The sequence below is a fragment of the Phyllostomus discolor genome, chromosome 13 (assembly GCF_004126475.2).
Source record: "Phyllostomus discolor isolate MPI-MPIP mPhyDis1 chromosome 13, mPhyDis1.pri.v3, whole genome shotgun sequence".
NCBI lineage: Eukaryota > Metazoa > Chordata > Mammalia > Chiroptera > Phyllostomidae > Phyllostomus > Phyllostomus discolor.
In genome coordinates, this window is record NC_040915.2 from 18,891,449 (window position 1) to 19,179,806 (window position 288,358).

At 41.3% G+C, this 288,358-nt stretch overlaps 4 protein-coding genes and 1 pseudogene across 4 annotated transcripts; 1 reads left to right on the forward strand and 4 right to left on the reverse strand.

The window, feature by feature from the left end:
* Window positions 1–323: 323 nt before the first annotated feature.
* On the reverse strand, window positions 324–139,711 carry JAKMIP2 (janus kinase and microtubule interacting protein 2). The gene is given in 22 exon segments (XM_028528235.2): window positions 324–3,505; window positions 16,188–16,253; window positions 20,353–20,556; window positions 22,456–22,533; window positions 24,879–24,947; window positions 27,398–27,463; window positions 28,338–28,391; window positions 30,060–30,158; window positions 31,337–31,435; window positions 33,764–33,826; window positions 34,502–34,585; window positions 37,202–37,330; window positions 38,559–38,678; window positions 39,592–39,648; window positions 41,770–41,910; window positions 42,574–42,720; window positions 49,162–49,260; window positions 51,135–51,344; window positions 54,985–55,276; window positions 55,278–55,480; window positions 65,768–66,044; window positions 139,417–139,711. Coding segments are annotated over 21 exon segments (2,430 nt in total). The 5' UTR covers window positions 65,897–66,044; window positions 139,417–139,711; the 3' UTR covers window positions 324–3,484.
* Window positions 139,712–162,966: 23,255 nt separating this feature from the next.
* Window positions 162,967–168,046, reverse strand: SPINK1 (serine peptidase inhibitor Kazal type 1). The gene is made up of 4 exons (XM_036014194.1): window positions 167,924–168,046; window positions 167,171–167,202; window positions 166,890–166,996; window positions 162,967–163,090 (listed from the first exon to the last, which is right to left on the reverse strand). The coding sequence occupies exons 1-4, from the start codon at window positions 167,976–167,978 to the stop codon at window positions 163,045–163,047; spliced, it is 240 nt and encodes a 79-aa protein (XP_035870087.1). The 5' UTR covers window positions 167,979–168,046; the 3' UTR covers window positions 162,967–163,044.
* Window positions 168,047–188,627: 20,581 nt separating this feature from the next.
* SCGB3A2 (secretoglobin family 3A member 2) lies at window positions 188,628–191,881 on the forward strand. Its single transcript, XM_028529038.2, has 3 exons — window positions 188,628–188,772; window positions 191,154–191,353; window positions 191,743–191,881. The coding sequence occupies exons 1-3, from the start codon at window positions 188,718–188,720 to the stop codon at window positions 191,764–191,766; spliced, it is 279 nt and encodes a 92-aa protein (XP_028384839.1). The 5' UTR covers window positions 188,628–188,717; the 3' UTR covers window positions 191,767–191,881.
* A 7,276-nt stretch (window positions 191,882–199,157) lies between these two features.
* Window positions 199,158–211,214, reverse strand: C13H5orf46 (chromosome 13 C5orf46 homolog). The gene is made up of 4 exons (XM_028528950.2): window positions 211,123–211,214; window positions 207,077–207,230; window positions 202,610–202,663; window positions 199,158–199,664 (listed from the first exon to the last, which is right to left on the reverse strand). Exons 1-3 carry the CDS (start codon window positions 211,190–211,192, stop codon window positions 202,618–202,620), a joined length of 270 nt encoding a protein of 89 aa, XP_028384751.2. The 5' UTR covers window positions 211,193–211,214; the 3' UTR covers window positions 199,158–199,664; window positions 202,610–202,617.
* A 61,654-nt stretch (window positions 211,215–272,868) lies between these two features.
* Window positions 272,869–274,748, reverse strand: LOC114509763 (annotated as a pseudogene).
* Between the last annotated feature and the right edge of the window lie 13,610 nt (window positions 274,749–288,358).

Sequence of the window (288,358 nt, forward strand, 5' to 3'; positions counted from 1 at the left end):
TGTGGAGAACAAGTGTCCCCTTTCTCCTCCAGTGGCGCCCTGCGAGTCTTTTTGCATCTTCCCTGCCCTCCTGCAGGACCACGGCACCTGCGTGAAGTCACTTATGACTGGAAGAAAATCCAAGCAGTATTCTCCCAATCCTCAGATCTCATCATCGGCCATCATTTTACTTCCATGACATAGGTGAAAGGGACCATACTTATTTTCAGCAAATTCTAGTGTTTCCAAAAATAAAGCTTGGGTGGCATTAAAACACATCAACTTAGCAATAGATGTTTTCTAGTATTATAGCCAAATATAGTCTTCCATTTTTCCCTTTTTTAATCATAAAAATTTTCCTGTCTGAAAATACTGAGCTACATTGGGACTTTTATTTGATCAAAAACTATCTTTTAATAGTTTATCTTTATCCAGCTATTTTCATTTTCCAAGAGATAAATATTTTAAGAATTAAGTTAGTCAACTCTGAAAAATGCTGTTCTGATTGCTAACCCACTGGGTTAGTTGAGATGCAGAAATTAAAGCTCAGAGTGGGGATTATCTGCCTATGTAAGCACATTGAACTCTCCACGATCAATGAGATGCTCTTTCATTACTGCTGGACATTATGCACAAGGGCAGCATTCCTTTTGATAGGGTCCCTTTCCATAGATCCATGTGCAAGACTGAAACATACAGTTACAATTTTGCAAATGATTTTTATAGTTGTGAAAATGGGTATCAGAGAGATGTACCTAACTAATATGTAGCCCTACCCAATAACCATTTTGAGCATCATGAGTAAGACCAGGTAAAAATATCACCTTTTAGCTTAAAATCTTGAAAAATCTGCTGATCTCCCGGATGTCAAGCAGCAAGAGAGACCCCTCATGTGTTTGCCCGAAACACGTCTAAAGCTGCTTAGACTCATCCTGTCACAGCTCTCGCGTGATTTGTGTGTGATGCAATGGCATATAAGCAGACAATGTGTATGGTTCAACCACACTATTTTTACACACGTTTCTAGTCATTCAAACCATGGTCAGTGCTTGGACATAAAATTCCAACTGCACATTCCTTGGAGGGGAAAGCAAGACGAAGAGAAGGCAAGCAGGGTTGGTGGAGAAGATGGAGTATGAGTTTGCTCAGATGGACCCTGGATGGGCAAAGAAGAGCAATGAAGGAGAAACACCGAAGATACAGAAGAGTGGCTCACCCTGTCCTGTTTCTTCTGAGATTTGAAAGGGTGGGGCCCCAGACTACAGGGGCACCCATGCTCACATCGCCTACACAACGAACCTACCCAACTAAACAGAGACTCCAGCGGAAGGACAATTATTTTGTGTATTCCCAGTGGGGCATGTCACTGGACCTTGCCCCCAAATGAAAAGGGTGATCAGATTGATGGTGATGCTATTTACTGCCAGCCTTAATCTTACATCTGGCTGTCCTCTGGTCAAGTGGAGTTTTGTATCACAGCATGCGTCAGCAAGTGGGAGAGCTAGGGGATCCTCATTCATCACTGAAATCACGCATTCTTCCATCTTGCTCAATAGCATGAGCTGATCTACTGACTATAGGTTATCGGAGATCCTGGCTCTGGATCTCTCAGGCTTTATTGCTAGTGATGTCCCAGGTAGTTTGACCGGGATGCTTCAGAGCTGCGCTGCTTAGATCCCACCAAACTGAAGCCTATTTTATTACACAAGGGACTCTTTTTCTCAACGATACAAGAATGTCAAATAATATAGCGGTCGTGGTAATTACAAAGCACTTTATGCTACATTAAGCACCTCTTGTTCCAGAAATCGCAAAAAGGAAACCTTTATGAAAAAGCATTTTAACCTCATTTTGCAGATGAGGAAACTGAGGCACAGAGAGGTTAAGTGACTGGGCCAAAGTCGCCTGTGTCAGCAGTAAATATAAACACAAAAAGTAGACCCCAGCATCCTAGCTTTGCTTGTACATTCCTCAGTCACTGGGCCGGCTCTGAAAACGCCAGCGCTGAAACTGAAGAGAAAGATACTGAGCCCACAGAGGGGAGGGCTGGGGTAGCATTTCATAGGAGGCATTTCTGGCTCCCTACACACATTCTCTATGGATGGGAATTCTAGCCCTGTACATAAAACCTTGACACTTTGAAAAATTGAGGCTGTTTTGTTATCTACAGTCAATGAGGTGTAAAATCAGCTTTTCAGGAACATTTATTTGCTCTCAAACCGGAATCCAAGACTCAGTATTACATCACTTAGGAAACGTACCAGTCTTTCCATTGTCTCTGGTAGAAAACCACCTATCAGTGACACACTGGTAGTTCTATATAAAAAAGCAGAGCTACCTTGTGGCTGTTAGCTCCCTGGGGGGAAACTGTTACCAGTTTAAGTGACAAGGGACCCGAGTGCTCTAGGCGTATCAGGACATTTAAAAAAAAATAATCGTAATTTAATATTCACATCTCTGTGGCAAACAACAGTTGGTAGAAGTGTACTTATCGCCTCTACGGTGTTTTTACTTAGATCTGAGAACATTGGTTTGCAGGCAATCTTAAGCAGCCATGTGAAAACCAGTATTTTGGACACGGAAAGATTCGGAGATGCTCTCTGGCCCATGTTCCCTACAGATGCTGGAAGTATGAACAGAACTAAGTCAGGGAGCTTGTGATTGAGAGCGTCATCTTCTTAATTTTCAGTAGGAGTAAGATCAGTCTCTTCTTCCTGGAGCAACACAGAGGTGACAGGTCAAGGAAGCATCAAATCTGCTTTTATTTTTTATGTGACATTTGCCTGGGTCCTCCGCCTTGGTTGCCGGCGCAGACGGGGTCACCGCAGTCCGCTTCTCATCCGTCATCTGTGGAATGCCCTGCACCCGCTGCCCCGTTTGCAGAGAAACAAACGGGAAGGTGCTTTTCTTCTCACTCACATTGCCGATGTCTCTGTTCCTGAGTTTTAAACAATGATAAAGACAGAAAAAGCAAATCCCTGTAGTAAAAAACCAGACTTTTCAAATGAAACATTTTATTGTAAATAGCTCCTCATGGGTATTCCTCGTGCTTCATTCCCACCCGCCCTTGTTTTGTTTTGATTTTTTAAAATGATGTTTATTTCAGGACCAATGTTTTCCATGGGGTGTGGTGTTACATTAAAATGACCCCCCCTGCACAGCAGGGGTAGAATGTTTCTTTGTAACTTTGGTTCCATGCCCAAGACACATCTTTGCGCAATCTGCTGAAACTGTTCCCACTGCTGATTTTTTTTCTTTACACAATATATGTTTATAGTTCTTTTCTTCTGGTTCGACATATACATGTTTCAGTAAATGCAGCATATATTGTAGATTTTCAACAGGGTCATATAGGAACTGTCAAGTAAGAAACCTTGAATAATGGCTTTAAAATACACAGTTGTAGTCCTGGCTACAGGGTAGTCCTTAGCTTTTGATCTCCCTCTCACTGCTGTAAACATTTCTGCCATCTTGGAAGGTTTAGAAGCATTTGTCTTTCTGGGTCTTATCCGTGTTTTCGGTTACTCTGTAAAACAGAGGGAATATTCTTTAATCACCATTTTTGTCAGTAGCTGAAACAGAAGAAAAAACCCAAAATGCTATTTTTTAAAGAAAAAAATTATTCTTTACCACCTCTTAAGGTTGTACGATCTTGTGCAAGTCACATAAAGAACATCTCCAAGCTTAATTACAATTGTTTTAAATGAGAAAATGGGAGGGTTTCTTTCAAGGGCTGTACAACTTCATGCACCTAAAGCAACACACAACTCTTGCCTCACAGTAAGTGGCCTAAAATACCAGGTGTTATCATTGTTACCTTTTCCTCCGGGGCCTTCCCAGGTGAGGCCTTAAGAAGCTCAGTTAAATCATCATGGCTGCAAGTATTAATTTAAGATACTATGTTACAATCAGGTCTGTCTGTGCCTTTCAGTGACTTGCTTTTATGTCACACTTCTCCCCAACAATTGTGTCCAACGGCAGGTGGCCTCCACCCTAAGGTCCTAACCTGAGGATTCCCTATGACGTTTGTCACACCGGTTTCCTGGTTGACCAGAGAGATGTCCCTGAAGAGGTCCCTCCCTGAGCTATGCCCATCAGGACTCTTGGCCCTGTTCCTCTTCCAGACCATGTGTCTGTGTTTCACTCGGGTGGGAGTTGAGGGCATAATGTTCTCTTCCGAGCAACGCTGGACATGGCGCAGAGGATGTGCTGTTACGTGCTGCTCAAGGTCACGGTCTTTAGAGTCTGAATGACATGGATGGAGAAAATGGGATTCCTATTTTCTTACTGTATGTCCATGGACATGTTATTGAACATCTCTAAGCCTTAATTTCCCCATTTGTATAATTCTGCAGCAGGATTGCTGATACCCCAGGAGTGGTGACCTCGACCCAAAGGGATGGAAAAGGAGGCCTGAAGTACCCCAAGGGCATTTCCAGCCCACCGTCCAGAGGCAAATTCAAGATTCAGAGAAACTCCCACCGTAAGTGCAAGTCAGAAACACTTGGACTTTGTGTTTGCAGAGCCACTTTGCTCCAGAAGTCTAGATTCCACTGGGACAAAGAGTGACAGGGTCCCGGGCGAACTCGTCACTAGGCAGTGCCCTGGCTGGGAGGAGGGTGCACTGTGGGAGGGCGGGGACATACCCGAAGGCATAATTAGAGGCTACACGTGTACAAAGGGCACTCACATCCTGCTGTTCAAACACAGAGCGATGCCCTCATCTTCCTTTCTCTCTGTGCAGGGACGGAAGGTGGGGGGGCAGGCAGAGACGGGCCAGCGGCTTCCTTCCCGGCAAGAAGCTGAGGCTGGTACCACCGGTGGTGGAATGTGGGGTGGCCGTGGGAGAGCCTGGGCCTGGCCAGTCAGGGGCGGGTGCAGTGGGCGCCCTGCACGGCTCCTGAGGAACTCATGCACAGGTGCCCCGTGGTCCGCCTTTCACCACCTCTCTTTGAGGAGGTGCTGAGGCCCGGTCAGTGATACCCAGAGGACCAGCATCAACCGACCACTAGGGAGCAGGCCTCAGCCCCTGCCGCTGGAGCTGGGAGGCACATCTCCCTTCCCCTCTTCCTGTTCCCGGCCCTCCACAGGGGCTAAGCCCTGAGGAGTGAAGGGAAAGGGCCCCCTCAGAGCCCGACTGTGAACCCCTCCTCCACTGGGGATGAGAAGAAATGAGACTAAACGGTCTGAGATAGGATTTTTCAATCGAGCTAGACTTCTAAAAACTGTAAGTAACTAAAAATTTTTGAAATCTACCTAAGAATTTAACTCAAGGGTGAGAGAGGAAAATAAGACCAAACCCTAGTTTAAGCTATGGTTTGAGAAATATATTATGTTCAAAATTACATCTCACTAGAATGAGAGAGCCCTAAACAACTGGTTACAACTATAACATTCTCATATTCCCTGGGAAATAAGGAAACTGACCTGCTTATATGTAAAAGACATTTTAAGGTGTACGTATGTATATAGTGTATGTGTATGTTTCTATATTTAAAATAAATGTGTAAATACAAAAGTCTTTTACTTGCAAATTTTCAGCTTACGCACTCTCAGATCTTAGATTCTGTTTCAAAGCCCATATGTCTAATTTCTGTCTTTCATGCCTGTCCTAAAAGCCCATTTGAGTAAAACCACGTTGGTTTCAAAAAACAAATGGGCATACAGACAGTCTCCCAAAATGTTGAATCTCTCTAAGTTGCATGCCTCAAACATCGAGTATGATTTCTACGGCAAAGCCAGATGAATTCAGATTGGCATTCTGGATAGCTGAAGTGTTACCTAACAGGTCACCACCGAAGACCAGTCACGTTCAATGAGCTAAAGATCAATACACCATAACTAAAACAGTGGCGAATACAAGTTCATTTTTTATTTCGAAGGCCCTTCCGGATATTACAGAGCCTCAGGCATCCTGTTGGATGGCTGCTCACCAGCTCTGAGCTTTGGTTTCCTCCTCTGTGAAACAGGGACTGCAGCTCTCCCTTCTGAGAGTTCGCTACACGCCCCCGGCATCCAGGTCACTGAGCACAGTGATGTCACTGCTGACTGGTGACTCCAGTATCCAAGTCCCTGCCACACTGCCTCGTTCACAGAAGACACTCAGCAGGTATTTGTTGAGATCGGTTGAAAAGCTACTAATGTTCACTATTCTTCAGGGTCTTCTAACTGCTAGAAGTTTCTTTAGGTCCTTTGCAGACACATGTTTAGAGACATACTGATTAACGACAGTAGCTAACTCCTATTCTCTAGTTGCCACAGACACCTAGAAACCACGAGAGGCGGCCCCTCCCTCTCCCGGCTTTCTGTATCTCCGTGAAGGGCACTGCCGTCCAGCCAGCTGCCGGGCCCCGAGCCCTCAGGCCTGCTCCGGGCACCTCTCGCCCAGCCCTCCTTGGCAGCTTATCGTGCAGCCAAGTGCTCAGTACATGGCAGCTGTTGCCATCACTATGTTCTGGGTGAGGAAACTGACCCTGGGGGTTGTTAGGGAACTGGTCTATGAGAATCCTAGGGAGGAAGACAGAGCATAGTGAATAAAACTTAATGGAAGCTGAAGGATCAGGGAAAGCTTCCCTGAGGCCCTGATGTCACACTGAGATGGGAAGGACAAACGGATGTGAACCAGCAGGTGGCGGTCTGGGGAGCGTGGAAGGGAGATGGAAGCACACCTCACAAGGTGTGGTCCAAGACAGAATGCTTGGTGCGTGCCGGGAACCTGGCTTTCGGTGAGCCTTTCCCTGGGCCAGGTACCACATTGGTTGCTTTGCATATGCATAAAATCACCTAATCCTCAGAAGAATAACAGATTCCACTATTTGCTAATTTCTTATATTAGGAAATTTACACTTAAAGATATATAATGGTATCTATTTTGTAGGGTTGTTGTAAGTTTTAATATAATAATGGGTATGAAATGTACTTTTCAGCTGCAAAGCAGGGGGTCCTCTTCCTTATTGCATCATCACTGTCATTAAAAAAGCATGTATGGTTGATGGCTATGTGCTAGGTACTGTCTAGGTAGCTGGGATACAAACCTGAACATGTATGGTCCCTGCCTTCACGAACATTCCTTACAATGAAGGTGAGAGAAATTAATCTTAAGAAACCGCCCAGAACCCAAATGTATATAGAATTTGGCCAGGAGTGAAATCGAGGAGGGCTCCCCCGTGGGAGTCAGTCAGCAGTGATCTGCAGGATGAGCGAGTAGGTGTTCACTAAATAAAGCCGGAGGGAAGGTGCCTTGTGCCTAGGGCAGCGTGGGCAGAGCATGAGCTGCAGGAGGCAGCTCAGCTCCTGGGGGGGTGGGGGTGTAGGGATCCTGGGGCCACAGGAAGCCTGAGTCACTGTCTGCAGTTGCACCACGCAGGGCAGGGCTGCCACATTAGGAACCCGGGATATGACATCTATGGTGATGCTTCCCTAGGAGGAAGGCATGATGTGATTTGTTTCCTAAAACCCACTTGGGCTGCTGTGCAGAGAATGAGTGACAAGAGGAGGGAAGTACTGAGCCCTGTTAATAAATAGGGCGCTGCCCCTGTGGAACTGGGGGAGAATGCATTTGCGTATTCTTTCCTTTGTTCCCTCAGGCGCTAAGTTATTCTCCAAACAACATTTAAAGACCAAATCGGATAGTCATCTCAGTGCTGTGCTCCCCAGGGCTTTGGTCTAACACGTCACAAATCTACTTTCATGTTCACTGACTGAGCCATCCACCTATCTGTCCGTCCTTCAGCCCATCCGTCCATGTAAAATGCACTCAGCATCTGGTGCGTACAGGCTGCTGCTGTAGACACTGAAGATACGAGGGTGATAAAGCATAAGCCCTACTCTACGCTTCAGTAACAGGCTGATGTAAGAGACAGAGAGGGGAACAATTTTAATATGACTAGACAAAGGCTAATGGGTATATTCACACAAAGAAATGACTAACTGGTAAGCCAAATTATTCATCTTACAGGCTTTTTTTTTACCAATGTAAAAGACAGAGCAAAATTTTTCTATTCTAAACACAAATGTAGTCGAGATTGGTTATATCACCATTTGTTTCCCACGTCACCGATAGGCCTTGGTGGGACCAGGGATTGATAAAATATAAATGCAATAAGAAATAAACATTGGCACGTTTTTAATGGAGAATTTGTAACTCATCAAGTGTGGCTGTTTTTATAGTAAAGTATTTTTTGTTAAGCTTTTTGTTTTAGCAGAGTAATAATATGTATTATGTGCCTTTTAATATGTTTTATGTTACTAGACAAGAAATGAAAATACTGAGCTCTCAAGATCAAGAATCCAAGGTTGAGGCCTGGCTGGTATGGCTCAGTGGAATGAGCATTGGCCCTCAAACTGAAAGGCCACTGGTTCGATCCCTGGTCAGAGCACATGCCTGGACTGTGGGCCTGGTCCCCAGCTGGAGGCATGCAAAAGGCAACCAGTCTATGTTTCTCTCACACATCCATGTTTTTCTCCCTCTCTTTCACCCTCCCTTCCTTCTCGCTAAAAAAATCAAATCAAATCTTAAAAAAAAACCCTCAAGAGAGAGAAATTTCTTTTAAAAAAAAAGAACCCATGGTTGACACCAGAGGGGTATCATTAAAAATGAGCTAGATTACAGCAAGGGAACACAGTCAATAATATTGGAATCACTATGTGTGGTACCGGGGGGGCACTGGAAAGGTCAGGAGAACACTATAAAGTATATGACTGTCTGACCTCTATGCTGCACACCGAAAACCAATACAAAATAATACTGAATGTAAACTGTAATGGAAAACATTTTTTCAAACTTGAAAAATGAACTAGATTAGAGCATGTGGATCAAGAACCACTGCCACCTTCTCTGCCTGGCCTTCGGGACGTCGTAATGAACAAGCTGGTGCTGTTCCGGTCTTCATCAATCCACCTCTCTTTGGAAGAGGGGCATTTTCAGTGGGTCATTGTATCAGAATGTAACAAGCAGCTTGGTGATAGCTCTTCACGTAGGCCTCTCATTTTCTTTCTCCTTTGTCTCCGGGTGTAACTAACGTGAAAGAATCAGTGTTTCTCTGGAACATATACACAGATGCACGGGAAGATAATCTCTCCTGACACCACTGGGGACACCTGCTTCTGGTCCAAGTCCCAACATGACCCCTGGAACTGAATTACCCAGTCAGCACCCCTAAGGGTGGTGAGGGGCCCTTCCCGGAAGCTTTTAGTAGCCTTCAGATCACTGACAAAACACCTTGGGGAATTGCTGAAACAAAAGCACGAGTCCCTCCATTTTAAGGAGGGTATCATTACATTTAAATTAGCCTGGGGTTGAAGAGCAGAGTATACATTATTAATTTAGTAGGACAATACTTTTATGATTACTTGCATTGTACTTTTACTACTGGCCAACAAGCCAAGCACAGTTTTTCCTTACTTCTTCCTATCTCTCTCTCTCTCTCTCGCCTGCTTTGGAGATGAGTGGCACACATCAGTTTTCGGGAATGTTCTATTTCCTTGTATTATTTAAATCCAGATTATTCCCTGAAAAGAAGAGATGAAAAGGGAACTACTTGATTTGGTTTAGGTGGTAGTTACTTGGCAATACTGGAGGTTATAGTTTCAAACTTGGGCATTTAGAAATCAGTATAATATGATAGCTTTCTTTAAAAAATAATAGGCCCTGGCTGGTACGGCTTAGTGGGCTGAGTGCTGACCCATGAACCCCAAGGTCGCCTGTTTGATTCCCACTCAGGGCACATGCCTGGGTTGCGGGCCAGGTCCCCAGTTGGGGGCGTGGGAGAGGCAACTAATCAATGTATCTCTTGCAAATGGATCTTTCCTTTCCTCTCTTTCTGCCTTCCCTCCCCTCCCTCTAAAAATAAATAAATAAAATCTTTAAAAAATAATAGCTAAGAGTTGCTGACTACTGAATTATGCTGTGTTCTAGGCAGTGTGATACTCTTTTTAATTATTTTAACATAACACTGCACACTATTTCTATGGAACATAATATAATTATAGGTAATATGATGATAACTATTCTATGGAACAGAAAACTTAATCTCAGGTAGATTAAACCTCTACCATGACCTAGCTGGGAAATGGCAGGATTCAAACTTAACAGTCTATTTATCTTCAAGACTCTAAATTACTCAGCCATTGTGCTTTACATTAATAATCTTTTTCATTCAGCACACAATTACTAAGTGGCAATTGTGTGCTACTCTGGAGGAGAAGCAAATCAAATTTTGTACATCCCTCAAGGAGTCACAAGTAAGAAAATGGGACAAGATACAGAGACGAGGACAATGTAATTTCAAAACCCAATGAGGAAGGGGCACTGCACTAATTGGGAGGACGCCTCTGGCAGTTGATACATAGATGAACGTAAATGACGCTCAGAACGTGAGAGAATGTCCTCAGTCACGGGGGAGGCGGTCTGGTGGCGAGAAGTGGACTCCGGAGGGAGGCCATCTGGGTGCAAGCCCTCGTCCTGAGAACTGCAGCTGTGTGGTCTTGGGAAAGTCACATGCTACAGTTCCTCCAACCGTTAAAAAAAAAGCAATAAAAGCAACAGCTACTTTACGGGGGGGTTGTGAGGATCTGTGTGTCTATTGCTTAAAATAGCACCTGGTGCATAATTTAGCCATTACTGATGTTCCTCTGCAGACCCACACATCGTCTAGCTGGTATGTTTTAGGAAGTTGGGCTTTTCTCTCCTCAACGACCACATGGGAACCGGGTCTGATGAACTTCATTTGCCCTGTTTACGTCCTGACTGTTCTTTGCGGGAAGGGCTGCTTGTTTTCTGATCTCTAACCATTTTGATCCTTTCTTAGAGAACGTCACCAATTTCACTTCAGAAATTCTCCTTCAATTTGAGAGACTTAGTCGTCTTCATTACGTGCTGAAAGGCCACCACCCTTAGTGTCACATAAAGGATATTTGCGAGTCTGAAAAGAAAATGTTTTGGAAGGAATAAAACCAGAGACTTGCTTATACAAAGACACAGCCCTCTGCCTAACTCCTTGTGCGTGCTGAGGCCCGCCTGCTCCTAAGTTCCCCCGCAGGTCACAGAGTTATCCCCAGGGAGAGAGAAAGCGTCTCTCTCCCATTTTCCAATTTGCTATAGCAAACATTCAACAACATGAGGTCCAGAGAAGATCCTTGAATACTATGACTTAGGATAACCACAGTTGACACAGGCCATGACAAATGGATTTAGAAGCGCAGCGAGCCCTTTCTCATTTTTTAAATAATGTTATGGAGACTTGTGCTTTCCATCCCTGGGTGGACATCAGAATCACTGGATACGCCTGTTAGAAGTACAGATCAGTCTTTGCTCTCTGCCTCCCCCGCCATCCATCCCCCCTTCACGTCCAGTGGTCTGCTTCGTTGAGTCGGAGGGAGGCCATGGGGCTTTTATTCTTAACAGCACTGGGAATCATTGGCCAAGATTATTTATATGTGCATTCATGAGTCATGAGACATGGGCTTAACTTAGTAATAATAAGACTCTTTTTTTTCTAAATTGACATCGACAATAATTTTATTTGAAAACCCAAAATCCAGTTTCACTTTCCTGCTTTCCTGAGTTCTGATGAAGAAAGATGAGGAGAAAGAGTAAGAGAAAAAAAAATCAGTCATTGTTAGCTAGCTTCTTAAGAGTCACAGAAATCAGAATTTTCAAGCTGGAAAAGATACTAAAAATATATTTCTTCATTTTGCAAATACAGCAGCAACCTTCTCTGTGTAACGGTCACAGTGAGATTACTGAGACCCAGAGACAGCGTGACTTCCCAAAGCAAAACTGTTAACTAGAAAAAAATTCTTGATCCTCATTACACTTCATAGTTGCTTTATTTCTCCAATAAACACCCAAACAGTGGATCTGCTTCTCATTTTATGGCATGTACATCAATCAAACCAACTGTATTTTTTTAAATGTGAGCAGAGTAACTACAGTAACTACACATATCATCCTTCTTATCAAATACCTATTGGAACCACATTTGGAGAATTAAATGGAATCTTACCTTCAAGAGGCACCTTGACATCAAGGCCATAGAATAAAGGCAAGAGAGAAGAACAAGAATAGAAACAGAAACTGCAGAAGAAAAAGAAGAAGATTATGTAAATCTGAATTTCGATAGTGCCATTCAGGTAGTACAAAACCTCAGCTTTTTCACATTGCTTGTGTGATCACTTCTCATATAATACCAAGTGCCTTTTGTTTCAAAAAACATACCTTTTATTCGTCTACTGGCAAAGCAATGCCATGAGTAACTGGTGTTCCACTAACATCGACTCATACATTTTAGAATTCTGAGGGCGTCTTACAGATAACTGGCCTAAGCCCCTAGTTTTAGAAGTGAGAAAAATAAGCACCGGGCAGTTAATCAATAGACTGATTTCACATAATTTCAAGGCATAGTGATGTTTAGAGCTTAGACCTCCCAAGTCCTACTCTGTTTTATGTCATTACGTCCATTTTAAATGTGTGGGAGGTGATTTCAGGTACAACTTAATCACTCAGTGCTATCTATCATTGTGTGGTTAATGTGCCAGGTTTTAGGACTAAGGCACAGCGGGAAGAATATTAATATGCAAGTCAACATATGACAAATACACACAGTGGGATGCCCCAGAGGGAAACGGGACACTATCAGGAATCACACCAGGGCAACAGGTGTAAACTGGGTCTGTTCTGCACAAGTGAGCCAGTGTGGCCCCCCTGCTGGTGTGAAATACGCCTGATTGGTTTCTCCTCGCCAAGACTCTTCACTGGAGAACCAGGTACTATGATGGACCAACAGGTGCTTGGGTGGCACAAGTATATAACCAACTCTATACCAATTATAAAAGGTCGCAGGGCAGGGCAGTTTTCAAGCACTGATTTCTTTGGTGACTTACTCTTACAGAGCGAGGAAGCCTTTTGCTTTGTTATCACTCCCCAGGAGCATTCTGTTGCACTTGACGTCTTATATGGTGTGGAGGACATGTTATTTGCCTATTTCCTTTAATGCCATTGATTGTAAGTCTTTGGCTTCACTATGGCAGCATTGTATGAACAAGTTATAAATAAGGTGCTAAGATCAAGGTATTGGTCACTACCCTATTCATCTAAAATGCGGAAAATGTCCTTTTTCTTTCATCCCTTGCAGATGGAGAGGGAGAGGATGGCGCTGCAGCAGGAGAGGACGGAGGAGGAGAGACATGGGAGGCGTCCCCTGTTCCCAGGGGAAGGTCCACCAGCGGCACTGCCTCTCGGGGCACGAACGGGCGGATGCCCAGCACTGGGTCTGCAATGAGATTCTTAGCCCACGCAGTGCAGTCGGTGGGCAGACATCTGGCCCTGATTTGCCATGGACTGGTTACACGATCTTGGAAAAGTTGTTCAATCGCTGAGTGATTGTTTCATTAACTGTGTAAAAGGGGACCATAATGTTCGCTGCATCTGAATCACAGGATAATGATGAGAACCAAACAAGATGATGGAAGTGGAAGCGCTTTGGATAGGGTGGAATGTTGCGCATTTTGGGCAATTTTGCTGTTTGTTGTTATCACCTGATTTATATTAACTGTGTGCAGGGGAATTAGGAACAAAGTAGGAACCTATTATGTACCCTAAGAAGGTGCTCAAGTATCCCAGGGGAAAGGAAAAAAGACTGCCTCCGTCGTAAGTGAGCTTTAGCTTTATTACCAGACTTGCAGACGAGTAGAATGGAGGTCAGCTGGGCAGAAGAACAGAAGGTGCCCATCCTGCTCAAATCTCCAATCAGAAACAAACTGGATTTGATTGTCTTTGAAGTGGCTTAACATATACATGTGTTGCTTTGATAGCTAAAGAATCCTTATTTTCTGTTAGTACCTTATCTCATTATCCTAAGTGTTTAAGAAGGTCAAACCTGGGAAATGCAATGCTCACATGGAATTCTGAACAAAACATAATCTTAATCTCCTTCCTCCCAACATTTCCATGGGGTTTATGAAGGGAAGGGCCAAGGCGGTGACATTAGCAGATACAAAAAAGATAAACCCTTTGTTTATTTGCTTTCCCAGTTGAATGGGGACCAAACTGAACTAATGTTTCTGGGGCAGAACTGCCTTAACCTGGACTGTCTCCTTGAGCCAGGCCCACGGCTACTTTAGGGTTAACAGAGAGAATGACTAGCGCTGAGAACTCACCATTCAAAAACGTGGGAAACGCAGACCTGGCGTGTCCTTGACAACCAGGGAAGCTGCAGAGCAGTCCCTGCCTTCTGGGTCTTCCTGCCAAACACCTGGGAAATTAGACTAAGTCCCTGGTTGAACTTTGCCTCATTCAATCTTGTAAAACTAAAGCGCATACTTCTGAAATGAGGACACTTCAAATTTAAAATTTTGCAGAAGTATACTTTCTGTTTGAAAGCTTAAAAAATTATGCTTTTAAGTTTGACTTACACTTTCTTAGTGATTTCTAATATTCACATAAGAGATCTAATTTGTTTCTCATGGAGAGGAGGTGAGGGCAAGTGTCACCATCCCTATTCTGTGGGTGTGGCTTAGACCAGGTGGGTGGAATCACTTACCCAAGGTCAAACGGTACCTGAGACCTGACCCACATAAGTATCCAGGTGGCCGTAGTCTGGTGAGTGGCCCCTACTAGCTCCACCTCACCACACATACATGAACAATTACTGAAGCGATTTGGGATGAAACAAATTCTAACCACTGTCTTAGAAATGGCAAAGACTCAATAGTTTCCTATTTCCTTCCTGGGTGGCTATGAAAGATAATGCAAAACAACCATATGATTTTGCAACATGAGGATCAGACATCTACTTCCAGGCAACCAGACTGGAGCTCCCGGACAACCTCTTGCCATCTTTGCTGTGTGCCTCAGCACAGAGCTCCGGCATCACGGGCAGGGTAACTTTTTGCTGTGCAAGGCTTGACTTCCTGCAGCTGTTCCGCGTCCCTGCACGAGCACTGCCCCTTCCCCGCCACCCCCCACACATCTGTAAATGTCCTCTTGAAGAATTACTACGCTTTATACAGCACCAGGAAGTGCCGGCTCACTTGGAAGAAGCAGTGACTCTGTCAGACCGCTGGGGGCAATGACATGAGGGCACAGTGATCATATATTGATCTAAATTTCTGTATGGATGGTTGAGATGAAACTGCAGTATCAGAAATAAAGGGTGTTTATGAATAATAATGGAATTTTTTAAGGTGCTAAAAGATTTTAAAAAGAACATAGAGTAACAACTCAAAAGAAACTTCTGAAAAGGAAATAAGGATGAAGAAGAGGAAACTGAGAAAAGAAAACACAGAAAAGAATGGGACTCAATACAAAAGGCATGAATGTCAAGGCTAGCTTACTGAAGGTGGAGCCTGTGCTAGAACCCTGGTCCCTGACCCAAGGAGAAGTCCACATCCATTGGGTTGGCCAAAGAGTGTGTTTAGGTCTTTTCTGTACAGTAGCTCAAGACGTGCCTTAAGACATGTCTTAACTTCATTTGAAACAATTTTGTTAGATTGTATTGTGACAGCTGTTACATCAACCTGTATTTTTTGAAAACTTATCAAAATTGATGAATTTTGGCCCTGGCTGGCATAGCTCAGTGGATTGAGTGCGGGCTGCGAACCAAAGTGTCGGAGGTTCGATTCCCAGCCAGGGTACATGCCTGGGTTGCAGGCCACAACCTCCCCCCCAAAAAAAAATTGATGAAATTTTGTAGAGCCATTTGAATACTGAAGATAGAAGAATATAAGCAACATTTTCAGAGTATTATACTTTATTATCTCATGAAAGGTAAAACGCAACTGAAATGCAAAAAAAAGGGTTTATGCACTGTTGGGAAAAAGTGCTGTGACTGATTGAACGTGTCAAAAGTAGTCTGTGAAGTTTCTTGGTACCACTAACATTTTGGCCAAATAATTCTTTGCTGTGGGACAGTCTTATGCACTGAAAGGTGCTTTAGCAGCATCCCTGGCCTGTATACACTAGAAGCCAATAGTGGGAGATAGCCAACATACTCCAAATATCCAAATCAATAAAGTTCCTGGTGTAAATGAAAAATTTGTCCTTTATTTTACAGAAAAAACCATATGGACTTTTTGGCCAACCCAATACTACACCTGCCTATGCAAAATACACAGTAACTGAGAGGAAAGAAAGAACATACATAGTGAGTGACATGGACACTAATTTATGATTCAAAAATAAAAATATAGATATTGAACTTAACACATACCTTTTCTTCTAAGTCCTTTATCTGTCTTTTCTGGATATCTGTTTTATCTTCTAAGTCACGAATTCTCTGAAGAAAGAAGAAAAAGGGAAAGCATTAATGGACAATAAGGTGAATAAAAAGATTATTCACCCACCTAAAAGGGTCAACTTCTTATAAACACATTAACATTAGTACTAGCAGCTGGAAATATCACATATATGTTTTTCCATACCCATCATTGCATTTTAAAAGTTGTCTGTTCTTACAGTAGAAATTTATTGCCATTGATTATATTAAAAAATATTTGCTAGCCCTCTGGGTCTACGCCTGCTCTGAGAGTCAGGGTCCCCACCCTGCTGTCCTTGGGCTTGGCTGTGGGACCAGTATTGGCCAGGGGGGTGTGACTTGTGGGAATGCCACATTCTAGCAGAGACAATCGTGTGAATCAGAACCAGTGAGCAAGAAACAGACGCCATTGTAAACCATCTGGATTAAGATTTCTGGCTGTTACTACAGTGAAACATGGCTGAGGCTGACTAACACAAATGGAAACAACCCTACTCTTTGTCACTAACCTTACTTTTCAACCTTATTTCATTGTTTCAGGGTGGAATTTCCTCACAAAGCACAATTGGCCAGTTCTCATAAAGCAAAGCAGAGTTCACACTTCCATAAACATTTCAAGGGGGGAACTGATAAATTAGGGGGAAAAATACATAAAAATTACCCAAGTAATCCTGAAGACAAAAGAGTTCCAGGACTATTTCTGAATTTATCTGTGAACTATACAATAAAATTCCAGTAATTTCAATAGCACGGATCTGAAATCAACATTACATAGACAATTATTTGCAAGAGAGAAGTCCTCACATTTCTACCTGGCAAGCTAGGCTGTTCATGTTCAGGGCACACGGCTCTACAGTGTAGGCCTGTTATTTCATGCCTCTCTGGGGAATAATTAGAAAATGGAGAACTGGGGTCTGGGAAGAAAACACCAGAAGTGGAATGGGGTGATAAAATAAAAAGAGAGTTTTTCATGATGCAATGCGGAAAGAAAAAAGGGAAGCTAGGTGAGAGAATACTTGAACTTGAACATCATATTTCCCTTCCTCTAAAATAGTGGTTCCAATGGGGGATGCTTTGGCCCCCCAATAGCCATCTGGCAATGTCTGTACCCCTTGAAAGTTAATTAGGTAGCTAATTTATTTTAAAGTCTAGAATCCTGTGGTTTTAGCATATCCAGTTACATGGACATTTTAAAATCGCATGTGATTACTGGTCACAATGGGGAATGGTGGTGTCAGTGTCACAAGCATCCAATGGTCAGAGGCCAAGGACACTGCTAACTGCCCCAAAATAGAAGGATAGCCCCCCACCACAAAGAATCATTGGTCCAGAATGTTAGTAGTGCAGAGACTGAGAAATCCTGTTTTAAAAGAAAGGGACTAAGGTGTGTGTAGGAGAGGATGGGGTGTTTTGGTCAGAGAGATCATCAAGGCTGACCTTGAAATGATACAATGAATGCAGAGGGGGTGTGTGTGTGTGTGTGATATGTGTGCTTGTGTATACTTCATGTTCCAACACTACACAGTAAGAGAACAAAATGGCTAGACATTTCCACCTTGAGTGCACAAGTACTTCCTTGGTATGTCTACTGGACGTGGAGACAAGTGTGCATCAACATCATCAGATCCATGTGAGATTACTATAATATCTATTCAACTACCAAGTCTGTGCCTGTTGGGCAACTTCTTACACGTTCATGACCATGCCGGAAGTAACAGAGAAGGCAGGTGAAACAGCGATTAGTTCCTGACCTCAAAAAACTATTAGATCTGGGTGGGGGGCAACATTTAAAACACAGGGAAAAACCAATCAAGTAGAAGAGGTAATCAATGGCAAAACCATCTATAACTTGATCACCAATCTCCAATACCTTGTACAATGTTCAGCACAAAGAAGCTGCCTATGCACATTTATTAAATGAGTTCGTTAAGGTACATTGTGTGATGTTCGCTTTATTTCTTTTTTCTTCCCATCCACGTGGCATCCAATCTAACAGGAAATGCTCTCAGGTTGAAAACGAATCCCTGTTCTACTTCCTTGTTATCTCTGCTACTACCAAGTGCACCAAGTCCCTGCTGTCCCTCGCCACGACTGGGATGACAGCTTGCTGCCAGCTCTTCCTGCTTCTAGTCCTGTCCAGTCTGCATCCATCTACGGCAGCCGGTGTGAACTGTTAGGATGGCAAATCATCATGGTACTCCGTAAGTGAAGGGGGTAAGGCAGGGGACGAAGGGAGAGTTAGCTGAATTGTACTCAGAATAAAACCCAAGCGCCTTCCAGGCCCTATATCATCTGGCCCCGTCTTACCTCTCCAACCTCACCCCACATCAGCGCCCCCTTGGCTCCGAGTGCTCCTGCCACACTGGTCTTCTCTGTGTGCCCTGAATACTGCAAACACCCCCAACACAGCCCCTACTGTCCCAGTCTTCTGGGACACTGGGTCCGATCCCCTGGGCTTTAAATGTCCTCAGAGAGGCCTTTCTGACCAGCTCGTCTAAAGCGGCCGATTCTACTCCTGAACTCATGCACACACACATTGTACCATTTTCAACACAGAACTTATTGCCACTCTCTGAAATTGCCTTGGTCACTGGTGATTGGTGTAACTGCTTTTTCCTTCTTTATTGGGAGGAAAGATGAACAAAACAAAATAAGCCATCTCTTTTGTGAGTGAAGTATCTTAGCTGATTAAAAAAGACTTAAAAGAGATGACAAGGTTTTAACCATAAATTTAGATAATTGCTATCTTAGGAATAAATACTTCTGTGGTTCCATGCCACAGCTCCTGATTTGTTGAAATTAATTAAATGCTTTGTAGCCTAAGAAATTTATGCAGAAGACATGTTCATTCCCTGGTAACAGGAAAGGAGGTCTGTGGTAATGTAATGATGCCACAGAATCTACTATATCAAGGCTTTAAAAACTCTTTTCAGGGTCAAAACCTAAACCTTTATGGACTCTGAAGGGGCACTGTAATAAACATGCATGCATTTATCATCTCCAGAACAAACGGCTTCAGAGTTCCCTGTTAACCTGGGGAGTCTGTTAGCCTACAAAGGTCCACAAAGCTCCTGGCTACATCTGAAGTATGCTAAGTAATCAGGTTGCCCAAGCACTATTCATATTGGGGTCATAAAATAACTCCTGTTCCTTTCCCACTCACCTTGATCTCTGATGACCACACGCTTCTTACTTTGTGTGTAGCCCATCTGGATTTTGTACCAGCCACTTGGTATAACTTCTGAGTACCAAATATTATAGCCTGGCACTTCTAATCCTGGAATTCTTATGGAATCTGCTTTTGTCCTATCTCTTACCTGCCAAGGTATGACATGATGAAGAATTCTGGCTATACATTGATATTAGGTGTCTATATTGAGCCTCACTGGTCTAGATGAATTATATAAATCACACTTGACTCAAGCTGCATTGGACAGTATGTGTGTGGTTATGTACACTGGCCTTGGAGCCAGGCGGACCTGGGCTGGGATCCTGGTTCTGCTGCTTACTATCTCTGTCATCTCAGGCAAACCATTGAAACACTCTTACCTCCAATATGCATCTTGGGATAATAAGGAAACGTACTTTAGTGGGCTCCTGGGAAGATGAAATGAAATGATGTCAGTGGAGCCCTTAGTTTATTCGCTGACATGGAGCAAATGCCAGGAAGTGGCAGCTTCCAAGCTTTGTTGTTGCTGCTGTTTGTTCTGGGAATAAAGAGAAAGGCCCTCGAGTTCTTTCACCCATTCAGGTTACTAGGTTACAGACTGGGGTAAGCCGCAGGACAAAAACATTATTCCTGTCCTGGAGAAAGTCCTGCTCTCCTGCCTAACGGAGATGATCAGGCTCCATGAGATTCAAAGGTTACTTCATGACCCAATAGTGGCAAAATCCTTACCAACAGGCAATGTTTCTAAAATGTCAATTTTCATAAGCTGAATCACTGCAAAACAGTCATCCCTTATCTGAATGCCCATAGAAAACAACAGTTATTTATTTTACTCTCTGAAGATAGCTTCTGGCTCCTGGGCTTCTCCGTACCCATATTCAATACCACGGGCTTAGGACGAAGTGTCACTTGCTTGGTACCAACCTTCCATGGAAGTCACTCGGTCCTCACCTGGTGGGCTTGCTGTAAGAGCTCCATCCTCTCCTGAAGGATCTGACAGTCATACTCTCTGCTCTTCCTCAGCATCTGCCGCCGCAGCTTCTCTACTGCAGTCCTCAGCTCCTCCTGCTGTTTCTCACTCAACAGCTCACCGAATTTGATGACAGTTTCTTGCTGCAGAGCATTGTACAAAGTAGCTTCTAGTTCCTGGATTCTCTGGCAAATAAAAGCAGAGAAGTCTAACTTTGGAACTTTGAATGTAAGTGTGGTGTGAACGTGTGCATACGTGTGTATGAGAAGGGATATATTATTTTAGTCTTCCAGGATCATCGCGGTAAAATAAATTTCATAGCTTATCCAGACTAACTACCCTTCTGGTAATCCCCTTTATAGGATTCCATAAGAGTTCCTCAGCCAATATGATAACTTCTTGGATGATGAGAAATTTGTTCTTTTTCTTGGACAACTTTCATTTTTAGAAAGTTCCCACTTTGTTATAATAATTGTACATCCTTCTATTCTCAAATGTGGTGGAAAATAAGTTTGTTTTCCATTTGATATCCCTTCAGATATTCAAAGACATCTGTTATAGGAGCCACACTTTTACAGAGAAATAGTGGAAAATGGTCAAAGCTGGAAAAAAAATACTTGAAATTAGAGTTAAATTTCATTCACAAAATGCCACCTCTCTTCTACACGACACACCTCTGTACCTAAGATGTCTTTACAATCTTCATATTTTTATTAAAATAAAAATTAGGAAATTTGATCTAAAAATAGCCTAGAGTCTCCAGAATTGGTCTTTTTTTAATTACAAATTCCCTTTTTTTAAATGAAGAATCTATTTTTCCTTATATCCAAGTGTTTTGTTTTAAAACATGCGTTAAACATCTTTAGTCAAAATCTACAGTCCTGCTCCCTGTGACTCTGACAGAGGTAAGCGGACATGCCCTGGTGAGGTGTGTTTTCCTGGGTCCTGTCCTGGACTGTGCAGATCTTTCTAAAGTGAAAGCTTCTTGTCTGAAAGAGCAGACAAGATGAGACACACAAACACAGAGCTTTATCTTTTGAAGTACCGTTAGGGGAGGCGACGACAGAGGGTAGGGAGGAACGGGAAGAAGCATTTCCCTCTTTATTCTCTAGCGACTAACTCATCCTCCCTTTACCCCATCAAGTAATGCTCAGAGCCTCTCATTCATTTTCAAGGGGAAATACCAATTCATCTTTGTTATAAGTAGAAACTAAGAGCTTCACTGTTTTCCCAGAAATGATGCAAGCTGCTTCCAGGAAAGAAAGCATTATAAAAACCTCTCCAAGCAAGTCCTTGAAATGCTCGTCTTTTAAGTTTGCTCTTTTTCTCTTGAGTCATTATTGTGAATTAATGGGGGGGGTGGTAAGAGTGGGGGGAGTTCATATAGAGAGAAGAAATGCAAGCAGTCCTCCGATAGCAGGAGTTACTTGTGATGACTTTTGTACAGGGCAATGGACCGAGTGAGCTCCTCCGTCGGCACAATCCTCCGTGGGACAGAAAAGGGCGCAGCCCAGTTACTGACACGGCCTGGCCTGTGGTGGCTGGGTGAGGACAGTTAAAGCCACAGTGTCTGCAGTCCCTTCTAAACGCCACCCACTTACCAATGTGGGCAGAGTTCTTTCACTCTCTAAGCCTCCATGCCCTCATGTGTAACACAGGAATAATGGTATCACCTATACCTCACAGGGCTGTCGTGAGAAATAAGTGAATTAAAAATGTATACAACGAACATTAAAGACTATTTCCCTATCACTCAATTAGGCTCCCAATTGGATTTAATCCATTTGCTCTTTAATCTCCATTGCCACACAGTCTGGCTTTCATTAAAATGTTACATAATGACATGCATTTAATTAAAAAATTTAAAGGTACAATTAAATATTTACTAAGTGTTATGAGAATATGGTAACAGCAAAAAGCTAGATATATTTTCTAAAATAAGAAATAGAAACCACTGAATAAATAAATAAGCCATTGCATAGTGTGGTCTACTGGAGTACGGGCATGAAGAATTAAACAGGATGCTTTCCTCCATGGCACATAATGGAAAAGTTCTGTGTGTCTTGATTGCTTGCCGCACCTACCATATATGCTTGGTCGAGAGCTTGTTTTCTGTAGTCCAGCTCTTCTTCCAGATAGCCTTTGATTTTGCAGAACTGTTCCTATAAAAAAGGGCCATGTTGATAAATAGAGTCAGCTTAGTTAACCAGAAAGTGATATATAATCGTATTGATCAATGTTTTCTCTAATTCCGGTACAAGATAAATCACTAGTATTTGTTGGGTCATCGATTTTGTCTGTTAGGGAAATAGTTCCACTTCCATCGTCTTACCTAGAGAATGTGCAAATCAATGGAAAGGAGCATAAAAGACATAATGAACCATTCGCACAGGAGTTCTAAAGGGTTTGTATGCCAATTCAAGAGCGGGTGATCAAAGATAGATTTTGACAAGATAAATGTTAGCTAAAAAGTATACCTGTGCAAATATATTATGATATTGTATTTTTGTAAGAATATTATGAAATGTAGTACAGCAGAGTTGCATAATAAAAATCTCATCCAAAGTCATCTGTGTAAGATTAGCAAACACAAAGACAGATAAGAAATTAGAGCGAGGCGGCAACACCACCCACAACCACAGTGCAACTTAATGAGTCTCTGCTCCTGCTGCAAAGCCCGTGTGAGCTGGAGACTGAAGTCTGGTGTTCCCGTGCTGTCTTCAGCTTCTGTGCACATTTTGCCATTAGCATCTAGGAATGTATCTTTGTATGTAACACAGCCCAAGACCAGTCAATTATTTCTTTGTGTGTGTAACTGTCTTCAGTCCATAACCACCTGCATGAGGAACTTCACTGGTGACTTTCCTGGTGACCTCGAGCTCCAGTGCCTAGAACAGCACTGGGACAGGCTGACTGTGTAACTCATGTTTGTGCATTTAACGAGTTTTTAAGGTATTTTCAATACAAACCATCCTTGTTGCATCTTTGAGTTTAGAAACTAACCTCTTCATAAAATTTAAACCCTACGTCAAATATAAGCAAATGATTGATAATCTGTCACATGCTATATAAATGCAAGCTGTTCTTATTATAAGATTCCCTAATCTGATAAGAATCACTACTTGTTTTTTAATAGTAATAACATTAACAACAGTATAATTATAAAATTCTATTATGCATTGCTGTAAGTTAATAATGCCCAATTCCTAGGCTTGTAGATTTTTAAAAAATAATTAGTTATGGTAAAATACACACAATGTCAAGTTTACAATCCTTTTTAATTTTTTTGTTTTATTTATTTTATTTTTAGAGAGGGGAAGGGAAGGGGAAAGAGAGGGAGAGAAACATCTCACACTCTCCCATGTGGGTACCAAACCCACAATCCAGGCATGTGTCTTGACCAGGAATTGAACCATCAACCTTTTGGTTCATAGGCCGGCACTCAATCCACTGAACCGCACCAGCCGGGGCAAAATTTATCTTAACCATTTGTAAGGGTACAGTTCAGTAGTGTTGAGTACATTGACACTGCTGTACAACCGATCTCCTGGACTCTCTTCATCTTGCAGGACTACAACTCTGTTTCCATTAACCAACCCCCCTTTCCTTCTCCTCTGAGCCACTGATAACTCCATTGCACTTTCTGGCTCTATGAGTTTGACTGCCCTAGACACCTCATGTAAGTGGAATCATGAAGTATTTCTCTTTTGTGACTGGCTTATTTCACTTAGCGTATGTCCTCAAAGTGCATCCATGTCACAGCACGTGTCAGAATTTCCTTCTTCTTTAAAGGGCCATTAGTATTCAATTGTATGTATAACCACGGTTGCTTATCCATGCATCCATTGATAGGTAAATGTGCATTGCTTCCACATTTAAGCTACTGTAAATAATGTTGCTTTGAACATGGGTATGCAAATATCTCTTCGAAACTCTGCTTTCAATTGCTTTGTATATATACCCAAAGGTAATATTGCTGGATCATACGGTAATTCTACTTGGCACTTTTCTGAGCAATCACCATACTATTTTTCATAGTGGCGTACCATTTTACACTCCCATCAATAATGCACAAGGGTTCCATTTTTTTCATATTCCCATCAACACTTGTTCTTTTCTGGTGGTTTTTTTTTGGATAGTATCCATCCTAATGGGTATGAAGTGGCTTGGAGATCTTTAAAACTAGAGTTACACCCAAAATTTCTGCGATTTTTGCTATAATTACACATGACAAAAACATTATTTAGCCTAAGAGAGAAAACATCTAACCAAAATTTCTGCAGAACTAGTTTTGGCAATATTACAAAAACACAACGTGATTGATTTGAACAATGCTACTTGACACTGCCGGATGCTTCCGGGAACCCCGTTCCGCAGGCTGCACACCACAATGGGAAGGCTCCAGACCTTCACCGCAGCTGCCAAATAAAACTGGCAGAAGACAGTCATTTTCCCTTCATCCTGTCAATTTTCCCTCAATTTCATAATACCTCATCTTTCTACGCACCATGTCACTTTCCAGTTCCATCATTTTCTGGTGCAGGGCAGCCTCTGCTCCTTCGATTTGCTGGATCCACTAAACAAGACAAAAGTGTGGACATGATTCCTTGATGTGGTGTATACGGTGTTCTCTACTGACCGGCTCATCGCTTTCCCTTGCATCTTGGAAACAGACTTAAGAACTGAAGGGAAAACTTGGTGCATTCCATCTCTTAGTTCAGGAACAAGACTATATTTTTCATTCATTCACTCATTCATTCATTCATTCATTCATTCAACAAAAGCACTCATTAATGTCTTCCATGTGTCAGGCAATGTGCTAGTTGTGAGGGCAACCATCACATTTTTGCTCGACAAAACATTTTTGCCCTCATGGGAGGACACCACGAAAGGCTTCCTTAGGAAGTGACAACTACACTGGAATCTGAAGAATGAGTCAGAGGTGATAAGGCAAAAATGAGGGGCAAGTTCATTGCTCCAGAATGGATGCCCAATGCTCCATGGCTGGGGGAGCATGACGAAAGAAAGACTAGAGAATTAGTAATTTTTCAGTATATAAAACAAGACAGCTAAGTGTTGGAGAAGAATAATTGTTGTTGAGTACAGACATTTTAATCACATAAAAAGAACTTAGAAATTTTCCCCAACACTTAAAATATACCATTCTGTTATGGGGTATCAATGTTAGCATTGATCAATACCCTGAATAAATTTAGACTCTGAATATTACAGTGTGAGCCCAGCGCATATACAAGTTAAAGGAACATTATTATAGTGCATCTCTACTTCAGGAGGTAACTGGGCATAATAATCAAGTGTGTGAGTTCTAGGGACAGACTGCTTTGGGTCCAAATCCCAATTCTAGCTTTTCATGGTTTGTGGCCTTGGAAGGTTACCTGATTTCTCTAAGGCTCAACTTTCTCATCTGTAAAAAGGGAGTTAATAATAATGGAAGATGAAAAGACGCATTTCATGTCATCAGGGAGAGCACATCCCAGATACCATTCCACATGTAAATTCTTCAACAGGCATCCCTAACACAGAAGGCATTTTTTCCCTTTAAAGCGTAACCACAGGCCATTCCCACATCTTGGAAAATTAGCACTAATACCTTGTGCTTTCTGACCCCCGGTCCACATTAAAGTGTCCCTAGCCGTCAGCAAACAACTTGGTTCGCTTGACTCGGGATGCCAAAAAAAGATAATTTCACCATTTCTTAAGTACTTTTTTACTTTATAGCCACCCTTCCCTCTCCTTCTGCCACTTTTTTTCTTAATGTCATTGTTTTGTTTAAGTTGACTGGCTCATCTGACCTGTAGCACTCCCTCATCTCAGACTGGAGCAAGCTGATTGCTTGCACATGGTTTCACTTAATCTATAGCAAGTTTTATACGCATTTAGGAATTAAGGAAGCATCCAAAGGGACTTACAGAGTCTTCATTTTATCCAACCATGTATACATGACTCTCCACTACGTGCCAACTCTCAAGGCACCCTGAGCACACGCAGCCAGTCACCAGGCTTCTCCCCTTGCCCTTTCCTCTTCCCTCCCTCTTCCTGCCGCTGACCAGGATTGAACACAAGGGGGCAGCACACACTGCCGCTCTTCTGCCCGTCCCCAGGTCAGCCTTTCTGCAGGAGACTGACTGGGCAAGCCACCACCACCGTCACAGAACCAATTGGGAACAGTTTGTAAGCACACACCCAAGGAAGAGCCTACACAAAGAACCAGGCTCCAGTTTATCACCTCTCAATTGTTAAAAAGAAAACCATGGGCCCAAATGGCATCATTTGTGCTCAAGCCCATGGCACCAAACCTAAACTTAACATCTGACCTAACTGCAGTTTCGACCGTCACCAGAAATGGAATGTTCATCGGCCAGAACGGAATTCTCTGGTCGACACCACCGAGGAAACCGGTCCACGGGCCCTTCTCCCCTCCCCACTGGAAGAAGAGGCCGCCTGTATGATGAAAACTCTGCTGTCCCCTGTCTGCCCCTGAAAAGGTGTCCTGGTCTAAACAAGAATCACTTATTGTCTTTAGTTAACAGCTCCCTTGCCTCACCCTTCCTCCTGCAGAAACATCCCATTCTGTACAGCCCCTTCGAGGGCCCTTCTAGTTGCGAGTCGGGACGCTGTCCAATCCCTGAATCACTTACGAAAGCCAATCAGATCTTCAGATTTACTCGGCTGAATTTTGTTCTAACGACAAGATCCTTCTTTACTGGTTTCCAAGCTTGGTAGGGGTTGTTTGAATAATTTAATTGAGAAGGTTTTCCATTTTTTAAGAATTACATGTTCAAGAGACTTCAGAGCAAGAATTATCCACCCACCCCAAATCAGTGTGTAGACGTTTTGGTGTGTGTTCTCACTCTATCTGGGTTGTATCACCCTGAAAGATAAAATGTGCATTAGGTATTCACGAAGGCAAACCCACGTGCACAGAGAACAGCCTTTAACCCTGCCCTGCGCCTCAGGTGCTAAGCCAGACACAGAGACGATCTGAGTGTCTGCACAACTCATTACCTTCTCCGCCAGGGACAGCACGGTGCTGGCCTGGATAATGGCCACTTGTTCTTCGTTCCTCAAATTCTGTGAAAAAGAAAACCAGAAAATGAGCCCAAGACACTTAAGATATTTACATTATCAGAAAATATTGCCTAAGCGCCTGCCTCAGATACAACTGCCCGGAACCTTAACAAATGTCCTATTTAGTAATAATTCTTAACAAAGAGTTCATTCAAAACCTTTACAAAGCATATTGTAACTTTTTTATATCCCTCTAATACTGACTTGGTTTTATGTTTCTCGGTAAGTATACTGCACTAATAATCATGTTATAAGAAAAGTGTAAGCCAAAATAAAATAAAGAGTAATCTCTGCATAACTGTTTGATGTGATTTCATTGATACTGTTCTCTCCTTTGACAATTTTTTTTAAGGGAAAAAGTGGTGTGACTCCTCAACCTACATAAATCATTCATCTAATATCTCAGTGAATGATCCTCCCACTCAATTACTATGCCTTGACCCTGTCTGGAAGGTGTTTTTAGAAAGAAAAGGAATCATAGTTTCCTAGTCCATTTTTATGGGGCTGCCACCAACCCTGCTATTTAGCACCATTTGCAACTGCATGACTGATTAATTTCATGCTGGATGCCTCCAAGCAACAGTTAGAAGGCAATTAGCTTTAATCACTGCAGATTATGTGGTTGGCATTCAAATTGGAAACCTTCTCAGGAAAACCTTTTACCAGTTCCCATTTCTGCCACTACCTCCCTGAGATCCTTCCAATCCCTCAGCCATGCTGCTTGATAAACTGTTGATTCTCTTCGGGGACATACATCCTTCAGTGAACATGGCCTTCCACCTGCTATTATTCTACATGTGATACATTGGTGAGCATTTCTTGCCTCTCTCTTTTGGCAAATTCCTATCCTTCCTGCACTTATTTAATTCATACTCACCCCATTATCACCCAAGATATCAAGCTGCTTTATGAGATCAGGGATGTTCACATCCTGCAAAAGCAAGGAGATAAACTCAAGTCAAAGGCGAATGCAGCTTACCACTCTTCCCGTGCCTCAACCCTAATGTGGGGAAGACGTTTTAGTGCCTGTAATTCCTTGGGCTGTTCTCAGTGTTTCCACTCTGCTTCTGATAAGGTGTGTGAACTTCAGGAAACTACTTAACAGTTTGTTCTCAACTCTGCCAACTGCAAAATGGAGATAAGAAGGACCTCTTCCATAGGCTAATCTCGAGGAAAACAAGATTATGTACAAGAGACTCTATAGTGTATGTAGTAAAGGCTCGAATTAGCTAATTAACTTTCTTCTTCCAGTTGTCAAATTTTTTTTCAATCTTGGCAGATTCCAGGTATAAAGAAAAGCAATAGGTAATAAATAGAAATAATGAACCGACTTCATTCTAATTGACCAAGTTCTGACCTGGTAGAGAATGTGACTGACACATAAGAAAAACTGGAACGCAGTTCCATTTTTTGGAAAGAGCTGATTTTTACTATAGTCCTTGCATCAGTTTAAAGCACGTTAACTTCCTTTGAAAGAGTTCCCCTGGATACAAATTACCTCCATGGGATTAGGTTGTTTACGATTTATCTAAAGAAAAAAAAAACATCTAAGGAAAAAAATGAAGTAAAGTGCTTTTCATTTCATTAGAGTTAAATAAACAAATGGCTTTGCTTTACAAATTTTCCCGCAGCCCAGGAAGGCCAGAGGTTTAAACACCCTGAAGTGGTTTAAGACGGAAGTCAAGAAAGCACAATTTTACTACCTAATCCACCCCCCACCCTAACTTTCTATCCCATGAGTATCACTTTCTCCTTTTACTCGTGCTCAAATGCAGCACAGCAGACCCCACCACAGGGAAAGTCGAGCTCACCCTCAGAGGCAGAGAGAAGACAACTGACCAGAGCAGGTGTATCTGGCAGCTCAGAGTGGGAGTGGGAAGGGCCACGAGGAAGGTAAAGGAGAGGCCAGGAATAGTGGGAGGCTTCCCCACTTCACCTCTGGAATAATGTGCACCACGTGGTTTCTTTACGCTGAAGGGCAATATTGGTACCAGGAGATGGAGCTGCCTCCATTCAATGTTAACACATATTTACAATGTATTCCAATATCACGAAGGATAGAATTATACATAGTCTAACTGAGCACTATGTTATAAACTTTCAAAAGAGCAATCTTCCCTAAATTAAGCAAACCTAAAGAGAGGGTGGACTAGGTGACTTCAAGGTCTCTTTTAATGCTGAAATTCTAAGATTATGAATTCCACAGCACTTATAACAAACACCACCACAGACGGACTAACAAATACATTTTAATCTGACATACTTGAAATATGTTTACTGAAGTACTGAATTCATTTACTATTTCCTCTAGGTAACTAAGGGTAATTATCTTAATATTTTGATTTCATACCATTCTTTATATCACTTTGTTCTGCATAATTATAGCTTCCTGTGTTTTGTGCTGTTATCACTCACACATCTGTCACACATTTATTTGATATTCTATGGATTTTCCAATAGGCATGACTAAAATTCCCGTGCAGTTTGTATCAAAATGACATCCAATGACCGAAAAACAAAACAGTTGTGAGTAACCTCCCCTTTCCCAATCTCTAGTTTTTCTACTTTCCACGAACAGAAAAATTAAGCATCGGCCTACCTTGACACCTTCTTTCATGCAGTAGATCTGCAGCGCGCTCACACCGTCCGAGAATGGGTGAATTTGCAGATTGAACGGAGGGGACCGTCTTTCTCTTTCCTTGAAATACAAGGAAGGATGTAAGGGAATTTTTAAAAAAGGAACAAATGATTAAACACTCAACCAGTGGTCTGTTGTTTCAGCAGTTTATCAAGACGACATTTGGTAAAACAAATCAACCAACCAAAAGTCCCTCGGGATGTTCATGCTTAAATTTGATGGAAAGACCTCATTAGTTAACAAAGGTATGGAAGGCAATTTACAGACAGTGTCACCCACTCTCACAGACGTTTTGACCAGGGAATGTGGGAAGTGGAGTTCCACTTTAAACTATACGGATGTTTAGTTCTGGTTTCACCAACAGTGATCTTTCGACCATGAAGGTTTACGGCAGCTCGCAGACTTCTGCATATCAGTCCGCTCGAGCTTCCTGAGTGGGGGGTGTGCGCTACCACAGACAACTCTTCCTCACTGAGGCACGCACCTGCTGCCTCTAGCCAGACCCAACTTGAAACAAACGCAAGAAGAAATTGCTGGCAAAATAAGAGACATCAAATGGGAATTTTTATTACCCTTTACAGTTCAACATATAGTACGTTCGTTCAGATACTAAGCCAGATTCTGCATGATACAATCAAAATCTGATTTGATTGATACGTTTTGCTTAAAAAACAAAAACCAAACCAAAACAAAAAACTTCTGAAATAGGGTCTGCTTAACCAAATATTTCCCCAAATAAGTCACTTGCTTCTTAGCCTTTGGCATAAGTGCATTATAGACTAAAAAATGTTGACTGATCAATTCAAGTGTCTAATGATAAAAGAGCTTTGTCTATTGCAATTTTGAAATACAATTCTTAAGGTGACACTTTTTTGAGTCAGAATTCAATAAAGGATAGAAATGATTATTTACAAGCAGTGAATCACTGACGAAGTTTGAAATCTCTTATTTAAATGATTTAAAAACTACTCATTAGTCTTGTTTATAAAGGCAATGACAGTGTTTAAACACATGGGGGTCTCGGCAGACAATTCTGAGTTGCACCAATGCTTTGCCAGTCACTAATCACAGGACTCTGGCGAGGGAGTCACTTCAGTGGCCCCCTGCATGACATCTCAGCTGTGGTTGTGAGGACCAGCTAGAGTATGCAGCTGAAATGCGTGATTCAGCACCTCGCACAACGGACATGCTCAGTGTACGTTAACTGTTATGATTATTTAGTATCATCACGTCCTTACTTCTAGCTCTAGGTTTCGGAACTCCAGCAGCTCATTCTGGTCTCTGGCATCCTGCAGTTCCTGTTGTAGCCGGTGATTTTCTGCCTCCTGTTTTTCTATCTAATAAAGTAAATCCTCAGTCAGGTGAACATTGCCAATACAACTATGCGAAGCAAGCATGGGTAACATTCACTTACTCAGTGAATAAATCATCTAGAGCACGAAAAAAAACCACCTCAAGTAGATGTGAATAAGGTAAGTGTTCAGCTTTCCTTCTCGTTATCCTTCAGCTGGGTTTTTCGGGTCATAGAGGGAAATTCTGGAGGACACACACCTCTGTTCATCGAGATGAAGTCTAGAGACCCTGTGACGAGTGAATCTGAGGGTACCCAGTGTGACCTTGCTGTGGGTCAGGGACAGTGTCCTAGAACTAGATTTCATGCTTATGCCTCTTCTTTCTGGAGTTACAAGTTGTTGGAAAAATACTTTTTAAAAACATCTCTAAAAAATACATATAAATTAAAAAACAAAAACATTTCTGATCGCATACAAACTTTGCTGAATTCCCTCCTGAACTCTCTCTTCAAACTGCTTTTCAACTTTCCCTTCCGGTACTTGTTGACCAGCGGTCTCGTGCTGGTGCTGCGCCTTGGATGGAGCTGGCCACCCGGCACAAACGTGCCTCGCCCTGTAGAAAGTGTCCGTGTCTGTCCACAGAGATCAACAATGTTCTGTGATCGGCAAAGGGTTTGGGACTGTCTTTGCTGTTAGCTATGTGAGTGGGCCTTATGCCCAGTAACTATTTAAAATCTTAAACTTACAAATAAAAAGGAAAAAATCGGCTTTTTAGCATAGGATGAATCTGACTTTCCCAATTATACACACTCGAAGTAGCATGTTTCCCTTTATTGTTGTTTTGGTTGTTTTTTTTCTTTGCTCTTAAAATCTGAGCTCAAAATTCTGCTTTTAGCCTAAAGAAATCAAGACTAAGTGAAATCAGACGGAAGACATAATGGAAATGGTTTTTTCGATGATAAAGAGATACAATAACACATTTTACTTGGGCATCTCCGAGACTACTAGAATCCTCTTTGTCTCACAGCCTCCTGATATACAAAGAGCACGGGGAAATAAAGATGGGAAGATAGTAAGGTATCACATGACATTAACTAGTCAACTTGAGTTTTTACACTAGAGTTTTGTGGTCTAGTAATTTTGAAAGTTTTTAGAAGTTGAATTAGATAACAAAAAGAGATTCTACTTCCTTAGCATCTTGGATTGGGGTCAGAGCTGGGATATTTGGGAAATTCCTGGTTCCGGTAGTTAGCGCTAGCAATTAGATCATTGGTTTGTAATTCACGGACCAGAGCTGATGTCTAATGCAGTTTCTTTATGGGGCCCTGAACCTCTCTGGGAATAGAGTTCTCAGGCCTGGAACAGCCACCTGCTTTGTACACATCAGCTCTGCCTCTCGTCATGCAGAAAGTGAGATAGGGTGTCCTCACTCTGCCAGACCAGCGGGGGGGCAGAACGAGTGTTTGCTTTCTCTTCTCATACTTATAAGGATGTTATCATTTTCATTACTTGTCAAAGCTAGTAAATATTGCGTAGACCTACAGAATTATTTCCTACTTTGGGTAGACCTACAGAATTATTTCCCTTATTCCAATGGGCTTTCAAATTGTTCTGTCAAGAATAATATAAGATTATTTTGTAATTTTTAATTAGATTCCTTGGAAGGTAAATACCAAAGGAAAAGCCATCTTTGAACTTAAAATGATCTCCATTATATTTCATTGCCCCAAATCAAAAACCTATGTTCAGACACCCAAGATGACACATCCACTGGGACTAAACCATGCTTTCGCATCTTGATTTGTTGAATAAAATCCTAGATGTACAGTTTTGTGCTCTGGAGGCATCTTTTACAAAGTTCTCTTATTTAAAAAAATATATATATATACACACATACACAAAGCCAAGTTTAGCAAAAAGATTAAAGTGAGAACACAGTCTGTGATGGGTTGCAGCATGGCCTTGGAGTCATAATCTGTCAACTCCTTGCACAAAATAACAAGTCCCATATTGTGTGTTTTTTTGTAGATGGACAACCACATAGGATGCGTGCACGCGTGGGTGTGTATATATATATGTATGTATGTACAGTATATATACAGCATATATATATGGTTAACACATCAATAGGTTTCGGGGATCACATCCTTCCGCGTCGGCGCAATGCCCAGCACAGAGCCATGCACACGTGCCACTCCACGGATGGCGATGGCGGTGACGGGGATGCGGTTGAGCACGCAGCAGGGGAGAGCGCAGCGCCAAAAAGCCTCCCCTTCCCCTAGCCCCTGTGCCACTCCTGAGAGGACCCCCTGCTGCTCCTGGATCTCTTATCATTTTCTCCTCTGCCCCACTAGGGTGTTGTGCCCGACATACCTTTTCTAAAAGCTCCTGGTTTCTCTTAATGAAAAGTTGTTTATCTTCTACCCAGTGTGAGTCCTGTTTGACAAAGAATATCGCGCAGTCAGCATTTCAGAGTGGCACGGGAGAGCCTGTGCTGTCAGACCACTTCGCCAGAGCTATCGTCTCTTCACCCGGTTTTGTTTGCCTGCCGGCGACTGGTACACGACACCCACCCCTGCCAGCTCCTCATTCAGAGACACTGGGGCCAAAAGTTGCCAGGAAAATTGAACCCCCTTTTCCTTGTCACTTACTACCTCTACCTTTTTTCAGTCTGAATAATCCAGGACCAGCCTTTAGGGGACTCAGAAGTGACCACACAGGCAAAAAGTGACAAGGGTCAGAATGCACACAGGCTAGATACATATGGATGGAAAACATTAAAATGCAGAACCATAAATTAAAATGCAGCGTAGAGGCAGAGAATGTAGCTGGGGGCGGGGGGGTCTTTGTCTCAGCAGTTTGTGAGCTCTAGGCTATTTGTACAGGGCTCTTCTTCCTCTGGCACTCTCTCTCTTGCCCAACCTCATTCGCTGTTGTAGCTGGGTTCACGCTCTGGCCAGAAAAACACCAGGGACAGAAACATAGAGCTGAACACTCTGACACCACTCAAGAAAAGTCACTGTGAAGAGCCAAGCTGTGTCCTGGGTGCGGCCCATGCACAGGGTGATCTAGAGGAAAGTCACACGGAACAGCCAACGACCAAATGCCTACCTGCCCTTTCTGAGCCAGAGTTGCTTCCAGATCTTCAATTTTGGCTTTATACCTTAGCACCTCCGCTTGGAGCTGTTCTTGGGCCTAGTGAAATCAAAATTCCAGAACTCAGTAAGTAAAGTGGTAATTCAATATTTTTCTTCCCCTTAGCTTCCTTGATTAGACAAGGCAAAAAAAAAAAAAAAAAAAAAAACAAAGAGAAGAAATATTTATAACCAAAGAATCTCTTAAAACTATTTTTATGATCTAAATTCTTGCTTAAAACTTTCAGTGGCTCCCTTTGGATTCAGTGCCATTGGATTAAAATTCAAATTCTTTAGCCTGGGGTATGAGGTTTCCCATTTTATGTCTAATCTTTTCTCATTATTCATAAAGCTACCCCCACCTGCTGGTGACTGCCTCCTATCTTTATGCTCTGTCACTCCCTACTTCTCTCTCGTTTGAACACGTCCCCCTGCTGAAAAGCCTTCTCCTGTTTTGCTTCTCCAAAACCTTCCCATTCTTTCAGAGCCAACTTTGTGCCCTGTATCTAAATCCAAATCTATGCATGCATGTACACGTGTGTATATGTATCTGGCAAGTGTTGTGTGTGGGTGTATCTATAGTTCTGAATGTTGACCTTGCATGGAGCAACCCTACTTCACTTATCCTGGTAATTTGTTCTTAGATTCTCTTGTATTCTCTCTGTATATGATCGTATTTTCTGCAAAAAACTAGGTTGCTTCTTTTGCTTGTTTTCTGCCCATACACATATCTTTCTCTACTCTTATCTGGATAGGTTCTATAAAGATGAATAAAGTCAGCACTGGTAGGTATCCTTGCTTTATTTCATATTGCTTTGGATTGTTAAATATCCTATTTACCTTTAACAGGTTAAAAAAAATATTCCAAGCTTAATTTGCCAAGAATTATTTTAACTTTGAATGGGTGCTGAACACTCTATTTTTTTCTTGTATCAAAATTTTATCTTTAGTTTTCATTGATAGTATTCCTTCTATATTATCCTTTTTCATTTTTCTAAAAGATTTTATTTATTTATCTTTAGAGAGAGGGGAAGGTAGGAAGAAAGAGAGGGGGAGAAACATCAACGTGTGGTTGCCTCTCGTGTGCCCCCTGCTGGGGACCTGGTCAGCAACCCAGGCATGTGCCCTGACTGGGAATCATCTGCCAATCCTTCAGCTCACAGGCCGGCACTCAATCCATGAGCCACATCAACCAGGGCTCTTTTTTCACTTCTACTTCTTTAAATTTACTCTGTTGCTCTTTTTCTCACATTTTAGATTATTTTGCTTTGAACAGTGAAGCTTTGTTTTGTTTTTTAATTTGTTTTTGTTTTACTTTAATGGCCAGAGATCACGCTCAACCTTTATTTACACGAGAAAGTGAGATGAGAGGAAGAACTGGTTTCTGCAGCATCACCCCTCCAAACCACAATGCACATGTTATTATTTTAACCGACAATCCTGTGTTGGGAAGAATGCTTCACAAATGCTGACCCAGAAAACTGCAGCCATTAGAGTTTGGGGGCCTACAGATGAAGGCACACATTAGAGAGCAGATCCCTCTCTAATGACTGCCTGCCTATGTGTTCCAAATCACAGTGGCTTTTTAAAGCATGTTTACTCGTGTGTGTGTGCATGTATATGTGCTGCCATTAAAAAATATAACTATAATATCTATTCTTTCCCAATACACAACTAACAGCAGGCCCTACAACACTCCTCAGAGGGTACTGCAGACCCTCTGGATAAGACGTGGGATGAAACTACTGGTGGTCACACTCCTCCTTGCCCCTCGTTAATTAATCTATGGGGCATTAAGGCATGGTGGTTATGACTCTGAACTCAGAAAGACTAATTTCGTATCCTAGCTATAATCTAAGCTACATATTCTGATTTTAAGCAAGTTAAGCTTCATTTAACTCTTACTATTTCCACTTCTGTAAAAAGAAGAGAATAGCATCTAGTACACAGGGCTGTTTAAAGATTGCATGAGATAGGAGTAAGTGCTCAGCACAATGCCTGGAACACAGCAAGCGCTAAATAAATGTTACATATTAGTATTGTGTGTGTTCACTTTTTTTGAAATAGGCTTATGAGAGGCAGCTGTGAAAAATGGAACATTTGACCTAGTGAGATCTGACATGGAATATCAGTTTCCCATTTTGCTTTGAATGGTACCCTGCTATCCTGTGTGATCTTAGGCAATTTAGTTAACCTCTACAAGCTTCAAATTCCTATTTTATAAAATACCTGCCTTAGAGAGCTGTCACAAGGATTAAATGAGATTCTGACAGTAAAAATTCTTGGTAAGCTGTCAGTGTAATGCAGCGCACTTACTAACTAAGAACAGAAACTGGCTAATCATTGCTTTTGAAAGATAAAAGGTTTTTTTCCAAGCAAGAAACTAAAAAAATGGATTGGCAACATTCAATATTGTCTGGCTTTGAAAATGTTAAGTTTTCAAATAACAAGGTAGTCAACTATCTAAAAGGGACAGAAGCATCGATCCACACTGGTTCTAATGTCTCCAGATCCAAGGTTCGTTGACATGAAAGACACAGCAGTGTAAGAGCTGCAGAGGAGAGAGGGGTCCGTGAAAAGCTACCCTATTGATATTTTTATGTCCGAGATTCTTTTATGCTGTGACCACTGCATTAGAAAAGCCAATTCCAAGCACTGTCCGAAGATGCACACTGACCTTGGCCTCTCTCTCAGCGTCGATGATGCCCCCAGTCTGCTCCTGCAGGAGGGCGTATGCTCTCTGGAGGGCCTGGTATTCTTTTGTTAATTGTCGAAATCGGAGCTCAGATTCTTCAGCTGCTAAACTCTTGACGTGGAAAAGCAAACAGTCAAGAAATAATCATGTTAGTTCCAGGTCCTGTGTTCAATGTGAAATATTCCACTTTTTAAAGAGAAGTTAAAGGTTTGTTTGGTTTTGAATCCCGTGGGATGTGTTCTTAAATCTAAAGTATGTGGATGGACAAAAATTTCATCATACTTTAGGAGAGGGGAATTGGGAGGCTGGGTAAAAAAGGGGAAAGGATTGAGAAGTACAGACTGGTAGTTACAGAACAGTCATGGGGATGTCAAGTACAGCACAGGGACTCTAGTCCATTATATTGGAATGACTAGGTACACTGCCAGGTGGCTGCTGGAAATATCAGGGGACGCTTTGTAAAGTACATGATGTCTAACACAGCACACCTGAAACCTGCACAAAATAATACTGATACTCTGGTTTCTCTTCCGATCATATAAATCTCTTGCCTTTTACAAAATAATATTGAAAGTAAAGTGTACTTGAAAAATAAAATTTAAAAATACTGTAACACTGTCAAGATGGACACCTCAGAAATACTTAAGTATTTATTTTAACAAAAGAAGCACTTATTACCTATCTGGGCTTGGGTTACAGTGAGTTTTGGATCCAAATGAGAAGAATCTATACCCTGATTACAGATCCAAATTTGAGGAAATGATACTCAGAGTTGTAGCCTCACCTTCCGTCAATACATTCATATCCAACAACTTCCCCAGATAAATTGTGAAAAACACAGTTTTACAATCACCAGGAAGTTCTGTGAAAAACATGCAGACGTGGGGGTTCCACCCCAAAGGTCCTGAGTCAGGAGCTGTGTGGTAGAGTTTGGGAGTTTTCACTGTAAGTGACCTCCCCAGAGGGTTCTGATGAAGGTGGTCTACAGCACACACTGTCTTAATCATATTTACAAGCTTTTTCTTCTGAGCTTGTTTCTTGGTGCACAGGTTCCCTAGCTGAAGAATTTGGAGTAGTATCTTTTATTTTGAAAGAAGTCTTCAGCTTACAGAGCTGGACTTTAGAGAAGTTTCTAAAAGGGCTACATGACACAGGTGAACTATTTCTAAGAGGTATCAAAGTCTCGAAGTCAAGTGTGGTCTCAAAGTAGGTCACTATTATGAGATCATTTTGTGCTGTTCATAGAAGAGATAAGAAGTGAAATGCTCCCCCACCCCACCCCTTAAAGGAAAGAGTCGGTGACGACATCCCAAAAGCCGAGAGAGGCAGAAAGGCTTACTTCATCCAAGTCATCGTCAGGAGTGGCTGGTGTCCGGTCGGTTCTGAACGATGCCATGGATGACGTCTCCGAGTCCATGGAGTCCTCGTCATAGCCGATAAATGGGTCCAACACAGGCCGCTGATGGAGGACAAGTACACATTTACCAACACAAGTAAACTGGGAAAAGCTGGCCAGTTATCAGAGCGCTGTGGGTTGGCACACGTGCCAGTGATTGTAGATGACCTGGACCCTTTAACGCTTCTTTGATGAAATACAAACACAGATATGACCATAACAATTCCAAAAAAGTTTGACCCATATTATGCAATTTCTGATGTTTTTTGGAAGGTTAATTAATATTGGCTCTCTTCATGGAAACATCATAGCCTCTTTGATAGTATTTTTATATCATGATGAGCTTGTGTAACCTACTCCTTCCGGTATTTAAAAATCATCAGGGGACTCTGAAAGTCCTGGCCTCTCTGTAAAAAGGATTATCGAATCTTAAGTGTTAACATCTAATTCCATATCCAAATCAAATGATGTACCGGATAGAAATAAAAAATCAAACAGATAATTTACATACTAAGACTTTCTGTTTTATTATTTCATAAGAGGCTTCAGAGATATTGATGAATTGGGACTATCATTATCAATAATGCCATCCAAGTGAATAAAAAAAATATATTAACCGATTATAGGGTGGGTATAGATGCTAATATTATTCAGTGGGAGATGTAAAATCAAGTGTCATTTACATGTCCCAGGAGCATGACTCTCCAACTGTCAGACAACGCTTTCTATGTCAAACCTTGTGGCTTCTGAACTCAGAGGGTCCTATGAAAGCAAAACCTTTCAGGTCAAAGCTCACAGCATTTCTGGACCTCTGAGAACTGTCCAGAGAAGAGATTTTCTTTTATCAAATAAAGCCCATGGTTTGCTGAAGGTCAGGACCATCTGATTTATCACATCTCTGCAGGAAGATTTCTTGGCATGCCTCACTTCTCTCGCTGTCTGTGACAAAAGCCTGCTAACCCAGTTTCCTCATTACCTTAATTGGCTTGGAACTTCTTCTGTGCCTTCTCCTGCGGATGAGCTTTTCCCGGTCCTGCAAAACAAGCAAAGAAGACTTTCCAGATCGTGAGTTCCTACACTGTTCCCTCTAGGTTTTGTTGTTGTTGTTTTGTTTTGCACAGACAGAGTTGTTTTTCCCCAGAGGCATTACTTATTTTGATTTAAAATAAGATTATGTTTTGTAAATTTCAGCAACTCTTGGGTGTGATGCTTGCCTATTTTCCAAGTGAGAATATTCTCCGACCTTCCCTGATAGTCTCTGTGGATCTGAGAGCCTCCCCATCAGGATATGGACTGTGTTTCTAAATCAGAATCCTTTGTTTTATGCTTGAAGATCAAGTAGCTCTGAAAATATTTACTCCTATTCTCCCAAAGCACAATTCTTTAGTTTTCTCAGACCCAAAATTACTTTAAATTTCAGTGTTGAAAAAAAACGTCACTTCACAGTAAAGTCACACCTTATTCTCTTCATGTAATCACCTGAAAGGCACGGAGAGTTACCTGTGGCCATTCTTGGGCCTTTGTTCTCACCTGCAGCCTCTGAGGACGGGAACCGAGTGTCCTGGCCAAAACCATGCAGGGCAGCGATTTTCACCCTTTCTCACCTCACGGCACACAGAAACTACTAAAATTCTGTGGCACACCAAAAATACATTTTTTTCTGATCTGACAAAAAAGTAGGTATAATTTTGATTCCTTTACACCAAACAGCTATTTGAGTCTAAGGGAAAAGAGGCAGTGCCCCTGACTCAATAGTCATTGCATGTTTTAAAAATTCCTGGGGCACACTGGTGGAAAATCGCTGAGCTAGTAACTTTTCAGGGGTGGAAGGAGGTGGGAGAGTACTCCCTGAAGTTTCTGGGAAACTCAAGGAGTATCTAGAAATCATGTTTTTGTGGTTCACTGTGGTGAATAGAGATACCCTGGAAATTTGGTGTTCACATACTAAGTGCTTCAGGTATTTACAAATTCAAAGGCAGATAAAATAAGAGACATTTATGTGTCTTTGAGAGTCTGGTTGACATGCCGTAATGTGTCAAAACTCTGTAAGAAACATTTAGCTTAAACTCAGAATACCTACCTAAACCCCAGCAAATTCCTAGACTTATGAATCTGTGAGGTGTATTGGTCCTGAAGGGTGTGGAGGTACAGGGAGAGACACAGCACTTTGGAAGGCCACTCATGAAAAATAACCTGGTTTAAGCCAGTGATGTTAACCTTTCTGATTTCTCACCTTTATATGTAAAAATATTTTAATCATGTAACTTCAATATATCTGAAACTTTAAAAAAAGTATGCTCAGAGTACCGTCCTAATAGAGTATATGTATTATAACATGTACTCAACACAGAAACTTTTAAAAGGGTGAACCACACATAATTATAAACAAACGTTATCATCTTTTCTTCCCTTACTGGCGATAAATCACCTTGCTCCCTCTACTCCGGAGACTATTACCTAAATCTCCCATCTCCAGCTCCTCAACTTTCTGGGTCTGGGCGTGGTCCAGAAGTGAGAGTGAAGAGATGCCGTTCGCAGTATAAAGACAAAGGGGCAAAGGGGAAACCCAAAGGCATGAAAGGTCTTAATCCAGATGCAGACGGGAGCAATAACGCTCTACCTGCTTCTCCCGGTACTGAAGCTATGGTCAGAGGAGCTGGACTACTTGGGATGTCACTGCTCATTCAACAAATATATATTAAACTGCAACTAAGAGCTAGACGGGCACTGAATTAGGTGCTTGGAAACAAGACGCATATAGTCCTGTTACTGTGGGTAAAATATTTAATCTCTGAGTCTCAGGATTTCGATACGGGAAGGCAATCATAGGATATACCCATGCAACATACCTACACGTATTGCAATGCAGTTGAAAGTTTCATGTGCTTTGCAGCTATTATCTGTGTTACCAGATAAATTAACAAATTACTTTATTATAATAACTGATGATCAGATTATGATTAAAAGGAATAAAATAATTTAATGATACAACGTATTTCTGGAATACAGTCTCTTGAACCTGTTTCCATATTGAACACACGAACTTGGGCCTTTGGGGCTTGTCTGAAATTATGAAGTGCTTCCTGTGTGTGCTGATGCCTTGGCTACTTGTTCTTGGGAACAGCTGAGCATTCACAGGTTGATCAAGACCTACCCTGGTGAGCTCATCGATAATGTTCTGTTGTTCAATGACCTGAAGTTTTAGAAACTCTGTCTCTTGTTCTTCGTTAGCTTGATCGAGGTCATTCAGAGATTTTAACTTCTTCAAGGGTGGATGGGTTGTTATTTTTTCTCTCTGGATTGCAAAAGAAGAATGTACAGGTGGAGACTTAAAAAACATCAAGCTTTAGTAGTTAACATAAAATATCTGTAGAAACTCTATGAAGCTCTAGCTGAACCTGAAAACTGCTCAGCTTCAATACACACACATCCCAAGAAAAACTCTCAAGGACAATACATTTTATCTGCTGTGATAAACTGAAATCTTTGGGAAAATCTGACAATCTCTATAGCTGTACTGAAAGTCTGTTAAGGAGGGCATTAGCATATGACTTACCCACCCATAATACAAAAGATAGCATCTATTCCCCAGCTACCATGAGAGCTCTTAGAAGATGAGGGATACCCACTGCTCAGCTCTGCAAAGAGCACCTTAGAGGAATTCTTGGAAGGAGGTGCTGCGGCTGAGAGCTATGTTGAAACCATCCTTCCCTATCTCAGTCCTTTCGAAGAGTGTGCAGATTCCTGGAAGCACTCCTACTGTTCTGCAAATTTAGAAACCCCATAAAACCCAGAGCCAGCAACCTTTAAAGGTTCCTTGCTTACATAAGGGAAAAATCCAAGCTTTCATATGTAGCATTGTATTAAAAAAAAAAAGCCCAGAGAAAGAGCATGAAGTCAGGTGACTGGTGTAATGTAAGAAAGGCAGCTGCAGCTTCGCCAAGTCTGGGACCCCCACCATTTCTGAGTTTTCCTTGGTAATGGCTTTCAGCTTCTCTTCCATGCGTTGCAAAGACAGCATCAGCTCGTCATTTCTCTTGGCGAGGCACTTGTTCCTTTCCAGAAGAGGTTTGCATTGTTTTTCAGTTTCCCGCACGCGTTTCAACTGAGAAGACACAAGTTACAATTTCCTCAAATGGCTTTTCATCAAATTCTTCATAATCCTCCAATAGTCAATTACCTTAAAGGAGGCGCTGCCGAGAATCTGCTTTTGGAAATGTTCTAGAAGAGCAATCATACTCCTTGTTCCCCTCAACTCTTCCAGCCCAGGTACCTGGCACTGCTCAGCCCCACCCCCACCCGCCCTGGGCCTCACCGGCTCAAAGACATAAAGCAGCTCATCGGAATCACCCTCACTAAAGACCACAACCAGGACCCAAATCCAAGCCTGGTTGTCCCTGGAGCTCATTCTTTCCATTAGAAATATTGTCAAGCCTCCTGACTCACACTAAAGCTTATTTTAAAGAGAGTTTCACTGAGGAAAAAACAAAACAAAACAAAACAAAACAAAACAAAGCAAACTTCTGAAACTCTATGGATATTTGTGTTTAAGAACGACTAATGCTCACCAAGCCTTGGAAAAGTATGGTGCATTGTTACTACCCACAGTTAACTGTGACCACACTGTGGTTTGCCTAGCTAGTCTAAGGCAGGGTGGGTTTTCAACCTCTGCACTGCGGACATCTGGGGCCAGATTTTTCTTCTGTTCTGTGTATGGTACGATGTTTAGCAGCATCTCTGACTCGTGCTCACTAGATGCCAGGTATTGCCAAACCCATCTCTACTTGAAAAACACTGGTCTAAGTTTATGAATGTTGACATAGGATAACCATTAACAGTCCTTCCTTTTACTCTCAAAACTCTCCCATTTGGATGGCATCTTTTAGGGTCCCCTATACATAATGAATTCCCATGTCCAAGTTCTCATGGTTGCTTCATTCATTTCATGCTAATGGTCCCAAACAGCAGTGTGCATTGCGGGAGGGGTTACCAAAAGAAGGAAAGTGGAGGGATGTGTCAGAAATATCCCAAAAGACTGTTTCAAGTACTCACTCCTGTTTATGAGAACTTACCATTTTGGGAATTGCTGGGATAAAAGACTTAGTTACTTACAAATACTGTGAAAAGCTCTTGTGATTTTAAAGCAGTATTCTCCAACTCTATCCTAATTGCTATTTGAAAACTCCCACTTTATATCAAAGGTCAAAACTGAATGTATATTTTACAAATAATCTCATTTAACCCTCAGTTTTGAGCTTTAATGTCTAAGCATTAATATTAAATATTGAGTACATGTAAGACAAATAAATTATTCCCCTAGGTTCACTATGTTAACCTGTGTCTCTTTTCTGGAGGTCAATGCCAAGTGTTTTAAATATTTAAATTTACCTGTATATGCTACTTATAGAAAGTGCACATAAACAGAAAGAAAAGGAAATTATCTGCAATTCTAATGTACCATACATCAATAACCACAGTTCCATAGTACTCAACAAAATGGTTCTTTAAAAGATATTCTTTACATACAGTAGAGAAAGGTTGAACATTATACATTTTCACGAAAGCACTAAAGACTAATATAGTTCAATTAATATCAGACAAAAATTTTATGTAAAGTATAACTATAGATAAAAAGTTCATAATGATAAGAGGGCCAATACACCAAAAACATATAACAAATCTTAATTTATATGCATCTCGTACCATCATTCATATATGTGTGTGTATATATTAAAATTGACAGAACTAAGAAAGAAAATGCATGAATCTGTTAGAAGAGCAAGCAAACCAAAATATCAGTCAGAAAACAGAAGATTTGAAATAAGACTATTAATGAACTTGACTCAAGCCAATTCTAATAACTGCAGATATACCTTCTTTTCATGTGAACATGGGATATTTCTAACATTGAACACATGCTGAAGCCATAAAGCAAATATCAACACAATTTTAAGGAATGAAATAATACAAAGTACGTTCTCTGACTGTAGTGGAATTAAGGTAGAAATCAATAACAAAGATACCGGTAACTCAAAAATCTGAAAACTTTGGAAATTAAGCCAAACCCTTCTAAGGCATCTAAAATTTCAAAAAAAGAACCTCATGATACTAAAAAATATGTGCATTAAATAGCAATACATTATGACATAAAAAATGGGATAAAGCTACAGTCATACTTCGAGAAACATTTATGACCTAAAATGCATATATTTGAAACAAGGAAAGGCTGATAGTAACTTTTTTATACCAACAGCCACCATTAAGAGGGTAAAATATGAAAAACACAAATAAAAAAGTAATTTGGAGGAAACAGATACTATTCAGTGGAGAAAACTCCAAAAATATTAATAGCTTCAGAGAGATAAAAAAGGATATAACATTCATGAAACAAGAATGGGAGTCTATAAAAAACAGACCATCCCAAGAAAAAAAAGGAGCTAAAACATAAAAATTTAAAAGGCAACTAACCTAGGAGACACAATATCCAAAACAAACAAATAAACAGGAATTACAGAAAGAGAGACCAGAGAAAATGGTGGAATGGAAATCAATAAAAGAATTAAAGAGTCCGGACAATTGGAGGTGTAGGTACATACCCTGTGCCTCCTCGCACAACCAAAATAAGGACAAGAACAATTTAAAAACAAAAAAACAACCAGTACTGACAGAGAACTGAACTGTATGGAAGTCCGACAACCAAGGAGTTAAAGAAGACACATTCATCCCGACGGGTAAGAGGGTCAGAGTCCGGGAGCCGGGCAGAGAGGGCTCGTGGAAGGGGGCCTGGTGGACCCCAGGTGTGCAAGGCAGCAGCGGGTGGACCCAGCGAGGCAGCAGGTTGTAGAGGGGTGCGGCACAGCTGGTCCCACATTCGCACGCAGATAAACCAGGCCACAATGGGGAGCGAGACAGACCACACAACCCAGGGCCCCAGCGCTGGGAAATAAAGCCTCAAAACACTGATTGAAAACACCTGTGGGGTTGCGATGCTGGGAGAGATTCCCAGCCTCACAAGAGAGTTCGTTGGAGAGACCCACATGGTCACAGAATATACACAAGCCCACCCACATGGGAATCAGCACCAGAAGGGCTCAGTTTGCTTGGGGGAAGAGGGGGAAGTGACTGAAATCTGGCAGAGAGCAGAGTAAGCGCCATTGTTTCCTCTCGGACCCCACCCCACATTCAGCATCACAGCCCAGTGAATGGGTTACCCCGCCCTGGTGGACACCTAAGGTTCTGCCCCTCACTACATAACAGGTGCATCAAGACAAAAAAAAATGGCTGAAATAAAAGAACAGATCAAAGCTCCAGAAAAAATACAACTATGCAATGGAGAGATAGCCAACCTATCAGATGCACAGTTCAAAACACTGGTAATCAGGATGCTCACAAAATTGGTTGAATTTGGTAGCAAATTAGATGAACAAATGAAGGCTATGCTAAGTGAAATAAAGGAAAATGTACAGGGAACCAATAGTGATGAGAAGGAAAATGGGACTTGAATCAATGGAGTGGGCCAGCAGTAAGAAAGAAACATCCAATCTGAAAAGAATTAAGAAATAAGAATTCAAAAAAATGAGGAGAGGCTTAGGAACCTCTAGGACATCTTTAAACATTCCAACACCCGAATTATAGAGGTACCAGAAGAAGAGGAAAAGCAACAAGTGGAAAACTTATACGAACAAATAATAAAGGAGAACTTCCCCATTCTGGATAAGCAAATAGACTTCCAGGAAGTCCAGGAAGCTCAGAGAGTCCCAAAGAAGTTGGACCCAAGAAGGAACACACCAAGGCACATCATAATTAATTACCTGCCAAGATTAAAGATAAGGAGAGAATCTTAAAAGCAGCAAGACAAAATGAGAGAGTTACCTACAAAGGAGTTCCCAGAAGACTCTCAGCTGATTTTCAAAAGAGACCTTACAGGCAAGAAGGGGCTGGAAAGAAGTATTCAAAGTCATGAAAGGCAAACACCTACATCCAGGATTGCTCTATCCAGCAAAGCTTTCATTTAGAACGGAAGGGCAGATAAAGTGCTTCCCAGATAAGGTCAAGTTAAAGAAGTTCATCATCACCAAGCCCTTATTATATGAAATGTTAAAGGGACTTATCTAGGAAAAAGAAGATAAAAGACATGTACAGTAAAATGACAGCAAACTCACAATTATTAACAACCACACCTAAAACAAAAACAAAGTGAACAACTCGAACAGGAACAGAACCACAGAAATGGAGATCACATGGAGGGATAGCAACAGGGGACTGTGAGGGGGAGATGGGGGGAAAGGTACAGAGAATAAGCAGCATAGATGGTAAGTAGAAAATAGACAGGGCAAGGGTAAGAATAGTATGGGAAATATAGAAGTCAAGAATTTATAAGTATGACACATGGACATGAACTAAAGGGGGGGAATGTGGGTGGGAGAAGGAGTATAGGGTGGAGGGGAGTGAAGGGGGGAAATGGGACAACTGTAATAGCATAATCAATGAAATATATTTTAAAAAAAGAATTAAAGAAAATTTCCCAGGATGAAAAACTATGAATTTCCAAATTAGAAGGGCCACCAAATGCATAGCACAATCCTATATCAAAAAAAAAAAAAATAACCCCACACAGCAAATCACATTCTTGTGAAATTTCAGAACTTGGGGACGAACAGAAGATTCTGCATGCTTCAGAGAGAAAAAAAACAGGTCACTTAGATAAAATAAGAATCAAGTGTCTTTGGATTTCTCAACAGCAACACCAGAAGAAAAAAAAAAACAAGGAGCAGCAATGTAGCAATATCTTCAACATTTCTCTAAATTTAGCCAAACAATCAAGTATGAAAGAAGAATGTAGATATTTTTAGACACTCCAGAACTCCAAAAATTTATATCCCAGCCATCTTTCAGAAGAATCTAATGAAGCCCTGGCTGGTGTAGCTCAGTGGATTGAGCACGGGCTGCAAATCAAAGCGTTGCAGGCTTGATTCCCAGTCAGGGCACATACCTGGGTTGCAGGCCACGGCCCCCAGCAACCGCACATTGATGTTTCTCTCTCTCTCTCTCTTTCTCCCTCCCTTCCCTCTCTAAAAATAAATATATAAAATCTTAAAAAAAAAGAATCTAATGAATGTTGAGCTTCACCAAAAGAAGAGAGGAAGATAGAGAGTTGAAGATAAACTCAAGGCAGGACGATGAAGGTGGATCCCGGGTTCATAACTGTGCACCAGGTTCAGAGGACAATGTCCAGACTGAAGCAGTGTTACGGAGACAGCCCTGACGAGGGCTGCCATCCTGGAATACCTGCTGCCTTTTTACAGGAGGACAGAACACCTAGTGAGCCTGGTTGCTACCTAGTGTTATCTATACCTGGCCTATCTTGACCATATGCTAATTACCTGAGCTCCTGCTTTCTTCTCCCAGCCTACAACCTACATCGATGGAAGGCAGATAGAGCATATGCTCCTAGTCAGTGTGTCTCAGTCTTTAGCATGTATCAAAACCACTGCAGGACTTGTTACACACACAGGTTGTCGGTCCCTAACCCCAGAGATCCTATGCAGTATGTCTGGGCTGAGGCCTCAGAATTTCTTTCAAGAAAAAAAAAGTGGTAACATACAAGCTACAGAGCAGGATAGTTTAAATACAAATATCCAAAAGATGGTATAAAGAAGTCTCTAAAGTTAGTAAGTCAATGAAAACAGCACAACACAGGCAGCCTAAAAAGGACAAAACACACAGGCCACCAGAAAAGCCAACAGATATTTGAAAAACTACTCAACCTCACTTTTAAGAAGAAAAATAAAAGTGGAAATCACAATAAAACTACCACACACCCAAGAAAATGATTAAAACGAACAATTATTTTTGCATTTCGGCACGGATGCAGAGAAACAACAACTCGCATACACGGCTGGTGGGAAGGAAATCCTTGTAACAACTGTGGAAAACTGCTTGGTTTTCTACACTAACTGACGCTGACTATGTGCATACTCTGACCCTGCAGTTTCGCTCTTTTCGTTCCTGCCAGAAATGAACACCCTTTCTCACCAAAAATGTGTTGCAGGCACAATTAACAGCTTAAAACGGTTAAGAAATAACATACATGTTTATCAATGATACAAGAATAAGAAAACAGCGGTGTGTTTATTGAACACTAAAGTATAAAAATGAACAAATATTACATGCCACACAATGGATGACGCTCACAAATGTAATGCTGACCAAACAAACAAGCACCAAAGAGCAAATATTGTTTGATTCCATGACCAAGTAACTTTAAAAACGGGAGAGACACCTGTCATGATAGAAGTCGGTGTGGTGGTTAGCTTTCGAAGGGTGACTGCAGGAAGGGGTCACAAGAAGAGAAGGTCTGAGATGCTGGTCATCTTCGACTTCCTCACCTGGGTGGGGTTACATGGGCGCATCGCTTCGGGCATATTTATGGAGTTGCGCCTTCATTACTTGTGCACTTTTTCGTTATACATCTAAAACATCACAGGTACTTCTCTAACATAATGCTTCACAAGAAAAAAAAAAGAAAGAAAACATTAGAACTCACCAATTCATTCCGTTCATCTCCAAGCAAGGTATTCCTGTCTTCTAGTTTTCTTATAGTGGCATTCAACTCAGCTATTCTCTTTTGATTTCTTCGCAAATCCTATACATGAAAGTTAAAATGGATATTTGGTCAACAACACTTTTCACAAAGTCTTGGAATACAGCTCTTAACCGTAATAGGCTTAAGTCCTTTCATCTGGCTTACAAGGTGAGAGCAAAATGTTCTCTTATTCAGAGAGGAGCAAATACTTACCTTTTTAAAGCCCTCAACATTTACCACTTGGATTTAAGAATAAGTCTAGTTGAAACTGCAAGTGAATTTCATATGGCAGCTACTCCCTGGGGCCCTGACTCCTGGTAGGGGGAGGTCTTTGGACCAGTTTATTGAATCTGTGAGCTGTGAGACACAGTGATGTTGTGATTATATGAAGTTCAAGGAGCACCCCTGTGTCGTGACTACACATTGCTTCCCACAGCTGAGACAGATGCCTTGCTACAAAACGTAGCCAAAGAAGGGACAAAGCACTAGGCAGAAATGGGATTTGTAAAATCCTGCACATTTCTGGAGAAGACGGTGAGAGTGAGAAGGCTGGTGCATGGCCTTCATGTATAAAAGGAATATTTTGCCCAGAGCAACTGGCTTGCCAACTGGCATAACTGTCATGGATCGCCTTCCACACAGCAGTCACAGTTGAACTCTATTCTGTAGAGTCCATAGGACCATTATTACCATACACTTGCAATTCCATTATCATCTTGCATTTTGATCATTCTGTATTGTTGACAAGGCAGTTTCTCACCCATTACATACCTAGTTCACAGTACCCTAGAGGATGCAACAGAACAGGTAAGACTCGTGGAGGTCATAACTTGTTCAAGGTCTCGTGGCTAGTATCAACAGATCAAGCGCTAATACGTATTAAATGCTAACTGTGTGGCAGACACTGTTCAACATTTCACATTTCAATCTTCTAAACCTGAGACCAGCCTATGGAGCACCACTACTGTCTGTTTTACAGATGAAGGAACTCTGAGCAGTGAAATCATTTGCCTAAGGTCCAACAGTAAATGGCAGATCCAGGATTTGAACTAAGGGGTCCGACTCTAGAGCCTGTTCTATTGACAATGATGCTACACTGCATGCAGGTAAGTGTCAGTGATAACACTAAGATTCACACCGGCTAAATCCTAGAACTACAATTGACACCTGCCAAACCCTAGAACTAAGATTTGCGTCTGCTAAATCCTAGTTCCGCAGTCTCTCTATCACCTACTGGGATAGAGATATCCCGAATACCGACTCATAAATTATTCATTACTTGGGTCTAAGTACTACTTTGGAACCTGTCTCTGTTCCTCAATAATTCATTTTCATCTTTTTAGCAGCTAAATAATTTGAAAGGTATAAAGTATGAAAGTCAACTATATATAAGCTGATTGCTACTGCTGTACTTCTGAGAATAATTTCTCATATAAAATGATGAAACCCCACACAAATAAGTGGCAAGTTTAATCAGACTAGAAGCATTCAGAGGATAATATAAATGCTTTAGTCTTTCACAGTTGCACATTTTGACCCCTGGATATGATAATCATCTTTACCAATTTCCAACCCAATTGATCACGTGAGGGAAAATTACCAGTCTTGGCAAGAGGCAAAGCCTTTTCATCCAATTTATGATCCTTTATAATAAATAGGCTGAAGTTTGGATAGGTATCGATGGCTCAAAAAATTCTATGAAAGATTTTTAAAAGATCTGTAGTTCTCTTGTGATCTGCTAATGCAGTGTATACCACTTTGCTGTTTATGAAATCGGAAAACCTCGCTCCCAAGATACTAGCGGGTTTTACAGGAGGAGATGGAATTGATTTCCTTGTAGCAAACAGGAAAAGCTTCAGTGAAAAGGAAAACTTGGGAGCTAAATAAAAGGTGATCCCCAAGTTCTCAGCTCCGACTCGGACGGACGGACTCACAGGACTGCCGCAGTGCTCGGAGCCGTCCCCCGCTCTCCCCGGGACCTCGCGCTTCGGGCTGCTCATGCTGCACTCCGCCTCCTTGACCAGAAACAGCTGCTCGTCCAGAGCTTCCTTCTGCAGCTGGAGCTTCTGCACGTAGCCTGTCTGCGTCTCCAGTTCCTTCTCCAGGGAAAAGATGATCCTGTCCTTGGCTTTGATTTCATCCATCTGAATTAAATGACACCCAGGACATTTTCTTTAACAATGCTGTGAAGAAATGTATTTTTACAGTGGCATGAGGTTAACTTCTCTCTGCTGACTGTTATGGAAGAAAGTCAACGCTATTGAAAGAAGGGCTATCCTAGGCTAATTAGGTACCACAGAGAGTAATTTCTTTTCTCTCAAGTAGGTTCTGTGTAGATGCTTTGACTCAATATATTGTTAGAAGTGGTCTGGGTTGGGTGTATGTGGAAAGAAAAGATGCACTTTAAAACAGGTCATTAGTGTCGATAAAGGCAGATACTAAATACACCACGTTTCCCTGAACAATATTTGACATCACCTCCTTTTGGAGGAATAGCCTTTGAGTTCAGTTCAAACAGCAGTAGCTACTAGGAGCAGGCTGTTTGTAACAGAAGAAGCTGCAGATTCCCGAGGAGCCTAGTCATTTCCAGAGGCCACTATGTGTGCACTCAGGCTATGAATCTGAAATGAGGTCCTTCCGTGGTTCCTGTCATCTAGCTCTTCCCATTCCTATCCACATTTCAGGGCAGCCAATTCTCAGCAACCATTTTACCCTTACTGTCAGGAAACCCCGGCTGGAACAAGAACAAGGATGGGAAACACCGGGTCACGGCAACACTGTTTTCCCTCGTACACCCGTGGGATGTATTCATTGAACCCAACACTTATCTCTGCGGAGCCTGGGTGTGGCCTCAGAAATCTTTCTCAACGAAAGGCCTGTAAGCACTCAATACCAATAGTTCAGTGTTCCACTGGACTGAAATGCTTTGGCCATCCCTGGATGAGGCCAAGTGGGGTGTCTGTAAATACTTTTTGAAGACAGCATGGCCATCCGGTAAAACCTTTCTTCTCATTTCATTATATTTGATGTGAATATTCAAATTGGAGGTAGAGAAAAGACATTTACTATGAGCAACATTATACTCTTCTCTTTATAAAGATGCCTCCTTATAATAACAAGTCACTTTGTATAAATCTTTCTTTGCTGTGTTCCTTACAACAACAACAAAAGGACAAACACTGTGTTACACAGTCACGTATGTCCCACATGTAAACGTCTTGTAAACATCTGTGAGCTGCTGCCTCCAGTCACACGGTGAAATTTAAGTCAATTTTGGGTGGCCAATGGGCTAAATTCTGTGATAGCATCTGTAACTTGGTGAGGAATTAAACACTGTCTTGTTAATTTGGGAATAAAAGCACTGTCTTTAGTCTCTACCTCCTCCTAGAAGATCAACTCCGATGTTACTCTTTACTGAGTGGCACATTCATTTGTCACAACTGTCATCCATGCTGTTACTTACAGTTTACCAGAGTTCCAGACACGCATGCTCCTAGGTGGTCTCGATGCACCCTGCCCAGCTAAATTTGCTGGGGAATCATTCCATTCCTGCTTCTGTAATCATCCTCATCATCCCCATCTTCATAACTGAAATGTATTCATCTTCTACCACAGTCACAGCATTAAACTCAGAGCTTTACATACCTTATCTCATTTTATTAACAATCCTTTTCTGTAGGTTCTGTTATCACCATTTCAGAGATGATGACTGAGGACTGAAAGGGTTAACTCCGTCATAGCCACTTGGCTAATTGGTGAAACCTGACTTTAAATTCAATCTTCTGACTTCAGAGTCCATTCTATTGGATTCTATGCTATAGTGACTCCAAGATTACCTCTAGCATTTCTCCAAATGGTTTTCTACAAGATATACCAGTAATTAGTGTTGAGAAATTTCTATATACACAGTAGGTATAAGGATGAGCTATGGACTCTGAATACCAAACTCTTCCACAGTTCTGTTCTTAGATGGAAATGGAATACATATAATATATATATTCTGATATATATATATCAGAATTTCCAGGGGAAATTTTCTTGACAGAACTGCTCCCATTTCTTCCCCTTCCAGTTCCAAAACTAGAGCTGGTGGTGAGGTTAGAAACAGGATAAGAAGAAGGTGAAAATTAAAGGTGCATCTGTATGACTGAAAACATTTACCACATTATTCTGTGTGCACCCAATTTTTGAAGCACTCTTCAGGTACCTTAGATTTTATATTGTTATTAAGGGGGATTTCATGTCTATTTCAGCAATATGCTAATGAAAGAAAAGTCATAGAAAAAAAACTACATATCAACAAGTGGATGTACTTGTAGATTTTACATCGAAAACCATCGACAGACACAACTATTTAATGCAAAGCTTCCTTTTCATTTATCTACCTCCCGACTCCAGAGTTCACAGGGCTGATTTGTTCTAATCAACCACTGTTGTTTCAAAAACCAAAGGCAGGGCAGAGACCAGTATTTCTACACTGTGTTTGGTCTCTTCTGTCAACCAGTACAATGGAATGAATTGCATAAAAAGAATTTGAAAGTGTGGCAAAGGCAACATTTTACAGTCACAATATATTGCAGTACAAAGAAAATTACACGTTTAGTTTTCTAAAATGTTCTATGGTAATCACTTTTTACTTAAAATAGAAATCCTAGAGATTGAATCCAAGGAACATAATTAGAATTCTTAGAAAATAATTGCTTAGAACTAGTAGACACAAGATGGGAAGTAGAGTTTTTTTCAAGAAATAATTGTTCTTAGAGAACTATAAAGTACATTCTAACAGGTGATGGTTAATTTGATAAGATATAACTAATGTTAAACATTCTGAGTATATACATGTAAGCGTTTCTTTTAAAATAATTAGACAAGGTCATTCTAGGCTTTTATGCAATAATGTATTTGTTTTATTTTAGACATAGGGAGAGACAGATGGCTTTGGTCATGCATATTTTTATATGGATGAACCAAACTCTACAGGGGTTGGAGTAAGTCTTTGAACTTGATAATAGCATATTTAGGAATAAGCTATATAGGAATGACATCCAACTGAGAAATTATAATGACCCCTGTTTATTTGGGGAAAATCTATTTTTTAAAATGGGAATTTTATAGTTCCCATTGCTTTCTACATGGTTCCTAGAAAGAGAACTAGTGAGTCACATAGGATGTTCTCCATAGCTACCCCTCTCAGATGTCTTAAAAGTCACAGAAACATCCCTTACCCCTGTAAAAACCCATTTACAGCCCTGGCTGGTGTAGCTCAGTGGATTGAGCGTGGGCTGCGAACCAGGCATCGCAGGTTCAATTCCCAGTCAGGGCACATGCCTGGGTTGCAGGCCACGGCCCCCAGCAACCACACATTGGTTGTCTCTCTCTCTTTCTCCCTTTCTTCCGTCTCTAAAAATAAATAAATAAAATCTTAAAAAAAACCCATTTACATTTTTATAAATAGAAAGCACACGAAAGCATGCCGATTTTGGACAAGCTCATAATTTCGAATACTTTACAGACATCCAAGAAAACAAGAGTTATTGAGTAGGTACTCTCCATGTATACTGGGCTGGAAGAATCCAGTTTTTATAAGAAAGGTGATCCAAAATCTTTTACATTTTATGACTCTGTCTGTCTGCCTACCTACCTGCTTATTGACCTATCTTATATTTTGGATAGAACACAAAACAAAGATGAGTGTATAATCCACCTGTGAGAAACATCTGAAAGAACAAACCCGGGGCACTCTGAAACCCTGGAAAGAGAACGGTTCTGCACTGGGTTACTAACCAGCCTCCGAATATCCCGCTCGGACTCCCACTTGATCTTGGAGATGGCTTCCTGGTGGGACTGATGCTCACTCCTCAGGTCCCCAGCCTTGATTTTATCCGCTTGGATCATATTGCTTAAAGCCTCGTCCACCTGCTTCTTGGCAGTTTTCAGGTCCGCAATTTCCTGTAGGAGCTTAAGGCGCTCCGCGTCAAACAGTTTCCGGGCCTCCTCCCGGGCCTCAATGGTGAGCGCTGTCCTTACTTTGTCGCTGCTGCCATCCCGCAGGGCGCACAGGGCGGACTTGAGCCTGGATCTCCCCATCCCGCACCTTCACTGTCCTTGACATTTCTTGCTCGTGCTGCTTGATGAGATTCTCCCTCACGGCCTGCAGCTCCTTCATCTTCTCCTCGTGGAGCTTGGCTTTGAGTTCTGTCACCAGGACCGTGTGCTTGCGCTGTTCCAGCTCACGAATCCTCTTTGCTTCTTGAGTCTTCTCTCTTTCAAGCTTAGATACCTAAAGGCGGAAAGGTGAAAGGATAAACGAGATGAGCCTCAAAGGAGAGGGGTCCAAGGCAGGATCTGCAGACTAGGCCCCTGTGATCTCCTAAGTCCTTACCTCTTTTCAAATGCCAGCACACTGTGTGCTCAGAGGGATAGGGAACCTCGGGTTTTTAAAGCTGGGAATACAGTTGTGCAAAAGGATGAAGAAACCTAAGGACGCTTATATTACTTTTTTCAGACAAGTATTCATGTGGCTGGGGCCTTCTCTAATCAAGGTGTAGTGGACAGACAAGCAGCAACTGTATCACACCAGAAGCTCGTCAGAAGTGCCAGAATCTAGGGGCTCCTTCCAGATCTATGAATTAGAATGTGCATTTTACCAAATCCCCAGGTGGCTGGTATACACAGTGAAATTATGAAGTGGTGCTATACATTGGTTTTCGCCTTGGTCAGCGAGGAGTTCAAAGCAGACCCACCCAGCGAGCTTTTGGACCACGCATCTTAGCTAGGTCCAGCTGACACATGTGGGTGTCTTGAGACAGTTCATAGTTCACTATGACCACACTAAGAAATTGTGGCAGTTACAGCTTAAAAAAGCCTTGGGATTCCTGTTCTACCGTATTCTTCCCCCAACTCATGCCTGCTGCCTTTGTTCCTCTTCATTGTGTCCAGGCACGTACACATGCACCCCAATCAGGCAGCCACCGGGGTCACATCTAGTTGACTGAGACTGAGTCTCTGCATTTGTAAAATTGGAAGGCTTCATAAAATAATTGTTAAGAGGCTTTCAGCTGAAAAATATTAAGAGTCAAACTCCTTACTGAAATCACTGTAATGATAATATAAAGTGTCTGAGATTTTACTTACCTTCTCAGTTTATCTACCTTCAGCTAGAACAGATTTTTTTTAAGTCCAGATGACATTTGATGAATATTTTACTTTAAAGACATAGCAATTGTTCCCATGTCGGCTACTCTAAAAGAACTCAGGGCCCAAGAAGACTGGGCAAAGGAAGCAGCCAGGCACTTCAAACGTACTGTCCTTCCATCTTGCCTCCAGCTGAGACCAGTGTCCCTTCCTGGATGCCTCTTATCACACACACACCGGAGAGCTGGAGTGTCCAACACGGTGGCCACCGGCCACACTGAGCACTTGGAATATCGCAAGTCTGAAGACTTAGTCTAAGTGTAAAATACATGCAGATTTCAAAGACTTAGTGTAAGGTAAGAATGTAAAATATTTCTGAAAAAGTTTATATTAATTACACATTTAAAATTACAATATTTGGAAAATTAAGTTAAATAAAGGATGTATTAAAACTAATCCTTTTACTTTCAAAATTCTTGTTGCAAGGAATTTCAACATCACATCTATATGGCTTGCATTACAGTCATATCATATATTTTTCTCAGCAGCACTCCCCCAGGGTTCTTGGAGGTTCACTTAATGAACCCAGCTGTCCCACACGCTGGTGACATTCTCTGAGGAAAGCCTCGTTCTGATTGACTGATGTGCCTGCCCAAATGTACCCAGGACTCCTTTACACTGTGGCATCAACTTCCCAACACTTTGCTTCACCTTTCGGGCTCTCAGCAGATTTGGTTGGACTTCCAGCTCCGGAATCTTCCTCTTCAGGGACAGGGGAGAATGCCATTGTGTACACACGCCTTGCTTTTCTAGACCCGTGTGCCTGCAGACTCCCCTTCCTGATCCGCCCTTCCCTCCTTCGGGAATCCTCTCATTCCACTGGCTCAGCTAGAGCCACCCTCTGTGGTCAGGCTGCCCTTGATCCAAGGGCAAAGCTCATTTCTCCTGCCTTTGTCTTGTAAGTGTACTTTGTTAACACCTCCTTACTTGTCCTGTCCACATTTTGCTTTATGCTATGGTTTTTTGTACACTTGTCTGTTCTCACCCCCTCCTCTCCTATCTCTACCCAGACTGGAAACTCCTAGAAGGTGCCAATAAGCCTTGTGCATCTGTGTCTACCCAATGGTTGCCAGCACAACACATCAGAAGAGGCCACAAAAGTGTGCTGGGAAGAAGATGGATTCCAAGATGTGTCCCTGGCTAGCCACCTAATGAGAGGTAAGCATCGTATGTCCTATCATACAGGTTAGAAATATAGGCTTCGAGGGTTACCCAAAGCAACCCCTCACCCACTCCTTCTCTGTATAAAGCACGAAGAAAACCCCAACACCCCTAACATATGAGATGCCCTACTTGCCCTCCTGCTTGATATGTTTCTCTCAACTGCTTCCATTAGAACAACCTAAATCCGTAATCCCCAGTTGTCCGACAATGCACCAAGTGGCCTATCTTCTGGCTCAATGGTAGACAAACTGAGGCCCATGGGCCAAAACTTTCCTGCCCCCTATTTTTTAAATAAAGTTTTATTGGACACAGCCATGTCGATGCTACTACCATTGTCTATGGTTGCTTTCAGGCTACAGTAGAGTTTGAGTCCATCTCTAGAGAGATTGGTCCTTATAAAACCTGAGATACTTACTATCTTGCCCTGTACAGAAAAAAGTTGCTAATTCCTCAACTAGATGGAAAAAAAAACTCTTTGAAAAGGGTTCTTATTTTTCACTGATTTAGAAACTGATAATTTACTTCCATCTAGGACCTTGGGAATGTTAAGTTTAGCTCAAATAATAGGAAATCAGTCATCTTCCATTTCAGCAGGATGTTTTTAAGGTGGGTACTTGGAATAGCAGCAGGACCACAAAGGCTGGCATCAAGTTACTACAGAACATTTTAGCTATTCTTCCTAAAGTAATGAGAAATGCTAGTGAAATGGACAAAGGAGAAGAAATTCTGGGTTTGCATTTCAATTTCACCATCTGCTATACCTAGGAAAGTTGCTTTATCCTTCTGAGGATCTTCGATTATTCTTTTTAAAAAAACCATAAAAGGGGTACTTTTAGGGTTCAACTAGATAAGGCATGGAAAAATAGATGAAATGTAATGTACTAAGAAATATAGGTATTACTATTGGATATAAAAGATGGTTAAAATCTAAAATTATTTAGTCAAATTCTCTGTAGGTACATTAGATTCTATCACTTTGTAATTGTTTCTCTCAAATTATAAACACCAATCTTTCATGTGTAGACTGTAGAGATAAATTTTTTAAATCCATGAAAATATAGGTACATGGACAATAAAGGCGTTAGAAAAGTAGGTTTACAGTTGTGAGTAGGAGAAACATAGAATTTATTCTTGTATTACTATTTATTAATTATCATATTGCTTACTCATATTACTTGTCATCTTCTTCTTGTTATTATTTTGTATCCTTACTCAGGATTCTCTTCTAGGTAATGAGGGCTGATAATTTATCCTACTTTAACCCGCCCATGTGTACTTCAGACTGAAACAAAAACAAATGCAAGCAACACTGGCTTTACTGCCCATCACATGAATGAATCCACGGAACCCAAACAAAATTCAAAGGCACTGAATTACATCTGGCACTGATTTTGGTTGTCATGGAAACTGGTGGAGGGTTTGGTAGAATTTCTAGGTATGACTGCTTTTCAAAGCTCGAGAGGAGTGTTTTACTATAAAGGAGATACAAAGGCTGTGACTGCCATTTGGATTCAAAGAACCAATAAAACTTTGTGGTAAAATCATTTCTGAGAATTATTTGCACATGGTAACAATAAGAAAATAGATCTTAATATTTACTGGGAATTGTAAGAATGAGTATACAAAAAGATCCATGTACAACTATAAGAAAGTATGATGGTAATAATGCGCTGATGCAGAAGAACTGTTTAGTGGAAGAAAGAACCAATTGTGATTAGTGGAAATGTTTTATGGAGAAAAGTTCCAGCTGGATCACATAATAGCATTCATCAGGGTCTTGCTTTGAGTCTGGTACCCTTCTCTCCTAAAGACTGTACACAGGTCAGGAAGTAACCTCCTCACAGCATTGTGATATAGGTAGTGCTTGTTTCGTGTGAATTTCAGGTGAGAAGAGTGAAGAACATCTCCATACAAGTGTGATGGAAAGAGGGTTGACTGGAGCCCAAGGTGGGTCAGGAGCCGGGTCTGCGTCAGAACCCAGACCTCTTTGTTTGCTCTGAAACCTTGGGCAGGCTGCTTCACCTCTCAGCCTCCGTGTTCCTGTTTACAAACCGGGATGGGTGCTACCCTTCTCCCAGAGCTGTGAGGAGCAACTACATAATCTGCCAAAGTATCAGGAAAGGCAGGGCCACCTGGGAGATGAACAATTATTGATCTATGGTAGATTTACAATATTAATTTTGATAACTATTACTATGCATCCTATATAAATGCCAAATATATAAGTATCCATATTATCATAATAAGCCTAATATCCGCATATTGCGTTAAAACTGTAACAAGTATTTCCCTAACATAAATAGATGTTCAAAGGTAAAATTGGGTTTCCTCAGGATGGACTGAGTCCCCGACATTGATGGCATCTAATCTTAACTTGGGAGCCACTTGGATGATGTGTACACAGAGGGAATGGGGTACGGGCTGGGACAGGGCAAGGGGGTGAGCCCTGAACAGGCTTTGAACGACACAGCTCCCAATCCCTTCTCCTGAGAGGTTTTATGTGGAAAAAAAAAGTCATTAGGAAAAGTTAATCCTAGTGAGGAAAGCTTATGTTATGACAGAAGGAAGGAAATTCCTGACTCCCTCACAAAGACCTGTCCCCTCCTGTCCAATTCCAGACTGGCCTTTGCAAAATGCCAGTGTAAATTCTGCCAAGGTCAAGTCGGCTGTGATGTGAGCACTCACGTGACCTGAGAAATCTAGGATTAAAATTGGACAGTCCGCAAAGGTAAGGAGGGCTGAGAGGTTATCAAGGCAAGACAAGCTAACAAAAGCATTGGCTCGGATTACAGGCAGCGGATCTTGCTGGAGGTCTAAACTCACTAGTGAGTTTGTCATGGGTATACTACATAAATCTCAAACAGAAAGGCGAAGGAGGAAAAGGGCAGGTCACTTCTACGGAAACTTTATAACTAGAAAGGATTCTAGTTTTTCATTTCTTGACTTTAGCCATTAGGCTTCTAAAACAAAACTAAAGACACAAAAAGCCAGTAGCACTGCACCCCAAATGGGCCCTGAGCCCAGAGGCTCTGAAGCACTCAGTGAGGACAGAGAAAGGGCTGGTGTTCTGAGAGTGCCCTCGCAGGAACAGAGCATGGCGGAATCGGGTTTTCAGCATCACCTATGTCACGCCTTAGTGAAGGCTGGATTCCCACATTGGCTCCTCCACTCGTGTGGCACTCATGTGTCCAATGAGTTAAAGCGTTTGAACTCCATTTCTCCGTCAGTGAAGTCGGGCTAGTCATTGCAGCCCTTTGTCCCAGGCTCACCGCGGGGACTGTGAAAATGCTGTGCAGTCTCTAAGGGCTATTCCCATGGTGGAAACTCCTGTTTGGAGCTACCTCCTCCTGGACCCTGCACCCCAGCCTGCTGCTCTCTGCCACTGAGCCTTCATTCCCTGTAGCCGTGGGTTGCCCTTAGGTGGGAAGCCCTGGGGATCGTGGGGCTGGATTTCCCATCCCACAGCAATTCCTGGTGTGCTCACAAACCTTAGCAGTGCATGGCAGCCTCCCAGTGTCCAATCAGAGTGATCAGAGGAAACACTACAGCTTAACGACTCAGGGTGCTGGTCCGAGAACAAAACAGACCTGCATGGAAATCCTCTCTCCCCCAGAGCCCGGGGTTTCCCACTAAGTAAACACTATGCCAGGATTTGATGCCATGGTGCTATGCGAAAGTTTTTAAAGGGATCATGAAAATTCATTCAGCAAGCAGTACTGTGCACCTCCTCCATGCCAGGCAGCTGTATAAGCACCATGACACCTGACTTAGGAGACCTGATTTAGGGGAACCTCAGCAGACATGGTCTCTTACCCACAGAGGGTCACATGTTATTGGGTGTGGGCAGCAGGAAATCAACAAGCAAACAAACAAACAAACAAACAAACAAGGTACCTGCAGACAGCACGCAGTTCTATGTCAAAAATCTAGCAGGATGATGTGGTAGAGCAAATGGAAATAGGGGAACAGTGTTACCTAGACTCAGTGGCCAGGAGGCCTGACAGCTGAAGAGTCCTGAAAACTATCTGGGTGGAGGAAGAGCTAGAGCAGGCATGCGCCTTTCCTGATGCACACCCACAGTTACGCGAGGGCCTTAGCTCTTCTATCTCATTGCAGTCCACTCATTTTGTAAATGCGAAAGTGCGGGCGGGGAAAGACACAGTCATCCAGCACAAAGGTCCCACACTGTGCCTTCCTCCCCACCACAGAGCCTCCTGAGGTCCACCCCCAGCCCTTATGCCTGAAGTGCAGTGAAAATGACCTACTTCTCTGAATATTTATTCCTAGGAGTGCTTGCAAATTTTTAGATAATTTCTACTCAGCGCAAGTTGACTGTGTCTAATATTTTTGCTGTTTCCCTGTGGTGGAAATGCACACATCTATGGGGGAAGGATATGGGGATGCTCCAGGTGGTTTCTCCATTTCAAATTTGCCTAATAGTGGAAAACACAGTTCTATATTCTCTTGTTCTCTGCCTGAGGTTTTTGGGTTTTTCCAGACCTCCATATTGTCAAGGGCGTGGACTTTGCAAGACATGGTAACAACCTAAGTGTCCATCGAAGGATAATGAAGGAAAGGTGGATATACATACAATGGAATATTATCTAGTCAGAAAAAGGAAGGGAATTCTGCAATCTGTGACAACATGGATGAACCTTAAAGGCATTATGCTAAGTGAAATAAGTCAGACAGAGGAAGACAAATATTGTAGAATCTCTTTATATGGGGAATCTGGAAAGCCAAAGTCATAGAAACAGGGGTCAGATTTGTGGTTGCCGGGGGCAGGAGGTAGGAGGTGAGGGACATGGGTAAAGTGTCAAAAGGCACAAACTTCCAGTTATGACAAATACTTTCTGGAGATGTAGTGAACAACATATGACTGTAGTTAGCAACTGTACTGTGCATTTGAAAGTTGCAAAGATAGATCTTAAAAGCTCTCATCACAAGGAAAAAATTAACTATGTGAGGTGATGAATGTTAACTCATTGTGGTGATCATTTTGCAATATATGCACAGACCAAATCATTCTGTTATACAACTTAAATTTGTATGATGTTACGTGTCAATTACATTTCAATGAAACGGGGGAAAATATGTCAAATAAAAAAGAGCATAGGCTTCGGTGAAGAAGGGAGGAGAGTTGAGAAACCAGCTCTGCCCCTTACTAGCATGTGACTCTGGGTGAATTGCTTTACCTCCCTGAGCCTCAGTTTCCTCATCTATTAAATGGGGATAACAACAGTGTCCACCTCAGAGGGTAGTAGTGAAGAGGAAATGCAATAATGAATTAAAACACCTGACATGCTGGCCACAAACTAACTGCTCAAAAACGAACACACACACACCCCTTATGAAGTAGACACCACTATTCTCCCATTCGGTGGATGAGAAAAGGGAAAGATTTCGTGACCTGCTCAGGGTCACTCAGGTGCTAAGTGAAAGCGCTGGCATTATGCCAGGAGAAAATGCGTTTACTACAGCATGACAGGCAGTAAACACTCAGTGAAGTGTAGCTACTTCTCTCATCAGCCCAAAGCATTTATGACTCCGCTCTCCACACAACGTGCTCGGGAAATGTCACTGGGATGATCTGTCTTCCTGGAAAAATAAGTAATGCCCCATCGCCCCGAAGGTTTCCACTCTCTAACTAGTCTATTCCCCAGGAGCCAAACTGCCATTTTATCACCGTCTTGGAACCAAACCGAGAGTGTGCATCCACATCTGGGCATTGTTCATATTCTCTCTCGTAACGCCTGAGCCTTGGAGACACAAGTCTATTTATTTTAATAAAACTGCCTTATGACTTGTTTGCCCTCCAAATTCCCTTTGTTCTTCGGGGAAGGCTGCTGACAGGCCGTGAGCCTCTGCTTGAGCCCCTGCGCTGGGACTATAATTAACTGCCAAGGAGAGGGCGACAGGGAGGCAGCCTGGAGGGGGAGGGTAGGGCAGTGCTTTCATTCAGAACGCTGCCTTCCAGTCTCCTGTCAGAGGAAGGGGACAGCACCGGACCTTCCCGACTTAGACTCCGCTGCCAGGTCCTGGATAAACAGGCAGCCGAGTCCAGGCTCAGCTTAGCCCTTTCAAAAGACTTGAATGTGTAGAACATTGGCAGTGGATGGGACCCTCAGGGCCCCTGCCTCTCTGAAATCTCCTGAGTGGTTCTCTGTAAATCAGAGGCAGTTTACGGTTACCTGTCTCCGGGCCAACAGGCTTCCGCCTACAAATGTAGTGAATGCAGTTTGTCATCCAGTCATTACTACAATTAAAGGCGGCTGCTCCCTTGAAGTTACATCGCCCCAGGAAACTTAAAGCCAATGAAAGTACACGGACTGTCGAGCTGGGGAGGAATCCTAGAGTGGAGTGTTTGTCAAGACAAAGGCGCAGAGCCACCTGCTCGGGGGACTGTCTGGACGGTTGGTTGGAACTGTAAATCTTGGTCTTCACCCCACTTACTGTCAGAACCTTCGAACGTCCAGGGGTCTCAATTTTAATAAATCCCTAGGTCATTCCAAGGCACGGTGATGTTTGAGGGACATGGGCATGGAGAAACAGATTCAGTCATTGAATTACAGATCGAGACGCAGCGATACTTAAATCTGTCCCCAAGAAGAGGCAAAAAATCCTTGGTCTTCTGACTCACAGACACATTTTTTTTAAAAAAAACATCATGTTCCTTTTAACTTCATAGAAACTAAAAAATTTCCTTCACAAATTTTATATGGAGTCTGTTCATCCAAGGTTAAGGTTTTGCTGAGAGGGAGGCAAAAGGCTTTGGGTGGCCTAATATTTATTATGTTTGGGGGAAGATAACTAATTAAAATTTAATAGTAATGTCAAAGAAGAAGAGGTAGGTAAAATAAGAGAAGGGTATTTGTTGGTTTGTGATCTATAGTTTGATCCAAAACATTTTCTACTACACAAAGAATTTTCTAGATACAACTTAGTGTTGACATGGCTGCGCCCAGCGTGCAGGGAACAGACTTGTCTTACTGCATGTTGGATATTTCCAAATGTTTTCCTATCCATGACCCTGCTTGAGAGCCACACGGCTCTGGTGGGATAAGGGTTACCAAATCCATTCATGAAATTCAGAAAAGTAAAGAGTATCTGTTAAGCCTAGTTAGTAACAACTCAGCGAAGAGCATATTAGAAAGAATATTACTATGACTACCATTTTTTTGAGTTTACTATGTGCCAGGCAGCTCTCGGAGCACTTGACATGAATTTCTCCTTTAATCCACACAACTACTTTATGTACTTGTCTAACTTAAACCTCATCACAGCTCTATGAGACAGTACAGTGTTACTGATGAAGAAACTAAGGTACAAGGGATAAATCATCTTTCGTTCATGCTTTGACTCAATCAAAACATATGTTGAGCTATTCAGTTCTGGATATTTCTCTGGGCTTTAGGAATACAGAGGTAAAGTCAGTCTCTGTTTCACAGAGGTTGTACTTGACTGGGGAGAGAGAAGCATAAGCACGTAAATAAATAAATATGTAATCCTCTACGAAGCGAATCAAGAACACCAGCCTGTGAGGAGTAACTGGGCATGTTCCGTGTTAGGGACTGTGGTCGGATGAGTGACTGCAGCTGCCTCCTGAAGAAGGGAAGGGCAGAGCAAGGCGCTGACTGGGAGAGGAACAAGAAGAGCAAAGGCCCTCGCTGTGGCTGGCATCTCTCTTGGTTCTTCCAAGAGGCTGGAGCAGAGTGATGGGTGCAGTGGGCAGAGGTGGGAGCTGAGTTAAAGGGAGAGCTGTGGGGAACGTCCTGTGCTGGCAGGAAAACCCCTCTGCTTCTGAGAGGCAGAGGAAGCCACGAAGGGTTTTGAGTGACAGGATGTGATAATACACTTTAGAAACATTGCTTGAAATGCCATTCGGGAATAACCTCTAGAAGGTGAGGGAGGGGACTTACCCAAGTCCACAACTATTACAAGTGTCCAGGGGAGGTGGTGCTGGTGTGGCCATTGTCTCAATGATGAGTAGCTGGTTTCCTGAACCAGGCTTTCAACAGAGGCAGAGATTGGCCTTGTGACCCTGTCATTGTCACTTTCTGCGTATACCTGAGCTCACATCCCTCCTGCTGCACAGGAGAACATCTCCATGATACAGAAAGGCAGAGGCAGAAAGGAGCCATGGAGGGGCTGGCAGGCAGAGCAGGGCCAGAGCTACCCTCCAGGCCGTGGCCACAGGGGCCCCACTCACCTTGGACTTCTCCTGATGCAGCTCTATCTGGATGTCGGTGAGCTTGGTCCTGAGGTCTTCGTTGGCAGCTTGAAGGGCGACAATGAGCGCCTCGGGCTTCTCGCCCTTATTTCGCCCTTTCTTGGACATTGTTCCTTTCTAAATGGAGTCTGTTGCTCTTTGATTCCTCTCACATGGGTGCTGCCATGTTACTGTTTCTTATCCTGGAGCGCGATGTTTCAGCATCTACTGTGTGGTGTTCCTTGGCAAGGTCTCCTCAGCCGCTGCCCTGGACACCCTGAGAAGAGACAGTGGTTACTGCAGTGGCCGAGACCTGGGCTAGTGCTGGACAGTCACCCGCAGCCTGGGCGGCCTGCAAGAGCCCCCACCGAGGGCTCCTGTCTCCACGATCTCCCATCCACCTGCCATGAATTTTCAGCAACCGTTCCAAAGGGCCTGTCGGATCACGTCGGTGCCCTGCTTCCCACCCTCCAAAGACCTGGGAGTTTGTTGTTGATAACTCAGAGTGCTCTTCCAGCTGCGGCTGCCCATGGCCTTGCCTCATGGCCTCCACTTCACTCACATGTACTCCAACCATAAGGAATGCCTTTTACCTTGCTGGTTCTTCCTCTCTTCCATAAGGGCTTCTCCTACTCTATTCGTTTTCCCTGTCCTCTGCCCGGATTCCTCACACAGTTGTCCCTTACATCCCCACCTCACACTCGCCACACACAGTGTCGTCTGACTCACTTCTAGGACTCCTTCAGGTCTCAGCTGCCACATCCGTTCCTCCTGGAAACACCCCCTGGGTCCTGCGCCCTTATTGTTAACTGGGGTCCCCCTGAAACTGTGAACTTGGTGAGAGCAGGAATGTGTTGTTTTTATTTACAACTTGCTTCTCAGAACCCACCACAGGCCTGGCGCAGACCAGGTACTTCATTAGTCTTTGTATCAGGAAGTCACCTATGCAATGACCTCATGGTCACCCCAGAAAGAGCCCCAACTTCAAGAAAATCTGATACATAAAGACCGAGAATTATGTAATGAATAAGCTGTGAGAAGTGAGGATAATTATACTGGGTTAATTGTATTTATTCATTCAGTCAGTATCATTAGGTTTCCTTCTATACTGTGCTCGGTACAATATGTTGAAATTAAAAATGTTAGTTTCAAGGAAAAACAAAACCTCTATCTCTTCTATCCATATCACATCATCATCCTCATCATCATCATCATTGGATAACTGCTTTCTAAAAAGTAACCGTTGTTTCAGAAGTGTAACAAGACTTCTCCTTCTGATGGGGTAAGGAAGGCTCCCTGAAGAGGGCTGCATGGCCTTGAACTTGAGGAGTGAGTAGGATGTTAACAGGAGAAACAGGTCAAACATATTGGCTGAAAGAAATGGCGGGTGCTATGCTACAACAAATAGAAGCACAGTAATAACTATTTTGTGGTAAGAATGGGGCTGATTAATTACAACTCAGGACATGGTTTATGGCAACTAATGTTGGAAAGGCTGCCTGAAATGACAAATTGTGGAAACCTGGAATGCCGATCTTAGAATTTTGGAATTTTTTTTTTCAGTAAGCAGGGGACTCTGCTAAGTTCCTGGCAGCACTCTGGCAGGGTCACTCTGGTGGCAGAGTCGGGAGAGCGTGGAGGTGGGGAGCCCACCCCCTGAACTTGCTAAGGTGGAGGATAAAGAATGAAGGCTGAATCGGGACAGTAGCAAGAAGAAAGAAACAAAGGAGATGTGTCTTGATTTACAAATTCTTAAATGCTTCATAGGAACAGGGAGGTTAGAAAAGTTTCAGCACTAATCTGTCAGTCAATGAAAAAACATGATAACATGCCAGAGGAAGTCTGCCATGCAGCCTTTCAGAAAACTGAGTACTGTATTATGCATGGATGTGCTTCAGTCCAGGGGACTAAGAGCAAATCCTCCTGATCACACATATGTTCTGGCAGCTGTTTCTCCATCAAGACCCCTGGTATTCAGTGTCAGGACCACGCTGGGATCCTGGGATTTCTGCTACCCACCCCGTGAGCTCTGGGACCATGCCTCTTTTGTCTGTGTCCCTAGGGAAAGGGGGTAGGGGAAGGTTAGGGGATGGGAGAATAAGTCTGTCTCTTGTAGTCATGAAACTAAGCACCACTATTCCCCAAAGATGTGGAGTTGTCCTTCATGCTTGTTTCGCAAGTGATGCCAGTCCATTCAAGTGTATGCCTGGGAGACTTCTAAGGGGCAGCATTCTTTGATTTCAGAATTAAAATGAATTCAACAAGTATTACTGAAAACTTGTTTAACAGAAATCATACAGTACTTGTCTTTCTCTTGCTGGCTTATTTCACTTCACATAATGTTCTCCTGGTCCATCCATGCTCTCGCAAAGGTAAGATTTCCTTCTTTTTTACAGCTGAGTAGTATTCCATTGTGTAGTGTAACCAGCTTTTTTGTTCACTTATCTACTGATGAATACTTCGACTGTTCCAAATCTTGGCTACTGTAAGTAATATTGCAATGAACATAGAGACAGACTCATAGAGAGCAGGTTGGCAGCTGCTGGCGGGGGGAAGATTAAGGGGCTGGGTGGGAGAGGTGGAGGAAATGAACAAGAAAAAGAGAGAAAAATCTCATGGACACAGACAACAGTGTGGTGACTGCCAGAGGGAGGGGAGGTGAAGGGAGGTGGAGGAAGGTAAAGGGGGGATAATGGTGATGACAGAGACTGACTTGGGACTGTGGACACACAACACGGTGTACAGATGGAGTGCTGTAGAACTGTGTACGCCATGCTTTGAGATGTCATAATCCCTGTTGCTACCCTTTGGACTCCCAGCTTCATTTCACTCCTGCGCACTGTTATCTTGCACTATGCTCTTTTATCTGGATTCAGGAGGCTTTCCCAAGGATGAGTTTAGCAAAATAAATCTCTTAACACTAATATTCTTATTTGCCTTGTCCTTTCCTTTCTGGGATTCAAAATTAGTTCTGCAGCTATTGTAGAACAAGAGTCCAAACAATTACACTCAAGGTCAGACAGAGCAAGAAAAATGAGCCAGAGGTCTTGCCTGAAGTAGGCGTTTGCTCTCTGTGGACACTGTTGTTGAGCGCAAACTGGCATGGGAATACCCGAGTCATTTGGGGGAGTCGTCTCCAGGTAATTATATTTACAAGTGGACAGGATTTTCTATTTTAGGTTTAAGTGAAATACGTATAACTTATTCTGCTGTTTCCTTGGTGACTGATTTCAAAGACCTGGAATTTAAAAAAAATACTATTATAAAGGCACCTTTGAATGTCAAACGTGAGCACAAATTTCTATATATAGGACATGCATAATGTGCACCTGCTACTTAAAAAAGACAGAACAATTAATCTGTATTAAGAATATTATTTAAGTAAAAGTGCATAAAATTTGAATAAAATAACTTCTGGATACACTATATAGCTCTATTATAAAGGACTGCATTTAATTTTCCACATGCTACTAAAAAGAAACTGGCTATCAATATTTTCCCTGTTATACTATACAATGCTGCAATACAGTAACTTACAGAACAATATAGATTATTCCTTTTTAACATATAGAATTCTGTTTTGAGTTTTGTCCCAGAGGCCAATGTCTAACTATACTTTTTTTTTTCAGTTGATGGGATTTTTGAAGCCAGGGTATGTGGCTAACAGAAGGTAGTCAACGTGGACCATACACTACAGGAAAATCATTTCAAAAACTGGATTGAATGTCTCTGGAGCCATAATTACATGCAAGGTTTTATGTTATAGTGAAGATGATACCATCTGCATCCACCAACCAAAGCTGCATCTGTGTGCCAAAGGAGAGAGGAAACACACACACACACACACGAAAAAGAGGAAGAGTAGCATGAGGACAAGAACTCTCTCTCTGGTTCCTTGTTGACCTCAGCGTCTCGTACAGTGCCATGCACAAAATAGATTCTGCATAAATACGTCTAAATAAACAAATGACTTCATCCAAAAAGAAGACCTTATATTTAAGGCTAAGACAATGAAGGATCAACAGGAGGGATCAAGGAAAGGCAGGTAGGTAGGACAACTGGAGGTTAAGTGCAAGAATACACTGTAAATCACTAGCCTGGGGTGGTAGGAAACCAATGGGTGTACAGCTAGAAAAAGAAGGTAAGGGTAATTATGCATGTCTTAACTGCCTCCATATTGTATTTACATTCTGTTTCATAAGTACGGGGATCTGCTAAACATTTTTAAGAGAAGAGGCATCATCCAATTTTTAAGAGAAAGATTAACCTTGAAGTTAGGTGCAGGGCAGAATGAAACAGAAAGGAACGAGAGGCTAGAGGTCCAGAGAGGAATCCACTGTCACTGTTCAGATATAAATAGATAAAGTTTGGATTAGGATGGAAAGTAGAAGGGCTGTTTTCTCACCTAAGCTAAAGGAACTCTTACGCATCTCACCATCATCTTCATCATCCAGCATCACGTTATCGAGTACTTATTATGGGCTGAGCATGTATAGTGCAGCATTCTCCATCTCCCATCCCAGATTTAAAACAAGACTAGGAAACATGCGGTTAGTGGTCCCTATTTACACATGCAAGAACTGAGTTGATAGATCAGTTCCTGTACCGGAAGTCACAGACTAGGTACGGCAGAGTCAAATGCATTTTAGTCTGAAGATTCTTAGCATTTAAACCAGTAGCTCTTCTTTCCAGCTGGTCAGTGATGTGTGAAGAGTCACACTGTGCTGATTGCTAGGAAGTCATGAAAGAGAAGAGGGGAGGTGGGAGAGGACACCAACCCTTGTGCATGGGACACTGGAAGAACTGTGGGCACCATCACGAATCACTTAGATGAAAGGTTATGTGTGTGCTTAGAAATAACAAGAGATAATATTTTCAGGGTGGTTAATATAAGCCAGGAACTATGCTAAACGATATATGCTCATTTTCTCATGTAATCCACAACATCTTAAATATTACGATAAAAACTAAGCCCCCCAAAGAAATATGGATTGTGCAAAATTATGTAAGTGGTACACAGCAGAGTCAGGATGTGACATGGACAGTCTCACCCCAGAGCCCGTGACCCCAGGGACCTGCTATACTGGAAACATCCCAGTTTGCTTTCAGAGGAATTACATTTGAAGGACAGCAGTGCCATCTTTTTATTATTGATTGGTCTGTTTTAAAAAAACTTATGCCACCCCTTATTTGTAAACGATTTCCAAGAACTTTATACAAATAAATGTCTTCAGCATAGTATATTTGTTAAGTACATTGTAAGATCTAAGACAGTTAAAATGAAGTAGATAGCACATATGTATCCATATATAAAGAGAGGTGTTCAAATAGCAATAGCAGATGATGAGAATCTTGATTTAAACTTATTAAGGCTTTTCTTCCCCCTCTCCAAAGTTTCTATAATAATTGTTACGTCAGTTCTATATTCCAAATGCAATAATGTTTCTCGGGGAGAATGAAGAACTCAGGAGGGAAGTGGAGCAAAGGGAAAGTAAGGGCAGGTGACCCAGAAGCCAGGAGTAAGGCTGAAACACACAGTCACGCTTCTGACATCACATCATGAAAATTCAAATTAGTGAGAACAGAGATTTTGCTCTCAAATCTAAAGTGTTTGGACTCTAAAACGCCTCTCCTCTCTGATGAAGAGAGAACCAGCCACCAGGCAGAGCAGCCGCAGCAAACAGCACGCTCTGCAAACCCTGCCAGCTGAAACTAACGCGGCCAGAGCAGGCTCCTTTGGGCTGGATGCTGGGCCCCTTCTCATGAAGGAACGACACGGCCAATGAGATGAACCTTGAATAGTCATCTTTTGGAAATCACCGGGGGCACTGGTTTTTGTTTGTTTGTTTTGTTTTAAAATCAAGCCGACCCTTCTCAGGGAAGCCTTCACTGCCTGCCAGCCTCTGTGACATCTTACAGACTAGAGAGTGCAGACCGCTCAGGGAAGTAAACTGCATTACCTACGAAATTAACTTTCCCCCTTCGTTTCTCTACCTCTTTTTGCTTCATGAAGGCAGAGATTTCACTGGGCCTGTTCACCACTTTATGTCCAGTGTGTAGCATAGTGGCTGACAGCGGCTACTCGAAAAGAAAATGTTCACTGAAGCAGGTAAATGGAGCCCAAATGAGTTTTCACTTGGCAAGAATAAAGAATGCTCTAAACCCACAAAGTATTAATTAATATCATTCTCCCAAAATACGGACTATTATAGGAAGAGGTACAATCACCACTGACTTACTCATAATGTTATTCTACCCCCATATTAAACTCTGTATCAGTAGCATCTCAGTATTCAGGAATGTAAGCAATGTACTTTCAAGTATTAGCAATTTACATATGCAAAACATACTTTTTCCTGGCGTTTTCCTTGACTTACTACTTCCTGGGACAGAAACTAGGAATTACAATTTCTCACTTAAGGTTTTGAACTATTTCTATAGATAGTTTTGTTAGGAGAAGCAGTCTCAGAGACTCGATTTTTTTTTTATCCACATGGACCATAAAGGAAGATTCTGAGACCCAGTATTTCCTCTTTGCATCGTAAGCAATCTTTGATATTCCAAAGCTCTGGGGTCCTGGCCTGTCATATTCTAGACCATAATAGCATTTGTATAGATAATTATACTTCAACTACTCACCCACCTCATACTGTGACAGATGAATACTACCGTGACTGCTAATCATCCTCATTATCCTCATTGACCGTTTACTCCTGTTGGCCACTCTGCTAAACTCCTTACAAGCATTATCTTTTTAGTGCTCTGAGATGCGTGTTTAAAAGTCATCTGGCCCAGCCCCGAATGTATGATTTATGCATCCTCTCTACAGCTCTCCCCACAGGGAGACACTGACATGTAAATAATGAACTGCAGGCCTGAGGGTGTAATGAGCTGAAAACAGGAAGCACACCAGGCAGTTCTGGGGCGCAGAGGAGAGCCACTGCCCCGGGGAGGCTGGGGACAGCGTCTAATGGAAGGGACCGCTGAGCTGAGTCTTGAAAGATAAGAAAGGACTTGTCACGTGGTTGTGGAAATAAAGGAGAACTGAACAGTTATTATATGAGAAGATTGCATAAAAATTATGGATGTATCCACACTAATGATGAAATGGAGGGGAGAAAGAATTTGGAAAGGGCTCATGTTTATATCTGCTATTAAGCTCATCTGTATTCTTACACTTCAGGTAAAACATTAGATTTGGGGGTGGAGGGGTCCATATTCTGAACTATATGGTGGAAGGAATTGCTTAATAATAATTCTATTGAAATCTTTCTATATGTCAAGCACAGTAGCTACCACTGTACATGTATTATCTCACTATAACAAATTCTTGGCATAGATATCACCTCCACATATAAGAAAAGGATATTAAACGCTTTAAATTTGCCCAACACTATACAGCTGGTATGTCTATAAGCCATTCATTGATGCAACTGTTTCCCGAGAGCCTATGATGTGTCTGTCAAAATTTAAATTGTCAGCCTGATACACAAACATTTGTGATAACCATGACACAGCGCTGGTCTTTCCTTGAGTATCAGAAAAGCAATATATTTTTTCTTCTTTTTTGTATCTTTCTTTATCTTTAAAACTCTCAGATGACTCCAAAACAAGCCCTGTCTTGTAGAAATCAGAGTGCAGGTTTACTAAACCATCTCCTGTCCAGAGAGTGACACGGCTTTAGGGCGAGGCTGTGGCACTACAGAAGCCACGCGCTGCGCGCTGATGGCGTTCGTCGTTTTCTCTGAAAAATCCCATTTTCCAGGGCACTTATGATCTAACAGCTAGCATTTTTCCTGCATGCAATAGGGTAAGTCAAGGGAGTACTTCATGCTTGTAAAATAGCAAGCACAAACAGCTATTAAGTCTTAAATGATCACAGGAGATAGATGATTAAATGAGACGGAATTTGAAGCCTAAAGTTAGGGCTGTGGTTGAAGCGCTCCTTCCAGTGTTGACCTGGTTGCTTCGTGTGGGGCCTGACAACATGCAACCAGTAGTAGTAAACAGTCATCGTACTATTTCCCTTGATTTCTTTGAGAGGGGGTCATGGGATTTAGGGAACGCAGATGATTGTTGGCCTTGGGCCAGAGCTGGTTAGCAATGGAGCAAGGATTTCACCCAAGCTGTCCAGCTGTAGAGCCCACTATCCTCACTCTGTCCCTGCAGTGCCCCCTCATGGGCCGGTGGGGAAAAGTACAAGGAGTAATGCGCATAAGGGGTTTAGGAGGGTGTGTGTCAATAAGTGCTCTCTTTTAAAATCAGTTTCTTTGACAAACATGCATTGAACACATAACAGCTGCCAAGCACTGTTCTTGGCACTGAAAAATAAAACAAAACATACAAGCATCTCTGTCTCATGGTGCAAATCTATGAGTTGGAAGAGACACGATAAGCTTGATAAACAAACAAATTAATTAAGCACTATGGACTATCACAGAGTGCTCTGGGAAAACCATAATAAAGCACAGAGGTGGCAGGAAGTGTCCAGGTGGGGTTGCCATCTGAGATAAGGAAAAGCCTGTCCTAGTTGGTGTTATTCAAACAAAGGCTGGAAGGGAGTGAGCCATGCAGATGCCCTGCAGGTGCCCAGGGAAAGCCTTCCAGGGGTGCAGGGCTAGTTCACAAGCTCTGAGCACAGACATCTGAGGTCCAGGAACTGCAGGGAGCCAGTGGGGCTGGCGGGAAGCAGCTAGGAGAGCAGCCAAGTTGAGGGCGGGCATTAGAAAGGGCAGGGTGCTGACCATGTTGTGCTTTTTAGGCTTTTACTGAGAGTCAAGTCCCACTGGAGAGCTTGGCAGGAGGTGCCCTGATCTGACTGAGGTTTTAGCATTCAAGTGCAATGGTGACAGCAGAAGAATGAGTGTAAGTGGAAGTAAGGACACTGGCTGGGAGGCCACTGCAGAACTCCAGCTTAGGGACGGTGATGGCTTAGGCCAGGGTAGGAGCTTGTAGGTAGTAAGAGGAACCAGATATAAGTTGCTATTAATCTCTTTAAGTTGGTGTTTGGCCAAAATCACAACCAGTCAATTGTTGAGCTGAGATGCGCTATACTGCGTGTCTCTGATATATATTAAGCTCCCACCCAGAAAAGGCATTACGTCAGCACTGCAGGAGAAAGACAAGAGAGTGAGTATTCCTGCCCCTCTGAGAGCTTCACTCTAGTGAGAGGACAGCACGTCATCACGGTATGCGGAGGCAGAACGTGGTCATACGCACTCACCCAGTGATATTTTGAGGGTGCAGTTTTAGGTTCTAGAGATAGAACTGTGGATACACAAGACACAAACTCTTGTTCTCATGGAGCTGCTCTTCGAGTATAGTGAGACAAAAAATTAGCAGGCAAGGTAAATATATAAACTAGATAGCATTTGAAGCAGTAATAATGAGCAACTTGACGAAGATCAAACCCATCCCTGTACAACACGGAACAGTGAAAAATGAGGAACAATGTAACATCCACATGAAAGGAACTGGCTTAGTAAAGTGGTGTGTCCGGTCTACAAATTACTATGTAATAATTAAAAATACATAAGTAGATCTGATGAACCAATGAGACTAACTGCACTTCAAGACATCTGTCAAAACAGCAAGATGATGAATAAAGTGCCAAGTAGGTCACACACACGCAATTCTATGTGTACACATGTGTATATTAAGCCATAATATATTTTGGAAAGATATATTGGGTGACAGGTTCCACCTCATCCAGGATCAGAAAGCTTTCCTAGCTGCTGCATATCATTTGCCCAAACCCTCTGGGGGAACGGAGCCCATCTCTTCTCAATGGGGTGGCCTGCAGGCCATTCTCCACAGCAGTGTGACTGTGTCACCCTCTGCGTTACAAGCCTCACCTGGAGGACAGCCTGACAATTACATACTTTGATCTATCTCTGGAAAAGGTGAAACCCTTAGAGGGGACAGGATTGGTCCTGGGTCAAAAGAAGAGGTCTTCAGTCTCTCTCCTGTCTCCCAGGGCCTTCATAGGGGTCTGAGGGTGACCTGAGCCCCACTCTGGCCTCCTTTCTCCTCTTCCCTTGTCACCATCTTCTTGTAAGGGCCTCGCTCCCTTCAGCCTTCCCAAGATCAAATATGACAAACCACTCCTGCCAATGTGGTGGCAGATAAGGTTTGTTTTTACACACCTGCCCATCCCCCGATACATCGCTTTTATTTTAAAAAGGGGGTTAGGAGCCATAAGCATGGCACGAGATTGTGTATGAGAAACTTGTTACCCATAAACCACTGCACGTAAATTCATTTAGTAACATGATTAACACGCACTCTCCCACATTCTCCACTGTACCCAGATTAAATGTTATTGTTATTATTAACCTTCCCACCTCCTCTATGGTACACAGAGGAAATGCTATTAATAACCCCCCTCTCCCTGCCCTGCTCCTTCTGCCACAGGAGAGGCATCTGCACGGACTGTGCTACGTTTAGAAGGCCAAGGATTATTAATCTTCTCCATTCCTCATACCGCCTAACATTCTTACTCCTTATTTTATAAGTTCACAAAGCGCTGGAACATGCTTTATCTCACTTAATATTCACCACGAGACTGAGGCTACTGCCCCCACTTTACAGATGAGGAAACAGGCTCAGAAGCGAGAAGTCCCTCATCCACGTGGTTAGGAAGTCAGGATGCAATAACCTAAGTGCTCTTCTTTCAGACTCTGTGCTCACATTCCACAACCCACGCCTTGGCCCTGAAGGAGGCTTTAGCACAGAGACTTTCTCTCCCACAGCCGGACCCAGAACAGGAAGTGATTTCCCTCTGTGGACTCCAGGGCACTCGGCGGTGCTGGTTGATGAGCGATGTGCAGGAGGGGCACCTGAACTGGAAGGAAGACCACTAGGTTTGTGCTTTTCCGCACCTCATATGAGGGGAGTCTCTGGGCAGCCCATGCGCCACACCTGTAAGTGCATGACCCTAGGCCTCTTCGGCTATACGTTTGTGTGATATTTTTTGATCATACTTATCCCCTCGTTAAAATGAAAGCCCTGTGAAAACAGAGATGATGCTAGATTTGTTCATCAAGGTGAAGAGCATAAAAAGTACAGAATGTAATTAATGATAGAGGGAATAAATGATTGGATCGATGAATGGCAAGTAGGAGTACAAAACTAGTGATTTTGGCCTTGGGGGCAGGGTTATGGAAAATGGGTCCATCTGAAAGCAAAGCTTCCTTCCTCCCTCCCCCCTCCCTCCCCCCCTCTTTCTCTCTGTCTCTCCCTCTTCCCCAATCTGTCTCAGTCTTTCATTCTCTCGTTTTTGTCAAGTTAGATTCAGAGCATTTGTCTTTCTAAGTCTGTGGGGAACGATAAGACTGAAAAACAGTTCATAACATCAGGGAATACTGTCAGCACTGGCACTGATGATAAATACTGTGAAAAAGGAAAACAAATAATTTCTTTCTATAAGTTAGAGAAATTGGATGCTGTTCAACAGTCTGTCTTAACAAACAGCACAATAATAGTTATCGTACCATTAATTTTGCATAATCTAAAATTGTAGACAATTTTTATTTGTTAAACCAGTAAAAGCCATACAGTGGCTTTTTGTCTGTCTTTAGAGGGAGCTATTTATAAACATAATCACATACTTTTACATTTTAAAATTACAGAAAAATAATGTTGCATAATGGTTAAGAGCAAGACCCTAGACTCAGAGACTAGCTCTAACCACTTACTGTGTGACTTTGGACATATTACTTAACTCCTCCCTGCCAAGCTTTTAATTTCTATCTCATAGGGTTGTTTTTGGATTGAATAAGCAATATACGGAAATGCATAGTAAATGCCAGAGTAATTGGCACATAGTAAAACGATACATTTTAGCATTAACTACTATTAGACATCTGATATTCGATGAGACCATGGTGAGTAGTGATTGAAATAATCTCATCTATCTGTGTCAAATTAAAATTACAAACCGTTTTCCTTTTCATCTTTCAGAATTAGAACACAATGAACAACACGGGCAGGTGAGTGACGCACGGGGTTACAGATGGCAACAGATCTTGCAAACACTTCTTCGTAACAAAAAATGCTAAAAGCTTAATTAAGCTTTTTATTTTTGGCAAGAGAGTAGGGAGCAAAAATGTCAAAAATGGAATTAAAATGCCCTATTTCCATTCTTTTCAAAGGCATCGATTTATTTTTATCATATAATTTTTTTTCAAGCTCAAGTTTTTGTACTTTAATTTCAGTCCTGTCAAGTCAAAATTTCAAAAGACTGTTAAAAACTCGGGTTAACAGAATGTTTTAAATGGTTTAAAAACTCAGAACTACAATTTATTTTGGGGTGGAACTTCTGATCAGACAAATCAGATTTTCGAAGAAAATCAAATCTATTAAGCATATCTGTGGTGTGCGCTCCTTCTCAAAGAAGTAACTTCTCCAAACAACATATTCAGTAACTTCTTTGTTCAAGAATTTTATAGCCAATTAATATATTTAAACCCTCAAACAGAACAGCCAGGCTGGAACTGAGGTGTTCTTGGTGTCCAGTAGGACCACTGCCATTCAACCTCAGATTTACTGTTCAGTTGTCCACTGCGGTCACTGGCCGCCACCTCCACTGGAAATACACAGAGGATTCAAAAGTTCCTATTTTGGCTAGAGAAGATAACGTTCACTTTCCAGGGGGGGTGTCAGTTATTTTGTGAGGTGCTGCCTATCTTTGTGGCTAACTTGGGGATCACAGTTGTATTAGGGGACATCCAGACCACCATCAGTCATCACCCTAGGCCAGAACTTCCTGAGGTGGCGAAGCTGTGCAGAAAAACGAGCCACCCCAAAAGATTCCTGCAGATCCTCTCATTGTCTAGCGAAATTAATGGACCATGCTTGTCAAAGCCAGGCTGTCATCCCCACTCCTTGTCTGTGGCTGGCAAGTCCCCGCTGCAGCTCTTATGCTCTGATGAGGCCCCTCAGGCCTCCCTGTGTGTGCGTTTGTGTTACTTTTCCTTGTGAGAGTCTTCCTCAAACTTCTTTCATTTCTCAGTACTGTTCAGATTCATTCTTTTTTGTTGCTAAGAGCCAGAGTTCATCTTTGAAAACCAACACAGTAAAGATGGGAGCTACTGTCAAATGAAGAAAATAAAACACAGAGAACTAAACAGTTCTGACAGGCAGAGAAATTAAACTTTATTACTCTTGTCCTTTTGACCAAAGTAATGCATACTCATACGTGGCTCAGAGCGTACCAGATCGTGACAAATTTCGTGTTTGCTTAAGGGTCTTCATAGGAGGCTGCGGAACTTGAAGGCACAGGGTAACAGAATCAGATGCAAGCAAGCCAATTTGCTCTTTGTGTGACCATTTTAGATGCAGAACTAGAAAAAACTTCTCCCCTCAGCTTCAAATTTAAACTGAGAATAAGTACTTATGATCCAGGTAGACTCAACCAAGCTGCGGACATAGTGCCAGTACTCAGCATTCTTGTGGAGTGATATTTGTCCTCCATGTGGCAGTTTATAGAGAGTGACCAATCTGACCGAATTAAGTGCTCTTCATACAACAAGCTTAAGCAAAGAAAAGCCTCTAAATTGGCTGAGAGGATAAAAACGCAAAGCAAAATGGCACCAACTGCACTCCACGAGGGAGAACACACTGAAGGAGGCAGACCTCCTTTCCTTCAGCTGGAAGGAGATGAACGTCAGGGTGGCTTCTCTCAGGCTGCTGCAGGGCTACAGTTCCCACGCTTCTTCTCCAGGGAGAGCCAGACGACAGGATTTCTTCTTGCAGCATCATCCAGCAGGAACAGCGTGGCTTCAGCTACTACAGCCCTGGCCTGGGTCCTTGAACCAGACCTTAGGTTCCTCTCCGACTTCTGACCAGGAAAGCGAGGCTGACTTGTGTCTTTTCTTTCCCTAATGTTGCAGAAGTGGAATTGCAGCGCTCTCTCTCTCTATTTCTCTGTGTGTGTGGGTATGTGTGTGTGTGTGTGTGTGTGTATGTGTGTGTGAGAGAGAGAGAGAGAGAAACTAGCTAGAGCTAGACCAGGGACTTTTCCCCTCATTAACTGCTAACTGATTGATAGGAGTTGAGGACTAACATTGGCAAACTTCCTTGACTTAGACTGAGACTTAAGTTATATAACTAAAGACATTTTTATGGCAAGGTTATGCTGAATAATACATACCTCAATTATATAATACATTTAAAGCCACCACAGAGCTCATATCTAAAATTTGAAGATAATTATTGATATTTGCTCCCATTTAAAAGGTGAGAGCCAGCCCTGGCTGGTGTGGCTCAGTGGATTGAGCGCCAGCCTGTGAACCAAAAGGTCACTTGTTGGATTCCCAAGGCAGAGCACAGGCCTGGGTTGTGGGCCAGGTTCCCAGTAGGTGCTCTCGAGAGGCAACCACACATCAATATTTCTCTCCCTTTCTTTCTCCCTCCCTAAAAATAAATAAATAAAATATTTTTTAAAAAGAGACCATAATCAAACAATGTTCTAGAAAGAACTTCCCAATGTCAGGTTGCTACCTGTCTTAACTTTCCTCATCTCAATAAGGTCAGATAATCACAAAACGATGTTCAGGTATGTCCCTTTGGAGGCCGGCCGAAGTTAGTCGGCACATACCAAAAGCCAGCTACGCTTAAGATCCTCTCCTACATGGTATGAGGTTTCCTGAGACTGACATGCTTGTCACTTGCAAAAGAACAACTACTGTCAAATACACTTGGGGAAGTTGGAAACGAATGGAATCTGTCTGCAAGCAGAACAGGAGCTTCACAGGCAAGAACCTCTGAGATAAAGAGGCGACCCAGGGAGAGGCTTTGCCTCCCCCCAGGCCCCAGGCCAGTGAGAGGCAGGTGCAGTGCTGCAGCCCAGGTGTCCCGTACTTTCTCTTCTCAAGAGGAGATGCCGTTGCACTTCCTCTCCTCTCCTCTCCCTGCCTCCCCACACTGGGGCTTGGGGGCTAAGGAGGACACCCGAGGTAGAGCAAGGTAAGAGGAAAGACAATTGGGAGGAATGACTCATTCTCACAAAGGTCTGAATTAGCCACTAATAATCAATCAGCTTCTCCATGGAAAACCAACTGGAATCTCCCTTGTAGCCAACCAGCATGATTATTTGCTCAAGAGTAAAGTCTGGCGGAAGTTCTGCTGTCTTGACTTCTACATACCTTTGGCTACCGACAAGCATTTGTATTCGATATTACTGAGTGTTCTTCATTTGGTTATAGAAAGTTTAAAATAGAAAAGGTTTTTCTGTTAAAAATTTTAAATTTGCCCTGGCTGGCATAGCTCAGTGGATTGAGCACGGGCTGTGAACCAAAGTGTCGCAGGTTCGATTCCCAGTCAGGGCACATGCCTGGGTTGCAGGCCATAACCCCCAGCAACCGCACATTCATGTTTCTCTCTCTCTCTCTTTCTCCCTCCCTTCCCTCTCTAAAAATAAATAAATAAAATCTTTAAAAAATTTTTAAATTAATTTTTCAATTACAGGTGACATTCATTATTATACGTTTCATGTGCAACACTCAGCGCCCAGACATTATGTATCTCACGAAGTGATCACCCTGATAAATCATGTGCCCAACTGACTCCATCCATAATTATTACAATATAATTGACTACATTCCCTATGCTGTACACTTTACATCCCCATAACTATTTTATAATTGGCAATTTGTATTTCGTTTAAAGATTTTATTGATTAATTTTAGAGAAAGGGAAGGGAGGGAGAAAGAAGGAGAGAAACATTGGTCTGCAACCCAGGTAAGGCACCCTGACTGGGAATTGAACCCTTGACCTTTCGGTTTGTAGGCCAGGGCTCAATCCACTGAGCCACACCAGCCAGGGCGGCAATTTGTATTTCTTTAAAATAATTTTCTATCCTCACTTGAGGATATGCTTATATTTTGAGAGAGTGGAGAGGGGAAGGAGGGAAGAGAGAAACATCGATGCAAGAGAGAAATATCAATTGGTTGCCTGTTGTATGTGACCAAACCAGCAACCCAGGCATGTGCCCTGACCAAGTATTGAACCGCACCCTTTGGTTTATAGGACGACGCTCCAACCCACTGAGCCCCACCAGCCTGGGTGCAGTTTGTCCTTCTTAATCCCTCTCACCCTTTTCATCCGTGCCCCCCAAGCCCTCTCCTACCTGTCAAGCACCAGTTTGTTCTTTGTATCTATGAGTTTCTCTTTTGTTTGTTCATTTATTTTGGTTTTAGATTTATATAAGTAAAAATTTTAACAGATTTTACACATACGTGAAAACATACGGTATTTGTCTTTTTCTGACCTATTTCACTTGATGCTGCTGATGATTCTGACTTTGAAGAAGCTCTGTGGAGTCAGGAAGCTGCTCTGAAGAGCAGCATCGAGTGTGTGTTTGTGGCGGCAGCCAGAGGCCCACTGCAGGTGTGTTTGTTCACTTTTCTGAAGGACACCACACTTACTGGATGGAGCCAGAGAGAAAAAATAGCACTAACAAAACAGCAGAGTGTGAATAACAAGGTGCAGGCAAAATGTCTGCACGCAAACCAGCCAGGATATTTTTATCTCGTCATCTGCTATGCCTGGGATGCGTGAAATCTCTTTGGAATCTGCTCACTTGTGCCGCAAGAGAGAATATTCTTTATTCTTAAGGATAACTGCCCCCTGATCTTTCCCGATTCCTTGGATGCCTTTTGTATCTGTCAAGCCCATTGGGAATGTAGGGAAAAACTTGTCTTGCTCATTCGGGATCGAAACCAGAAAGTTCTAACACTCACTTATCTTTTCAGCATCTTAAGCAGTTGATTGTTGAAGCCAGAAAACATTCCAAAGAATTCCAATATGTTCTTAGGTAGAGAACTTATTTGAGGTGCTGTGTGACCCTTGGCAAAGCCCTCCCCACTTTGGGCTTCAGCTCCCAGGTCTGCAGAATGAGGCAGTTGGAGTAAGCAAAATCTCAGGTCCATTCCAGGGCAGAAACGCTCTGCCCCTCTGTCCTCAGGATAGCATGGTTGGGAGGCTGGTCATTCAGTCTGACACAAAGCATTGAAGGAGAGCAGAAGGTCAACCTTATGCATCATTAAGGACTTGCAACTCAAAACTACAATTCTACTTTTTTTTACATGGTGGAAAAAGCATGTTTTACAAACACTGCTTTGGTGTGGATGTGAGGAAACACTCCTGTATTATTGCAGCGGGGAACGTACACCAACACAAGCTTTCTGCAGAGCAATCGGGCACGGTATTTAACAACTGAAGAAGCACAACCCTTTGATCCAGACATTCTGCCTCTGGGAGTTTACGCTACAAGTAGCCTTGCCCATGTGCCAGATGAGTTTTGTAGAAAGCTAATCATTACACATTGCTTGTAGTTGGAAAACAACTTGAATACCAGTATCTTTAACAGGACAGCTCTACAGTGGAATATCATGCGGTTATGACAAAGAAATAATTAGATTTGATGGAAAGATCTTAACATATATTGAGAAAAGACTCAGAAATCAATGCCCTTAACTAACTGATTACAAGGATGCTCAAAAGGGGTGCTGGCTTTTTTCATCTTCCCCAAGACCTGTGCAGCAGGAATGACTGTAAGGCCAGTAATGACATTCTAACGAAAAACGGACCAGCAACTCTTCAGTCAGCCCCGGCAAAGACAGGACACAGGGACTCTGGCCACGGCATCCCATTCACGTGGTCTCTCCTACAGCTCATGCTGCTTCTTCCATCATCCCCTTCCCCATAGAGCCTGTGTGTTAACACTTGTGTTATAAATACTCAGAACTCTTCTTAACTCTCTTTTATGGCCACCTGATATAATAGGCACCTCTTTCAAAAAAAAAAAGAAAAGATAACAACTACAGTATTGAGTACCTACAACGACTATGCAGTATGACTAGAATTTATGTGGATTTTGCCATTTCCCCTAAAAACCGTGGTCTACCTAAATATTGTCTCCACTTGTCAGATGAGGAAACTCGGGCTCTGGGAAACCTAACAACTGATTCTAAGAATGACAGTCGGTAAGAGGCTGTTTGCTCTTATCCTGTCAAAGCTTACGTGTGCGTACTAGTGTGTTGTGCGTACAAGCCTTTTTATACAGGCATTGTGATTTCACACATAACGATTAATCCTGGGTGCCAGGCACTGTGCGAAGCCATGCGAGCGAGTCCTTGGAAGGACAGAAACGGACTGGTGCTCTCAGCGACTCCGGGTGCCTGCCCATGGTAGAGGTGCAACCGGCATTGATAACCATGGTGTTTCCCAAATTTCAGGCATTTTCTTACCACTCTCACAATTTTCACTGTACTCATATGCCACCTTTAATTATTTAATTCATTTTACTTTAAACCTACTCACTTTTCCCCTTAAAGTCCATCTCATTTAGCCTCAATCTACACACGTATGTGCAGGACCAAAGTTTGGGTATGCTAGTGATGTTTTTCTAGTACATGCTACCATAAATATATGACGACTAAGAAATAACCCACTGATGCCCCATCTCATATTCCACTTTGGGAAATCCTGGATTAATGTCAGGTGGTGGCAGAGTGACAGTACCCCCTCCAGTACCCTGTAAGATTCTCTCCTGAGAAAATTTTTCAGAAAATAAGTAAATGATTGTGGATATGTATATAAGTTTAAATCTCCCTTCTTTCTGACTTACACTCTTAAGAAACATTGCTCAAAAATCATCCTGGCTTAAGATTTTTTTCTGACTTTTCCTAGACCAGTTCATGCAGCCTACATCAAAACAGCCCAAGTCCTGTCCTGCAGAAGCACTCAGTTCAGATCATGACTCCTTCCCAGCCTCCTGTGCAGTTCGGTTTTGCTAAGAAGCCTCTTACTATTTCTGACCTGATTTCAAACACTGACTCATCACAACTTCGGTATCAGAAGCTCCTGCTACACATCACATCAGCCGTCAGAGTCAAGCATTTGGAGGCAGAATGCACAGTGGAAAAAGTACGCCTGTCTGTTTTGGAGTGGGGTACGTCACCTGGGAGCGTGTGCCAACACTAGTGAATGTCTGGTCTATCCCACAAACTGGGCAAGTCACATAATAATGGCTTACTCTGAAGTCAGCGTAAAGTAAGTGGGAAGTGAAAATATTATTCTAGCCTCCCTTCTTTTGTTCTCCTGTTTGTATTTTTTTAAAGGTCCGATTGCACTCACCTTTCCGCTGGACTACAGATTATTTAAAGGCAATGATATTCTAGTGCTGTTTGCATCCCTCCGTGTCTAACAGAGTAACTCGCATATGACAGAGGCTCAACAAAGTCTGAAGGAATAATAAATGAATAGACAAGTCAGGAGACATGGGCTCCATTCTGAGCTCTTTTACTGATTGCCTTCTTAAATTTGGGCCAGTCAGTTAATTTCCTTGGAACCCAGTTTACTCATCCTGACAACAACAGGGTTGGTTTAATTATTCTCTAAGGCATCTTGGAGATTGTTTGGTTTCGCATATTAAAAATTTCCCCAAAATTAATATGAATGCTTTCTAACATTATGGTGACAAACAATTTTATCATTTGTTTCATCAAATATATTAGGAGAGAAAAGTCAAATAAAATACTTGAAATCAAAAGATATGCATTGTGTCTATAGTAGAATGTCAAAAAGTAAAAAAAAACACAGCATATGGTCCTTTGCAACGGGCTTGTTTCACTTAAAGGTAAGAGATCCCAGAATCGAGACTGGGCTTTGCCATTTACTGGCTGGATGACCTTCAGAAACAAGTCAATCAACTTCTGAGCCTCCAGGCCCTGGTCTATAAAATAAAGATTATAATACCTTCTTTCTCTCTGTCTCCAGTTGTTGTGAAGTCCATTCAGATAGTATACGTGAAAGCAGTTTATATAGTGCTGTACAAATGAAGGCTGTAGTTTTATCCCTCAGTACCCATGTTTTAATGGCATTCAACTATATATTATTGTGGCACAATGAATTTGAAATGCTCCAAGGCTCGCTAAAAAGAAACATAAAAATAAAATGATAGATGTGATAGGAAACAGCTTTGAAAACTTAATTACATTATGCAGATGTAAAGTCATATTTTATAGCTTGATGCAGATTTCTGAATCAGTTATAGGAACACATTCCAAGTAGTAAAATGTCTAGGTAACAAATGAATGTTTCTGAACAGAGAAAAAAAATCTTTATGCTATTAATTTAAACCACAATTTCTAGGCTCTTACCTCTTAGAATTCTTCACTAAGGTTGAACAGATAACATGTTAAATGGCAACATTCTGTAACAGTAGAGACAGGAATGGATCTACCTTAAAAATAACTTTCATTGTTTTTATTTTATTTAGACTTTGAGGGCATGGCCTTACTGGCAAAGAGAATATGGCCATTACAGCCAAGAAATAGATGCTTAATCTTACTCGTGCCTAATACGAGGGGAAACATCCACCAAATGTAGAGCCTGTGGGGTCCCCTGTGGTCATATAATGGGGTAACTGCCAGTCCACGGGAGTGATGATGAAGTGGTACATGCTATTCATTTACTCACTTATTAGTTCACTCAACAAGTATTTATTTTGCATTGTGTACTATGCTTGGAAGTGGAGACTGAGTAGTGAGTGAAAACAACAGATTTCTTTCCTTCCCAGACTTTTCAATCGGAACAGACACAAAAATGTTACAGAACGTGGAGGCAGGGTGGCCTACTGGTGAGAATTCAGAGAGCTTAAAGAGACAGATGCCTATGGGATTTGGGGGCAAATTTTATTAAGTCTTGGTTTCCTCAGGGATAAAAATGGAATAGTACTATCACTGATCTCCTGAGTCTTTTACAAGATTAAATGAAACAATGGCCATGAATCAGACTGTGTGATACATAGTAAATTCTTATTAGATGGTGGGCTTTAACGTGTTGATAAAGATTTCTTTACTAGCTATGGAAATCTACACTAGTCAAGTAGACTTTATGTCACGTTAGAATATTCTAAGAGAAACCCTGCGTTATTCATAATTAAGATCTCATAATTTAGTTGCTCTTTGAGAAATAAAGTGTGAAAAGAATCATATTTTGTGGATAGTCCCTTCTCAAATCATATGAAATTTGTTGAAAGAATAGGCACAAGGACCACATTTTGGAGTCCTTCCACTAACAATACTGTCATAGGGCTTCATTCTCATCTCTCAGGGCGGCTTTCTCTCATTATAAAATCGCCTTGCCAATATCGGTTAGTGGAGGCGGGGAGGGGACGTTTTAAAACCAGGAATTGGATGTTTCACTTGGTCGCTCCCTCATCCATCTTTATTTAGACACCATAACCACACGGCACCTAGCACCCACCCCTTCCACTCTGATGGAGATAATGGCTATGTCTATGAATGTTTAAAAGCAAAAATGGAAGGGCATCCATTTCAGCTTCAGACGCAGACACCCTGCATTCTCCTTCTCAGTAAAACCCTGAGCAGTAACTCTGTTAAGAATGCTAAGGATTGAAATAATACTCTTTGTTATGCTGAGTTCATACATCTAAGTAATTCTAGTTAGGCTTCCCTTAAGGAACATAGCTAACAATTTAGACATGTGTGTATGAGAGGAGGCAGTCAGAGTAAAGCAAATTGTCAAAACTGGGATTCTCCAAAAATGAACTACATCCTGAATGTTAGTATGTTGCATAAATTTAATTTGTTACACTTTACATTTAAGATGTTTCTAGCCAGGAATGATATAATGAAGCTGGCTCAGATCTGCCTGCACTTTAAAGAATGTAGAATTAGAATATTTCTATTACACTAATACAAAAATTGCTTAACATTTCTTCCATTTTTTTTGGCAGTTTACAAACTAGGAAGTCTGTGCAAGTGTGAGACTTCATTAACTTCAAAGTTCCATTTTTACAACATTTTTAACAAACAGCAAAAATACTATGAAAAATTATATGCACTTTTTTGAACATTACCTAAGTCCCAGACACTATCCTTTGGGTTTTATATGCATCAATTCACTTAAAACAGTCTTTGTAAAAAGCAGGTAATCCCTTTTATACTTCTGACCAAGTTAATCATAGGAAAAATATTGTAGTAAAAAGTACACTGTGAATTCTACTTAGGTAATGGCAGACTGGATCATTCCGAGCAGACTGAAACAAACTGGCAATTTAAAAACCTGGGGAAAACACCAAACTTTAAAAAGTATCAACAAGCAAACAAGAGTACAAGAAATCAGCAAGCCAATACCTGGGGAGAAACGGAAACCCAGGGTCAGGAACGGAGACCACTCAGGGGCTTTTGGAGTCCCGACAAATCTAAATGAACCACTGGCTATTTAAAAGTATGAGTATTTCAGCCCTGGCTGGCATAGTTCAGTGGATTGAGTGCGGGCTGTGAACCAACATGTCGCAGGTTCGATTCCCAGTCAGGCCACATACCTGGGTTGCAGGCCACGGCCCCCAGCAACCGCACATTGATGTTTCTCTCTCTCTCTCTTTCTCCCTCCCTTCCCTCTCTAAAAATAAATAAATAAAATCTTTTTAAAAAGTATGAGTATTTCTTGTGATATATATAATTAAAATTCACCAAAATAAGAGCATATAATTTTATAATTCAAGAAGAGTAAATACAGTTTTAGGGACTTGGAGGAACATAGATACGTGGATTAAAAATAGACTTTGAAAACTCAAGAACGTAATTAGTAGGGTGAACACTAAAATAATAAAAAAGATACCGGTAACTTCTAAATTAATAAAAAATAAATTTATCGATTGTAATTTTCCTGTGAACACAAAAGCAGTAAAGAAAGGAGAGAAAAGCTAATAGAGAATTGTTTAGGACACAAGAAAGTACTTGATGTTTCAAGATTTTAAAGCCAGTGAACTGAAAATTTCTAAAAAGCCCTCTGTATCTATAATATTTTGAAAAATAAGCCCTGGCTGGCATAGCTCAGTGGATTGAGCGCGGGCTGGGAACCAAAGTGTCGCAGGTTTGATTCCCAGCCAGGCATCCTGCGTTGCAGGCCATGACCCCAGCAACCACACATTGATGTTTCTCTCTCTCTCTCTATCTCCCCTCCCTTCCCTCTCTAAAAATAAATAAATAAATCTTTTAAAAAATGAACTAATTGCTGTTTCACTCTCTTCCTAACTTTGCTGAATGGCTAATCTCAGTATTTTGCTTCTGGCTGCCATTCCCACCCTAATTGCTTTATAAATACCTGTGTAGTCTTTTTTTTTAGTTTGTTTGTTTTTTATTGTTGTTTGTGAAGATGCCGTTGTAACTCGCTCTCATGGACTGCAGGTCTGTCTCCTTGCTCTGCTCAGTTGTTCCTCCCTCCTTGCCTTTCCCTTCCCTTTCCTCTCTCACTCTCTCTCTACCCAACTTTCACTTTTTACTGTGCTTTTGATTGTGTTTTGTGGTTCCTTATCTAAAGGAGTGGCTGTTTCCTGGCAATTGCTCATAACATCTTTGAGGATTTGCATCAACGAGCTCTAGAATATCATAGACTGAAATGTCTTATTTCTTTTTTTTTCCTCACAGAGTGAAGGCTATTTGACCTGAGGTTCTTTAAAATACACAACTAGCTCCAGCAAAGTATAGTTAGTGGAAAGATAACATGGGACGATGTTAGTTATAGGAAGATGGAGACAATATTTTTGTTACAAGGGAAATCAAGAAATTAAATCATCTGGTGCTGAAGGTATCAAGTTTGATGTTTTGTCTGATAAATGAACTTATCTATAATTTACTATTCCCTTGATGCCATCATAACTAATTTTCTCAAAGAACTATCTACTTTAAAATACTGCAAGTAGAATATAGCATAGTTTCATTTTTATTTGCCTCTTTCTCTTCTTTCTTCTGCTACTACCTAACCACCCCCATTTCATGTCATTTATTGCAGGAGAGGTCGAGCTAGTCTGACAATGCTAGTATGGTCATCCAGTGTCAGCAAAGCATTTATGGGAGAGGAAAAATAAGGATATTATATGATTAATTACACACTAAATTTTGAAAACTATAACCACACATCATTAGCACAATATTAAATCCAAAGGAGAGAGTGGGAATTTTAGAATATCATCCATAAATTTTACATTTTGATAGGGTAGTTTTTCTAAGCTACTTGGACTTTATGTTTTGTTACTCTCATTTCAGTATCAGACTAGAGAAAAACAACATCATATATTATACACAATCAGACACATAAAATGCAGACATATTTGTGTTTTGTAAACATGTTGATTTACATGGCATTTAATATACTAGCTAATCATTTTACAAACTTGCATATAATACTGTGATTTAAACATCCACTTTCTAGCTTAGTAATCTTTTTTTAAGATTCTATTTATTTATTTTCAGAGAGAGGGGAAGGGAGGGTGAAAGAGAGGGAAAGAAATATCAATTGACTGCTCCCCGCATGCCCCCAACAGGGACATGACCCCTAAAACCCAGGCATGTGCCCTGACTGGGAATCGAACTGGCGACCCTTCAGTTCACAGGGCGATACTCAATCCACTGAGACATACCAGCCAGGGCTGGCTTACATAAATCTTTAAGAAACAAAATAGTTCCATTTCCCACACACTCTGTGAGAGAAGATTTCACCTTTAGAGGACAAAACACAATTAAACTCAACAAATTAGTAACCTCCTACGTATGTTAACTAGAAGACTTTTCAAACTAACATGGAGACCATGTGAAATAACTCTCCCAAATAGGAAACATTTGTGTGATTTAAGTAAACAAGTTTTCAAAGAGGGTTGGGGAAGAGTTTAACACAATGACTTTGTACATTCTAGGTGGTATATTCTATTACAATGCCATCTTTGGGTTATTTACATGAATTTTGGGTAATCCCTGGGGTGAAGGTTGGTCACTGTTTTGGAGAGGGGGTTGTTTGTTTTTTAAAAAAGAACTTTTTTTTCTCTCATTGCTGGGTGTTCAGTCATAGGCAATTTTTAAAAACAGGTATAAATTTATCCAAACATAGTAAGTTGATACTTTTCCATAATATTCACAAGATAATTCTCTCTTCCTCTTCCACGCCTTTTGATATAGCTATTTTTAGCAATAACACTCCCTCGATCACACTCAGTATGCAGTCTGTATAATCCATCATGAGGCACTACAGAAAGAACCGCACTTGACTTTAAAAGCACTCATTTTTTCTTATCCACCAGGCAACACTACATAGTCGTCTCTTCACAGTAACCTGGGGATAGCAATCCCAAGCTCCTTAGCTCTTTTCAAAAACATAATGAATCATCTAAAACCAAAAAGAAGAGATGCGTAGCATATTTGGAAGACACTGTGGTAAAATGATCTTATAATTGCCGGCCAGCCATGGTAAAGGATTTTCACATCTCCAAAGGGCTTCAAAGTCAACTCACTATCTAGAGATACTATTTATTTTATTTTATTTTAATTAATTAATTTATTTTTTATTTTAACCATTGTTCAAATACAGTTTTTCTCCCTTTTACTCCCAATCCAGCCCCCCTCCCAACCTCCCCACTTTCCTCCCATTACTAACCCTCCCCCTAGTTTTTGTCCATGTGTCCTTTAAGTTTGGAGAAGATACTATTTATTATAAAGAAGAACAATCCACTTCAGCAGATAGTTAACTGAAAACTTATTTTGTTGCAGGCTCACTGCAAACTGATAAGATTACAAAGACAAATAAATTAATAAATTATCTTTGTTCATAATTCTACAATACTTTTTGAACACTTCCTATTGTTTAAGCATGGAGCTAGGTCCTAAAGATAAAAGACCTTTGACCTCAATTCCGTTTTTGACTCTAGAACACTTACAATGCACGGCCGTTTTCCTTTACTCTGCCTCCTGTGTCATACTCTCCATTGGTGAAGACCCTGGTAAAACAGGTCAAACTTACCTTTTCTAGGGCCATAATTTTTGTCATCTTCCTCTTATTTCCTATCACACCTGAAGCTTGATATAACGAGACAAAGTGTTGTATCGCTGTATCATTTTATGTCTTTCCTGCTCTTCAATAACAATAACAACAATAAACACAAAAACAACTAATGTGCTGTGTACTTATCATGTGCCCAGAATTGGGCTAGGTACTTTAAAGGTATCCTCTCTTTACACCTCTCTACAACACTCTACCAGAGAAAAGCTATTATCATTTCAATGTAATGGAAAGAAACTCAGATTTGGGGTGACTGACTACATTTCTTGAGTTGATCATGCTCCGAGGAGGCTCTGTTCCAGCTCCAGGTCAGGTGTGCTCCGTACAGTGGTGATGCAGAAGGAGGATTCTTCCTGTCCCTGCTCCATATTCACGACGTCTCCACAAGTCCGAGCAGTTTAAACTGATTTTTAAGAGAGCTGATCAGCAGTTTTCTTTCCCTTTTTAATCACTACCCAGATATAGATTAGATAGAACAGGTAGGTAGGTAGACAGAAAGACAAAGGTAGGTAAGGAGATACGTAGGTAAACAGACAGATAGACAGATAGGTAGGTAGGCAGATAATAAGTCAGGGTGTCTTGAAATAAGGGTTGACCAACATCAGTTGCAGTCACAGATGCACGACCTTGGCCAACACATTTAACCTTCCCACTTTCGTTTTCTCATCTATAAAGTCCTAATTCCATCCTCTCCTAGCTTAACTCCTCACTTTCACGAGGATGAAGTGAGAGGATGTTTGAGACAGCACTTAGGAAACTGAAAGGAGATACTCAAGTGTCAGCAATAAAAACTGGGGGGAGGGGCAAAATACAGGACACTCGAAGTGTTGTAATTTTAAAAGGCTACGACAGGTTAGATACTGTCAAATTAAAAGCTTTGCTCTACGAAATACTTATTCCCCGAAAACCTCTCCCAGCGCAGCAGAGCAAACACAAGGGTTTGTCCTTACACGGGAAACAGCAGAGCGCAGTGACCAGGGAGGGGGAGGGACTTCAAGGTCACCTGGGCCTGGCCGTTTCACTGCCAGCAAGACCACAGATGTGGTTTAACATCTCTCAGCCTCACTTTCCTGTCTATAAAACAGGAATAATAACAGTTACCTGAAAAATGGTTGGGAAACTTAAAAATCATGTAGCAAAGTGCCTGGCACATAAAAAAGGCTCAATAAATGGTCTCTGCAGAGGGATGTGCTGGGTGATTTCCTGCCTGTGCACTTGTATCTGTTTTTTAAACTGTGGGTCAAGCCTGTGTGACTTCAGGCCTTTCAGGTTAACAGAGGATGCAAGCAGAGAGAGGGGAAGGAAGAATCAAGGTGAGTTTGTTACACTGGAACAAAGTAAATAAACAAGAACTGGAGGGCAGTGTCCCAGACTAGCCAAGGGACAAGAATATTAGTTCTATTAATATTTTGAATGGAGACAGTTCAATGAGGCCCCAAGGATCTAGTCTGACAATGAAAGGAATTGCTTAGAATTCTTTTCTTTTAAAGATTTGATTTGTTAATTTCTAGAGAGTGGGGAAGAGAAGAAGAAAGAGAGAGAGAAATATCAATGTGTCATTGCGTCTCACGTGACCCCCCCCCCCCCCTCCCCGCCACTGGGGACCCGGCCCAGCAACCCAGGCATGCGCCCGGACTGGGAACCGAATCAGGGACCCCTTGGTCTGCAGGCTGGAGCTCAATCCATTGAGCCACACCAGCTAGGGTGAATTGCCTAGAATTCTTAGGAAAAGAAATCATTAAAGATGAAGCAAATTCTTTGGGGGAAGTGAGACAATTTAGACTTCCCAGTAAAGTAATGGTAATATTCCAGTTTGCCCAGGATGGACATGCTTCACACCTGCTGTCCTGGTGGGATGATGAACAGTGCTCTAAAAGCACCCAGGTCAGGCTGAGGTTTTCATGGGAGCTGTGGAAGCAGCAGATTCTCCAGGACCATGTTGTGTGCTTTAGAGGTTTTGTACTGTATCTCAAATTCATGGCCATGTATATTGAGGAAACAGCCTCAGATGCAGAGCTCCACAGAACACAGCAATGCTCTCCTCTCTCTCTCTCTCTTTTTAATCTATATTATTTTCCTCTAAATTAATCGCAACAATGGTTTTGAAAAATAGGTCACCTAGATTTCAAAACTATTTTGTTTGGAGCCATCTGTGGCTGAGGATGATTGTGAAATTAGCTGTTCTTGGTATCACGGCAGAAACCCGACATAACACACTTACTGCACATCTGCCAGAGTGGCAGCATTGTTCTGGGTATTTGATATTCAGAAGATGTATCAAGAATTTGAACCTTACAGAAACAAACTACTCAGCATTTCAATTAGGATCTGTGTGTCGTGCATACAAAGTACCACTACAGAAAATCTTGCATCATGTTTGAAATATGTGGGTTTGGAAAATGAAACATGCCCAAGCAGTTTCAAGTTAAATTGCACCCTGCATGGGTGATCTCCTCCCCGTCCCTCAGTTGCTCTAAGAAAGGTGGTTAAAACAGAACCCTGATTTGCATCTCCAAGTTCCAAGCACCGTAGGTTTCCAGTCCATGTTTAATGAATTATTTTCAGCACATTTAATTGATTCTGTATAAAGCTTTGATTAAATGGCAACTAAGAACAGAGGTCATGTGACTCCATGCATGTCCCATAACACCCAATGTAACTATAAAAAAGATGAGTGACTTCATTTGGAGTTATTGCCATTTTTGTGCCCTTCCCCCATCTCGCTGTAGTAATTTTTAACGTTCTCTTTCAGTATGTGTTTGTGGGGCCCTCAGCGTTCTACTCAGGGTTGCTACTATCCACTCAGAAAAAAGACACGGCTCCATCTCTTGCAAGAAGCAGAGCATGTTCGAATGTAAATACAGCTATTTCCCCCATCTGCCTTGATGGTGGATAGAGGAGAAAACATAGGACTTGTTGTGATCTTTCAGACAATAATAATAATAATAAATACTAGTACAATACTACCACTGCCACTAATAATAATGACAAGTGCTTACTGAACACTTACAAGGTGCTGAAGCCTTGCCCTGTCTCCTGTCATTAATTCTCACAAAACCCTGAGGAGGTCAGTACCACCACTCCTGTCGCTTGGGTACGGACAGGAAGGCTTAGAGGGGCTAAGTGGATTGCTCAGTGTCACACAGCTGGACTTTTTTCATGAGATCAGGACTTAAACCCAAATCTGTCTGACCTTTGAAATTTGCTCTTAATCTCATGTTATGCTATTTCTCTGTCACAGTATGAAGTTCTGACTTATGTAACACCAAATGCTTTATTAAACTCCTTCTGTCTTTCCAGACCTTCAAGGAAATATCTAAAATTAAAATCTGTATGATGCTTATAGGGCTTAAAATGGATACAGGTTACTCTCACTCATAATTAAATCACGGTTTAGGTGAGGATTTTTATAATCCATTAAACTCTGAGGATCTTAAGGGGAGAGATGGTATCAAACATTTCATCTCCATCGATGAGCACAACAGTTGACAGGCAGATGTCACCAGGTCATGTTTATTGAATAAATGCAAATAAAATAGAGAAAAAACCCCACTGTACTCATGATCCTGTCCTTCCCTTCCGTTGTGAGAGCAGATCAGCCATAGAAACACTGAAACGGGCAACTTCAGTCCATGCTGGGTTCTGTGTTTGACAAGGGAGAGAAGGAATGAAGGAGAGTATCCATCATTACGTCTGTGTCCTTACTGCACAACCTCATTCTTGGTGGCATTTTCCATTTTGTTCCTTCTGCCCTTTCTTATTCCCATTCGTTCCTGATACACTCTCTGTTCTTCCACTTGCCACTGCTGTTTCAGCATTTTTATAGGTAGGGTTATTGACAAATTGATTGTGGGGTAGGATTTACAAACTGCACGCAGATCATAACAAACTGCTAATAAACTGCTTTCTCTTTCTAACGAGTGTGAACACGAAGCCTGATTTATCTTCTGTATAAAGGGAGGGGCCGTCGGGGGCACCCCGAGGGCCTTTGCAGACATCTGCTCAGAAGAAAATGCTCCACTGAAAGAAACAGCAACACGCTCCTCCCAGGCAGACCTTCCGCTACTTGCAAGGCTCCACGCAGAGGGGCAGAGTAGGAATCCCCGAAAATGCATTCCTGTGGTTCCGTGCGTGCTGGGTCAGCAGCCCAAAAGACGGTCTCCTCCAAGACCCTAGCTATTTGGGCATCTCTGTTTTAATGCGTGTCTCATCTGCCAGACCTCAGTGTGAGTGCAGGCTCTGCCAACAATGTCACCTTGGCCAAATGACTAAAACCTAGTTCCCTTACTTGAAAAATATGTGGGTGGTGCAAAATTCACATCAACAGTTTCCAGACCACGGAAGCAATCTTCAGCCAGCAGAGCTGCTTCAAATGATGTTTGTTTTTATCACAGAGATCGTCTTCCAAATATTTCCACCAATTAAACTCTCCTAGTTAATGGTCACTTTTCATTAATAATTGGCTGTCCCGAAATTCTGTGAGGGTGGCACTAAACGTTTTTAGCTGTTGTACTTTCTAGTAGCCACTGCGGCTGCACACGCAGTGCGGGTGCCATTTCTATGAGACAACGAAGTCAGCTCAGGGACTGGGATGGGCTCAGTTTCGAAGTCAGGAGTTTGATACCTGTGGTCTCAGTTTGCAGCCCAGCTCATTACCAGTTCGGGCAAGTCCGCCTTCTTCTTGAGCCTCAGGCGGATTCAGTGAGGCAACTGCTATAAACTAATGCTCTTTCCTACCTGGTTTCCAAACCTGGCTTAAGAAAGAAATACAGTGAACTGTTTCCCACCTACAAGTTTCAAGGGATAAGGTTTTCTAGTTCATTTAATTTCCTGATTAAAATTAAAATTTTGTTTCCATCACTGCCTAAAATAGTCTAAAAGATAAATCCATTTCGTTTAAAGAACATTAGTGACTAGGGGGTCTGTTAGAGTTCACTTCATCAAAACCCTCGATTTGAAAGATACCTGATATTGAGTATTTATATGTGTCTTTTTCACAGATTTTGCGTGAGCCCTGTGTTGCTTCTATATTAAAAGAGTGGGCATATTCAGGTAACTGGTAGCAATTTAGGGAATTTAAGGTCAATTCTTCACACATACCTGCTGAGTATTACTGTTTTTAATGGAGTTTCCGAGGGAAAGAACCTCACCAGAAGTGACACTAAGCCAGGCAGGGAGAGATCTGAGGTGCCCTGGTTACTACTGCACGAGACACTAGATTCGTAAGTGTTCACTTGCTCTCTCTGAACTGCAGAAATGGGGCTTTGTCCCATTAGGGGAGATGTTTGCTGAGTGTCTGATGCCAGACCCAGGCATCTCCATTCAAGAACACAAACTTGGAGGAAAAAAAAAAAAGAAAAGCCAGGATATTTCCAGAAATAGTCATTGCAATAACAAATCCTGAATGTTATATTTAATTTTGATTTCTTTGATTTAAGTACTGCCTGATCTTGTAGAATGAAAATACTTCCCACTTTAATGTCAAAACATCTCCTAATAAAATTAATTATGGGGCTGAAGCATATGATTATCACTAAACTTTTTCTTTGGGCCCTGTTCTAGCCTAGCTGTAACTCAGTTCTTTCAGTGTTATAAATCAGAATTAAAAATAATGAAGAGCCCTGGCTGACATAGCTCAGTGGATTGAACTCAGGCTGCGAACCAAAGCGTCACAGGTTCGATTCCCAGTCAGGGTACATGCCTGGGTTGCAGGCTACGGCCCCCAGCAACCACACATTGATGTTTCTCTCTCTCTCTCTTTCTCCCTCCCTTCCCTCTCTAAAAATAAATAAATAAAATCTTTTTAAAAATAATGAAGAATGAAGATTTTTATTTTTTCCACTTTTACACCAAGGCATTCAAGTTCTTTTTTCCTAGAAGCAGGAGAAATGAAGGAGAAACTCGCTAATAAACAGCACTGAGATTTTAATCTCCCTTAAGTGAGATGGTGAAGATAGAAACTTAGAACTGAAGTCCTCAAAGGTTGAAAACGTTACAGCTTTTTCTGTAATTTTTTTACTTTTGTATTCTTTAAGATATATATTCTGACCAAGAATGCATTTAAGTTGTAATAGACTTCTAGGTACAGCTATTTAAAATATTATACAGGGATTGGTTTCAATAGCTGCTGACTGATTTTAAGATTCTGCTCACGAAATATGTTTGTTCTTCTATTGGAAAATAACACTCTCACTAAAGGTAGTCAGGATGCATAATGGATTCTTAAGTTACTCATATTTTGAGTGACTTAAATATCTCAGTTGATACAAGCATCTTATGAAACACACATGCACATATATAGATATACTTGTTCTAAAACACAAATATAATGAGTTTAAGAAGATTGTGTTTTATAAGAAAATTCAAGGTATGGAAATTCACTGCATAGGTCAGGAAGACAAGGACCTAGCCCTGAACACTGAAATCTGACTTCCTTTACAGAACTGCTGGACTCATCATGACAGGCGTGTTCGCGTTGTAAGTATGAAGTTGATGATTACGAGCGTAGGCTTTGGAGGGAGAAAAACTCAGAACCAAATATTGCCTCTGCCACTTACGAGGTGAGTGACCTTGAGCCACTTACTTTGCTGAGTTGTAATCTTCACATTGGAAAGGGAATGCTGAGTGTCCACCACCCCCCCTGCCTGTCATTAGAGTTATACGATAATGAACAGGTGGCAAGAAAAAGAGTGCTCGTGTCGACATTGTGACCCAGGCCAGAGATATCTAGATGCCGCAAACCAAAGAGAGATGCCAGATCGAAATCCAGGTTTTCAGGGTATATCCTGAGAACCAGTTTAATGACTCCTGGGTCTTCACCCACAGACCTTAAACAAGTTGTAGGGTATTTGTTTTGAGGGTAAAAAGGAAAAAGGTTTTATTTAGCTGATTTTAGAAAAGAGGTTTCAGAGGGTTTTATACCACACCTGCTCCTTAACCCTCGAAGGCATAAGGAGATGCCTGTCCTCTCCACAAAAGCCCAGTGAGGGGCCTTAACGTGCCCAGTGGCAGAGCTTGATACGGGTATCCTGGAACCTTCAGGGCAATGGCAGTGGCCGCAATGGACTTGAGTCTGACTTCCGCCGAGGAACTGGGGCAGTGGGATAGAGTTCCTGCTGTGACTGAATTTCCTCTAACAGATCAGAGCATGTGTGAGTTTACCGACAACCTTAAGCCATGTGGCAGGAGGAGCTGGCATAGGGGCAATGGGACTCTATCCATGAGGGTGCACATGGACTGTCCTCCTGGACCACCAGCAGTGGGGTGAGGGGTGGCCCCCCAAAGGAGTGACACTGCCCAGTTCACAGGAGTAACAGCTTCAGGCGTGCATAAAATATCTACATGAAGAACCCAGAAAAGTGTTTACGGAGTAAGAGTCAGCTTTGAACTCTTTTCTCCTGTGGTGGGGGAAAAAAGATCCATAGGAGAACAGAGCATGAAGTCGTCACAAAACAGGACCAGCTCAAGTAATAACAACTTCTCTATTCTCTTTCCCCAATGCTGCCACCACAGGGAGGGAGAAGGCGGTTGAAGAAAAGACAGGGACACCCCACCCCCCACACGCACCACACTGCAAGAGGCAAGCCTGCATTGCGGGTGGGAGAAAGTCCAACTCCGAGTTGTGATCATCCTCTGGGACTGGATAGTCCAATTTCTAAAATGAGACTATCTGTGCTTCAGAGAGATCGCATGGCTTTCTATCACCTAAGATGAACCGCAAAAGCCAGAGTCCCTGCCTGTTCCGTCCAGGGTCAAAGAAAGCCTATGCCTAATATATAAATCTTAAAGGGAGCAATGAAAAGTAAAAAGAAAAGTGTTTTATTACGCTTCATGAGCTGTACTTATTTAAAGTACAACTGACTATAGGTATAAGCAGCTCTCTCTCTCTCTCCTTTTCCTTTAGTCACCTGGGAAACCTTGTTTGCTGGACAACAGACCCTTACCCATACAACGGTATGGGGCTTCATCTTGAGTCACACACCTAACCGGCTCTCCTGGCTTTAGCCAGATGCTACGACAGGGAAAGGAGGACTAGTTATATATAATCCAGCGTGATGTTATATAAGGCAAATATGTAAAGTAGGAATGTAGGTAGCACGAAGATCTAAAGCCTAATTATAGAATCAGAATGCAAGACACGCATTAATTACACGAACATAAAAAAGTTGAGGACTGATTGCTATTACATATACATGCATATTTTTGCATATATATTAATGACTCTTGGGTTTTCACCCAGAGACCTTAAACAAGTTGTAGGGTATCTGTGTGAGGGTAAAGAGGAGAAGGGTTTTATTTCGCTGAATTTAGAAAACAGGCTTCCGAGGATTTTAGAGCACACCAGCTCCTTAACCCTCGAAGGCGTGAGGGTTGTAATATATGGAATCAGTGCTCTGTGAAGCCAGACTGAACTTACTGGGGAAGGGGCAGGGGCAGGTTGCTAACCATGGCAACTGTGACAAAAGGGTCTGGGCAGTCTTATTTAAAGGACAGCCCATTTCATGAAATTTCTTTTCTCTGCAAATTCACTAAGAGCCTTTCCCAGGCTAGAACGCAGCGGTTCTCAGTGAACCTTCCCTGCACAGCCGAGGCTGTCCCGTTGGCACTCAGCATATCTGCATTTCCAACATTTTGCGGGCGACTGAGAAGTAGCATGCCATGGTCAGGATAATCCTGAAACCTTGAAGGTTACTCTTGCATCTTCCAGGAAGCCCCTGGCATTATGAAAGGGCTAATACTGGAGCCCTGACAACAGGCTTTATCTCCCCAGCCAGACCTGAGCACAGTGGTTGGCACTTCGTACGTGATCAATAAATGACAGTTGGAAAATAGTATCTCCGCTATCATTGCCACAACCCATCTTGAAGCGCAGACTTCACATATAAGCGTGTTGAAGAGGAACACTGTCTATAAAATGAGCTGCGGGTTCCTTTTACGTGAGGAGGAATTTAATGTAATCATACATCACTAGAGCTGGAAGGCCCAATGAAATGACTTCTTGCAACCCCTCACAGGACCTAGACAACTCGCACTTCACACAGGATGAACTTCTAGGAGGGAGCTGATCAGCACAGAGCGCCCTGTTGATTCCGGCCTGAAGGACACTATGGCTGTCCCCTTCCCCAGTAATCCCAGCTAACTACAACACAGACTTGGTAATCAGCTAAATCACGTGTTAGGTTATCACTACATGAAACAATTATTTCAAACCTTACATACATACTAAGTTCAGTACTTCTCCAAATATAGATTAAACACATTTGCACAGGGTATGTTTAAAATAATTCTGATAACTGCATTGCAAAAAGAAATGATCATTTAGTCCCATTACACTCCCCTCCCCCGCCCCGAGCAATCACCATACTAAATGGTAATGGAAAAAAAATACAATACAGATTAAATTTTAAAAATTATCAGACATATGCTTTTTGAAAAATATACCAATTCCAACTTCAGAAAATGAATGCCAACATTCTACTTAGAGAGTACAATTCTGAGTGGCATCTGTTATGTATCTATTCCTTTGAATTTTATTACTTTATTTTCTAAATTATTTTCTTAAAATGAACACATATAACTTATTTAATATATTAGAAGGTAAAAGTAACATAAGTACATACTTTTTACTACAAGCTTGGAAATTGCTCAAGGTGACCATGGTATTAATGTTGATTGAGTTATAAAAGGTCTGTCTGTCTCAAAATCTTACTTGGCCACACACGTGTGCACACAAACACAGAGAAAACAGCGTTGCCGCATCTGAACCACAGTGCTGAGCAGGGTACTATTGCTTTGATATTGTGTTATCTGAGACCTTCTCTCTTAAGCCATGTGGATCATCTCTGTCTCTCCCTAAGCCACGTGGATCACCTATTTTCATACTATTGTACTGCGTCATGTTTCTTACTGCTAACTGGAGACACCCTGAGCTGTCACAACAGCAGGGCTTGTCAACGCTGAAGTGCTGGCTCAAAAGTGCATGTTACACCCTGATGCTTGTTTATTCAATGCAACTAAGGTGCAGAGCAGCCCTCTCTCAGCCTTGGCCTCCCAGGATTGTGCCCCTGAGATCTTGCTCAGTAGAGCAAGTTGACTTGTTCAGCCAACTTACTCTTCATATACCAACTTACTCTTCAGCTCCTCTGCGGGAAGAAATGAGTTTGTTTTCATTCATTCACTCTTTCATTTAGTCAAGAAATATTTATTGAGCATTTACTATGCGCTAGGTATAAGGTGAACAACCAGTGAAGTCTGGCACTCATGGAACTTACAGTCTTTTGAGGGAAGACAGACAGTCACAAAACAAGAATAAGTATGCGGTATGGCAGGTAACTCAGAAGAAAAAGTAAAGCAGAGTAAGGGAGGGAGAGAGAGATGAGGCATTATTTACGCAGCATAGTCAGGAAAGTACACTGCTGTGCTCAATAACTGCTTGTTGCATTAAGTAAATGAGTACAGCTGTACACAATCCCACATTTGTTCGGTCAGTTAGTTGGTCCTTCAAGAAATGATGACCTGTAGTACTTAACCGTTACCTTCTCTCCAAGGCACTTCTGTTTAACTTATTGAGCTATTGGTAATCCCTATACTATTTTCATGGTAGGAGCAAATTAATTATTGAAACATAAATATCAGTGGTTTAGAAAAACATCTAGCACAATGCTTGGCATACTGTAATTATATCACAAGGCTTGTGGACTTAGAGCACAGATAACCTGAAATAGGATAAATGAATGTTGATTCTCCCTCTAGAATTTTACACACCATCCAAGCCTCAATGTTTGGCTTTTTCCCTGTGAGAAAACCCTTCAAATAATAATCATAACCATAATTGACCTTATTGAGTGTTTACTGTGATAAATAAATTAATTGCTGTGTTAATCCTTCAGATTTTTATTTTAGGAATCCTCACCCCGACACTACAAGGGACGTATTCGCTGACCCTTTTTCTGTGAACTAGGGCACAGGCTTATAGAGTTTGGGCGAGCTGCTCCGCATCACAAGGTCGGCGGGAGGCACGGAGGGCTTGGAGCCATGGCTGTCTGATGTGAGCCGAGCCTGCATTCTTCATCACTCTCACTCCCGTTATCACAATGAACCTTACTTTTTCCATTTAATTTGTAATAGCTTTCATGCAGAAGGTTGGTTGATCTGTTAAAGATACAAATATCGCTTGACGGCTCTTGAATAACAGTACTACAGTGGGTGTGTACATGAAGGCAAAATCCTTTTTAAAGAAGAGAAAGAAATCTGTGTATCTCTCACAGTCAAATGCAGGCATTTGACTTTGATCTCAAAGGAAACTTATAGCTCAGTTATTTAAAAAATATCTTCTGTTCACTGCTGGGAAAAAGCCTGGGTTGGTAGATTTTCCTTGTTGTCTCTCCATTGTTCTAGAAAACAACCCACAGATAAGCTACCTGACTGCACAGTTTAATGCTACTCTCAGTATTTCAGAATAGCACCCGATAACCTAATGAACGTAGGGAATACGTCTATAGAATGCGTCTTCCTCCTCTTGTTTGTGGTCCACGGTATTGCATTTGAGTTGGATCTGATTTCCTTGTGAATTTTCCAGAGCTACCAGAAGGCTCTGGGAACCCTTAACCTCATAGTGATTTTTTTCCCCAAAAGGCTCAGCCTCGAAAAATAGAATCAAAATTTATGCTCCTCTGTGGAGGCTGGCATTTTTCCAAGGTTAATCAAAGCCTGACTTCAGTATTCCTTCCCTGCAGAGCACTGAGTTTTTCTCTCTCAATTTCTTTCTTTTTTTCCTTCCTCTCCCCCTCTCTCTTTTCTCCCTCTCTCCCTTCCTTCCCTTCATCTTCCTTTTTCTTCCTTTTATTGTTAAAAAACCAGTTGCCTCATTTGTTTCTCAAAGAAAAAAAGGCAAATAAATGAACCAATACAGGGAACTGGCCTGTCTCCAAAAGGTATCTGGAGACATCCAGGAGGGAACCTAGGCTGCTAATAAAACTTTTCCCCAGGTATGGTTGGCAAAGAAAAACAGTCTTCTCCAACCTGTCATGCCATGTTCTGTAATGACAGGGGACACTATGCCTCTGATAAGGAGCCACCAGGTTCCAACCCGACCCTTTGCATGACATTATTAAGAACACGCTCAAATTCTCAATAATTCACTGAAGAAGCATGCTATCATTTTTACAAGTAACTTGTCAAAACTCCCAAAGGCCAGTGTATTAAAGAATAAACAAAAGTCCAAAACAATTCCCCAAAAGTTGTTATATATTATAAACCTATGAAACCCATCAATCTTGTTTGGATGCAAAAGATGCAAAACAAAATAACTGTGTTCCTCACAAAAATAATTATATAAAATTAACCACGGTTCACTAAGTCCATATGGTCTTGCAATAGGACAAAAATTTCAGGTTTTATGATGGATGTTTTTAATTCTGTCAAGGTACCTCTGTGGCTATACACAGGTCCTCATGTGGACATAGCCTTGCAGTTTAAATGTGAGATGCTCTGTGGAAATGAGGCCTGCCCTCCGCCCCTATTACAGACCCAACGAACACTCCCTGAACAATGGGTCCTGTGGGAAAACACAGACAAACAAGTCTTGGGGGATGAAACTCAGATTTCCAGTAAGAAACAGTAACTTACAGTAATTTACCAATAACTTGAGAAAAGGGCCATCAGTAACATATTTGCTAGTGCTGGAAAGTGAAGGGTAAAAATGTCTTGAAATAATTTGGAAAACTCAAGACCTATCCTTTTAGATTCCCAAGCTTTCAGATGTTGTGAGAGTCTGCTGGATTAACCACTCCTTGCTTTAAACAGAGACAACCAAGAGTAACAAAGTGTAGGCTTACGGTCTCTGTATCCATCATCACTATAATGACCAGTGATTGCGTTTGCTGTGGCTAAGTGATTGCTTTAGTGTCCATCCACCCAGGAGGACAAAAATACCCATCCCTCCCTCATCGCTCCAGATATCCTGAAGGATTCAGCTCTTAGGTTAGATTTTTATGGACCTTTGTACTCTTCCCCTTTTATTATTAGCCATTATATTTCTTACATCGGCTATTGAGCCTACAAATAATAGACTCTCCTCTGACCGGCACTTTTCTGTTTTCCCTGAGAGTTTAGAGGATAAAGGAACAACTTTGTTGGCTGTGTCTAAAAACAAAACCCTAACTGCCTTGGGGCACTGTTTTTATGAATTCAAGCTGTAGGGCAACTTCAGTACCTGACCATCTATGAATTTATTTTTGTGCCTTTTCCTATTCAAAGGCCTATTCAGATTCATCATTCAGAAAACTGTGCATAGCATTTTGGTGGATATTAATATAGTTGTATGGTGTAATATTATTCATGTCTTTATAGCAATACAGATAGGAATTTATAGCTGTTTTATTATTATTAGTTGTGTTAAGGATAGATGAGGTTATCAGAGAGCTGAATTCTGAAGAGGTGACATCAGATTTTGAAACTTGCGCATGTAAGATACAAATTGAGAACACACAAAATATATATACATGTAGACGGTGTGAAAGCAGTGGACGCCTGCATGTATCAGGCTCAGCCAGGGGAAATGGCTTCTCCTTCGCACGGCTCTTTGGAGGGTCCAAGCCGTGGGCAGCTAGCAGGGCTTCGCCGAGCGTCACACACTGCTTAACGGCCTCTCATTTAGACTTGCATGGTAGAGGTATTTCCTCATCTAACTCTCCCTAGAAAAAGCCTGACAACCTAAACTGTATCCATGGATTAAAAATAGGGATAGAATAAATGGGAAGATAGACCAGCAATCTGTCAGAAGAACGAGTTGCTGGAGCTAACTGCTCTTCTGAGACTTCAGGTACCCTTATCCCTTATAGAAATTATTGTTTATATATGAATACAGGAATACAAGTAAGTGTAACTAATACAGAAACATAAAAATGTATATATATATACACACACATATATGTATACATATGTGCAAAGGACTTCCCATGAAGCCTAAAACATGTATTCGAGAAATATAACCTGGTTTCGGTACTGCAGAATTAGATATTTGCCAAAACAGTAACTAATTCTATCTGTATTTTCCTCCATTTTTATATATGCATGTTTATTAATTCACTTATTAGTATAAATATATACACTTTCATTTTTCTGAAAATGATGATTACTCAGAAATTGTCATTTACACACATTCAAGGCATGATTGCTGCTCACATATTTAACTTTACTATCAGAGACTTGGTTGTGCATTGGTTGCAGTGCATGCTTTGTTTCATGATTCTACATCTTTAAACATTTGTAAGCCACTTATTCTGCTAATAAAATTAAAGTCACCAAATGGAACCAGTGCTTATAAATCGGTGCGTTAAAGCAGAAGATTGGAGTTTTTCCCTACTAGCATTCACCATGCATAAAAAGCTGTCTATCTGTCCAATGTTTATTAACAATCAGGCAGCACTGTGATTCGCAGGTTGTGAAAAGGCTTTGTGTCAGTACAAATGCCCCCTGACTTGCCCACGTGCCATAATGCTTACAGATTTTACCCAGTGGAGTCGTTAGGGGGTCTTTTCAAAGAAACCAGGTTCTTATAAACGTCTCTAAGGAAAAATGACTTAAAACATCACTTCTACCTAGCCACCAAGAGTTTCTGTTCTGGGGGTAAATTAAACCAGTTCAAAAGCAAAAATTATAACACTGGCCATAGCTGGTCTGAACACATGAAAGATTCTAGCAATAAAAATTGGCAATTACCAAAGACGTAAATAGACAGAGGCTGACTTTGAGGTAGCCTCATGGCCACGTGGTTTATCAGGACCTCATCACGTGCCACATGAACTAAATCAGGAGCCTTCTATTAGTCTCCCTTTTCCTGAAACTGAGCTGCAAGGTGCCATCAACATACTGCCTGAGAGTGTCTCTACTGAAAATCATAACTGACTTCCCCTAATCAGATTCCTTCATTCTATTTAAAACACTTGAATGTTTTAACCCCGCTGATCTTTTTCAGGTTTATTGTCCCAGACCTCCTCCCTCATCCTATGTTCTAGCCAAACTGAACCCTCCCTCTTCTCCATATATATCCTGTGCGTATATACGCACAGAGGTAGGATATACCTCTGTGTGTGTGTGTGTGTGTGTGTGTGTGTGTATCCTACCTCTGTATGTTTGCATAAGCTAATTATTTTTATTCATTTATTTTTATTGACTTTAGAGAGAAAGGAAAAGAGGGGGAAGGGAGAGAGGGAGAAAGAGAGAGAGAAGCATCAATTTGGTGTTCCACTTATTTATACATTCATTGGTTATTTTTTGTATGTGCCCCAATTGGGGATCAAACTTACAACCTTGGCATGTTGGGATGATGCCCTAACCAACTGAGTTACCTGGCCAGGACCCATAAGCTATTTACTCTGTCTGGAATGTCTAAATGCAAAAATTCCCTTAAGGCTTGGATTTGCTTGATTATTCACTTGACGACATGTATTCTTCAAAGTGCATCTCATATGCTACTTCTTCTGAGGAGCCATTTCTCCACATGTTATTATTCACAACAATAATGGGGAACACTTACTGAAGGTTTATGCTGCATTAGGCACCCTGATAAAGATCCCATAGACTTCTGTAGCAAATGAGAAAAGTATAAATAGTGTTAAAGAGTGCCAGCAGTCAAATCCTGGCTCTAGAGTCTATTTGCTGATGAACTTGGGAACTTATTTACATCCTGTGTTTAGTACCCTCATGTGTAAGCTAAGACCTAATAGAGTTATTATGGGGCTTATGTAAAATAATACATATGAAGTCCTTTAAACAATCCTGACGCATTGTAATTATAGTATAAATACCTGATGCTGCTACTGCTACACCTCACAGTATGCTACCAGGTAGGTCATCATTATTCCCATGTAACAGATGGAGAGACTGAGCTAGAAAGGCTGAAACGCGTCCAAAGTTACATGGCTAATATGTGGCAGATCCAGAACATGCACACGTCCATCAACTCTATGCCGGTGATCTTGTTTTCAGCAATACAGGTGCACTCATTGTCTTTGGTCTCAACCTGCTGATTTTCCTGGCTGAGGCTTGAACAATAACAGCCCCGACAATATTTACTAACATTTATTGAATACACATGAGGTGCAAGCACAGCACTCAGCACTAATTAATTCTCTCATCAATTGTCACAGCAAACTCAGCAACCAGGGGCCATCTTTATCCTCATTTTATAGTGGAGGAAATGTACGTTAGAGAAACTTGTTCAGTCACCCAGCTTATAAGTAACAAAAGCTAGGACTCAAACCCTGACTCTGATCTAAAACCATATCCTGCTTTACTTTTAGCTGAAATTATTCCCTAACTCCTTTGTTCTTCCAGCTCTCTTGGAAGAAGCTCTTTCTTTCTTTTTTTTTAAAAAAATATTATTTATTTATTTTTATTTTAATCATTGTTCAAATACAGTTTTCTCCTTTTTACTCCCAATCCAGTCCCCTCTCCCACCCCTCCCCACTTCCCTCTCATTACCACCCTCCTCCCCTTAGTTTATGACCACGTGTCCTTTAAGTTTGTTCCTGTGAACCCTTCCCACTGTCCCCTTAAATTCCCTCTACCCTCTTCTGTGGGCACTGTCAGCCTGGCCTCTATTTCAGTGTCTTTGGTTATATTTTGCTTGTTTCTTTGTTTTGTTGTTTAGGTTCCTGTTAAAGGTGAGATCATATGGTATTTGTCTTTCACTGCCTGGCTTGTTTCACTTAGCATAATGTTTTCAGAAGAAGCTCTTTCTACACCGGGTACTTGGCTAGTTGTGCTCATGTCAGACACCACTGTCAACCTGTCAATCACCTGAAAAGCAGGACCCTGCCCCAGTCATGTGGCTACCTAACAATGCCTTTCAAGTAGGAAAGGCTTAATAAACCTTGGGATGAATTGAACCTCATCTCGGAAGTTGAATCATAAAGAATCAAATGTTGCACAGAAAATATTCTGCACACATGCTGACACTTTAAGTTGCAATGACAAAGGGCTTGAGCCTCGTTCCACTAAGAATGACTAATGAGAAACAACTTTCACATTAGTTAAGAGTGTCAGCCTTGAAATTGGATTGAGCTGGAATCAAGTTCCAGTTTCCTCATCTATAAACAAAAGATAAGAATAAGACTCTTCACTTAGGATTTTTGATGGAATTCGATACAAATATTCATAAACACTACTTGGCATTGTGACTCTACATGGTAAGCATTCAGTAAACTGTGTTTGATAAATAAAAACTCACTATTTTTAGAAGTCAAATAATTAAAGAACAGCTCCTTGGTCACTCAAGCAATTGCTCTAACCCAGATCTAGAATCTTCCTCAAGAAAGATCACAAAGATTGTGAAATAAACTTGGGTGAAGATGAAGGAACAGAAAATAAATAATTGCACAGGAAAAGGTGCCCTGAAAGGGCCAAGGACGAGAGAGACTGCAGGAAGGGGGCCACTTTGTGGTAAACAGCTTCATTCTTAACCCAAGGGGCCCGTTCCCCAGAGGGGGCCTTCGTGTTGTTACTATGGGTGATAAAGGCCCCGCAGTGAGGGTTTCCTTTGTTCTCCAGTCTCACAGACAGAGTGCATTTCACGTGTCATAACCATTTATTTACAATAGCCAAGTGTTGGAAGCAACCTAGGTGCCCATCAGTAAATGAATGGATCAAAAAACTATGGTACATTCACACAATGGAATTCTATGCAGCAGAAAGAAGGAGCTCCTACCCTTTGCAACAGCATGGATGGAACTGGACAGCATTATGCTAAGCGAAGTAAGCCAGGCAGTGAAAGACAAATACCATATGATCTCACCTTTAACAGGAACCTAATCAACAAAACAAACAAACAAGCAAAATATAACCAAAGACACTGAAATAGAGAACAGGCTGACAGTGACCAGAGGGGAGAGAGGAGGGAATTTCAGGGGAAAAGGGTAAGTGTTTGCAGAAACAACTATAAAGGACACATGGACAAAAACAAGGGGCAGGTGGAAACAGGAGGGAGGTGGGGAGGGCTGGCGGGGGGCGGGGTGGGCTGGGATGGGAGTAAAAGGCAGAAAACTGTACTTGAACAATTAAAATTATAAACACATAAATAAAAGAAACTCTGATCTCCAATTTATTAAGAGCTGCAGGGTTGAAACTAGCTGTAAAGTAGAGAAGATAACAACGGTATTAGAGCCGACAAGATATAAATTGTAAGCACAGGAAGGTATCACTCATGTTGCCGGTAAATATAAATAAATAAATAATGTATTTTTCCCCTTTAATCAATAATCATGTCTACATTACTGCAGTGTTTGAAGGTTCCTGACTGCTTGTGAAAGCCCTATCCCCCAACGTGACTATGTGGAGATAAGGCCTTTGAAGAGGTAATAAAGGTTAAATGAGGTCATAGGGCTGGGTCCTTAATCCAATAGGACATGTCCTCTTATGGAGAGGAAGAGACACTCGAGCTCTCTCTCAGCATGCACAGGGGAATGACCATACTAGGGCAAAGTGAGAAGGTGATCTTTACAACTCAGGAAGTACGATCTCACCAGAACCCAACTCTGTCGGAGCCTTGACCTTGGCCTTCCAGCCTTCAGAACTATGAGAAAGTGAATTTTCTCATGCTGTAGGCCAGCCCAGTGTGCAGCATTCCAGCAGTATGACAGCTGGCACAAACTAATAATAATACCAATATTTACATTAAATTCTTTTCTGTCCTATATAACAATAGTGGTTATATTTTTCCAATGAGGAGTAAGGACGGCTTACTGAACTAAGGACTTTTTCAGTCAAGGGGTCCATTTGGGAGATGTATTTGGGGTTTTCTGGCCTTTATACTTCTGACAAAAAGAAAACATATATTAACAACGCACACAGAACACTTGTTTTGTAAAGTAGCTCTTTATTAGTGATTTTTCCCCCAAGTGCCTCCCTGCGGACATTAGGCATGGGCCAAGTGCCCAAGGCAGACAAAGACGAGCCACACGGCAGAAGTCAGGGGAAACTGAGCTATGATACAGGTTCTCAGTCACATGGATAGTACTCTTTTTCCTTCTGAAATTTAAATTCCTTCTCACTGAAAGGGATTTACAGTTGTATCTTTTTAGGTCAGCCCCGGTTGTCAATTTGTGGATCAAGAGGACAGAATAAAACTGTGGCCTGCACTGACTGATAAGGCTCCGTTGGCCTTTAAGGACTGCAGGCTGAAAGTGGTGCTGTGGCTTACACTCAGCCGAGAGCGTTTCTTTATTCTCCCTTGCAAAAAGTCGTCTTTTATGGCCTCTCAGTGCCTGGTACTGGGAATGCCCTAGGAACAGACCTAAGTCTTTGCCAACAGCTTACAAACTAGCATGTACATACAGACCACCATCCAAAATTAGCCAAATTAATAAATATCTCCTGATGATGGTGTAAGTGTTCAAAAAATCATAAAAGATAGCAATGGATGACTTAAACAGTCAATTGAAGTGAGTCCAGACTCTGGTCAGGCGACGCTAAAATCTGGGGGCAGATTTCAGGGAACTGGTGCAGTGACCTAAGGCAGGCATCAGGTGGGCGTGTCTGAAAAATCAGAGTGAAGAGGGGCGTGGCTGGGGCTAAAAGGGGTGCTAGAGCAAAAGGGCCTCGAAGGGCGTGATCAGGAGAACTGAGGATGTGCACTCAGTGCTTTGAGAAGCCTTTGCTGAGATTTCTCAATTAAATTAAGTAAGTCTAACTCCCACAATGAGTCCAGCCTGCAGCCTGTGTCTGTAAATAAGGCTTGAACCGGGCACAGCCATGCCCAGCAGTTTAAAAACTGTCTATGTCTGCTTTTGTGCTATAAGGGCACAAGTGAGCGGTTGTGATAGACTGGATGGCCCACAACACCTAAATATTTACTATCGGGCCCTTTACAGGAAGGGTTTAGTGGAGTGGAGCAGGAGGAGCAGTCTGAGGGTGGTGCAGCCATCCAATGGGGAGGTGATCGTGGTTCGGACCAGAGTGGCTGATGGAGGTACAGCAATGGCAGGTGGACAGGTCGCCGCACGCTTTGAAAGAAGAGATGATGGAATCTGCTGCTGAATGAAGTATGGCAGAGACAAAGAAAAGGATGGAAAGGGATCAGAACGTTTCTAGCATGTTGGCTTGAACAATTGAGTGGGTAACAGGGTCATATGCTGAGACAGGGAGCTCTGGGGAGGAGCCGCTCATGGGAACGGTGAGAATGAAGAGCTGTTGGGAAATGTTTAGTCTGAAATGTCTTTTAGTAAAGCCTGTCTGTCGTTTTGTTTTCAGTCCAGTGCAGTGATTCTCAAAAACAAAAACAAACAAAAAAAACACAATGACATTTTCTCTGTCCTTGTTCCATAACACAGACGAAAGCCACATGGCCAGCAGAGTGCTGACATTCCTCTGGATGCGAAACGGTAAGCCCTCCAGAGGCAGGGGCCGTGCTTATATTGCTCACCATATTTCCATACCTCCTGCAGTACCTGGTACACAGTAGAACCTTAATAAATACAGGTTTTGAAAGAGAACAGAAGAAACACTCAGCAACCAGTCACTGAATGTTTATGTTAACATCAGGGAACTCAGTGAGGCACTTCACATGAATTACATTATTTAATCCTTACAGAAATTCAACATACTAGTTGCTGCTATAGCAATTCCGCAGATTTGGAAATGAAGGCTTAGAGCAAGGGATCCAAAGCACCAATGCGTGTCCATTTATATTCCAGTGGGAAGTATTTCCCACTGGAGAGGACCGTAGGGTGAGAGCCTCCTTTAAGTAGGCAATTGCTTTTTGGCTGCCACTGAGACTTGGTCTGAGAAAAATCAGCTACCCAATATTGCCAGGTCTGATTTTTTTCAAGAGAAGCTGGAAATCCAATTTATTTCATAAATGCAAAATGTCCAAATTAAAAAAGAAAGACCCTGTCCAACAGCAAGCATTAGAGAATCTAAACACTGCAGACACTTCTCACACTTTACTTGCAGACTAACCACATTTGTAACAGGGAGAAACACCAATCGACTCCTTAGTAAATATTTTTGGTGAATCTGGTATAACACACTGTCCTGCGTGCTTAGCCAAATGTATTTTCTGTTGAGGATGTTTCTTATAATAGCTAAGGGTTGCACTAGGCACTTGCTTTTTGTGTCTAGAACACTGTAGCCTTTCTCTAATGTTTGAACATCTGCTTGATGACTAGAGTAAATCCCCAAATCACATTGTCTGTGTGGCTAATGAATTCATGCAGTCCTCCTAATGCAACGATGTAACCACGCTGACCTCACTGCGCCAACAAGCCCTGAGATGTTAGAAATGAAGATATCGAATGCCTCCTTTTTTTTAAAGATTCATTTCTTGTTACTAAGTGGTTTCTGGAGAACAGGTATCATTTTGATGGTTCCCACTTAAGTTAATTTCATGAAAATAGGAGATTAGAAAATGCTGTCAACTGGCTAGTCTTTTCAATTTTAAGGACCGATTCTAAATAGTATAACAAGGAGGGAAATGGAATGTTTAAAGAATCTAACAAATTCAATTTGGTGAACAATTACCGAATGCCTATTCTATGTCAGGATCTGTGCTAGGTCCCAGGATACAAATGAACAAGCCATCGCCCCTGGCCATGAGCACTTGTGTTCCAATGAGGGAAACAGATCCATAAATAATAATAGAGGGAGACCCGTGCTATAATAGAAGGATTACAGAATGCCCTGGGAACATAAATAAAAGGATGATTAATAATGACTTCACGGGGGCAGAGCTGGGAGAAGGCTGGGTCAAGGAAAACTATGCAGGAAAGGTTACAACTCAGCTCTCACTTTAAGGATGGCTACAGTTTCAGGATTCAAGTGTCAGAAGAGGTGCATTCTGGGGAATATAAGCTAACATCTATCAAAAGTTTGCCATGAGTACATTTATACCTCATTCTCCACAATAATTGCCAGTAAGTTAAACTTGTTTTAAATCCCCATTTTTTCAGATTAAAAGACTGGGGTCCACAATGGTAAAGTGATTTAGCCAGAGCTTCACAGCCAGTCTTTGGGTAAACCTGTATGCAATCCCATGTCTGCGGGACTTGAAAGCCTGGGCTTTTAAACCCATGCTCTCTCGTCAGGTGGCACAAGTGGCACGTGGACACACCATGTTTTTGTTTGAGAACCAGAGGTTAGTCCATTGCACCATGCACACTGCAGTGGCGGTAAGGGTGGGGGGTGCAGCTATACACATTTCAATGTCAGATTTGTAAACCGGGTCCAGATGTTAAGACTGCAGAGTTGGAGCTTTACTCCATAGTCAGCAAGGGCTTCTCTGAATGCTTGTAAGAATCAGAGTAAGATTATTAAGAATGAGCTCATTAGTTAGATAATTCAAGACACTTTGAGAAAACCAAATGCTAGAAAACCTGTTAAAAGGTTATTGAAATAATCCAGATAAGACAACGATGGTCTAAACTTGGGTCCTGGTAGTGAGCCATAAGGCTGCATGAAGATGTTGTGGAGGAGAATCGGCACGATTTTAGACTGGATGAATTAGAGGGATGAAGGAGAGGTACCATGGGTCACGCTAGGGATTTAGGCTTGCGTAACTGGGTAGGTGCTGATGGGACACAAGGAGAAGGTCCATGGATGTTCAAGTTGATAAGTCCAAGAAATAATTGGTAATATAGAAATGTGACTTGAGCACATAGATGTAGGAAGCCGCAAGAAAGGGGAGATCACCTGTACCCAGGTGAAGTGTGGGAATGAGAAGAAATAAAGATCTAAAATATAATAGCAACACCAAAAATAGTTACACACATACATGGATGTTTAAAGTTTAACCTGATACAACACATTATGCTTCCCAGTGCCTTTGTAAGTTTTTTTACAACTAGTTCATGTACAAATATATAATGGCTAGAGAGTTTCAGCATTCATGCATACCAGCATATCAGTAAATGGAACATATTTCAGTTGGGGACCCACAGTGAGAACTAAGATCATTTAATTAATTTTATGTACATATCTTATATTGCTTTAACAAAAAAATGCAGATTACTTATGAATATCCATATAAAAGTATCATAAACAGATGAGTCTATCAATGCCAGGGCACAAGCCTATTAAGAATATTTAAATATTTTTAAATAGGAATAGTCACTGTGATTATTAATGTCGCAACTACAGTGAATTACATAAAAGTACCATGCTTTGAAAGAATTAACTTTTAAAGCACCTTATATTTTTATGCAGTTACTGAAGTGTCAGAAAAGATTTCTATCAAAGACAGTTCGCATTTGTGTTGTCTTTACAGGAGAAATACTTTGTCCGTAAAGGTCAATAAGAAATAGCAGGGAAGCCCCTGCCCTTACCCCTTACCCTGGTACGTGCGGAGATTAGAACACTAGAATCACTGTGTGCTTTACTTCTGAGCCATTCAAAAAGGCTTTGTTCATGGAAAGTTCTCATGGATATAAAACACTAAACAAAAAAAACTTGTCCGGCATGATGCACTGTATTTATATTTCTTTTTGTTCGAGGAATTGAAAAAGCTTTACAAGTAAGATCAAATAAATCTTTTTCAGACAGTCGCCTGAGGGGCTGGTTCCCCACTCAGTGGAAACAGGGGACAGGTACACAGAGAGGCGGAGAGGAGGGGAGACAGGCCGCACTGTCTTCTAGTCACCAAAGAAGTGCGGGGCTGCACACATTTGTCCTCCGACAGGACGCGCCACTATAAACAGTCAATGCTCTACCCTTCCCATGTGGTAGCTGCTGATTCTAGACTTTGCCATCTGTTAACACAGGTGAGCAACAGCGAACAAAACATCAGACGTGCAGAGGGGAGGGAGGTGAAAAAAAGACAAGACAAAGGAACAATAACACAGTGCTTCCAGTGTCCAGGTGACTGTGCTAGATGCTGTCACATTTACAACATGCACCCAATAAATATTTAGCTTCTGTCCTAGTGTGTGCCACTTCAATTCACGTGAGGAAGAGACAATTTGACATATATGCTATAATTTATGCTATTTGATTAAGAAAACCAGTTTTTGTGGAGAAAAAGATGAGTCCCTGTTAATTAAAAAGGCATGAGGCAGAGGGGGCACCATTCCATTCATAGGAAATATGACTACCAAAAACGTAGAACCCAAAAGACAAGGAATGGAAGCAGCCCCTGGGGCAAAGAACACAAATTACCCGAAACTGTTTCTTGACTGGAGGAGCAGAACAGTCATACGTGGCATTGGGGGACATTGCTCCAGCCACAGGATTCAACTTGGTCTTTCAATTTGTATACAAATCTAGAGAACACCTTTGAGAAGTCGCAGATGTCACGAGTCAAGTCGACTCAGTCAGGGAGGGCACCCCAGTGGCTCTGGGAGTCAGTGGCCTGGGTGAAATCCAGCCTCTGTCCCTTAGCCGCAGCCTAGTCATGGCACCTCTGGACCCTGGTTTCCTTTTCCATGACAGGAGTGATAATATAAGCCAGAAAAAAATTTTTAATTGACATATAAACTGTATCACATGTTATTTAACCTTTGAAGGACAAATTTATCTATTAAAAGGTTTTCTTCATAGACTTTATTTTAGGTAAAAGAGTCCAAGGCAGTCATGCGAACAGTTTAGTAACCCATATTATTCAGGGAATAATATGGGTCCCTGAAATTTGACTCCTCTGATTAAAATGCCACAAGACCAGCAATGAGAACACAAAAGTACTGGAGCGATCAAAACACTGTCTATTATTTTTCAATTTTACAACTTTATCTAAACAGGTATAGAAAGTATTTGGCACTGCCTGAGGAACAGAAAGTGGGGTGCTCGAGGAAGAGACTAGCAGAAGGTGACATTACAGAGCGGCGCAAGTTCCACTTGTAGGGCTGGGCAAACTTGGATGAGGAGTCTGTCTTGATCAGACAGTTTTGAAGTGATTCACATTTAGAAGCATTGCCCCATTTTCTGTGGCAAGAGTTTACTGCAACAGGGGAAGAGCACACAACCCTTCCAGGGGTTCCGGAGGTAGTTTAGACAGGGAAGGTGGCGGCTCTAACTAGAAAGGGAGGAACAGAGGTAGAGAAGTGGACCAAGTTAGGGAGTGTTTTGAGGTACAAGGAACAGGATTGCTAACAGACCAGGTGTGGGGTATCAGGTAAAGAAAGAACTCAAAGGCAAACTGGCTTAAAAATGTTAGGGGGTTAATGCCACTGAATAAGATAGAGACTGGGGAAGGACGAGTTTGTGCCGAGTGTGACGGGTCCACACGTTGCCCCTATTAAGTCTGAGAGACTAGTACACACATTAGTGAACATGTTAAGTAGGTGACTGAGTCTAAGTCTGCACTTCCCAGATGTCAGGACCAGAAATGAGAGCTGTCATCCTGTAGATGAGAATGCATGAGATTACTTGGGGACAGAGTAACCGGAGGGTACGCAACAAATGGGCCACATACTAAACCTGACAAGCTCAGGGGAGGCCTGCACGGCGGCCTTACAGACTCAGAGACCTCGAGTCGCCACAGAGGATGGTCTGAAAATAAAACTTCCTAACTAAAAGGAGGTCTTTGCAACTGCAAAGTCGTGTCCTGGACTGGTATCTTCCCCGACAAAGGTTGCTCTTTCTCTTATGTGAGCCTGTCCATTGTCCTTCTGCATCTACGATAACATGCTTTGGCACGTCGGGGTCATTTCCTCTCCTCCCCCGCCTCTCAGGACACAACCACCAGAGCAGAGACCACAAACCCCCTCATTGTTATTTTTATCATGTTAATTATTGACTGTCCACTATCCTATATCTACAAGTGTAGAAGAAGTGTGTATCTATTCCTGTTACTTTTTGTCTGATCCCAAAGATTTCCCTGGTTTAGCTTCCCCTTACCTCCTTAATCTATCATCAATGAACTTCATGTACCCCCCTTTTACCTTCCCCTTTGATTCTGATGAAGAAAGTAAGTGGTAGAACTGCCATTTTTGGAGCATTTCCTCAGTCCGTTGAGATTTTGCTTCCCGGCAACTGTCATCAGTTTGGCTGGAGTAAACTCAGAAACTCTCTACCGGTTGGAACGTTTCTAACACCGACAAAAGCCTAACGAGGTGTAGGCCTGAGCCTTGGTGACCCACATTCTTAGAAGTAGAAGGTAAAAAAGGAACCAGGCACAAGAAAGGAGAAGAGCATGCTGGTGAAATGGAAGACATAATCAATAAGTGTACTGTAATAGAAACCATGAAGGAAAAAACAGCAAGGACGGACTGGTCAACAGTCTTATCTGAGAGGTCAAGCTAAGAAAAGGTCAAGATTAAAAAAAAGGCTAAATAACTAGAGTCTGGCACTGCAGAGGTTCTTGGGGAGTTGATAAATGCAGTCTCCGTGGAGAGATGGGAATGGAAGCCCGGCGAGAGCGAGTTCAGGAGGAAGCGGGGGCGAGCACGTGCAGACGGTGTTGAGACACAGCTTTTCCAACAAGTCTTGCCGTGGAGGGCAGAGTGAAATTGGGGAACTGATTAAAAAGGGGATGCTGAGGTCAAAAGCAAAAGTTTTTAAGGCGTGAGATACACGAGCATATTTATATGCCGATGTCAAGAACTGAACTCAGTTCTTGATGGATGTTTCAGGGGAAAGAGAATGAAGAGATTTTCTCCAGTGCAGGAGAAAAGACCTGGGGAAGGTGGGAGGGGATGGGATTCAGAATCCACAGCTGCCTCTCTGTCCTCCACAGGTACAGGAACACTGTTCCACTGGGAGAGGTGTGAGGCCCTGCACAAATTCATATTCACTCTAAATATAACTGTGACCTCGTGTATGTGTTAGGCAGGGTGGAAGGAAATATAAGCAATAGAACAGTTAGAACAGGAGGGGTGGAAGGAATCTTTCTCCCTCTAATGTTGCTTTATATCTGTTTTTATAATAAATAGAATTTTTTAAAGGGACAGAGTCTCAAAAAAGCTCCCAAATCAATGTGTTCTCATCAGTTATACAGCAAGAAAAGAGCTGACAAATTATATCACTGTTTCTGATTTATGCAAAACACGCAGGCTACTGTATTTGACAATGTGATGCTCCTGGTGATAGACACTGTGTACCGGCCCCAGTATTAGTCCTTCATGGAGTTAATAAACACCTACCGTCTTTCTATGTGCCAAGACTGTTGTAAGAACTGTATAAATATGGTTAATTTGGGGGCAGCTTCGAGGCTTTCTCCTGCTTCCTGCTAAGCTACCGCATTTGAAGAGAAACCTTCTCCTACTCAGCATTTTCTCTGTAAATATTCTGCTCTGCGGTCTCCTGCTGGGGTCAGGTTACTTGGGCTTCTCAACATCCTTGAGGCACTGCGGGGAAGATAGCCTGGAATTGTTGCTTCCTCTTCACTGCCTTTGGTCTCTGGAGTCTGGTGCCTCCACATTTGGGAGAGTATTTTAATTTAGAGGCAGAGCAGAACCTCAAATGGACAGAGAGAAGGTGGGATTTTTTTCCATGCAGGGAACAGAGAGAGCACAGCCATGTATCTTGGTCTTTAACACTGTTCCTGGGATAGAGGAGCAGTTTAATGAATTGGGCACTTGGAGGTTTGATACAGTCTTGGTAATGGAAAAAAATACCCTGGAGAAGACTCCAAGAGAGGAAGAAAAACTTGGCAAGAACAGAGAAGACCACTTAAAAACAGATAACCAAAAGTTCATTATATTTAATGTTTCCACCACTACCTCAACTATGCCAACAAAGGAAGAGCATGGAAAAGTAGGACATGAAATAAAATGATAAATGAGCGACCACATTTAAGTGACCTGTTATCAACCATTATGACAATTGGTGAAATAAAGATGTTTAGAGACCCAGAGGCAGACAGCTTTGACACTAACAGCCATGTGGCCTCAGGAAAGTAGGCAAACTCTCTAGAATATAGTGACTTCCCACGACACATGAGAATATTAATACCGATTTAACAAGAGCAGTTATCAGGCTTACGTGAGATAAGATGCAGAACACCCATCATTGTACATGATATACAAGATTCACTCATAAAGTAGAGGCTTGCTTCCACTTCTGGAAAGAGGAGAAGAATGGTAAATTCTTCAAGAGCCTTTCAGTCCAGTTGTGGAAACAAAATGAGAACATTTGAAACAAGGAGAACAATTATGCACTCAACAGTACAGTAGTGATCAAAAGTATGAAAGGAATTCGGACAAGGGGACATCTGAGCACGCTGCACTACCCCTCTAGCCGAAGATTCGTCTTACAGTCTGAGGATCCAGGGTATGAAACGTACCACAGCAAGTGGAGAAAAAAGGTTGAAAGGAGTCAGGAGGGACAGGGAATCCTGGAGCAAAGGCACAGATAAATGATAAGGACACTGAATAAAATTAAGCAAAAGTGATAAATGAAACTCTACAACTAATCTATAATTTATGGAAAGAGCAATTCATGCTCATAACAGGTACATTAAAGAAAAACAACTAGAGTGACTAAGAAGGATGACCTTATAAGTATGTACTGAATAAATACTAATAAATGACAATAATGGTTTATCAGAATTCCTTTTGTAAATTAAGGAAAAGATCCAGGAATGTAAAACAATAGGGCATATTTTCCGGAAGAGAAATGACCCCAACATTAATTTGCATGATTATTAGTAGCCAGACCATCAAGGAAGCTGGTTCTTTTCTTGTGGGTCATGGCAATGTAATCACTTTGGTTTCCTTGACCAGGTTTTGTGGCTTTCCTTTGTCACAGCTTTAAACCTGGCAGGACAGCTTTGCTGGTTTTCGTTTAGCTTATCTAAGTCCTAGGGTTTTCATTTCTTGCCTACATTTATGGTTCATGATTATTTTAACTCACATTAAACCCAGGATTCTGGAATGCCAGTTCTGTGCTTTCACACTGTGTCACACTAGGTCACCCTTAAAAAAACTGCAGCTGGAATATGTGAACTTGGTACCAAGACTGAGACTGTGGGCAAAGAATATCTGTGAAAGTCAAAGGATACTCTGATTTCATGAGAATTCTACTGGCTCAACGTATAACAGCAAAAGGTGTCCTGAGAAATGGGGGAGAACCAAAAAAACAAAAACAAAAACAAAATCCCTGTGCCCTTTCATTTATTTTTGTCTTCTTTCAGGCAGAGCTATATTTATACTTTGATTAAAATATTACACATATGGCAAGCTGGCTTCCAACATGGCCTCTGCAAAGAGAAATCTAAAAAGTGATTTTCTGAATGTGCAAGAGCAAATATTTTATAGGGCAGAGAATGCTCCTGCCTTGGGGTCTACTTGCTGTGCACTCATAATGTTGAGTGGAAAGAGTCCTTAAAAATAATCAAATATGACCCTTTAAATTAGCCAGAAAAACTCTCAACAATATCTCTGTCAATCAATCATTCACCTTGTACTGGACTGGAACACCAGCACTTACGGATCTGGGCTGAAGTCAAGAAAAAGGAGACTCGATACTGTATGCAATGGACTAATTAGCTTAGCAGTATACCACATTATATGGCTTTTTAGATGTATGGCTTGGATTTAATGACCTTTTGCTAAACTGAATGGCAACATTCTCTCTCTCTCTCTCTCTCTCTCTCTCTCTCTTTCTCTCTCTCTCTCTCTCTCTCTCTCTCTCTCTCTCGGACACACACATATTTAAACACAGTGAAAGAGAAAAGTGACAAAGAGCTTTATTACCTTGGGAAGCATATATTCTGACACCCGACTGCCAGAAAAGATGATGGAAAGCCACAAAGTCATAAACACATTTGTAGTTGGAAGGGTTCTTCTTGGAGGTAATATAGCCCAAGACTATCTTTTTACTTAAAAGAAATAAAGAGTTTAAAAGATTTGCCAGGGTTTTAAAGCTTTCTTTCCTCAGTGGCATTTGACTAAAGAGAGAGAAAGAATTACAGATTATTATTATTTTTTATCCTCACCCGAGGACATTTTCATTTTTTTTTATTTGAGAGAGAGAGAGAGAGAGGAAGGGAGAGGGAGAAACATGGGTGCAACAGAAGCATCATTTGGTTGCCTTCGTTCACACCCAGACCAGAGATCCACACAGGGACAGGGGGTCATAACTGTCTGGACTGGGTGTCGCACACACCCACGCCCCCACAGGGTATGAACCTGCATCCTAGGTTCGTGCCCTGACCATGAATAGACCGGCAACCTTGCAGTTACAAAGACACTCCAACCACTGAGCAACCCTTGCCGGGGCAGAATGACAGGTTATTTAACACTGAGGCTGGAGTACTAATAATCAGAGCTCAGAGAACGAGAACCACCACACTGAAGACAGGTGGATCGGGGTCAAGGCTCTCATTAAACACTCAGTGACCTTCTTCCCTCCGGGTTTATATTTTTCCTCACTTTCTGAGTTACTTTTTATGTAAACGCAGGGTAAAAACAATAAGGAAAGAGTCCCTTGACTGTTGCTGGAATCAATGTCTCTAACACGTCTTCCAATACTACCCATGCACACGGCCTCATTAGATTCATATACTAGGAAGGGTTTAAAGGGGAAAAACCTTTAGAAAGCCATGTGCAATTTCCTCTTCAGAACCTAACAGTCCTTCCTTACTTCATCTGATCGTGATTTCTAACACATCCCAAGTGATAAAGACTCAAGTGAGTGAAGTGCAGAGCACAGCCAACTAGTTGTGCTGCAAAGTGAATTGTTTCTGTGGTTTTGTTTTATTTTTAAAGTCCCCATTGTGCTTCCCTGAAAAAGGAGATGACTTGTGGACTGATTTGGTGTCACTGGTAACATTCTTTTCTTAACTTTAAAGTGAGGTAGGTTACAATGCCCTCTCTCCGCCCACTTTTAGGTAAATAAACTCAACCTTTGTGAATTTATTGTTTTTCTTCATTCACATGCCTCGGCTGATGTTCCTAACCAAGCTTTCTGGTAGAGATCTTCACGTGTTTGGTACCCAATTGGCAAATGTCCTTATGTTCTCTGATAAAGGCCTCCCTGTCTCTTGGCCTGATTTTAGTGTCTAAATGCTGCCACTTACTGTCCTTCTGTTCCCCACTCTCTCCTCCTCCACGCATGCACCTAACTTAGAAAAACACACTGGAAGTGTTAGAACTACTTTTAAACTTCAATTTTCTTTGTATTAAAACCAGAACCACAGATATAAAGAATATTCATTTGCATTTTGGCTTGAAGAATAAATTATACTTCTCTTTTAATCTGAAATGTTACAATATCTTCTAGTGTCTAATCAAACAGGTTCACCAGGTGATGTCATGAAAAAAAAAAGATAACCTTTTGTCAGTAATTCACATAAGAAACTAGATACTTGAGTTACCTTACAATTTCTCAATTGAGATAGGTTTTGTCACAGAGTATTAAAATATACAACCTAACGTACACTATTAAAATGTACAATATAGCTCTAGCGAGTGTGGCTCAATGGATTGAGTGCCAACCTGAGAACCAAAGGGTTGCCGGTTTGATTCCCAGTCAGGGCTCATGCCTGGGTTGCAGGCCAGGTCTCCAGTGAGGGACACAGAAGAGGCAACCACACACGGATGTTTCTCTCCCTCTCTTTCTCCTTCCATTCCCCTCTCTCTAAAGATAAATAAAATATTTAAAAAATTAAAAAAAGCAAAATGTGTAATATATAGTAAGGGGAAATAGTCACTAAAAAGCATTCACATTTTATTTTTAATTCTTCACTAAAGAACACATGTAATTTAGCTAAAATAAGATTACATCTTGATGGCAGGAGTTCAGGTCCTCCATGGCGGGATAACTGGGTCTATGTCTGAAAGGGGAAAGAATCAAAATTTTGAATAACGTGTGTGGATTTTTGTTCTCCTCTAATTATCCTTTCGTCGAGGTTTTCAGTGAAAATGAATTCTGACTACATCACATGGAGTTTGAAGCCTGGAGTTTTGTATTATTAACCCCGATCCCAATAAATCCCAGGAACTAAAACCACTGGAGGCTGATGAAAACAAGATGATGAATATCTAAGTGAAAGTCAAAAATTTCAGCTTTTCAAGAAATTAGATATTTTGGCACATAAACTATTAATGATATGAGTTATATCGTTGGGTTTCAACCCATTTTGTGACAGGATCTTTTTCCAAAAACTTCAGGAGGTCATCCAGTGAGTGCTCCGGAAGATGGGCTGGCTCCCATCTTCCCAGCCTTCCCTTTCCCCCTCTGGCTGCTCAGGGGCACGGTGGGTGTCCATGGGGACCCACTTGGGACCTCTGACACAGAGAGAGCAAACCTCGCACCTTTTAGAAGCCCCGAACTGTCACTCTAAATGGTTAAATCGTTGGGTTTGTGGATAATTTCAAAATTTTGATGGCAAAAAACTTTAACTTAAAAATATTCACCAGATTTTACTAATGAAATAAGGTAAATAAATGCATTTTAGTGAATTTGAAAAATACCAAAAATTCAATGAAGAAATTTTTCATAAACTTACCACCCAGAATTAATTATTCCTGTTAATATTTTGAATTACACTATTTTGGTCCTTCAAAAAGCGGACATACATTTGTGTAATTTTTGCCCTTTTCACAACTGGCATTAAATGACATCTTTTGACTTCTGGACTTTTTTTTAACTTAAAAGGCACATCTTACATACTTCTCTATGTCACTAAACCATTTTCCACAACATACTGTTAAAGGGCTTCCCTGTATTCTACAGGCGGGACAGGTCACAATGAACATATCATGTGTAGCTGAACTGTACACACAGAAAGACAAATCAAGGTTTCAACCTTTTCTCACCAAAACCTGTACTCGCCAAAACTCCTGCTCTCCACTAAAGGCAAAAGATTTAAACAATAAATTATTTAAATTGCATTGAATTTAGCACCATGGAAGCCATAAGCACACAGAAACAGTATTATTCAGGACTCTGGGATTTGTGCTGCTCAGTCCACTCTGCAGTTAGGAATATTTTCCAGAGATGAAATTCTGGTAAAACTATTTTCTGAATCTCTTTAGACATGAAGAAAATGTTTGTAGTTTAAGAATTGTCAAAAACAATGCACAAAATATTTTCTTGCTTTTCTATTGCTTGAAAAAAATAGGAAGGATGATTAGGTAATTTTCTTTTATTAAAATATATTTAATTCCTATTTAAATGTCTGTTTTAAAAATAAAATCTTTTCAGGAACAATTATCAAGGACACATGGACAAAACCAAGGGGGGGGGGTGGAAGTAAGGGAGGGAGGAGGGTTTGGCTGGGGTGGGGGGTAAATGCACACAACTGTAATTGAACAACAATAAAATAATTTTTAAAAATAAATAAAATCGCCCTGGCTGGCGTAGCTCAGTGAATTGAGCGCGGGCTGGGAACTAAAGTGTCCCAGGTTCGATTCTCAGCCAGGGTACATTCCTGGGTTGCAGGCCATAGCCCCCAGCAACCGCACATTGATGTTTCTCTCTCTCTCTCTTCCTCTCTCTCTCTCTCTCTCCCCCCTCCCTTCCCTCCCTAAAAATAGATGAATAAAAATCTTTAAAAATAAATAAATAAATAAATAAAATCTTGTATTGTATTCTACTAATACATATAACTTACACATGATCTCTTACTAGTTCTTTAAACACAAAATCTTCAAATGCCTTATTTTAGGACTAGGATTCATTTGGTTCCCTATTTTTTCCTCACTGAGGAAACTGTGGATATGTGGACTTTGTTCTTGAATGTAAATTTTAGCAGACTCTTGCTATCCTTCACTTACCAAGTATGGGGTCTTGATTAACATATTTAACAATAACATTAAATATATATGTGCCTTTCTGTTCATTAACTTAATTTTCAGGAGCACAATCAAATTTCCATAACAACAGTAAAGTGATATAGCTCATCAGTTAAGAGTGACTTTGGAGTCAGACAGATTTGAGTTCAGAATTAGGTTGTACCAGTTATTAGTTAAATAATCTTTAGTAAAAATTAAACTGCTGCCCTGGCTGGTGTGGCTCAGTTGATTGAGTGCTGGCCTGCAAACCAAAGGGTCACCAGTTGGATTCCCCATCAGGGCACATGCCTGGGTTGTGGGCCAGGTCCCGGGTGCGGGTGGTGGCAGGGGGTGGGGGAGGCGGTGCATGAGAGGCAACCACATTTCTCTCCCTCTCTTTCTCTCTTCCTTCCCCTCTGTCTAAAAATAAATAAATAAAATCTTTTAAAAAAGGAATTACATTGCTTTACCTAAGTAAATCTTATTCAGCTATGTATGAAATAGGTATAACTACTGCCTCCTAAAAATTGTGTTGGTGCAAGGTATGCGAGGATTTTAGCACCAGGCCTGGCACCGGGGCAGCATAGTCAAATAAAAACCAATACAACAACCACTAATATTAATGTCAAAAACATTTTGAAATTTTTTTTCTTAGCTATTTTAAGCTGAATTTAGTCCAAAAATTAGATTGACATGCCTCAATAATCTCTATTTACTAATGTAAACATTATCGTATTTGGTTCCTCAACCGAAAGACATAATTTAGGTGGAGAAAGAAAGGATTGATTACCAATTCAGATCCATTCTCCTCAACACGTGCATTAGCAGTTTAGGTCCACCAGCTAGAATGATATAACATAATTCGCAGTGGGGAATTCTCAAAAACAAAGCCTCTGATGGAAATGGTTGTGCTATTTGTGTATTCCACGTAAGTGATAATATGGTAATATTCTAGTTACATGTGGTCCTTTTAAAAACACAAGCTCCTCTTGGACAGGGAGTAGGGCTAATAATTGGAGTCTATGAATGCCTCCTATTTTGAGGAACTTCAATTAGGTTTTTATGGAGTGGGTAATGATGATAACGATACAGATGTGGGAAGTATTTATCCACACCCCCTGCCAAACTCCTGGTTTTCACATACCCACTGGTTGTATGTGAAGGCAAAGACTTGGCAAGGATAACCAAAGGACCTAAGTCATCTTAGTGCCTGAGTTAGGACTTACAGACCAGGTCAGACCACGTCATAATTCTTTGGCTCAGATTCACATTACTGATGGACGCTGTGGCTGTTTGGGGCAGCATCTTATCTTAAAAAATCTAAAGTAAATAAATCCAGCCCTGGCTGGCGTAGCTTAGTGGATTGAGCGCGGGCTGCGAACCAAAGTGTCGCAGGTTCGATTCCCCGTCAGGGTACATGCCTGGGTTGCAGGCCATGACCCCCAGCAACCACACATTGATGTTTCTCTCTCTCTCTCCCTCTCTCTCTCTCCCTCTCTCTCTCTCCCTCTCTCTCTCTCTCCCCCCTCCCTCCCTTCCCTCTCTAAAAATAAATAAAATCCTAACAAAATAAATAAATCCAGGTTTGAATTCTATACTTTACACTTAGTAGTTAAGTGATGTTGAATACAGGTAGATTCTCTGAACTTTACCCTGAGGATAATTATAAATAATATAACATAATGTAATATAATAAAATAAACATTATATAATAGTATCTCTATGTATTTGTTCGATTTCAAAAGTTCTTTGTAACTTGTATAGTATTAAACATGTTCACTGTTTTTGAAAAATGCCTTAGCACGCTAATTGTAAAAGAGACAGAACAAATAATTGATAGGGTACAGGAGGAAACATCTGAAGCAAATTATCAAACGGTCTCACTGTGATTACCACCAAACCAAAGCAGCAACCTTAAACTTCACGCAGATAGTACATTTGTATCAAAAACTTACATACTGGGTTATTCCTTCACATTCATTTTCTGCTTCCATATTACTGACATCTGAACGTTTCCACGAAGAACAAAAACCATGCTTAACTGGGAAATAACATGGTGTCGTGGAAGGAAAATGGGCTAAACAGGGATCAAAACCCAAACTGTCTCAAGGGCCCGAGAGTTACTGCCAATCAAATGAGGGTGCGGGAGAGCTGGGGGCCGAGGAAGTGCAACACCCGCCCAGAGCAACATCCATTCCAACCTCCAGATGTGCTCGCCCTGAGGACACGGGGGCCTCGTGATGCCATGTCTTCTTATTTTCTAAGAGGGGACAGATAACTCAGATGGTTTTTGAAATGTCAAAATTATAAAAATTTTGGATAAAAATATGTTTTTAAAAATACTGGGCCAGAGGCATATATATTGTTGTTTACAAACACTTACACATGAGATGTGTCCAGTCCGCAGTTTCAGTTTTTAACCACTGTGCTAGACAATCAGCCCCGACTTCAATGCCAGCGTTGAACTCCCTAACTGCGGGGCTTTGGCTAGAAAATTGAACCTGAGCTTCACCTTCCTCTTGCAATGTGGGAAGAACAATGCTTCTGTTGTTAGAATTCCAAAAGTGGACACGGATGAAAACAGTATAACAGATACGTGACAGGTGCTTCCAAGAATTTAAGTCTTCTTCCTCTTTTCCTGGAGAACTTAGGAAAAAAGTAAGCCATTCTGTTTTCTTCTTTTTGTATGTGTTATAGTCAGAAAGCTTCATTTTTAAGGTCAAAGCTATTCCACTCATTGTTGAAATCAATTGCTCTACTTGAATTATGAAGAAAATCTGAAACTATGGATATCCTCAATTCTTGTAAATAATGGAGATGAGTCAGCATCAAATCTGAAATTTTTTTCAGATTGACCAAGGGAGAGTGCTGTTTTGCAAATTTACTGTCTCCTGAACAAAATGTTTTCCTTCTATTTCATCAGCTACTCTCAGTCATAAAGATCCTTGCATTAGTCAAACAGCATTTAAGGACATCAAGGAGGTGGTTAAGTGATATAATACCATGTGAGCTAAGAACAGATCGATTCTGCTTAGATTACTGTTCACTACGCAGCCAAGGATCGATGTTTCAAAGCAAGAGGATTATATAAAATAAATTTGGACCGTTAATGGTTTCAAACTACACAATGTTTGTGAAAGTTCAGTAAGCAAATGACCAGTGCTTGACTAGGAATATTAATCCTGTCTATTTGCCACCTCCCAGGGACCTTGACTATACCATTTAGGTTTGACTTCAAAAACCGTGAGTAGAATGAAAGAAGAAAAATGTAAAATCATATGCCACAGTTAGGAGAAACTGGAAAACAAGAGGCAAACCCATCCAGATAGGAGGATTAGAATGAATCGGGCATGTGTAAGCATGGTTTAGAGACTGGACTCCATGGAGGATAAAAACTGAAGGTCACACAGTGGTAGAAGAATCAATCTCCCTGTTGCTAGCTGATATGTTCCTTTTTCTTGTTTCAGAGTGTCACACTGTACCCTGCGGCCCTAAAAACATGGACAATCTAAGAAGAGAGCAAGATGGCTAAATGTTTCTTTTATGCAAAAGTGACTAGGGGTAAGGGTTTCCTGTTACATTATTTTTTAAAAAATTAAGGCTTATGTTTAATGATTACTGTTTTAGGCACCTGGCTCAAAATACTATCAATTCTAAATTTTGCAGATGCTTTTACTAAAAGAAGTGCTTTAAAAATAAAAATAAATTATAATTCAAATGTTTTCCTTAGTACAGCAAAAAATTCTTGTTTTCTAAAATTCAAGATTCATTTTATGGTTAATTAACTACCAGTTAATTCCTCCTTAAGAAACACAAGGGATAGAAACTGAGCCAATGGAGTGGGAGTAATTCCTTCCTCTGGGTCTAGGTAACCAGGGTGGGACAGATGATGGAGAACCCCAGAGGTTCCTGAGTACCCATTTTCATAATCTGCATCACCTAGGAAATGCAGAAGAAAGCAACATGGGATCTATAATATCTTTGTTTTATTTTTAAATATTTTATTTGTTTACTTTTTAGAGAGGGGAAGGGAGAGAGAAAGAGAGGGAGAGAAACATCAATGTATGGTTGGTTGCCTCTCACACGCCTCTTCCCAGGGACCTGGCCCTCAACCCAGGCATGTGCCCTAGACCAGGAATGGAATAGGCGACCTTTCAATTCTCAGGCCAGCACACAACCACTGAGCCACACCAGCCACAGCTATAACACCTTTAAAACATCTAAGTCCTTCTCTCTGTCTTGACAGTGCCAATTGGCAGAATTAGAATCTTGTGAATTCCCATGTGAATTCAGTGTTGATTTTCAATGTAAACTCTCCAGACTGGTTATTGTTACATAAAAACACTGTCAATCATCTTGTCATTCTTTTATGTTTTGTTGGTAGAATGACACTATATCCTAAATTTTATAGAATGGTACATATTTAAAACATTCTTTCTGGTTGTTTCCATCAGTATTCTTGCATTTAAAAAACCAATTTTTGTTTTGAAGTATGTGTTCAAATCAGGTATATCTAACCTATGAAAAGTTTATGGGACTTAAATATGGATCAGTAATGACTAATAAAGTAAGAACTTAGCTTATTTTTGGAAGGTACCTCTCTCTATGAAATGCTGCGTAAGAAAGGGCCAGATAAGAAATGTGGGTGAGAAACATTTGCTTGGTTTACATTTTCATTGTGGTTAGAATGGATAGCATTTTCCAGGGGAAAACTTCCAGTTTGGAACAGAAGGCATGATGAAAATACCATCCTTTTTTCTTAAGCCCATGCTGGCAAGGCTTTTTAAAGATTCACAATGATCTCAGCAAAATATCCTTCTTGAAAATAAGACCAATGAATTGTTTTCTGACTAGATAGGATCAACTAAACTTAGACTTAGTTTTCCATGTAGATTATAATTGCAGTTGGACCCCAGAATTTCAAGCAATGCAGTAAATGATCTTGATGCAGATGCCAGAAAAAGAAGGGAAGACTCTTTCTTCCTCACACTTGTTTAGCTGCATCAGCATTTGAGGCCCCAGGAGAGCTGTTCCCATCGGTTTGAAGATATTTCTCTATATTTACTAAGTATACCCCACTCTTCCAAACTACTCAGTTTATATTTGATTTCAAAACTTTCACGAAAGCAAGATGCTGCCTTAATTTATTTGTTGAGTCAGATCATTACCACCATTTCTGTTTCATCTTGATTTTTCTGGATACAGATATTAAGAAATGATTTGTTTATAATCAGTGAATTTATTAGGGTGGATTTCTAGAATAGCCTAATAACTATGAGTATGTATCATGCAATTTGATGCTAATATTAATTAATTACGCATTTATTTTAATAAATTATGTACACTGAAACCAAAGGTAGTCTCTTAATGGTGTCATTATTCTTGACTTGCAATTCATTTTGAAACAGAGTAAAAAGAACCACAAGAGAGGAAAAGAAATATCCACAGGAACTTCCGGCCAAGATGGAGGCATAGGTGGACACACTGTGCCTCCTCACACAACCAAAATTAAGGACAACAAGAATTTAGAAACAAAAAAAAAACCAATCAGGACAGAAAATTGAACTGTACGGAAGTCCCAACAACCATTCATCCAGACTGATAAGAGGGGCTAAGTCAGTGGCCAGTGAAAAGGGGTCACGGCAGGAAAAAGCGGTGGGCTGGCAGACCCCTGTGGCAGGCTCCCCGAGGGCGCAGGGAGGCAATGAGTAGACCCAGTGAGGTGCACAAGGCAGCTGGCTGTCCACAGTCACACATTCGAGCGCAGATAAAACAGATGAAAATGGGCAGCGAGACAGGATACACAACCCAGGGCTCCAGCACCGGGAAATGAAGCCTCAAAGCACTGATTGAAAACACTTGTGGAAGTTGAGGTGCCAGGACAGACTCCCAGCCTCACAGGAGAGTTCGTTGGAGAGACCCACAGAGTCCTACAATGTACACAAGCCCACCCACTCGGAACCAGCACCAGAAGGGCCCAATTTGCTTGGGGGAAGCAGCAGAGGGGACTGAAATCCAACAGAGAGTGGAACAAGCGCCATTGTCCCCTCTCAGATTCTGCCCCCACAGACAGTGTCACAACCCAGCAACTGGGTTGACCCGCCCTGATGAACACCTAAGGCTCCACCCCTCACTACATAGCAGGCATGACCAGACCCCCCCCCCAAAAAAAGGGCTCAAATGGAAGAACAAATGGAAGCCCCATAGCCAATACTTTTAAGCGACCAAGAGATAGCCAACCTATCAGATGTACAGTTTAAAGCACTGGTGATCAGGAAGCTCACAGAATTGGTTGATTTTGTTTGCAAATTAGATGAAAAAATGAAAGCTACACTAAGTGAAATGAAAAATGCACAGAAAACCAATAATGATGTAAAGAAAACTGGGTCTCACATCAATGGACCAGAAGGAAGACAGAAACAACCAACCAGAAAAGAATGAAGAAATAAGAATTCAAAAAAATGAGGAGAAGCTTAGGAACCTCCAGGACATCTTTAAACATTCCAACATCCAAATTATAGGGGTACCAGAAGGGGAAGAGGAAGAGCAACAAGTGGAAAAGTTATTTGAGCAAGTAACAAAGGAGAACTTCCCCAATCTGGCAGAGGAAATAGACTTCCAGGAAGTCCAGGAAGCTCAGAGAATCCCAAAGAAGTTGGACCCAAGGAGGAACACACCAAAGCACATCATAATTACATTAGCCAAGGTAAAAATGAAGAAGAGAATTCTAGAAGCAGCAAGAGACAAGGGGACAGTCACCTACAAAGGAGTTCCCATCAGACTGTCAGCTGATTTCTCAAAAGAGACCTTGCAGGCAAGAAGGGGCTAGAAAAAAGTATTCCAAGTCATGAAAGATAAGGACCTACGTCCAAGATTGCTCTATCCAGCAAAGCTTTCATTTAGAATGGAAGGGCAGATAAAGTGCTTCTCAGATAAGGTCAAGTTAGAGGAGTTCATCATCACCAAGCCCTTATTATATGAAATGTTAAAGGGATTTATCTAAAAAAAAGAAGATTAAAAATATGAACAGTAAAAAGGCGGCAAACTCACAGTTATTAACAACCACACCTAAAACAAAAGCAAACTAAGCAAACAACTAGAACAGGAACAGAACCACAGAAATGGAGATCACATGGAGGGATAGCAACAGGGGAGTGGGAAGAGAAGAGACGGGGGAAAAGTACCGAGAACAAGTAGCATAGATGGCAGGGAGAAAATAGACAGGGGAGGGCAAGAATACCATGGGAAATGTAGAAGCTAAAGAACTTTTGACACATGGACATGAACTAAAGGGGAGGAATGTAGGTGGGAAGGGGTGTGCAGGGGGGAGGGGAGTGAAGGGGGGAAATGGGACAGCTGTAATGGCATAATCAACAAAATATATTTTAAAAAATATCCACAGCTTTTCTTATTTATGTCATCGCATATAGTGAATAATTTTTAATGATGGATGTTTAAGTGGTGTGATGTGTTATGTTTAAAATGTGGTTTTCTCTTATCACAATTTGAAATCTTGAGAATATCACATATATGAATACAAGATCCATTTTATCTTTATAGCAAAAATAAAAGAATAAAACAGTGCAAGGAACTACTAGTGAAAAGCTCTTCAACAATCTTAAACCAGAAGTATTCCAGGCAATAATCCATTCATTCACTCAACCAGTATTTACTGGGCATATTATATGCTGTGCCAAGTCATTTGCTCTTAACAGTTTCATTTTATGCCCTCATAGAGCTTATAATCCGGTGAAGGGTAGAGAAAATAAAGTAAGCAAATAAATAGCTCTATAATTACAACTTTGACAAATGCTATGAGGGAAACTGTGTATAGAGAGTACTATATGTGTGAACCTCTAAAACGAGTCATATTAAAGCTCAAATGTAAATTGTAAGAAGAATCCAACTATTCATAGCTTAAAAGGCGATGAGACTATGAGTGGGTTTTCATTGAAAAACTTTATGCACATTAAAAACAAAATAGAAACAGACTCACCAATACAGAAAACAAACCAATAGTTGATGGGAAGGGGTGGAAGGAATGAATAAAAAAGGTGAAAGGAAGTAACAGGTCACACTCCCAGTTTTAACATAAATAAGTTAGGGAGATGTAATGTACAACATAGGCAATAAAGTCAGTAATATCATAATAACTTCATTTGGAGACAGATGGATAATAGACTTATTATGGTAATCACATCATAAGGCATATAAATGCAGAATCACTATTTTATACACCTCAAGCTAATATAATATGTCAACTGTACTTTAATAAAAAATAAAAATATAAAGTATAAAAAATAAAAAATATACGCTGGTTTAAGGAATATACATGCCAAAAATGTATCTTAGTTTAGTCTGAGAAGTCATGTGACAGCTAATGTGTGTCATTTACATATTTTTTCATAAAGGACTTGAGTTAATCACAGAGGTTAAGACTGCGGGATGCCACCACCATACTGGGGAAAATAACGTGAATCTGAAGAAGATTTGTTTTTGTTTCTTAACTGCTGTTAATGCACGCACCTGGTGAAATTCCTAGTGATTCAAACAGGGATTTCACTGACTATCAGCAGGCAAGAGATGACAGAGGTTAATGTAATGCCCATTGTGAGAGGTAGTGGCAAACCTGGGTAACAGATCTCTTATTTCCTGAAAATAATGCTTGACTCGCAGCTGCTGTAAATCAGTAATAAGAACTTAAAGTGCAAAGAGCCCTAAGTGGGGAAAACAGAAAACATCTTGGATCATCCAAAAAAATGCACACAGAGATTAAAAATTTAGTAGAGACGTATTTCATTAACATAGTAAAAGAACTATCAAACAATGCTTAGAGTATGACCCATTGATGAAATTGTATGCCTGAGTATGTTTATACTATCATATAGGGGGGAAAACCCCTAGAAGGAAATGTTTCAAAATGCTAAGAGGAAGTATTTCTTGATGGTAGGCTTATGGGTGATTTTCTTTTTAAATATTTCATTATTATCTTTTTTTTCTCCTCACAAAAAGCATGCATTTTTTACATGTGAAAAAAGCCTTTAAAAGACAACCTTGAATTGTACAGGTGAATACTAACTCAAAGCAGAACGTCTTTCGTGTGACAGATCTCACTCGGACTGCAGGATAATGAATGTGAGATGACAGTTCAGATGGCATCATTTGCTCTCTGGCCAACAATGAATCACCAAAGTCTATGCGAGGGCATTTGCAATGAAAGGGAGGCACCAAAAGTTAGATTATTCTGAAGAAAGGTGCTACTTGACTTTTGATATTTCAGAAAAGAATAAAGTATTTGTCCAATTGTCCAGTGATGTACATTTATTTATTATTTAATGTCATTTTTATTTTTAAGAACATGTAGGTGGAGAGATGCTTAGTATACATAGATGGAGGTGAACCTAAGTTTTTTTCAAGGTGCAAAGCACCGAATAAAATTGTTACTCCCTAACTTCCCATTAAAAATAAAATAATACTTAATCATAAAATAAGTACACATCAGACCAACAAAGTTCTAATTTTTTCCTTAGACAAATTCTTCTGTGCTTTTCTGAAATATCAGGAATCCTAAATTTTCTCCAAAATAATTTTTGTGTGCATCTTTTTTTGGTCTGAAGCCCTAAACATATGCTTCATCTATTGAGCCAATTCAATATCACCAAAAAAACAAATCATGGCACCTCAAATATTCAAATAAAAACCCAAATAAAGCCCTAGCCATTGTGGCTCAGTTGGTTGGAGCACTGCCCATGGACCAAAAGGTCGCAGGTTCGATTCCTGGTCAGGGCACACATCCAGGTTGCGGGTTCCATTCCTGGCCTGGGTGCACGTGAGAAGGCGATCGATGTTTCCCTCTCACATCAATGTTTCCCTCTCTGTCTTTCTCTTAAAGTCAATGAAACAAAAAAATGTCCTATGGCGAGGATTTAAAAAAATCCAAATAAAAATGAGCCACACTTAATGCAGATTTGCTATATTTGATATTTTAAAATTCAAACTGGCAAGATAATTTTGTTAAATTTTCTAATGTGGCAGACCTGGGCTCATGAGATTTAGGTCCATCCCAGTTAGAGCATTTATCAAACTCCAACCCGAGCAAGTCTAACCTCTCTAAGACTGTTTCCATTTATTTAAAACAATTACAGTGGTAGAATTTGTGGGGATATAAGTAAAAGATAAAACAATGTAAAATGACTGAGAACTACAAAAGATTATGTTAATATAAAGCGTGATGATTGATATAAGGTATGTTATTTTTGTCATTAACTCTTTCTCGTGTGTACATCTTATATCCTCCAAGGATGTAATTTATGTAAGAGGTATACAGATAGTTGTTTTCCAATTGATTAATTCATCTCATTTGAAAACACATTTTAAATTGCAAGATTAATAGCTGGGATGTGAAAACAGGAGGAATTGTAAATGACCTCCCAGAATAATTAACGCCCAAGTATAAATCCAGTTTATTTATTTCAGTAAAAACTAACTGTTGGGTTATTTATGCTGAAACTTCCATGATAAATCTGGTTTTCTTTTAGGCCCAACTATGGGGGAAGAAGCATTGATCTTTGATAAACCTAGGAGAAATGAAGAAACCCATTGTGTCCCTCCACATACTTTGTAAGTCACCCTGACGGAGGCTTGAAGCATGTCCATGAAAAGGAAATATGTTTTGCCCTGGTCGGTGTTGGCTGAGTATCCTACCACAAAGTAAAAGGTCACTGGTTGGACTGTGGGTCAGGGCACATGCCTGGGTTGCAGGTTCGGTCCCTGGTCAGGGTGCATAGGAAAGGCAACTGATCAATGTTTCTCTCACACATCAATGTTTCTCTCCCTCTCTTCCTCCTTCCCGCCCCCTCTCTCTAAAAATAAATAAATAAAATCTTTAAAAACAAAACCTGAAATGTGTTTTAAGGTCACTTGAAGAAATAAAACACATCCTATCATACAGTGAGAAATCAGATAATGTGTTTTATTCCAATCAAAACAAGTTTTACCAAAGTTTAAATACCAGTCAAACTATTCACTGTCTCAACAAGAATGGCATTTTCAAGACAGTGCTTGAGAAAAAGATATTTAATAAAATTAATTTGCTGTTAAACAGCACATTTAAACAATAACTAGAATGTACCTTTATATATTTAGTTTTTTCTCACATCAACTTGCTGGCTCTTGAATTATTTTGTATCTAGACCCCACGAAACCACATTTCACTTTTCAAGATTACCCTCCAGAAGGGAAGAACTGTAATACGGTATCACCTTCCATAGAGTTTCTGAGAAAGGGCTCTTGTGAACCGGCCGATGTTCAGTTCCCTGCATTCTGACCAGACAACATATAAATTTCTCCACGCAGATGACCAACTATATTTCTTAAAAAACGTCCCGATTCTGTAACTTAAAAGTTCATCACAAAATGGAGTTTTGCTGTTATAGGTCTCGAAGTACCTGATATATTAATCAACTGAAACACACTCTTAAATGGACAGTTTATTTTAGAAAGAGAGGAGGTTTTGAGACAGAATCTAGTCTACCCCAAATCAATCCATGTCTAGATCAGACTCATGGAGGTGCTGATGAAAAGAATGCACTGCCTTATCTGGTTACCCAGGTGACAACCTACATTTGCTCTCAGGAAGTTCTATGTTTTGTATTTAAAATCTTCATCGTTCCTAATGGAGTTAAATCCTAGTGCCCATATTTGAAGTTCCAGAAAAATGGCAAGAAGCAATGCTCTATGTTCAAACCCTCATCTCTTCTGAAGCCAATAATTGTCATTTCTCAGTTTTTTCCATATGAAATTATCCTAGTCTCCTTATCCTTTCTTAAATTAGAGTTCAACACTGTAATCCTTTGAACATACGTCATTTTTCTGTGGCTCCTCCGAGAAGGCCACGTAATCATCTCAAGTTGTGGGGCCCAAATCAAGACCTGTATTCCCGTCACGGCCTGACCACACAACTGAGGCATACGACCATCCGTCCCATGTCCAGGGTTTACAGCGGTTTGCCTCTGCTCAGACCACACCAACCTCACCTACAAAACCATGTCCCAGTGAAAAGTCAACACAAAGGAAATAAAACAAACCATAGAACAGAGTTGACGATAACATGTCTTAATTCTTTAAAGCTTACTGTACTGGTGAATATTGAAATTGTAATTTTTGGATGCAAGAAGTGATCACCAAAAAATTCAGGATGCGGTGTGTTGAAATTTTGATATGACGTGGAAGCTCAGTAACTTTCCTTGCTGGACTTTAGGGAGCTGTTCTAGGTAGGCACATGGTAGCATGACTTTACAGAGTTGTGAATCTATACAATGTGATATGCCATAAGCATATTAAATGCATTCTTCCCATTAAGCCGCTGAAGAGCTTTCCCATATATAAACCAAATAAGACAGCTATTCTCAGAGAAATTAAATTCTAAACCTGATTCAAATATGCATAAATTTTTTAATTGAAGGGTAGCCATGAGTAAAATAAAATGAAAGATGAAAACCAAAAATACCGATATTTTATACTGTAAAAAAATATTTGCTCTGACAATGACAGTATTAGAGATGACATCGATGGATAAAACTAGTCCATATGATGAATGTAATACTACTAACACACTTTTACCTGCAAGGGTTTTTCTGGCTTTCATTCAATGACATCCATTACCCTGGGTGGCCGTGGAGCCCTGTACCCTATTCATCTCAGGCATCTTCAGTCTCCTGAGCTGCCTTGCAGCCTTGACATAGTAAAAGGTCAAGTAGACCCCAGTAAGCATTTGCAAACTACAATATACCTCCTCCCCGTTTTGGGCTGCAAGCCACACATTCTTGTGCTGAGCTTTACTCCTTCATATTTCATTTCATTTTATAAGCAGGCTAATTTGGAAATGGGGTACTTAGGGAACACCAAGATTTTTCAAAACAACCCCACTTTCCTACTTGGCCACCTAAAGAACTAAATCCATAATGGAACATTTGAGAGAACTCTAAAATGGTGCCTGGGTACTGAAGGAATGAACAGCAAATAGCAGCACTATTAAATAAAATGAATGCATTTCACCACCCAGCTCGCCTGTGCTTTCTGGGACACAAGGCACAAACGTGAAAAGGTTTGGGGTAGGATTTCAAGAAAGCTGATTTGTTTCAACAATCATTTGGCAAGATATTGTTCACAAAATAATACCACAAGCCACCTCCCTTTCCGATCATTGTCAAGTCAGGGCTCTCAAATCAACCCCCACAAACCTAATTAAAAATAAAGAAAAGAGGCAGGCTATAAATTCACATCGAGGGCTACGATACGGGATAAATGATAGGCATCTGCCCTAATTGGTCACAACAAAACTAAGGGGCAATAACTAGAATAAATCTCACATTAATCCAAATGAAGCCAATGAATAATATTACAAACCAGGAGCATAGTTTCAAAAATAAATTACCTCCAAGCATGCAAGGACATTATAACCCATAAAAATGATTGCGAAGAACGTTCTGCATATAAATACGTTTCATAAATGCACTATAAGTGCTAAGTAGCATGTGTATATATGATATGCATACCCATAGAGTGTACTTTTGTATATTCACAATCAAATCTATGTACGAAAAATGAAACTGTATCCAGCAAATGGTTTCTCCACAAGAATACATTAGAATATGGAAGAGAACGCTCAATTTCTAGGGCCGCCTTTCCTGAGCAATAAAGGAAATAAGCAAAACCACCTTATAATTAGGCAGGGAAGCTTATGAGGCACCGAAGGTGTTTTTGAGGAAGGCCCAGCCCTGTAAGTGGGAGCTGCAAATGAAATGATTCCTTTCAAAACACCCATTTCTTGTTGGCTCTTTCCACCCTCTGATTCCGTTGCTAAGCTTAGAAGGAAAGGAAGCAAGTGGCTCACTCTGCATTCAAAGCCCGTTCAAGATAAAATCAGAACACCATTTTTTTTTAAAACAGGAGCCAATGCCTTCTTACTTCTCTCTTCCCAGTAACCTTCCTCTAGGTTACCATCTCCATCCCCATCTCTGTCTCCGCGTCTTCCTCTCCTACTCTGAGAGGGTCATTGTTCACGTGCAGGCCACAAATGTATACACCGGTCATTTAATAGCAAGCTGAACCAAGAAGATAGCTCCACTGTCTCCTACTTACCTTGCTGAGACCGGGAAAAGCTGTTGAAAGGAGGGAGAGATGCAAACTGAATCCATTTTCCTTGTGACCGAGTCGGATGCAGCCTCCGAACCCAACATCAGCAGCGGCTGCTGGGATTTTTTTCCCTCCGTCTCTGGCTGGCGACGGTGCGAATAGGAACCACCCTTCCAGCCCCACTAGAGTATCAGCAGTCGAGGCGGCAGCAGCACCAGCATCACCACTTGGCCTCCTCCCTCTCGGAGGATGGGGTGAGCTCAGAAGCAGCCAGGAACTTGCAGCAGACACCTCCTCTGGCTCCTCCTCTCCTGCCCCCTCCCCCACAGCCCCACCCCTGCTGCAGTTGAAGCTGCCTGCCCCGGCAGCTGCTGGTTGTCATGGTAATGACCAATGGGGAACGACCAGACTACGGGGGAGGGGAGATGTTTGGACCGAGCTGGAGGGGAGTGAATTTGAGCGGCTCCGCTCTGGGATGCTGGTGGTCTCTCCTACTTTGGACTCTGGGTCTTTAAAAGTGGGGCAAGGTTGTATAGGCACGGGAAGAGAATCATTTAAATTGAAACAAAATCTGAACTGTAACCTACGAAACAGCTCAGCTGTCTGTGCACTGTCTATGGTTTTCCAATAGAATGTGCGATCAGAAAAAAGTAACAATTATGGAGAAAATTATGTCGTGTAACAGGAGAGTATTATCACTCCAAAAATGTCCTTTATAGCATCTTTTACCCAATGCCACTTAAGGTTGTTAAAAAGCAAAATGAGTGGCTGGACTTCGCAATAAAACAAGAGTCCGATTCCTTGGCACTACTCTCCCTTGCTGTTTTCAGGTGAGTCACTGGGTCTTACTGTTTTTCCAGCTCCCCCTGTGAAGAAGACCCAGAATTAATTGTCACTACCCTGTGCAAAAGGAAGCTGAATCAGAGGAGACAAATTCCTTGAGCATGCAGGGTTCTCGGTAGCACAAGTTGGTGGATAGTTCCAAACATTTTTAGTGTCAAACTCCTGGAGTCTTCGTTTCCTGTGGTAAATTCCATGCCGCTTTTCATGAATGCTGTTTTGGAGGTCCTGAAACAGCTGGGAGCCAGGGCAGCAGGTGGAAAAAAAGGAAGTGAAATCAGCAGGGTTGACTTCTAGGTGAGTTCTACTTGTGACTAAATTATAGATGACGCTAGTATTTATCTCATGCAGTAGTTGTAAAGATCAACTGAGACAGTGCACTAAAAGCCTTTGCCATGTAGTAAGTGCACAATAAATGATTACTATTATTAGTAGTAGTGCATTGTATCCACATCTTAATCCAAGAAATTAAAAGAATAGCATGGCAATTGCCGATACAAGAAAAATTAAGGCGAGAAAACACTTAAAACATGTTATCTGTGATAACGATGATTACAGTGAGGAGGCCAGACACAGGGAAGCCTCTGAGAGATTAAAAGGTCTCTAAAGTGTGGCAATGGCAGACAGTCTGGGTCCTAAAGGAGTTTGATACATTGCCCGAATTCACACAGCTAATGAATGGCAGAGCCAGACTTAAAACTCGGACTCTTCTCACACTGACATCTGCTCTTGTTTAACCATTACATTTTTCTGCCCTTCTGCCAGGGAACAGAGATACTCTTTGTTCTTAACCCATAGGGTTATTGATGGGTTCAGACGGGATTAGCACAAGTTTCAGAGCCACACAGCTGGGCTAGACACGGTTTGGGCCATGTTAATTAACTCCCCTGAACAAACGGGTCTTCACCTGTGAAATGGAACTCATCCTAGAACCTCATGGAGTCATGGTGAGAACTAAATAGGATGATGTATAGACAGCATCAGCCCAGCTAGTACGTAGTACGAGTTCAATAAATATTAACTGTATTTGTTACTCATTCTTACGCAGTAAGTATTAGCACCTGAGAGACTTTTTCCTGCACGGAAAAAGGCCTTGATGCCTTATCTGTTGAATCAGAACAAGGGCCGTATTCTGACAAAACTGACTCAAAGGCATTTCTGTTGTGGAACGAGTTGCAACTTGCCTTCAGCACTTGGCATGGCCTCTGGGTCCTCTCCAATGGAAAGACTGCACGTTGCCCCAGCAGCTAATGGCCCCTGCCTCCCACCTGACCCCAAAGAATCCCGCGGCCCGCGCTCACTTCCACATCAGGACCACTGTCTGGGATTTTCGCAGTAGGCATCTGTTCCACAAGCATTTCTGTGCAATTTTGTCGTAAGACGTACTGTAAACTGATTGACAGTTTGGGTTGTTTGGAGGGAAAGGGGTCATTTCTCCAGTGACAAGTCAACCTCTGTAAAAAAGATAAAATAACTGGTTGACAGTTGTTGGGGGGTGGGGCAGGGATGTTGTTTTTGGTTTGGGTGGGGTTTTTTTGTTGGGAAGAATTTTTCACAGTTATTCCCATTTTTATATTATACGTAAATCTTAGCTAACCCTCAAAATGGTCTACTCAGTTACTAATAGACATGGTGCTGGTGGCCTTAACACAGCATTTCTTCGAGATGGTGAGAGCTTTCCCCAAGAGTTTGAGACGCTACGTTGAGGGCAGAGTCGAACCTACATCTCCCATAGAACGAAGATAGACACTTAGATACAAACAACAAAATAAGGTCAGTCGTTTGCGTAGGGTTGCCATGAAGCTACAGACATTTTATGTGTATTCAACTATTTTGTGTTTCTCGATCAAGTCTTTTGAATTTTGTTATTCATGTTTTCATGTTGCATTTTGTCCTTTTTCATGTCCCTCCTTTATTTGTCGTTCTTTCATCTTTTTACAGCAAAATCGCCTTACTGCCAATTAATGAGTGGAAAGTGCTTCCTGCAAAGAAGCCTTGGGCAGAAGTTCTTATATGAGGAGCGTCACGTAAGTGAAGTTCTGTAACATGAATTGTGATGATCTCACGTCTCTTAGTATTTTTCTCTGCATTTCGTCCCCTGCTGTCTTCACAGAGAGAGCGCTGGACGGAAGCAGAGAAGGGAGCTGCAGGTTGTAGAAGCACACATGTTTGTTTGGGTGACAGGATGGCCTTGTGAGGGCATCGCACCAGCGCCCAGGGCTGACTTGGTTGGGGCAAGTGATTCTGGTTTTCTCTTCCTGTCAACACAGACAGAATGAGCTGGGGGAGAGAAAAGTGTTCCGTGGGCCCTGTTTGAACAACTCCACAATTTAAACAGTCAAATACTACTCTCTTGTTCTTTTCCTTATCTGTGCAGCGTGGTTATCATTATTTAATAATGCTTGATTATTTAATTATTTTTTAGATATTTAATTATGTAGAAGTTATTTTTATTTAATAACTTGTTACTTATTTACTTTAAAATGAAATTTGTTTCTGGCTTTAGCAGAACAGTAATGAAAATAGGCATGGTAGAGAGAATGTCTTTGGAGAAAGGAACTTAAAGCAAAACCATACATTTTTTTTTAAGTAAAACAGACTTCAGCTGTATTTGTAATCATTTGTATTGAACAAATTAAACTTTGCATTTTATTTTTCTCTTCATTGCCATACACTCTCTTACCATGCTTTATTTTTCCATAGTATTTGTCATCTAATATACTATATTTTTATTTGTACTTAAAATTTTTTTATCTGTCTCTCCCACTGGAATTTAAGCTATGAAAAGGTGGGGATGTAAACATTTTTTTCAACGACAGTTGACATACAATGTTATATTAGTTTCAAGTGTATAACACAGTGATTAGACATTTATATAACATAATGGAGTGATAGCTTTGATAAATCCCATTTGACACCATACACAGTTATTACAATATTATTGATTATATTCCCTAGGATATACTTTATTTCTAAGTGACTGTTTTTATAACTGGAAATTTGTACATCACAATCCCTTCCCCTTTATTACCCATCCCCTATCTCGCAACCCCCTGCCATTTGGCAACCATCAATTTGTTCTCTGTATCTGTGAGTTTGTTTCTGTTTTTGTTTGTTCATTTGCTTTTTTTTTTTTTTTTTTTTGGATTCCACATGTAAGTGAAATCATACGGTATTTGTCTTTTTCTGTCTGACTTATTCTCTTAGCATAATACCCTCTAGGTCTATCCATTTTTGTCATAAATGGCAAGATCTCATCTTTTTCATGGCTAACAGTCCATTGTATGTATGTACCACATGTTCTTTATCCATTCACGTACTGGTGGGCACTTAGGTGTTACCGTATCTTGACTATTCTGAATAATGCTGCAGTAAACAAAAGTGTACATGTGTTTTTTTTCCAACTAGTGCTTTGGATGTCTTTGAATAAATACCCAGAAGTACTGCTGGGTTATATGGTAGTTTTATTTTTAATGTTTTGAGGACCCTCCATACTGTTTTCCATAATGGCAGCACCAGTTCACCATCCAACCAACAGCACATGAGGGTTCTCTTTCTCCACATCCTTACCAACATGTTGTAGATTTATTGACGGTAGCCATTCTGACAGGCGTGAGGTGATACCTCACTGTGACTTGGCTTTGCATTTCTCTGACGATTAGTGATGTTGGGCATCTTTTCACATGTCTATTGGCCATCTGTATGTCCTCTTTGATGAAACGTCTATTCAGGTCCTCTGAAGGTGGGGGACAGGGTTTGTTTGTTTACTTGTGAATGATGCCACCCCATATTAAGTGCTCAATAAATATTTCTTGAATGAATAGACCAGTAAATAAATATAATATCAACAAATTCTGCATTGAATTATGGTTATATATGCTATTATAATGTTTTTCTAGTTGTATATTTAAAAGTATTGAATAATAATTATTTTAGTTGTATATATGCATGTTAGCATAATATCTATCTAATCTATATCTTAAATATACATGGCTATTAAAGTGGAAATATTTGCACATGCATATTCAAAGTCATCTAGCATATTGCCAGTAGTATGCACGGGTTCTTTGGGAAACATTGATTTTGTACTGAGTACTGAGTGCCTTCCCCAGTACTGCTAACGGTGACCAGACTGTCTGCCTCTCCTGGGACCTTCCAAACTTTGACTTCTGCAAGTGGGTCTTGGCTGCAAAAGCGGCATTAAATTTTCAGGAGAAACCACAGCAGAATGGGAGGAAGCTGCAAAGTGGGGGCTGTGGAGACAGACTGCTTGGATTGAGTCCATGCTTCACCATTTGTTTTCTGAGTGACCTTGGGTAAGCTGCTAAATTTCTCTGTGCCTCAGTTTCTTCACCGCATGACATAAGAGCAGTACCTACTTCACCGGGCTGTTTTGAAGATCAGAGTTCACGTGTGCAAGGAGTTAACCAGTATCTGGCATGTAGTAAGTAAATGGAAAATAATTGAAGCTAATACTATTATTTTTTAAAAGATTTTATTTATTTATTTTTAGGGAGGGAAGGGAGGGAGATAAAGAGAGAGAGAGAGAGAGAGAGAAACATCAATGTGCGGTTGCTGGGGGTTATGGCCTGCAACCCAGGAATGTACCCTGGCTGGGAATCGAACCTGGGACACTTTGGTTCCCAGCCCGTGCTCAATCCACTGAGCTACACCAGCCAGGTGAATACTATTATTTTTTAAATGTTTATTTATTTATCTATTCTTAGAGAGAAGGGAAGGGAGGGAGAGAGACATCAATGTGAAAAAGAAACATCGATCAGTTGCCTCTTGTTCACGCCCCAACCAGGGATCAAACCTGTAACCTAGGCATGCGCCTGAATAGGTAATTGAAATGGCAACCTCTCATTTTGTAGGACAACACCCATCCAACTGAGCCACACCAGTCAGGGCAGTAGCTTGCACCATTATTAATTTAATATAATTTATAACTATAATTATGCATAGCACATTTTATGGATGTTTTAAAAACACTTAGATCACTCAGGGTTATTTTAAGAACTTGCTGTTATGACTACAGAAGCAATTTCAGCAGTTTATGAGGATTTCTGTACATATCTATCTCAGAGGTAGGCCGATGTCCTGATTTCCCCCCAGAAAAGAGGCAAAAAGGGAGGAGTTGAAATAAACTGCTGTTTATTCCTTGTTTACTCCCTAAGAGGTTATTCACATACTGTATATTTACAGAGAACATTAAATGTAAGCAGTCAAGATCTTCTAGCATTTACTAAGAATAAGGATTAGACCATTCTGACCCTAGTGCATGTCCTTTACCCGGAGTATCAGTAAACAAGTGTGTTAGAATTCTCTCATGAGCTCTACAGTCCTGTAGTCAAACATCGTATGATGACTCCCTGCAGAAGCAGATGGACACTTTGGCCTTTGCTTACTCCATTTCCCCTGGAAGTTGCTTTACTTGCTCCAACTCTTCAACCTTCTGGGTTTATGCATCACATCCTTCAGGGAGTCTTCAGCGATACTAGGATTAGCATTAGAATGGAGATTCCCATTGTCCCCTGTCAAGTCTTTATTACTACACTTATGTTGAATGGTAAACTTGTTTTGTCTTTATCTCCTGTTTGACTGTAAGAACACTGAGTCAGGGATGCTGTTCATTCATTTGGATATTGATACATTAACAAATATTTCTTGCTAGCAACTACTGTGCAATACATGAGGGAGTAGGGGCACACCTGTAAATAAGATAACAGGAGCATTCTCTTCATAGGGCTTGTAATCTAAAAGGGAAGTGAGACCACGTGAGTACTTGAATGAAGTTGAAGGCTACACCAGAAAACTATAGGAAGCTCTGATGGCATGTACATGGAGGATGTAACTAAGTATGGGAGCCCTGAGAAGATATTATTGAAGGGAATGTGAGGTGGAGCGGCAGGTGGTTTCAGACAAAGCAAAGGAAACATATGTAGGTCCCTAGGTATGGAAGAACATGGCGTATGACTCAAGTTTTGTTTAATGCTATTACCTAGCAGAATAACTGTGCACATACATTAGGTGCCACTTACATGTTTGTTCAAAGGATCTGCCTCCTTCCTTTTCTAACACATATAAACACAGAGATTCTTTTCTCCATATTTTCCTTCTGATAATTGATTTGGGGGATTAGAATTTGTCAGTAAGTAGCTGAGGAGCTACAGGCTTTGTGGGGTGAGAAAGCATAAAGAGAAGCCAACAGATTCAGTGTTCTTACCACGCTAACAATGACCCCTCTTCCATGAGAGATTTGTTAAGTAAGATTTACATAGTAATGCAAACGTTTGCTCTGACGTTGAAACAGCTTTTCCTTTCAGGTCCTGTGCAATTGTATATAACCCAGTGGCAGAAAACACATGGGCTTAGATTACTAGCAAATCAGCGACACCCAAGAAATGAGAAAAGCTCTGTTTCAATGATCTTTTTCCAACACTTAGCAATCAGAAAATCTACAATAAGTTTAATTTCACTATGCATGTAAATTTTATTTGAATATTGGTATTGCTTTTTCTTTTAGTTGCCTATGGGAAACACCATAATTTTTGTAATTTTCACAGTTCTTAGGAACTTAGAATGTCTTGGTCCTAACAGTAGAAAACATGAGCCAGGTAGTACAGTCAGCACACACATCCTGTAGTGAACAAAACAGGCATAGTTCTTATCCTGATGGAGCTGAGCATCTAGTGGGTGAGTAGCCAAGAAAGAAGAAAACAAAACACTAAAATCATAGCAGATTTTCACAAGTGCTGTGAAACAATGAACAACTGAAAGGAAGTTAAGGAACGGAAGTGGGAGGAAAGAGAGGATGATTCGCTGTGGAGGTGATGTGTAAACTGAAAAATAAAGTCTGGAACATGCCAGTCATGTAAGAACTAAGAAAAGAGCATTTCAGATAGAAGGATGAGCTCAGAGGAGAGAGCTCAGGAATGAGAAAAGTTTTTGAAGGTCAGTTCTGCCGGAGATAGTGAGCATAGGGAGCAGTGGCATGAAAGGACTTCGGGAAGGTGGGCAGGAACCAAATCATGCCACACCTTGGAGCCCACTTTCAGGCAATGAAGAGCCATTGAAGAGTTTACACTTGCTTCAAAGCATTATGGGAAATGAATTAGTGGTGGGCAACAGTAGATGTAGTTAGGATGCTGCGGTCATCCAGGATGGAGATGATAGTTAGATTAGGGTGGTGGCAGTGCATATGGAGAAAATGGGGCTGTTTTGAATGGAAGCATTTTAGAAGTGGCATTGTAGGGACTTGCCTTCTAACCATAAGACCTTGTACCCATATCGTCTCTCAGTCTCATTGTTTCATCTGTGAAGCCGGAGTAAAAGTTGCCTTTGCTTACTGAATGGAGGTTTAAGTGAATTATGTTTGTAAATACTTTAGCACGTGTCTGGCACATAGAAGGAGCTCTGTAATTTTCAGTTGTTCTATTATATGTTCCCCTCCCCACACCTGAAGCTTTCTTATTAATGCCTTTAAAGCCATTCTTTTCCTTCTGGCCCCCAAATTAAAAAAAAATTCCTTAATACCGCCCATCTCAAGATCCCCAAGCGATCTCTTAGTTCCCTCAAATGGCTAAGTACTAATTTTCCCGTGACAGACAGGACAGGTGCAGAGGGACTGAAGAAGAGGAAAGGATAACCTAAAAGTGGAGCTTACAGATTTCATGGTCTCATATTTATGAGACAGCTTTCTTTAAATATTTACAGCCCTCATTTACATTTTATTACTCTGCAGTTAGCTTCTTATAGTTAATTTGAAGTGTGAACTTGGGAGCCTGGAGCTCTAGCAAGCTCCATGTCAGAAAAATGCATAAGAAGGAATTTGCGTTTTGTGGGGCTTCCCTCCCCCCTACCAAGGGCAACCAACCTTTGCAAAGAAATCTTTGCGATTTCTTGCGTCTGCCCACTGCCGCCTTCTGGAGCATTCTTGCCTACCGTGCCCCTGGCTCTGGCTCCTGCTACAAGCTGAAGGAGTCAGACACTACCAATCTGAAGCAAATAATTTACTTCTGAGCAGGGATGATGGAAGGAAGGTGGGGTGAAACCCACAGAGGGGAAGTTACATTTCAAGAAAGCAGCTTTCTTTGTTTTAACTCTTTTTTAAACCTCTTTTCTTTTACCCTAAGTCCAAATTGCTTCTCTGTTTCCCAGTATCTATTTCTCATTCTAACACATTTCTCAGTCCTTAACAAAACCCCAATCCATCTCTCAAATAAATCGGTAAAACTCTAAACTCTTGTTGAAGTAGAAGGCTCGAAAAGGTAAAATCAGGACCCCAAGGCAAACGCCAAATGCACACATCAGTGATTTTATTTATTTATTTATTTATGTCAGAGGACCTGGAATATGTCAAAACTGGCCCAAAGGACATTTGAGAAGCTAGACATTTATAGGCAATATACAAAGGAAAGGACAAAGGTGGTTTTACTTATGTAGTTTATTTGAGCTTCAAGACTTGAGATACACATTTATACACAGGCCTGATCTTTGTGACCTTGAATAAACCAAGCTGGTGGTTGACCTTCTTGTAGGTCCTCAGAGCCAGACCTTGACTCTGTGGAAATGTCCAAAAGGAAGAGCAAAGTGCTTTGTATCATGCAGTCTCCTAAACTCCCAGAATTCTCTGAAAAATGACCTGGGTCTGGGTTTCTGCGGATATCTATGTGGAGATATTATAGGACAAGGGTAGGTTTATTTCACGTAGCTTTCCTTAAAGGAGAAGAAGCCTTCATGTCCCTGACCTCAGCATGGGATAGCAAGCCCAGAGAGAATATTTTATGCCCAACTGTGGCCTCCGGGACCTAAATTAGGGCCTGGCTTTTTCTAAGTCGTAATGACAATCTTTCCTAGCTCTTGAACCAAAGGTTGGAATGGATATTAAATTTAGTTTGGGGACCTTAGTTCCTCAGATGAACCTGAGTAATGTTTTACAAACAGGATTTTAGAAGAAGGTGTTTTTGACCAAGAAAAAGAGCTTCACATAGCAGCCGCTAACATCTGGTCTTCACAGGTTTCTTTAGTCCGAGCTTTGGCTAATACATCACGCAGTAATTGTTTGCTACATTCAGTGCCCTCAGTCCTCATAATTCCCTCCATCCACACCCTCCTTTCAGGTCAGCCAGATTCACATACAAAATGGAGGATGAAAATATGGAGATGATTGAGGCTAATAATTCTGAGTTCAGAATGGTAAGTTCTTGGTTTGCAGCCTCATCTGAGAGACCAAACCTGGAGAGGAATCCTGGTGTTGCTCCTGTCCGTTTTCTCCAACCAGTGGTTGAGTGATGTGTCACCAGCATTCTTGGTGTCCTCCTGGTATAGGCACCCCTGCACCACCACCCCACAGTAGAAAAGGGACTCACCCCACGAGGGCGGTCAAGGTTCCACAGTCTTTGCAGCTGTACATGGGAGCTATAGTTGGAAGCTAGTACTTAATCCCCCTCTAATCTTGGCTTGATTAAAAATTCATCAGTAGAACATTGACACTCACTCCTCCTGGGATCATCCCCAGAACTTGTTGGGTCTAACCATCAAACCAGGACCTTTTCAGTCATGCCTTCTGGCAGGACCTCATCAACACCGTGGGGCCACCGTGGATGTATCCTACATCTTACGCTAGTGAAGAGTCTGAGATTGGCTTTCACACGTACACTTGGGTGAACACATTTGTTGTGACAGAGTCAAGTGGAATGGAGCTTCATGCTAAGTCTTTTATCCTATTTCTGCACTGAGCCACTTTTTACTCTGGGCAAGAACCTCAGCCTTGAGGGCTGGCCAAAGAGGAGTAATAGGACCCTGTGCTTTAGTCATGCACTCATCTTCCCAGTGCTCCCTCCTACTCTTCGTCTTTGTGGCAAGTTTCTATGGGAGCCTTTATAGTCAAAAGAGAGGATTCTTTTTCAGTGAGAAACCTCTCCAGTCTCCAAAATTAGCAGGAGTTTCAGTAATCCAAGGTTAATATCAGGGACCAGGTTTTGAGTTGGAACTTCACGCATCTCCTGTCATTTGTGCTCTGATTTGTGTTGCCCCTTTTTTGTCTCTCATGGGCAAGGGGGGCAGGTGGCTAGAGATGAGTGGGAAATACCCCACCCGTTTTCTTCTGAGAGCTGCAGATGGAACTTCACCATTGCCGGCCACCCTGAGGGGAGCCCTTTGGGGACACAGAACCATCCTGTGCCCGAGGCTCTGGTGCGGCATACACCTTAAAGTGCACAGTGAGCCCTGCCCCATTCCAGATCTGTGAGAGTGTGGCCTTTATGACCAGAACAGACCACTGGAAACTATCTGATAAAATCAGATTGTTATGGAAACAGCTTCTGTTAATGAGGCTGTGGAGAAGCAGACACTTTCACCGATCATCTATATGAATGCCAATTGGTAGTGAGATGTAGCAGAGAAGGAGAATGCACATGGGTGTGCTACCTCTGTCTGCTGAGAGGGCTGAGCAGCAGTGACACACTGGTATCCAGGTCGTGAATTCTAAATGCCATACTTCACTTAAGGCAAAGAAACTGAGTGTCCTTGGAGAAGTGGCTGACCCTAGGGCCAGGGCAGTGAAGTACCAGATGAACCTGGAATGTCTTGTCATGCCAGGAAGTAAGGAAGTATTCAATGAATGATGGGAACAACTCCGAAGTCAGGGGCACCAGCTTGAAAGAACTCCCACTAGCAAAATATGGGACAGTTGGGGCATCTGAATGAATAATGGTAGTCATGGAATGTAATCCATGTAATAAAATTAGAATCTGTGAGTCTATACTGTTCTAAACAAACAAATGAATACAATGGAATAAATGGGGAGCAGGAAAATCTGTTACAGGAAAATGCCAACTAATAATTATAAAAGGAATGATCCAACATTTGGCAAATTGTTATTTCGCAAACATCATCATAATACTTTTAAGCATGAATCATCAGTGAATGCCAAAACTAATGAGTGGAAGTTTGAGGAGGAAAAAAATATTTAGATTTTCAACCTATTTCCCCACCAAGTTCCTATTAATTACTAGGGAAAAATAGTAACTTTACACTGAGGAAGGATGGTTGGTATCACTTAATCAACCGATTAAAGTTAGCACGGAGAATAGAAGAAGGAAATCACATGTCTCTTAACATGAAAGAACAGCATGACTTCTGAGGTGTTTCTGCCAAAATGCATTATCTGCTTCTAATCCACGAGGAGACAGCAGACAAACCCATGTTGAGGGGCACTACAAAATAACTCGCCTGTACTCTTCAAAACTTCAAAAGTGTAGTAAGAGGCAAAGTAGGACTGAGACAATCTTCTAGATTAAAGAGGATTGGAGACATGAATATTAGGTGCCGTGGATTCTTGGGTTAGATCCTGGGGACCCAAAGCAAAGCAAAACAACTTGCCATAAAAGATGGTAATGGCTAGCCCTGGCTGGTGTAGCTCAGTGGATTGAGCGCGGGCTGGGAACCAAAGTGTCCCAGGTTCGATTCCCAGCCAGGGTACATTCCTGGGTTGCAGGCCATAACCCCCAGCAACCGCACATTGATGTGTGTGTGTGTGTGTGTGTGTGTGTGTGTGTGTCTCCCCCTCCCTCCCTCCCCTCCCTAAAAATAAATAAATAAAATCTTTAAAAAAAAAAGATGGTAATGGCATATTTGGCAATATTTGAATAAGGTAGACAGATTAGAGAGAATTAGATCAGTGTTCATTTCCTAATTTTGATCATTGTTGAACCCTTGTTATGAAAGAAATTGTCCTTGTTTTTAGGAAATATATGCAGAAGTATTTTGGGGAAGGAACATCATGTCTACAACATTTTTCTGTGGGCTTTGTCCTTTTCCTCCCCCTCTCTCCCCTCTATAGATTCTTTCTCAGCCACCCCCATCTCCCGCCAATTACCAGTGCTGCTGGAGCAGTGCTCACACAAACCTCAAGCACAAAGGATGTCAGTGGTAAAGAAAAATTCCCTTCTCCCTCCTACAGTCTTCTAGTGGCCCTCTAACATCCCCCCTTCCCCGCCTCGTTGGCAGAGTTGGCTGACTGGTCAAGCAGGCATGGGGTGTGCATGGTTTTAGCCTTAACCTAATACCAGCAACCAAAGATGGGAAGGTGCATTTGAAGCTGAGACACATGCTCTCTTGTATCTTAGCCCGTCAGAGTTTTCTAGGAGGTGCCTTCCTCAGTTATACTTCAGTATAAGGCACCGAGCCTTGAAGAGGAAGCTTCATGCTACTTTTCAGATGGGCAGGACACTGACCTCTGTCCGCTCAAAATTCCTAGTGTCATTTTCTTAAAGGGGACATCTTTGTCATCCATGTTGTGTTTACCATATGATTTATCCGTGTGATTAGACATTTCTATACAATTCTCAGCAAGTTTTTGTAACAGTAATATTGGGACCTGTAGTTGAGAATCAAGTATTATGAGCTTCTTCTCCAGGGTAGAACATTTTTAGAGATTATCTAACCCTTGCCTTAAGACTTCATTGAGTATAAGCTACCTTTATTGCATGTTGAATGTCTCTCCCTCCCAACAGTATAACCAGACCTCTCTGAGTTGGACCTTTGTGGCTGAGATGTTTGTTTATGAGATTGTGTGAGGTCTCTGGGGTTTCTGCTGTCCTGTCCCTTCTAAGGGCCTCAACTACCAGACAGTTCCTATAGGTCATAGGCCACCACGGGCAACACATCAACTCAAGTGGCATCAGAAGGAATGCAGTGTTGTGGGCCCTGCAGTGCCTACTCCACACTCTCCCATTCTGCCAGTCTCAGCATAGATGGAGTCGTAGAGAAATATAACACAAGCCTGGTTTTAGGTCGGTCCCTTTTGCCCTCTCTTTGCCCAAATGAGTAAAACAGGAGCTAGGAGAGGTAGGAAATGGAATATAATCACCTGTGTTCTTCTTCTGTCTCTATCTCCTGAGGACCTGCTCCACGGTTCTCACGTGATAAGAGTGCTCAGTTGAGTTTTCCAGGTCTGGGAGATTATCTCATTCCTGTACCTGGTCCAGTCACAATTTGCATTGTTGACGAGTTTTAAGTAATTATTCTTCAGGGCAGTCCTGTGCAGATGCCCTACAGAGTCTACTTATGTAATGGAGTTTATAAACAGCCAAACTCCGCCTTTCGTATCCTCCGGAGTCACAAACCTCACTGCGTTGGCACTGCTGTGATTTCCTGCCAGCCCTGACTACAGGGGAAAACCTCAGGGATGGGGCAGTGACGAGCATCGGAAATACGTTCTCCGAAACGGGTAAGAGTTCCCTGCAATGAAGCAGTTGAGAAGGGAACCTCAGGGGAAAGGGCAATGAAAGCAAGACTCATCAGAGAGTGGAAGTAAGCCAACATGGCAAAAACAAGTTAAACATATGGCAGGTTTATCGCAGGGTCCCGACGATCATACAGAAAATGTTAGACAAACCTCTACAAAGAAGCCTTTTCGTCAGACTCTCCTACTCATATTTCAGGAGTTTTTTTAGGCCCAAGAATCAGTATTTCTGATTATAGACATTCTCATGGGCTTCAATACATGAATCGTCCCTGGTTTAAGTGGTGAAATATAGTAATTTTGTATTTACTTAATGACTTTAAAAATTTCAAGTATTATATAGAAGACCTGGTTGATTCGTGGTCTAATAGTAATACTACAATACAGGAATACTAAAGCAGTAATACTAAAATACTTAAATAGCTCTCTCTCATTCCAATCAGATGTACGTGCCATTGACTACATGCTGAGAAACACAGCAATGCTTCATGCAGGCTCTTTTGGTTACATATGGTGAAAAGCCAACCTCAGCTCATCAATCATTCTTTCCCAGTGGTTTCGAGTAAATAAATGCAGTGCTCTATCTTAGAAATGACTCTGTCCCAGTTTTCCTGAAACATCAATTAAAAAAAACCTCTCAGCCAGGAGGACATGTGCATTTAAATTAAGTTGGTCTGGGGAGACAGATGGGCATGCCTTAAACCTGGTCTGCCTGGGGCAACAGATACACGCAGCCAGAAATCCTGAGGACACAGCAGGATAAACAGGTAATTACAAGAGTTAGAAGCTGGGTCAGGTGAGCGTCTAGGTTAACTGGGGACTTGGCAGGGAAGATTGGAGAGCTTTGTTGGGATGGAGAGGAGGGAACACGAAAGCGAGCTTTGACGTGGGTGTGACCTGAGCACCCTTCCCTCGGGCTGGCTTTGGTTTTGCTCTGCCCCTGTGGTCCACCTTCTCTGACACAGTGTTCTCTCCCAGGTCAGGGGAACTACTAGTCCTGGCAAACCTCGCCCACTCAAAGCTAATTCCAAACGATTGTCTTGGAGCATGCATAACTGTTTTCTGTAACACGAAGGCATTATGGGGGAGAAACTGCCTTATACCCCCCTCTGTACTTCTTAGTTTTTAAGGGGGATTAGGTGGGATTTGGTTGCCATCAAAGTGTAGAAATCAGAAGGTGATGAGGACAGTAGCAGATGGTTCTATCTGATGCCCAACCTCCGTTTTCCTTTGCTAGGAATGAAAAAGATGTGACTCTTGAAATGCCTGCCCTTTATTCTGAAAAGGTGGGTGGATAATTATACAGAAACTTCAGAGGCTGGTGGCAGGGCAACTGCTGGGCACCAGAAAGAGCACCAGGTGTTCCCACCTGGGTTCTCTGGGTTCTAAGAGGAACTTCATGGCAGGCAATACAGAGCTGTCCAGGAGTCATGGGCGACAGCACAGAAGGCAGAGTTACGTGCTCTTTCTTTCTCCTTCCATCCCCTCTAGGGAAGTTTGCAATTTCCTCTCCTGGGACCAAAGCACAGACATTCTCATTGCTAAAAGTATCCTGTGACAGTGGTGAATGTATCCTTAGTTCCTTGCCTGTTGCCTGAAACGGACCTCCAGCCAATGATGCACTAAAATCTGGTGTTGCCTTGCTGCTGGGAGTCCTCAGTCCCTGTTCCATCCCTGGTCTCTACCTGCTGCAGTCACGTGGTACAGGCATGCCTCCGTGGCACCCTGGGTTAACTTCCAGACCGATGTGATGAGCTGAATTTCACAATAGAGTGAGTTGTATTCTTTTTGCTGGTGAAGGGTCTTGCCTTCAATGTGTTAAAAAAGCACAATAAAGCAAAGCACAATGAAATGGGGTGTTCTTGAATTTCACACAGCTTCCTTAGAATAGGCTGAACCACACCTCCTTTAGAACTTCACAGGGTTGATACCAGTCTCTCTTAATGATGTCTGGTGTAACGTGCTTTATACCAGCTAGGTAACCTCTGGTTTTTTATTTTTGACTCTTGGAATGTCTGAGGTGAAAACTTTGTGTAGCTTTCCAAAGTCAGCAACTCACAAGCTGCCTCCTTCTTAGGTGGGCGGAATACCTATTTTGGTTCTCATCCGCACGATTTGTAGAGATGATATGCTTCACTGCCTCACGATAGAACTCTAGCAAAAACAGGAAAAGGCGAGATCAGAGGAAGGTAGAAATGGGAGAAGTAAGGGCATAACTTGCCCTCGGGCAGGGTTTGGAAGAGTATGGGTGGTTGGGGTCTAAAACACCAGTGAGAAATCTGACACAGGAGCGCTCTCTCTGAGAACAGTGGTAACCTTTTCCTTGAGGATAACTTGCCCTGATTCTTAGGTGAATTCCGCCACGCCTTACCTCTTCCTCTCCCTGACCCCTGAGAAGCTTGGTTCTCAATGCCGGCTTCACTGGAAGAGTTCATCCCCAATCTCTTGACCTTGACTCATGTGCTAGTTGTGTGTGTGTGTGTGTGTGTGTGTGTGTGTGTTTCCTCTGGACTGTGCCCCTTTCTTCCATCAAGTGTGTTCAGGATTTTCTCCGTGGAATAGAAGGAGCAGCTCATTCAGGAGTGCTCCAAGCTCGGGACATTGTGCCAGAGTAAGCTTGTGATCAGCAGCAGTTCCTGGGGAGGCCAAGCATCTGGGCACTCAGGCCTTTGGACTTGCACTAGGCTCCCCCTTAGCAGTTGGCATCAGGGGTACAGTGGGGGTAGCAGTTGGGGTAAGGGCTCCCTGGAGGGGAAGGTGACAGCTTTCACATTCCTTCTCCCCAGTCTTGGCATCCCTTTGTACTGGCTCACAGGCCCAGCGTATTCTTTGATTTCTAACACCCTTTGCTCTTTCCTTCAGGGGATTCTGATTCAGCAGAGCAAGGGAAGGCACTTGTGTCTGGGATCTGTCAACACGGCAGCTTCCTCTCTGGGTGGGATCCGGATCCTTCACCCTGAGCCTGGACCAGTGTCTTGCTTAGCCACCCTCCTCAGAATTTCCAAGATTTGTTTTGAAGTACCTATGCCTGGTGTAATTCCAACTTAATTAAATGATATCTGAATTGCAGTTCTACAGACTTGGAAACAACTTCCCCTCCTCCTTTGCCGTTGCCTCCTCCTCCTTCTCCTCCTCTTTCATCTTCTTCATTGCAGGGGGATGTTCGATGAATAATGCTTATAACATCTGGTAAATGAGGTTTTTAGATACAGATGCACGTGTCAGTGTTAACTACAGTGTCAGTGTTAGGTCACGTGTTAGGTAACTACATTGTCAGTGACCTTAGGCAGAGAAGGGGGATACTGAACTATGTGTGTCTCTCTGGGGGCGGGTCTGTAATAGACTGAGAAAACATGAGTAAAGAAAAGAGGAGAAAGAATACAAAGAGATAGAGATAGAGTTAAGTGTGGAGGAGAGGTTAGGAAAGGCGGGGGCAGGGGGGGGCGGGGAGAGAGAGAGAGAGATTAGAACAGAAGAATAAAAGGAGCATAGTAGACCCACAAAAAATTCTCTTTATAGCAGTCAAATAGCCTCATGTCACCTATTGATTCCAGTTTCTTTTTGAAATCCTAAAACCATTTAACTCATTTCATAAGCAAATGATTTGTATATTGCAATTTACATAGTTATCTCAATGGAGGGGGTGTGGGTAACCTTATATTCATTCATCATTCCACTCTGAAGGAAATTTGCCCTGAAAGGTAATTTTAATTTGCCCAAGATCACACAGCTGTCTTTCTGCTACGCCACACTGTGTCCGTGGCCGAGATAATCAGCCCTCTTCCCCTAACGACACACCCAACTAGGGTAGGAAACAGTGACTAGAAAGAGCAGGCAACGTTGGAAAATAGTTTTCTCCCATATTTTACAAATCAGAGGTCCATGTGTGTATCAGTTACTGTCAGGCCCAGAAATCAGAGACCACTCTAAGTATTTCTAAGGGGGATTGACGAGGGGAATTGCTTCCAGTGGTCTTAGAAAGGCTGAAGGCACAAAAGAAAGAAGGGTGTTACCTAGGAACAAGATGCTGGGTAGAGCCTGGCTTGCTCTTGCCAGCTGCCTGCCAGAAGCACTGCCATCGATGCTGCAAGTGCATCTGCATGTGAGCAGGGCTGCAGGAGCTCCAATCTGCCGCTGCTGCTCCTCCCGCTGCACCCACACCACAGAGCGGAGCCAGCGCTCCAGAGGTTGCACTCCCGCCCATGCTGCTGCTGTGTGTTGATCTGGGGTCTGGCAGCCAGGAGCACACAATACAGGTTCCTTTCTATCACCTTTATTAGTCTTCTTTAACTCTCACCTGGGCTTAATTTGCGTCTTTCAAGTTTGGCAGTAATTTTTATAAAGCACTTCTTGAACATTTGAAAGGTCCCTAGAACTCCAAAGAAGTTTATTTCAGAAATACACTTGTAAGTTTTAAAGAAAAGCACACACAGTGCATTTCAACAAATACAAGGGCTTTTAAAGACACTGCAATTTAGCACGAGCATTTCAAAATAGAACAACTTTGATTGTGGTCTCCCAGAATCACATTCACTGTGAAACTCACTAAATTTTCACTGTCTTTCTCTCTGCTTCTCATTCTTTTTCAATTCAGGTGCTTAGCTTTCTGTTTTTGTCCTGGTTTGCTTTGTTTTTTAGTACACATAACCCTTTCTGCTTGATTCCCCTGCAACTTCCACAGGTATGTGTTTTTCTTTTTGTATTTTTCTCTTCGTGTTTACTTTTTTATTTCTATTTCTGATACACTCTTCCCTTGGTGACTCATAATCCCCAATTTAGAATCCTTTTCTTTTTCCTCCTTCAACAGGCAATAATAAAAAGCCAAAATACATTAACTTTATTTTACACTCCTTATTCCTGGCTACACATGCAGTGAATGGAATGGGTTACCTCTTACCAAAACCGACTTTTCCGTTATTGTCAGTTGGCTTTCAGTTATTATTGACTTGTTTAAAAGCAGACTATATTGTACCTCTTTTGTGAACATTGTATTATCTACATATTCCATATTTTTAGCTCAAAATGAGCTACTGCTGAAACAATGAAAGAAAACAAAGGAAATTGTTGGCAGTGCTGAGGCTTTGAATGGCAAGAGCTTTGTACCTTTTAGTGTAATTGCCTCCTTTATTATGCAAATACACTTTATTTTTACTCTGTTAGAGTAAGCTAAGGTTTGTAGGGGATATTTTGGGTCAGAGAACAGGAAAAAAAGGTTTAATATTTTGTATGTTCTTATTTCTCAGGAGGCTCAGTATAGTTAATTTTTTAAAAAAATATTTCATTTTAAACAAGTTTATTTTTCCAACAGGACTAAGCATTTTTGGTACACTATTTACTTCCAGTAGTTTCATATTTCAAATACTCTGAAACAAGTAAAGGACACTGTATGGAAATATTGTCCCTGTACGCATGCCCTCTTGGAGGTTAGCTGCAGCTGTGTGGTCCTTGTCTTTACCCAGGGATGGGGCCCTAACAGTGGGAAGTGGGCTTACTACCCCATCCTCTACTAGGGCCACAAAACCTTTCACAGTCCCCAAAGCTCCTGAATTGCTACTTTGGGGCTGTGGTTTATAATTCTGGAATTTGTTTTACAGTTAAAAGCAGAGCGATGTCAGCCCATCTTCTACCCGTCGAGGAATCTCTTTCATAAAATCCCTGACAATGTGGTCATGCAATGAATTGTTACCTGAAGAAGCGAACCTCCTTCTATCAGGGAAATGTTCAGGTACTAGGGGACCTGTTAGTGAGCTCAGAGGTTAATGAGATGAATAATAACAGTAACAAAACAATAATAATAGCTAATACTTCTTGAGTAATTACTGGTATGGCAGGTATTATGCTGATTGCCCTATGAAGGACTTGTTATTATTAACTTCATATTAAATGTGAGGAAACTGAGACTTGGAGGAATGCTCTGACTTCTCCCAGGACACATGGTAGATGGGGGGAAAGCCCCCTTCCAGCCCAGGCACTCCTAAGTCAGAGCTTTGATCTTAATTGTTATAGCGTGTGCTTTTCCACCCAGTCCAAGCCAGTCTCCCTTTAATCCCTCCCCAATTAGTCTAAATTCTACCCTACGGGGCCAACCAGAGCATGTTCATTTCTCTTCTCCATTCATTTATGTAACAAAAAAGAATATTAATTGAGCACCTCCAAATGTTAGATACTGTCTTCAAGCCTGTAATATAGCCTTTAAAAAAAGAACAAAGTGTCTGTTTTTATGGTGTTAACACTCTTTCTCAAATAGGTTGAAAAGACCCAGCAGATTTCTAAGAGTTTTCCTCTTATCAGATCCAATTTTCCTACTTCTTTCAACCATTTATCATACGACAAAGTTTCAATCTTTATAGCCTCTCTCCTCTAAACAATTCCCAGTTTGCAAATATCTCTTTTAAAAATGTAACACCAGAAATATGGGTCTATTAAAAATAAGACAACAGGCCCGAAATGGAGTCACTATGCTAAGCCTTCCATCACCAATCCAAGACTTAATTACAGCATTAGCACCCTCGGGAATGGAATCTTCCACCTGTCCATCAGGAATCGCCGGGTCAGCACTAGTTCGGTGACCTGCCTGATGGACGCCTGCAGTCCCCTAAAGGACAGGAACCTTTCGATGACCAAGTCTAGTGTGACTTCCTCATTCCCACTCCTTTCTGGGTGGGGCAAGGCCTCTGGTTTTGTACAGCTCCGCGTAGCGCGTAGCTCCTTTCTATCTGCTAGATTGGCTGCCTGACTATTCAAACCAATTTTTGTTCAAATAAACTCTTAAAAACTTTAATATGCCTCAGGTTCTTCATTTAACAGTGTTGGTGATGGAAGAGAGAAGCGGAGGCTCCCAGGATGAGCAGGCGGCCAGACATGGGTACCCCACGAGCCCCATGAGCAGGCTTCTCACTGCCTCTAGAGCTTCCAAGTCCCCGTTGGATTCTAGCTTCACAGCTTTTGCCTTATAAGCTTCCAGAATATATTCAACCCTTTATTTTTCCAGATTGGGTCCCCAAACTGGCTGCGATGGGACTGGGTCTAACTTAGACACCAGACTGGTTCCAGGGTCAGACTGGGTCCAATGGAAGCTGGACCGGGTCCAGCGTGAGGCCTTGGGTAAATAGGTTTTGTTTGGAGGCTGAACAAGCAGGCTATGCTTATCAAAGATAACCTTGAATGGCAGTGGCCACGGTGGAGAACCTTCAACCTAGGTGAGTTTATTCATGTATGAGGTACCCGAGAGAACAAGGCTCCTTGCAGCCCAGCTCTCACCATAAAGGGTACAGGGACAATTGTTTTTCCTTCTCTACACTTTCTGGTGACTCAGGTGAGATCTTCTAGGACCTACCCCCCACTGACCCCACTCCGGAGCCTGCGGACAGGATCCTGGGGGAGCCGGCAAGCTCCGGAAGAGTCGCAATTCTGACCAAAGGCAGTGTGTCCATCTCCTTCTCCAGTTGTGGTGCCTGGTTGAGGCAAGAAGGTAAAATGTCACCTTGTTCCTTCCTTTCCAAATTCAGATTGATAGGCAAAAAAAAGAGTAAGAATTAGATCTTTGAATCATGACTTTAAGACCTTTCTCTTCCAGGGACAGTTATTTCCTTCCTGTTTGCCCTCTTTTGTGTCCTGAAAACTTGGCTGGGCAAGAGTAAGGTTGGGAGCCCCCAAAATATGGCCAGGCAGAAACATGAGTTGCCTCAGTTTATCTTTTAACAGGAGGGGGGGGAGGGAGAGAGGGAGGGAGAGAGGAGAGAGAGCACAGAACCATCAGAAGCAAGCGAGGGAATCTGGGTTTCTGTATTGCTTTTGCCTATAATTTCCAAACCTTTTATCTCCAGACCTGTGAAATGGTCCAATTAGACATGACTCTTTCCAGCACTCAGTAATTCAAATTCTGCTTACCATGGCAAAGTTTCCTAATATTAGGGGTGCCCTTCAAGTGTCCTCGAGTGTCAAGGACACGATGCTGGAAGCCATCTTACATCCATAACCTCTGTTAGCATGCAGTCTGGTGAGTTGTTCGGGCTTGTTTGGTCGAGTCACTTGGCAGACCACAGCATCCCCTAGTGGTCAGATGTAAACTTCAGGATGTGTATTCTGAATATCACAACAAATTAGCCTCAACTTTCATGTCAGTGTTTTGCAGGTGTGGGGCAGATTTTGACTGGCTATTTCTTGTTTGATGGATCATCTATTCCCCCCTATATATCAGGTCACCTGATGCATCTCAGGCTGTGTTAGCCCTCTGTCCCTTTCTCCATTCTAGGTTAGTTCTCTAGATGAGCTCAGGAATTTAAGTTGCTTTTTCTTTTCTTTTTCAGTAATTATTGGTATTTTCTTCTTTTGGATGTGACTATTTGTACCTTATCTGCAGCCTCTGAATATAAACACGTAGGCTTTTTCATATGAGGATCTTACCTAAAGTTCCCACAGAAGGAACAGACAAGGAGTAACCCACCAGAGGGGATTGTGCTTTAGATGGAGAAGCACTGGATTTGGAGTCAGCCCGGATGACAAGCATAACTCTCCCATCTCACTTGCTGGTGGTATTAGTCAATACTTCACTTTCCGAAGTGTGCTCACAAGATAAGGGTAACCTTACAGGGTTATTGTGGCTCGCATGGGAATACACACCATCCTCATATTCAGTTCATGTGGTCTGTGGTCCCTTCCTCACCAGATCATCTCTTGGGGATAGTTTGGGGGTAACAGACACTATTCCTCAAATTAATTCAGAATCAGGCTTTTGTTTTCCCTCTGGTGATCTCAGCACAAACCCCTCAGGCCCTAGGACCTGTGTCTCTAAGTCAAGTTCTCTGAAGTCCTCCATCCGAACCTCAGGTGCCAGGGAGAATGGAGAGCTATATATCGCTGGTCCTTGGCTCAGTCACTGATGGGGAATTAATTACCTCTGCTGAGGAGGGATTAAGGCTGAACACAGAGGCTGCCTCCATAGTATAGTTGAGAAAATGTAGCTTTTTTTGTGTGTGTCCTCAATGATTCAGAACCTCTTTGAGAAAATCATGTCTCACCTGAAATCTACACTCCAAGATGGAGGGACTCTTAAGACTAAATTGTTCTCTACCAGATAGGCAGCTCTTTGAAATCTTACCTATGTGTACTTGGAGCTGTGGCAGGCACAACAGATGCTCAATTAAGTCCCCCTCAAACCTCAAGGAATCATTTCAGTAGGGAAAGGTGATGGGTAATATGTTTCTGGACTAGTTTTCCAACTGTTCCTGAAAATGCTAGTCTGATACTAAATGTATTGATGGTCAGCTGTGTCCTATCACTTAATAGCTGCAGTCACATGTCCTGAGAGAGAGTCCTCAGAACGTGAGGAAGGTGGGGAAGGAAAATACACAGTGAAGGAAACCCTGTCTGAAAGTACAGGATTGCTGGATTTTATAAATTTAGCCCTCTGTCCCCACCCCAATCAAACATGCCTTTGAAAATAAAGCCTATGGGAAGCATAGGAAGTACTTTGATGCATTTTATTCAACAATTAGGCCAGCCAGACATCTTGGTGGTTTTACAGGATTTCACAGTCTTGCTTCTCAGCAAGGCCCATATTTTTTAATGAGGACAGGAATCTTGCGTCTCCTGTGGAAGAGATTGAAAAAAAATTTAGCTTAAATTTTGCTGACAAAAAAAAATGTAACTATGGGAGAAAAACAATGAAACAAGTTTAACTTTACTTAAAGTATTTTTTAATTAATTGATTTTAGAAAGAGAGAAAGGAAGGAGGGAAGAAGGGATAGAGAAAAAGAGACAGACACACCACTTTGTTGCACTACTTATTTATATGTTCACTGGTTGCTTGTACATGCCCTGGCCAGAGATCGAACCCACAAACACGGTGTATCAGGATGACATGAAACTCTAACCAACTGAGCTACCTGGAAGAGTCTGAGATTTATCCCCATTTCTATTCCTTTCATTCTCATGTTCATTCACTCATTCATTCATTCATTCATTTATTCATCGTATATTGATTGACTATTACATACACTAGGGATATAACAGAAAGAAAAAAGGTCTGGCTTTACAGATCTACTGGGGCATTACAGTCAACCTCTGAAATTAATCTCGAATCCATCGCTGCCTCTGTTGCTCCTGATGTCATTGTCCTAACCCCCATGTTTCCAGGTTGCTGCCTGGGCTACTGCAGGCCCTTCTGACTGACTGATCTTTTCCCTTGGAAGTCTGGGGATTCATATTTGTGAGATCTCACAAAAGGAGGTCATCTCTCTATTCTGTGTGATGCCTGCCAGGTCTGAGCATGCTCACCTGCAGTACAATTTTTCTGCCTTCCACCACCTTTCAGAAACCAGTTTCCTCTCCTCTAAGCTAAATATTTCTAAGTCCTTTAAATGCTCCTTGTGAGATTGTTCCCAAATCTCTCATTTTTCTATCCAGCCTTTCCTTGAATATACTTTTTTCCTAAATTTTAATTTTTCAGTTTTTTTTAAGATTTTATTTATTTATTTTTAGAGAGGGAAGGGAGGGAGAAAGAGAGAGAGAGAGAGAGAGAGAGAGAGAGAGAGAGAGAGAAAGGGAGAGAAACATCAGTGTGCAGTTGCTGGGGGCCGTGGCCTGCAACCCAGGCATGTGCCCTGACTGGGAATTGAACCTGTGATGCTTTGGTTCGCAGCGCACGTTCAATCCACTGAGCTATGTCAGCCAGGGCTTTTGAATATACTGTCTTATACAATTTCCTCCATTTCTCTATTACTTGAGGACATCTGACTCTTTTGTATCTGTATGCATGTATTTATCTGGACACCTTGCTGATTTTTTGTTTTAAGGGTTTTGATGCTTTCTTGTTTCATAATTATTGATCACTCATAATACTTCTTTCTGAGTTAACATGTACAAGCACAAATATCTAAACAGAGCACTCAAGCTCACATCTTTTCTCTAGCTGTCCAGTATAGTAGACACGATCCACATAGAGCTATTTGAATTTAATCAGTTAAAGCTAACTGATATTAAAATTCAGTTTCTCGGTTGTATTACGCATGTTTTAAGTGCTGGTGGCATAGCTAGTGGTTAATAATTATGAAACAACATAGCCCAGATGGAGAGCATTGCTGTCACTGTAGAAAGTTCTACTGAAGGGCACTGAAAAGAATTCGCCAGTACACAGTCCCAAAGAAGACATAGAAGGCATAGGAAAAAGGTCCTTACTGAGTCTATCTGTCAAGCACGTAACCACCAAGGAGATAAAAGCCCCTGGTTGTCTATCCATCACAAAACCCAACAACTAGGTGTTAAGTTGTTAAATATGCAATGCATTTGTCTGGTGCTTTCAAGGGGCAATAGGGAGAGAAGGCAACACAGTACGTTGGAAAAGATGTTGCATTTGGGAAAGCCACATTTTCTCCGTAGACCTGTTTTTTTTTTACCTGAAAAAGTACAGGAAGGGAAGTTACATTTTCTGACAATCCAATGTTCCTCCCATATTATGTATATTTTGTTAAAGAATAGAGGGAACAAGCAGGATGGGTGGGTTTTAAAGGCTAAGGGATAGGGTGGGCGTCCCAGCTCCGTGCTCATGCTTTCCCAGCATGTGCCACTAAATACTAACCTCTTTGGTCTTGGCACTTGGAAATTTCTCAAGTCTCAAGGCTGTTCTATTGCTTTCTCCTCCCCTTGGATGGAAATATGTTGTTTGACCTCAATGTCAACAACATGGGTCATGAGAAAATTAACGGGTGGTTTCAACTTCCTCTTACAAGTCTTCAACGTGGAAATAAATTCACCACGAAACCCATACCTAATGTTTTGGAACTAAAACTTTAGGATATTAAGTATGTCTCCCCGAGGACCTGTTTCCAGAATCCTTGTTAAACATTGAGAACTTTCTGAAAGGATTTAAAGCAGACCAAGAAGAGGGTGCGTATTATGATAAGGAGTTTGTCCAGTGGAATAATAGAAATGTATGTAGTCACGTGAGCCTGAATCAGTCTTAATATCAGATCAGTTCCAGAACACCTGGGTTTTCTGGGCCACCTGTGGGATCTCTTTTGTTTTGATCATTTTACACCATTATTTAACCTGGAATACTTTCCTCATGCTGCCAAAATTCAGAGCCCTGTTTAAGTAACATACTTTCCATAAATCCCTTCTTGACCCTTTCAGTAAGAAAGACAGAAATCCCTGTCTTTTCTCCACTCCTATAGCAGTTTGCTCACAGCTCACTTGGTAGCATTTGTCACGCGTGGCAAGAAGTGCCTTTATTTGTGCCCGTGACCTATTTCCTCCGAGTCACAAGCACGAGAAGAGCCAGGGAGACTAGCACAAGGCTCGGCACATGTTCAGTGCTCAGCAGCTGAGTGAGACGGAAAGTCTGTGGCAAATCTCACTCTGCGTGCTGGGCCTGGTTCCCGCCACCAGCCCATTGTCACTTCAGAAAATGAGTTTCCTTGAGGCTGGCCGATATGTCCATGCATAAAAGAGTTATAAAAGTAGGTTTGGGTCACCCAATCTATATAATTCGTATTTCCATGTGTGAGGTTTTAGTAAACACGATCATGACTATCACCTAGAATGGTATTTTAAATTTAAGGGTATTTTAGGTGGATGAGCTTTTTTAAAAATCCAGGCTTTCTACTGTTTTTCTATAAAAGCATGGGGTTTTTTCCTTATCATACAAGGGATTTTTTAATTCATGAGAGAACTATTCAAACACGTTCCCTCCTCTGTTTTATTGCCCGTATCTCGTTTTATCTTACACCCTGTTATTAATTCCTGCCTCTCTTTTGTTCATTTTTTCCTCCTTATCTCTCTCCTTCTTTATGGCATAAAGCCTTCAAACGTCCAAATCCTAGCAGGCATAATTAGTTGTTTGGACTTTGCTGCTGTCAGAGCACTGTGCTCATACTTCCACTGGCCACACTGTGTTAGCGTTGAGTGTGAGCAAATTGAGAGACAGAACATGCTGGATTTTCTTCTGCATCTCGCAGATCCTTGGTCTGGTACCTGACTTTAAAGCCTGGTGGCAAGAGCGAGGATTAGGTCCCAGGTCTGCCACTTGCTGCCGGGTGACCTTGAGCAAGTTACACAGAGTAATTGAGTTTCAGTTCCTTCATCTGTATAAAGGGCTTGGTGTTATTTAGTTCTTCGGCTCTTAGTGAATATTAAGTGCCTTGCACAATGCTTGACACAATAAATATTATTTTCTGTCAACACACACTCCTCTCTATATAATCACATGAGATATATAATTAGGAGAAAAAAAGGTTGAGAATTATTTTTGGGAAAACGAGATGTCTTGTCTCTCTTGTGGTAAGATGGATGATATTGGCATGTTGATGGGGGGCTTCAAGGGGTAAGATGTGAACATTGGAAGACAACAAGCTTAAAATATATTTTGAAAGACATTTAAGTCTCTACTCACTTGTTTTCCATGCATAACTCGCATTCATTGGAGTAAGTGTGTCCATCAGTCCCACAGATGGGGTTATAGTTTCTGGTACACCCACTCACTTCATGGTTACACTTAGCCTAAAAGTGAGATTAAACAGAATCATCTCCCATTCTTTGAGTTTACAGCAAAAGGAGGAATTCATGCTCCTCACCTGCGCCTCAGGCTGAGCTGAAGGGTGACCCCTGGCCTGTGCTTTGGTCGGAGCAAACAGTTCCAGCCTGAGAAATAAGAGACTACAAAATTGTCTTTACCTGTGTTCCTGGGACTTCAGCCCTCGCGTGACCTAGAAAACATGAATCAGGCATGTGAAGGTGGGTCCTGGGTGGGAGAAGCTACTTCTATTCTCTTCCGAATTCCCTGCTTCCATTCAGGACTGGGGCTCCTCCACTGGCCTTTCCACACCCCACTCCTTCTTCCTCCTGTTTTGTCTCAAGGGCATCGCGTTGGTGTCCCCTCACTCTCTGCCTGCTGAAACCGCCGAAAAGCAAGCAAAAATTTGACGATGACCAAAGTATCTCAATTTGATTTTTCAGAAAAGTCGGCCCATTTCCTTGAAAACAGAAATGATGTGTTTACTGCTCGAAATGAGCAGATAACCTTCCGAGTGCTCACTGACAGCCCCACGGGCAGTTGCTTAGGCCTCTGACCTCACTATTAGTGATATGGGAAGTGTAAGTGTCTTTACCTCAGTTTACCAGTGAAGTTTACACAGTTAGCTGTGAAAACAGTTACAACTAGCAGCAGCCAGGTAACCAGGTCCTCTGACACAAAACTAAGTTTCCCAATTACATTTAAGTCTCCTTTTGTAAGCAAGTTTAAACATTGTTTTCCTTATTTTACATTAAAAGTCCTCTTTCTATCATTCTTATCCACTGATCTTATCTCATCCCACTGGGACCAAAATTTCTGTTCAAGACTAGACTCTGTCTAAGTCTAGAAGGTAATGTGCCTGGTCAAGCAACAGGTGAAAAGGTTAAATCAGAAAAGTATGCAAAGACACCTACCAGATAAACTCAGCATGGCCAAGGCACTGAGGAGAAAGAGGGCTGTTACCTTCATGGCTAAAGTGTTGTGTCCGGAGCTCAGCTGAAAACCACAGTGAAGTTACCACTTCTCTTCGGAACGTTTGGGCTGGACGGGTTATATAGGCAGGTTGGCTCCACCTGCTGCCCCACATCACAGACCTCCTTGGTTACTGATTGACTTCGAAGTGCAGCCTGGCCCCCAGGTTTGGGTGATGTCACCTGTGTAAGACAGGAGGAAGGGATGCCATGGGCCCGGAAGGTGCAAGGCCAAGGTTCTGTCAGGACAAGGGTTCTGGTGCTTAGTGAGCTGGCTCCCCCCCTAGCCTGCTCTGGGATTGTGGGGAGGCCTTTCCTTTCTTCAGCCCTGGTGTTTTCTTCTCTAAGGGGACTCGAAGGTGCTCTGTAGTTCTGGATATCTGAGCAAGTGTGCATATTTTTTTAAAAAAAACCCTCTTCATTCTTTTTGCTTTTTCTTTAGCTTTTCCCTTTCTTATTCTTTCTTTCTTTTCTGTCACCCATTCACAAAGCCTAAAGTGGCTGACAGATGGACGAGTAGGAGACTGGGAGGACTCGGTTCCTGGAGGTGCGTGGGAGCTTGCCTGAGCCGCTCACCAGCTCTGTGATATTGGAGGTGGAGTTCGCTTTTGTCATGTCTCGGTGTATCATCTGAGAACTGAAATCATAATATCCCCTAACTCAGAGTGTTGACCTTCTACTCAGAGATATGTATTGTGTCTGCCAGGTGTTGTTGGGAGACACGTCTTTATCGTCCCTCATGTTTCTCGTGTCTTGTGAGTAGGGGCCCTGGCTTCCTGTGCTGTAGCCATCCCCTCAAGAGTGCTTGTGTAGCACATGACCTTGGAAAGTGAGATAGTGTCTCCCTCTGGATGAAAGGGGAAGTCTCTGTGTTTAGTGTGATAAAGAGAATATCTCCTTTGAGGACAAAGCTTAGGTAGCATTTTAAAAAGACTGGGGATTTTTTAAAAGCTTGGTATGCTACTCTTGTAACATGCTGCACTTTGTGTTCAGGTACCACTGGGCCCTCCTCACATCACCCCATGGGAGTGGGGTCTGGAAAAACTAGAACAAATGGCGACACTCTGACTGTTGTTATTAAATACTTAAGTCTCTTATCTCTTCTCCAAGAGAGAAGTTTGCTTCAAGTTTGTGTCTTTTCCAGCATCTGTTTAACCATGGCAGGCTCACTTGGTAGCTTTCAAGTAGGGTAAAATCTCAGACCCTCCTAGATGCTCACATATGTCAAGAACTGTCCTCATCTCTGGGGATCTCTCAGTGAATAGAAATGACAGTCTTCACCCTCCTGGAGCTTCCACTGACTTTTAGTTGAGGAAGACGGTCAGTAAAAATAATTCTAAAGTACATCAGATTATGATCAATATCATGGAGACAATGGATAAAGAGGACAAGTGTGCTGGAAGACAGTTATTATGGGATTGGTCAGAGAACGCCTTGCTGATCAGGTGATGTTTGAACGGCGACATGGAGGAAGTGTGACATCTGAACCATGTGAATATCCAGGAACAAGCGCACCAGACAGAGAGAGACAATAGAAAGTTCAAAGGCTCCGAGAGTTGCTTGACGTGTTGGAGAGATATCCAGGATGATAGACACACAGACGGCAAGCTGAAAGAAGCAGTGGGGGCCTAGCTAATAAAGGGCCTTTGTGTTTGGATCAAAGGGAAAGCCTCCGGAGAGTTATGGCGGAGGAATGACACGACATGATGTTCATTGTCAAAGGTCACTTCAACTGCTCTGTGCGAATAACCCAGGAGGCAAGTCCGGCAGCAAGAAACCCGGCTGCTGGGCTGTTGTCAGAGTCTAACCAAGAGACAAGGGGGGAAATAGAAGGAAGAGGTCGATTTTGCAGTTTAAGTGAATTGATACCTGGTAAAGCTTTTAGAATAGTTTCTATCACTTAGAAATATTATCCATCACTATTATTTTTATTGTTGCTATTTTTTTCAGTATATGTAATGCTGTGTTGTCTAACCAGAATGCTCCTCTTTATGCTTATACGTGAATAAATTCTTCCTGTTTTTGACTTAGTTTGAATGTGGTTCCTTACTGGAAAACTTACGTAGCTCATTCTGGGCTTCTGTGGCATCTTAAGCATGTAGCAGATAATGCACGTTTGAAACTGTTTGTGTATACGGCTGGCTCTCCCATCTTCCATTTATGACTAAACCTTCACATTCTGGCTTCCCCCTTTGCTACTACTAGTGAACTTGTTCTTGCTTAGGTCACCAGTTCAGGTTGATTAATCCCTTGGAGATTCTTTCAGGGCATGTGGCCTCTAATTCTTCACACTTGATCACCTTCTGTATCATCTTTTCTCTTGGGTCCCCTACAACTCCTCCTCATAGCTTCTCCATCCTTGTATCCTCTCCATCCTCTGTATTGCATCTTCTTTCTCTAATGTGTAAAGACTTGGAGTTTCTCAAATATTGGCCCTGGGCCCTATTTGTGCCTCACTTTTTAATTTCCTTAGATGAGCTCATTTATTCGCATTATATAAGTGATATATATATACATATATATATATATATATATACACATGATATATAATCTGTACATGTATATCCAAAATGTATATCATATGTATCTCTTTTCTAGATCTCTCCTCTGATCTTTAGACCAGATATTAATTGCCTTCTTGATAATCTGGACATCCTATAGTCACTTCAAAATTTATATGTCCTACACTGCTATTTTGATCATTCACACCAAAATATTTTTTTTCAGCCTTTCCATGGCTTCTCTTTCTTCCAACTGGTTGGTGAAGCCAACACCTAAGTGTTCTCCTTGATGCCTCCCTTGGCTTTACCATGCACCACCATGTTCTGTACTTAATTTGTCACCAAGTTCTAATCTTAAATCTATGTCCAAAATAACCTTAATTCTGGATACTTCTCATCACCGTGCACTGTCATATCTAAGGTGATAGTATGGATTCCCCTTTGGCTTTCTGAAATTTCATCCACATTGTCTCCTAACAGCATCTACAATGATTTCTTCCTCAAAGCTGCCATTCACAGGACAGATCTTCCTAGAATGCAAGTGTGACCACGCCATTCTCCAGTTCCCCTTGTTCAGAACCCTCGGGGAGGGGTGAGGCTCTGCGTGATTTGCTCCTTCCTACCTCTCACTTCATCCCCTGCCAGCTTCCTCCTTGCTCAGGTTGTCAGGCTACATCGGCCCCTTCTCTGTGCCTTCTTAATAGGGGAGAAAAGAGCTCCTAGCTTTTAACCCTCAGACTCTGGCTAAATATAATTTTCTCATGTGGCTGGTTTTCCAAGTTCTCCCTCTCTGTCTTCTGCATCCAGATAAGGTCTTGCTTCTATATTTATTCCATGGTACTCTGCATAGCACTTACATTTTATTCCTTAACTGTTTTTATGATTATTACATTATATATTTTCACCTTTAGAGAACAAATAAGGTTATTCTGTTTACTGCAGTGTCTAGCAACGTGCCTGGAGAATAGTAGCTTCTAAATGAATATTTGTTGAAAACATGAGTGAAGATATATATATATATATATAAAACTTAATATATAACATATAAAACTTAATATATAACATATATTATATATAAATTAAATATATATATATATAAATTTTCCTAAAGTCCTAGATTTATGTCTTATTTCTGTCTCCATTCATTGGTTCATTCAGCCTTATTTATTCAACTATTATTATAGTCCAAATATTCATTCAGTTCCTACTGTTTAAAAGCTCTAGCATGAGTGCTGGGAAAATGGGTGTGATTTCTGACCTCATAGAGTTTAGGCTGTGCATTGACATATATTGGTCGGATGAGTAAAGCTTTTTGCTTTCATCTTAGATCATAACAAATGGTCTTGCTGCCAATAGGAAGGTTCTAATAGCCACTGTGAAGGGGGCTAATCTTTGAGAAAGGGAATTTTGCTTTGGCCTCCCATGGAGAATTGGCTGGCATGTGGTCTCAGGAATCCCTTAGGCAGTAACAGCAGCAGTAACAGAATTCAGGCTAGACCTGTCTGTGAAGCCAAAGTCTGGGCTCTTCCCACCAAATGCTGGTTTTTAAACATTTTAACTGTGGACCAAAGTAAAAACTAAATCTTGTCTAATGGCCTAGTGCATGTCTACATATGTGTGGACACATAAAATAGTTAAGAAACAAAATGTAGCCTTATTCTATGTGGTGACAGTTATTTTTTAATCTGTTCTACCTCATAGCTCATGAACCCTGACTGGCAGTTTAAAAAACCTTTTACTACAGTGGGGTCCTATGGACTCAGTGTTATTTTCTTAAATGCTACAAAACTCAGGTAAAATTCTGCTTAGAAACTGGCCCTAAAGTTGGGATGGGAACTGGCTCTTTGGAGGCAGCAAGTTGAAGAGGATGAGGAGAAGCAGACCCATTACTGTGTTGTGACTCTGGGTAGGTCATTTTCCTCAACTCTAAAAATGCATGTCATAATATACTCATTGGGTGTGAGAGCAAACTTTAAAAAGTAAATAAATATTGTGCACAAACATTATCCTTTGTTTTACCTGGAAAAATGATTGCCAGCTGGTAACGCTGTCACTCTTCCTTGCATTGGGTTGGAACCCTGGATGGTACATTTGGGCTGCATATGATCAGTGTCTTGGCAGGATAAATACTGCCTGCCTTACAGGATGGGATGGGCATCGGCAGAAGCAGCCCTATTTAATGTGCTTAAATGACCTAGCTATTCATATATCCTCCCATTTTCTTCATTTTTCTGTGCATGTATCTATGTATTTGATTCGTCAGGAACTAAAGCAAGCATATCGTGGCCCACTCTGCTCTTTTTCAAGGACTGATTATTCACCTGAGTCAAGAATGATGACAAAGCTTCGGAGAACTGGTCTCATGGCTGCTGATAACGCTTGCTGGAATGGGGTGTTTGTGGGCCACCTGTTCATTTTCACACCCTGTGCCCACATTGTATTTTTGTTAAAGTATAATTGACATAAAATATTATATAGTTTCAGGTGTACAGTATGGCCATTCAACCTTTATATACCTTAAGATGTGATCACCATAACTCCAGTAGCCATCTTTCACCATATAGCAATCACGATATAATTGACTATATTTTTGTCTGTATGTTATATCCCTGTGACATACTGTTTTCATGACTAGAAGTTTGTACCTCTTATTGCCCTTCTCCTTTTTCACCCTTTGTCCAAGTTTTGACTAGTAAGGAAAATGACAGAAATTAGAGATATGGAGCCTAATGCGTTTAGCCTGACATTTGGAGACATCTTTGACTTGGCGGTGTCTTAGCCCTTCATCCTTATCTTTTATTTTACATGGAGCTTCATGACTTTTCTCAACAATCCCTGTTCCTTCCACTGCTTACTCTGCAAACAGGTTCCAGTGGTTTTGATTGTACTCAGCCTTCATAGCTCGGCAAAAATATTTGTGGTGCTTGAATCAATTAGTAAAATTTTTCTCTCTTATACCGGTTCATAAAGCTATCACTAAATAATAACTATGTTAATCACATCACTATATAAGTATAACTATAACTATTACTGCTGAAAATGTTCAAAAGCTCCTATGCCACGCACTGTGGTGCTTTATTTTCATTATCTGTAATCCCTAGAGCATTATTATTCCCATCAGTCTACAAGGGAAACTGAAGCACAGATATTTCAGTTTTCATGTTCCTGGTCACAGAGATCAAATACTGACATATATATTTATGATCTATACATACATAGATACACATGTATATCTGTGTACATGCATGTATCCACATGTATATGTTATATATATATATACACATATGCATGTATAACATATACCTGACTTCATACTTCTTGTTCATTCTTCCTAATGCACGTCTTTATGTCCCACTTCTTTTCACTTTGAAACAGCTATTTAAACTTAATGACATAGTTAGTCATTATGGTTTATGCTTCAGGAGGCCTTGGTTCCTAATGTAATGTTGCCACAGGCAACCCATCTGATGTTTTGTGAGGTCTCTTTACTCTGCCAGCTTCAGTTTCTTTAGATGTATGTGTTATAAGTATCTTCTGCTGAGTGGCTTACATTTTCACCCTCTTAATGATATCTTGTGGTAAACAAAGATTCTTAATTTTAATTGAGTCCGATTTTCTTTATTGTTACTGATTTAGAGTAGACTTGTATCCCATTTAAGAAAAGGCTGCCTGCCCCAAGGCTATGGAGATATTCCATATAATTCTAGAAACTCTACAATACACTGTCATTCATGTTTACAAATTATGTAAATAGGTGTCAAGATTCAATCCTTTTTCAACATTGGTTTGCGGATGGCCAACCCATTTCCAGTGACTGCAGTTACCATTTCCTCCATCACAATGCACGGCTATAGAATTGTGGGCAAGTCTCTGCATCCCGGTCCCTTCGGGCTCTCCCTGCTCAGAGACTACCCTGGACGTTTTATCTGGTGTGTTTTTCGCTGTAACACCTCCTGGCCACTCACGGATGCAGCACTTCTGTTCACTGTCATGCACAGCAGATGGCAGCCTCGCCCTTCTGTGATGTCTTGTCTTTGCTTCTGGCTTCCTGGCTTCGCACAGGCCCATTGCCTGGCTGTGGAAAACATCCTTACCTATCACACGACATGTTGGTCTCCTAGAAATCGGCCTTTAACCGACACCTCTAAAAATGTAACTGGACTTGGAATATGCTTCTATGTCTCGGGCTTGCTTTTCTATAGTCCAGGAATGTTGGAAAGAGTGGAGATGAGCACTTGCTGTGGCCTCGTCAGTGAGGGACTGAGCTTGGAAACCCTCTAATCTGCCACTCAACTGGCCGTGGTAACATCACAATTGTGACAAATGTCTCACCCTTAATCTTAGGGGGTGCAAACACTATTTTTAACAACACTGTTTTAAGGCAAAGTGACTATCAGCTGGCTGTCCCAACACACCTTTATGATGTGTGCAGTTATTCCCTAGAATGACTGTTCGTCACAGGATTGGGAAGGACAAGAATGATCTGTTCCAACTCTCCATCTTTTGTTTAAATTTCATCTATCTACTGGTGGGCCTCCAGCCAATGCCTAAATGCTGCAGGTGATAGATGGGAATAAGTGGTCCTTTATATGGAGCTGGAAGCTGTCTTTCTGGAACTTCCATCTATTTACCTTAATCCTTGGCCTCAGAACAATCCTGCTTTATCATCACTATGATACTCCCTCAAACGTTTGTTCATAATGACTGTAGTTTACTCTAAATCTTCTGTTCTGTGAAACAGCCTATCAGCGACTTCTCATTTGCTATTGCTTCAGGTTTTCCTCCCTCCAGAGAGTTCTATTTGGGCTTTGTGTTTTGTAAAGGGAACCAGCTCCAATGCTGCTCTAGGGTGATTGGACCACAGTGGTAGCTCACAGGACCGTTTCCCCCCATCCCATGCCTAGGACTGCAGTGGTGATGCCCAACATCTCACTAGTTAGCTCCTAACTCCAAGTTATGCTTGTACTTACTTTACCACACAGGACTTGCCCACGTCTCTTTTCCCTTGTGTGATGCTGAGGAGCGTCTTGTCTCCCGTCTGTCTTTTTGCTGATGCACGGCATATCAGGTCATCTGGGGAGAGCCACAAGGGGAAGTGCCTCAGTCTCACTACATGGAAATTGTATAACTGACGCACTTTTTTATTCAGCAAATACCTACTGACACTTATTATGTGTTAGGTGTTCGTAGAAGTACCGGTAACATATAAATTCAACATAAAGTAAGTTAAACAGTGAAGAGCATGGAAGAAATAGACATAAAGGGAACACACCTGTTCCAAGAAGTTCAGGCTGTTGCTGAAAGTGGCCCTGGGATCATAAAGGATTTAAGATGGAAAATGATGTATTTTAAATATAGATTTGCATGGACAACCACTAGGTCCATTCCAAATCCTTTTTTCTACAGGCTCAAAGTTCTTAGTTCCTTTAATCATTTACCAGAGTGGGGATAAAAGAAAATAATGTCATAAACCCTTTATAGAGCCTTCCAGTATCCAAAACATAAAAGGCCAGTGATAAGTGTTTATTGTGGGGCAGTAAAGGCCGATAACGGGGCTTTCTGTCTCTCCCTGGAGTGGCATGCTGTCCCCTTCTTCTTCCCTCAAGACTCTCTCTCTCCCTTCCCACCTCTCCTGCACCTTTCCTTCCCCATCTCCTCCCCTCAGGTGTGTCGTCTCCGCCTTTCTTTCTCGGAAGCTCCGAGGGCCCTTCTTTGGCTTCTGGACGGGTTCCCTGAGTCCATGGAGCCTGCCTGGCTGGCTTTTTCTACTCCGTGACTTCTAAGTAAGCTTTTGCTTGTATGTGAAAAATACAATAAAATAAAGTAAAGGAAGAGAGCAGTTTGAGACAATCATTTTTAAAGAATATTTTATTTATTTTTAGAGAGAGAAGACAGGAGGGAGAAGGCGAGAGAAACATCAGTGTGAGAGACAAACATTGATGGGTTGCCTCGCGTTCCCACTCCAACCGGGGAATGAACCCAAAACCCAGCCACATGCCCCATCTAACTGGGAATTGAACTTGAGGTCTTTTGCTTTGTGAGACGATGCTCAACCCACTGAGCCACAGTGGTCAGGGCGATAATTGTCTTTTTAAATACAGGACTGCTAAAAAAGACATCCAAATCATAGTTGTTGAAGAAGTACTTTTCAGTATTATGTGAAGATGGTCTTCCCTATTTCAGCTGCCCAGAGGATGTATAGCTGGAATAACTGTGCTCTGCTAGGCAGTAAGAGTTGCTCTCTTATCAGTACAAACTCTGCCTGTATGCATGCTCTTATTATAGAACATTAAGCCAGGAATCCTAATATTTTATTTTCTTTTATCTTCTACTAAATTCCTGCATTTATGACCCTTTTTAACCTCCAGAGTTAAGCACACTGTTTAATCTAGAGTACCTGATACAATGGAAGAAAACTCCATTCACTCTAACCATTTGTGAGCATAGTAGACTTCAATAAGTTTGCAAAGGAACGATGGAAGGTATTGATTGCATTAGCTTCCAAACCACCAAACAACACACCGGCCCTTAAAAGTACTGTCCCTTGGGAGTCTTCCTTGGCGTTTCCCCCAAGCAGAAGCCAAACCCACAAATGTCTGTTTGCTTCTTCTCCTTCTCCCTCTTTTCTACCCCTTCCACTCCAGAACAAAACAGCCAGTTTCTTTCTTTGTCCAAAGCAGAACAAAAGGACACCTAGGTCTTCAAAACACTACACCCAATAAATTCTTTTCAGGGTGGTTTCTCCGCAAAGACAGTTCTTCCCCTAAGATAAATTCTGATGCCAGCAGCTGAGATGATAGCATTTCTAGCATGTTACATGGTGATTGAAAAGCCAGTTCTGCCTACGTGACTTTGAACTAAACTTCACATTTCTGACCCTCAGCTTTCACAGTCTTTTCTCCAAAACTCCAATGTGAGATGAGTTTCAGAATTCAGAGTTTTTTTTAAATTTTAGACAAGTCATATGATGTACCCTCTAATCAAACATATGGTAATATTATAATATAAAAAGTATATAGCCTAAAATTATCTCTTGACAGGTTTTGCTGTCAAATGAGGTACAAAATGAAACAACTTCTGGTTTGCATAATTCTGTAGGGTTTGGAATTATGAATTCGGGACTGGGAACCTACACGTGTTTCATGGAGTTGTCATGAGGAATAAAGAGGATGGTGCATATAAAGCTCATAGCTCAGACCATGGCTCTGAAAGCTTAATAAATGGTTATTATGACTATTACTGCCATACTGTACTGTAGCTCACATTAAACTTCTAGCCCTTTCTCTTCCCTCTTATTGGTAAAATATTTCTATATCATATATTTAATTTATAGAAAACTTCTGAGCTGCTCTTACATTAACTTTTTAAAAAACAGCAACCCCCTAGTGTTGGAGACCACCCCCTTTGGGCCCAGAACAGTTGTAAACACCTCCCGTCCAGGTTGCCTTGTTGATAGAACCCCGAGTCTCACTTTGCAGACACTTTGTTCTTCTCTCAGCCTGGCAGGGATTCTTCTCAGGCAATAATTAACTAAATGCTGGAACAGGAGAGAAGGAAGCATTTCAGTTGAGAGATGTAGATGTTTACTGGAAGAACAGAGAAAGTTTTTATAATATATGGAAACCCCCCAAAAAATCTATAGCTAAAGGTAGAGACATATATTTTGGGACAAAGATCAATATGTAACTAACCACATTTCAAATAAGGAAATACAGGATGGGTATGGAGTAGCCACAGAAAGAGAAAGAATGTGTGAAGAAGATGAAAACAATTGCAGCAGATTCTAGTTTCTGATCCTTTAAGGTTTTTTAAACTAACCTTTCACAATTTATTAATGAATTAATTCTTGCCAGTTAAAATGACATTTTAAGTATTTCTCATATTGCTAGATACATGGTAGATGTCTCCAGACTCTCCCTGGCTTTATCCTACCACTGAGCATTTCCACTGATACTCTGACATCCTTTCAAACATACTTTACAAAGTGAATCTGATCTTTCCTGTCAATCCTCCCTTTCAAAACTTCTGTTCTCTTGAGAGCATCAACAGCATTAGTTCCTACTTTTCCATGGCCCTTGATCTAATCAACCAAAACGTCTAGTTCATTTTGTTATCCACATCCTTCTTTTTGTTCCCCTTGCCTCACTCTGCCCCATGCCTGGATTATTGCCCTATGATCTTTCAGGTGGGTTTTCCCATGCTGTGCATCTAATGGTCCTAAGGAAGCAGCGGACCTGGATTATGACTTAGTTCAGTCATTTAGCAACAGCGTAACCTCTGTCTCCTTTCAGTTTCCTTTGTCCCCTAACATAGTCACCAAGTCATGTTGAAACTACTTTCAGATTTTTAACTCTCATGAGTAATATTGCATTGTGTGTAAATATACCACATTTTCTTTATCCATTCATCCTTCGATGGACACTTAGGTTGTTTCCTTGTCTTGGCTGTTGTGAATAATGCTTCAGTGAACATGGGAATGCAGATACCTTGTGAGACAGTAATTTCGTTTGCTTTGGATACATACCCAGAAGTGGGATTTCTGGATCAAGTGGTAGTTCTAGTCTTTATTTTTCAGAGGAACCTCCATGCTCTTCTGCATAGTGACTGTACAAATATACATTCCCACCAATGGTGTACTAGGGTTCCCTTTTCCCCACATCCTTGCCGATACGTGTTATCCCTTGTCTTTTGGATGATTGCCTCTCTAACAGGTATGAAGTGATATCTCATTGTAGTTTTGATTTGCATTCTCTGATGATCAATAATACTGAGCTCCTTATCATGCATCTGTGGGCCATTTGTATATATCTTCTTTGGAAAATTGTCTATTCAGTTCCTCTGGATTGTTTGTGGGGTTTGGCTATTGAGTTGTTATGAGTCGAAAAGAAACTAAGAAATTTTGACCTGGAAAGACTGAAGAGGCAGCCTACATGATTGGTAATTCTTTAGTCTAGAAAGTAAGAGTAACTCTTCTTCATTAGTAATAATAGCAAAACAAAAAATAATTGTTAGTGAATGCACCAGTAGAAATGAAAGTTTATGTCAAATAATAAATAAATAAGTAAATAAAGTAAATAAGTAAGAAAAAGTACTCATTGCATGCCAAGACTGTGCCAAGCACCGTGGAACTTACTTAATGCTGCAGAAACACGTGGAGGACTGCTTTTATCTGCATTAACAGATGAGAGAACCAAGGTTATGCAGGTTAAGAATTTGCTTGCCACCCTGGAGGCCACATCCTTAGAACTGGAGTTCAAACACCGAGCTGAGTGAGTCCACGCCATATCCTTAAACACGCTAAGAAACCATCTTCTACCCCACATTCTTGACTTAGGACATTGGTGCAGATGAAACATTCATGCGTGCCTCTGGAAAACAGGCTATGCCTTAATCATGTGCACAAGCTTTTCTTTTTCTATTTCAGAGAAGGATTAAGAAGGAATTGTCTAAAGAATAGTACATAGAGTCTTAGGCTGGAATTTGCTCAGAGCCTCTTGGTCAAACACAGCATTGTCCATTCAGTTCAGGACAGAGCCTGGGTCCAATGAAAAGTGTTCAAGTCCTGTAAATCATCTGCTGAACTTTGCATGGAAACTTTTAACAAACACCGCAAGTGCAGTGTTTACCAAAGGAAACACCTTGTTCTGAAGATGTTTACGGGAAGGATCCAAAACATTTTCAAAACAGGTTTTAAATTTAAACCTATAAACATGCTCATGATTAGAAAATTTGATAAAAGAAGTATAAAAAGAAAAATTTGAAAAACAAAGAAAATTTGGTTGTTAGAAAAACCTTCCTTTTTAAGCCCTCATGGATCACCTGACTTCCATCTGTTTGGTTCAGCTCAGGCTTCTGGCAACACATGGACCAGGCCCGCCCTCTTTTCCTCTGAATAACCCATCATGGCTGAAGGCAGTGACCCATTCTCCAGCCCCTTGCCAGGCTGGGTCTGCTCTTCTACAGTGTAAATAGGATACTAATAAGAACAGGCTGAACCGAGGATTTGGCTTTGGAGGAATAGGCACTCACTCTAGGGAAAAGGTAATATATAATATTAGAAGGGATTCCTAATACATTACTAACACATCGATGCCAGAAAGCCATTAGAAGCTGAGTTTGCTTTAAGGGTCAGCTCTCCTTTCTGCTGTCCCTTGTGGATCACAGAGTTGCCATCTTTTAAGGCAACTTTGCTTTCTCTCAGCTCTACTTTTTCTCTCTAGATGGCACCCTTTCTTTATCTCTTCTCTTATCAAAGCTTCTGTTTCCATGTAATTTCACCTTGCCACGACCCTTCTTGGCTCAAAGCAGTCTTTCGTTTTCAGCATCTACTACCCACTACTTCATTTTCTGGTATTTTGATTTTAGAAAGGGGAGAAGGATTGGAGAAAGAGAGGGAGAAAAACATCAATATGAGAGAAAAACAGCAATTGGCTGCCTTCCATAAGCACCCTGACAGGGAACCAAACCCACAACCCAGGCATGTACCCTGACTGGGAATCAAACCAGTGACCTTTTGGTTTATGGGATGATGCTTTCATGCTCCTAATACTTTGAGCTCCTGAAATACAAACTAATACTTTCATGCTCCTAAAATACAAACCCTGACCTTTCTGTGTGTGTGTGTGTGTGTGTGTGTGTGTGTGTCTTTTAACCAGGTCATTCCATAGGTTTCGAGACATCTTGTAGCTGTGTGTCCTGGACCGCAGTGCCTGGCCCTGGATAGATGCACTGGAGCCATGGGATTGGTAGACTCCATGTCGTCCAGTAAATGGGCTGTGAGAGAAAGCTGAAACACCTTCCCTTCGCCAGTGCAGCAGGCATCCCGATCAGGGGTCAGCCTGCCCAGCAGAATCTTAATCCTTTACATTCCCAAACCTTTTATGTACAAACTGCCTTCAAATACACATGACTTATTTACCACCAACACTGTGAGGCAGCTACTTTTTCCAATTTTAAACAATAAAAACCAAGTAACTAGCCCTGGCTGATGTAGCTCAGTTGGGTGGGCATCATCCCATAAGCCAAAGGTCACTGGTTTGATTCCCAGTCAGGGTACATGCCTGGGTTGTGGGTTTCGTTCTCTGTCAGGGTGCTTGTGGAAGGCAGCCAATTGCTGTTTCTCTCTCATATTGATGTTTTTCTCCCTCTCTTTCTCCAATCCTTCTCCCCGTTCTAAAATCAAAAATAAAATTTAAAAAATGAAAAGCAACTAAAATGAAGTATCTGGCTCCGAGCCACCTTGTTAAAAAGTGGTCTAGAACTGTGGTCTGTTTGATCTTAAGACAAGCGTTCTTCCTTCTATCTCATGCTTCTCAAAACTTAACATACCCCAGAATCATTTGCAGGGTTACTAAACCACATGTTACTGGGCTCTAGCTCTAGAGCTTCTGATTCAGTATGTTTTAAAAAACCGGCCCATAATCTTAAAAGATGCCATGATCATGAAAGTCAAGGAGAGACTGAAGAACTCATCCAGACTAAAGAGGACTGGAAAGACTGACAACTAAGTGTGACGCGTGATTCTGAACTGGATTCTATAAAGGACATTATTGAGACCATTGGTGAAATCGGACTTAGGTCTAAGTCTTAGATGGCAGTTATGTTAGATCCCTGCTTACTGGCATGTAGGACAATGCCTTTGCTTGTATTGTGTGCTGTTATTTGTGAGCAATGGAGCAACTGACTCTCAAAAGGTTCATAAAAAATTTATCTTTTCTGGGAATCTGAAATTGGCTCCACTTAAAAACCTAATGCCAAAGAAAATCCTGCATGATTTGTTTACTAGATACAGGGGTTAGCTATTCACCTCTTATTCTATATAGCAAGCCAAAGAAATATGAAACTCATTAAAGAGAAATTTATAGATAAAATCACTCAGAATTAAATAATTGAGAAGTAGTGTTCATGAACTTATTGGTAATGGTGGTCACTGTGTTTGAGGTTATGGTTAGAAAGCTGGAAAACTAGAAGGAGAGATGGAGAGGGTGGAATAATAATATCATGAGACAGCTATTGAGTGCCAATTTGGAGGTACCAATTTTGTAAGCATTTCATGTATGTTAACTCATTACTCCTCATAACCATCCAATAAGGGAGATACTTCTGTTAGCCTCACGTTATAAGGTGATGAAACAGGCCCAGAGAAACAAATTAACTTCCCCAGTGGAGGAGCTAGGACAGGAATCCAGACAGGCTGGCTCCAGGACTGGCACTCTTAATCACTGAAGGAAGAATAAGGGCATTCAAGGAACAAAAGAGCAGCCCAACACTGGGAAGATTTGGAGAAGCTGGAGACATTGTTGAGCAAACATCATATACTATGCACATTTGTATGGGGCCTGCCAGGCACCCGCATGCATTATGAAACCTCCTCCCCACCCTGTACTTCTGGTCACAAGAGTCATAGTATAAACATTTGGAAAGAGGGAAATGATTTATAGCTGAGGCACTGAGTGAAGACTTATAACTTGGCCAAGTACACCAGGAACTTCTGATGTTCTTGGAGTTGCACCCACATGGAGAATGTACAACGTGGCTATTTATTGGCAGTGTGTCAAGTTCATACGTATGGGACAAGGCAAAGCCAAGGTCTGACTGACAGAACTTGCTAAAGATCCAGCGAACCACTCTTAGATTTTGACAGTTTGTCACTTTCACAGACAACAAAGAGAAGCATAAGTCAGAAGTGCCAGCTCCCTGTCATCTTTGATTCACACAACAAAAAGGATGATACCCAAACAAGAGGGACTGGAAGGCTGCACGCAAGTTGTTGGACACCCTGTAGCTGGGGAGCCAGAACTAGACTGCAGCTGAGAAGTTTGGGTTCGATAGTCTGCGGCTCTGTTCTGAGGGGGTGAGGGGTAGAGCAGAAAGCCCCATGCCTCATAGAACCTGGGAGGCAATGAGAAATGTCTCTGAGAGCCTCACAGGGAAGGTGGCTCATAGCAGCTCCTGCAGGGCTCCCATCTTCTCGTGTTCTAGCAATATCACGAGGTGTTCTCCTAAGTCCCAGATAAACTTTGGTTCCACCCTTTGCCTGTGTGGGTCAAGGTTGCCAGGGGTACATGGTGAAATCTTCCTCTGCAAAGGGCCATTGAAGGCGGGACCGTAGGACAGGATCATGGCTGAGAGAATGATGGCTGGACACTGAGAGCTGTCCCCTGTGAGGTGTGGCATCTTGCTGGAAGTAAGGTGGAGCACATGCTGTACTGGTCCCCTAAAAAGGTGGTGACATTAGCTGTGAATGTGGGAATGGATTGGCAGTATGGAGTCATCTGGGCCCAGAGTCCAGGAACCCAAAAGGCCTTTCTGCCTCCTTTTGCTTTATAAACTCCTATGACCAGGTTTCCTCCTGCATAAAAACTCGTATTTGTACTACTGATCAAGTCTCGCCAGACCGAACTCAGACAGACTTTAGTTTTTATAGTCATTCCTTCCCATCCAACTCATCTGACACAACGTATTGATTGTTTGATGATAAACTTAAACACTCATGTGACATTCACTGTGATCTCAAGGAAAAGTGCTGGGCACAGGCAGATGAAGGGCACACTGTCCACACACCTTTCTCTTCAGCCCATGTCATCATCTCAATTTCTTTTCCAAAATAAAACATGGCAAGCTCTAGTTTTATTTTTCACCCTCTCTGCCTATCTAGATTTTAAATTCAAGAACCACTTGAATTCGTGAAGTCTTCATTGAAAAATCAAGCCTGGACGGACCACTTATCTCCCTCTGATGTTCCCTAGATTTTGCTTCGACTGGGTCTCAGTCATTTTCTGCGTTAAGTTCTCCTATGCTCACATGCCCTTTGGATTTCTCTGCAGCACCTAGAAAAGGGGCTAAGAGTTAGCTGTAGGTGACAATGGACTGATTTGCTTGCGCTAAATAGGAAGTGATCAGTATGGAAAGGACCCAGGAACAGATACTTTTGCTTTTATCTACACTTTATGAGGTTGATATACTGGGCTTTGACATTTGACTATATGTTATATGCTTGTGTTCTTAAAGACAAATTTCAAGACTATTTTGTCCCTTGTATGTAGGCTTACGTTTAGGTCTCTTTTGACCATTCAGTTTGCAGCAAATGGAGAAGAGTAGTGTGATCACCAGACTAGTGTGATGTTTCTGATGACTGTGTCCTTTCAGCTGGAAGGTGGGGTGTTAGATGAAATCTCTGGCTGATTCTTGCCTTTTCCTTCATCACTGTCTTGCATCAGCATTCAAGAGACCTCTTTATAATTGTCATTTCTCTTACGGAGGAAAAAAAAGGACTTATTGACTTCTAATCGTTTTCTTTAATATAATTAAAATGAGGCAAGATTCGTGCCTGATTTCGTGTTGCTGTGTTCCCAGAATCGCCACACAGCCAGATGCACCAGACGTACTCAACAAATAGTTGTTGAATGGCTAATTGAATTTCCACTCCCAATTATAAATTTAGTCTCCCCAAGAAACCCATTCAAAAAGCACATCCAAAATTAATTTAATAACACTGACATTAATTTATTTTTCCTTTCATTTCTCTTCATAAATTATTTTACAAATACTTACTGGAAATACATATTAATTAAGTGTTTAAAGGTAAAGAAATACAAACCAGAACAGAAAGGACTCAAATTTGACCCCATTATTTATTGTCTAAGTGACCTCGGCAGTTAATTCATTGCTTCCAGCTTTGGATTATCATTTATAAGATGGGATAAAAGCTCTTATCATCAGTGGCTTTGTGAGAATGAAGTGGATACCATAAGCAAAGTGTGATGCCTGGCACTAATTAGTGGTCCCTAATAATATTAGCAACTGTGTAGGATCCAAACATGAACAAGGCAAACCCCCTCAAGATGTTTATAAACTGGTCCTGGGAAAGAAGATATTGGTTTAAATAATTATGCTGCAAAGAGAAAAAATACTAGTATAAGAAAAGGCTAGATGGCTATTTTAAAATATAAATTTTTATTATTATTCATGCTAACAGATCTGGATATGAGTGTCATTAAAAATTTGTTAAAATCACAGATCCCAAGAAAAGGGGGCATGCCACATGGGAAATGCCAGGTTTGTCTGGAGGTATGGCAGGAAATGGGCAAAGCCTTTTTTGTGGTTCCCATGGGAAGGGATGGGGGAGCCAGGGTAAGCAGGTTGAAGATAGGCTAGTTGGAATAATTTCAGGGGGCTCAGAGTGTAGGGACTGTCTCTGGTTGTCCCTGGGATGATGACTGGCCTAGGGTGTTAGAGCTCCATAAAGGAAGGGGTTGGCTGTGCGGGCTTTGGATGGGTGGGTTTGCATATGGAAGGTGCACCCCCAGGTACATTGTTTGCTGTCTCTAGAAATTAGCTAGTCCAGCTAGGCCCCACGGTGTGAAGGCCTCAAAAAATACAGAATAAACAGACATGATTAGTACAATGGCTCAGATCATAGGGAGCCCAGAAGCAGCCATGTCCAAGTCTCTTTTTAAGTCCGACTGGACTCCCCATCCACTTGTTCTCTGGCATAGCACCCTATTTGCCTCTTCATAACACTGACCACTAGTTTCTTTCCTTGTTTGTTTACCTGTCTATTGTCTGTTTATCCCATTACATTGTCAGCTCCATGGAGGCATGAAAGTTGCTTGTCTGGTTTACTCCTCAAGTCCTAGTCCCTGATACAGTGCCTGGTACACAGTAGATGCTCAGTAAACACTTGTTGAACACATGAGTGAAAACAGCAGTGCTTGATGCCTGTGTGTGTGTGTGTGTGTGTGTGTGTGTGTGGAACAGGTTCCAGTCTTTAGTGTAGCCATTCATGTCTACTAGTTGGTTTCGGTCAAGAAACCAAAGGCATGTCTGGCAGACCACTTGATAGGCCCATCAGAAATGTATTATTAGCAAAGGGGTCTGAGGAGCTTCTTGGGAAAGAACTCACCTCTGGGACCAGCAGACATGCTCGAGACAGTAGCAAGCACTTAAGAGGCTGGAAGGGAGATGCATGTCTTTGTGTGTGTGACGCTGTGTTTCTCTGGGATGGGTCTTGGCTGTGCCCCTCATGGATTCATAACTTGGAGCTTATGAGAGTTTCAAAAGGAAAGATCTGCTTTTACCGGAAGGGCTACAGTGTTTTAGGATGCTATATTAGCCAGAACCCAGCCAGGCAATCAAAACCATACGCTGATCAAACAGGAAGAATTTAACTTGGAGAATCATTTACAATGTGTTAGAAATGCAGTTGGTGGTAGCAGTGGAGGTAAGTCAACCCTGAGGTTACAAAATGCTGGGAGCTGCTACTCTTCTTGGCTAGGAGGGACAGAGTGAGGAGCTGGGCCCAGAGTGGGAGCAACCCAACAGAAGCTCGAACAGTGGCTGCTCTGCCTGGCTTGGGTGGAACCACGGACAGAGGACTTTTATGGAAGCCTCTGAAGCCATCGAGAAGATGCGGTCACTGCCCAAGATGTCTCCTGAAGCAGAAGGAGGAAGAAATAGCCTGGCTTCCCCATTCTCTCACCTCTAATCTACCGGCTCCTTCCAATTAGCCAATTATCCAATTATCCTCCATTATCCATTCCTAACCAGAAACGGTTGGCAAAGCAGTCTGGGTGCCACTGTGCGACACGCTCAGCTTCCTGTATAGGGCAGAGCACGAGAGGGGAAGGGTAGGGAAAGGATTTGAAAGCAAACTTGCAAATGTCAAGCACAGATGAGGGCAGGGCTGGTTGGTGTCCCATGAAAAGATTATAACATAAAAATAAAAGATGGCATAGACTCAACTTGCCACGCACCCTTGCTCTTTGAGTGTTTTTGGCACATATGCACCCCTGGCAAGGTGGTAATACCCAGGAAGAATGGAAGGAGCGGGAGGATGGAGTATGAGTGTCAGTAACACACAGTCTCCTTTGTGCAGTTTACAAAGTGGCAGAAAAAGAAAGAGGTGGCCGTGACATCTAAGTTATGTATAGGAATTAATAACGACACTTATTAAGTGTTCATCTTGGTTTCATTCAGTTACATCGTTTGTCAACATAGTTTTATTAAATCCTCATACCAACACCACAACCTCAGGCTGGGCCCCTGCTCCTAACTTTGCATCTCACAGGGCCCGTGCCTCGGCATAACGTTCCTCAGAGTGTGCATAACGTTCCAAAGAGTCCCTCTTTGGTGACGAGGCCAGCGTGCCATTCGTCCAGGGAGTCTTGACCCCTGCTTCTCTCCTTCCATGTTTTTTGTCCTGTCTTCCTTGCACGTGAGGCACCAGGTTCCCCAGGGAACTCCAGGGCTTGGGCTCACACATAGGGCCATCCTCGGTCCCCCTGGCCTATCGGGCGGATTGTTGCTGTGACCAGCGCAGCATTTCTTTCGCACGATTACAGCTGAACTGCCAGACGGTTCTAAAGCAAATATTTTGGCGACTCTACTTGTTTATCTAGACAGAGCCTTGCAAAAAAAAATATTTTCTTAGTGTCACATCTTTGGGACTGTCCTGCTCTTAGTGCCCCCATCATAGATGAGGAGACCGATACTATAGATAAAAAATGTCTAATCCAAGATTACACAAAGAGTAAAAATAGAATCTCAGGTTTTTAAAACAAGCATTTTGATTTTAGACCCTGAGCCTATTCTTCTACACGAGGGCCCAGAGAAGGCACGCCCTGAAGCACTGGGAAAGGTGAAGGACCTTGCCATGGTAGATGAGTGAGCCGGGCTGGGATGGGAGGAGGTAATTCTAGAGAAGTATGGGACTATGTGCCCTGCAGCCGAGTCTGTATTATACCAGAGCCAATGGGACCTCCAGATTCTTCCACAACTGGATTGACAGCTCATCTGGTAGTGTGAGTCTCCCAACTTGAAAGAAATAGAAAGCTGGAGGAATTCAACAGAACTTGCACTCCTTCGAATCCCAGTGTAAAACCTTCCCTTCATTTTCAATATTCTTTAAGCCTTGAAGAATAGTGAAGGATCCTTAGAGCTCTTCGTCTCCCCCTGGTGTCTCCATGGTCTCCGTGCAAGGGCTTGAGCAAGAGCCCTTGACAATGCTTGAAGTCAGGGCTTTGTTTCTTGTGGGAACCTGAGGGAAAGCGGAAAATCCTCCAATTTGTTTAGTGAGGAAACATGACCTTCATGCTCTTCTTTGCTGTGGTGGCCTTGGGGGGTGTATAAATATGTGTGGGCATGAAAGCAGCTGTCATACTTGGTGCCACAAGCAGAACCCCTGGCTCAGTGGGTTCCCTTTTTAAACTCCTGGCAAATATCACAGATAACCTGTCATGAAGCTGGTCACTGTGCTCCTGCTGGTGACCATTGGCATATGCAGTTACTCTGGTGAGTAGCTTGGAATGTATATTTCTCTATTCTTCTGATAATAGGAATGCAACCAGTAAGTGTAGGCTCCCAGTGGAATATGGTAGAGGGAGTTTGGGAACCACAGGATGGTAAGGTTGGAAGGGATTTCAGATGTACCTCACTGACCACCCCCAATCTGAGCTCTACCCCAACAACCCTAGTTCATCCCGCATAAGTAGTTAGCCAATTCCCATTGAGGGTAAACAAAGGTCAGTTGTTGGACATCATTCACCCTAGTTTTCCCTGTCTTCCTTAATCTTTAGTCAAAACCTGAGTTTGCAACTTCATTCTTTTATGCCTTTGAAACAAGGGGCATCATTCTTGCTTCCATCTCTAATCAGTCAGGTTTCCAGGTTGGTTCTCCTGAGACATAGCTACATTTATGTGTTCACACACTCAGTGGCCATTTCTTGAATGGCTACAACCTGTAGGGCGTTGGATAAGCACCAGAAGATTCAGACATGAATCAGACATAAATAGTGTTCCCAGGTGCCTATAGTGTGGCAGGGAGCTCAGACTTCTGCAGAAGCCAACACAACAGTACTCATCTAGAGCTCTGCGCAAGAACTGAGGGGCAAACTGTTACAGGAGCTGGCTTCTTGGAAAACAATGACCGGTGCTTTTTGGAGAGAGTCATTTAGCCACCAGAAAGATATTTGGTTGCATCTGGGTCACTGCTCTTTCAGAGCACAGAAAGCTTTGCGGACTTTCCCCCAGAAATTATAAGTGCACACAGAGAAGACACTCACCAAAGTGCTCGATATAAGGAGATGAATTACAAGAAACTAGGTGCTGCCCACACCCATCTTGGCAACTTGGTCTTGTATTTGTATAGAATTTCTGATGAATTTGTAACTTCATCCATTTCAGCTATTTCATTGTTCTTTAGTGCCCAGGGACAAATATCTGTTGGCAGAGGTGGCTACTGAAAGCTCAGTGGAGGGAAATCGATCCTGCCCCTCTGGAAGAGAACTTTGGAGGGAAAACTGGTGGTAGCAGATGAAGATGAGACAGGTGAACAGGCTCAGCTTTCATGGTCTGAATGATAAATGAAAAAGATTCCAAAGGAAAATGAACTATGGTGGCGTCTTAGCTGGCAGGAGGATATGTATTCTTATATGTATGATCATGCACATGCATGTTTACATATCTGTAGGCACATGTTTATATGTCCTACATATTTTTCCATTCTTTATATTGTACACTGATTCATTTTCTATGTGAAAGTTACCTTTCTAAAACTGAAGATATAAAATGCAGTTTTGTCATATAAAAGCCTTGATAGCTCTCCAATGCCCTCAGGAAAAATGAATACACCTCAAACTCATTAGTATGCCATTTGAGGCTTTGAAAAATCTGACCTCCCCTGAATTTTGCAGCTTTACTTCCTTTATCCCTCCTCAGCACACCCCAGTGGAATTCTGAGCTCCAACCATTCTAGACAGAAGACTCCCCATACCGTGTGTGCACTTTTCTCTTAATATCTCAGTGCCTTTATTAATTTTGTCCTCTTTCAAATGCTGTTCCCTTCTTTACCTTGTGATCCTGGCATTTACCCCAAGACAGCACTCTAACTTCTGAAAAGATCCCTGTATCACTCTCCCACGTTAGAATTAGTCATCCCTTCTTCTGTGTTTCCACAGAGCTTTGTCCACAGTGTTAGCCCAGCCTAGGCCGCTCCGTGGCATACACAGGTCTTTATTGTCCACCAGACTGTGAGTTCCCTGAATGGAGTATTCTTGTCTTACTCTTCTGAGTTGCTACACCAACCGGTACAGAATCAGTGCTCAATTATGTTTGTGGCATTGAGTTAAATTGGTTGGGAACAGTTCCTGGTTTGTGCTTGGGCCCATCCCTGTAACTGGTGGAGATTCCTTAAGGCATGTCTACTTTTGTTTTGACCGTGTGGGCTGTAGAGACAGCCAAGGGCAAAGCGCCTCCCTGTACAGTCAGTCATAGCGTCTCCTGAGTGCCTACTGTGTGGCAAGGTGCAGTAGACTGCACTAGGCATGGGGCACATTCGTGAATGAAATGCAAGTTCCTCATTCTTATGGAGAGGATGAAGGCAAACAAATTAATATTCAAGGTAGTGGTAAGAAAAAACAAAGATAGAGGGTGACAGGAGTACCATTTTAGGTACTCTCTGAGAATGCAGCATTGGAGGAGAAACCAAGTAATGTGCCGAAGAAAAACATGTAGCTATCTAAGGAAAGAAAGTTCTAGAGAGATGGGGCAGCAGGTGCAAAGGCCCAAGATGACTGTGGCTGGAATAGAGCTGTTCGTGGACAGAGTGGAAGGTGATGAGCTCACAGACAGGAGTGGATGTTGCTGTTTCACTTGATTTCCCTTTTGCTCTGCAGCTACGGCCTTCCTCATCAACAAGGTGCCACTTCCTATGAAGGATGCCTTACCTTTACCTCTGGACACCATCCTCACCCTGGATCCTTTAAAGCTGCTTCTGAAAACTCTGGGCATTTCTGTTGAGCACCTTGTGGAAGGGCTAAGGCAGAGTGTGAATGGGCTGACCCCAGAGGCCGCTGAGGCTGTGAAGAAACTGCTGGTAACTACAGCCTGTGGGGAAGTTGGAGAAAGGGTAGGGGTCAGCGACCCTGAATGCCTGCGCTGCCCACTACACTCCCCCTCCCCCCTTTCTCACCCATGAATGTGTATTTCCCTCTGACTGACTGCTCATATAAGGTCTGTGTGCTCCAGACTCTTAAGGAAAGCACAATGTCTACATTTCTAGTAGGAGTATTTGAATGACAGACCTGTGTCCTAGCTGTGACTCTGCCATTTCCCAGCTCTGGGACTCTGGATCGGACTTAACCCTCCAAGCCTTTGTTTTCCCCTCCGCAGAATGGTGGCTAAGTAGGAGGGTGACTATTTTTGGAAACGTGTTAATTACATGTAAGCTGCTCTTACTTGTATTCCTGTCCTTCTGCCTTTCAGGATGCCCTATCACATTTGGTGTGACGGCAGGACAAAGCGAGAATGGAAGGAGGATTGTGATCCCCTCCTCCCTGGCTGAAGCTCGGTCCATCCTAAAACGTAGTGACTCCTGGAAAGAATGAATAAAGCAGTGAATAGATTCAGTTTGTCCTATTGTTATATCTGGGGGCTCTATTCAGAAGGGCCTTAACTAGATAATTTTTCCCTTGGGCCATAAACTCTAGAGAACCTGTCTTTATAAAGGTAACTCACATTTCCACCAAAACATAATGATGTCCTACCTCTAAGTTAAAAATCTCCACCTTCTGCAACTGATCTTCCTCTGATGGAGTTTCCAGACCGCTTGTGCTTCTATCAGCCTACTTCTAAAGAAATTTTAAAACCTGAAATGGAAAAGAATTTTCAAAGTATTGTCTGACAACACAGGTCCTCACAAACCTCATTGGTTTGGAGCCTACGCCACCAGAAAGCGAGTTTCTATTATGTTTGTAGTTACATTTGTAGTTACTGCAGGGTCACTCACCGACCCTTACACCAAATTGGGCTTTTACTATGTCAGCCTCTGGTAAATGGGTTCTGACCTAGCCTCTCCCCTCTAGGTACCATCTACCACGATGCCAGAATTTTCTTTTCAAAACATAAGTTTGGTTATATACAATCACCTACAAAACAGATTTTGAGCTCCTTAGCGTTGAATGCCGGGCCCTTGTGGATTGGCCTTTGCTTCCATGTCTAGTCTCATCAATATCCCTTTCTTCACATGGGCTCTAGCCCCAGCCATGCTGAAAAGATAGCTAAATCTCTTTGCTGTTAACACTTTTATGTGTCAATGAAAAATCAAGTTTTTCCCCACCCAGAATGTCTGCCGTAGTCTGCTTTCAGACCTGATCTAATGCCAGTCTCGGAACCTTTGCCCTCCAGTCCACTCCCCATCCTTCCTCTACCCTGTTCCATGTCGGGGGAAGGCAGGGGCATGAAGCTGCCCCCTGCAGGTTGACTTTCTTAGGTTCCCAGGTCAGCTGACTCTGGGTCCCCGTTCTGCCTCCGGGAGTCCCAGGCAGAAGCTAGGTGGTAGGAAAAGAGGAAGAAAGCCAGCGTTTGGCCTCCTCTCCTTCCCTATTTGGTGGAAGTCTCTGGAAGTGCCTGTGCCATGTCTGAGCCGCCAGGTCCTGCTGGACGGGTCTGCATTGGTTCTGACTTTTGCCAGCTGACTCCGGTCCCTGGCTCTAGTTACACCACCCCTTTTCTCTTTCTTTCCACCTGAGGTGGGTAGTGGCTTCCTCCTGTTATCAGTTGCTAGGTTGCCTCACCATCACCTGTTTAGGTCTTCTGTCACCTGTTGAGTCAATTCTGTGCACACTAGTCCCCCCATTCACCGTTTTGCTTCGTGTACTTTCAGTTACCCACAGTCAACCATGGTCCAAAAATACTAACTGAAAAATTCCGGAAATAAGTAATTCACAAGTTTTACATTGCACACCTTTCAGTCTTGTACTGTCTCACTCTGCCCTGCTCCATCCTGCCCAGGATATAAATTGTCCCTTTGTCCAGTGTGTCCGCACTGTATGTGTCACCCACCCATTAGTCACTTAGGGGCCCTCTCCGGTGTCAGATGGACTGTCGTGTTATCAAAGTGCTTGTGTTCAAGTAATCCTTATTTTACTAAATAATAGACCGAAAGATGTTCATATCACTTTTATTGAAGTATATTGTTCTAATTGTTCTAGTTTGTTACTGGTGTTTGGGCCTAATTTTAAAGGAAACTTTATCATAGGTTTGTATGTGTAAGATAAAACATAGCATATATAGGGTTTGATACTCTCCGTGGTTTCAGGCATCCACTGAGGATCTTAGAACTTATCCCCCCCAGATATGGGGGAACTACTCTGTTACCTTCCCTCTGTCCTCAGCATTACAGTCGTTTCTGTTTCCTGGCTGCTTCCCGACTAAGATAACGTTAACTGTCACCCCTTCCATGAAGATGATACTGATTTCCTGCCATTTCTTGACCCCCGTGGGTTTTTGTTTTTTGCAACTGGAATTGTTGCACTTTGTGAAACTTCTTTCCTTTCCTCATTTTACCTACGTCTCTAAGAAGAGCTGAGGTCGACCAGCTGTAGTCATAAATCACCCCAAATCTCACGGGCTCCCACCCACAGCCTTTTACTTGGTACCCGCACTATGTGGCCGTCTCCTCACGTTGTCTTCATCCTGTGACCTGGACCTGAGGAAACACTCTTTGTTGTGGGCCTTTCTGATCAGCACGACATGTGGAGAGAGAAAACTTAGTGAGCCAGGGGCTAACTTTTAAAAATATGTATATGCTTCCATTTTTGCCTCATGTCCTCCCTTATGGTGAGCATATGCTATTTTAATAGTTTTCAAAGTGGAATTTTGAAGAAAACATTTTTTCAGTTAACACATATTGGACAGTGCATTCCCCTCCTCAATGTAAAAGTAAAAATAAAAGGAAATCCTATCACAGACTGAAAAAGCAGAGAAGCGGGAGACAGGAACTTTAGGCTCGCACAGACTTTGCTCAAATTCAAGCTTTAATTTAGCATTAGTGATCTAAGTAATCTTGGCAGATTCTTTTTTTTAAAGATTTTATTTATTTATTTTTAGAGAGAGAAGGGAGGGAGATAGAGAGAGAGAGAGAAACATCAATGCATGGTTGCTGGGGGTTATGGCCTGCAACTCAGGAATGTGCCCTGGCTGGGAATCAAACCTGCGACACTTTGGTTCACAGCCCACACTCAATCCACTGAGCTATGCCAGCCAGGACAGATTCTTTAAATTTCCAGTTTTTTGGCTGCATTATTTCAAAGTGGAGTGATAATATCTAATTCTTGTACTTGGTGTGGTGATTAGATGAGGTAACATTTAGAAGGACCAAGCATGGACATGTCCCAATAGTATCTGTTGTTTTATCACCTTAGGTAGGTTTTGAAGGGCCACCTTTGAATAACAAGTGCTGTCACAATCTGAGCATTGATTTATGCTGTCCCCTCTGGTTGGATTGTCCTTACTCCTCCTTCTCCAGGTCTCCAAATTCTTTCTCATCCATCAAGATGGCAGCTCAGATATTATTACCACTAAGAAGTCTTCTCAGATCTCCCAAGGGAGCATTGATGGCTCTTTGCCCTGCTTCCCAAGCTGCTTTACCTGTGCCTGTGTTCTACCAGAGCACGCTGCATGTGGTTAGTTGATCATGTGCTCTTATTTCCCACATCACGATTGTGAGCTGCCCGAGCACAGGGTCCGTGGGAAGTTCCACATGCATCCTTATTTTCTTGTTCGTAGGTAGAAGTTCTAGGATTTTAATTTCTTTACTTAAAATAGATTACAATAAATATTTATTGATCAGCTGCTCTCTGCAAAACACTGTTCTAATTTCTCATGATCGTGCCAGGAACATTGAACATAAGAGGCAAAATCTTGACTCATGGAGCTTACATTCTATTGGGGGTAGGTAGAATAAGGAACAAACTACAATTTTTAAAAAGTTTTAACACTGTGTTCAAAGATGAGTTCTAGGAATAAAAAATATGGCTGCTGAAGAGAATAAGAAATGGTGGGCCAGAGGGTACCATTTAAAGCACAGCGCTCAACAAAGTTCTCTCTGTGAAGGTCACCTCTGAGAATGACTTGAAGAAATGAGGCGGAAAGCCATGTGGCAATCTTAGGGAAGATATTTGAGGCAGAAGGAAGAGTAAATTCAAGGCTCCGAGGAAAGAACATGCCTGGAGTGTTTAAAGAAAGGCAAGAATTCCAAATAGCTGGAATGGAGGGAGCAAAGGAATAAGCAGTAGAAGAAGAGGTGAGAGGCCAGTAGCTCAGGCAGGATCCTAGCCACCACTGTAAGGAAATTTAGAAATACAGCTTTTGCTGTGAATGGGATGGGATACAGCAGAATAAATTGATATAATTTGAATTATATGTTAATAAAAGGACTCTTTCTGCTCAGCAGCTCTGTAACAAGCAAGATGTAAATTTCCTAAGACCTGATGTCTTAGTGGAAACTTTGGGGTTGAGGACAGAGTAGTGATGCTGTGGACTGCACCTTCAGGGGAGCGCTGTGTTGCAGGCTAGACAAACCTGGTTGGTGCTCCCGCTCAGCCTGTAACAGCTTATATTTTCATGATGTTGATGGTCTTTCCTGAGCCTCAGTCTCCTCCCCTTTTATATGAAGAAAATAATCCCTGACCAAATTCTTTTTTTTTAAATTTAATCATTGTTCAAGTACAGTTTTCTGTCCTTTACTCCCATCCCCACCCACCCACCCATCCCTCCCCACCTCCCTCCCACTTCCAACCTCCCCCCCTAGTTTTTGTCCATGTGTCCTTTATATTTATTCCTGTAAACCCTTCCCATTCTCCCCTGAAATTCCCTCCCCTCTCCCCCTGGTCGCTGTCATCCTGTTCCCTATTTCAGTGTCATTGGTTATATTTTGCTTGTTTCTTTGTTTTGTTGTTTAGGTTCCTGTTAAAGGTGAGATCATATGGTATTTGTCTTTCACTGCCTGTCTTGTTTCACTTAGCATAATGCTTTCCAGCTCCATTCATGCTGTTACAAAGGGTAGGAGCTCCTTCTTTCTTTCTGCTGCATGGAATTCCATTGTGCAAATGTACCATAGTTTTTTGATCCATTAATTTACTGATGAGCACCTAGGTTGCTTCCAGCACTTGGCTACTGTAAAATGTGCTGTTATGAACATTGGGGTGCATAGGTTCTTTTAGATTGGTGTTTCAGGGTTCTTAGGATATAATCCTAGCAGTGGAGTTGCTGGGTCAAAAGGCAGATCCATTTGTAGTTTTCTGAGAAAATTCCATACTGTTTTCCATGGTGGTTGTACCAGCCTGCAATCCCACCAACAGTGCACTGGGGTCCCTTTTCTCCACAGCCTCTCCAACACTTGTTTGTTGCTTTGTTTATGATGGCCATCCTGACTGCTTGACCAAATTCTTTTATGGGGTTATAGTGAGATAACATGAGGGGATCATGAAAGAAAAACAGTTGCAGATGTAAGAGATTCCTGATCTCCAAAAACAGGTGTCCCTGTTGGCTGCAGAGGGGGTCTTATTGGAGGGCAGGAAGGGAAGGTCACAAAGGACAAAGGGTAGAAAGAGGAAACATGTATGTAAAGCAGTGGGGAAATCTTCAAAATCGCTCTAGATTGCTGGAGATGTTGGGCTGTTACTTCTTAGCAGTGCATTAAATCCAGTACTGATTTGGCACCTGTTTTTATTGTTTTTGTTTTTGTTTTACCAACATGGAAGAGTGATTTCAAGTTGTACAATGAAGAGGTGAATGTAAAGATGGAGAAATTCTGACAGGGCACGTTTCTCAAATATGGGTGATACACTGTTTATGGCAATTATGGTAAATATCTTTCCCAGGCACACATTAGGCACTCAGAATCTGAAAAGGATTTTTGAATCACATTTGTTGGGGATAAACAGTCTGCATGTCAGATGTTTAATATAGTAGAGATCTTAAGTGATTTTGGTTGAGAGGGTGTAATATCTGAAATTAGCACAGTCTTGAAACAATCAACAAAATAAAAAGGGAATTTACAAAATAGGAGAAAATATTATATATTATATTATATATTATATTATATATTATTTGTAAATAATATATCTGATAAGGGATTAATATCCAAACTACATAAGAAACTCATGTAGCTCAATAGCAAAATAAAACATCCTGATTTAAAAAATGACCAAAAGACCTGAATAGACACTTTTCCACAGAAGATGTACAAACAGCCAATGAAAATGTGCTCAGCATCACTATTTATCAGGACAACACAAGTCAAAAGCCCAGTGAGATGTCATTTCACACATGTTAGGATGACTGTTATTGGAAGACGAGCAGTAATAACAAGTGCTGGTGAGGATGTGGAGAAAAGGAAAGAACCCTTGCGTACTGTTGGTAGGAATGTAAATTGCTACAGGCATTATGGAAAACAGCATGGCGGTTCCTAAAAAAGTTAATAATAGAGCTACCATATGATCCAGCAATCCTACTTTTGGGTGTGTATCGAAAGGAAATAAAAGTCACTATCTGGAAGAGGTATCAGCACTTCCATATTCACTGTGACGTTGTTTACCATAGCCAAGACTCGAAAACAACCTGTGTCCATTGATGGATGCATGGAGAAAAAATGTGATTATATATACACACATGCAGACGGACACACACAGACAGACACATAAATACATAATGGAATATAATTCAGCATTAAAAAAGAAGAAAATCCTGTCATATGTGACAACATGGATGACTCTTAAGGGCATTACCTTAAGTGAAATAAGTCAGACAGAAAAAGACAAATACTGTATGACTGCACTTACATGTGGAATCTAAAAAAAAAAAGAATGGAATCATTGAAACAGAGTAGACTGGTGTTTGGTTGCCTGGGGCAGAGAGTTGTTTGTGGGGGGAATAGGTGAAGGTGGTCAAAGGGTGCAAACTTGCAGTTATAAGATCGATACAAGATATATTTGGAGGATGTGATGTATAGCATGGTGACTATAGTTAACCATACTGTATTGCATACTTGAAAGTTGCTAAGAGAGTAGATCTTAACAGTTCTCATCCCCCCTGCCAAAAGGCATCTATGTGAATAATGGCTGTGCTAACTAATCTTATTGTAGTAAAAATTTTGCAATATATACATATACCAAATCATCACTTTTATACCTTGAACTTATACACTATTTTATGTCCATTACAATTCAATAAAGCTGGAGGAATAAAAGAAATTGGCCCAGTCTCTGGAATGTGCAGACTGTGGGTTGTCTGAATTTGTTGTAGAACGTAATATGCATTTTTCAATATTTAGTAGCTGCTGACTCTTTGTTGAGCCATTTATATTATTAAAGGATCTTCGTGTTGCATGGAAACCTATCGTGGCTGCATAAAAACAGGAAGACAGTCAAACAAAAGATTTATTGAAAGTGCACTGGGGTTGTTTTCAGAGTAAAGGGCTTGGGAAGGACGGGACTCAGGTCAGCCCTGGAGAGCTCAGCAGCAGAAGCAGGTCGATCCTCTGTTCCAGATGAGAGTGCTGCTGTCCTTGTCATCATACCCTTCCTTTGCATGGTAAATAATTCTGGGAGACTCCCTGGTTCAGCAGCGTCGGGTGGTAGAATGGTGTGATTCTCACTAACTGGCGAGGACCATGGCGATGGCCACCAGGGACCCACCTCTGTGCAGTGAAAGGGGTGATGGAGCCAGTGACAGAGCCGCAGTAGACTTTTCCAGGAATCTTCTGTCCCAGACACTCTGCTCTTCTATGAGAATAATAAAGCCTTTGTGGCACAGCGATAACATTGTCATAATATACATATATTTTAAAAAGGTCAGCTTTTCATTTACTAGCTCAGGAGAATGGGCTTAAATATTTCTGAAAGACTTTCCAAAAAGGTGCATGAAACTTTTATCTCCAAAACTTACACATTTTTTAGGGGTTAAGAGGATGTTCTTTGAAATCAGATTAAAATCCTCTTTTTATCATTTCTTGAACTTGTGACTTTGGACCTGGGCTTTAGTTTCCTTATTTTTAACCATTCTTTGGTTATTCTTGCTGATAATTCTTATATACTTAGTATTTTTGCAGCATTAAAAAGTTTAAACACGTTCAGGAAAAAATTGGTACCATCAACAAAAATCTTCTCAGTGAACTCGGATGTGTGACCCCCAAAGAGGACTCATTCATTCTGACTTCTAGAAGCAAACATGCAAAGTCATGGTGTTCACAGTAAAGCTGTACTTGGTTGTGGTCAGAGCCCGAATCCTAAGAACTTGCTGGGAGGTGCTTTGAGGCCTGGGTCCTGGAGGCCGCCTGGTGTAGAAGAACTGGAAAAGCAGGATCTGGCTGCCCTGGGATTGTTCTGGAGCCCTGTAGGTGTGTCCTTACAAACACAAGCCAGACAGAGGGAAACAGTTAGCAGCCAGAGAGGGTTTATGATTCAAGAAAAATACAAAGATTTTTTAATCTTTTTTTTTCAGATTTTTATGCCTCTGAGCTTCAGAATGTGAAATCAACTTATAATAATATATATTCGAGGAAACAGGCAAGAACGACACCAAAAGTGCAAGAAATGTAGGGCAGGAATCAGCAACAGGGAAGAAGGGCAAATGCACAAAGGTTATGCATAGGAATGAAGTGAATCATCAGTTTCACTTTGAGTTTCCAGGTAGGGAGGGAACAAAAAGAAATAGGCCAAGTGACACATATACTACACTCAGAAAGGAGGAGGCGGTCCTTAGGAAAGCCAAATTTTCCCCTTCAAAATCCTAAAGTTCAAAATTCTTTTCCCATAAGGCTTCAGAGAGTAGATATTGAGTGATATCCATGCCCAGCTGCAGTTTTATTCATCAGCCACATGTGAATTACCTATTAAGTGTACTTTCTCCAAGGCATGACCAAGGCACTTTATCACACCTTTGTCACTTCTTTCCACAGTCCTTGAGGTACGGTGTGCTAGGTGATAGCCTAGACCAGCGATTGTCAACCTTTTTCATCTTGTGGCACCCATAAACTGATTACTAAAGTTCTGGGGCACACCAGACAATACATTCTTTGATGATATGACAAAAAAACTAATTTTGATTCATCCACACCAGATGGCTATTGTTGTGTTGGCTGTTATCATTTTTTATCTGACCGTGTATGGAAAAAGAGGTCAGTGCCCCTGACTAGATAGTCAGGTATTGCATGTTTGAAACATTCTTGATGGCACACCAGTTGAAAATCGCTGGCCTAAGCTATCAGCTTCTTAATGGCTGAGCTGTGTTACTCATCTTGGTAGCACTGGCAGAATACGACCCATAGTAAGGCATGGATTAAGTATGCATTAAAGGAATGTATAAGAAAGGGGCGTAGGTGGCAGGAGGAAGATGGGATTATCTCTATCATCTATCTATCTATCTATCTATCTATCTATCTAAATTAGGAAATAATCTAGAATTTTGGCCAAATGTTTTATGCTGGAAAAACAGGTATTTCTCTGAATCACTTGCTTTTAGTGTGATGATTTGCTTTTGATTAGATGAGGCAATTATCATACAAAGGACACTTTTGAAACTACTTATTAAATGTGCAGTCACCAGGGCTTAAGGAGGTACACCTAATCAAACCATCCAAAACTTAATCTCTGCTGTAGAGGCTTCCTGCCCGGAGGCTAAATTTCTTTACCTCCCTAGATTGAGCCACTTCCCTTTGCCCATTAAGGCCCATTGTTTCCCAGGTCTACTCAAAACTTTTTAGGTGCAGCTAAAAACAAAACAATTCTGGCCTTAAGATCTGGACCAATGAAGTCCCTCACATTTTTAATAATAAGGAGTATAGAGAGGCTCAAGGAGGACAAATGACCTCCCCATGGTCCCGTAATCAGTTAGTAGCCAAGTTAGAAGTTGAATTTGCTGCTTCTTTATGCCTTTTGCTCTTCCTAGCTCCTTCATGTTGCCTCTCTGTTGGATTGCCTCCTACACTGAACCTCTAGGAAGGCACTCCACGGATTCTGCTGGTGGGCACTAATGGATAGCGGTACGTACCAGCAGTCTGAATGAAGGCAAAGGTTTAGGACACGTGCAACAAGAGCTGGGCTGTTCCCTGAGAAGATGTGAATGGGGAGATGCAAAAGGAGCTTAGCTGGCGTGGGGGTGAGAGTCAGGAGTGTTAGGGTTAAGTATGTCTTGATTCCAGGGCCCAAGCCTGATTTCCATCTGTCAGAGCTTATGGAGAAGGAGGGGCTAAGTTCTGGGATAACATAATAGTGGCTTTCTGAGCTTGCACTCATCACACCCACGTTATGAAATGGAGCAGCAGGGAAGAGACCTGTTCCCAGGTCAGGTATGAAATGGAATTTGGGAAAGGCCATGCCTCCCAGAGATGACAATGAGATAACTCAACTAACCAGAGGTGTAGTGGTTATTTCCATGGGCCCCTTGAGGCATTTCTGAAGTCAGACAGCTTAATCACTGTTTTCTACTGCTTTTACCTACATTATTTTCATTTGTTCTCCACTAGCACTGTGGGTTAGTGAGGAAGCACGGGGTCTGGGACCAGGATGCTCGGGTTCAAATCCTCCCCGCCTTCCTTATAACTTGGCCAATACATAAATATCCCTGAGTCTTGTTTTTTTATTTATAGAATTTAAGGATAACAATACCTATTTTAAATAGGGATGTTAGCATTAAGGTAGGTAGCACATATATACAGCACTTAGCTTAATTCCTAAAATGGAGTAAGTACTCAGTTAATGCTAGATACTGATATAATTCTTTTCCAGCTCTATAGTTCGGTGTTTATATTTCACTATCCATTCTCAGGACAGAATTGGATAAGAAAACAGCAAATATTTTCGAGCCCTCCAAACATATTGTGTGTACATAAATCTGACTCAGTGGGATTAGGGAGTGTGCTAGTCCTTCCTCCTGGAATTAGGTTCAGCAAATCTGACTCTTCTTGTGAGTGGCGATGGCCTGATTACCTGGGCCCTTAGACTTTAGTGCGCATCATCCCATCATTCCACAGCTTGGGTGTGCAGGAAACACGTTCCTCGCAGAGCCGTGACAGGAACCAGGTCTCCTCACTCCTGCTGCGTACTTGTTTCACTCACAATAGTGCCTCCTCCCTTAATCCTTACAGCATTCTCATCTTTAAGATGATTAAAAATCTATTTAAAATTCATCTTTAAAAACTCCAGCATGGACAAAACAAAACCAGAAAGAATACAGTTTTTCTGCTTGTAGGTAGGCATGGGTGTCCAACTTTATTGAATAAAATCAGACTGACCAGTTTTTCTTTGTCTTGGAGACTATTATTAAGTTGTAAATTGTTAATTAAAATCACCTGGGAGGTCACTTTGATGAATGTTCTTGTTTAGCATCAAGTTCCACAAAATCTCTTGAAAAGAAAAAATAAAGAGGAAAAAATTAATTGTAATTTAGATTAAATAGAAATGTTAGAATGAGCACCAGGGTGTCTTATAATGTTTGAACTGTACTTTACTTTTCTAGGTTTTCCTATGTCAGAAAGAAGTAAGATCTAAGATTCCCCTAATAGTTCATAGTTGAAAAGACATTCATGTATAATTATCTCTTTAAATATTTAAAGAAACCTATTAATTAGGTGTTTACTCAAATACATACTTATATATACATGTATTTTGATATATTTGTTCAGTAATATATCCCTAGCACCTAGAACAATGCCTGGCACGTAGTATAAATTAATAAATATTGGTTAAATGAAAAAATGAATGATTCTGTCTCCTTTTACATATAAAAAACTCTGAAGTTCAAAGGGATTAAACAACCTAAGTCATATGGCTGATAAACTGCAAGGCAAAGTCTAAAATTTAGATCTCTAGAATCATGAATTAGTGCCAGAATCACTGTAGTCTACTGTTCAAGGATTGGGTACGAGGCAGCTGCTGAGAAGGTAAAAGATGACTTAAAAGTGGTCTGTGGGGAGGTTACAGTCCAGTGGAGAAAACAGTCGCATTGAGACACAAGTAACTTAAAATGATGGGGGAAGAAGCTGCTATGAAGGTTTCTACAAAGCATTATGAAATCCCAGAGCATGAATACCTTAAGTTTTTAAATTGTGGAGGTCTGTGATGTCTCTGGAGAGCTTGTCTTTGAGTTGGACTTTAGAAAAACATTAGACTTGTCAAGGGAGGAGAATCCTTTCCAGAATCCCCTTTGGGGATTGTGGGCCAGGCATTGCTGGCAGAGGGAGAAGCACATGCAAAGATATTGGCGGTTTATACAAATGTGACCCACCCTGAAACAGAAATCAATTGTTATTAGGACATCAGGTGCTTGGATGCAGGAGTGAAAGAGATAATTGAAGGGGATATAAGCCTCAGGGAAGAACCTTTAACACCAACTGAATAAGTTTGCTCTGATTTTGTAGGCAAAGGAAATTCATGAACGGAGTTTAAGCTTGGCAATGATAGAACCAACTATGTGTTTCTGTTATATAACCCTGGGAGTAGGTTGAGGATGGATGGGAGTGAGTATGGACAGAAACAGTGAAATGAATTAACTACCAATCTAATTAAATGATTGCAGGAAAGGTGATGAAGGACTGGACTAGCCAACAAGTCAGTGGAGTTAAAGAAAAGGAATGGTATGGGGAAAAAAGTTAACGCTTGAATATTCAGAATTAGGTGAAGTTGGCGATGAGCAGGCAGGATCCCAGAAGACCCCGAGGTTTCTGGATTTCGGGTGAGAAGGGATGTGCCTTACTGAGATAAGGAACATGGGGCAGGGAACAGGTATGTACTGAGATGTTGGGCTTGCATTTAGAACAGCTGAATTTGAGATGTTGATGGAAAACCTAGTAAACAATTCGTCACCTTAGTCTGCAGCTTAGAAAAAGGAGTGCAACAGATGTTTGAATTTGGAACTCATTAAATTGCAACTAGTAGTCCCAATGTGAACGCTGTGATGTGAAAAAGCAGGTAGGTTACATTTGGAGCCTTGAGGAGGGTTGCTGTCCAAGGCACAGAGGCATGAAGAAAAGTCAACGAAGAGAATGAGAAAGGGTGGCTAGAGGTAAGGAGTGAACCAGGAATGTGTCATGGAAACCCAAGGGATCAGGGAAATTCACAAGAATTGAAGGCTTCTCCAAGGGGACCAGGATCCAGTTTACACTGCTCTAAGATAATCCAGAAGGCGGGCAGAGGGAGCAGGTGGAGGGAGTAAGCCGGCCTATTCACTGACCTAAAAGTAAATATCTAGCCTTTAGTATGTGCTTGACACAGCACTTAAGCACCAGATATGTTGGAAAAATAAAGCAGGATTTTCACTTTATGAAGTTTCAACATTCCTGTCATTCTCTCTAATCAAATCTATTTAGTCCTTGAAGGTCCAAATTGCATCTCACCTTTGCCAAAACCACTCCCCTAAGCATTCTGGCTGCAGCGACAGTTTTTTTTTCCTCTAGAAATTACCTATAATATTTGGCTGATATTTATCCTATTTGGCATTTTAATTATCATTACATCTGCTCATGTTATCTTACTGTCAAATCTGCAAATTCTTTGAGGAGGACAGACTTATGGTCTAGATTTGCCCTTCACAATCCCTGCCCCTACTTTGTATGTATTAAGTGCTTACAAATATATCCTGATGGTCTCTTCTCATTCTCCATTTCCCATTATATTTATGGTCATCCTTGGAGAGAGAGGGGACAGCTAGATTTGTTACCTTGAGTAAGGACTGCTATTCTTTTAACAAAGTTCCCTCAGGATTCCTCAGTCGAATTGGGGCAGATGGGCTTTAGATCTGATGTCTAAGATAATTTCCCTTAATTAATTCAACAACTATTTACTGAGTACCTGATATAACTTATAAGGTACTGTGCTATAGCAATGAGCTCCATCTGATACCTACTTCCACGTTAAAAATATTTAATATTTTATATTAAAAATAAATAAATTATTTGAGATGGTGATACCTGTGATTATGACACTACGACAAGGTAAAGTGATGGAGAAGAACCAAGGAACGAAAGAAGACGGTGTTAATAAGAGTCATTATAGAGTAGTTTTCTGAGTAGGCGACTTTTAGGTGAACTTCAGGACAAAGAACTAGCCATGAGAAAAGTTTTAGGCAGAAATGAAAGCAATGACAGGAAGCCTCAAATGTCTGTGAGTTCCAGAAACAGAAAGAACATCATTTATTTAGAATATAATGAAAGAAATAAAATGGTAGAAGATGAGGTGCCATTTCTGAACCCAGAGCTGACTGCAATCTTTTTAGTATGTTAGATAGTCAGCTTTCAGGGTTAATAGAAGAAAAAGTGTTATTTTATACCTGGGGAATTACCCAGGGGAGGAATAAAAAGAACTAGGATAGTTCCAATCGCCTGCATTGCTATTGTTGTGATTTATAGCAATATGACTTTAACTCAAATCTAATCTGTACTTTGTACATCATGGTTACTACTCTTATTGTTTGCTTTTCAGTCCCCTCCTTGTTTACATTAACAATTATGGGGACATACCAGTTGCAAAAGCAGCCACAATAGAAAAATAACAATATAAAAATAAACATCTGTAAGCTGTTTCATTCGTGCATGAGGACTGTATGCAGAATTCTGCCCATTCACATGGTACTATATTTATTTAAGCAGATCAGAGGTTACAGAATGACCCCTGGTTACTTCTACACAGCAGTGGTTCTTAGTCTGTTATTGGTCATAGACCCCATTTGAGGAGCTAGGAAAAGTTAGAAGCATTTTCCTAGAAAATGCAAATAGTCACATTTACACAAGATATGAATAAAAATGTAAAGGCTATGCAACTCCTTCCCACCCAGCCATGTGGCTCAGAACATATAATCAAAGGCTTTCAACAGCTATTGTATGGCAGAATCATCAGAACCCCCTGAAAGCTTATTAAAAAGCATATCCTTAGCTTTGTCCCAGGAAGGTGCAAGATGGAATGAAGGAGACTGCATTTTGTGTAATTTCTCCAGGGAATTCTGAAGCAGGTGAGTAACAGAGCACACTTTTCCAAACTCTGCTCAGGGGTCCGTGAAGGAGAGGATTGGAGAGCAGAGGCTCAGAGAGGTGGAGATTGAAAGTACCTAGAAATTCAGAGTGAATTGGATCCCGGAGAGCTGAAGTCAGGGAGAGTAATATGGGGAGAATGAACAGGGCAAAGCAGAGTAGAAATCAGAGCTATGTAGACTGGAGTGAGATGCATTAGCCATTGAGCCCAGGGGCTTGGAAGCAGTGAGAGAACATTGGAAAGATGTGTTATCTGCCACCAAGGAAAATCCCTCATGATCAAAACACTCACATAGATTGTCTCTGAGGACAGATTAGCAACCGTCTCTAACCCTTTTGGGTTACTCCAATTACAGGCAGGACTCATCACAACTGTAGCTGTTGAACGCACCATTGCCTACCACCTTCACCAAAGAATTACAGGGTCTGCACTGGATGGGTACTTTATTCCTCTAACTCTAAAGATAAGCAAACTGAGGCCCACAGAGAGGGAGCACCTTGCCCGAGATCACCCAGTGAAGGAGCACCAGTGTCCAGACCAGAACCTGGCTCCCTGGCTCCTGGCTGGTGCTCTTCCTCCTCCTTACTGGGTCCTGAGATAAAAATATTTTACAGAACTGCTTGATGGGAATATGCTCACCCCAAAGAGTTCAGGGAAATGAGACTTAAGGACACACTTTTCAATTAAAATAGTACATTGGCATGCACCACAAATTTGATGCTCATTCATTTTAGTGCAAGGTGGCCATTACCAACAGCGAACTAGACACAGGCAAGGCTTGTCTCAGTACTTACTTGCGCTTTATCACGGAGCCGAGGAAGAGTGACACCGCGTCCTCAATGATCTCTCTGCCCAAGACATTTAGGAATCTGGGGAAATCTGGCTTTGGCATTTTGCCCGAGTCGTCTGACTCGTTGTCTGGGTTGTCTGGCTTGTCTGGCTTGTCATCTGAAAAACACAACAGAATCTCAGAAGCAATTCTCAGCAACAAGAGTGCAATGTCTCTCTTCTTTGTAGGGAGCCCCTAGCGCCCATGTACCCCCACTAACTAACTTAGGAGCCTCATGTAGTTGGGTTTATTAAATATTTAATGCATGCCCAATGAAGGTCTTTACATGCATTATATCACTTATTCCTGAAAACAATCAAACAGACCAACAGACATTGATTCTCTGGTAGATGTTGTCCCCCTTCCTGGAGAAAACTGAAGCTCATGGAGGCTAAGTCACTTGGTCAGAGTTAAGAAGCCTTAAATGCCAGTGCCAGGATTAAAATGCAGAATGTCTGCTTTCATTTCAATAGCACGGTCTCTTTCTCCATGTGATCCCTGGGCCCATGGTAATGATAATAATGAAGATGAAATAATCATGAGTAGCATTTGTTGATCACGTACCCTGGGGTGTGTATATTTTTGCTCACTAAACTAGGAAGTTGAAAAGATTAGGTGACTTGAAGAAGATTCACCAATAGCAAGAGAAGATGCAACTATAACTGGAGACCTCTTACTCTTGAGTCTTAATCAAGAGTCTTGGCTCCTTTAGAATGAGGCCAAGGATCCAGTGAGTGAGGCTGGAGGTTGTTGGCATGCAAGTTCTCTTGTGTGGGGGGCCCTGCTTTACTTAGTGCTCTAATGATTCAGGAGATCAGAAGGAATGAAAGAGGAGCAATTAGCAGCCACCTGCGGCCTCCCCACTCAACCCTGGTGCCAGGCTGGAGTAGGATCTTTGTCATTTTATTTCATTATAGCCTTGCAAGTAGTGCTGCTAGATTTTGTAAATAAAAACACAGGAGACCCAGTTAAAGCTGAATTTTAGATAAGCAATAGTTTTCCACATAAGAATGGCTCATGCAATATTTAGAGCATACTCAAACTAAACAATTACTCATAGTTTATCCAAAACTCAAATTTAACTGAGTGCCCTATATTTTATCTGCAATCCCACAAGTTTTGACTTAAGAAGTTCCTGCTTCTAGAGAATGTACCCAGGACTCTGAGTGGAAAAGGTATAACTAGCTTTTTGTGTGGAGGTAGGCACCTTATGTTAGAAGTCTTACATCTATATTATACTCTAAAATAGAAACTCTTAGTAAAAAGATATGGCATTTAGTACTACAAACATTTATTGCTTACTATGCCACAACAAAAGATTTGATAGGAACAGCAGTCTAGGATATATAACCAGAATTAATGTACTAATCACCGAGTGTTCATTCATTAAGTTGCTGGGGTTATTTTTTTCATTCAACAAGCTTTTTTTAATTCTGAGCCTACTATCATGTACATAGCATATGCTAAGAGTTAAGGTAAAAACGGCCATATATGGAAATGAGCCTCATGTAAAGTGCAGGGTGACCACAGTGTCCAGAATAGCTTTGTTTTTTTTCATGGGAAGGGGGAGCAAAGAGAGGGTGTATCTGTGATGCTGGGCCTCTTGGCCAGATACTGGGACTGTGCTTCCGTAGCATGCCTTCATCCTTGCACAACTCGATGACGGCACTGCAGTTTTACCGGAGAGAAATAAGACTTGCAGAGGAGTTATATGGCTCACCTGCGATCACACATCTAGAAAGTGGCTGAGCCAGGTTTTAACCTGGTTTTTTTTTTTTTAACTCCACAGACCTTGTTATTTACGTATAATAATGCTTTCAAGCAATTATCCCCTGAAGAATTACCAGGCAGAAAACAGAGGTTCCTTGCATAAAAAGTGAATTTTTTTCTGTGTTCCTATCTGCCTACTTGACTTTTTTTTTTTAATATAACACTACATGCAAAGGAGCTGTGGATTGGAGTGTGTGAAGATCAGATCCTTGGTCCCCAGTCCTTGGACCATGTATATATTGAGTAGATTAGGCTGGTGGGTCCTATGTTTTGGAGTCCTACATACTTCATGTGTTCAAAAGATTACCCATGTAACCTTGCATACAATACTTGACACACTTTCAATTCCTCATCATGTTGTCAGGATCAAAAGGTGTTTCATATATCGTTCATATGTATCATATATGTATACATAGCATTTCTTATATATACCACTTATCACAATACCAGGCTCAAAGTAAGCCCATAATAAATGATTGCAGTGTTATTACTACTATTATTAAAAATAATAACAAAGCAATTCATAGTAGCATTCTTCTCTAGTGCTTTTGGAGATCATGAAAATTAAAAATTGTTAAAATATTAAGAAATTTGAAAATGTTAGAAAACAAAAATAAATAGCAATAAAATTAAGAAATGTGATTTACTAGAAACTAGTGATCAAAGCCAATAGTTGAATATTTTCTCTTTTCAAATATGGGATAACCCTTTTTTACATTAACTACTTGGTTGAGTTTCATAATCAATATAATCATAAAGTTCTGCAAAAATACAGTAATGTTGATATTGGTATAGTTTTTTTTTTTAAATATTGTATTTATTTATTTTTAGAGAGGAAAGGGAGGGAGATAGAGAGAGAGGGAGAGAGAAACATCAATGTGCGGTTGCTGGGGGTTATGGCCTGCAACCCAGGAATGTACCCTGGCTGGGAATCGAACCTGGGACACTTTGGTTCCCAGCCCGCACTCAATCCACTGAGCTACGCCAGCCAGGATATTGGTATAGTTTTTACAATCTACAAGTGATTATAAAAGCATATTCATTTGATCTGGTGAAATTTATTTATTGGTGCTTGTTATCCCATTTTACAGATGAAGAAACTGAGGTTCCAAGCAGTGCACTGATTTACCCAGAGCTCATGAGAGACAGAGCTGGGACTGGTCTTTAGGATGTCGGTCTCACCTCTCACTCCACCAGGGCGATTCCTGTAGGAGTGGATGGACGCAGTAGTCTCTAAGGCCACTTCTGTTGTTCTGTTGTGGTGTGGGCCTATGTGCTGTGCTGGTGCACAGTGGGTGGCTGAGGGTGAGTTCTGCCACGTTACACTTAAAACAGTTTCAAGGGCAGTACGCGCACTGTCTGCGTTTTCTGACCTGTCATTCTGAATAGAGACAAGTCAAGAGCTCACTGGCTTCTACAGACCAAAAAGGAATGAATTATTGAGAATTCTGCATGCTGCCTTGTGGTCCTCTGTGTGCTGGAAACAGGCATGAAAGTAGATAATTATTTATGACAGAAAGAACCAAGGGACTTCGGTTTTAGTCCAAGGTGTGCCACCGCTACCAGTGTCTCCGCTCAAGTAACTTTCCCTTTGCAAGTGTGGTTTATTAACCCACAAACTGGGGAATAATAAAACTACGTGTGTGCAGAACAGGATTATTATGAGAATTAAATGAGATAATGCATGATAACAATAACAGTTAATATTTATTGGTGCTTGTTACGGACCAAGTAGTTTTCTAATTTTTTGTCTCTTTTATTTAATTTTTCATGATAAATTTATGAGAAAGCTAACTATTGACATTTTATTTTACATGTGAGGCCCAGAGAAGTTAAATAAAATGCCTGAAGTCACATTTCTGATTAGTTGTGAAGTCAGGCCTAGGAGTCTTATTCCAGAGTATATATTCTCCACCTTTGAACATTATCAGTTATAACTATCCAAAACCAAACACTCTTGGCTCTCTGATAATATAATAGTGTCATTATATCACAGAACACATAAGGAAGAAATCATTTCATACTTCACACGTTCACTGAGGATGGAGGATGTAACTGAAGCACATTGAGTAGAAATCCTGCTTTTTCTGTGTTGGAAGAGCTGCCTCTGGACTCCTAGGCCAGTGCCCAAAGGCCCCTCCCCCTCTCGCCCTTCAGATTCTGGATCAGTGCCCTCAGCCAGCTTCCTGTGACCAGGGCTATCTACTGCACACTGCCCGAGCTGCGACCGGAAGCACTTACCGGCATGGCAAGTCAGGATTAAGGCAAGCAGTCCCAGGACAACTGTCACCCGAAGCACTGAGACAGCCATGTTTGTAGCACTGGGTATTGGTAGAAAGTGTCCCAAAGCACCTGTTGCCTTGCTCCATTTATAGGGCATTTGCAGGTGACATCATCTGCTACGGAATTTACGTTGTTGCACAAGATTTCTACACCGCTTGCTCTTGGATCTGATGAGTCCTGCCCTATCTTTCAAACCTAGTTTTTCCTATGGGGAAAGAGAAGACTTCTTGGTTTTTCTAATGTGTATGTATAAAGTGTCACTGCAGTAACTCTTTTGGAGGTAGTTCCCATGCCAGCATTGACAATTAGATGGGTATCAGACAGAACTATTATGCAGTGCCAACAAGCAAGTAGTAAATAAGATTGGCAGGTGTGCCTAGTCCCTCCCATCCGCATGCTCTGAGCTAATTACTTGTCCTCACCTGAGCATTCCCATTCACACCCTCATGCCACCCCCATGCCTTTGTTCATGCTCTTTATTTTTCTTGCAGTATCTTCCCCTTCATCCCCCCTTGCAGTGTACCTGCTATTCCTCAGGCTCAGGTTCAAATGCTCCATTCTCTGTGAACCTTTATGATGACTCTTCCACCCTACTCCACAGAGTTACTTGCTCCATCATCTGTTGCAAAAATGCTTGGACTAATGTTTGAGGACTCAGTACTTTAATAGCTCTCTTCTAGCCTCTGGATCTCTCTCTGTTTTTAATTTTGTTTGTTTGTTTATTTATTTTTAGACAGAGCGGGAGGGAGGGAGAAAAAGAAGGAGAGAAACATCAATGTGTTTCTTGCATGCCCCCTTCTGGGGGGGACCTGGCCTGCAACCCAGGCATGTGCTCTGACTGGGAATCCAACCAGTGACCCTTTGGTTCGCAGGCCAGTGCTCAATCCACTGAGCCACACCAGCCAGGACTAGCCTCTGGATCTCTTAAGTTTGGAATGCTTTATTCACTGCACAACCCTCAAGGAGCCTAATATTGTTCTGGGCACTGGCCTCAGCTTTGATTTCCTTGGGAAGGTTCTTCTGGTTTTTCCAAAAAGAACTGGGTGTCTCTCTCCTGTATCTAACAGGTGCCTGATTATATGTCTCCGCCAATAGGCTGGAGGCTCCTTGAGGGCAAGGTTGTCTTTTCCAGAGTTGAATGCACATTACTTGAGGCATATAGCAAACATTAAAAGTGATAATAAAATTATTTCACGCAATGAAAAGAAATATTGGATTTAAGGTGCTGCTATGTATTTCAGATGTAAAACAGCCTTCCTTTTGGGTATAAATGCTCAAGGGGATAACATCTGTTTCAAGTCTAGATGATGCTGGCTATCCTGAGGAATGCTGTAAGTTCAGTTCTTTGAGATGAGGACTTGGGGCTTCCTAAGCTTACAGTTTGACCAAAGCTTATATGTTGTGACTGCCAGAGGGTGCTTCTAATAAATGGTGAATTAACTGAGGTTTAGAAAAAGGAAGCTTGTCTAGTGTCACAGAGCCCATAAGAGGATGTGGCCCTCTTTCTCCTGGTTTCATACTCTTTACAGGGTGCCAAACTGCACTCAGAAGCCGCAAGCAGCTCTGCTTGGATCCTTCCACGTTTCTCCATTTTATCCTCTCAAGAAGGCACTGATCCTGTCTTTCCTGAAGAGTTGTGACCTAGAGATAGTGGTCCATGGTGGGAAGTTTACAGAGAGTTAGACTGATGCCACCAAAATCACTGCTTAGACCTGAGCACCGGGCATGTCCAAGGGGCTAGTGGAGAAATAACATTCACAGGTACTCTGTTAGCCATGGACCTTGACCTGTGGCTTTACTCACTTGGGAAAGGGTAGCAAGATCTCTTACTTCGCACAAGATTTGAGCCCTCAGGGTTTAACCAGCCTAGAGGGGGCATATTTCCTCATTCACTATAAGAACACTGCACAGGCAGGCAAAAGCTCTGGATACTGCAACCTAAGAGAGAGGCCTAGTGGCTTCTCAAAGACATCAGCTAAAAGGGGCGTGAGGCAGGTGCATTAGGTGGTCTGGCATCAAGGAAATAGCACCAGCCCGAGGGTAGGGGTAACTGGCTTCTATTCCTGTCAGTACCATGTGACTCCCTGTGTGACCTGGTTAAACACTGGCCGGGCTGGGTATTCGGTTTTCTCTGCTGTATTTTCTTCTTGCTCCTTGACTTATTACTTTTAGCTTTCTGTTTTGGCTATAATATCTCTACTTCGGTGAAAACTTCTGCAACCCACTAATCCAACTCAGATCCCTGTATTATAATCTTTTATACACTCTATTCTTCCTTACTGACATTTAAATATTATTTTTTGTTTGACTATTTAATGTCTCTCTTTCCAAGAGATATCAGATTCCAGGATGGAGAGATTCTGGTCTATGTTGTTCATGGAGACAGCTCTTAGTTTTTAGGACAGCACTTTATATGTGCAAAGTAATTTCGAGAAGAGAAGCCTGGACTCAGGTAATATGATAGTTCCCACAGTTATTATCTGTGTGACCCTGGCAAGTGACTGATACCACTCTAAGTCTCAGTTTTCTCATCTGTAAAATTGGGACATAGTATAATTTCATGCTTATTTATCTGCACTATTAATAGAAGTTAAGAAGCTGTGACTTACCCTCCATTGGCATAAGCAAATGAATTTGACTTAAAGTAGAGGGAAAAGTAGATTAAGAAAAATGATCTTACCCAAGCTGGGGAGAGGAAGATGAGGACCTTCTCCCAGAATGCCATTCTAATTTAGTAAGAAGACACAAGAATAAAAGGCAAATAGAATGCTTTAATTCTTATGGACATCTCCATGCATAGCTGAAGGTCTGATCAGAGTTCTGTCCTAGGGTAGGAAGGAGCTTCAGTCTGGGTGGAAATGGCATAGAGACATTCTGATGTGTGTGTCATGGTTAAAAGCTTGGGTGTTGGGATCAGATAGAACTGGCTTTTCATTTCAGTTTTGCCACACACAAGTTGTGTGACCCTGTGACCTTAGAAATATTTTCTAATTTCTTTATGCCTTGGATTCGATGTCTACAAAATGGGAATATGCCGTCTCTCAGAGGTGTTATGAAGACTGGTTCACAAAATACATGCAAACAGCACAGTGCCTTGTACATGCTAAGTAAAAAATAAATGGCGGGCTTATTCTGTTCTGTTCTGTCCTATCCGATCCTATCTGTCTACCTAGGGTTGCCCCAGAGGAGGGAGTGACAGCCATGAAAGCAGGACTAGGACTCGTAATAATAATAACAACAATAGGCTAATGTTGTTAACTGTTGCCAGGTACCAGACAAGATGCAACATAACAATAAAGCTGTTGGGAGGTGGCCATAATTATCCTAATTTTATATAAAGAAATTTATGCTTGGAGAGGTTAAGTAATTTTTCATGGGTTACAAGTCATGTATGAACTAGAGCAGGGAATTGAACTTAAGGGCATGTGACTTTAAAGTGCGTGCTCTTAAGTATTACATTATGTTGTGTGGGTACATGCTGAGTACAGACAGCTCCTGGCAAAAAGCCTGGGCCACACAAAGAACCCTGCAGTCGGGCCAGTTTGTCCACAGATTAGTCTATGTCTCCTCTGTCTTTCCCATTATCTCTAGATTTCTCGTTGCCCACACCATGACCTCTGTTTTAGCTCAATTTGATGTATCAGATGTGCAGGGTACGGAGGCCTTCTTAATCCTTGGAAGGAAGTGAACTGGACATAAGGCTGCAGAATGAATACAAGATGCTCAATTAAATTTGAATTTCAGATATACAGTGAATAATTATTTTTGTAAAAGTATGTCCCAAATATTTTATAGGGCATATTTCTATTTTAAAAATGTTTGTTGTTTAGCTGAAATTGAAATTTAACTGGGTAGTTTGTACTTTTACTTGCTGAATTGGGAGTGTTTTCTTACATTAAACCTCAGATAAGGAGTGAAGGACAAGATTTAGGTGGTCATTTTTATCTTTTTAAAAAAATATATTTTATTGATTATACTATTACAGTTGTCCCATTTCCCTCCTTTATTCCCCTCTGTTCTGCATACCCCCTTTAGTTCATGTCCTTGGGTCATACATATAAGTTCTTTGGCTTCTACATTTTATTTTTCTAAAACATAAGTATATTTGCCCCCTGTCACTTCCCCTCTCTCATAATGTCCATGACTTCTTACTGCATGTAGACAGAGCTATTTATATTTTATTCTCAGTCAACAGTTCCCGCTGTATCGTAGTCATAGTATAGAATGTCTTAGAGTGCAGGGTCTGCAGTCAGATCGCTGGATGGCATCTCTGACTTTATCAGGGCTGATATTTCCCTGGCAGGTGCTGGAATGCCGACACTGGTTGTTTCTCTCTAGTCCACCATGAAGGGTCAGTATCTGCTATTTATTCTATCAACCTGTTAGTTTTGCTTGGACTATCCAACTCTGACCAACCCACCCTTCAAATATCACATCCTTCAGAAAAACATCATGACCACATCTCTGACCCAACCCATGGCAAAATCAATCACTTCTGCTATATGCTCTCTCTACAATACCTCTATTATAATATGTATTACATTGAATCATAAGTTATTGTTTTATTTTCACCACCTTCATTAAGCTACAGGCTCCTAAATCATAAGCCATCCCTTGTTTATCCTTGGATACCATTTGCCCACAGCTATGGCTGGCAAGTAGACAGTGCAGAGCAAATGCAGTGGGTATCCCATGGACGCTCATTAAATGTGTGAGGGGCCAGTTGGGGCCAGTGGCTGGAGGTGATTCCAGAGCCCCACTGGAGTGAGAGGCAAAGCTAAGGCCAATAGATCTTTTTTTAGATCTTTCCTTCTCTAGCAATGCCCAGTCCTTTTTCTTCTATCTGTCCTAGCAGGTGTGAAGTGTGATCTAATTTTGGTTTTGATTTATATTTCCCTCATAGCTAGTAATACTTCTCATCATTCATTCATTATACTTATTGGCCCACTAATTTTATGACACCAACACTTCCCTTATACCAAAGTCAGAAGAAGAAGCTACAAGAAAATAAAATTACAGATCAATATCCCTCAGAAATATAAACATAAAAACCCCAAAGAAAGCACAAGCAGATAACATAAGTAAGGCTTATACCTGGAATGCAAAACTAGTTTAATATTTGAAAAAATCTATCAATGCAATTTACTATACTGATAGATGAAAAAGAAAAAGTAGATGGTCATCTCAACAGATACAGAAAATAATTTAACAAAATTCAGTATTTGTTATATGCATTTACCTCTCAGTAAACTAGAGATAAAAGGGAATTTCCTCAATCTGATGAAGAGTACCTACAAAACATCCATTGCTGATACCATGCTTAATGTCTAAAGATGAATGCCAAGTTCCCCCAAGTTCAGGAACAACACACCACTCATTTTTGATGCTGCACCAGAGGTCCTTACTGGTGGGATATATCAAGGCAAAGAATGAAAAGGCATTCTGATTGGAAGGGAAGAAACAAAACTGCTTCTATTTATAGAAGACATGACTGTCTATGTGGAAAATCTCCGTCTACAAAAATGCCACTAGAACTGGGAAGTGCATTTAACAAGGATGCAGGCAGAGCACAAGGTTAACATACAAAAACTAATCTCATGTCTTTGTACTTGCAAAGAACAAACAGAAATTGAAATTAAAATATATCATTTGCAACAGCATCAAAAAACATAATAAGTTAGGTATAAATCTAACAAAATATGTGCATGTTATATATGCTGATAAATATACAATTTTGTTGAAAGAAATAAAAAATTAAGAGATTTATTATGTTCACAGATCGGGATACTAAACATTGCTAAGATGTTGATGTTTCTCTAAGTGATTTTGTATAGAAACTGACAAAGTGATTTTAAAATTTATGTAAAAGGCAAAAAACTGGAATAACCAAAACAATTTTGGGAAAAAAACCCAAGTGTGAAGAATCACTCTAACTGATTTCAAGACTTCTATAAAGCTCAGCAATTAGAGCAGCATTATATTGTATAAAGATAGGCATATTGTTGGGACAGGGTCCAGAAATAGATAAATGATATATAAATATATTAAAATGATATATTTAACTTCAATTTCCATTTGTTTTTTGCAAGTACTTATATGGTCAACAGATTTTCAATAAAGGTGCAGAGGTCATCCAATAAAGAAAATATGTTTTTTTTCAATATATGATGCTAAAATAATTGGACATTCATACACAAACTCCTCTATCATCTCCATTTGTACCTTGTACAGTTTATAAAAATTAATTATGAGTGTGTCACAGACCTATATGTAAAAACTTAAACTCTAAAATTTCTAGAAACAAATCTAGAGGAAAATCTTTGTGTCCCTGGGTTAGACAGAGATTTCTTAGATATGCCACCAAAACAAGACCAACACACACAAAAGGACACTATTAAGAAAAAAAAAGGCAAGCCACAGAATAAGACAAAACTTGCACATCTACTAAGGATTTACTCATATAGCCAGATCTATAAATTATTTTCAAAACTAATAGGAAAATAACCAGACTTTTAGAAAGGGCAAAATATTTGGAGAGGTACTTCATCAAAGTAGAGATAAGGATAACAAATAAACACAGGAAAAGATGTGCTGCACCATGTGTCATCAGAGAAATGCTAATTAAAACCACAACAATGGATCACTACCCACTTATCAGGATGGCTACAAATAAAAAACAAAAATCTGAGAAAGGTAAGTGATAGAGTGTGCAGAATAACTGGAGCTCCCATATGTTGCTGGTGGGAATGTAAAATGGGAGAAGTCTGGCGGTTTCTTATAAAGTTAAAAATATGAGGTCTGTCCAGAAAAATTCCAGCCATTGTTAATGTAACAAGAATGGTTTGTGCCACTTCGATGTAACCTGGCAGCCAAGAGGAGTGGACTGGAATGCACATGTGTGAACAACGAGGACTTCACTGTACTAGTCAGTGGGGGCGGTAGACGCTACTGAATGAGCACATGTACCATGTGGCCGTTGCATTCAAAATGACCGAACGAGGAGAGCAGTCAATCTATGTCAAATTTTAAGCATGAAGCTTGAACATTCCTCTGCAGAAACTGTTCAGATGTTTCAGAAGCCACAGCTACAGGTAACTGATGATTAGCAGCTTTTATCATGACGACGTGCCCACTCCTGCAACATGTGTTTGTATCTTGTACCCTCTATGATAAATGCCGGCATTTTCAATAGTGCCCAGCCGGATACTTTCTGGACAGACCTTGACTTAACCACATGACCCAGCAATCCCATTCCTAGGTATATATACAAATGAAATAAATACTTGCATTCACACAAAAATATATACAAATGTTTATAGCCATGATTTTTCAACAGATGTGCAAAAAGAATGTTTAAAACATGCTGTTTAGTCAGGGGCACTGATCTCTTTTCCCTTAGACTGTCATATTTAAAAAATGAAAACAGCACAAATTATACATTTTTTTCATACTGGCAAAAAATATATTTTTGGCATGCTACAGATTTTTAGTAATTACTTTATGTGTGTCATGAGATGAAAAGGGTTGACAATCACTGGCTTATGGAGCTTTATTGGCAATAGCCTCCAACTGGAAATAACCCAATGTACCCCCCGGTGCATGGCTACACGCTCTGTGGTACAGCCATGCACAGGAATACTACTCAGTACTGTAGGAATGAATTACTGTTACACCCGACAGCATGGGTGAATTTCAAGTGCATTATTGTAAGGGAAAGGAGCCAAACTCAAAATGTGGTATATTGTGCAATTTTAATTTCACTTTATGATATTCTGAAAAGGGCAAGATTTGGTGACGGGAAATAGATCTGTGGTTGACGAGCACTGAGCAGGGAGGGGAGGGCTTACTGTACAGAGTCATGGGGAATTTTTCAGACTGATGGATATTTTATGTCGTGAGTGTGGTCAGAGTTACAAAATGTTCTATTTGGTAAAACTCACAGAACTTCATATTTTGTGTAGAATAGGCATATTTAAATTGTAAGTAAATTATACCTTAATGTTTTACTGTATGTAAATTATGCCCTAATAAAGGAGAACACAAGTCATTGTAATAAGTGCCTTGTGGATGGTGCTGGCGGTTGGACTGGTTAGAATATGCAGTGAACCAGTGGCTTACATTTGCATCCCAGCTCTGCCACTGACTTACTGGATGCCTCTGGCACTTCTGTCTCCCCTTCCTGGGCCCAAGTTTCTCCGTTTTTGCAATGCGAACCTTGAATGGGAGGATGGCTAGAGTGCCTTCTAGCCTTGGCATTCTCTGATGACTGAGGAGATTTCTCTGGTTGCTTTTTTTATTTTCTCCATTTGAGACCAGGCACTTTCATTTTATTTTATTTTATTTTATTTTATTTTATTTTATTTTATTTTATTTTATTTATTTTTAATTTTTATTAAATTTATTTGGGTCACATTGGTTAATATAAAATTATATAAATTTCAAGTGTACAATTCTATAATATATTATCCATATATTGTATTGTGTGTTCACCACCCAAAGTCAAGTCTCCTTCTGTCCCCATTTATCCCCTCTTTACCCTCTTCTGCCTGCTCCTACCTCCCCACTTCCTTCTGGTAATGTCCATACTGTTTGTTGTCTGTGTCTATGAGTTCTGTGCTTTCTTTTTGCTTCATCCCTTCACCTTTTTCACCCAACTCCCAGCTATCAGCCTGCCCTCTGTATCTATGAGTCTGTTTCTATTTTGTTTGTTAGTTTATTTTGTTCATCAGATTCCACATGTAAGTAGCATCATGTGGTATTTGTTTCTCTTTGACTGGCTTATCTCACTTAGCATACTACTCTCCAGGTCCCTCCAGGCTGTTGCAAAAGGTAATATGTCCTTCTTTTTCATAGCCCAGTAGTGTTCCCTTGTGTAAATATACCACAGCTCTTTTTTTCATTTAAGAGAAAGTTTATTGAGAAAGTCATAGGGGCAGAAAAAGTGAGCCATAGAGGAAATGCACTCAGGAAACAGTTGCAGCAGAGAGAGAGAGAGAGATGAGAGAGGGAGGAGAGACGGAGAGGTTCAGGTGTGCTTCCGGGGGTTGGGGGGGGAGGGGAGAGAGGGAGAGAGAGAGTCATGCTGGGTCCTCCATCCTGAGGGCTTTTATCTGAGGTCTCACGGGAGGATCTCAATAAAATAGTCATCAGTTTTCCAGGTGTGTCTCCTCAGGATAATGGTCTCCACTGATTGGTCAGCTCCAGGGCAGAGGGTCATTAGTTATTGCAGCAAGTCCTGATGTTGGCCTGGCATCACTGTGCCTGGTGTTGCTGCTTTTCTGGGCCTGGAGCTGAAACACAACTGAGGACTACATGTCATCTCCAGGGATTAATGCTCAAGGGAATGATCCTGCAAGGGCTTGTAGTCTTGCCCGTTGCTAGGCACCTGGGGCTCTTTGCCCTGGTGACCCTCTGCACCTAGTCCATCATTTTTTCCTACTCTGCTCGTGCCTGTATAACTGTTTACTACACCCCAATCTGGGATTCGGGTTTTGTTTTGTTTTGTTTTTATTTTTTCCCTTACCATTTATCCCTTTTGTACCCTCTTCCAGTCCCCTCCCCTCCCCCCACAGTCACCACACTGTTGTCCATGTCCATGAGTCCTTTTCCTTTTTTGCTTGATCCCTCAACCCCCCAAACCCACCCCCACTGTCTGCTCCAGAGCTGTCGGTCTGTTCTCTATGAGCTTGTCTCCATTTAGCTTGTTAATTCAGTTTGTTTATCAGATTCCGTGTATGAGTGAAAAAGTATGGTATTTGTAACTCTCTGACTGGTTTATTTCAGTTAGCATAATGACTTCCAGGTCCATCCATGCTGCTGCAGGGATTTCCTTCTTTTCTACAGCCAAGTAGTATTCCATGGTATAAATGTACCACAGCTTTTTTTCTCCACTCATCTACTGATGGACACTTGGGCTGCTCCTAAGTCTTGGCGATTGTAAATAACACTACAGTGAAGATAGGGGTGCATAGTTTCTTTCAAATTAGTGTTTCGGGTTTCTTTGGATATAATTCCAGAAGTGGAATCACTGGGTCATAAGGCAGTTCCATTTTTAAATGTTTGCGGAAACTCAATACTGTTTTCCATAGTGGCTGCACCAGTCTGCATCCCCACCAACAGTACGTAAGGGTTCCCTTTTCTCCTTATTCTTGCAAACACTTGTTGTTTGTTGATTTATTGATGACAGCTGTTCTGACAGGTATGAGGTGATATCTCACTATGGCTTTAATTTGCATCTCTCTGATGATTAGTGATGTTGATCATCTTTTCATATGTCTCTTGGCCTTCTGTATGTCCCCTTTGCACAGCAAAGGAAACCATCAACAAAATAAAGAGACAACCCACTGAATGGGAGAACATAATTTCTAATGACACATTGGTAAATGGGGTTACTATCTGAGATTTCTAAGGAACTTACACAATTCAACACCAAGAAGCCTAAAGAATTCAATTTAAAAAAATGGGCAGATGACTTGAAAAGGCGCTTCTCCAGAACTTTGGCTGAGGTCTGGACTGAACCCACGTTCTGAGGTATTGACCACACACAACAGGTTGCCGTGTGGTGGGAACGTCTGGCCTGGATTTCCTCTGGCCACCACCCTTAATCCTTCACAGGCTTCCTTCACTGGAGAACTTGCAGGTGAGCTGTGAACAGCTGCCATCAGCTGCCTCCAGAGCCTGGGGATAAACGAAACCAAATTAAACAATCACCTTGCACACTGCCGGGCATCCTGCCCTCTGTCTCTCTTAGCGGAATAGCTCAGTTCAATTTAGTAAAAATAATTCGCACTCCCGAGGCCCTCTCCCATGTAAGAACTCATGCATTTCTCATAACTACCTACCGGAAATATAGGCCAGGATGGAAATAATTATCCTCATTTTGTAAATTATTACAAAGAAAACAGAATAACAGCAACAATGATAAAAACTAAAGTATGGATGTTTTAACTCACTAATATAATGTCCTTCTGCTATTAAGGGCCAGAACTTAGACCTGAATTCAATTCTTTGCTTTTTCTTCAAAAAATTTTTTTCAATTACAGTCTACATTCAATATTATTTTGTACTAGTTTCAGGTGTACAGCATAGTGGTTGGACAATCATATTTCTGCCTGATGCTAAAACCAGTGCTAAGATGTACTTAACTGGGTTCTAGTCTGAAATATGGGAACCTGGTTATTTTTCACATACTTATTTTATTCTTTCCTGGATTTACTCACTTACCAACAAATACTTCCTAACCCATACTCAAAGAGAGGACTTGACATGAGACACAGAGCTGGGAGCCATCACTGAAAAACAAAGCCGCGGGAGCAGATGAGACTGCTCAAGGGGAGTGGGTAGGATTAGAAGAGAAGAGGACTTAAGCGGGAGCTTGAGAAACACCAACATTTAAGGACCCCACAAAGTGAGAAGCCCTGTAGAAGTTTAGAGAAAGCTATTGGAAAGACAGAAGGAAAAAGATGATATTTAGATGCTGCAGAAATCAAAGGAGGAGAGGCGTTATGGAGGGAGATCTGTTCCGCAGCGTTGGAAGCTCCTCAGACATCAAGGAAGACCAGGGTCGTGATGTTGTTGATCTGGCAACAAAGATGTCTCCAGTCACTCTCAGAAGGATGCCTTGGTGTGGTGGTGATAAGCTTCATTAGATGGTGTGAGTCAAGACAGGAGATTCCATGTGGATAAGCATCTCTCAGGGGTGGGTCCCTTACCTGTGCAACACAGGTGTTGACAGCCCTTCTCTATTTCAGATATGTATGAAATGCAAAAAATCTCTTATGTAAGGCAGAACATGATAAAGTTATAATCTCGACATGCACAGGAGAAATCATTCTGCTCTTGCTAATTCTGTTACTCCCATCTTAAATGTCCTTAACTTCTGTCTGGCAGCAGACTTCATCACTGCAAGTTGTAAAATGTTTTAAACTTTAAGGTCTCACATGATGGGAAAGGCTGAAGTCAGGGTTGTAATTGTTTTCAAAGGTTCCATTCAACTCCTCATCATCTGCATACAGCCCCTGCCCAGTGTCCCCCCAGGTGTGCTTTTATATTTCTAAAGATGGGCAGTTTCTATGACAACATAGTGGCTGCCACACACCATAGACTCTGAAGTCAGACAGGACTAGGTTTGGATGCTTCTCTACCATTGATATCTTGGTGAAGTTACTTAATCTCTCTAAATCTCAGTTTTCTTATTTGTAAAAAGGAGATTATAATACCTAGCTCTCAGAGGTATCAAGAGACTCAAAGGTGGTGGTGATTCATGGAAAGTAAATGGCATGACCTCTGGGCCAGATAATATGTTTAAAAAATGATAGATTAAAAAAGTTGTTTTCTTTTTGACAGCTTTGACTGGTGGGATATTTCTCATTTGTTTTGGCCTAAAAGGTTTTCCTATAATTCCCATGTGTTGGCCCTCATTTTTGCCCTTGGACCTGAGCAGCAAGTGTAACCCTCTTTCCGTCATTAGATTTTCTCTTCTCCATGGTAAACATCTCGGTTTCTTTAAACTTTCCTCAAAGGCCACATTTGTAAATCTTCTCTTCATCATTGTTGCAGTATTTTGAATTCCAAAGTGTCTCTATTCTGTCACTGGCATTTGATCTGATAGTTGAAGGATTATTAACAACAATAGGCATAATGCAGATATGTGGGTTGGAAGTGGGGGAGGTAGGCAGGTAAAGGGCGTTGCTGGCTGAGGGAACAGCTAGCAAAGACAGGAGGTGCGACCTAATGGGGTATGTCCAGAGATGGTGTCGAGTTAAGCTGCAGTGAGGCTGTGGAATGGAAAGTGTTTGGAATTAAGCTGGAGAATATACATTGGGTGAAATCAGGAAGAGGCTTGAATGCCTTTTTAAGGAATGGATTCAATTCGGTTGCAATGGAGATCCCTCAGTGTTTTTGGAGTGACTGTGAGCCATAAACAGGCATTCATTCGGCACATTACTATGAAAGCGGTATGCATGGTTGACATAAGGGACAAGAGAGAGAAGAAAGTCAGTGGCCCTTGTGTGTGAAAGGAGGACCAGTACTAACAGTGGTGAGACCAGGAAGAAAGGGACAATTGTAAGGTCTACATAAGCTATTCATAGGAACATGGTAACTTTCCCTGCATCTTACAGGATTAAGAAAAAATTAAGATTCCAAATAAATTTCTAGGGAATTTGCCAGTGAGATCATTACAATTTTATTCCACATACAATGTAATAATGAACTGTTAATAACACTTTTGAATCAGGACAATGTGACATAGTCAAAGACATCTTTTCGATTAAACATTACATGTTACTTACTTTCTATAGAAATAATAGTAATGATGATTCTATTGCAAAACCAGACATTAGGGGGCCTGGTTTTAGCATTATATAGTCATCTCTCCTTCTCATCTTTAGCATCTTGTTTCTTCTTTTTCACTGAAGACCTTCTTCTCTGTCCTCTTCTCTGTCCTTGTCATCATAGTATGCATCTGGAAATTCTCCTTTTCCTGGATAGGAGAGATCTATTTCCTCTGCTCACTTCCCCAGTTCTCAGCTTTCTTCACCTTGCCTTCAGTCTCCTCCTCTTTCTCATATTCTCTGGGTAGACCAGCTCCATCCTCCTAATTATCTTCATTACCTTCATTTCTATCTTCATATTCCTCCTTTTGAGAGTTGATGTTCATTACCTTTCTTATCAAAACCTCCCAGGTATGTTTTGCTGCAGCAGTTAAGAAATGCTTTCCCAGGTTTTAGAATTGTGATCTCATCATTAAACAAGTCGTGAATGTTCTATATTCTAATATTTTGTAGAACATCTACTGAATTGAGTACTTTAATTTTGGTTCCATTTAGACTGAAGTAGTTATACTTTGAGCATTTTCCTTCCAGTGCTTCCACACCCCCAGAAATGATACTGTCCCTGAGAACACTGGTCAATGAAGTTAGTTTCACTTTGTCCATCTTTAGAAATCTTGGTTCTTTAAAACAACTACTTATGCTTTTAATTTCCCAATTAATGACTGGCAGTTATTAAGGACCAATTGGGTCACTCAGAGTCTTCATTACCCCCTCCCCCTCTATTATGTCAAATTATGTTTTTCCTGTCTTCCTTCCCATACTACATTCAATTCCAAAATTTGCAAGAGATTTGGAAATGAGTAAAAAGGAAGACAAATATACCACTAACCACCAAAAAGAAAGCTATAGAGGTTAAGAAACAGAATAGAAGGTAGAGTCCAAAAAGGTAGAAGGCTAACTTTGTCTCTCCTGCTCATTCACACACACTCGCAGCTCCTTTCTTGTCAGTAGTTCAGAGACGGAGTGGTTTTTTAAGAGGTATAATGTGATCAGAGCTAGTTTTGGAATACTAGTCTGAGGGTCGTGTGTGTATATTTGACTAGAGAGAATAAACACAAGCATCAAGCAATTCATTAGGGAATAATTTTATTAGCCCAGGCAAGAAAAAAAAGGAGGAAACAAGTAACAATTTTGTCAGCAGGAAATAAACAGAAGATATCATTGCTGGAGGTATTGTAAAGCCAGAGTTGGCTAGACTTGGCTTTGAATCTAGGTCATTAGCAAGAGAACATTAGTGGCTTCATCAAGAAAAGGAAGCAAAGGAGGAAGATGAGGGGAAAGAGTTAAGTTTCATTGGGCACTTACTGAGATTGGAGGGTGGAGTTTCCTCCATAGCTAGGTGGCAAATGGAACGAGGGGAATGGAGATTCACAGGCATTCCAAAGACAGGATGGCTAAAGCCTTGAACAGATAGAACATTGTGGGTTACCAATTTAAAAAAAACTATTATATTTAAGGTGAGATACTGAAGATGCATATGACAAGAAATGGTAAAATAATTAATAGGAGAATCCTGAGCGTTAATTATCTAGAGGCTGAGAAAGGAAAGCATTTAAAGAGGTAAGGGGTGCCTATTTAGAAGAAAGGAGTAAGAAGTTTTTGAGATGATGCTAAGAGCACAGGCAAAGGTTTATCCTTCCAAATGAAGACACATTTCTTTTCTACAGACAGGAGTAAAATATTCAAGCACAAAATAAAAAGCACATTCCTTCCCTCCACCTCACCCCCATGTCTCTTTATTTTCTTGATGTCTGTTCCATTCTGGGTAAAAGACGAGGTGGACATGAGCTTGGTCTGGTCTCTACAGAGAGTCAGGTGCATTGGATACTGTCCATTTATTCTAAAACCACCCGCTACTTTTCTCCACTCTGCTGTTTGCCCTTTGAGGCTGACCTGGTTGGATCATATTGATGGGCTTTCTTGACTCCTCTTTTCCTGTTGGATTTGGGTAATGGTGATCAGTGGTGGGAAATCACGGTCAGTAGGAAAGTGTTTTAGGGTGTTTTTGCCCCATTTCTCTCCATGCTATGCCATTATGCATCAGCTCTGTCACTTTGTGGTGCCTTGGGTGTGGTAGTAGGATGTTGGCCTAATTTTAGTTCAGATTAGTCATGTGAGAACATAAATAGCCTAAGAGAGAGTACTTTGTAATATCTGGGCTTTATATTTTTAACTTGACCACCTAAGTTTTCTCTTTAAAACTCTGGTGTTCTATGATTTTGAACTAGTATGTTGCCATTCAAAGTGTGCTGTGTGGAACAGCAGAATCACCTTCTGCTGGGAGATTATTAAAAATGCACAATTGGAGGTGCTATCCTCAACCCACAGAATAAGAATATACAGTTTCAAAAAATGCCCAGGTGATTCACATGTGAATCAAGATTTGAGATACACTGAGATAGTATCCAATTGTCCTTACTTACTAGCTGTATGAATTTATAATAAGTTACTGTCCCTTTCTGAGTCTCAAGTTTTTAATCTGAAAACTGTAATAATCATTTTAGGGTTGTTATGGAGAGTCAACAAGACAAATTCACTCTGTACCATTGTGTAGCACCTACTCACTAAACAAATGCATACGGATACCTTCCATGTGTCGAGCACAGTGCTAGATGCTAAGTAGTTAATGAAATAGGGTTCCTGGACTTATGAAGCTCACGTTGTTTTCCAGTCCTGTGGACCCAGGTTATTCCTGCTCTGGCCTGTGGCAGTGTGGTGTTGTAGATTGATAATTGGCATCAAAGGTGAGAATACATGGATTTCAGCCCTCCTTCTTTTATTTGTTATTTTTTTCCAGCTTTATTGAGGAATAATTGACATATAAAATTGTATGTATTTAAAGTATAAAACATGCTGATTATATGCATGCATACACACATAATTATTACCACAATCAAGTTAATTAACACTTCTATCACCTCATAGTTAACTCTTTTCACATGTGGTAAGAATGCTTAAGAGCTGCTGCCAACAAATGTCAAGTATACAGTACCGTGCTCCTCACTAAAGGCATCATGCTGTGGATTGGATCCTCAGATCTTCTTCATAGCTCAGTTTATATCCCCTGACCTACATCTTCCCATTTTCTTCTCTCCCTAGCTCCTAGCAACCACCATTCTACTCTCTGTTTTTATATCAGCTTTTGATTGTTTGTTTGTTTTAGATTCCATGTAAGAATGAGACCAGGCAGCATTTGTTTCTCTCTGTTGGATTTATTTCACTTAACATAATGCCCTCCAGGTTCATGCATGTTGTCATGCATCTATTCCCCTTCTTTTAAGTGCACATTATGAGACCTTAAACAAGCCATTTCAGCGTTCTGAGCACTATGAATAATCAGACCTTATGAATGTTGGACTCCATTAGCTGTCTCAATGTGTGCCTCAAAGAAAACTAACCACGTGCACTTCTCCATGGAGGGAATGGAAAAAACAATCTGTGGCCAAATAAGTTGGGAAACTTATTTCTTTATTAGGAGATCACAATACGCTTTTACTGTATCAAAGGCTTCAAGAAGTACCTAGTGAAACACTTCTTTAATTGGGTACAATCGAGCATTTCTGACACCTATTAACAAAGATTTCTTTTTTCTTTCCCTTCCTTCCTCCCTCCCTCCATTCCCCCTTTCCTTGCTTTCTCACTTCCTGTCACAATACCTTGGGGAGAGTGATATTGACTCTCTGAGGCCATTTATGGAGAAGATAGTTTGTGGATCTATTTTAGAAAAGGCAGGAGGGAAAGAGGATTTTGCCAAGGGCAGTCCTCCATAGCTGCTGGTCAGGATGACTCCCTGCTGTTGTTGGGTTTGCCAAGAGGAAGTGTCATGTTTTAATCAAAGGACAGAGTATTAGGAGAACAGTCTTTAGGAGTTGTCTGACATTGAGCAAGTCTCCAGCCCTCAGTTTCTGTCTCCATCAGGGTGTGGGATCAGCCTGATGACTCTGTCATGGTCTGGAATGCTAGGGTTATGTTTGAGCTGTGTAGAAACCTGATGTTGGAAATACTCACTTCCACTGGGTGAGGAGAGAGCCACGTATCGGTGCCCTGGAAATTCAGAGCTGAATTCTAGTGCTCTTCTTGTTTGATTTGGAAATGGTGTTTCCCCCAGTGAAAGCTGGGCTTTCTCTTTCTGTGTAAGAATTTTTGGAGAGTCCTACATTTGGCTTGAAGAGAGCCTACTGACTTGCATGAAGTGCCCAAACCTGTTCTACTTGCTTAGAATGTGGGCTTCAGAATTATGGGCACAATCCAGAATGAAGCCCAAAGCTTATCTCAATAGGTATTTGAAGTTGCGTCTTCTCCCACATAAAGTGCCCAAGTCTTTAACATGAAGGAAAGAAGCATTTATTAAGTTCTACTTCCTGAAGTTTACTTTTCTGTATACTAGCAAATAGAAACTGTGTAAGTGAGTATATCATGGTTTAGTGCAGTGGAAAAGGAAGGTACACGTGAGGCATCGGCAATTTGGGATACAGGCAGTTCAACAGAGAGAGGGAGCAGGCGTGGAGGAAAGGGCATTGGTAATGCAGGGAACGTTCGGGTCTATTCAGAGCAGAAGTTCTTTTACCAACCTCGGTTCAAGACAGGCTTGGGTATGGGACCACAGAGAAGTCCCACTTATCTGGCCAGTGCAATGCGTTTTTAAGAACATGGACTCTGAGGAAGACAAACCCAGGTTGGAGCCTATTGGAAGAGGTCGTGAAAGGATGTGACTGCTGATTGACCCTGGAGCCGGACCCAGGCAGTCGAAGGCTTTTCACCCCTCTCTGGCCTGGCAATGGACAGTCTGCCCACTGTTCCCATCCTAGGATCATTTTCAAGGCTGCATCCTTGAGAGAGTAATGTGTGGTAGAGGCCACCTGGACGGCATACACGACCGAACCCTGTTCATGGCCTCTGGGTAAACTTTTAAGATCCTACAGGGCAGGAGAGGAAATGTCCTCATTTGGCTGAGACAAGTCTCATCTGGGCATTCCCTTGCTTATTAAAACTGCCACCTGCCAATCTGGAGATGCCTCTCTTTCATAGTAGCCATTCACACATTTTGATAATTCAACAAGAGATTTTGAAGTATGGTGCTGTGAAAAAAACAGTCTGTCTGATCTGTGTTCAAATCCTGGTTCTGCTACTTGGTCAGTTTGAGAAAGTTATTTTAACCTCTCTGAAACCTTTTAAGATTATGAAGATCAAATAAATGATAAATATATTTCCTATTATTAGTGCCTTCTTTATTTAGCCTTCAATAATAATAGCTATCATCATTGCTAATGTAAAATATTGGAGTTCTAAAATATATATATATATGTATATATATATACATATATATATATATATATATAGACAAAAAAGGTGATAAATGTAGGACCAGAGTGGGAAAATGACTTATTACAGTTATAGAAAGCAGGGAATGGACCCAAGGCCTCCAAGTGCCAAGCCAGATGCCTTTGCCTCTCCATACTCTGCAGTCTGCATGAGGTAGTATTTGAAGCACATTTGCTCAGTGTAAAAGTGTGGCGACCAGTCCCATGGAGCCCGGTGGACTTGTAGTGAGAGGTCCAAGTTAAAATCCTGCCCTGCCACATACCGACTGTGTGACCTTGTGAAAGTCTGGCCACTTCTATGAAACTTCTTTTCCTCATCTTACAAGACAGTGACGATAACCCCTGCTTACTTTCCAGGAATGCTGTTGTAAAATTCAAATGAGATGCAAAAGGAGTTTGAAACCTGTGAGGAGCAGCAGGTGTTTACGGGATTTGTATTTATATTACATACTTACAGATGCCAGGGAGCATCATTTGCTTCCTATTGGTTTATCAGTGTTTTGAAAATGACTTATAAGACTGGGTCTGCTTAGGAACATGGGGAGCAAATGAGATAAAGAGTGGCTCAGCCCAGTGAGGCGGGGGCCCATAAGGAGTGTTCCTGTAACCAGAATTAACCCAAGAGCTGCAGCTGCTGGAGTTCTTTGTGCTTCAAAGAAATCAAGTTCACTGTCCTAAAGTAATTCAAAGTGATTCACATCGTTGCTCCTCCGCAAACATCAACAGAGAATGCAGCTCAAACTCAGTTCTCCAGCAGCTCTCCTCTTCCCTGGCCCTCCCTATCCTCACATTTCTCACACACACATCTCTCCCGACTCCCCAGCCTCCTCTGAGACTTTGTTTTACACCTTCACCGCCAATCCTTCAGGATAAAAATGCAAAACAACGCAAAACCAATTCTTAGTGACTCTTCATTTTTCTTCTCCTCCCTTATTTTTAGCCTGTGTATTTTATACTCTTTAGTGACCAAGTATTTACTTTTCTGATAAAAATTCTTTCTCTTAACTTGTCCACTAGCCTCTCTTCTCATTTGTCAGTTCTTTATCAAAAATGGGCCAGAAGCAGAACCAGGGCATCTGAATTGATTTTTTGAAATTGGGGAGGGATTGAGATGTGACAAAAATCCAGAACAAAGAGGAATATTCTTTAATACAGTGGCGAATGGTAAAAGATAATGAACACATAAATTAATACATACACAGTTTAAATTTGGTATAGTTACATCTCTCCAAGGGAGTGACTGAAGTAACCATGTAGATATGGGGCAGAGAAATTTGTTATGGGACCAGATATAAGGTAAATTATTATAGAAAGATGCTTATTTTTTATTAACAGTCATAAAATATTTTCTTTCCATCATATTTTTTCAAGCATTTAAGGGCCTCTCTTGTGCCCTAAATTTGTGTTACTGACCAAACCACCTATCTCTCCTCCCCTTCCTCCTCATTTTTACTATTATTTTCCTTTTAAAAATCTATTCTCTAAACTACTTTCAAACACTGAATGTGATACAGTATTATTTACTGTAGTGACCACGCTTTATATTATATCCCCATGACTTGTTATGCTCCATACATACTGACTTCAAATCCTGTTCTTGGAGGGAAATGCCTTTGTTAAAAATACTGGCTCACCACCATGTGGACTCGCTTTCAGCTGCTGATCCCTTTGCTTGCGAGGTTTTTAGCAGAACAAGCTGCTCCCTATTGCTGTGCGCCACCTCGTGGAAAAATAATGAGCTATGCTGGTGTAATTGGCATGCTGTAACGGTGGTTTGGACCCAAATTCTTGGATAAGAATTCTTGCTCTGCTACCTAGTAGCTGTGAGGCCGTGGGCAAGCTACTCTACCTAAATGGGGCACACTTTCCTTTGTAAGTGGGGATAGCCTACCAACCTCACTGTGCCTGGCATGAGAGTAAGCATGTGGAGCTACTAACAGGATGGCATTGTATATCACAGTTTGAGGGCATTGTCAAATATGACTACACTGCTAGATAAAAGCAATCATAATAACAAGTATTAATAATATTATTAATAAGATAGTAATGGCTAGCATTTACTGAATACCTACCTATACCTACCTGTAGCAGGCGCTGTGGTATGTTCTTGACACGAACCATTTCATTTAATCCTTTGTGTTGAAGAACTTTTATCCTCAATTCCCAGGTGAGGGAACTAAGAGTCTGAGGTAACTGATTTCTCCTGAGTTAAATCTCTAACAAAGGCAGAGTTGATATAAATTCCAAGTCTGATATTACAACATGTCATCTTAACTGGTTTAAGATGCTTGTGAGAGGATTGGGTAAGGAAATAATGTTTTTCAGGGAGAAGACAACACGTGTGTTCGTGTTTGCAGGGGTGTATGGGTGTGCATGTATTACACACAAAAGGAGCAGGAGGAAGGAGTATGGTAGAGTCAGGGTGATTGTCTTCAAATTGTTTAATAGTTGTCACAGGGAAAGAAATTCTATACTTTTTTTCCAAATGACTCCAGATGTAATGTTTTTGCCCTTTATGCAGAATAATGATCTGATAGCTAGAATTGCTCAAATGTGAAGCAATCTGCTTTTGAAAATAATAAAATCTTCATTATTAGAGTTTTTTAAACAGAGTCTGCTGATACTTGTTACAGCTAGTGGAGAGATCATATCTCATTGAGAGGGGTAATTAAGGTATTTTCTAATCACAGGTGTCAATATTTTTCTAATAAATTTCAATGTGCAATGATTTTTCTGGACTGCAGTAGGTTTTATGGAGGAAACAATCCTTCAGCTAGACTTGTGTAGTAGATAGTACACTTTTTATTACAATGGTAGAATAAAAACTGGTTTGAGAAAAAATTGTTAATTGTAAGGATTAGGAGGTGTCTCATGAAATCCTCAGGCAGGGGAAACTAGGGTTCAGAAAGCCACGTGTCTCTTCTCTTGATCCCAGTTACAGATGATGCTCTTTCCTCTCCACGTGTCTGAAGAACAGCTTTCTCCCTGTCCCTGTGGCCAAGGGGTGGGTGGTAGCTGTTTCCGAGCTGACATGTCATAGATACTGCAATCCTGACAAAGAGAGAAATTGTACGTTTTGTTCTAATTCCAATGTATTTTAGGTGATGCATTTTTTTATGGAGGTAAAATTCTCATACTATAAAATTAACCATTTTAAACTGTGCAGTTCCATGGCATTTAGCACTTTCACAATGTCATGAAACCATTGCCCTGTTTTAGTGACTAAACATTTTTATGTTTTATTTTTTAATTTTTTAAATTTTTATGAGCTCCACAGTAGACCCCTCACCCACTAAGCAGCCCCTGCGCTCCTCTCTGCCCCTGGCCATGGCAATCACTGCTTTGCTTTCTGTCTCTGTGCATTTGCCCATCCTGAATATTTTACATGAATGGAATAATCCAATATATCAGCTTTTGTGTCTAGCTTCTTTCACCTCGCAAAATGTTTTTGAGGTTCACACATGTCACATTAAGTGTCAGTGCTCCATTCCTTTCTATGGCGAAGTAATTTCCATTGTATGAATGTATCACTGTTAGTTTATCCATTCAGTCATCGGTGGGCATTTGGGTTATTTCTGCTTTGTGGCTATTGTGAATAGGGCTACAGTTTTTGCTTGTACTTCTTTTGAGAATATCCCAGGAGTGAGATTACTGGATCACATGTAATTTTATAATGTTCTGAGGAATAGCCAAACTGTTTTCCACAATGGCTGCACCATTTTACACTCCTACTAGCAAGGTGCAAGGGTTTGACTTTCTCCATGCCCTTGCCAAAACTTATTTTCCTTATTTTTTTAAAAGAAATTATAGCCATCCTGATCTTGTTGTGATTTTAATTTGTATTACCCTAATGATTAATGATATCAAATATCTTATTTCCCCCCACTTTTTATTGAGATGCCATTGACACACATCACTATATAATTTTAAGCATAGTGGTTTGACTTACATATATTGTGACATGATTACTGCTATGAGTTTAGTTAGCAACTGTCATCTCATATACACACAATAAAAAGAGAAATCAAAAAAAGGTAGGAAAAATGTTCCCTGATGGTGAAAACTCTTAGGATTTACTTTCTTAACAGCTTCCATACGTATCCTGTACCATGTTAGCTGAGGTCATCATGCCGTGCATTACGTCCCTAGTACTTATTCACTTTGTAACAGGAAGCTTGCACCTTTGACTGTCTTTCTTTCTCCAGTCCCCCCAACCCCCACTCCCACTTCTAGTAACCACAAATCTGGTACCTTTAGATTCCACATGTAAATGATAGCACACAGTATTTGTCTTTCTCTGACTTATTTCACTTAGCATAATGCCCGCAAGGCCCATCCCTTGTTGTGGCAAATGGCAGGATTTCATCATTTTTTATGACTGAATCATATTCCAATGCTATATATACCACAACTTCTTTATCTACTCATCCATCACTAAGCACTTGGGTTGTTTCCATGTGTTCATTATTGTTAATAATACTGCTAGGAACATGAGGGTGCATATATCTTTTTGAATTAGTGTTTTCATTTCCTTTGCAATATATTCCAAATTGCTAGATCACATGATTGCTCTATTTTTATTTTTTTAGGATCCCCCATACTGTTTTCTGTATTGGCTGCATCGATTTGCATTCCCAGCAACAGTGAGCAAGCACCTTTTGATGTACTTGCTGGCCACTTAGACAGATATTTTTTTTGAGAAATGCCTATTTATTTAAGTCTGTTGCCCATTTTAAAAAATTTGGTTGCTTATCTTTTTTTTTTTTGTCGAGTCATAATATTTACATATTCTGAATAATAGTCTCTTATCAGAGAGAGTTGATTCTCATTATTCATAGATTCTATATTTTCAAATTTGCCTACTTGGTAAAATTCATTTAAACTCCCCAAATCAGTACGGTTTTGTGGTCACTTGAAGGCAAGCAGAGCCGTGAACAATGTAGTTGCCAGAGCAGCACGTTCCCAGGTGTCACTCTGTCTTCTGATTGCAGCTCTCCTGCCCAGGCGAGCGGAGGACGGTGGGGGCGGGGGCGGAGCAGTGCCGTGTGAGCAGCCCCATGGTCCAGTGGGACCGGGCCGAAGCCCAGCTCTGGTACCTGTTAGTAGGATGGCCGCAGGTATGAGTCACTTCTCTCTTCAGAACCTTCTTTTCTCTTCGTAAAACAGAGAAAATAGAATCTGCCAACATGAACTGGTTTTTAGGATTTAAGAACATAATCAATGTGATTATATCCCTTCTTTCCTTTTCTCTCTTTATATCATATATGTGGTATATATGTACATATATGATATATGGGCAATGTTTTAGTTTTATATAGAGATTCTATATATAATATATAAATAAAAATATATAAATATAAATATATGGGCAATGTTGTAGTTTTTTTTTTAATTCAGTATTTACCCTGACTTTTAGAATGTAAATGCCACCAATAAGGAGACTAGACTATGATTTGTCAATATTTCTCCCATTTGGTCAGTTGTCTTTCCATTTTCTTGGTGGATAAAGTTTTATGTATCCTTTGATACATAAAAGTTTTTAATTTTGATGAAGTCCAATATGTTTTTCTTTTCTTTGGTGACATGTGCCATCAGTTCTAACTGTTGAGGAGATGTGACCTAGCTTAGGTCAATCATACATGAAGCAAGTATGCATATGTATGTGGAGTCCTGTTTATTGATAATTTATTGATAAACGCTGCAGCAGCACTTAGGAGAGCAAGAACTGAACAGCTAGTGAAGGGCAGAGCTGAGAATCCAACTCACCTCCACGTTAAAACTGTAGCCGTGACTGCCCTCATTGTGCTGGAAAGGGTCACTGTGGTGAACTAAAGACAAACCTGAAGGGTGATCAGCTTTCTCTCAAAGAGTTCTTAGCATTTAAATAAAGGGGAGAAAGAAAAGCCTTTTCTCTGCAGGGCATTCATGTTGTAGAGGATGTGTTCAACAAGAACAGAGCAGCATGAATAAGAAATGACAAGCCCTCGGCACTACCTCAGCTTCCCCCGTTCCCCGCATCTCCCACCCGCTGCCCTAGGCCTCACTAGACTGTTGCTAGTGTTTAACGGGGTTGGCTGTTGTGATCACTAGTTTTGGACACAAGAGGGTGCTAAAAGATATCTGTTCTGGTTCTTTAAGCTCGGGTGTAGAAAATCCCCGCTTTCTTCCGTTAATGCTGCCTCCATTTGTGGAAAAGAACTTAGATTACAAAACTCAGGAAAATCTTAATGGAAATAATAAAAACACAGCCTAATATACAAATATTCAGGTTTCAAGATGAACTGAAGTTAGTCCCAGGGTTGTTGACGATTTGGTACCTGTTAGGGGAATGTGGTAGAATTTCAGAATGAGAAAGAGCATTTGAGAGCATCGCCTTCCCTCCCCTTCTGCTCCACTCCTCTCCACCTTCCCACTTCCTTCCTGGGGCTGGGTAAATGCAGTCTTTTCAGCTTGGAAAACAAAAAATGTAAGCAAAGCTGTTCTTTAAATGGAGGTAGGAGGCTCAGTCTCTGATCTCACCTTTGCACCTGGGCAGGCCTGGAGGCATGTCTGGGTAAGCCCAGGGAACCACACTAAAGATTTTGAAAAGTCATTGCAGAAAGTCAAGTGGTTGACAAAATACATCCTTGGATAAAACCCTGCCCCCTGCTTGCCGCAGCCTGCAGGCTAAACAGTTTTTGTATTTTAAATGGGTGTGAAGAAATCAAAAGGAGACTATTTTATGACACATGAAAATAATAGGAAATTCAGTTTTAGAGTTTCTACATAAAGTTTTATTGGAACATAGCAATGCTCATTCATATATTTAGCCAGCCCCACTAAATATTACCTATGGCTATTGCAATAGACTCCGTATTTCATTTTTTTATTATCTACAAAATTATACAAGGTAATAATTACAATAATGTTAGCTTTTTAACAGTATGTATAAGAATAATAGTACAAGGCAAAAGAAGGAATGGAGCTTATAGAAATAATATTTCTATATCTCAGATCAATAATAGTATAAATCTGAAGTAGATTGTGATGAATTAAAATGTATAGACTAACTCCTAGAGCAACCAATTGAAAATTTTAAAAAAGTAAAAAATTAATAGAAGGATTAAAATGTTGCATTAGGAAATATTCACTCAATGCAAAAGAAAGCAGTAAAGGAAGAATAGAAGAACACAAAGATAAGAGATATATAGATTTTAGAAAAAGCAAAGTGGCAGGCAATTGTAAGTCCAAGTCTGTGTAACATCAAATGTGAATGGCTCTAACGAGTCTGTCTAAAGACAGAAATTTTACCCACTCAGACTGGGTTAAAAACCGAGATCCAACTATATTCTGCCTAGAGGAGACATACTTTAAATTCAGAAATGTAAATAGGGTAAACTAAAAGGGCAGGAAAAGATATGTTATGCAAACAGCAACCATAAGAAAGCTGGAGTGGCTACACTAAGATCAGGTGAATTCGTCTTTAAAGCAGAGAAAGTACAGACTGCAAGGTCTAACATATTTCCTCGCTGGCCCTTTACAGGAAAGTCTGCTGGTGCCTGCTTTAGACACTTACCATGACTCACTGGGATGAAGCAAAACATATACACTACAAATCTAATGATTCAAGCGCTTTTATTTGTGGCATGTTTTATACTATACATGATATACTAGAGCAGTTCATATATATGATGCCGTCTAATGATGGACTGACTGGTCTTGTAGACTTTGACTTCAGAGAGATGTGGGTATGATGCCAGGCTTACCGCATAGATGACCCTGGGAATTGTTGTTCTGAAGGGAGATAATATTTTGCAATACCATTTATGTAGCTCCTTTCCTCCCCTTTCCTGTGTACTTTGGTACTACATGCTTTCACTGCCAGCCTCTACTGCTAGGATTTTGAAATTTAAGGCTGAGACAGTAGTATGAGAAAATAGGTTTTGAGTCTGGTTTTTAGAATCAAAGGCCAGAACATCTGGAAGGAAGTAGACCATGAAGTGTGTGTTAAAACAACAGGAGTAGGAGTCATGCTGTACCGCCCCCTAAGACTAAAAAAAATTCCATGGATTAGAGGTGTGGAGGAAAGACAATGTTGAAGGAGGAGGTTGGTGGGGCCCAGGCTCAGTGTGCCTGGAGGAACCTGGGTAAGAGCAGCAGAATCAGCACTAAGACTCATCAGCTACCAACAGGGAAACAGCATCCATCGTGAGGTGGGAGTCAGGTTATTAATGAAGGTTGTGGGATCACAGTAGCCATGTGGGTCGGTGTTGCATATCATCCATGCCATAGAGCTAACTTAGCTGTCCTTATGATGTCCTGTGAAGACCTCCAGCTGAGCCACCAGCAGAGTGCTGCTCATGTCCTATAAGAGTTACAGCTCTTTGGGACCCAAATTTTGCTCAGCTCCATCTAACTTGTCCTGTGTGGAAACATCTTTTGATCACCAGGGATGTTCTAAGGCCCCACTGAGATGACAGAAGGTCGTGTGAACACACACAGGAGGAGTGATCCTATGGAAGGGAAGCCTCACCCCCGTGCCTTGGTAGGAACGAAGGAATGGAACTGGTGTGAGGTCCGGTCTGCTCCACCCCCATTGCACTCAAAGCAGCCATTGCACTTACACGTTAACCATTCTTTTATCCTTTGCATCCAGTTACAGTTAACTCTTCCAGATAGTTTTCTCTTGTAGATTATAGCATTCATAAGTTTTTATAAGTTTGCTCTGAGGTTAAATGACATAATGCGTAAAATAGATGAGCATGTTGGTTGTCATAGGAAGTGTTCAGTAAATGGAAGCTGTTCTTATTGTTCGGGAGAGAATTATCTCATAATCCCTTTAGGAATGCTTGTGAAACTGAATGACTTCTTGGTGTTTGTGGTGAAGAACATTAAATTTTCTGAGTGTGGAGTGGTCTCAGTGAGTGGTTTGTTAGTTATGATTCAATGTTTTTTTCGCCCTGCTCTGCATGGGCTAGTTCAGGCTGGCTATATCTGGATAGCCTGGAGTAACTTCAGAAAACACAGAAGTCTGGGCCCAGATCCAGACATTTTGATTTAGTATACCTAGGGAAGGGTTCCAGGTTCTTTGTTATTAATGATTTGCCTCCTTCCAGAGGCTCTATGAGAAGATTCCTTTCCCTGCCTTTGCCAACTTCTAGAGGCCACTCACATTCTGGTCCATAACTCTGCATCACTCCAACTTCTGTTTCCATTGTCACATCTCACTTTCTGGCTCTGACCCTCTGCCTCCCTCCTATAAGGACCCTTGTGATATGTTCAGCCCTCCAAGATAACCCTCAGTGGTCTTCTCATCTCAAGATTCTTCATTTAATCACATCTGCAAAGTCTCCTTTGCCATATGAAGTTAACATACTCACAGATTCTGGGGATTATATGTGGACCTCTTTGGGAGGCCATTACTCTGTTAGAGATAGTAACCTATTTTTTTAAATCAGGATTGTAAATACACAGAGAAAGATGATTCCATTCATTCCTACCTAAATCCATGTATGAGCTTTTTCTTTTATGCCTTCGCTTCTTTAAGTGCCCATTTCATTGGTGTAATGGTATCTCAAGAGGCTCATGACGAGTGGACAATTCTAGGGTAAGGTGGATGGGAACAGAACAAGCCTAAGGACGAGGCTATGAATAGCTATCACCCCTGCTGGATGACCAGTGGGCTAGGTGCTGACTTCCTTCAAAGGGATGACCTCATCATAGCTACTCAGCAGGCAACATGTAAGGCTTCACATCTGAAGGCAGTAGCTTCTATAACTGGGCTGTGGCTATGGATGATGCCCACTGAAATGGACACACTGATCAGCCCCTGGATGTTGACCCAACACTGTCCTCCTGGTCCCACTGACTGTGTCCCCTCAACCTTTGTCCAACTAACCTCTAAGTCCCTCCCATCTCTTCCTTCTCAGCCTTGGGAACTTACCCTTTATTATCTTGAAGGTAAAATAATCTTCTCTTATCAGTCATATACCATCATGTCATCTATTCTCTCAAAATCTCCTGTGTCTGTCACTGAGCCAGCATATGTAGGTGACTAAGCTCAAAAGCCAACAACTAACTGCTTTCTCTGCTTTTTGCTGTCTCTTCCTGTCTAAGGTAATGATAGAGAAGGCTTAGCTAACTGGATGAGGGAAGAAACAATGTGGAAGCAAATTCTGGAAAACAAGCATATTAATTAGCATTTCAAAATCATATCCATCTCCATGATTTTCAGATTTGTTCCAGCATCGACATTCAGACACAGTTTCCTAAGTCCATGACCAGTGCTTGTTCTGCTAGACCACAGCCCTCTGTGGTGTCTTTAGCACACTTACTTCAATAAGTGTTCAGAAACAACGTCAAGACCCTGTATTTCCAAGTTGGCAATGATGTATTCCACCTTCACCAACACACCACCCACTGGGACTAGTCTCCACTCTCACTGTGTGAGAGCATCTTGCTCTCCCACTTCTGGTGGAGGCATAATAACAAGAGCTCTGCACCACCCTGAGTTAAGCTGCTACTCTGCCTTTCCACAATTTCAGCCAAGTCTCTCTCTGACTCACCTCACTGCCTACAAAATCAGGCAAAGACTTGTAGACAATATCTCTTCTGCTTCTCTTCTCCCAGGGAGAAAAGGATTAGCATGCAGTACACTGAGCACAGGGCAGCTCCTTTTCAGCTTGTTTGTCTGGTATTAAAAGGGGATGGGACCTGGCTTAAGGTCTGAAATGAGTTCCTTCCCACACATACCTGCCCACCCTCTAATACCCAGGTACAAGTCAAGAATGTGGACTCTGCTTGGCAGTTCTACTGGTCCAGCTTCCTTCATGCAAGTGGCAGCTTGTCTGACTTTGTCTCACCATTCCAGCTCTTCTCTTACAGTTTTATAATGAAGCAGTCAGGGCAGGGAGGCAGCCCAGATTAGTGGGTAAGTTACTCTATGTTTGCATCAGAAAAAATATGGATTGAGTCCCAATTCTGCAACTTACTAATTACGTGACCTTGGGCAAGTTATTTAACTTCCTAAAGCTTCTATTCGCTCCTCCAGAAATCAAAAACAAAGACACCTACTCCACTGGATTGCCATAAGGATTAAATAAAATAAAATATGTAAAGCCCTTCATGCCATGCCCGGCACGTTACTCCTTAAGTGGTAGTCTCAGTTAATTCTGTTTTATCTAATAAAAATGTGCTGAGTCCTTATGAAAAATACCAAGCTCAGTACTGTAGAAGTAGATAAAAAAGGAGACATGGTCCCTGTCCACAAAGAAGATGGCAGACTAATGGGAGAGAGAGAAAATACCAAAGTAAGTGAAGGGGATGGATGAATGGGGATGAAGCTGGAGGGAAAGAGCTGAGTGTAGATGAAGTCTGGAGCGGGGGTTCTGAAGGAAACTTCATTGTAAAGGTATGGAAAGGCCACCTTGACATCATGTCTCATCCTGTGAGCCAAAGATTTTCCCCATGTCCCCATGTGAGACCCTTCTGCTCAAAAGAGATGCATCAGGACCATGCAAATCTATGCCTTTACTATTCTGTGCTTTGGGGGATTGCCGTGGGTTAGTGCTACAGTGAGTTAGGGGCCTTCAGGAAAATGCACAAAGAAACATCTCTTTCTTCCTAGTCTACCCACCTTTTACTTAGACCACTGTGGTCATCTTGTTCATAATTAAAAAGCTTAGTTTTTTTTTTGGCTAGATGACATTTAATCACATAATTTTCTGAGTAGGTTTTAGCCATCTCTAAAATGTGGATGAATATGAACTGAAGTGCACGTATGCCAGGCTGAACACATGGATTCCTCTCTCCCCTACGCAAAGCATGCTGACTCTGAATGCCTGACCAGGCGTGTGGACTGACCAGTACACGGGGACCTGGCTGGGCCATTTCTCAGCTCACTAGCACAAACATCACAACCTTTTCTTGTTCCCCGAATGTCAAAGGGGGCAGTGGAGTATTATAATGAGAATCAGGCCACCCACAGTACCCCAGTGCTAGCCCAGCTGTGACCATTCTGTGTAAAACCAGGCAAATTTTCTTAATTATTTTCTCAGTAAGCAAATGAGTTGAAGTAATCCTTGCCCATGGCTCTGTAGAACACACACGTAACTTTCTTTGTAGAATCAAGTGCTTTTTGACTCACAAAAATGGTAAGAAATGATAGCTTTAGCTTGGGCCACTTTACTTGGATATTGTGAAGATCAGATGGATATAAACAAAAATGCATTGACAACTTAGTTTCCAAAGCTGGTTTTTAAGTGTCTGAGAAGATTGACTATATTCCCATTAAGATTCCTCCAAGTTGGTGATTTCCTGTTCTTCCAACCTCATAGGGCAGAATTTCTAGGTGTCTGTAGACCGTCCTAAGCGGGTCACTCTAGTCTGGTGAATGAACAGGTCATTGTCATCCACCGTATATACATCCAGCAGGACAGAAATCAGCCTCAGGTTTCCCAGCTGTACTAGGGAGACAACAGGAAAGGAAGTGTTTTCCAGGATTCGAGTCTCTCCAAGCGAGTTATTTTGCAGATATGATAACTGCATGTCAGTGTATGCAAGTCATTCTCATGAGTTCTCAGATTTGTAATAAAATCCAGGCTCTTGCCAAAGACTGCCAGCAATCACATACTCTGGCCCCAGCCTACCTTGGGCAACCCGCGCTATGATCCGATCATGTGGGCCTTCTTTCTGTTCTTCATGCATGACAAACCTGTTCCTGCCCTAGGGCCTCGCTCCTACCCTTCCCTCTGCCTGCAATGCTCTCCTCCTAGATTTTTGCTCAGCTGGCTCTCATTCCTCATTCCTTCATCCTCATTCTTGTCTCAGCTCAAATCTCACTTCCTCAAGGAGGCCTTTCCCGATCATGCTACCGATGGTTCCCCCCTTCAGCCCCATCACCATCTCATTCCTTTATAGTGCTTATCACAATCTGTAATCGAATTACGCATTATTTCATTGACTTGTTTCCTTTGTATCTTCTCAATAGAATGAAACCTGCTCTCCCGGGGTGATATTACAAAGACTTATGACCAGTATCACATGGATCCAATCAGTCTGAATTGACTCGGGCCAAAGTCCTGGAACAGGGTCTGGGAAGCCCCTCTGCCTGCTTTGTATTCCTTCAGTTGCTGGTGTTTGGGGATGTCTAGGGGCCCTGACAGACGGAGGGTTTGGAGTAATTAGGGAATTCAAGGGGATGGCTATGTACCTATTAGTATGAAGATATTTTCATATTTAAGCAATCAGCATGGCCACTAGTTTGCACGGGTTGACTATCATTCCTACTTATCTCCCATGTCCGGCCAGGGCCTAGAACAGTGACTGGAGCATAGCAGTTCTTCATGTGGTGAATGACTTGGGTGTCAGCAAGTCATGTCCACATACCACTTTCTCCAACATGATGTTTTCTAGAAGAGCTCTAAGGAGCCCCCGGATCATAAGTTACTCAAGGGGATAAGTAACAGAGTATTCAGGCCATAGCGTCTGCTTCAGTGATAACTAATATCTGTAACTCTTCATAGTTTATAAAATCTTTACATCAGTTATCTCACTTTATCTTTATAGCCATGTCGAGAGGCTAGCAACACAAGAATTATTATATTCCTTTTTCAGTTGAGCAAACTCAAGCTCCTATAAGTCAACTGGTAGCTAAAGGCTGGCAGAGCTGGGAAACAGCTCACATCTTCTGGACTGGGGCTATGTTCTTTCCACTAGGCTGTCCTCAGTCCTGGACAGATGTGAGCCTGGGCATAGGAGAAGCTACTGGATGTAGGTATAAAGATTCTGGAATCTATAACTAGGGTTGTAGATGCCCTTACAGAAAAATTGTGGCTGGCTACAAGTCAGATATTTCAAGCAAGAGTGACCAGCCTAGGAGGGTCTGGAGGAACCTAGAAGCCCTGTCCAAGAGGCTGGTGGAATGCGATATGACCAACCTAGAGAAGATTTAAAGGAGTTCTAGTTCATTTTCTTAGACATGTAAGAACTAGCCTTGAAGATAAGATTGCTAGAACTTTTTCTTAGTAAGCTCACAGGGCAGTGTTAATACCAACAATGAAAAATAATTACAAAAATCAGGTTTTTGATTCAAAAATATACATTTAAAAATGAGAGGTAATATAGCTTAGGATCGTGCTTATCAAAATATGTTATATACAAAATGATGCCAAGAAAGGTGTTTTTACTTCAAACACGGTTCAACATTTGGAAACTTTTATTTGTTATAAATTTATTTTAATATATACTAGGGAAAGTACATAGCCAGAAGACAAATTTTGTGATTTTAGATATATAACAAGTGGTTAAAGTAGGTACTTATTTTTTTTAAATAACAAACCAGGATAACTTAAAGAGAAATGTCAAGTGTGTAATAGGAAAGGTGATTCTCAGACATACCACAAATAAAGTAATAGAGGTGCAAATAAAACTGAAATTTTTGTTTGTGAAAATCATATTTCTTGAAAGTCGCTCTATCACTTTGCATGACCTTGAACACATTCTTAAGATTATGATGCTCCATTTCCTTACCCATTCAATGAATGTGTAGCAAGGATTTAATGGTTAAGTGCATGGAAAGTATTCAGCATAACCTGGTACATAGAACTCAATAGTGTTCACTCCTATCTGTACTTTTTATGAATAACAATGAGTACCCTGGGAAGCCACCATGTGGAATAGAGAGCTCCTCCTTATCCAAGGTGTGTAAACAAGACTAGCTGGAGATTTGGTAGGGATGCTGCAGGGCACACCCCCCCATGGCTGGGAGCTAGAACTTTGAGGTGATTCCAGCTGGGAGATGTCCATAATTCTGCTTTTTGGTGAACTCCAGGAAGCGGGAGGGACTTGGAACTTGCCTCCTACATATTGGGAGGACACTCAGCTAGTCTCAGGACTCAGAGAGTCCTGACCAGGACTCAGAGAGCCATTGCTCTATGGGCACCATTGTTGGCTGTGACACTTGAGCTCCACCTTGCCATCACCCAGGTCACCGTCTGAGAACCACACAGCTATTGTCCCCTAGTTCTTGCCCAACCAGGAAAACAACTGCTCCATCCCTTCACCCTCTTCCTAACAACCATGGGAAAGGCTATGAGGCTTCCATCCTGTCTAACTCTCAACAGTCAACAAGTTCCACTTTGAAAGCCCTGGGTATGGAACATTCTTCTTTAAACAAGCTGCAGTATGTTTCTCTGTGGTTTCCATCCACATGCCCTAGTTTCATCTCCTTGAGCCACAAAGAACAAGTGTCCCCATCCCCTCCCATGGGAACCCTTCAAAAGGTTGCAGACTGATGGGGTGTTTCTATGTCATTCTCCATTGTTCCCACAGGTACACTGTTCCTTCCCAGCATAGTTTCCAGTTCCCTCCCTTTCTAGTCATCAACATCATGTTCTAATACAGTGATTAGAACATGTTCTAGTACATGTCCTAATACTGCTCTTTTTGAAGGGCAGAGATTGTGGAATATGGATCCTTTGTTTTCTTCATAATGGAAGCTGCTCTTGGTAACAGTTCATTACAAAGGATCTGGTAAACGCACTTACATGAAGCCATTTGTGATAGATCATCGTGTATTTGGTGCTCTTCTGAGCTCTGGCCTCAGTGTAACCAGTATCCCAGCTTCTAACAGCAGAGATTTCTCTTTCCTGTTTTTGATGTTTAATTAAGTAAATTCATATGTATGCTCTGTTTGCATTTGGCTTGTTTTTCTATGCTTTTATTTTCCATTGTTTTCATGTTTATTATACACTATTGCATGTAGCAATTATTTGGTTCATTCCCATGGCTGTATAGTACTACACTGTATCTACATTCTATTTTATGACTATATAAAATTCTACTGTAAGGATATATTACAGTTTATGTATCTGTCCCCTCTTTGATGAATATTTGAACTGTTTCCAATCTTTGATACATAAACACTGCTACAATGAACAACTCTGAATTCATATAATTTTGTGCATATGCATATGTAACTACAGAATAAATTTCTAGATTTACAATTTCTGGGTCAGTAGGTATAGGTATGTGTAATTTTGAAGGATATCAGCTAATCATCCCCCATATAGGATATTCCCTTTACAATCTTACCAACAGAGTTTGTAGAGTTTATTTTCTTAGCATGTTAAAGCTTGGAGCTTGGAGACTTAGAAAAACTTAATTGTACAGTCTGCTCATGCTGTATGGAGAGAAGTAGAAGCCCTTAATGGTGCAAAGACTTGCACAAAGTCACAGCACAAATTAATGATCATCCCCACACATCACCCCTCGCTGGTCTCGTGTATCAGAGAGCTCCAAGAAAGCCTCAGACATCCTGTTCTGCTCGTGGCTATTGGCATGCTGACTTTCTCTCCACTGCTCTTTCTCAGCTGCCTTCAAAGCACATAAAGGCCCAGCCACACACTTCAGGGCCACCAAGCTGAGAGATTGCCTCCAGTGTGGTTGCTCTAGTTCCCATCCATAGACCGAGGACTCTAATATCTGATCCTAGTGTCATTCCTTTCCTGAGCTCCAGGACTTCATATAGTGGCCTCCTGGGCCTCAGTGCATGAATATCTCACAGGTGTTTCAGTCTTGGGGACACTTCAACCAAGATCAAACTTGAACTCACCCACAGTTTCTCCATCTCTTCAATGTGAGTAATCATAGAACTCACATTCCTCACAAACCTGCAATGTGAGGAATTTAAGTTTTATTCTAAGAGTAACAAGAAGCCATAGGATGAGGTTAGGGAAAGAAGTGACATGATATGGCTTATGTTTCAATATCTCATTGACTGACCTTTGGAGATGAGGTTGTATGGGCAAGAATGTATAGCGAATAGTACAGAGGCTAATGCCATAGCATCAGCAAGCTATAGTGTGGTTTGGCTTAGGGGACATAAAGAATATCATGCTATCTAGCCTATTCATGAGCCTTGGCAGTGCCATGATGGTGCATTGCTTAAATGTCCTACATGTGGCTTCTCTTTGCTGGATTGGGATCATAATGTGTGTGTGTAAGTGTGTGTGTTTTATTGGGGTTATAGGCAGCAGTTTGTAGGAGTTAGCATTTATTCAAAGAGCCATGGCTTGGGATTATTGCCAAATGTCGACTCAGATGGAATCAGAAAAGGTGCAGACACAGAAAAACTACAGATATAGGATGTCAGATGGGAAAGGCCTTTGATCTTCCCTCTCTTCCACTTAAAAAAGAGAAGTAACAAAAGTGCTGCCATGTAGAAGCCAAAAGCCATCCCAGACAAAGTGCTGGCTTGTTGGGTTCCTAGGCCCGAGGCTACCGAGAAGATGAAGAGGGATGTCTTTGGAAGTTGGCAGCCTTCCGTCATGCAGACCCTGCACTAGCTGACTCAGCATTAGTTGGCACGAAGGCTTTCAGTCCATTTTATTTTGGACCCTATCCAGGCATTTCACTGGGAAATAAACGACAGTGGAAAAATTCAGGATGCCACCCAGGTAAAAGCATTCTTGTGTAATACAATTGGTTAGAGATATCCATCTGGGGAAGGGTTTGACTCTGCACATTGAAGAGGATAGCTCAAGGTGAGGAAAGATTCCAGGAAACACATAAGGGCGGCAGTGGGAAGTGACGCCAGTAGCCCAGGCATTGCAGTTTGAGCTGAGATTCAATTTCCCACTCTTTCCCCTGCTAGCTTCTCTCTTCAGCTTCTCGTCTAATTACAGAGGCCGGAGCCCCTCTGCCAGACAGGATGGGTGCTCATTGCAGGCTTGACGTGAGGGCACCAAGTGAGAACTGGAGGAGACTTTTGTAAGCTATGAAAGGCCTTGGACAGTTTGTTTGTAATCATAAGGCCTCCACTGAATTGCATCAGACTATATCAATATTATTTGTGGAATTTATATGGCTTGCTCGGTCACAGCACTGCTAAGTGAAACTTGAAAGACACTGTGAGAAAATACCTGTAGGTGTGGAATTGTGTAATTTATGGATATCGTGATATTACGTGTATGCATGTGTGTGCGTGTTTAGACTACGTCGGTGTTATATTTATATATATTTTTGAAATATTAATTCAGCCTCCATGAGATGGGATCAGAGGCAGTACGGGACAAAGGTTAGAGCAGGCATGTTAGAGTCGGAAAGACCAGCATTCCAACTCTAGCTCATAGGCTTGGTGACAAGGTTACTTAATTTGAGCTTAGTTTCATCATTTGCAAAATGGTGATAGTAATATCTAGTGGACGTGAGAATTAAATGGGACAAAGAGTGTGAGACATTCACAAGTATGGACAAAAGTAGAAGACCCCAATAAATGCAAGTTGTTGTCATTGTTGGTATTATTATTAATAATAAAACCCACTCCATGTATGTGTGTGGATGGCGGGAGACTGGTGCCTGGGTGGCAGCCCCTGGGATGGGACCGACAAGCAGTGAAGATCCCTTGTGTGGGGAAGAAACATCGTTTCTGGGGTCTGTGCCTTCCAAGTGTGCATAGGAAGTCTCCCTAACCAGAGCCAGGATCTGATACTCTGTATACCTTTCTCTCTAGCTTTTTCTAGAAATGAAAGGAGCTTATGCGTTGTGGAAATTATGTGTGAGAAAAAGAAGTGTAAACCATTTTTCTATAGCCTCTTCTAAACTCATGCATGGGGTGAAGCAGGGCCAGCGAGAAGGGCAACGGTACTGACTCTACTGACCAGAAAGAGAAGAAGGGACACTCGGGCACACTGGGACACTCAGTAATACCCAGTGGTGGGGCTGTCCTTGGGGTAAGGAGTTGGGACACTCAATAAAACACAGTGGTTAACAGAAGTGACGTTAATAGCAGGCAAGGCTGGGTTCAAATTCTGGTTCTACCACTATGCGTAGTTGGGCAAGTTACTTAAATTCTCTAAAATACAAAATGGACATAAAAACAGCACCTTTCTCCTGGAGATGAGGTCATATATGAAAAGTGTTTGGCAAAGCAATAATATGTTTGCTGCTTTTAATAGCTGAGAGCAAGAAACCTCTATTTCCTAAAATTACTTATTTTCTAAAATTGTTATCCTAGCTTTTCTGTTTGGCATAGACTGATGGAGCTGTTTATTTAAAAAAAAATACTACTCCATGTTTTTCATACTAATATTATCAAAGAAAAAGGATTTTGGCCCAAGTGGCGCCACAGTTGTGGACAGGGAAGGAGTAGGCTGTGGGCACCAAAGAGAAAACCCCAGGGGAAGGGAGAATTCTGAGCTACCCAGTCAGCTCGGCTGGAGCAGTTGCACCTGTTCTTCTGGTGACCCTGGTCCTGGCACACCTTGCATTTAAAGTCTTGGAGATGTTTCAAGTCTGATTTAACTAAACCAATGGTAGCCTGATCGATTGCTTTTCTCTTACTGTTTATCATTTTATTAGCTCCAAAAGATATAAAATGGCTGCTTGTTCTTGACACTGGAAGACATTGGAATAATGACAGTCCTTGATTTTGGAAGAAACAGAGAGGACTATGATTTCGGTCCCCACGTAATCACAGCACAAGGCAGCGCGTGAGAGGAAACCTAAGGAAGAAGAGGCTCGTGAAGAAAGGTGGCCTGGATCTAGGATTTGAATGATGGAGTTATTTCATAGCTTGTGAAAACAGGATTACAGACAGAGACAGTGATGTGGAGAGAGACTCACAGGCTAGACAAAGTGCGATGCGTTTTCACAGGCCGCCAGGCGTTTGGTGTGGAGGAGTCAGTTCTCAAGAATGATTCTGGAATCAATCCCCTGTCAGGACATTGCTACATTTAAGAGTGCTGTCGTTGGAGTCTAGGCAGCCTCGTTTCAACATCAGCTCTAGTGCTTAGCTGGCTTGTGTGATCTATGGCAAGTTGTAATGCCTTTGTGCCTCAGTTTCTACCTCTGTAAAACGGAATCATAATGATATCAGCAACTCTTAGAGAAGCTGGGTGGGTTAAACTAGGTAATCAATACAGTATTATTAGTACAGAGCTTGGAACATTGTAATCCCTAAGTATTATAGTTATTATTAGATCATTCTGAATAAATTTTAAGGAGACAAAAATATTTTGTTTGTATTAAGATTGTTTTAATGTACATACCAGTTTCTTAAAGCTTGGACTACAAAAGCTTTCCTTAGTAGATAAAACAGTGAGGAGATCTTTTTAGAATACAAATCCTTATAAAGGTATAACTTGAATCTCTGTTTTCCTTTGCATAAAAACACATAATATTGGTGCTTCTATAACTGTTGTACTCAGAACCAACAGAACGTAATTAAGAGCTCGTTACACGAGGTTAACAAGAAAGACAGTGGAATCATCCTGCCGATCTGAGCTCAGCCAGGGAGCTACTTCTTGTTCCCTATTTGGGTCAAACTGTTGATTCTTCGAAGACTGATTACATGGTCTTTCTTCTGAATTAGTGTTTCTGGTAAATTTAATAACCATGTATCTCTTTTAAATACATTTCATTAACATACTTTCTCCCAAGCAAGACATTCAAACTAAGATTATTTTAATGCAATTGTTTGTGAAGATACTAGGTAATATTTTGCATCTGCGCTGTCTGGCGCAGCTAACCAAGTGGTAGAGCGTTGTGTCTGCGAGCTTGGTTGTAATTCTGGCTCTGGCATTAGGGCCGCGTTGCCGCCTGATTCCAGGGGCTTCCCTGCACAGAGGCCACAACACCAGGGGTGCTGACCAGAGTTTTCCACTGTGGTGGTTCCTACTGGAAGACTATTTAATCATGTGTGCTTTGTTTTTTTATTTTTAATTTTTTGGGGGAAGTCCATCTGTATTACAGGGTTTTTGTAAAGTTTATTTAGGTTATACAGATGAAATACTTAACACAATCCTTGGCACATAGTAAATGTAAATGGGAGCTAGAATTATTGTGGCCATTGTCACTGTCTCCCTTGAACGGAAGGCAACTCTCTAAACTTGTTAGCCATTGTAGCCACTTTGCAAATGAGGTCACTGTGGCACTGTAAGAAATGTGTATTTTCTCAAAGCAGAAACAAAGTATGCTTCTACACTGAGAGATTTTGCCATAAAATTAAATAATATAATAATATCATCTTAATAGAATTGGTTTATATACTTCATATTTTTTAAATCGTGATATTTTAAAAATTTAATGAAGTGGCATTCTTTGCCATTGTGTGAACCTCTGTGAAAACTGGAGTTTAAAACCCTCAATAGCAAAATAGCTGAGAAGCTGTTTTAGCACTTTGGCCATAGAAATTTAGGTGGGAATGTGCCATTACCTTCGCATTCCTGAACACTGAGAAACCACAGGCAGGTTGACTCCCAAGACACGTCACGTTGAATGTTGCTTTCTCCTCAGGACACCTTTTGTAACAATTCAAACACTGACTCTTAGAATTTTTGCCCGTTATAGAATAATGTGGAAGTACACATGGGAAAACTATTTCCTTAGTCATTAGGTTTGTTAATGGAAGGCTTTAGTATTTGATGGGCGAAATAGTTCATTTATTGCTGAGTAGTATTCTGAAAGGTTCCTATAATTACAGTGAAAGAATCTGTAATATTTAGCAATGGTGGGAACAGAATGACTCATCAGTGAGAGATGTAAAGAGTCAAGAAAAAATAATTCCTAAAAATGTTGGGCTGGTCCACTTTAGCATGATTTCTTCACATAATTTCAATTTTGTGTTTTTCATTAAATAAGAAGGCTACTTCTTAACAGTATATTATTTCATCAATCTGAATACCCTTTTAAATAATTACTTTAATGGAAAAGCTTTATTAAGCCCCAACTACATGGCATGCACTTGTCTAGAAGTTGGGGACGCACTGAGAGAGGAAATAGACGTACTTCCTGCCCTGACAATCAAGCAGGGAAGACAGATACATACCTAAAGGCATGATTTTGGATAGATGGAGAGTACAGAGGGCTCATGTCACAGGGAGAATTTAGCTTGTTTCATGGGTCATGGGGGATCTTGCCTGAGGAAGGCTAGTTGATATTTTTTAAATGTGCAAAAAATTAGCTGATACCCTAAGGCCAGTCTGGTTCTGTTCATGCATGCATGCATCCATCCATCCATCCTTTCTTATAACAAATGTGTACTGTTTTCTTATAATGAGATATGCCCTATTCTAGGCTCTAAGGACTCAGGAATAAACAAAAACTTCTCTTCTCAAACAAGGGAATAAATAAACAAGTAAACAAATATGGAAGATAATTTCAGGTCCTGGTAAAGAGGAAAGGGAGGCAGACAAGGAAATTATAACAGGAAGACATGTTACAGGATGACTTGGGAAGGTTGCTTTGAGGAGATAACATTTTAGATCAGCCTCGAACTGTCCATGCAAAGAGCCTTTTTGCTATTCTCAGTATTTCACCCTTCTTTCCTTATCCACAAAGCTTCTGTAAATTCTAGCCAAAAAATATCCCTTTATTCAGGAGTGTTTTGAGTAGCAAAAGTAAAACAATTTGGGGGGTGGGGCAAATCACCTTATCAACTGTTGCCAGAAGAGAAAAAAAAATGAAGACCTCCTCTGAATAATATCTGTATCCAACAAAATAATAATTCCCAAGGGTCACTGGCAACAGAGACTATGGAACGGTAGCATGATGGAGAGTTGAAGGCAGATGGACTAGAAGTTCTATTTCCTGATTATGTAAATAGCAGTAATGGGGAAGGTCTCAGAAATACCTGAGGGACTTGTGGAGGATGGGTGGTTTTAATCTTATCACAGTTTAGTTATAAAAAGTATAACCTTATTTTTTGTCATATCCTGGTGAAACCTGAAATAGGTGAATTATGCCCAGCAATGAACATCTTTATTCAACATGCATTTGCAGATTACATACGTTATAATAATAGCTGGCACTTACTGAACAGGAACTATATGTCACCCTCCCTTCCAAGTGCTTACCTATGTCAACTCATGGAATACTCATAGCATCTCTTATGACAGAGCTGTTGCTTTTTATATTTTGTATGTGAGGCAGAGAGGAGGTAGAGTATCTGTCCAAGTTCACGGAATTGGTAAGTCCGTGTTCCAAGAGTCAAGCTCGTGGAGTCTGGACCCAGGACACTTAATTCATTGTGCAAACCTGTGCCTTGTCTGTGACATCTATGATTGTTCCCCTCATCAGCTGCTAGGTCAGCATCAGTGTTATTGTTTAGATGATGAGTGAATTGTGTGTGGAGGAGGAAGAAAGGGGCGGGGAGACAACCGGAGAGAATGAGAGAGTGAGCAAGCATGTGGAGAGGTAGCAGCACCAGAATTACCTTTCTAAAAAAATTCTGAGGTGGAAAAAGAATAACAGTTTTTCAGGTTATTTTATTCCAGGGGCAGTCCTATTTCTCTTAAGTCTCAAAGCAAACAAGCATTTTTAAGCTCTATTTTACAGATGAGGAAGTTAAGCTCGGAAGAGTTCAGCAAAATGGTCTGCCTTATACCTAAGTTTAAGCTCCTTATGGCACTACTCGCTAGAGGTGTGTGTAAACAAATGAAAAACAAAAACAGAGCCTTTACCTGCCCTGCCCTCCAGCATCTGTGATGCTGAGATAAGCTTTCGCACACAAAGGAGAAATAAAGGCAGCTGTTTATTATAGACTGCATAAAGTGTATTTGACCTTATAAAAATCTATGTGATGCACTACCAAAGTACACTTCATGGAAGCAGCGAGGACAGTGCCGTGTTCTCGGCATGTTGCTAGGAGCCATTCCAAGTGTCACATTGGGGACTTTGGGGTGTCTTTATTGATTCCATTGGTGCCAAGTACATATAAACAAGGGGATAAATGAAAATTCTTTGTGGTACAAAAGAAAGAACATGCACATAACTAAGTTTTGAGAAACACATAAACCATATAAAAGCCTTAAAACACGAAAGTCCTTTCCTTAATTTAGGACAGTTTTTAAGGATGACAACTGCCTGAATCATAACATATTTAAAAAAGAGAGAATCACATTATTATATTCTTTTATTATTATTACTTTCAGGTTTATTCATCTTCCTTCTCATGTAGTTTTTATATTTTGGATTTTTGATATAAGTCATCCATGTTAAAGGCACTTTTTCAAAAACTCATAATCTTTTCATTGACCATTTTACTAATGCACCCTGTCTTCAGTATTATAAAGTTTATGCTACTGCTTTTTACTTCATTAAGTTTCACAATTTTGGTCTAAATCAGTAGTCCAATTTAGGTACTGTGCTTGATAAATTTAAATGGGCTTATAATTTCTAAATTAGATTTAACAGTTTTAATATAATTGATTTTATCTAATTTATTTTCTTGTGATGGGTTTTATTTTATTTTTTTGCTGGAATTCTTTGATTAGATTCTATAAATTCTAGTATGTAGGACTTTGATTAAATATTTTTTCAATGGTCTGCTTTTGAAAATATTTGAAAGTTTCTGTTTTGTTTGCAATAGATTTCTATTGTTTTATTAATATAAAACTTTCTGATCATTCTTTGAATATGTATAACATGTTTTGCTTTACACATTTCTTTCATGCAAAATGTTTTTTATACAAATTTATGTTTTTATAACTTTAGTGTAAAACAAGCCTATAACACTTGCTTAATATGTTTTGTTCAATTTCTTTTTTTCTTTGAGGTTGATATTGGCAAACTTGTTCTTCTCTCATGTAAACATGACTAATATTCACTTCCCCCCAGTCTTTTAAAGTAATTAAATAATTATTTTGTAATTTTGTTTTAGAAATATCTTTAAGGGCATTGTTGCTAAATTTCTTTTTAGATACAGTTGGAGACTCCTTGCATTTGATTAGGGAAATTTAGAACATTTATATTTACTGAATAATTTTTTATGACTTGACTTTTGTTATCTTTTTGTATGTTTTCTTGGATTCATTTATATTTATTTATTGTTTGCTTACTAGTCATAGACAATATTCTATTTGATTTTATACTAAAAATTGTTGGTGAGGAGAAAAATTTTTTTCTATGCTATTTTCTAATATAATTTTAAACACTGTAACCAAATTATCTATTTATACTCACCTAAAATATATTTTTAATTAGTCTTTATAGGAAAATACACCATTCTCTTTGGTACATTTTTGTTTCCTCTTGTTTAATCTGAAGAATGAAACCCTATCTTTGACTGTATTTTTTATTGGTTGTTTTGACTTAAACTTCTCCAAAACATTCCATTACTTTGGAATGACTATTAGCTTTGACTTCTCATTTTCAACTAAAATTTTAGTTTATTTTTCTCTAATATTGACTGTTTTCATCATCATAGTTTTTTTTTATTTTTGCCATTAATTTGAAGTGTTATGTCTGTATTAGGTTCCTATCATTGAACAATGAATCATCGCCAACTTAGTGCCTAATAACACAAATTTATTATCTCACAGCCTCTGTGAGGCCGGAGTGCAGGCCAGGCTTAGACAGTTCTTAGGTTCAGAGTCACTGGGCTGAACTCAAGGTGCCAGTTGACACTTAAGTCTCATCTGAGGCTCTGGGTTTCTTCCCAGATCACTGGGTATTGATAGAAGGTAGTTCCTTGCATCTGTTGAACTGAGGTCCTCAGCTTCTAGAGGCCACCTTTCATTCCTTGACAGATTTCCCTCTTCAACATGTGACAGGAGTGTGCTTGCTGCTGCTTCAGATCTTACTGACCTTCCACCTTTGACTTTTCACTGGGCCCTCTCTTCAGGGCTCACCTGGTTTGGTCAGGCCCACCTAGGGCTAGCCCCACTTTAATGCACTTAGGGTTAATAGATCAGGGGCCTTAATGACACCTACAAAATCCCTTTGCTTTGCCATGTGACACAGCCTAACCTTGGTGGTGGCCTGCTTTTATATCTGTAAGACCTGCCATGCTCAAAGGTACTCACTCACAGAGCCTGTGCAGCAGGGGTGGGAGTCTCCGGGACTGTCTTAGAATTCTGCCTGCCATAAGGTGTAATTTAAGTCATATGAGGTTTTCATGGTCTTCGAAGAAATATTATTATTTTTATTTTATTTTAAAAAATATTTTATTTATTCATTTTTAGAGGAGAAGGGAGGGGAAAAGAGAGGGAAAGAAACATCAATGTGTGGTTGCCTCTCACATGCACACAACTGGGGACCTGGCCTGCAACCCAGGCACGTGTCCTGACTGGGAATCAAAGTAACGACCCTTTGGTTCACAGGCCAGCACTCAACCCACTGAGCCACACCAGCCAGGCCTGAGGAAATATTTTTAAAGACTTGAGGATATCTTTTTGTATGGATATATTTTGTGATATTTGAAAAAAAAATTCTTGTGATTTATTCTTCCTCCCTTAAAAGTTTTGTAAAAGTGTTGTAGATATAGAAGAATGTAAAAGAAAAGTATATTATACAATATTGGTAAATTTGTAATGAAATATGTATGCTAAAACACTGTTTTTTCTAATTCTGATACCTCTTGATATCATTATCATTAGCATAAGATTATAAAGTATTAATTTTCCTTACATTAGTTATGATTTGTAGGTCAATAATATCACTCATAAAAATTTATACCAAAAAAATGAAGACAAGGAGAAATCTTTCTGTACAAAGTGTTTATTTTAACACTGTATCATAGTAAGTATTTGAAGGAGCTTGAACTTCCTTAATTTAACCTACAGGACATGTAGAGTAACCTCCCTGGCTACATATTTTATGGTAGATAGGAATAGCATAACAGCATGAAAAATGTGTACAGCATAAGTGAAATACAGTACCCCAAATTATAGGTGTACCATGATTACAACTATGTAAAATATGTAAGCCGTTGCTATAGGACTAGAATAATTTATAGGAAAATCAAAGCCGTTCATAGAACAGGTTGACACAGTGTACATTTTTTAAACAATGTCTCTAAGGCTATCAAAAGGTTTCTACAAGGATGAAACAAAATTAGGTCAGATTCCCCTGCATCTGGGGAAGGATAGGTGTGGAACTCCTCAAGTCTGATTTTCTTTCATCTGAAATCTGCTGAGCTTTTCAGTAAGTGAAGGGTGAAATCTTCTGTTGCCATTGATGAGAACGCAGTGAATTATATTGGGAGTAGACAGACCCGGCCCTTCCCTCCAGATGATGACTAATTAATTGACAAACCCTCCTGACTGGGTGTGACCCAGGGTTGACCCTTGGTGACTGGGAATGGATTTCATATGGAATGCTCACTTTTCCTTGCTTTTCTATGAGGTTTCAAACGTGACTAGGCCATTGTGAGCAAGAAGGATTTACTAGATCCTTTTACCAGAAAGATTCATACTGAAGGGACCAGAGATGATAGTGTAGTTATATCAGGTTGATTCTCTTATCCATTATGGAAATTCCTTCCAGTGGACATGTGGGAGGGATCTCCATCTTGCCTCTGCTTGTAAAATGTGTCCATGCTAGCACTGAGTGTAGCCTATGGTCTTGACAGGCAGCAGACTTGCTTGATAACAGACCACTCTTTTCATGGAACACATCCTCATAGCACTGTCCTCTGTAGCATAATTTGGGAAAGAGTGAGTTATAAATAACCCTTGAACAAAATGTCATGTTAAATAAAGAAACTTAGGATCTATAAAAGGGACTATGTTAACTTTTCAAGGTCCCACAGGGGTTAAAACTAGAATTAAAGGACAAAATTATGAGTTCTAGAATTACCTGAAAAGATGGTTTTATTCTAGAAGTCAGGCTTCCCCATTACCAGCAGTTCTCAAACATGGATTTACTGATTGTTTGCTATAAATATTATGGAGAGGATTCAAGTGGTATACAGGAGATAAGGAGAATTTGGAAGATTTTTGTGACATTCAGCCTTGACTGAGCATCAGAATCTTCTGGGAAGTTAGTTTTTCTAAAAAAGGGAAGAAAAGAAGGGAAAGAGGGAAGAATGGGGAGAGAGGGGGAGAAGAAAAGAAGGGAGGGAGGAAGAGGGCAAAAGAGGAAAGAGAGAAACCTGGGTCCTGTCTAAGCCCCACTGAACTGGAATATCTGGGTTTGGGGCCTAGGCATTTGAATTTTTAATTGGCTTCCTAGAGGCAAGCAAATGAAAACCAATGGCCCAGGTTGCCTTTAAAAAAACACCTGCACCCATAAGAATCTCTGTTTTCATGATACAAACAAAATGGCAAATTAGGCAACTAGGAATGCTAAAGGGTAGCCTTGCTTGCCTTCTGGGACTCAGAGCATAGAAACCCAGCTTCTGAGATTTCCTGTCCAGGCACATTGAAACTAGTCTGTGCTACTGAATTTCTTATTTAAGAGATAGGTGGAAGGGAAGGGAACTAGGAGAGGAGGAGGTAGCCTGTAAGGGCAGTTTGGGATGCACCTTCTCCACCCATGTACAATCCCTGCCTTGCACTTCATTGTACAAACCTAAGATTTTGATTGCTTGGATCTATAGCTATTGCTTCATAGAGTTTAATGAGGTTCATCTTACCCAGAGAAGCTGCAGGACTTCTCAGATGGCTCTTATAAGGAGTGGCTTCTTGGATCACAGAGATTCATTTAATCGCCCCTCTGCCAAAAAGGGTCTGGCAGAACATGTCTGTGCCACCAGACTTCCAACTCTCACGGTGCCAGTTGGTTTTGCCCCAACCAAGGTAGTGACCTCAGACAGTGTTTGCCACAAGCTGCAGTCAGTTTAAACTGGAAGTCTTAGTTTTCCTTAGTGTGATACAGAAGTCTAGGGAAAGAGACAGCCACTTGTGGAAAAGTACAGGTAGATGCTGGTCCTGGAGCTGGCTACCTGGAAGTCTTTCTCAGAAATCCCACACTTGACCCAGGTGTGTGAGAGATCACTGGTGGTCCCCAGGGATGCCCGAAATCTGGGCAGGTGGAAGGTATTTGTCAGATCCGTTTATCCACTTATTTATCTATATTTGTCAAGTGTCAGCTATATGCCATTCACTATGTTATAGGCACTGTTATATGAAATAATGGGTGAAAACAAACAGCCAGGAGCTCACACTCTGGTTGGATTTCTGCCCTTACTTTGACTGACTGGGAATTGGCTAGTTGCCCCTAGTGGTCATTGCCTCATTGTTAACATAACAGTAGCTAACTTATATTTGCAATTATGTGCTAAAAACTTTTAATGGCCCATTCCTGATGAGATAAGTATTATAATTATACCCATTTTTCAGATGACAAAGTAGAAACACATAGGTAAGCCAAATGGACCAAGATACATAGCCTCCAATCAACATAGGGTAGGCATTGGGGAGCTTGGGTCTTGCTTGCTCTTGATCTCTAGGGTGAGGGTCTGAACTTGGCTCTATTAGTATTTCATTAAGACAGTCCAGTCTGCAACTGCACTGAGGATCACCCCAAGAACGAGGGATTTCATCAGGCTCTGAGTAAGAGAAGAGAAATGGGGTTTACAGTAGCTAGCTTCAGAATCTCAGGAGGATCGAATAGGCCGAGGATGGGTTGGAAGACTCTCCGAGTTTGCAGATGGCTGCAGGTTTTGTTTCGGTGGACCGGCGGGTGAGGCTTGTTCTACTAAACTCTTGCACTTGAAGGAGTCAACAGGGCACCTGATTCTGACTTCTGGGTTCAGAGGCTCAGCTGGACCTAACCCCAGTGGGTCAGGATGACTGGACAAACCTGAAGAGTAGGGTCTTAGCCAAGTAGCTCAGATTTAGTTAAGTTTTGTTCCTGTCATACTGCAAAGGCTTCACCAATGTGATTCATTTTAATGAGATGTGGGTGAAAGGCAACAGAATCGAAGTTCCTTCAATTCGCAAACTCTGAACTATTTCATGAAGACAATAATATCTTATAATACAAATCACTATTCTAATTTTAAAAGAAGATTTTCCCTCTCTTCTTAAATTATTAACTTGTTAGCTACTCCTTCAAAGAGTTTCCATGTCCTTATTTATAGATTATGTATTTCTTTTCACCAAGCCAAAGATGGCATCGACTTTCCTAGCAGCTGCATTCACATACTTACTGAGTACTTTTTAAAAATAAAGTTAGAATTAATACTAGATGAGATTTTTGTATCATTTCTCCCTTAGCATTTTAAATCATCTTCCAGAACATATTCTTATGCCAGTCAAAACTATATCACTCATATTGTTTTGGAGAGTAAATAACGTCCTCTCTTACAGATAGGCTTTAGTTATTTTACAGTTTCTCTCTTACCATTTCCAAGGTTTCACTCTTTGATGTTAATACTCACTTTATAACAGTGAAAAAAATCAGAAACAATTTGAACATTAACATTGTTTTGAGTACATTTGTCAATAAATTTTCTTGTTGTATAGTATCTAATTTTCAAATGGTGGTATTACTTTAATTAGTGATTGGGAAAGTTATTAAACTTTTTGTGCTTTGGCTCTTTCAGCTCTAATATAGAGATAACAATAGTACTTCATAGACTGGAGTTGATATAGGGGAAGTACTTAGAACAGCAGACGGAAAGTACTTATAATAGTACATTCTATATAATTGCTATTTTCTTTTTTTAAAGTTTTTTTAAAGATTTTATTTATTTATTTTTAGAGAGGGAAGGAGGGAGAAACAGAGAGAGAGAGAAACATTAATGTGCGGTTGTTGGGGGTCATGGCCTGCAACCCAGGCATGTGCCCTGACTGGGAATCGAACCTGCGACACTTTGGTTCGCAGCCCACGCTCAATCCACTGAGCTACTCCAGCCAGGGCTCCTATTTTTCTTATGCTTCCACCAACAATGTGCATTAATGCCATTTTTTTTCCTGTGGCAAGTTTGACAGCTTTTTAAATTATATATTAAAAAATACTAGTTTGCCCTGGCCAGTGTGGCTCAGTTGGTTGGAGCATCCTTCCAAGAACCGAAAGGATGTGGGTTTGGCATCTGGTCGGGGTGTGTGTGGAAGGCAACCAACCAGTGTTTCTCTCTCACATTGATGTTTCTCTATCTCCCCCTCTCTCTGTCTTTCTCTCTCTCTCTCTCCCTTGCTTTCTCTGTGGAAGCAATGAAACAATGTCCTTGGGTGAGGATTAAAAAAACATAATAATAACTTAAAATAAAATAAAATAGTTTAAAGGACACAAGTAAGCCCCTTTTATTTGCACTTCTTTTCTTACTAACTAGTGAAGTTCGACATTTTATTTTGTATTTGTCCAGCCCTTCTTATTTGTTTTAAATGGATTTTATTCATTCTTTCACTGGATTCTCATTGTTTTTCTTATCAATTTTATGAGCTCTTTTTCTGGTGGCCTTCTGCTGTCATTTACACTACAGATATTTTCCTTGTTTGTAAGATACCATTCCTGGTCCCCAGTTATTTTTGATTGTGGCTCAGAGAGGACTGAGAAGGCTTCAGGGACAAAGGTCACGCTTGGACTGCTTGCTGAGCACAGGTGAATGCACTTTGCCAACAGCAGGGCAGTGACTGCAGCTGGGGAGAAAAAGCCCTGCACCAACGATCAGAGACCATAGTTGTTCTCCAGATTCTGTCCGTGGCACGAGCTAGTTAACAGCTCTGAACTGGAATACACTCATCTGTAAAATGGGCTCTTATAAATGACTGCAGAGTACCCTTCAGGGTCAAATGAGTTAACACATACTAAGTTTGCAGACGAACTACACAAACATCATGTAACTGTGAGCTTATTGCTGTGTTTTTATTTTTGATACATCCATATGTGAGAAGAAAGCCACCTTTGCTTTTAGAGCCTGTTGTGGTTGCTCCCAAGGGCTTCCTTCTCCTCCTGGCCTGGTGAGCTGGATACACAAGTAGCAGCTCTACCGACTTCAGCTGGAAAGCCCCTCCCCCATTAGGTCAGGTCTCACATTACTCTCTTGCGGCACTGCAGGCCTGTTAGCTCAGCACAGCTACAATTTCAAACTCACTTCTGTGACTACTTGGTACATGTCCATTTCTCCCTTTAGACTGCAAGCCCTGTAAGGACAGAGATGATACCTTTTTTCTCTCACCATAGTGTTCTGCATGTTTGCTCTGTCTGAATAGGCCCTTGATGAATATTTGTCTAATAAAGTGCGAGTGGAATAGTTGGATATGCACAAAAGCATTTCAGGGGGCATAGCAGCACAAGGGACATGCAAGGAATGACTATCACATGCTAGAGTGTTGATGAGGTATGTATGTCTGGACTAGAAAGTAGTGTATTGAGGGGAACCATGGGGAGATAGGACAGGGAAGGGGGACTGGGTTTGATCATAGACAGCCTTGGATACCAAGTGGAAGAGTTTTAGTAAGTGAGACATGCAGTGGGGGGCCATTTAAGAATGAGTAGGTGTGGCATATAAGAAACATGTATGAAGAGGATGTGTGTGGAATGTAGAATGGATTGGAAGAGAAAGACTAGAGGCAGGGAGACCAGTTAAGAATCTCTTACAAATTGCCTTTTAAAAGCTGTTGAGCACTCATTTCAGTGTGCTGCCACTGGAATTGGGGAAAAGGGGGGCAAATGTGAGTGGCATTTCCAGAAAAGAATTGAAGTTATTTGTTGGCATTATAGGGGGCAGGACGAGGGAGGGAAGAGTCTCACTACTGGTATTAGCTCTGAAAGGAGCCCGTTAGGTCATCCCAGGTAACATCCTCAGCTACGCAGTTGGGAGGTTGAGGCAAGAAGAGGACTGGAACTGCCAATGCCGCACCGCACTTGCTGTGTTACGGCAGAGGGGAATCTTGAAGACAGGTTTCCTGAGTGGTACATACTGTCTTTTTTCATTCATTGGCTAAGGGAATGTGTCTTTGCCAGAAACGATGAAAATGAGTTAGCCAGGGGATTAGGAATTCTGTTTTGTGCAGGCTGGGTTTGGAAAAATGGTGGGATAACTCAATGAAAAGGGCAGGCAGTTTATTGTGTGGCAGGAGGGGAGTCTATAAAGACCTCAGAGCTGAGTTACATGTTTTACTTTACTTTATTGTTTTAAAGGTTTTATTTATTTATTTTTAGACAGAGGGGAAGGGAGGGAGGAAGAAAGGGAAAGGAACATCAGTGTGTGGTTGCCTCTCCTGCACTCGCTACTGGGGACCTGGCCCAAAACCCAGGCATGTGCCCTGAATGGGAATCAAACCAGCAACACTTTGGTTCACAGGCCAGCACTCAGTCCACTGAGCCACACCAGCCAGGGCTGAGTTACATGTTTTGGACTCAGTACACAGAGACGGGACTTCTACATCAGCTGAAATTTTCTAATATGAATTCAATTATTGCCCCCTTTTTTTCAGTTCTTGTAAAAATAGAAAAATAATAATATTCATAGAGATTTAATGAAGCACTTACCATATGATAAGTACTTCACCAGCTTCTTATTTAATCTTGTCATGAACTCTATAAGGGGGATACTATTAACCTTATTGTTCCTCTTACAAATGAGAAAGCAGGGTCAGAGAAATCAAATACGTTTCCCAATGTCTATGAAGTTCCTAGGAATCCTTTAAAGCAGGTTTCTTAATCACCGTGAACATTTTGGGGCGGGTCATTCTTTGTTGGAGAAGGGTGGTGGACGCTGCCCTGTGCATTCATTGCAGGATGTTGGACAGCCTCCCAGGCCTCTGCCCATGAGGAGCCACCAGGGTTAACTAGCTGTGACAACCAAACCAGTGCCCAGGCATTTCCAAAAGTCCCTTGGTTGAGTCAGATAGCCTTCTCTATTAAAAATCTTCTCGAGAAATTTCCACCTTAGTTGATATATTCTTCTTCTATATTCGTGCGCACTTATTGTCAAATTTTTTAATGCTTTTGATTCTGTCTTGTACGCATCTTGTCTTCCCACGAAGCTTGTGCAGTTTTTTTTTTAAGATTTTATTTATTTATTTTTAGAGAGGAAAGGGAGGGGGGAGGAGAGAGAGACACACACACACACACACACACATCAATGTGTGGTTGCTGGGGGTTAAGGCCTGCAACCCAGGAATGTACCCTGGCTGGGAATCGAACCTGGGACACTTTGGTTCCCAGTCCGTGCTCAATCCACTGAGCTACACCAGCCAGGGCTAGCTTGTGCAGTTTTTGAAGACAAAGCCTCTTACATAAAACGATGTTGAAAGCAAGCGCCTTTCACCTTTGTTCCCTCTTCTTCATTCCCTCTGCCATTGTCCTTCCTGCCCTAGACCCTCATGATTCTCGCCTACACTGCTGAAGTTACTTGGCTGTGGTCTCCCTGCCTATAGTCTTCCCTCTTCAAACTACGCCATCTGTTCACTGACAGAAGATTGCTCCTAAAACACAGACATGATAATGCATGACTTCTTTTTTCACTTAAAACCTTACCCCTAAACACATCCTTAGCTGACTATTAAAGGTATTCTACATTCTACTCAAAAGTGATTTTTCCCCACCTATTAATGCGTGAGCTGGGCTCAAATCAAAAAAAGATGTTCACTCGGTAGTGCCTCTGGCTTCCTGTCTCCACGCTCTTCCTGCTCTTCTTTCCGCCTCATGGTCTGATTCCTCTCCATCCTTCAAAGCCACACTCAAATGCCCAGGTGCGCATTCCGTCTCCCTCCCTCAGGCAGGAAGGGATTCTGTCCCTCAGAGCCCCACAGACCTCCACCAATACCTTGCTTATTGCTCTTGGCAATATCATTTTTATCAAAATTAGGGTACATGCACATATGTTTTTTCCCTTTGCTACATGGGTTTCAAAGTCAAACAGACCAATGTTCAGATCCTGGTACCCACTTTCTAGCCATGTTACCTCGGACAAGTTACTTTAACTCACTCAGTTTTATTTCTTCATCCTTACAATTGGTAGAAAATAACAGTTATCCCCTATTGTTCTTTGAGAATTCAATAAAAAGGCAAGAAAAGTACTCAACGCAGAGCTTGGCAGATAGGGAAAATAGTTAAGTGCTCGATATATACTACCCACAAAATTTAAGCATAATTATTATTGTAATTGTCAACTTTCTCTGGAATAAACGGGTTAGGTCAATTTGTTTTATACTTTGCTTGACGTTGAGGGGTGGGAGGTTTACTTGTGAAAACTGACAAGGAAAGGGTCACGTATTTGAAGTTATTTATTACTGTATTGATGCAGAAGTGATGTGTGCCAATCATCTAACCCCTAAGAGGAAGGCAGCTTTTGGAAGGATTTCGCAATAGAAACATGGGGATTTAAGGGATAATGAGGTCAGGCCTATTAAGAATACTCACAGGAGCTGATTGGAAGGTTCCCATGGCACAGAGCATGCTGTGAGCTGAAGCAGATGGCACAACATCAGACAGCAGTGGGTGGATAATGAGCATGGAATGGAAATGCAAAAGAGTGAATGGGAATGTATGGTTCAGGGAACATGAAATGAAAGCCCAGTCCTTCCATGCAAAGTACACAATTCCATTTGGCTGCCAGAATGCGTTTGCATACAAAACTCAGTTTGTCCAGACAGATGCTGCAAATCTGTGGTCAGAGTCATTCCCAGGAGCACAGCTGGTGGATCCTTCACTGACTCATATCAGAACCAAGTCTAATACTCCCAGTTGAATAAGGCAGAGCAGGAAGAGCTGGGATCTTTGAGACTGCGTACACCTGTGAGGAGCAAGGCAGACAATTTAGGAGGGCCTCAGAGGCAGGAAAAAAAAAGGGCTATGAGACGTGTAGGTGGCTCTGGCCACATACCATGTGTAGAGCTATAGTCAGCTTTGTGGGTGGCTTCAGAGAACAGGGCTAACCCACATGAATTGACATTTGGGGGCAAGCTCCTGGAGAACATGTAATTATAATATTTATTGAGCAATTAGTATATACCAGCCACTGTGCTAAGAGCTGTGGATGCACTGTGTCATTTAACCAACACAATACCTGTGAGTAGGTGCTATTGTAATCCCACTTGAAAGATGTGTTAAGCAAGATACAGTAGCAGAAGTGAGATTTGAATGGAGATTATTTTTATTTTTATTGTAACACCTCTGCTCTTAACAAAATCACTGATGTTCAGAAGTAGAAGAGATTGAGAGGCCATGTGGTCCAGTTTTCTGATTCTGTGGAAAAGTTAATGAAAATTCCAAGGCAGGAATTCCTGCCCTAAGTTCCACAAGGACCCAACCCATGGCAGAATTGGAGTGGAAGGTTCAGAATCCGTTTTTGTTATTCTCTGCAGGTGGGGGAGACCAAAGCTGGAGACGCAGGAGGGCTCACCTGACCACTTAGCCTTGTATTTCTCTCAACCACGACCATGGCTCAGAGCCTGGGCAGTGTAAGCCCGAGAGCAGCTGTGCGGCCAGGACATAGAGATTTAAAGGGCACACGTGCAGAAAGCCCGCCAGCTCACCCCCTGTGATGGCCAGCACAACGGAAGAGTGAGACAGGGCTGACGAGGCACTCATCCGTGCGGCCCTTTTATTCTTTTTCCTCATCTGAGTGGATTGCCTTGTGAATGATCAATCAGACCTTATTTTAGTAGAAAATGTGAACTACAAGGTTCAAATGTGCCACCATGTCCCAGTCGGAGAGAAATTTCAGTACCCTTTGCAGGTTGATCCCCATAAGATACAGGAAAAAGGTGTTGATTTAAAACACAAAATACTCTTGTAGTAGAAGTCATCTATCAGAAAAATACAACTGAAATCAAATATAAAATGATCATAAGGCATGATAAATTTGATTAAAACTTTTGCTTTTTCTTGACTTTATATTCAAGAAATGCTCAATGAGTATCTTCTTGAGAATGTGATACTTATTAAAATCATTTTCACAGAATAATTGTTGCTATTACAAGGGAAGAGTTGTGAATATATCACATGATTGAAAACAACACCTCACCAGATGCCTGTGTTATTTTAGTGGGTTGGACCGGAAGTGAAGGAAGTACCGCAAGAGTCTCACAACTAATTTCTGTTGCTGACAGTGCAAGTATCCCAGTTTGCTGTAGTTCCCAGCTGTCTCCACGGATGGTGTGACATTTCTTCCTACTAGTCTCAAGAATGGATAGTAGGTACAGGATTTGGACTTCTACTTTCTGAATTTCCATAGGAATGGTCACAGAAAAGTATGCCTTATAGTGTTTTGTTCTGGTTAATCTTTTTTAAAAAATGTCTTCTGTCCAAACAAGCACTGAAATTCTCTATTACAAAGCTCTTAAGATTGTATTATAATTCCGATTATATAGAATCTGTTTAATTACCTATCTTGAACTCAAAGCAACTGCAAGCTTCATGTGGACAGGACCAGGTCTGCTTTGTCTCCTGCAAGAATTAATTTACTCTTCAAAATCCAGCTGTAACTTAACCTATGTTATGAAGTTCTCATCAGATTTTGTTTGATTTAATTGTTGCCTCCCTTTGTTTCTATTGCACTCCGTTCTATTAGACTAGCACTTTAAATGTGTCTTGCTTTTAGCCATGTATTTAATTCATTTTGAACTAAAAAACTTTCTTATTCATGTTCCAGTATAGCACCTGCAATATTTTTATGTTTTGAACTTACTAACTAGATCTACTCCAGAAATGTCTCATTCAGCATATCTAAAATTACTGATGACTTTACCCCTAAAATATGCTCCCCTTTTTTATTCCTAGTGTGGCTAATGGATCTTCATGCACTCACTCTCACAGGCCAGAACTCAAGGACTTAACCCTTTCTACCCCTCACCATCCACTCTCTACATCCAACTGGTCACTACATCCTAAGAAGTTCACATGTTAAATAAGCATTATCTCCATTCCTTCCACTTCTATGGTTACTTAACTAAATGGAAAGTGACATGCTCTATTTCTTTTCATTTGGGTCTCCAGACTCACTCATCCCCTTTAATGCATATTTGGCAAAATTGTCAAAATAATATTCTAAGGAAAATAAATAAAATCAGGTATTTTTTTTCTGCTTAAACTTCTTAAATTGTTCAAATCACATCCCTTTACCTATAGAATGCACCCACTGCTTCCTAGTATGGCAACTAAAGATCTTTATGGTTCAAATACTTTCCTTTTTGGATTGATTAATGCCATGAACCTCATGTTTCATCCTACAAACATTCATTGAACATTTATCTTGTATCCCTTCTTTGCTAGCCCCTGGGCAAGGCACCATGATATATATCTATAACATTATATAAACGGGCCATATGAAGATGCAGAGGATGCGGTGAAGACTTTGAGAGGCAAACTCTAGTGGAGAATACCCCTATGTAAACTCACACTTATGACTAGGGGTCATATGGCTAATAATACATTAGAGAAACACATAACTTCATCGGCATGAGCGGAGAGGTATCTTTACTTCAGAGAGTCAGAGAAGGCATTTGAGTAGTTAAGAAGAAATTTGCCAAATGGACAGAGGGAAGGGCATTGCTCCAGTCATGGATGATAGCACAGACAGAGACAAGGAGACCTGTAAGAATTTATCATGGGTCGGGAAAGAAAACATCCAGTGTGTGAGAGTGTAGGTGGTTGTAGTGAGGGGCAGTTACTGCAGAGGAGACTGGGAAGGTCTGCTGGGCTAGATTTGAAGGAATGTTTATGCATCACTAGTAATTAGGAACTTTCTCTTAAACTTAAAGACCTCTGTGGCTCCCTATTACTCACCCAGAGAAGAGTGAACCAACAATATTTGCATGCCAGATCACTAACCCTGGTGCCCCTGCGTGGAATGAGGAGGAGGAAGGAGACCGAAAACCGGGAGATCGAGTACAGAGACCATGGCAGAGGGTTTGGATTTTGAGATGAATGAGAGTGTGAACAAAGGTGGTATTGTTGGCGATGAAGAACAGGTGATGGGTTCCAAAGAGGACCTAAAGTTGGAGCCAGCAGGACTTCTTTAAATTTAGGTACGTCCAAAGTGAATGAAAAGGAAGACTGTAATACGATCCATGAATGAAGCTGCTGGGCAATGAGGAGGCAGGGCTCTTCCTCAGAAAGCACTAACCCCGCAGGTCCTGGGTGTTCCATCCAATAAATGAGGATTTTAGTTGTTGAACGATGGAACAAAACTCACTGAAAAGCAAAACAAAGCCAATAGCCATGCATAAACCAACAGCCATCTTCTCTTTGTAGTATTCACTTATAACAGATAAACGAGGGTTACTGCGAGCTGTTTTTAAGACCCTCAAAGAGATGAAGGAGATACTTTTAAGGACACGCAGATAATTACAAAGTGAAGTGCAGGGTAAGTAAATACTAATTAAGTGAGGTAACATAGCTTACTAGTGGAACTCCTACCCAGCAGGATTTTCCAGAAATGTGTATTATCTTGCTGTTACAAATCGTATACCACTCCTCTTTCACGCCCTGCACTCAGGCATAGTTAAGTGTGCTTGCTTCTTCGGTTTGTCAACCCCTCCTTACACGTGCCTAGATTCTTCTGTTCCCTGTGCGTGTAGGAATATTTTTGGAGCATCATCCCCTCCGCTATGCTGAGAAGTGGGTAGGACAGTTTCTCTGCCAGAGGAGAAAGTGCATCTCACCCCTGGAGAGTGAGAATATAATTAGAATTCGTCCACTGTTAAGCATAAACTTTCTATGAAAACTCTAATCTAAAAAAATCAGACATTATTGTAATCTGTGAGTTATATATTTACAAAATATACATATAAATTATACACACACACAACACAGTAATACCCCTTTATCTGCCTGCAGGAGATGTGTTGCAAGACCCTCAGTAGATGCCTGAAATTATGAATCATGCTGCCCCCTATTTACACTGTTTTTTTTCTTATACATACATACCTATGTCAAAGTTTAATATAAATTAGGCATAGTAAGAGGTTATCAATAATAACTAATAGTAAAATAGAACGGTAAGGAAAAGTTATGTGAATGGCTTTGGGGCCATTATTAAGTAAAATAAGGATTACTTAAATACAAGCGGTGTGATACTTTGACCATCGATCTGATAAGACAACTACTGAGTGACTAACCCCAATCTCTGAGGTATTTCTGGGTATAGTTGTTTGCATTTCCTTGAATTTTACACAAGATCATGCACTGTATAATCCTTTGTCTAGTTTCTTTCCCTCAGCGTGATTATTTTGAGGTTCACCCATATTGTTGTATGTGTGAGTAGTTCGTTTGTTTTTGTTACTGAGTGAAGTATTCTGTTGTACGGGTATAACACTTGCCTTTATCCATTCACCTGTTGATGGGCATTTGAGTTGCTTCTAGTGTTTTGCTATTCTAATAAAACCGCTTTAAGCATTCTAGCACTGGTCTTTACATAACAATACAGACCTGCCTCAGAGGTGTTGCCGGTTCAGTTCCACACCATGGCAATGAAGAGGATATCACAATAAAGTGATTGACACAGATTTTTTTTGTTTCCCAATGCATATGAAAGTTATGTTACAATATACTGTAGTTGATTACGTGGGCAATAGCATTATATTTAAACAAAATGATGTATATACCATAATTAAAAATACTCCATTGCTAAAACATGCTAACCATTATCTGAGCCTTCAGCAAGTCAGTCTTTTTGCCGGTGGAGGGTCTTACCTTCAATTTGTCAAAAATGCAATTTCTGTGAAGTGCAATAAAACAAGGCATATCTGCTCTCATTTCTCTCTTGTGCCAATACCTAGGAGCATAGTGGCTGGATTGAATTGTAGGGACATGCTTAACTATTTAAAGAAACTGCTCAATCATTTTCCAAAGTGGTCGTTCCATTCTGCCATGTGCCCAGCTCGGTGTGAGAGTTCCTCCGTGTCTTCTCCAACGTCAGTGAGGTCCGTCTTTTTCACTAGAGCCTTTCTACAAGGTGTGTAATCGCATCTAACTGTGGCTGAACTTTTCATTTCCCTGATGACTAGAGAGGTCAAGCATCTTTTCATATGTTATTTGTTTATGCTAAAAATACCTGTTCCAATCTTTTGCCAATTTTTCAGTTTGGCTTGCAATTCTGTTCTTATTGTGGAGCTCTGAGAATTCTTTACAAAGAGATGTGAGAAAACTTCGGGGTGATGGACATGTTTGTTATGTTAATTGTGGTGATGGGTTCACATCTGTAAACATATGTCCAAAGTCATGAGTTTATATATTTTTAAACATTTAGAGCATGCCAATTACATCGCAAAGAAAGAAGAGGCTGTGCATATTTGTAATTTTATATATTTATAATAAAGAGGGGAATTTCGTTAATTGAAAGAACAATTTTAAATAAATTTGAAATGGCTATTCAAGGAATTGATTTACATTTATCTCAAGGTTAAGATCTTGTGTTAGTCTCAGTATTGCAATAGGTAAGATAGGTCAGTTTGTCAATTTTACTAAATTTATAAAAAATTCATTAGTACTGAAAAAGTACTTATTTGTTAAATCAACCGGTTGAAATACTTGAAAAAGAAATTAAGTTTATAAGTGTAGTTTTAAAAGCTTTATGGTATTTAATTGCCTAAGTTTAAAAAAAAGATCAAATAATTTTCAGAGGCTATTTGAAAGTGATCTTTAAGATTTGGTTAATTTAAAACATTTTATATATGGAAAACATTAATTCCTTATAAGGGAAACTGTAATTTTATCCACTGAAGCACTTTTAATCTAGAGGGAAAACCTTCTGCGCTGCCTTCTGTAGCAGGCCACACTCTAGAGCAAATAAGGGTTTGGTGACAAAACAAACCACCTCAGGACTTGTGGTTTTGGCCCGGAAAACCACAAAGCTAATAGTACCAAAGGCAGACCTTTTCCCCTCACTTCTCGCTGTCCATCTCCTCCAATGCCCTCTCACGGGGACAGCCCACAATTACACCGTTGCTATGACATGGGTAGCCTCACGGGTATTCAGCGGGGTGTGTTGACTGTGCTTCTCTACAGCCTGGGGAATCAAAGAGAAAGCAACCAGCCCATCAGCCCCGCAGAATACAGCAGCGCCTTGTGCCAGTGCTGTGGGTGGGGACAGTGGAAGGGCTGGAGATTCAAATCTCAACAAAAGACATCCCTTTTTTTTAAGATTTTATTTATTTATTTTTAGAGAGGGAAGGGAGGGAGATAGAGAGAGAGAGAGAGAGAAACATCAATGTGCGGTTGCCAGGGGTTATGGCCTGCAACCCAGGCATGTGCCCTGGCTGGGAATAGAACTTGGGACACTTTGGTTCCCAGCCCGCACTCAATCCACTGAGCTACACCAGCCAGGGCTCTAGACATCCTTAATAAATAATGTAACCCATTAATAGAGCATTCTCTTTTCACAAGATAGACTCACAATTTCTTCCAAATGTATGTTGTTGCACTCTTTCCAAGTAGCTCTTTGGACTTTGCTGCTCCTGGTTCCATGGCGCACCTCTCTCTCCCTTTTCGTGGTGTCCTGAGGTCCCCTTTTCCTGTGGGTGCATTAAGGCCTCTTTCCATCTCTTAGCAAAAAGGCATTCTCTGAGGAGTACCTAGATTATAATTGTATATGAAAGTACACCTATAACTTTGATATTTTAAGTACCTGGGATAAGGCGGTCAGTTCTCATCCCTGACTGGGGTGCACTGTTGTTCTTCCTCCCAGCCAAGGAGTTTTAAAAATAATTTAATAATCCCTGGCTGGCATAGCTCAGTGGATTGAGCGTGGGCTGTGAACCAAAGTGTCGCAGGTTTGATTCCCAGTCAGGGCACATGCCTGGGTTGCAGGCCATAACCCCCAGCAACCCTACATTGATGTTTCTCTCTCTCTCTCTCTCCCTCCCTTCCCTCTTTAATAAATAAATAAATAAAATCTTTAAAAGAAGAATTAAAAAATAATAATTTAATAAAGGATACAATTCTTAATTTAAAATTCTAAATCTGTGATCTTATTTGCCACTACAGAAGCTCTAAACAGTTGAGCAACATAAAGTAAATCATGAGGAGGAGGATATGGAGTGAAAAGTTTCATTTTAATGCAAAAAGCATTGTGCCTGCTCAAGACACTGACTGAACATCAGTTCTTTCACCTGTGCAGAGAGGGGGCTAAGGACGGAGTTGGCACCAGAGTCCTTTGACCCTGGTGAAAACAGCATAGCAGCATGTGGGCAGGGGGCTGCCTAGCAGTGTTATGTGCCTTCAGAGATTCTCAAGCTGGTGCAAAGCAAATTGGGGTAAAGGTTTGTGGTTTAAGTGGAACTGGAAGGCTAGGATGAAGAAGTATGTTTATTCTGAACACCCTTCTCAATCCAAAGTCTATTTATTACAGGAAATAAATGACCTTCCTTCTATGGAAGCTGTCTTAGTTTTTCTTTTTCTTTTCTTTTTTTTAATTTTAATACAATTAAAGAGTATATTTTTTAATCTGTGTATAGCCCACAAACTGAAAACATGTCATGTGCTTGCTTATCTGATAAATTATGATACATAAAGCTCAGTAGCAGAAGGCTTATTTTATGCATATGGCATTGAAAATATTACTCTACAAGCCAGAGATTTTAAGTTGAACAGTCCCTAAAATCCTTCCATATATTCTAGTGAGTACATACAATTCGATTACACAAAAGTGAAAATCTCTGTACTATTCTTGCAAATCAATACCATGAGTGCACGAAAACAAACCACTGATGGCTTGTCTTTCAAAATCAGAGTTAAGAGCCAGAAAGGCTTCTAAGAAGTCATTTACCCAAACTCCCTCACCCTTTCATGGATGAGAAAACAAGTTCAGACAAGCTCAGTGACCTGCCCAAGAACATTTAGCAGTAATATTCCAGTGATCATTTAAAACAAATCATGTTTTACTTGTATAATCATGTTAAGTCTTATAAAGATGCCTGAAGTAGTGTGAACAACTGTTTCTCCTGTACTTCAAGCAAAGAGTACAAAACCTGGTTGAGTGAAACAAACAGTGAGAGAAAGGGAGGATCTATTTAAGAATATTAAGACCAAAAGCAAACTGTCAAGTATTTGGAAGACAGATGTCCAGCAAGGGTTCTGAAGGCATTCTTGCTAAGTGGAATACCGGCTGTAATAAACACCCACATCACTCTGAATACTCTGCAGCTCACTCTTGTGTAGCAATGACAGCTGGTAAGGGAAGTATGGACACAGAAGCAAGTGCTGTCAAAAGTATACCAACCTCCCCCTCTCACCTCAATGATCACCACCAAATCCTTCATGGGAGGACTTCACAGAATGTCAGAGGATTTCTAGGATATACTAAGATCAATTCAAGTGACTCTGGTTATATACTTAATCCAAATAATTTAGTCAGGAAAGACAACTTTTCCCAAGGGTTGAATTGACTTTTGTCTTCAGATCTTGTCTGTACCTTTTGCCTACAATGCCATCAGCTAACACCTAATGAATTTTGAAGAGAAAATTCCATTATTTCTTTTCTTTCTTGAAAGCTGTTTTTTTTTTTCCCTCCGCGTTTGGAAGGTTTGCAGTATTTTGCTTCCATCTGAGCCAGAAAATTGTCCATTTCCTTTTGCCGATCCTTTTGTCTGTTCTGAATGACTGCTTTCAAGTTAGTTTCTCCATCAAGTCCCAGCTCCTTCCTGCTCATTTCTGCTTCTTTAGCCTCTTCCTCAGCCCTCCTTTTCCTAGCATTCATCTTTCACTCTGATTCTTTGACAAAGGCATTATAGGATGGGACCTCTCCAGCATCAAACGCTTGCTGAATAATGTTCCTTATCCTGGGTTCCTCTGTGTACTGCACGCACAGCACGGACTCTGTGACCCATGTCCCCTTTGAAGTCCACATAGGCCTGTTTAATATCAGCCAACTCTTCTTCAGAACCTTTGTATGTCTTTTCAAAAGCTTGAATGTCTTCTAGAGATATCTTTTTAAAGAGTAATCTCCAATGCGTCTCCCAGTCCCGATCTTGGTTGAGCACCATCAGAATCCTCGTCCACTGTTCCCTGCTCATCGCACACTGCTCTCTGCTCTTTGTCACTCAGAACGGAATAGACTTTCCTGAGGATCTGGAAACGGCGAGCGGCGTCCTCTTTGTCGTCCTCACCCAACCCGCCCCGGGTGCACTTGCAGGGACACCTTGTGGTAGCCGTGTCGGACTTCTGGACTTCGCAGTCTGAGGCCTCGCGTCTCACACCCAGCACTCGGTAAAGGTGGGCGGTACCGAACACTTCCTCACACAGCTCCAGCAACCCCATGGCCCCCCGGAGGCGCGGAGCCAGCTGCAGCCTGCTCCAAAGGTGGGTCCCAGCAGGTGTAGCTGGAGCTCTTAGTTTTTCTTTTAAACTACCAAAACAAAGACCTGGGAAGGTCAGATTTCACCAGGAAATCTTTACCTTTTTGAGTAAGACTCCCCAGGTTACAGGAAGGATTACAGGGAGCGCACTCAGAAGGTTCAACAAACCTTTTGGGACAGGATCTTTAGTCAACATGTTTGGCTCTGCAGATTGTGTCTACACTACTCTGCCATCTTGGTGCCAAAGCAGCCACAGGCAACACTTAAACGAATGAGTGTGGCTGTGTTCCAATAAAAGTTTATTTACAAAACCAGACAGCAAGCCATAGTTGACCCATGGACAGTAGTTTAGTGCATTTGAAAGACCATAGGCATAAAGAATCAATTTGATGGTGCTCTGGTCTTCAGCCTGCTCTCCACCAGGTATGTAACTTCAGAAAAGTCCCTTTCCTCCTCTGAAACTCATATTTAATATCGATTAAACATTCCTTATGTTGCCATAACTTTATGGGCCACATCGATTTAATGCTCATAGCAGTCCAATACGCAGGTGCTATCATTAGCTTAGGGCATATCAGGGAGCTTCAGAGTAACAGTCTAAACCCAGGTCTGTTTATGTCTGAAGCTCATATTCTTAATTATAACTAACCTGTCGCCTTGTAAAGAGGTGAATTTGAACGTAATGTTCGCTAATGGCTCTTTTATAGCCAACAGTACATTTTCGATGGAAATAGAGCTCTCTGTAGGACATGTCCAATGTTTCATTAAGAGATTTGCTGACCGTTTGTTTTGTTAGCTCTAAGCTTGTTTTTGCCCTTGGTCAGCTGCTGGAATGACAGACTTTCAGGAAACACATGCCTCCCTGCTAAAAACAAGGTAAACCACGCTTCCCCGCCCTCTGTGAACACCCTGTCCACGACGGGCTGCCTCTTCCCTGTGCTGACACTTACTTGCACTTTGACTCAGAATGTTTGTGTTCCACTTTTCAAGGGACACCATGACATATGTCTATGTCTAAGCTAACGAGGGAGACGGCAGAGACATTCACGAAAGAAGCTGCTCTAAGGCCTCTAGGAGGCCATGTATAACTTTTGCATCCAAGACCTACAGCATTCAGTGTGTATTTTACAGGGCAGTAAAAACGCAAATGCTCTCACTAGCCTGTGCTCATTTTCAAACAAAGTTTCCCATCAAGTAGCCTTAGAAATCAGATTAGGGTTAGATAGGAGAAACAAGGCTTTAGAACTTGGGTAATATATTGCGCAATGTGTAAGTAGTAAATTCTCAAGAAATGATAAGACTTTTTTTTCCCATTTCTGTTAGGTTTTATTTTGAAGAGAACTACATTTGATGAAGTTATTTGTTTAGAAGGTATGCAAGATTTATAAAGCCAGCTGGAAAATAATTTGCAAGGTTATATGTATGTGCTATCATATTTTTTATCTATTACCTTTAGGTTACATATTTCAACATTTCGGTGGAAGGTTTATTAGGAAAAAAATGTGTGCTATAGAAATTTCTTCCTGTTCTTTTGGAAAACTCAAGGTTAGAGGAATATGGATGTCAGGAAATAAGTAGTACAGAAACTTTTCAAGTTTCACTTGAAAGATAAGTAGAAATAGGCCCAGAGGAAGAAGAAAATAATGATCGTGATTCCTCTAGATGCTAGTTGAAAGAAAAGAGAAGTAAAAATGAGACAGAAGAAATTAAGAAAAGAGAGTGAGAGAGAGATCATGGAACCTGTTAAAAGGCAGGAGGAAATGTCAGAGAAAAAGAGAAGTTGAGAAATAAGAGGATGGCAGAGGAGAAAGGGAGACGGAGAGGTCAGACAAGGGACAAAGAAGAAACGAGACGCTGTGGTGCAGCACACAGGTCGGGCTGAACAAAGAATCAAAAGCTTGGAATGGGATGTGCAGGCGGGAGAATTAGCAAGAGAGAGAATTAGCAATCAGAGAAAATTAGCAAGAAGGAGAAAGAAGAAACTCAAAGAGAGGAAGGAAAGGGGAGAAGATGGAATGTGAGATCAGATTACAGATGGCTCTTCCTAACCTCCTTTTCCTAAGTGTCCCCTCCCACACAGTCACCTCACTTCCTCTTCCTCCTCCGCTTCACTTCTCTCTGTGTCAGACCTGACACCGAAAGGGAGCAAGTCGGTGAGACGCTTTAAAGTAGGTCAGACGGCTTCTGGGAGGAAGGCAGGAATCACATGTCTCGTGACCTCCTTTGGGTTGTCAAATGAGTTTCAGTGTAAATGCCAGCTTTGCTGACAATGGCCCTGGCATGGAGGAGTCTCCTGGACTCAGTGGAATAGGACACAGGGATCGGACAGGGGAAGCTTCTCATGCCCTTGGTCACAGGTGGTGCTGTCATCCTTGGTCTAGATTGATTAATGAGCTGATGACACTCTCTTATTTTTATTAAGTTTTATTTTTCTTAAGTTTTTTTTCTGACTTGATAACGATTTCCCCAATTTCTGGTATCTGACCTCGGCATATAGATAAGTGAGAAGTCATATTTTTCAAGGATTTTGTCCCCTGAGGCCTTCTGAACTCTAGTCATTCATCTCACTCATTTGCCAAATATTGAGGCTTCACTAGATATCAGACACAAGGGATTAAAGGGAAGCATTAAGATGAGTTCCTGCGCCTAAGTCACCTGTAGTTAAGGGACATGGTCTGGCCAGTAATAGGGCAGTGGCAGTACTGTCTCAGGGATGTCAGACATGGTGTCCCGTGGGAGGACCTGAGTGGGATAGCTGACCCAGCCTTTCAGGGATGCTGGTTAGAGGGCAGTGGGTGTCAGGAAGAAAGTAATACAAACCCTGAAACTTGAAAGAGTCACGGGAGTTGGGCCTGGGTAGAGAAGGAAAACAGTGCTCTAGGCACAGGAAGAGCAGGACTTCCTGGGGAAAAGAACGTAATTCGGTTGGCTGAAGGGAGAGGGTGTGGCTAATGATGTGTGGTATGGAGCAGGGGCGAGTTGATAAATCTGATAAAAATAAATAAAGGTCTTAGTCCCACCATGGGCTAATTCAAGCTCCCAATAGTTTGTCGACTCACTTGCAAAATTCCTGTGTGTTTAACAATCGACTCTGAGAGGTCAGTAGGAGCCAGCTCTAGCACTCCCAAAGTGAGCAGTAGCCAGATCAAGGTGGACCTCCAAGTTCAAACTTGAACCCAAAGGTTCTGAAAAGTATTGAATCTGAAAGTGACATGGCTTCTTCATCCTTCCATTAGAAAGATTGTACCACCAGCTCTGTAGGGGGATGGATTGAGGAAGGACAAGGCCAAGGCCAGAGTAACCTCCTAAACCAGCCTTCCGGAACTCAAAATGATATGGGAACATTTTGTTAAATATAGATTATTCAGTATTTCTTTACACTTCCCATCCCCTCCCTTGCTGTTCTTGTGTCTCCATACCACTCACACAATTCTTAGCTCTGCATGTGAGAGAATGCACGATGTTGTGAGCAAGAATGTCTTAGGTCTGCACATCTGACTTCTCTGGTCCTTTGTTTCGTCATGAATTAGATAACTGTCTCCTAATTCTGAAGAGATAAAAACATTTGCTGAAAAATAAAACAGATGAAAAATGGATTTATCTAATTCGCTATATATTATGTGCAGAGCAGATGGGTTGATTAAAATGATTGCAAGTTGATGCTTTTTCAGCAAGACAAGTGGTAGGTGAAAAACAATAAAGCATTAATGCTGACTTAGCAAATAAGAAAGCGGCCTGGAGGCAGAGTATGAAACAATGAAATTCTGCTACATTTATTTACTGGTTCATTTACGTCTTGGAAATTCTGCCACCTAGGTTAATATTTGGTTGGTAACTCAAATACTTTTATAAGATATGTTTCAGAATTGGTTTGTACTTTCTGGAAACTGGAACCAGCACAGTGGTTTGTTTCGGCATCCACCGAGTCTGGTATGTGGTCTGTGGTTTTAGAACCCTCCCTGCGCTCTGGGATGGTAGAAGCATCTCTGCAGATGGGAAATCTCCCAAAGGTGTGTGAGCGGACTGCAGGGCTTTGTTCCTGCAAGGCTCGGAGCGGGGCCCTTGCACCTTTTGTGTGTGCTGTGCACACCTGTGGAGATGTGGTAATGCCTGTGCTTTTTGTCTCAGAATGCTTGTTAATCTATAACATAACATGCATAGGATTATAAAGAAACTAAACGCTGTATGTTGAAATGGGGTTATCAAAATATTACAAATTTGTGATGAGTAATGCATCTGCTTCTTTAATATGCTAATAACCTATCATAATTTCTACATAGTGAAGAATATAAATATTTTAAATAATATGATGTGAAAATATCTGTGATTTTTTTGGTGACAAAATCAGAATACTGTTTATACTGCTTATACGATTGTCTATATTATAATTAAAATGTGTACTAAATTTTAATTGGAGATTACAGAAAGCATCTAAAATATTTTTAAAAGTTATTAAAGGCCACAAACCATAAGATTAAAACCATAAAGCTTAAAGTCTCAAGTTCTAGGGTGTGGGGACTGTTAGAATATATAAACATTAGAGTGTTTTTCTAAGTATTCCCAGATTTATGATCTGTGTCCTGAGAAGATAAAATATGTCACCATTCCTCATCCAAGGTAACATTGGGGCTGTCACTGTTGACTGAGTGGCAGTGAGCACCCATCGGCCCCTCACCATGGGCCAAGCACTGTGGTGAGAGCTTGCCAGTGATTGTTTTATTAACCCTCACAAAGACCCAGGGGCAGGTAGGCACTGCTGATATTTCATCCATTGTACAAATGGTAAAAGTGAATCACTGAACAATGTATAAGCTACCTCAAACCTTATACATCCAGAAGTTGGGTTGGAAACTCAAGTGTGTTTGACTCCAGTTGTGGTTTGAACCATTTTATCAGAGTTTCCCTTACTTTAATCATTCTCATAGCATTTTCATGGATTTTTATCATACCACCCAGACTATTATTCACTTAATGTTTCCCTTTAAGGTGCTTAATTTTAAAAGGAGCATTTGCAACACCATCATATTTGGAAGGCTTATATTATTTACCATAGAGACAAGGTGATCAGGAGAATGTAAATACAATAACAGAACAAAACTGCCCATTCTCAATTTTTTTAAAAATAGGGATTATCAAGTAACAGAAGTGCTAAGGCTATATTAACACCATTCTGAGACTCTCTTTGAAGTTAAAAAAAATTCAAATTGAGAAGGGAATTATTTTTCCATTATGTGATTCAACATTACCTAAAACCAACTAAATCTTCTTGTAAGCTACCAGGGGTTCCCAGTCCCTGGGAAACCCGGCCCTGCCCTGGGCTGGGGCCAGAGGCTAAGTCTGCTGTCCTAGAAAGCACCCAGCGGCAAGAGCAATGCTAGCGCTGTGCCGAGGAGGCAGACTAAAAGACACGGCATTCATCACATGCAATGGAGTGACACAGCGGTATTCATCTGGGTCCTGCCACTGTCAGCCACTGGCTGGTTTTATTACCTATGAAAATCAAAGGGGGCTCAAATAAATATTTCTAGGGCCTCTTCTAACCTCTATCACTTTAAACAATTTGGGGAAACTTGATTACACTTGCTACTTTTTGGGACCATCCAGAAGAAATTAGGGGAGACATTTATTTACATCCAACTTTGCTCCTAAAAGAATTTAAGGGTGGTAGAAAATAATGACAGGAAACAGTTTTCAAGAGCATTGAAACAGAGAAATGAGAAGTGATGTTACATTGTGCCTTGATGAGCATTTCTTTGCTCTGAGATTCTCAGAGCGCGTGGTTGAACAGTGGGCTCTGGGGAAGTTTCTTAACTGAGTAGATACTAGGATCATCCCTGTGAAGGGCAGTCCAGCTCACCAGAAGCTAACAGTAACGATTCCCAGGGGTAAAAAGTGAGCTCTTCAAAATCGTAGAGCAAATGGGAGTCAGGAAGGAGGGAAGGAAGCTCTAGAATTTTCAGACGTCAGCAGAAACTCCACTCGTGGTATAACTTGGAGATTATTGCATAAATGTAGGACTTACTCTTTCCTGTTGGTGAGTTTTCCTATCTATCCAACAATGGCTTCTAGATGAGATTACCTTCCGAAAGTCTTTGTTCATGCGTGCTTATTAGAAAAAGTTTCATCTTTTCCCCGTAATGATGTCTTAATTGTTAGAAGGCAAAGTAGCTTAGCAGTGTGTTAATAAACAGTAGGCAAAACAGTATAAAAAGCATAATTCTTGGCTCCATCTCAGAGATACTGATTTAGTGGGTCTAGATGGAGCTTAAGGAGTGTGCATTTTTAAAATTTTTTAAAGATTTTTTAAAGATTTTATTAATTTATTTTTAAAGAGAGGGGAAGGCAGGGAGAAAAGGAGAGAAACATTGATAGGAGAGACAAATATCAACCGGTTGCCTCTCATACACACCCTGACCAGGGACTGAACCCACAACCCAGGCATGTGCCCTGACCGGGAATCGAACTATCCACCTTTCACTTTGCAGCACAATGCCCAGCCAACTGAGCCACCCCGGTCAGGGCAACAGTGTGCATTTTTAACAAGCATCTCAGGTGATTTTGCTGTAGATAGAGCATGAACCACATTTTGAAAAACACTGGTTGAATCATTAAAAGTACAGGTTTTGGAGACAAAAGAACCTGGGCTTAATTAATTATACACCTGGGACAAATTGCTTCATCCCCTGAGTTTCAGTTTCCTCATCTGTAAAATTGTAATAATAATAGTACAATACCTACCTTAGGGGCTTTCTGAGGATTAAATAAGATTGTATTTCTAAAGTGTTGAAGTACTTGATACAAGGGGTCACATGTATTATTATTAATTTTTTACTACAAAGAGTTCTCTGCCATGTCTTCAGCAAATATGCTTAGAGTTAGTTAACTGGCAGCCACAATGGTCTTGTTAAAGCTATATTGGGAAACTAGCCATGCTATCTATCTATCTATCTATCTATCTATCTATCATGTCTTTATGCTATTCAGCTTTTCAACTGGAATATTACATCCATAATACTTAGGATGCTGAAATCACTTCTGCATAACAGGGTCAACCATAAAACATTCTCTATTCCACTGCTACGAAGACAAAAGTATGCATGAAGTTTATTATATTTATTCATTATTTCCTATCATACACATAAATAGCCATTCCTGAGCCTTGATCTAGTGTGTTAGACCATCCTCCCATTCCACTTAGTAAAGGTAGGGAGAGAAATGTTGCATTGTAGTCTCTACCCCCCTAACACACGCACAATGAAGACTTTATGTTGGCACACTCATGTGTAGAACACTACCCAGCATGTAGCACTTGCTCAGTGATTGTTTGTTGAATACATGACAAAGATAATATGCTGTTATTATAATTCTTGCATCCTTTTAGAAATAATTATTTTCTGCCATTTAAGATAAAAACCTTAGAAATGTGTTTATTGTATTATCACTCTAAAATATCAGGTATTGGCTTCAATTTCAAATACATTTATAAAGAAGATTCTATGGTCTAATCTTAGGACTTCCACTGGAGAATTCTTTCACGCAGGGCCTCTTCCCACACTGCAGATATGCCCATGTGTTGGCCTCTGTTGAGTACAATGTTTTCCAACACAGCATTCTACCCTCCTCCTAGCAGAAGGCTGATTTTGTGCTCTCTCCATCTCCTCCCATAACCCTTTGCTTCTAGAGAAGCTGACCAGACCCACTGGGCCTGGTTGATGTGAGGCATATGCTCTTCCCCTTGCCAGTGATGAGCTCAGAATGACCTGAAGCACATGGAGTAGCCAATGGAGTGTCTGCCGTGGGTCTGGCACAGGTTTCTCTCTCCTTCAAGGAGGCTTGAAGAAGAGATGATCCTTTCCTTCTCCAGCTTGATGCCAGGCAGCGCTGCAGCCTGTTGGGCCCCCGCCTGAGGAGGATGCAAACTGTGCCAGTGAGTCACGCAGTCTTAAGGCTGCTCCACCTCCGGACTTCCTGTTGTGGAAGTCATGAGTCCCTGTCCAAGTAAGTTCTTGCCATTGAGACAGGCTCCTTTCAAATAGGCCACTTTGCAAACTGTAAACATAATGGTTCCCCGTGAAGGGACTCAAGTGAGAAGGGCCCCAGGTTTTGCCACCCGCTAAGGAGTCCATAGGCACTGTAGGTGCTGCTGCTAGAGAGGTGCAAACGAAGATATAACTTCTGGCTTGTGGAACCCTAAATCGATGGGGCGATTTTAAAACAGGGTTCTCTGAGAACATCAAAGAGCAAAGAAACAACGGATACTCAGCCCTGAGAAATAAAATTTAAGTTTCAGAACAAGTTCTTCACTAGTAACCTAGACTTCTCTAGTCCCCATCCAGGTAACAGCAGGCGAAATACTAATCTCACCAAACTTTAGATGTCTGTCTATAAAATGAGAAAAATACCTAATTGACTGTCCCCCAGCAGTGCTGTCATGAGGATGACCTGAGAGGCAGCCTATGAAAGGGCTCTGTAAGGAAAAAAGCACACTCCACGTGGAAGACATGATGTCGCTGCTAACACTAGTCATTTATTCATTCGGTGTGCGCCCTGACTGCCACCCCTCTCCACACTGGTTCTTTGCCACAGCTTCCCAGGTAGCAATTTAAGGACTTTCCCCTTTTTTAAAGTTTGGCAGTATTTCCATTTCCTTTCAATGCCAATACTTCAGCATGAAAATGTCACTTCATCAAATCTTGAACTCTTAGCTTATGCTAGATAGACATCGTGCGTGTCCAGAGGATTAGAGCTAATTTTTCCTGCCTCACCTATAAATTATAGACTCCGGAAATGACCACGGCCTCAGTTCAAAGGCTTCAAATCCACAGGTGTTGTGTCCAGGATCGGTGTTTGAAGCCTGTAAGGGAGACACGCACACACATTTTCCTACAGAAAATCCTGGCGGCCCTGGGGGAAATACACAAAAAGAAAACCTACTTTTTAAAGGCGACTTGAAACTGAAATCACAGAGCAGAATACTGAAATAGAATATTAAGCCTTAACACCCACAGGCCTGGGAGGTGCAATGATGGCAGGAATGTCGGGTGTGTGAACCTTGGCGGATGTGTATAGGCGGAAGGGGAAGGAGATGACTTCATGGGAAATAAAATTAGGGCAGGTATGGTACACCTTAGAGGAGTGTTGCTATGATAAGACGGTACAGCTAAGTCAAATTGGGCACAGAGAGCTAAAACTGAAATATGTATGTATATACATGCAGGCATCCATACATATGTACACACATGTACATACATACAATATAGTACCTGGAATTTTTGTAGTTATAGACATATGTTTTTTTTTAAAGATTTTTTATTTATTTATTTTTAGAGGGGGGGAGGGAGAGGGAGAGAGAGAGAGAGAGAGAGAGAGAGAGAGAGAGAGAGAGAGAAAGAGAGACATCAATGTGTGGTTGCTGGGGGTCATGGCCTGCAACCCAGGCATGTACCCTGGCTGGGAATCAAACCTGGGACACTTTGGTCCCCAGCCCACGCTCAATCCACTGAGCTATGCCAGCCAGGGCGACAAATGTTAACAATACTCATAATAGAGAATATAAACCATTGCTAAATGCAGTATCTGATACCCTCCTCATAAGCCTGAGGCGTAGATAGGGATTATTAGTCTTTTCATGTGAATAAATAAAGAAACTGAAGTTCAGAAAGGCTAATTGATTTATCTAATGTTGTCAGGGTTTGACTTGGAATTTCAACGGAGATTTCTGAACTCAGACCCCGGGGTTCATTCCACTCTCTACCCAGAATCAGAGTCTCAAGTGTTTCCAGGGATCTTACAGTGACTTAATCCAACCCACTTTTAAATTAAGGACTAACCCTACATATGATTAAGTAGTGGATTAGTTCATCATGTTATATTATAAAGAAAATAGAAATATAGTTAACTATAGCCAAAGAACTGTATCAATTTTTCACTTGCCCCTCCTACCCTCCCCACCTCCCCCAAATGTTCGCAATACCGAAAAACGCAACAATCATCCTAGTATCTTGCTTTCAATTCTTCTGGCTGAAAAGTGATCGGGTTCATGCCATGCTAATAAAATAAAATATGAAATAACACCAAGAGAAACTTAGGTTACATAACTCCTGAGAGGAGGGACTGCTACACGGGGTGCTGATGCCCCAGCTTTGGCGGTGACTCACTGTGTGATCTTGGGCAAGTCAGTTATTCTTTCCGCGCATCAGTTGTGTCATCTGTAACATGAGATGACCTTGAGGTCCATCCTACTCCAAGGTTCTGAGGCGCTGAGTGGAGGCGATTGTGTCTCCAAGCAAGGGCAAAGAATGAATGGCTTCTGGAGCTTTCTTGTCCCCTTACAATTTTCTTTCAATAAAAAATGGCAGAATTGGATAGAAGCCTTCATATTTATTGAGTCTTTGAGTCCTTTTCAGTGGTGTTGACTGTTCCTACTTCTCTGGGGAAATTTGTTGGCATGGCTCAGCCGAAACTGGTTTGGGAGCCCTAAGTTATCCTTGGAGGAAAATTTCTTTTACTCTGGTGAACTTTTAGTCCCATTAACAAAATCTTTTCTGATGTATGTCCAGATCCATCCATGGATTCTTACTTCACGTGACTTTGTTCCTTGCTCCTCTCCTTCCATTAACTATAATTTCATGCAAATCTACTGGGTTATAAGCTCTGGATCTTTGAATGTGATTGCTTCATACACTGAATGGAATATTGTTCTAGCATACAGGTTAATAGAGGTGGTGAGCTAGGGTGACAGAATGATAACACTTTACCCTCGAGCAGTCGTACAGAACTGAATTGCTATGCACTTCACTGTTGTGATGAATCGGACTCTGTGCGTGTTGTTTTCCATACTCCTTATGTAACATAAATGGATTTGAGGGGAGCTTAATGTATAGTGCTTTGGTGTTTGAACCAGGAACCTGAGTCTGGTCATGGTTTTGCAACTTGCTAGCTCTTTTAAACCCAGGCTATTCAAGGTAAATTATCTGTGCCTCAGCTACCCTCATCTAGACAGTAGGACTTACAATTTATATAGTGTCAATTTCACAGGGATTTTGGGAGGATCAAATAGATGACATGTCGTATAATTCCAAGAGTAGCCTGGTTATGTTCAGTGGGATTTAATGACTGGGAGAGGCTGGGACCTGGAACTCCATCCACCCACCTGGATGGGACAGTGATGGACAGAGACCAAGCTGCAAATAGTGCAGTTAGGAATTGTAGGCCAACCAACACAGTTCATTACTGATGAGAAGGTCATGGTGAAAGGTAGGTGGTGATCAAATTAGACTTTCTAGCTGACTAGTTAAGAGCATGGCTTTTAAAGTGTAATAGACCTGATTTCAAATCTTCCCCTTACTAGCAGTGTCACTTGAAATAAGTATTTCATCTCCCTGAGCTTCAGTTCACTTATCTATAAAATGAAAGTAATAATATTTTTTTCTATAGTACTATTGTGAGATAATGCATATAAATCCCTTAACAATCCCCTGGACATAGTAAACTATTGCTGTTATCATTAAGCTCTTGGCATTAGGGAGAGTGTTTTCTCATGGAGGACACTTAGCATTATGGCTGGAAGTTCAGAGGACATTACTTGAGCATCCAGTCAAGTGACAGCATCAGGGAACCCTATTAACAAGTTGCCGGACTCCACCTAATATTCTGGGGTTGTGGGAAATAGGGGGAAACTTTAGGGTGCTAGGACTTTATTCAGGTAAATAAGACCAGAGGCCAATGAGAAGCCAAGTTAGCTGTGTTGACCTCATGAGGGGTCCTGGAGCACCAGGCTGGGATGGATCTACATGAGAAGCCCAGAAGACCTAACAGCTCATAGGAGAACACAGCAACCTAAAACTAGCTGGCAGCTGATCGAAGTTTTTGAAGACTTTTTAAAAGCTACAAAGCGCTAAACTTATGTAAGATGGTATTAGCATTAGCTAAAAGAATGTGAACACGTTTCTTCCCAGGAGAAAGAGGACACTTGGCAATGTTTGAAGTAGACCTGTGACTTCATGCACACACCTGCAAAGAAGCATCTATTGGGGAAAGGATTTGCATAAGTAGATAAGCAGTCTTGGGAGGAAGCTCCTGAGGCACCAAAGATTGGGTTGTCATGTGATACTCTTCTCTAACGCAGTTTCAGTGTCGCAGTCCGCTAAGAGCTGTCTGAACGTCATTTCCCTCTGCTTCCTTAAAGATAACATTGACTCTGCAACGAATGAAACCACATAGATAAGCACTGACAAGCCCACGTCCCATTTTTCATGCATCATAAAGAGAATTCTAAATTTCATCAAGTACAATTTCTTCACAGGTGAGGAAGTTGTAATGCAGTAGAAAGGAATTTTGACCTTGCCTCTTTGGTGTGTGACCTCATGCGAGTCAATGAACATTCCAGGGCTGTAGTCTCCTGATAGGAAAAAAGGAAGAGATAATTTTGCTAATATATTTCAGTGTTTTGGTTTGATCAAATGAGGTGTTATATGTTAGAACACTTATAAATGGTGAAGTATATTTCTACGTAAGTGGTTAATCCGTTGGTAAGATTCTGAGATATAAATCTGCACTAGAGAATCAGTTTCTTTTCTACTTGTGGGACTGTGTTGACTGGTAGTATCTGTTTGCCTTTATAAATTCAGTTAAAAGTATAAATCCTTACTTTTTCTTTCCCATTCCCTTTGAACTGCGCTTTTGAAATTTCATATTAATGAGAATTACCAGGGGAACTTCTCAAAATGCAATTTTTATAACCCTTCCCTAAGAGATTCTGATTTAGTAAGTCTAGCTAGTCAGGGCTCAGGATTCTAATACTGGTGGACCATGAACCTCAGTTATAGAAATATGAACTGAAATTCGTCCCAGTGAATTACTTTGCTACTAAGTGGTTGGCTGCACATATTGAAGGACAAGAGTCCAAAGGTGGGAGTCTGGACACCTACAAGTTATTCCTGGCTTAGATGCCAACCCTGCACTTAGTACAAATAAGAGTTCAATAAATATTTACCTTAATGAATGAATGAGATAACTTGTCCTGTGACCTTGACAAGTACCACTTCTCCTCTCTAGGCTTCAGTCTCTTCATCAGTAAAATGAAGAGGTTAAATTTGCTAATCTCTAATATCCTTTCCAGCTTTGAATATCTTTGACCCTTGCAATTTCAAGGTCTGCTATAGAAACAAGTAATAGCTTCTGGAAAGTTATTTAAGCAGCTTGAGAAACTGAACGTTTTTCTTCCAGCAAATAAAAAGGTATTCAATAATATAACTTAATCGCCAAGTCAGCCTCCTGTTGACCTGGGTTAATGCATTTCTGAATAATTTCATTTCAGAGAATATCTTTAGCTCATGGAAGAATATTGTGTTTAACTTCTTAAGATAAGGTACTTAATTTTAAGAAATTTAGAGATAATACCTTTAAAAATCCCCATACTTTTCTCATGTTATTAGTAAGTGAACATGTTTTGTCCCAAGTTAACAAACAGCTTTGGGTTTTGGTAACTAACCCATGTTTAATAATTTAATAATGCCAAAGACCAGGGAGAACTAAAAAGGAGCTAGTTGGTTTGGTCAAGCCACTTTCTTATCCCAGATCTTTGTGTCTTTCACCACGGCTGTCTCTCCGTTTCAGCTGACCCTTTGTTCTGCTTTTGAGGTTCTTTTTT

Excerpts from the sequence above, each read along its gene's own strand:
- SPINK1 (XM_036014194.1), bottom strand. The coding sequence starts at position 167,978 with ATGAAGGTAACAGCCCTCTTTCTCCTCAGTGCCTTGGCCATGCTGAGT. Across the intron at positions 167,203-167,923 it reads GGCCATGCTGAGTTTATCTG|GTCACGCGAGGGCTGAAGTC; the intron begins GTAGGTGTCTTT and ends CATGTTTTCTAG. Across the intron at positions 166,997-167,170 it reads CTGAAGTCCCAGGAACACAG|GCTAAGTGTAACCATGAAGT; the intron begins GTAAAGACAATT and ends TCTCACTTTTAG.
- SCGB3A2 (XM_028529038.2), top strand. The coding sequence starts at position 188,718 with ATGAAGCTGGTCACTGTGCTCCTGCTGGTGACCATTGGCATATGCAGT. Across the intron at positions 188,773-191,153 it reads TGGCATATGCAGTTACTCTG|CTACGGCCTTCCTCATCAAC; the intron begins GTGAGTAGCTTG and ends TTTGCTCTGCAG. Across the intron at positions 191,354-191,742 it reads AGGCTGTGAAGAAACTGCTG|GATGCCCTATCACATTTGGT; the intron begins GTAACTACAGCC and ends TCTGCCTTTCAG.
- C13H5orf46 (XM_028528950.2), bottom strand. The coding sequence starts at position 211,192 with ATGGCTGTCTCAGTGCTTCGGGTGACAGTTGTCCTGGGACTGCTTGCC. Across the intron at positions 207,231-211,122 it reads AATCCTGACTTGCCATGCCG|ATGACAAGCCAGACAAGCCA; the intron begins GTAAGTGCTTCC and ends TGTGTTTTTCAG. Across the intron at positions 202,664-207,076 it reads GGCTCCGTGATAAAGCGCAA|AGATTTTGTGGAACTTGATG; the intron begins GTAAGTACTGAG and ends TTTCTTTTCAAG.